The sequence below is a fragment of the Haliotis cracherodii genome, unplaced genomic scaffold (genome assembly GCF_022045235.1).
Source record: "Haliotis cracherodii isolate W230 unplaced genomic scaffold, xgHalCrac1.p SCAF_4, whole genome shotgun sequence".
NCBI classification, from domain to species: Eukaryota; Metazoa; Mollusca; class Gastropoda; order Lepetellida; family Haliotidae; genus Haliotis; species Haliotis cracherodii.
In genome coordinates, this window is record NW_027266297.1 from 18801766 (window position 1) to 19090123 (window position 288358).

A 288358-nucleotide genomic window follows, 5' to 3' on the forward strand; every position below is an offset into this window, starting at 1 on the left:
CGATGCTCATGATATCAATCACTGTGTTGTCTCGTCCAGATTCGATTATTTACAGAACGCCGTCATATAGCTGGAATATTGCTGAGTGCGGCCAAGTTCTACAATCACATTGACGACTGAGCATTTATCTGTTCAATATATGATAACAAAAACCAATGTAGTGAATTGAAACTAACAGAGAGAATGTTGTCATTGTATTGTCGTGTTTGTTTCGACATTCAAGCCACCAGTAAACAATATTTTTGTGAGGCAGGTCATTTTGATGGTGACTTACATGTCAGTGTGAACTCATGTGGATGAACATTGTCGAATACTAATACGCCACAAGAACCCTAGGTTCCCAGACACTTTATCAATAGCTATCATGTGTAATGTCTATGCTGCCTGACCCAAGAAGCACAACGAACATTCAACAGAGGGTGTTATCTTTTTGGAATGAATGTATAGCAAGTTGCGCTGGAAGTAGTATAAAATGTTAACCGGAAGCGGAAAGTTCAATGTTGTGAGAGAATTGCATTGCTGTCTGCTGTGATAATTGTAGGTGTTTCCGCAATAATGATGGAAGTTTGATAGCTGCTAACACCTATTTTGTGCACAATATGATTGGTTTATATTAACGTAAACATGAACACTGACGTTGAAACCCATATTCGCCAAAATCACACATGGCAAAAACTTCCAGTCAACATCAAACAGGTAAGATTGTCACACCCTCCCCTTCAACTCGTTGCAGTTCCATATTCTCTTGGTCCATGCAATGATTTGGAGAGGCATTGTCTATTTAGATATTCTGATTTTATTCCTGTGGTATTAGCTCAATGAAATGGACTTTTGCTAAACGCTTTTTTCGGATAGCCTTGGTTGTTTGGGCCCTGGTTGTTTGCCCATATCTACATGCCCATATCAATATCCTGTTGCTTTATTTAACCAGAAAACATGGCATGTACATTTTTATTTTTTTCTTATCCTTGTATTGTGTGTATAAAGCTGCTGTCTTGTCAGGTAAATTACGAATATCTTCATGGTATTGTCACTTGCAATGTGTAAAATATATTTACAGTCCATGACTGATGACTTTTGAAAAGATCTTGAAGACTGAGTCGCATGAAATTTGGTTGTTCTAGCATCGAGACTCGAAACTGGTACATCTGTGTATCAATTCAAAGATGAACTGAAAACAATGACTTATTTTCTATGACATTGCCTGATTGTCATCCCAAATGTTCTAGATATTGTTTTGATATTTGGTAATGATATACAAAAATGTCTTATCAAAAGTTGATAATGTCATGAAAATGTTCTGAAGATTCCTAATGTAGTCTCCAGAAAAGTTACTGGATTATAACATGTTCAGTCACATTGTCACAAATGATATCACAAACATTATGATGAAACATTATAAATGACAACAAAAACTATTTGATAAGGATAATTAATCATATTTTATCATGCATCAAATGTGTATGTCATGATTGATGTTCTTTTTGTGTTATATTTGCCCCCACATTGTTTGGTTCAGTGATTTAGCTAGTGATGATGATGTTGTACATTGCTATCTTTCTTTTTCAGAGTTTTGGGAATTCTCAAAGAGAGTATGACAAGGCAGTTGTGAACTTTAGTGTTAAAAATCAGCTTCGGTACAAAGGCAGTCTTGGTAATTGTATTTTTGTCTCATTATCATTAGCCAGTTTGTGTCTGTGTATCAGTACTTAACATGTATTGCGATCATCATCATGATCAATTTGAAGATTTAAAAACGTTTGATTCAGTTTTTTGTATGATTGTGAGAATGTGTGAACATGATAATATACCCACAGCCATTGTTATTGTCAGCATAGTTATGATCAAATGTGCGGGCTATGTAACTTCCATCACCTTATTTGAAAATAGGAAGGCGGGTGCCTCCATGCTCATGCGACCCGCCAGTCACGACCTTTAGTGGATTGTGGTCCCTCTCGGCAGTGGGTGATTTTACAAAGCGCTTTAATTACTTTCGCGGAGGTCGCGGGTGACAGAACTGCCACGGTGATTGAATTAATTAGTATCAAGCTATTAGTATCAAGGGCTTCACTAAGTACCGTCTCGCATACACGTTACGTCTGCAACTGTCGTAAGAGGTGTCTAACCTGCTTACAGCACTGGGTGGTCAGGTTCACTGACTTGGTTGATGCATGTTATTGTATGAGATTGATGCTCATGATGTCAATCACTGGATTGTTTGGTCTAGACTTGATTGTTTAGACCACTGTCATATTGCTGAGTACCGCGTTAAATGACAAACAAACTGAGCAAACTGCTGAGTAATCAAATAATTGTCAGTTAATCATGAAAAGAAAAACTACATACAGGATGATACACATGACCAATTTCAGTGATTATTATTATATTTGTTAGGATCCAGAAATGATCATGATAATGTTTTGGGGATTAAAATTTCAGTTCGCCATATACGAAAGGATGAGCGTCGTTACTACGAGGACCTCCTGCAATACAGCCGGGACCACCTCATGTTGTACCCCTACCATCTGTCTGATGTGGTGGTGAAAGGACTGAGGATCTCCCCATTCATCTACTACACCAACATGATGCAGGATATCATGACACAGGAAAAGAGTTATGACTCCCTCCCAAACTTCACTGCCGCAGACTGTGAGTGGAACATGTGCAATAAACATGATAAAATTTAAACTGAAAGTTTTTCTGTGAAACAAAACTGAGCTCAGCTTAATCAATGAGACATTATTATTTTTCTTAGGCCAATTTTAATTAATTTTTGGAAATTTCATCCCCCCTTTAATTTGTGTGTTGCCTTCTTTCTTCCACTATGAAACATGCCATTCATATTTATGAAAAATACTATTTAAACACAACTGTTGACACTTAATTACACAGATGCCTTGAAAACTTTGTTTATAAAATTAAAAAAATAAAATTTGTAATGCCTCCAGACTGCTTTTACAGCGGTAGAAACTAACAGTTTTCTTCCACTGGTCCTTATAATGATAACATATAGCAAAACCCTTAAAAAGGGCAAATTTCTACTAGTCCTTATGATACCTTAACCATTGGGCAGTTTGGCTAGGACTATAGGACAAGTGCCAACTTCTAACGCTGCTTTTATATATGTGGATTGTCACCTTAAGCATGTTAGGTTTGACATGTGATTGATTCATTTGTTTTTTATCTATAGCTAGAGTTTTAGGAATTGGATGTTTTGATTAAACTATTCATTTTCTGTCTTCTTCAGGCCTGAGGCTTCTAGGTATTGGCCGCAACCAGTACATTGATCTCATGAACCAGTGCAGGTCATCAAAGGTAGGAAGCTGTCATTGTATACTAATACTATTACATAGTCTTACATTGACATGATTTTTATATTTATTGTACGGCTGTGGCTAAATGCATGATATTTTGCTGTTGTAATGTAAAATGTAAAATCACTCACAAAAGACTTGCATGTTGAATTAAATGGTTTCTTCCATGAATTATTAGCTAATGAAATATGATTCAGTCCATGAACATGATATTGATGCCTTGACATAAGATGGCTGTGTGTTGCAGAAATTTTTCCGCAAGAAGCCAGTTCGAGAGTTGTTACCTGTTCAGCCAGTAGAGACGGCGAGTATTGAATCTTGGTGGATTGTAAACACAGGCTACATCACAGAAGATGATATCAAGGTACACTCAACTTTCAGCTGTTTGAGATGTCATGAAATGAGATGACATTGTAGTAGGGTACAATTGCATCTTGTCTTGCTTGAGTCAAATGTAGAGTGTGTCGTGTTTGAGATTACATTCTCTGTTGGTATTCCATGCTTAGCCCAGTTTGTGATGCCAGTTTGTCTTTGCAGATATGTGTTCAACCAGAGAAGACTGTGATAGACTCCATCATTGACATTGGTCCACAGACAGCTGGAGACCAGGATAAAGATGTTGTACATAGTGAGTAACCATAAGTTTTGCACTATATTTGATTGTTATTTAACGCCTCACTCAGCAATGTTACAGCTAAATGACAGCAGTCTGTAAATAATGACTGGACCAGGTTATCCTGTAATTCACTTCATGAGCATCGCTCCACGCATTTGGCATACGATGACAGGCATCAATGAGCCTGACCATTCAATCACATAAGTCGTCTCTTATGACAAACACAGTCTCCTTTTATGGCAAGCATGGGTTGCTGAAGATCTATTCTAAACCTGATCTTCATGAGTAGAGTAACCATAGTAACGGGTGATGATCACACTCTGATGACAAGATTATTGATGGTAATCATGTAGGGTATGGATGTTATCAATGTTTGCCAATACTCCATAATGAAATATGTGGTAGCTGATCACAAGTTGCTTTTTTCAAAATATTAAAAGCTTCCAAAGTAAATGGTGTTTATGATGTTATGTTTCAGGTTTGTATAGGAAGGGGCTGGTGTATCTAGATGTCCCTATGGCGGATGAGGATTGTATCATAGGTAGGTCATGAGTAGATGTTAGATGGTGTTGAATCAGGAGGTACTTCCCATTTCAGAATACATGAGTACCTATGATTGATGACCAGCCTCCCATGATGGGCTTCACAGCCTGGTACCATGGTAATCCTTTTGGTCACCATGCCTGCAGAGTGGGAATGGCACTTTGTGGGATGACCTAAGGAACACTGCTCGGGAGTCTCAGGGGTGATGGTGTGCATGCTAATGGTGTGGCTTGTTGCCTGCATCATTAATCACTGATTGTTCGTGCTGATGTTTAGTTTCATGTTTACATACTGCTATCCCTACATCCATAAATAATGGACATTAATTGGAACTCGATTTTTTTACCTAGTCAGGAAAATCATAGCACTATTAACAGTAGGGCTGGGACGATACACCAACTGTGCAATCCAATACATATAGAGAATCTCACCCCAGGTTCTTTTGATATCAAATATATCAACACGAGTTGATAAAAGTGGGGAAACTCTGAGGGTTGCCGAGGTTTTTTTTCCACTTTTATCAACGAGTGTTGATATATTTGATATCAAAAGACACGAGGGTGAGATTTTATTGATCATCCAACATCATTCTTCCAACTTTTTAAGTTTGTAGAAAGTAATAAGCAGTGTCTTAAGTGCAAAAAGTACTGCTAACAGCTTCAGTAGCAGAGCCATTAGTGATGTCATTTGATTGTGACATCATGGTAACCAATGACGTCAAAATGGTCTGCAAAGCATTGTGATGCAATTTCATTGCAGCAATATCTACAGTGTAGATATCACTTGATCTCACCCAAGCAATATCTCCCGTGGGAGCCAGTTTTGGATGATAAATCACGATACCTTTCTCACGATCCAATATGTATCATGATACATCCATGTGCTCTTATCTGTGGTCCCTAAGCTATTAGTTTCATAGACAGGATGGACAAATACCTGGGACACTGATGACTTACAGTTGGCAGTGTCAAGTATGGCTCAATGGATGAAAATGCTTACGTTTTCACAACTAATTTACTTATACTCAGTGTTAAGTGTAACAGTTATCAAAGCAAACACCGAAGTCAGAATCAATATTTTTTCTCAGCATGCGACTGTGATCGATACTTGTATCGAGATGTACGCATCAGTGTATCGTCCCACAACTGATTAACAGTAATATTTCATAATTTATATCCCTGAGTAGACAAGGCTGTGAGTAGTGGAGCAGTCTCACATTCACCACAGAACCAGGTTTTGTTCCCCACATGGTTCTAGTTTGTAGCATGCAGTCAATGTCCACCTGATCGCCTCCGTGGTCTAATGGTAGAGCTTCCACCCGGAGAGCGGAAGGTCGGGGTATTCATGTTAAACTGCGGCATGGTATCTCAGTGTGCTAGCACTATAAATCGGCATCAGTCTTGACCAGTACAAGCAGCCACACACACACATACAAGTGCATGCATGTCGCTATATAAGTGCAATAATCTTGGACGCGACGTTAAACCCCTTTTCGCCTCACCTCAATATGTCCACCTGCAAAGAGTCACACAAAAATCACTCATATCTAAAATATTGACTTGATATTCTTTATTGATAGTAATATTACATGTAATATGAACTTGATGAAAAGGTAACTACATGTACTTGTAACAGCATAATGAAAGAAATATGCTTAAATATATTTCTCTTGACCTTCTGATTGGTATGTTTCAGTATCAGAGATTATGTGTGTTCAAGGAATCCGCTGAAATAAGTACAGCAGTATAGTGTGTTGAGTTTTCTTTCAGTGCCTCCCCTGGAAGGGTTCGTGATGAACCGAGTTCTAGGAGACTACTTTGAGACGTTGCTGTACAAGATCTTTGTGTCTATAGATGAACACACTACTGTGTCCGAGGTACACCCATCCCATTATCTTGTGATGTTAATAAACAGAACATGACCAAAATGTACTGCCTATGTTAATTTATTAAGATTGTAATTGATAAGAACAACAGTAATTTCACACTGAGATTGTTGACCATAATTTAGTATACTTTTCATACATGAAGGAAATAATGAACTGAATCAATTACAAATGAGAAAGTAAACAGATTGAGATGTTTTTTTGCATTAGTGTAACTGCTATCCTACACATGTTCTGATAGCCTAAAACGTCAACAGTTCCTGGTATACAAATTTACAAATACAAGAGTGTTTTAACATGTTTAACTTACCGGTATGATCATTGTGCTTCTGTTTCAGCTGGCAAGTGTTCTAGAGATAGATCTCCAACTAGTAAAGGTGAGAAAGTAGTGCTCATTTGTTACCCACGTGGATATAATGTATAAAGTCCATTTCTGGTGTCCCTGGCCAGGATATTGCTGAAAATTTGCTAAAAGTGGTGTGAAACCACACTCACTCACTTTGTCTGCTGAAACATTGTATCCTTATCTCGATCCAGGTTATCCAAAAATATCTTTTTCTCGATAATTAAAACTTATTTATTTTACTCCCTTCAACTCTTAGGTAAGAAGTTGGCATACATACATCTGTTTCCACCATGTTTCATTGCTGTTTGATAAGACATTGAATTGCTAATCTCTAGGATCCCTGTTTTCAGAATGCTGTGTCTATGTACTGTAGACTAGGGTTTGCCAAGAAGAAAACCATTGACCTCAACCCCTATGAAGTGCATCCTTCCTGGACACAACAAGCTCCCAAGACAGCTAAGACCCCCGTTATGCAGAAGTAAGACAGGAGGAGACTTCCATTCATGTATTTTAGTTAGTGGTATTGTTTATGTGACATATTATTGTTGACAACTAGAATTGAGGCACTTGTCAGAGTATGATATTTGATTTCAGTATATTGCTTGTGATTGCCACAGACTCAAAGCACAGTACTTTGGGAAATCTGGGATGTTTTCACCTGAGAAACTCATTAGGATATTGATATCATAAGTCTGTAGTAAAGTGATTTGAATTATTTGGCGCTGTTTTGTATTTCAAGTACACATTTTCTGTGATTTTCTGTATTGCTTCAAGTCAAACAGTGATATGTTTGTGAGTCAAAGCTGCTGTTACATAGTTGTGTCCCTTAGTAGGTGTCTGACTCTAGGCATGTTGAAATCACTGATTCTGACTGATGCTAATCCTTGTGTTATCAGCACCTAGCATACTTTCCCAAATTAAACATCTACAACTGGCACCACGTTTCTTCTCCCATTACAATCAGACAGCCTTATTATGACTAATAGTTTACATGTAGTGACATACTGTTGAGACCTCACACACCATGTTTGTTATCAGTTGATCACATACAATAGTTATTGCTACCTGGTTTCAGATCTAGTCAGGATTTGTTGATTGACCTGAGTAATGCAATGGACGTTGATCTGACAGTCAGTGATCACTTCGAGTGCGACATGAACACCAACTCCAATGCAGATGCCTCTTCAATTGAAAGTGCAATAGGTAGGCTTGTGATGGGATTGTGGACAGAGTTCCTGCTGGCTTTTGAAACTGCCAGTCCACAAGCACTGACAACTCTAAAAATTACCAGTCCACCCCTAATTTTTGCCAGTCCCAACTTTCAACTAATAAAAAAACCCTATGAAAATTATTTGGTTTTAATTCTTTCAACTTCATGTTCAGTGCAAAGATGTCATCTCTGAAGTAACTTAGTTAGTTCTAAACGTCATTCACACAAACTTCAGTTACAATTTTCTCTTTGTTATTTAATATTTCGAGATGAAGTCGCTACAAACTGATATTTAACCTAAGAATAGACAAGAGGAAACCCTGATGGTAACAGACAAGCTGTCTTTGTTAAAAAAAATGTACTTATATGAATATCACCGATGTTACTTTATTTGCCGGTCCACAGGGACTGGCAGTCACATGAATTACCAGTCCAAGCCTAATTTTACCAGTAAAAAACTGGTAATTACCAGCAAACGGGAACACTGTGTGGAGCAGGGTCAGTTAGGGATAAACACTATCATGCAGCTACAGTATCTCTGTCGCTATGTCCCAAACAGCTTGAATAATAACCTGCCTTCTTTCACTTCACACTTACTCTTCAAGTGCTGATGGGGGAGGTTGGTTGACTGCATGACCTCATCACCCCTCTCACCATTGTGCTCAATCTGATACTGGAAACTGTTCTGACAGTGGTTAAGATTAAGGTTAAAACACGAGGAGTCCATATCATTGCCCTAATGTTAATATCAGAAAATCCAGATTCCCCTAGGATGAATTAATATAACAGAAAACTTCAAGGACTTCATGACCCTTCCTAGTTTCTTATCCTCATTCAACTCACTCTGGATCTAATGAAAAGAAGCATTGCTATCCTGACATTTGTTTTCTTTCTAATAAATGATTATTAATTAAGTTTGGGATTACAAATTAGACTGTTTGCTGTTGAGCACTAGGACATATTGAAAATGCTGTCAACATTTTGTCAGACATGTCTGATTTGTTCCTATGATGTTTTCAGAACAGAGTAACCAGACGTCGGGACAGAGCAAGAGGATAGCCTTCCTGTTCGACTCCACCCTCACGGCCTTCTTGATGATGGGCAACCTCTCACCAGTTAGTCTCACACATATCATTACAGAGTTATCGTTTTTTCAGTGTCATGTAAGGGAACTGTGTCTAGGACTCCTGATAGATCACCATTTCTTATGCAAACATTCTTTAGAAACTGAATGTCATTGTGAGTATATTTTGGAATAAGTTGAGTGAACTGTAGATTTCTGTTTTATTGTCAACATCAATTTTCATTAATGTGTATTTCAAATTCTTAACAGACAACCTATGGTATTTGCCACAGCTTAATCTGGAATACTGTCATCAAACATACCATTCATTTTGCTTGTATGCAGACCATTTGATCCTCATCATTGCTTGTTGATTGATGTGAGAGCACATGTTACTGCTACAGGACTGGCACATCATTAGAGTGGATTTTATTTATGTGAAGTACTTTCAAGTAGGAGAAACATACATCAGTCTTACATCTTTAATGAGGCAATAGTGTCCTGGTCTAATTGTAGTTTTGACAGTGACAGCAAGATTGACTGCTTAATGGTACATGTTTTGTGTCCAGGGTTTGAAGAGCCATGCTGTCACCATGTTTGAAGTGGGGAAACTCAGTGACGAGTCGATGGATAGCTTTCTCTCAGAGCTGGAGAAGGTATTGCTGTAGTGTAATCAGTGTTTGAAATATAATAAATTGTCAGACTGCCATCAGGACCCACAGGATTGAGAAGCTGCAGGCACTTACTAAACTCATCGGGCCCTCATTTAAAGAACTGCAGCTTACTGTGACATAAATTTACTTACTGCAAGCCATAAGGACCCTCACGAATTTGAAACTCCGTGCACGACACAAGGTTTGGGCAGGCGCTTATTTGGAACACTGAGTGTAATATGTCTTTATTTATCAATTATGTATGTGGATTTATGGAATTATATCTATCATATAATCAAGATAGAGGCGACTAAATGGATCAGGTGGTCAGGCTTGACAATATGGTTGATGACATGTCATCGTGTCTCATATATTGCCATCATATAACTGAAATATTGTAGAGTGGGGTGTTAAAAAACAAGAACCCCCTAATTTAGTGTGACGGCCCAGGTTTCCTTTCTTAAACAAAACAGACATTTTGGTTTTGTTCCCCCAATCAATGATTTCTCTATCAGGTTGGCTCAGATGCTGAAGGGGAAGCAAGGAGGTACTTCGACCACGCCCTGACGTTGCGCGACACGATCCACTTCCTGCGGCACAACAAGATCCTGTGTGAGGACACAGACAGTGTGAACGGTCAGGGCATTGACCTTCTGAGGTGTGAGAGTCTCCTCAGCCTGGAGCCAGCCACCAGAGCCAGGGTGCTCAACAAAAACTACAGGTACACTCTGACACAGACACAGACACACACAGACACAGACAGACACAGACAGACAGACACACACACACACACACACACACACACACACACACACACACACACACACACACACACACACACACACACACACACACACACACACACACACACACACACACACACACTGTCAGTTGTGTGAAGCTAGCATAATGAATTTGTCTGAAGGAACTGCGACACTCATAATACATTAGTCCTGAAAAAACAAACCTGTTACCTTGTCAGATATAACTTTTGTCAAAATGTAAAGGTTATCAGCATGATCAGTTTTGTTTTGTTGATGCCTCTTGAAATCTTATTTGTTGACCATTTATGTATAGTAATGTCAATGGTCTTCAATTTTGTAAGGGTAAACTGTAAGTTGTGTTTGGGGAATTAACAGTGAGATATCGTTTACTGTGTGTAGTCTACTGGTGTCGATGGCTCCTCTGAGCAATGAGATCCGCCCGGTCAGCAGCTGTGTCCCCCAACATATAGGACCAGCCATTCCGGAGGTGAGCAGCACCCACTGGAGGGGCACAGCAATCCTTATAGGAAACCTGTGTATCTATCTCAGAAGTAGAGACTGGGCTGTATTGGCAACACATTGTTTATGGACATGTTAGTTCTTTAGATACAAGTGTTAAGAAATTCCCATACCAATTGCAAAGGCATTATGGAATCTCTGGCCTCTTCAAACATTTCATGAAGCGAACATCTCTTCTCTCCTGGAATTTGTCAATTGATAGTTTTAGAGTTTGCATAGATTGTGTTTCTGGTAAATGTAGCGTTGTCGACTACCCTTGTTAAATGGAATGGAAATGTTTTAGATACACAATTTCACTTCCAACTACTCAACAATGCTGATCTGTTATTCAAGAATACCAGTATGGAAAGGCATGATTAAAGTGAGACAACTCTTCTCTTTCAAGTATGATATTTAAGTGTCTGAATTTGAACTACAGGTTTCCTAAATGCTATTTACATATCTATAAATGTTATACAAAAGCACTTAAACATGTTATGACTCTTGTCAACTGTCACCTTTGTTTTGGATGTGAAACTTGTACTGAGTGTTCACAATGCAGCTTTGTGTTGACCCAGGTGAGTTCGGTGTGGTTCAAGCTGTACCTCTACCAGCAGATTGCCTGCGGGCCTCCCTCTCTGCTACTTGTGAAGGGCACAAAACTCCGCAAACTACCTGCTGTGTTCCAGGTACAGTGCTCTCGCCTCTAGCAGCCATGTCCAGTATTTTTTTGGAATTGTATCGTAAATATGCAATTAATAATTTGACAACACAGACCCTGAAGGAATGTATTGCCCTAAAATGAAAGTAATATCAAGGTTGGAGAAAGGTGTTATGCAAGTAATAAGTTTGCAGTGTGAAATAGATAGAAATAGTGAAATCAGCGTTAGAAATTAATTTTAATTTTGTTTTCTCTTGTCCGCAACAAGTCTGCCTAATGGTGAAAAAATGGTAGTCCACATGGAAACGTGACTACACCTCCCTGAATGTTACTACAAGCTGACTTGTGCTAAGTTTGAACCTTGTTAATTAGAAACATAGTGTGTCAAAGCCGTTGTGTGATATATAAATTTCAAAATGCATTGTCAAACTCTCGAACTATTAGTATACTGAGTGCTAGATTGCTTATTTCAGAGATATGAGCGTCTTCTGGTGACGACATGGGGTCATGATCCAGGCATCATCGCCACCTCCAATATTCTCCTCACTCTGAACGATGCCCTCACACATTCAGCAGTCCTAGTACAGGTAACACAATTTTGTTGACATACTCAAGGTTGTAATCCTCTGTGAGTAGAACACATCTTCGTCTCATGGAATGGACCAGGTGTCGCACAAAGTCCTGGAGCATGTTTTGCTGGAGCATGTTTCGAAGTTCCTGGAGTATCTGTGGAACACGTGGTTGACGTTGAAGGCGCCGATCCATCTCATCCCACATGTGCTCGATTGGTGAGAGATCAGGGGAGTGAGCCGGCCAGGGGATGACATTCACATTGTTTTGTTGAAGAGAATCCTGAACAAGTCGAGCAATAGGAGGCCGGGCGTTGTCATGTTGAAAGGTAATGCCTGGGCCATGACGATGCAAAAACTGTAGAACAACAGGGCTGATGATCTCTTCGCGGTAGCGCTGTCCATTGAGATTTCCATCTACCACTATCAAACGGGTTCTCTGTCTTGCTGTTATCCCACCCTATACCATAACGCTGCCGCCCCCGAACCGATCTTCCATGACACAATGATTGATGTAATGTTCACCTTGATGTCGGTACACTCGAATCCTTCCATCGCTGTGGCTGAAGTGAAAACGAGACTCGTCAGTGAATAGAACTTGTCCCCACTGCATGGCCGTCCAGCGTAGACACTGTCTGCACCACTGTAGACATGCTTAGCGGTGGTTTCCCGTCAAAATGGGACGTCTGGGGAGCCTTCTGGCGACAATCCCTGCACATCTGAGACGGCGACGTACAGTTTGTGAAGATATTCGTCGAAGGCCAGGGATGCTTCTTGCAGTCCTGCCACTCCGAGGATGGTCTCTGACTGCATTCATCTGTTGCCAATGTTGCCATAAACACCAAATGGTGTTTCTGTGGACGTTAAATTGTCTTGCAACATCACGTTGACTCGATCCTGCTTCAAGCATACCAATGGCTCGCAGACGCTCATTTTCTGACAGGCGTGGCATTTCGTAATGTTCAATAATTGCGTAATTTTGTTGTTTTTCTGATGGTTGTTGTCAGCACGATGCTAAACAATGCATATGGAATCCCGTTAAGTCACATGTTTTTATACTCATTCTTGGGTAGTGAAATGCACTGGGCTTGCATAAAAGTCAACTTTTGCATGGAATGCATGCTTTTCTGTAGCAGTTGCGGTTTTGTGATTTGATTCCATACATGTACTACAATATTGAAAACCAAACTTTACTTGTTTGAAAAACACAATAAAATATTGGTGTCACAGGAAGTTTTGTTGTTGAGTATATATGTGTACCTGTAAGAACAACAAAAGTAATAATACAACAAGGGAAGCCAACAGTGAATTGGCGCTGATAGGTGATTAGAATCGGACAAATGGAAGCCAACACTTTACAGTTAATTAGCGCTGATAGGTGATAGGAGGACATTGGACTTGTTGTCAGGTATTAAAATCTTTGTTGCTGTGTCTGTTTCCTAGGGTCATGGCTACATGAACGATGGAGAAACCGTGCAGATACCATTCCCTCTCAAGAAAGATGAACCAGGTAATGTCAGGCCATTAGGTAATACAAACTTATTCAGGATATATTATTGTATTGAGAGTATTTCTGTTTGTTGAAAAGTGGGTAAAGATGGATTCTGATGGTTATTTTACTTCTACGTGTTGATTGTTAATAGTTGTTTGACATTTTGTATCAGTATCTTGTTGAACATGTTGAAGGGAATTCAAACAAGTATAACCTTCGGATAAATAAACATTTACAAATTGATAACCTCAGTTCTTGTTTTGTTCATTTTTAATTTTCTGTTTAATTTAGTATTGGTATGTCTTTTTAGTCTTGATAGTTTTGCAAAAACAATAAGCCAATAATGCCTTAATATAAACAATAGCTTGTTGGACAATGTCCTTTGAGAGAAAGGTCAGGGGAAACAACATTATCCTCCCATCAATGCATGACAACCTCCTTCTGTATCCTCACTGCAGGGTCACTCAGCAAAGGTCACCACAGCTATCACCGTGTGATCCAGTCCCTCTCGACCAGCGTCGACCTGGTGCACACGTGTGGCTTCATCACACTCATCAGGCCAGGCAGAACGTGCCGCAAATACAATGACCAAATCGCTTCTCCAATCAATAAATCATGCTCCTTGACCTCGATTGGTGAAAACCTGGAGAAACCGACCAATGGGATCAAAGATGACTTATCAGCTCAAGTATTAGCATCAGAGATTGATGCTTTGGATAGTGTGGAGAATTCTCCGTCAAAGCCATCCAAAGATAAATTGACTCTGCATCTAACGGGCGTGAGTGAAGACGGTGTGGGCGGCCACCCTGCAGAGGGAGACTGGCTGTTGCTTGACTGTTCCTTCGGTATACCACTGTTTGATACTAGTTTGAACAAAGACATTTGTAATAAAATCTCCTCTTTGGGACTTTTCAAACAGGAAAGGTATGTGCTATTCATTTTTTCAGTTTACCAAATATATCAGAACTATTTCTTTTCTCACTCACTCACTCACTCACTCACTCACTCCATACACTCACTCACTCACTCACTCCATACACTCACTCACTCCATACCCTCACTCACTCACTCACTCACTACATACACTATAGTGAGCATTGTGTAGTGGGGTCTCTTATTCATATGCCACCTGGGCACGCCAGAAACCTATAATTGTGGGTTAGCATTCTGGTTCGTCCTGATTATGTTTTTCAGGTTTGTCAGCACCAAACCCATGCTTGTTCGTTTCACCAAAGTGGTAATTGACTGAGACCTGCCCCACTTCGGGCTTTCCTCCCACATTAAGCTGACATGCGGTGACATAACTGGAAAACTGTTAAAAGCGGCGTTAAACCCGACTTGCTCACTCCCTCTAAATTATATGATGAATCATTATGCTTGTTTAGGGCCATTACAAAACATGATGTAGCTATATGATGTATAGTTGTTGTCTTGATGTAATGAAAGACAGAATGATATCTTTATTTCCATGTAAGCCGAGTCCTTATGATTTGATCACAAATAAACATATCCAAATGACTTATTGTCACAGTAAGCAAAAATGAAAACACTCAACATGCTCAGGATTGAAGCAGATGTCAAATGTTGTTGGTTGATGTGGTGATTGTGACAGTACAGTGTTTGAAATACGTGCTGAAGACCCGTGGCAGGTAGATCTTGTGTCAGGCCCATAGTTTCAGATTGTATGGGTCATGGCCTGCAGTAAATTTATGTCATTTTATTTGCCACAACAAGCTCCAGTTTTTAAAATGAGGGCCTGAAGGGTTTCGTCAGGGCCTGCGGCTTCTAAAGTATGTAGATCCTGATGGCAGCCTGGCAGTATTATGTTTCAAACACTGTCGTAACACCCATGTCTCTTCTGCTGTAGTCTCCAGGGTCTGCTGCATTCCAGCCGTCTGCTGTCTCTCCGACTCCTGGACTTCATCACTGAGTGGCAGGTACGTCACTTCCCCACCTCCAGCAGCAACAGTAACAGTAACATACACTGTGTACCTCACAGTCGAAGTCACAGTAACATACACTGTGTACCTCACAGTCACAGTCACAGTAACATACACTGTGTACCTCACAGTCACAGTCACAGTCACAGTAACATACACTGTGTACCTCACAGTCACAGTCACAGTCACAGTAACATACACTGTGTACCTCACAGTCACAGTCACAGTAACATACACTGTGTACCTCACAGTCACAGTCACAGTAACATAAACTGTGTACCTCACAGACACAGTAACATACACTGTGTACCTCACAGTCACAGTCACAGTCACAGTAACATACACTGTGTACCTCACAGTCACAGTCACAGTAACATACACTGTGTACCTCACAGTCACAGTCACAGTAACATACACTGTGTACCTCACAGTCACAGTCACAGTAACATACACTGTGTACCTCACAGTCACAGTCACATACACTGTATACCTCACAGTCACAGTCACAGTAACATACACTGTGTACCTCACAGTGACAGTCACAGTCACATACACTGTGTACCTCACAGTCGCAGTCACAGTTACAGTAACGTACACTATGTACCTCACAGTCACAGTCACAGTCACAGTAACGTACAATGTGTACCTCACAGTCACAGTCACAGTCACATACACTGTGTACCTCACAGTCACAGTCACAGTAACATACAATGTGTACCTCACAGTCACAGTCACACTAACATACAATGTGTACCTCACGATCACAGTCACAGTAACATACACTGTGTACCTCACAGTAACAGTCACAGTAACATACACTGTGTACATCACGGTCACAGTCACAGTAACATACACTGTGTACCTCACAGTCACAGTCACAGTCACATACAATGTGCACCTCACAGTCACAGTCACACTAACATACAATGTGTACCTCACAGTCATAGTCACAGTGACATACACCGTGTACCTCACAGTCACAGTCACAGTAACATACAATGTGTACCTCACAGTCACAGTCACAGTCACAGTAACATACACCGTGTACCTCACAGTCACAGTCACATACAATGTGTACCTCACAGTCACAGTCACATACACTGTGTACCTCACAGTCACAGTCACAGTCACAGTAACATACACCGTGTACCTCACAGTCACAGTCACAGTCACATACAATGTGTACCTCACAGTCACAGTCACAGTGACATACACCGTGTACCTCACAGTCACAGTCACAGTCACATACAATGTGTACCTCACAGTCACAGTCACACTAACATACAATGTGTACCTCACAGTCACAGTCACAGTGACATACACCGTGTACCTCACAGTCACAGTAACATACACTGTGTACCTCACAGTCACAGTAACATACACCGTGTACTTCACAGTCACAGTCACAGTCGCAGTAACATACACTGTGTACCTCACAGTCACAGTCACAGTAACATACACTGTGTACCTCACAGTCACAGTCACAGTCACAGTCACATACACTATGTACCTCACAGTCACAATCACAGTCACAGTAACATACACTGTGTACCTCACAGTCACAGTCACAGTAACATACACCGTGTACCTCACAGTCACAGTCACAGTGACATACAATGTGCACCTCACAGTCACACTAACATACACTGTGTACCTCACAGTCACAGTCACAGTAACATACACTGTGTACATCACGGTCACAGTCACAGTAACATACACTGTGTACCTCACAGTCACAGTCACAGTGACATACACCGTGTACCTCACAGTCACAGTCACAGTAACATACAATGTGTACCTCACAGTCACAGTCACAGTCACAGTAACATACACTATGTACCTCACAGTCACAGTCACAGTCACAGTAACATACACTATGTACCTCACAGTCACAATCACAGTCACAGTAACATACACTGTGTACCTCACAGTCACAGTCACAGTAACATACACTGTGTACCTCACAGACACAGTAACATACACTGTGTACCTCACAGTCACAGTCACAGTCACAGTAACATACACTGTGTACCTCACAGTCACAGTCACAGTAACATACACTGTGTACCTCACAGTCACAGTCACAGTAACATACACTGTGTACCTCACAGACACAGTAACATACACTGTGTACCTCACAGTCACAGTCACAGTCACAGTAACATACACTGTGTACCTCACAGTCACAGTCACAGTAACATACACTGTGTACCTCACAGTCACAGTCACAGTAACATACACTGTGTACCTCACAGTCACAGTCACATACACTGTGTACCTCACAGTCACAGTAACATACACTGTGTACCTCACAGTGACAGTCACAGTCACATACACTGTGTACCTCACAGTCGCAGTCACAGTTACAGTAACGTACACTATGTACCTCACAGTCACAGTCACAGTAACGTACAATGTGTACCTCACAGTCACAGTCACAGTCACATACACTGTGTACCTCACAGTCACAGTCACAGTAACATACAATGTGTACCTCACAGTCACAGTCACACTAACATACAATGTGTACATCATGATCACAGTCACAGTAACATACAATGTGTACCTCACAGTCACAGTCACAGTCACAGTAACATACACCGTGTACCTCACAGTCACAGTCACATACAATGTGTACCTCACAGTCACAGTCACATACACTGTGTACCTCACAGTCACAGTCACAGTGACATACACCGTGTACCTCACAGTCACAGTCACAGTCACATACAATGTGTACCTCACAGTCACAGTCACACTAACATACAATGTGTACCTCACAGTCACAGTCACAGTGACATACACCGTGTACCTCACAGTCACAGTAACATACACTGTGTACCTCACAGTCACAGTAACATACACCGTGTACCTCACAGTCACAGTCACAGTCACAGTAACATACACTGTGTACCTCACAGTCACAGTCACAGTAACATACACTGTGTACCTCACAGTCACAGTCACAGTCACAGTAACATACACTGTGTACATCACGGTCACTGTCACAGTAACATACACTGTGTACCTCACAGTCACAGTGACATACACCGTGTACCTCACAGTCACAGTCACAGTAACATACAATGTGTACCTCACAGTCACAGTCACAGTGACATATACTGTGTACCTCACAGTCACAGTCACAGTAACATACACTGTGTACCTCACAGTCACAGTCACAGTAACATACAATGTGTACCTCACAATCACAGTCACAGTAACATACACTGTGTACCTCACAGTCACAGTCACAGTAACATACAATGTGTACCTCACAGTCACACTCACACTAACATACAATGTGTACCTCACAGTCAAAGCCACAGTAACATACAATGTGTACCTCACAGTCACAGTCACAGTCACATACAATGTGTACCTCACAATCACAGTCACACTAACATACAATGTGTACCTCACAGTCAAAGTCACATACACTGTGTACCTCACAGTCACAGTTACAGTCACAGTAACATACAATGTGTACCTCACAGTCACAGTAACATACACTATGTACCTCACAGTCACAGTCACAGTAACATATACTGTGTACCTCACAGTCACAGTCACAGTAAAATACACTATGTACCTCACAGTCACAGTCACACTAACATACACTGTGTACCTCACAGTCACAGTCACAGTAACATACACCGTGTACCTCACAGTCACAATCACAGTCACAGTAACATACACTATGTACCTCACAGTCACAGTCACAGTAACATACACTGTGTACCTCACAGTCTCAGTCACAGTAACATACACTGTGTACCTCACAGTCACAGTCACAGTAACATACACTGTGTACCTCACAGCCACAGTCACAGTCACAGTAACATACACTTTGTACCTAACAGTCACAGTAACATACACTATGTACCTCACAGTCACAGTCACAGCCACAGTAACATACACTATGTACCTCACAGTCACAGTAACAGTAACAGTAACATACACTGTGTAACCTCACAGTCACAGTAACATACACTGTGTACATCATGGTCACAGTCACAGTAACATACACTGTGTACCTCACAGTCACAGTCACAGTAACATACACTGTGTACCTAACAGTCCCAGTCACATCAGTTTGATTAAGATCTTTGGTCTGTCTTTTCCAGACTTGATTATTTACAGACCGCCATCATATAGCTTGAATATTGTTGAGTGTGGCATTTAACAAAAAACAAACAAAAAACAAACAAACAAACACTTTCCCCCACTAAAGTACTTCACGAAGGAGTGTTAACCCCAACCCTCTCGGTCACATCTGTTTAGAGGGATCTTGCCTTTACTATACATGGCCTGACCTTATCACTCTCATCATAATTCAGGTGCATGTGTAAGATGGTATATGTCCCAAAGCCACAAGTTGACTTGTATTGAATTGCTGAGTAATGTTTTCTTTGTGTAGAACCCATCTGTGATATCAGAAATTGAGACGTCGGGTGTGCCGGAGGACAAGGAGGAACACTCTGCAATCTACCCCACACAGAACATCCTCTTCTGTGACGGCCTCCTCTCCAGATGGACCACGCTCTGATCACACATGGTCCGTGACATGAGTACCACTCTGTACCACAGCATCACCAATGACAGATCGCCTCTACTGGAGGGCAGATCTGGCAAATCTTTCACATTGTGTTTGAGGCTGTCTTTATTTTCCATATGTAATGCGTGTTCTAGGTATCTGACTAATTACAATTTCGGACAAACCTCGTGGATTCACCTATGAATTATCAAAACTACCAGGGATTTGATTCGAATGATATTTATTATGAATGATGCCAAAGTGTCTATGGTCTTCATGTTTTGAAAATTGCCAAACACATGATGGATGGATATTTGAAAAATTGCGAATCTGATCACAAAGATCTCTGGCCAGGAGAGGTGAAATATGTTTACACTTGAGTAAAATTGTTATTGGCAACAGATGTGAAGTCATAGTGTGGGGACGTTTCACTGTTTGCATCTTGGCATTTCGAAATGTAACTTAGTAGAAGTCCATTTCTGGATACCGTGGTATAATGCCATTTTTGCCAGACAGCATTGAGGCATTGTAAAAGCATTTATAGATGTGGTTCAGAATCATACTGTAGGGAGATAGGTTCCAGTCTATGATTTGTCAACAAATTAATGATCTAAAGTTTTCCCTTGATACAGCTGTGAGAGGTGTACGTTACCTACTCAATCATCTCTATGGGGGTGTAGGTGTAGTGGTCTGTAGCAGAGAGGAACACCAGCTGCAACATCTCCTGTATGTGGGGATGTAGGAAGTTCTTCTGGGGACCATGTCAGTGTGTCGGCTGACTTGAGAACAACTCATATAGCTTTATTGCATTTGTGGTGTGTAAAAGTATATGCATGTCTGAAGTCTAATAGGACAGTTTTTCACCTGTTTGATAGCATTGACTTTTTAATCACAATCAACTTGGGCGTGTAAGCTGGCTGTAAAATAAAGGCAGTGTGTCTGTAAATGTCATGTTTTTTTCTCAATACATTCAGAAGCTGTTAGCTGAGTTTTCAAACGAACTTGAGATAGTTTTCTCAGGAGCTGAGGAACCTAGTCAATCCGTTTGGAAACATTTTGATCACATTGATACATGTTCCAAAGAATACTGTGCAGTATCTGATTGTGTCAACATGTCATGTATTTTCATAAAGGACAGGGCACGACAAGGGCAATTTCTTTAATACAAGAAGTGTAATTTCAAATTTACAAACTCTTTTCAAAGCTGTTATGAAAGGCATCATACATGGTAATAATGTCTGACTACTTTGAAACTCTTCAATACTTGCCATATTAGGACTTATGACATGACCAAGAGCTGATGTATCATGATATAGTTGAAAGGAGTGAAAAAGGCTGAAATGTTAAAAACTCTGGAACATAACCATGACCAAGATGATTTTCTTGCCATATATTTGGGTCAAATATTACAAAAACAGTTCTGAAATAAGTCTACAGTTAGCCTTTGTTACATCTTTCAGCCTCATGCCTCTGCCTTTGGAATATGTAGGCTTTGAAAATTACCCATAAAAAATCCTTGTTCTCTGTCATATGTACTCTTCTCAAAACTTTTCATGACTTTTTTTTAGGAATTCCAATTTCCTATTTAGTTCTGGTCCTTTGACTAGATGATGTCCATCTGTGACAGATGACCACAGTCATGATATACAGCTATAGCTAGTCACTAGCTGTCGTTAAACCTAAATGCTCTACTTGTTTTCTGATGATAGATCCTGAGCTACTGATCATATATTTGAAGACTTTCATCTTGGTGCCGACACAGTTACAGTGTCACAGATTATTTAAGACCTTTATCATTGTTCATGTTATGGCTAAATATTTTGACGAATGTTACTGTAAAAATTTAAAGTATCCCACATCAACCAAATATATTTGTACAAAAACACAAATATATTTTATGAGAGTCAGGGGTACATATGGCAAATCGTAGTAGTCATGGAATTTTACAGGCTTGAATCTGGAAGTGGATTTTATTTATTGAATGTTACCTTGGGTGCCATGTTATGATATTGACGTACAGTACACAAGTAGGTAGTGGTGAGATGTTCCTCAACCAGTCTGTGATGTTCAGTAGGAATTGTTAACATCAAGTGCTTATTCATTGAGGCTGCCTTATGTAGAGTTACATGTTTAGTCCGTCTGTACCGGAGATGCTGTATTTACAGTACTGTACTGTGTAAAGTTGAGGCCTTTTGTCAAGGACCTGTCATTTAGTAGAGGGCTGGGGTAGATGACTCATTGAACCTCCATGAATAAATCTCTTTTTATTGACCCTCCCTAAATATCTGTCCATTTTCTTCATGAAACTCACATAGACACATATTGATGAATAGCTTTTTCTTGAACATGAAATGTATATTAGTTTTCTGAGGAATTTCTTACTAATTATTGTAGCATTTGTTTAAAAGGTTAACTTGTTGTTATGTTATTTCAATACAGTTCACCTAAACCAGTTTTAAATATTCCCTAAAGGGCTACTGGTACAGGGGAGATAACTCTTCCTTTTATATTTATAGAGGGAACTAAAAGGGGAAATAACTCTGTTAATTGCATTGATTTGTCCCTGTGGGGCACAAGCACATTCCACAGTGTAGAGTGGATGCAGTTAAAGATTGTTTCCGCTTATGAATAAATATGATTCCAATAAAATAATTGTACAATTTGTTCAAGACACTTTGCAAAATTCCTGAGATGTATGTTTGGTGACCAATTCTGGGTCTACTGATATTTAGCATATTTAAACGTTCCATTCAATAGTGCCTAAGGAAGCTGGGTTCAATATGTAGTGGGATACGTGACAACTGTACCCTGGTCGAGAAAGACCATATCAACCCTGTTCTCTCCATCCCACCACAAAAGGTGACTATGCTTGTCGTAAGAGGCGACTAACGGGATCGGGTAGTCGGGCTCACTGACTTGGTTGATGCATGTCATCAATACCAATTGCACGGATCGATGCTCATGATATTTATCACTTGATTGTCTGGTCCAGACTTGATTATATACAGACTGCAGCCATATAGCTGGAATATTGCTGAGTGCGGCGTTAAACAACAAACAAACAAACCTAACCATCCCACTCACCACCCCTGTAGTAGATGACAGACTCCCTAGAGAAATATCATATGAAGGTGCGGGCGTAGCAACATAAGCAATGTATCTACATGTTTAATATATGATAAAACCAGAGGCTTTCATGTTCATGGTGTAATAACTGTTTATGCTGATGCAAAGCTATTTTATCATGTGTGCTGTACAAATGTTTTTATTCCAATCAATTGTCTCCCGAAATGTATTTTTTTTGGTGTTGATGTGTTCTAAGAAACTGGAGAATACTACATCTAAAGACAAGATGTGGAGGCTGTTTAGTTGAAGGAAATGTAGATTTGTATCATACACTCTTGTCTCTCCTGATAAGACATTCCTGGGTGTCGGACTGTAGAACATCAGGAGTCACGTGGAATTATAACCCTATGGTGCATTATGTCCTTTGTTTTGCCGGGTCATTATTCTTCGTAATGACCCCTGGACACGCAACATGCTGAGGCTGGATGATTCGATCCGGACAAGGGGATCAAGCCTCGGTTCATGGTTTTGCGTAGTCACGTAATTGACTGCGTATGTGGATTAACTGGGCATAAGTTGGTTAGTGCGGCCCCTGTGAAGGTGATAGAGACCTGAACATTCTAGGCTAATGCCTTGAGCTTTGAAAGTCCATATCACCTAGGGAAGGGCGCTATATTATACTTGTTATATGGACAGGAACATGATTCAGTGTTTAGCCAAATGTTTTACTTCTTTGTAAACCGGTCTATGAAAATCCAGAGTGTTTTTGTGGGATTAGCAGTGATCAAGGTAGATTGTTTCCTATCTTGACAATGACAATAATGTGATGCATGCAATTCAGGATATTAACAACAGTCATCATAATATCGGACCATTTTGTATCTGTGCTGGTCAGGTAGGTAACCCATAGTGATCACCTTGTAAACCCGGTTAGTCACAACTGATTCTGATTTATTGTTTAAAAATATACACAAGTGACCATACTTCACAAATGGCAATTTGGCTTTCAGACTATATGGAAGAATGCAGTGTACATGCATTAGCTTGAAACTTTAGGGTGTTTGTGTGGTAAGAATATAATAGTGCTATGGCTGCTTTCGGTCAGATTTTACCCTCAACTAGTGCTCATCCTGTACCCAACACTGCCACTTGTAATGGGATCAAAGGTTGGGATCTTAACGTTTATCTATTATTGCTGCCCCTTTGCCATATTTTCACAACTTCGTTGAAAGGTGCTTCAGAATATTGTCAACATTTCAAGTGAATATGTTATATAACTAAAACATTGTCCAATTTGTTCCCTACTGCTCAAGTGGCAGAGAGTAGATCAGAAACAATAGGATATTAATGTGATAAATAATTGTCTTAGTGGAGGTAGTTTTAGTAGTGATATTTGAAGTTCTGTATGTATTTAATACCATACAACTCTCATTAGGGTTAGAGATATATTGATTTGTAAATAATCAGTTAGAAATCCATGAATGTTTCAATATACACACACATAATGCAATAATCACTTCCTCACATATTCAGTTAAACTTTGATATCAATTTACTCCAAAGACTTATTATCCATATATGACATTGAGAATCGGCACCAGGTTTGAAAATATTGTATAAATATATACTGAAAAGAATCTTTTTTAAGTCAGGCAGTGATGATGATGATGATGATGATGATGATGATGAAATATAAGATTCCATTCCACATATAACAGGTAAAAGTGCATTACAAATCATTCCCTCTTCAACAGTTCAGTGGTTACTCTGACTGAATTCTTGTTTCACCAAAGTGGTCCAAGGTGCATTTCAGGCTTTCCTTCCTCTTTAAGTGGACACACCCGGATATACCTAACTTGCATCTTTTGTTAGACACATAGGAGGGAATGTTGTTTTACAAGGGAGTCTACAACTTTTCACCAATATTACTGTGGCCCGTAACTAACCATATCGGAACCAGACAAATCAACAGCATGAGCAACAAAGATACCACAACATCAATCAGACATCCAATCCACTTTTAGTCTGCCCCTATGACCAACATGGGGTACTGGGGACCTACTCTGATAGGGTATTCCAACATGATGAAAGGGTTCTTTTTTATTGATACATTATTTTGATCTGTTGTCGGACACAAATTGTAGGTAATAAGATTTGACAGTCTCCTGCTAGTCAGTCATGTAACATTGCTGTATATTTTGTAGTAAGACTAGGTCATATATTCTGTTTATATCTAATTGTGTGTACATAGATGTAATTATCGTTTAAAAGCAATTAATATGCTGTCTTAATTGTCAATAAACATGCAATGATATGGATCAGAGGAATTGGTTGAATTTTAATTAAGAGTACTTTTATCTAGAATTTCAAGTTGATTAATTCATCTCTTACCTGTTTGTATTTTTTGTTGTTTAAATACTGTTGTTTTCTGTTTGTTCAACTATTGTACATTTAACACTGAAGCATTGTTCTGTAAGATATGTCATGTATATAACCAAATAATAAATGTCTCAAAAGCGTTCTACTATCTATGACTTTGACTCCATTTCCTGGATTTCAGAGTGTTAGTTTTTTACTGCTAACAGGGCAAGACACTAGGACTGGGATGAATCCAAATTTACTACCCGGGTACCCACCCCTCTATTACCCAAACCCTACCCGGCTACCCGCTGCAAGTCACAAGAGACGGGTACAAAATGATTGAATGGAAAACGTTTGACTGTACTCCTGTCAAAATATATTTAGATACACGTATAATCCGATCTGCTCATGCGTTGACTGAAGTTATAATTATGGAAACATATAAAGTCAGAAGGATTGTGTGTATAGTCAGAACGAAATTTGTCACATATAGTGTAACCATAGAGTTCTAAATATGTTTTGCCATTAAACAATATAATCACGTGACTTACTACAGGTCCGAGTAGTCCTGTGGGTACCCGGGTCTTGCTCAGTATCCACCTGACCATAGTACCCGAGTTACCCATCCCAGCCCTACAGGACACAAAAGTCCTGATTATGTACTTTGTTCAGTGTGATATGTATGACAAAACGTGATTGATGTAAAATCACATGGATGTATTCTAAGTTCAATAACTTTACACCAGAGGTAATCAAAAACACTTTTTAGAAAAAATTTGTTAATGTAATGATACACAACCTAATGTGCAGATTATTGCAACTTTTTGTTACGTGATAATTATCTATGAAAGGCCTCCAGTCCTTTCAGATGCGTGTTTTAAGCAGATGCTGAACCCATCAAGTCAATATTGCCTGTTGTGAACCTGACATACAAGCTTATTACAATGCACAACCTATGGCAATGTTATCAAGTCAGACATTGTAGAAGCTTCATTGCAATAAAATAGTTACACATAAAAAGCTAAACACATTCTGCAGTAGCATAGTTTATTCAACATAAAAGGTACCTCAACAGTTTGTTACTGACAATAAAATCAATGTGGAACACCAGAAATGTTTAGTTTCAGCTGCATGGGCTGAACAGGATTAGATACATAGCTAGTTCCCACAAAACTGAGGCACAGAACAAAATGTTGTGCAAATTGCTTCTTACATTTACACTCACTGTTGCCAGTCAGAAGCAAGAGTAGTAAAAACATTGTGTAGTTCTTTATTGGCTTCTTTAGAACAAAGTTTGATTTACATTTTCATAATACAATTATCTTGATAATGTCATTTCAAGATTAGAATAATTATCAAAAGCTTCAATATCTACAAATGTATTTGTTGATACTCTCAAGACATAACGTGCAGAATGAGCTGAAGAAAATAAGTCTTTCAGCGACAACACGGTAAACCATGTGAGAAAAAATACTTTTGTTATTGCCAAAAATGAGAGAAACTGTTTGGTGTGTGTGTGAGTGAGAGAAAGAGAAATCAAAGCAAACACAGTATCTATGTTCCTGCAAGAATACACTGGTTACTATCAAAATCTGCAAACGTTTTTATTCCCGACAATGAAGCAGTAACTCGCCCAGAATTCGGGGAGCATGATTCTTTCCAAACAAAGCAACAATATGTTCAAGACAACTTTTATTCTGTAACATGGATGTGCACTATCAATATTCTTCTCTGCTTATACTATGCATGTTTTTTCCTGAATGTGGGGTGAAACATTAATTTTCATATTTCCATATGTACAAATTCTAATTCGATAAAAAAGAAAATATATTAACAAAACAAGTATATTATCATGATTATGTTGAATTAAAGATAAATCTTTAGATTACACAATCAGGTATGTTTCTATATAGGATGTATAAACTAATTTCCCATATTGTAAATGTTTGTCAAGATAATTGTATATACATGTGTTAGTATATATGTATAAATATAAATATCCTCTTGTGCTGCAGTCTGAGGCTCACAAAGATCAGCTGCATGGTAGTAAAGATACTTTTAAGAGGTGAATGGTTCATTTGTATATAATCAGTAAGTAAGGAAACATTAAGATACAAATTTCAAGTACTATTAACATCTAGTATTATTCAGTATCTCGTATTAAGAATTTAGACATCTCAACAAAACCATTTTGAGCAAATGTACACACAAAACAGATCATGACATTATGTCAAAATTCCAAAGTAAACCAATGCTCCAATATATACACATTTAACAGTATTACTGGTACTGGCATGCAGAGATCAGTTGTGAGTGTCATTTGAAGTGGGTATCAAGCATTAAGGGAGTTTCAGTCTTTAAAAGGGGGTTCCACTCATTAAAAGAGGAGGTTTGTCCAGTATGTGAGTCCTTTTAAAGGAGGTTTCAGTGAGTTTCAGTCATTGTCCTAAAGAGGGCTCCAGTCGGTCATGAAGAGGGGCCTCCAGGGTCATGAAGTGAAAGAGAGTCATCAAAAGGGGGTCCAAGTGAGTGGCAGTCATGTAAAGTGGGTTCAAGTGAGCGGCACTCCTTTATAGGGGGTTCAAGTGAGTGACAGTTCTTTATAGGGGGTTCAAGTGAGCGGCACTCCTTTATAGGGGGTTCAAGTGAGTGACAGTCCTTTATAGGGGGTTCAAGTGAGCGGCACTCCTTTATAGGGGGTTCAAGTGAGTGACAGTCCTTTGTAGGGGGTTCAAGTGAGTGGCAGTCCTTTATAGGGGGTTCAAGTGAGCGGCAGTCCTTTATAGGGGGTTCAAGTGAGCGGCAGTCCTTTATAGGGGGTTCAAGTGAGTGGCAGTCATTTATAGGGGGTTCAAGTGAGTGGCAGTCATTTATAGGGGGTTCAGGAGAGTGACAGTTATTTATGGCTTCGGCCTGACATGTTCTACTGTCATTTAAAGGGGGTTCAAGTGAATGGCAGTTATTTATAGGGGGTTCAAGTGAGTGACAGTCATAAGAGGGTGTTCAAGGGGATTTAAGTGAGCAAGTCATTTAAAGGGGGTTCAGGAGAGTGGCAGTCATTTAAAAGAGGGTTTAAATGATTGAGAGTCACTTTAAGGGGGGTTTAAGTGAGTGACAGTAGAACATGGCAGGCTGGAGCATTAAATAACTGTCTTCCTCATGGATAACTTAATTCTATGTTTTGGATTTGTGTGATTATAAATGGTACTGCATCCCAAATATCAGATGGTCCCAATGAGCAAAACCTGATGCAGACAAGGCTGCAGTGACTTCAGCAACTAGTCCGAAGACTGAGTCTAGGAAAATGTTGTTTGATTGTATACACTGAGTCATCATAGTTCACATATTGACACTAAAGTCTATTGAAAATGATGCCAAGAGACAACTTCCAGATTGTTGATTCAGAAGTTTTTGACACAGACTGAGGTAATTTAAAAAACTGTGGTTCACACCCATATATGGCACAGATAGCCAAGGGAGAGAACTTGGAGAACATGTCAAATATACTGACTGAGTGAGTGAAAAGTATTCCAGTTAACATCATGGCGTGTCAGCCAAATGGAGACGTTTACCACTTTGGTGAAACCTGCAAGCAATGGATATGATGCTGACAAACCTAGAAACATAATCGGGGTGAACTGGGATTTGAACCCACGAACCCACAGGAAGAAACTCCTTTGACAACTGGGCCACCTGTGCCCCCCATCAAATATGGAAATGCTCAGATGTATATGGCTTGCAGCATGTACCTGCCTTACATGTGCAACAGTTTGAATTAGCTACAAAATCTGGTAATAGGGAATTATTAATTTCATGAAGATAAAATATTTTCATACAAATACAGTAATTTTACAACTTTAAGGCACATTACAATAACAAATGTAAATACATTCTGAAATATACAGTAGACAGGTAAATTAAAGTTAAAGGGAGTCCAACATTACATATCAATGGCAACAGTGACACATTTTATGTAACACCAGTTGATCACGAATCTGAAAAGATTTCTGGTTGTTAAAAGTGAAAGAATATTTTCTTACCTTTTTTATCAATAGACCAGATTTTTATCAACCAGTTGACAAAAAGCCTTCCTTAGAATATATTTGATTTATTCATGCTGTATGCTTAAATAAAATGGCATTTTATTTAAAGATGCATAGAGAAATAACTTAAAGAGAGACTGGGCTTGCTCAAAACTACAGTCTTACTAATTTTGAGACTGGTCATTCAAATGTTTTTTGTATCTTCAAACAAACAGGTTTAATGATCTAGATCAATCTTTCAAAACACAATTATTACACAAGGACGATGTCACAAAGTCAAATAACACTTTTGAACAAACACAAGAAAATTGATATTATTTTTCATTTCATTTGCAGAACCTATTCACATTTTCCATGAATGTACATTAAGAAACAGAGCTATCTACAAGTAATGATCAAGGTGGGAGAAGGCCCTCGTATGTTGGCCTCCAATGTAGGTGATGAATGATGTGGTTTATATTTCGACTATGAGCACCAATAACACACTATAAGCTTGTAACAAATAACAAGGTATACAGGCATGAATAGCTAAAATATAATACTGCTCATGTAAGACATGACATTATACACAGCAAATTCCAGGTATGAATTGTACATATGCATGATCAAGATATTAGTACAGATAATAAACATGTGAATATCAGGTAATAATACATCAGAATTGAAATTTACATAAAGAAAATTCCACAAGGAATCCATTTTCACAAGGAACTAGTCATTTATTATGGGGGGTGGGGGTCAGAATAGATGGGATGGGGGAGAAGAGGGTGTCATCAAAATCAGTTCTATTTTTTTAAATAAAAATATATTCGAACAAGACCAATCCCAGTCTCCAAGTAACTATGCATGTGCATTATTGTAATCCAGAAATCTCATGTCAACATAACCATTGAATTACATATAAATACTACACCTTTTATGGTCTGGGAACATCTCTGAGGATGAAAACAAAACCTGTCGGGATTAATAAGGCTTCATCAAAATCAATACAAAAAATACACAATGTTTGTTCATATCAAATCTGCATACCTATCGAAAGTGCTCTGCAGAGATATATTGTGCAGTAGCACTGTCAGGGTGATCAGAGAATTCTTGACACAATGTACAAAGTGAGCTTGTGTCACTGTGGAAGTCATATCACTACTCTGTTGTCACAGCCTCATTCTACGCCTACAGTCTACTCGTCACCATACCACTAGGCAAGGCTGTGTCATCATTGTAGAAACTCACTGAATCTGTTATCAACAATATCAAAGGGTGATCAATATATTTCAAACATGAAATCTTATCCCCAATTAATCATAAATTATTCAATATAAGAATTCAAAAACATACTGTTATTTCAATCTAGAATAGAATACGATTATTTTGTTTATCAATTTAATGATGATGACATAAAATCCTTGTTTTTATGATGGGTCATTATATAATTCTATCATGAATTTGAGAAATACTTTATTTTGACTGGTCAACCAGAGGCATCAAATCACAATAACCACATCAGATTGAAACAGCATCAATGCAGAAGATAATATTAAAAGAAAAGAACTTCCTTCTCAGTCATTGTCACAGACATTCTCAATTACATCGTATATACAATTAAAAGTTATAAAATAAAGACCGGTAGCTGCAGTATTCAAAGTGTATATGGCAATATGTTTTGTGAAGAAAACATGATAGAAACATGATCTAAAACGTAGGTTTGCATTTTTCATTTCCAAATTCAATTTAGCGCAGGTCTAAATCTAGATCTAGGTCGCAATCTAAAGGTAACCTAGCTCTAAATTAAAAAGTATGGTTACTGCCTAAATATTGATAGGGCAAGTATGGGCCATGTTTGATTAAGACTCAAAGTATTTCAGGAAAACACTGACCCAGAATATTTTCCTTTTTTACCAGTGAAGTCTTTACTGAAAACAGTATGGCAAGCGCTGGTTTTTGTTCAACAGCAGTATAATGTATCATGTTATGTAATGAATGCATGAACATTGAGATATCTTCTTTCCATCTACGTCAGACATATATTTTACACATGGTATGATTTGATTTTCTAGAGGGACTTGCATATTGGTCTTTAATTACTTAATATATTCATGCATCATGTTATTGCCAAACTCAGTCTCAGTTGGAAGTAGATTGTTACAACTTTTGTTTGATGGAGAGACAAGCATGGCTCTGAAAATGCTGTTACATTGTCTTTGGAATCCCACAAAAAAGGTTACTTTGGCATATCAAAAATCAAGGGAAGTTTGCACTCCTTGAAAGCACAAAAGCACATATGGCCAGGTCAAAGGTCACAATTAGGTTAAAAGTAAAAATGCTTTGGTTCAAAGAAAATTATTTTTTTCTAGCACCCATAACAAAAATCGGATTGTATCATTGTACTAAATCTAGGCACAACATAACTTCAGTTTGGTCTTCTGGATAACCGACAGCAAATATCAACTGCAAATTATGGCATGTTTTTGCCACACAATATTATTTAGTAGCTGTTAACTTCAGAAAACAATATGTAGCAGATAATATAATCAGATGTATAAAAGCTATTGCTAACCTGAGCTGTTCAATGGTGTTCTGTATCAGCTTCATAACCATATTGTTGCCTGTGTAATTATACAATTACATCAGTCAACATGATAAAAAAGCTTGAATGTCTATTATGCTTTCATCAATATTATGCACATTGGCTTCTAATTCTAACAAACCATCTTCATCAAAAGATGGAAGATTGAGTTCTATGAATCATAATTACTTTTAGACAATAATAACCTGTATTTTGTACGAGATGTACCTCCACATACACGTTACACATGGTCTACTGACTGTTAACATGAATTGTCGATAACATGGACAACTCTGTACTAATTCTTACAGAAGAAATACAGTTAAACACTCTTTATCCAGACAATACCATTCCTAGTGGTGATGCCCAGATTAGCACATTGTGGATTAACAAATCAGGGGTGTGGAATCTAAGGACATATATAAAGTTCCCCAACAATAATTGTCTGGAAGGGAGGGTACGATGGTTTCACTATCTGGTCCACTGTCTGGGTGGTTCATCATCCACCGTCCCCAACATGAACATTAAATGAACACAATGTTGCAAGCAGTGTCTTGTTATTCACAATACTTGAATCCCTTGAAACTACCGGTACATTACTTGTGTAACAAGCATTAACAATGATCCAGTCAGAATTCAATAAAATCATCGATGAAGGGTCTTGTAAACTGCAATTAAGACTTGATCATGTTGAGAACATAAAAATGTACTTGGGGACCAGTTTTCCAAATCCAGATTTTAATAAAAATCCATTGCATTTCATGGTTTAAAAAAATGTACACAAAAATTAAGCCATAATGATAAGGAGAAAGATATATAATGTGTATCAAGTCATATTTGAAAATATATTCAAATCAATTTACCAGCCCAGAGAACATAAATAATAAATTCAGAATTAGTCCTCATTTACATGATTGTCATATTTGTATCACTGGCTACGACTGTGTATACATATGGGAGTGTAAGTCTTTAAACTAGATCACACAAAAAAAACCCAAGATCAGTAATGGGAAAGTACCAATGATAAACTAAAAAGGCACATTGTGTAGGAATATAATTTTCCCCAATAATAATTTTCTTCATGGTCCACATGGCACATATTAAACATCACAAAATTTCATATCAGGTAAGATTTCAAAAATATTCAGTAAGTTTGGTCCGATCCCAGTGCAACTGCACTGAAAATATTTTGATTCAATGCTACTACCAAGAGCTAACTGTAAGAAAATGGTGACTAGTCCTTGTAATGATAAACTGGTATTATTTTAGAACAGGAACCAGTCAATTAAATATCACGTGGAATTATTTCAGTACACTGCTGGAGCAGACCTTGAGTCAGTGAGTCCAAAACAGCAGGAACATCAAGGTTTGTATAACTTTCTTGAATTCTATTCCACACTCCCTCATTACCTTAATGTAAGTGTGTACTTCCAACTAATCTTAAACTTTACACAAAGCAGCACAAATGTGGGATTTTCAGAAAGAAGGAAGTAGGGCAAGGGACCTATTTCGTTCACAGGAGATATCAAATTTTGAAGTTGAGGAAAACTTTGAGATATTGGAATGACAATAATCAGACATGTTTAATGACTGACAGCTAGCCTCTTGTCTTTCTTATGCTCGCAAGTGTTTGACTTCTGACATGACAAATTACATAAGTATGGCTTACATGAGTGAAAAGGCGGATTAATTTTACTTCAACAGAAAATTTTATTATTAGCAAATCTATGACCCAAGATAATTTTTTACCATAGGTTTGAACTGTTTTTATCATGCTCATGGTTAAATGTTAGAAACACTCTTCCTGAAAACCTCCAAAATCAGCAGTTCAAGCACATTATAACCATACCTATACATTTAGTGTTGTAATAAGTTCCAAAGAGGCATCAGCTGAAATAAACATGCTCTATGTTCATTCATATGAACAATTCAGATAAGATACCACTTTCATAATGATTTGTAAAGATTTTCCTCAGATCTAAAATTATGCATATCTCAGGGGAAAAAGGGCCCATATCCTACCTTGTTCTTTAACTGTTGCAACACAACCTTTTTTGACAGCTTCAAACACCAATCTACCATATATATACTGCCATGACAAAATTTGTAAAATGCTTTTCATATCGATTTCAATAAATTGTACAGACCAGAATTGTTACACATATCAACAAGAACAAAACAACATGTGATGACAATAAAAAGTGAAATGTGAGATCTACAAAATTTCATCATAAAATGTTAACATGAGAGCAAGAAAATGTACTCTCGCCTTGTAGAACTGACAATAACTTTGTTTAAAAGTAAACATATACATGAGGTAAATAATTATTTTGAAGAAATTAATGGAAAAGAATACATTACTATGGCACAATATCAGCTACTAGTACATTAACAAAATGATAAACAAAAACAGAACATAGGAACATAGTAACAAAGCAATTGGCACAAATCCTGGTTAAACTGTATGACACAAATGCAGAAAAATATACGCCTTGAAATGTACAGTCATACTGGTATGAATAATAGTAATATCCCTGTATGTATTCAGGTAAAGTTGGAGTAAGTTGAGAAGTTCTCCAGGTAATCACGTACTGCATCATAGCAGAACTTGAACTGGTTCTGAAAGAGAAGAACACATGCCCTGAAAGAAGTATGCATATGAGTTTGGTTCACTGCTACTTCAACAGTATTGAAATGATTTATGTCACGACGTACTGGCCTTATTTACCACTTCGTGAAAGTCACAAGCACGTGCATTGTGTGACAGGGTGAAGAGTTTTAGCATTATTCCAGCCATATCATGAAACTGGATAAGGGCACCCTAAGAATGGGCTTTACTTATTGTCCCCATGTGATCACTGGAACCCTGGTCTTCTGTACGAAATATCAGAGCTTTAACCACTAACCTCTAGGTGAGGTGAGGTGAAATGGAGGTTAACGTCACCTTTAACCTTATTGCCCTTATATAGCGATGTGCAGGCACGTGTGTGTGTCTGTTTGTACTAGTCCCAATTTTATAGTGCAAGCCCATTGATATAGCATACTGCAATTTAACAGACCAGTCCTTGTTTTATCAACAAGTATCATTTATTAACAGTGTTTGGTGTGACGTGGCTGGGATTAAACCACCAACCTTCATCTCTCTGGGCAGACCCTCTAGCCACGAGACCACGGAGACGGTCATACATTCTGTAGGGCATGATAAGTAACTAGTAACTGACTTTATACTGACAATGGTTCTGGTTCAGTCACATCGCTGTTTAGGAAACAGTCACATCTGTACAATCAGGCCACGGTACAGGTTCTCTGTGGTTCCTTTTACATAAATCTTAGAGGGACTTACAAAGTCTTGGATGAGTTGTGGTCGACACACTCTCATCTGGTTGATGGTCTGCAGGATACTGACATCCTGCTCAATCTTTAGTCTTTCCAAGATGGCTGACAGCACACAGAACAGCCCAGATCTTGTAACACCATCCCTAGAAGAAGAAATGTGTCACAGTCATCAACACCTCATTCTCAGTCACGACGAAGTTGAATGTCAAAAACAGAAATAAAATAACAAGACATGAGATTTATTGGCATCATGACCCAGCTCATGGTATCTCCTTTAAAGTATAAAGATGTCTATCATTATCTTTCCATATTTAATGCTATTTAGAAACAACAAGTCATGCAACCTATTTGCTGATCGAATTTCCAGGTTCTTCCAAGTTATAGACCACTCACATGCAGTGGACTGTGACTTGTTCATGCTCCGTCTTCTGTTGCCATAGCACCACGGCTTCAATGACAGCAAACATGGGGAAGTCAGAGTACGGAATAACCTGTTCATGCATCCAGAAATTGCACTTGAACAGCTTGATCACACGTGGGGTACCATTCTGAAAATGGAAGTAAACAGTGTAGTACTATAAAGACAAACATTTTTTTTTAGACTAAAAATATCATTTATATTTATCCGGACTCATACTTATTGCCTACTTCATCTCAAGCACAAAGGAACCACATGACCAAGCCGGTAGACTCGTCACTCTCTCAGTTCCCTACATAACGGCCAAAACACGTAAAACGTGGAAATGAGGACAGCTGGGTGGGCGATTTAGCGTATGAGTCAGGATAAGTATAAATGACATTTTTTAGGGCTGGTGAAAAGATTGATAATCGGAATTATCGTCGATGGGAAGAACTTTTCGATTTTCAATATGAAATCATTGTCATCGAAAATAACTTACATGAACTATTATGATGAAATAGTTTTTAGATTTGCTGAAACAGACTTGTTATTGTCAATAATGTCAATTGTCGAAGATGGAAAGCAACTGTTTTTGTCATATCACAAATGTTCACCAAACAGCCCATATATATATTTATTATTTCACCTTATCCTGACTCATACTTTTTGCTTGAATCCCACAGAAGGTAGTGGGTTCCATCAAATGCATGACTCAGGCCATGATCTGTTCACATAACTCTGTGGGACCATGGTAATCTTTTTAGTTCTTACTATATCCTTGTGGGGAGGAAATCTTTAACATTTTGTGGATTTTGTAAAGTGTGCTTAGGAAAGATTTCCAGTGACATCCTATGCAGGAAGAAATTGTCCAACTACTCGTAGGCACGAAAATGAGAGCATGACAAGTCTCCAGGTTTGGTCATGTGGTTCCGTTGTGCCAGAGCGTTCAAGTGAGCTGACTTTCTGTCCTCTAGGAACACAGTTCAGGAAATTTCCACTATCTTTTGGAAATGAGATGAGACAAGCAAGAAGTATAAGTAAGGATAAGGTAAAATTAAAAGTATTTTCTATCCACTAGGCATAAAAGAAGTAAGATATAAAAACCTCAGCTATGAGCGTGATTAACAATGATTTCATGCGCCCAACAGCATTGTGGACATATTGCAGACACAATTATTAACATAATTAGACATAATTGAAGATGTAATGTGAAATGTCTTCACTGTCTGAGATGACATCACAGTCCATCATTGTTGAGTAAGTGAGTGAGTGAGTGAGTGAGTGAGTGTGTTTTTCCTGATACACTTTCAGTTGAGGTCATCATACTCCAACTCCCCTCAAGCTTGTTACTATGTCAGGCCATCTAAGACTATAGCTGCTACTACTGTAACAGCCTCACCTCTCCATTTCTGCTAGTCTTGTTGACTTTCAGTGTGAGAACTCTGTAGCATTCATATTCCTCATCCTCATCCAGCTCCACCAAATATGGCCCGTACTCCTGCTTCCTCTGGTTCTTCTGTGGCCAGTAGTAGCCTACAGTCTGTAGGAGATGTGTACTAGTAACTAATTATGTTTACAACAGCTCGAGTACATACAGTGATACAAAAATTAACAGTACCTTTAGTATTTACAATGCCAAAAAACAAATATTTGCTGGTCTTGAGTATTTGATGCTCATGAATCTTAACATTTGAAAATATTGGTTTATCCTCACCATGCTTAATCCATGTTTATTCCCCAAATATAGAAAATACAGGGCAATGGGACCAAAGGGTCATTTGCTTATATACTCACTGCCAAAAGAAACGCGAAACATTGAAACATATAGAGAAGTATGTACGTTAAGAAGAGATGTTTCCAATGTGTACCACTTAATGACAAACCAAATACTCAGTTAAGAGTCTTTATTCTTATCATGATATGCTGCTCATGATTTCCAAACTTTACACGCTAATCTTGCATGAGTCAAATGGTGCATCACGAGTCATGGATCTATTACATCACATGTTGATGTCATTTGTTCAAGAGCGTCGGTTCACACAACATACCAGTATGTTCGTCTGTGCATCAAACCAATCTAACATCTCTTGAAAATGAGTAATTCTTCATATATTAACCAACATATATTGTATTCACATTTCTTTTGTCGGTGAGCATATGTGGAATCAATGATTCAGGCCTCTGCCACATCCGAAGCACTTCACAAGGTTTATGAAATTAGGTGTGTATGAGTTCAGCAATGTCTACACATACCTCCTGGTCTTCATTGTCATCATTGAGCATGACGATAGTCTGGGAGTGAGTCTCAAACATCATCCTCCAGAAGTCAATAACAGTATCCTTCATCGGCATCTGTGTCAGCAGGAAGGCTCGCTTCTGTTTGTATGCCTGAGAAGAAGAAAATAATCCTCAGTACAAATATGTAATTCATAGTCGCAGCATTACATCAGTTGACTAAACTGTATGACATAAAATTGGCACCCGTTTTTGTGTACTAACTTCATATTACTATGATGACGAGGTCTTTACTTACCGGTAAGAATACTGCATTGATGTAATCAGTTCTTCCATGTATGGGTGTAGAAAGGAATGGCCGATAGTAGTCCGCTATGGGATGAGAAAGATTAAATCTTTTTTGATTTCATTGCAATGTGTCTATCAAGTCTACAGTAAACCCATGATTATACCGTACATTATTCATAACATAGCCGACATGGAACACATAATGCACATGGTGGGAAGTATATTACAGGTGAGTGACTGAATGTTGTGTAGTGCTAGTGAGCAATGTTTACAAACAAATTCCACAGGCCTGTACAGTATTCCAGTCTTTACCAGACACCACAGATTCATCTAGGATCCCAAACAAAGTGTCCTTGGCAGTCACAATGGGAATTATTTTTTTATCTGGTAAATTCTTTTTATATTATTGTCCTCTTTTGGTCCTGTTATCAGTGAAATACAAATGACTTTTACAAAGCCATCACATTAGTATGTATTATTATAACTACATGTATTTTAACATGAAGTGGGAACTTTTCATTTCCCACTTTGGAATTTTTGCTGACATTTGCTGAATATCGGCCTCTGAGTATAGTTGGTATACAATGTCTGTTTGTTATGATACTATTATTGTGACTATCAGTTATTAATAATCTGAGCCAGGGCATGAAATTAAGAATTTAACTCATGGGATCTTGTCACAAGCCTAAGATAAAACTTATAAGATTTCCTACATTAATATGCTATAAAAGGAAACCCCAAGGACTAAAAAAGGCACCCTTTAATTTCTAAGACTGTGAAGCAGGTATGGTAAAAATATCATTTATACTTGTAGAATTTTCCTATTTGGAATATTCTATAAGTAATACGTTACCACTGTTATACCGAGGCTGTTGTCTCCCACAACTGCTGCTATAGCGAAATCTACCACAGAGATCTCAATTACCTCATGCAGCACGTGCGTAGCCACCTAGCTGCCATGTGACACCCTTCACTCTTGTCTCTTGCGAGAGCAAGTGCTCGGGGGACGGACGGGCGGTCAGCAGCCCAGTGGTAACGTATTACTTATAGAATATTCCGAATAGGAAAATTCTACAAATTACATTAAGTAATACGTTACCACTGTTATACCGAGGCTGACTACCACAGTAGGCGGTGGGGAGCACCTACAACCCGAATCCTGACTGCTAGCGTTCCTTCCAACCAGCGGAAGTAAACACCAAGGCGGAAGCACTCGATGCGCATTCACCTAGCTAGGCGTTACCCTATAGGAATACCAAAGCACTGTCAAGCGCATACCGTAAGGCTCAATCGTCATTGCCAAAACGATTGGTGACTCCAAACGGCCCCACTGGATAGGTATTTCATCGCCGCAGCGGATGAGAACACTGTATCCGCGTGAGCTTAATCTTAGATCAGGTTAAACAGTCGAAAAGAGGGAAATTAATTTCATTCAGACCGTATATCCCAGAGCAAGCCTACTTAAAGTATGCATTAGGCGCGTGACCTAATTCCAGTATTTGTAAGCATGCATCACAAGGTTGGGATACACGACAGACAATTAAATACATAATTGTCAAAATACAAATAAGGACAAAACACACAAAAAGCCGCCCTCACCTGTGGTGTGAGTGCGCTGGTTTGCGGGACCCCAACTCCTGTACCCACGGCAGTGGGAACATTGGAGACGACCCAGATTGACCACTGTGCAAGGTCTGACGCCTGAGGAGTTCGGAATTGCGCTGGGCACACCCCTTAGGTGCCCGCTTGCGCCGCGATCCGCGGGCCAAGACGGTGCACACTCTCCACGACGGCATCAGCGACCTGTTTGAGGTAATGATTGGCAAAAACCGAGTCAGAACGCCAGTAACAACCTCGTAATATTCTGCGAACAGAGATATTTGAGTGTAGGGCAAATGTTGCCGCTAGCGCCCTGATCTCGTGCGGGTTTGACCCCGCTACCTGTAACCCCCGAGACCGGTATGCCAGATTGATGAGAGAACGAAGCCACAACGCAATCGAGTTGCGAGTTATGTCAACCGTGCGATTAGGGTTACACGATATGAACAGACGGTCACGCCCTTGTCTACGTTCATTCGAAGCCTTAAGAAAATACTTAAGGGCCCTAACCGGACACAGCGCTCTGTCCTCAGTATCAGCAGGATGTAAGATGTCTTTGAGTGATCTTACAGTGAATTCTCTCTCCGTTTGCCCGATTCTCGGCGACGAAGCCCATGAGCAGGCCCAGGCGGACCGCTCCTTCGTCACCCCTATCGAATCGTACCTTGGCGACATCGAGTGCATGAATTTCGGATACACGTGCCGCCGTGGCAAAGGAGAGGAGAAATGCTGTTTTCCAAGTCACATGCCGGAACGAAGCACTATGCAAGGGTTCATACGGAGCTTCCGTAAGTGATTGCAACACTAGGGAAAGATCCCAGGCCGGTGCCCGAAGGCGGCCCTTCTTAAGATCGTGCTGTTTGAAACCCTTGATAATACCCCGTATCACCGGCTCTTTGGAGAGACTGGTACCCATAGCAACGTCCCGTACCGTAGCAACGGACGAGACATAGATGGCAATGGAACCCCCGGAGAGTTTCCGGGTCTCTCGCAAGTGAGACATGAAACGAGCAATATCCTGCACAGATACCTTATCTGGCGAATGAATGCGATGTTTACAACACCACTTCGTGAAAATAACCCAACGTGCATTATACACCTTCTGGGTAGAATCACGATGCATACTAACGTATGCCCGAGACGCCCGGCGAGAAAAACCTTTACTCCTCAGACGCTCGGTGACAACATCCACGCGTGCAGATTGAACTGCCCTATGTTTGGATGAAGCTGACGGGTGTGAGGGTGGATCAAGAGATCCGGTCTCACAGGCAGTGGAAGTGGCGACTGCGTGACCTGGGTCAGCAAGTCGGGGTACCACGTTCTGTTCGGCCACATGGGCGCGATCAGTAACATTCGACAGCGAACTCCTCGGAGCCGGCTTAGAATGTGTGGTATCAACGCTGTCGGCGGATAAGCATAAGCGTCCAAGCCCGTCCAGTCTAACGCGAGAGCATCGTGATCGATGGCCCTCGGGTCCGGGACTGGTGATACAAACAACGGGAGTTGATTGTTGAACCGCGTTGCGAACAGGTCGACCATCGGACGACCCAAACGTTCGCACAGCCACTGAAACACTACTGGGTTCAGCATCCACTCTGTGGGGCTCGGATCCTGAGGCCTCGATAGAGCGTCGGCCAGTACGTTCCGCACACCTGGGATGTGACGGGCGCGTATCTGGCACGGGACACTGTCCACCAGAGCGTAAAACTCGAACGTTAGATCGAGTAGCGAGTGACTGTGGGTTCCCCCCAGTTTGTTCACATAGGACACTACCGTCGTGTTGTCTGTCGCCAGCATGAGCCGGGCGTCGACGAGACGATGCTTCCAGTGATTGACTGCATTGATCACTGCCTTGAACTCGAGACAATTGATGTGAAGACCTAGTTCGTCTATGCACCACAGCCCCGAGCTCACCTCCCCCTCTAGATGGGCGCCCCAGCCCACTAGAGAGGCGTCTGTATACAGGTTCAACGTGGCCCGGCAGGGCCGCATAGAGACTCCTGATACGACATTGTAAGGGACCGTCCACCACTTCAGATGCGGTCGGAGCCGATCCGGGAGGGCGACGGTCGCACTGTTCACCTCCGTAGCTAACAACTGGATTAAAACCGTTGCAGCGGGCGGAGTTGGAGCCGACCCCGTTCGGTGCAGGCCTGGGCTGATACAAGTAGCCCTAACAGCTGTTCCCAAAAGTGAACAGTCTGTTGCACCGCTAAGACTTTGGCAATCATCGCCTGAATTTTGTGCCACCGGTCTGGGGGGACAAAGAGGCGATGGGACACCGTGTTGAACCAACCTCCGATGAACTGCAAGTTCTGAGAAGGGGTTAACTCGCTCTTGGGGAGATTGACAATCCACCCCAATTGCTCCAAGAGCCGACGTGCGAAAACGAGATGGCGTGACAGGGTGTCCGTCATTCGATTTGCTACTAGCAAGTCGTCCAGGTACGCGAAGTACCGGACACCCCTCCGGCGGAGGAACCCCACTATGGGGGTGGTTAACCGGGTGAACAGCCAGGGAGCGGATGAAAGACCGAATGGGAGTACAACCCATTCGTAGTGCCTGCCTTGAAAGACAAACCTGAGATACTTGTGATGATCCGGGTGAATTGGAACATGCAGATAAGCATCCTTCAGGTCGATCGAAGCGAGCCAGTCGGCCGGCATGATCAGTGCTTTCAGGTCCGCCAAGCTCAACATTCTGAACTTGGGCGGCTTGCGCAGGTAGAACTCGTTGAACGATTTCAAGTTGTGAATCATTCTGAATTCGGCACTGTCCTTCTTGGGAACTAGAAATATCCTGGAGTAAAACCCCGGTGTTATTTCTGGTAGAGCTAACTCCCGAACTGCCCTCTTCTCCACCAACCTGCCGATGGCATCGGCGAGGAAGGGAAGATCTGTTTCCGAATAGAAACCTGCCGACGGGGCAACTGTGAGCGGCGGATTCACTTTGAGATCAAGCCGATAGCCGTACCGAATCGTGTTGACCACCCACGGGTCGTCGAACACTTGTTCCCAATTCTCCCAGTAAGTCTGGAGTCTGGCTCCCACTGGGGAAGGAAAGGGGGGCCTGACAGGCTGCGGCAGGCGCAACTGTTCAGGGCCAAGTGACTCGGGTTCGCCTTAGGGCCAACCGAAGTTGGCGCTGTCGGCATACGAACCCCTCCAATGAGAGTCACCTGGAGGGGCCCTTGCCGTCCTTAGACGACTTGGGCTTCCCCCAGTTCCCCGTCTTCCCGCGAAAGGGCAGCTGATTGCCCATACCGGAGCCCTCAGGGCGGGGCTACTTCCCAGAGGAAGAAGAACCCGACCCCTTAGACCTACCGGCCGCAGCAGCCTGGGGCGCGCTCCAGTTAGGAGCGGCACCCAGGCGCCTATGCAGGGACCCAACAAGAGCAAGTGTGTGCCGAGAGTCCTCGGCAACGTACTCCAGGGAAGCATATAAACTGAGCAGGCAGTTGTAAATGCGCTGGTCACGGTCCGTGGGAGAACCTTCAACCAGACTGGCCGCTGCAGCCATGGAGTGCCGAGCGAGGGCGTCCAGCTGGTGCAAGGTAGCTTGCGTTACCGTAGCAGCCGGTGGGGCACGGACACCCAACCGCTCAACATGGGCCTCCGCGGTAGGACCAGCATCGGGAAAGGCAAGGTCATGTACCAGGAATAAACCCTTTCTCCACGACGTCAGAGGCAACGGGAGACCCCGACCGGAGGCCGCCGCGAAGGCGTTCTCCAAGGAAGGCTTGATACCGCGCAGCAAGGTTGATGCGGGGAAAGCCATGTCGGAAGACTCATCGTATACCTCGGAGGAACCCACAGTCGTGGATTCCCCGCGGTACCGGCCGGGGCATGTCCTCAAAGAGGTCATAAACCATGGCCACGCGGTCCTTAACCGATAGCGGGAGCAACGGTTCGGGGGAAGGACCGGTGACCACGGGAGCCGCCGCCGTACCGGTGGACCCCGCGTCCGACTCCGCGGCCACCAAAGTGGCCGGGGACGGAACAGCCAGCGGCCTATCCTGAGATAAGGCCGCCAGCTTGGAGTCCACAAGTTATGCAAGTAATGCTGCGACGGAATCCCCAGACAGCCCACGGGCCGCCAAGGGATCCGCCGCAGCCGTGGTGGTGGTACCCGCAAGGGGACCCCGACCGGACGAGCTGGCCACCACAGGGGTGGAAACGGTAGCGCTCGCTTGCGGCACACCCCGCAGCTCCTGGTTGCGGGGGTAGAGGGGGTGGAGGACAGCGAAACATCCATGTCAGACATTTTGTTTGTACTATGAACAAAGAGCAAAACATGGTTACAACACACGCACCACAAATAGTCACAAACGAGTATTTTCACCAGAAAATAAACGAGCAATGGGAATATAGAACATACACATATAACATATAGAGGAATAAGTGATGTAAAAACCCCAAGATATACTAGAACAGGGGAACGTAAGACGCAACGTGCATGCGAGACACCCCGCAAGTATATAGAAAAAAAGGGCGGAAAAAATATTTCCTTTTGGCGGGAAAAATATTTCCAAGCGTAGTTACAGCAAACGCCCCGTAAAAGCACAGTTTATTAGAGAGAATAAACAGTATTAAATATCACCGAATGGTCGGAGAAACAGGAACGCTTGAGCAGTTTATTGTACGTCTTGCTAGAGCAAGCGAAGAGACAAGAGTGAAGGGTGTCACATGGCAGCTAGGTGGCTACGCACGTGCTGCATGAGGTAATTGAGATCTCTGTGGTAGATTTCGCTATAGCAGCAGTTGTGGGAGACAACAGCCTCGGTATAACAGTGGTAACGTATTACTTAATGTAATTTATCCTGACTCGTAGTAATTGCTTATCTCTTCTAATTCACATTAGGTAGTGGAAACTTCCTGTGCTGTGTTCTCAGTGAAGTTAAAAAAATCTCACCCAAATTTCACCCCCTCTCACGCGCAGGTGCACTGGAACCACATGACCAACCTGTCTGACTCCTCACTCGCTAAATTGCATAATTATATTGTGCCAAATCCATGTCCTAAAGCATGCTCAAAGCGATACATTATCACTCTGGTCAATGGACCAGTGTTCATTCCATTTTCATTCTCAGCTCCATGAGGAGTATACAATCCAAGCTTCCTGTGAGGCGCTAGAAGGGTGACATACAAACTACACACTAAGTTTCATACCACTGATACTTTAAAGTCTTGATTTACTTGTGTCTGTATTTCTCTATTAGATATTCCATCAGCTAGAAAAAACTTACAGGCAATGATCTCTTTACACCTGTTCTTGTCAACATTTTCTGGCAGCATGGCTGTCTGGTACTCCTCCAGCCGGTAGGGAGGGCTCATCAGGTTGAGGGTCTGCAGGCACACACAACACTGTCAACCTCTGTACATTTCACACTATGAAGCAATCCAGCTTATATTTGCTAACTGGCCTTTCATTTCAACAATACCATACTTTTAAAACATATTGGCGCAAATGTCTGTATAATAACATGGTTTGACAAATGAAAGGCATAACAGAACAACAGGCATTGTCTGAACAGCAATATGACAGCAGTCTGTGTATAATTGAGCCTGGAACAGATAATCCAGTGATTGATATCATGAGCAACAATCCACGCAAATGAGACATGATGACATGCAATCACCCAAGTCAACGTGTCTGACCACTAGATACATTTAGTAGCCATTTAAGGCCAGCATAGGTTGCTAGGGCCCTATACTCTTTTCCAAAATCCAAATAGGTCATGACAGCAGTGCCTTTAGGAACATAGTATTGAAAGTAGACAGTGCCTTCAGGAACATGATATTGATAATAGAAAGTGCATTCAGGCACATGTTATTGATAATAGACAGTCTCTTCAGGAACATAGTATTGATAACAGACAGTGCCTCCAGGAACATAATATTGATAATAGACAGTGCCTCCAGAAACATAATAGACAATGTAGAGATTTTCAGAAAGTTTCACTATCTTCCTGTTCATAGCACTAGCATGATTATAGTAGGTAAGTAAAGGAACTATGACACTGACAGTCAAAGTTCTATGACTGCTTTGCTATACATGGTAAGAGCATATCCCGCAACTACCTAAAACATACACACCTCAAACTGTTCTCTAAGCCTGGAGATGCCTGTTTCTGGATTGCTCTGTAGGAGATTGTCATAGCAGGTCTTGAAGTCTGATGTGGAGACAGTTGTTCCCCCTGCCATCAGGGCCTCAATCAGTGCATTGTGCAGGAACTCGTACTGTTCCTGTAATGAATGCAGCACATTTAACACAAGCTTACACAGAGACCATTGATACACTGTTTCCATCTTCTTTTCCCATATGATCCTATGATTATTTGGTTGTAAACATCACTGTTTAACAAATAAGTGTCTCATTTCTTATTATTAGTAGATAAAAATAAAAGATTCCATTAACTTGTACATGACAAGGGATCCTTTCTACTAGCCAATACTAGCCTCCTGACTGTCGTAACTCAACAAACACTTCTTATAGTTGTAACCATAAAATTACCTTGTAGGATGAGTCCAAGAACAAAATGAAAAAACAATCTGATAATATTGATTTCATTCTGTTTACCTATAAGTAATAGAGGTATTGATCATGTTACATATAGTACTCTACGAAAAGGTTGCTCTAGTTCATACAAACATTTGGTTTGATAATTACAAATCTTCTTTTATGCCTTATATGCTGCTGTTTATCATATTCGCATAGTGATCATAGGTTATCTCAAATAGAACAGAATATATGAATGTTGGCTGTAAGGTCTCACCAGTGTCTGCACCATGTTGACTCTTTCATGCCTCATCCTCTTGACACAGCTATAGGGATCCACCGTGTCTGATAACTTGGCCTCTTCAAATAGGTAGGACAGTGCCAGGAAGGTTCCTGTTCTACCTATACCGGCACTGAAAGCATAGGTTATCACCATCATTAGGCATCATGTGTCATTACTTGGGAGGGACCTTTCAGGTAATTCTGACAATAATACCCCCTGGAAATTCCTGACTAAAAGATATCCTAGGTACCCAAATCTTGAAATATTAGCTGGTTGTCACAATGATTTGACACACTTCTGATTGTCCTGAACTCCATCTAGCTGCTGCTGAATACCAAAAGTCTAAGTTTCACACATGTCATCAGTTACAAATTCTAGACCTAGACTGGTCACAGGGACCAGACCAAGGAGCACAGTCCCCCTTGTAACATCGACAGACTGCCATGGGCAAGTGACTCGTATTGTCCCTGCATATATACAAACCTGCAATGCACAACCATGGGTCCCTGTCCGTGTGTAGGTGTGTTCTTCACTTTGTAGTAGAACTCCACCAGAGAAGCCACATCTGTGGGCACCCCCTTGTCAGGCCATGAGGTGAAGTGGAAGTGTTTCACTATCCGGACACTGGATGACTTGCTCTGCTCCTGTCAGGTATGATTGCCCATGGTTAAAAATACACAGAATAATATGAAAAAAACAATGATACAACAATCTTGCATTCATCTAACTTCTTTTCACAACTCGGCCTTCTTTAGTTCTGATTTTCTCCAGTTTTATTTCATAATTCTGGAACACATCTTGCAGGTTACAGAAAGAATTGGATGGTGGTTAATGGTTGAAAAGCAATAGTGAAGTCAGGTGGTGCTCTGAAAAGCAAGTTTAGTAAAACAACATGGAACATTTTTTCGGCTATATTATAATGTGTCAGCTTGATAACTGAGGCGAGCCAGGTGTGATGTGGGTTATAGATATTTACTACTTTCGTGAAACCAGGAGCATGGATATGGTACTTACAAACCTAGAAACATACTCATTGACAATTTGGGATTCGTACTAACAACCAGCAAAGTACCGTATTTTCTTGAGTATAGTGCGCACCCATGTATAATGCGCAACCCCCTCTAGCGGGTTCAATATTTTGGAAAAAAAGAAATTTGAATATTATGCGCAGAAAAAATTTACACCGTACCCTTTCAGCGAAGTCCGGCAAACGAACGGGTGCTGAGAAACTTCGTCAGTACAAATTCGAAATTTGAGATAAAAAATCACCAGACATGTTTATTTACCGTTTAAATAGTATTTATTGTTCTGCTAGGCATTGTTTTATATCTAGGGATTAAGATTACCTTGTGTATTTTCTCGTAAACTAAGCCGGAAACAGCAATCAGCTGTACACACGCTTTCTTGGAATTGACCGGTGATTCGGTCAAGACACACCCAATGATATAACTTTATAGGATTTTTAATGCAAGGATCGGCAACAATTGTATCTGAAACTATTTTATTTATCAGGAATAATATATTCCATTATTTTCTTAATTATATGCAGCCTTTACTTAACATATTTGAAATAATAATAACCCTAAGCGAAGCAGCTGATCGCTATTCCCGGATATTATTTTTTACATGGAACATGTCTGACCAGTCACCGTCAAGGCTCACGCGCACGTGATCATGTGAGCGCGAGAATTTCATGTTGACATAGAATCGTCAAACAAAAACAAATATGACTTTTAACGAGTCAAAGTATGTCATTTATGATATATGTATCCATTCTCTGTCAACTAAAGTTCGTTTCAAGGCCTCAATAGCGGTATTCTGACCGTGGTTGCTGTTAATAACGGTGAGTTGTGTGATCTTCCGATCACTTCACACACGATTTCGCCGTAATTAATAAAAACAATATTATAAGGAATTTTGAATAAAATTAATGAAGTAAGTTACAAACATAAGTCCAGAAATACAAAGAACACTTTTTATAGACAGACAGTGTAATTACATGATTATTTTGCGTACTTCAGTATGGATTTGTTGACATGGTATTTCCGGTGATTCGTGCTCACATTAATGTCTTTCCATGGGGGTAAAAAATATCCAAACTCATACTTCGTGTATAATGCGCACTCCCTTCTACACAGCTGTGTTTTTTCGAAAAAAAGTGCGCACTATACTCAAGAAAATACGGTAGCTGGCTTGCCTGTGGGAGGCAACTCTGTACAGGGAATTGCAGCACCTCAGATAACTGAGACACCTTTGCCCACCTTCCCCGAAAGGGGATAGGATAAATATCTTTTGGGTAATTAATAAAGGGCTTTGTCTATACCTTAAAAAAATTGGGAATAGGTTATTGTCTCAATGAATATTAGTTGATATGCATGCAATATTTACCTGTTTGATCTTGCAAATCTTGAGTGTCCTGATGGTGTAGTGAGCAAGTACTTCCTCTGTGGTGCACTCAATCACCATGTTGCCATACTGCACTGCACCTGCACTGTGTTCTGGCCAGTACATCACACACTTCATCTACAACAACATCTACACTGTCTGCACCACCATCATCCTAAATATAGGCTGCTGCTACTCATCAGACTTGAATCATATATATATATATATATATATATATATATATATATATATATATATATATATATATATATATATATATATACCCATATATGACAAAATAATAATGATTAATTCTATACATTCAGTTACTGCTTCTGAATAGAAAGGATGTGCATGATTAGTGGAGTGTTAGGCAATAATAACTGATATCTTGACAATCATTGCTATACGAGAGAGTGAGTTTGGTTTAACGCCGCTTTTAACAATATCCCAGTTACATCACTGCGTGTCAGCTTAATGTGGGAGGAAAACCAGAAGTGGTGAAGGTTTTGGATGTTTACAACTTTGGTGAAACCCACAAGCAAGTGTATGGTGCTGACAAACCGAGAAACATAGGTTCCTGGTGTGCCCAACCGATGCAACTCTGCAAAGTAATTTGTTGTGCCTTAGATGACTGCGCCATCTGTGCCCCCGATTGCTTTACAAATGCCTCATGAAACTGGAGAATTCGAGGAATACTTTTGGGTATTTAAGTCTTGGCTAAGTCACTACCAACTGACTAATGTACCTCATCCTTTATAAGCACTCATTAAACATTGCAAAAATTATACAAAAATTCAGTCATATTTTGTATACTTGTTTTAGAATGTTAACTGCATCAGGTATTTCAATGATGTACATCACATAATAGAAACGTTTCAGTTTTCATCATGTTTTAAAAGACAGTTGGTAAATTTGAATGGTTCCTACTCTTCCCTCCTCGACGATGTTTGTTAACATGACAATTTTGCTGGTATTCAGTTGCCAGATCATCCTCCAGAAGTCGTTAACGATCGCATCAACAGGTCCTGAAGGTAACACAAACAGTCAACAACAACACATACAACAACTGTCTGACCAGACAAGCTCTGCACAATTGCCTTCTGATTCCATGTACATGTATTCTACTATGAAACTATTTCAGCAAGGCTAATAATCCACAGATAACTTAGAATATTACCATGTATGCTACTGAGAGACTATTTCAGGAAGGCTAATAATCCATGGCTTACTTAGAATATTACCATGTATGCTACTGAGAGACTATTTCAGCAAGGCTAATAATCCTTGGCTTACTTAGAATATTACCATGTATGCTACTGAGAGACTATTTCAGCAAGGCTAATAATCCTCGGCTTACTTAGAATATTACCATGTATGATACTGAAAGACTATTTCAGCAAGGCAATAATCCATGGCTTACTTAGAATATTACCATGTATGATACTGAGAGACTACTTCAGCAAGGCTAATAATCCATGGCTTACTTAGAATATTACCATTTTTGCTACTGAGAGACTATTTCAGCAAAGCTAATAATCCTCGGCTTACTTAGAATATTACCATGTATGCTACTGAGAGACTATTTCAGCAAGGCTAATAATCCATGGCTAACTTAGAATATTACCATATATGCTACTGAGAGATTATTTCAGCAAGAACGCTAAGAATCATGTATGCTACTGAGAGACTATTTCAGGAAAACTAATAGTCCATGGATTATTAAGATAATCACCAGATTACAATACTTTTGCAAAGACTGTCATATTTTTGTCTGTGAATTGTTTTCACTTTTCAGGTCAGGTAATAATGCTAACATAAATCACTCCAAATCAAGAAATGTTATTGAAAAAAAAGGCATATTATATAATTACTATTAATTGGGGTGGTTGCGGAACTGGTCAACTCATCAGAAATGACAACCATGCAATATCTAACATAAATTCATCAACAACTTAATGAAAGAAATTATCACATTTTCAAAATAAAAAATATTGTATTAACTATTATTTCTCAAATTATTACTGACTGAACACACACTGAAGAATTTTATTTCACTTAAATTGAATAATAATGTCATCTTTTGATAAACTTCATACTTTTTATACTTTATTCCCTTCTACAGCAACAATTATTGCTACACAAAGAACATTTAAATAGCTACAATAATGAATGCATAACATTCTAAAATGTTATTACAACTTGAAAAGGGAGCACATGGGAAACTAGCAACATCCCAACTCGGACATTCATTCAAATGGTTATAAAAGTACAAAATACCTTGTGAGGCCACGAACAGTTTAGGTCTATTGTATCCCTGAAAAAATAGGAGAAGGAATGAGGTTTTCATCACAGCTGTTCTACAAACCAACAGTACAAGATAGACACAGTTTTTATGGATAACAACTTCTTTAATACTGTAAAAAGCAACGTTTCGGTATAGATCCTTATACCGTTGTCAAGCAAGACTGAATGAGGGACATAGTGCAATATGGAGGGACATAATCCTCCACTTGCTATATATATTCTGCACTACCTGGGTATGTCCCTCATTCAGTCTTGCTTGACAACGGTATAAGGATCTATACCGAAACGTCGCTTTTTACAGTATTAAAGAAGTTGTTATCCATAAAAACTGTGTCTATCTTGTCATCCGTCAACTTCTAAGTAATGCCTATTAAACAAGTTAAACCAGCTGTAGAAACTAATTTTTAAGTCCCCTAGTCCTTGTCATAACATATAGCAAACCCCTTTTAAATGGCCAATTTTGACTCGTCCTTATGATACCTTAACTATTGGGCAGTTTGGTAAGAACTACAGGACTAGTGCCAATTTCTTATACACAACTACAAATATGACAGTTTTGTTTGATGATCCAAAACATTTGTCTTGACTAACATTCTAAAATTTATCATGAATATAACAAAATCTCCATTACACATGTTACATGCTTTTCCCCTATCAGATCACAGTAAACAGCATCCTTAAATATCTATATACAATAATAAATCTGTAACATACGCATGCATAGTTAGCCATGAGTACTTTCATTCTTCACAATTGACAACTTGGTGCCAAACATGACTAATTTGGTTGCCTTGGCTTTTTATTGCCTGACAATGAATAATAGAGAGAGATCCCTATCTAAATTACAACAGAGGGAGTTTTGTTTGATCTGTGGACACCGATGGACAGTAAGTACTTACAGCAACATAGTTGGCATTAATGTAGTCTGAATAGGGGTCATCACTTTCTGGGTCAAGGATCACTCTTGTTCTGTCAACTGAGAAACAATAAATGCACTAAAATATATGTCTGTTTTTTTTTAATGCATGATAAGCTACTCAACATAAAAGTGTGCAGTATCTAACACTTACCAAACTACTCAGTCAGAACCAGTAAATTCTATGAAAATCATAATAGGAATGCCTTCATAGACTATCAATACCCTCTTATCACCAGGTTAGTTATAGTCTTACCAATATCACATAACAACAGATAAAGGAGATATAATTTAAAACCACATGTTTATCAAAGATGTTTTGTCCCCCAAAATAGTACAGAGAAACCCCATTATCTCTAAGACCTGTAGACAATGGGGAAGATATTTCGATTCAAGCTGAGTGTCAATATTTAACAGTAACCTTGATAAGGGTTTGCTGGTACCTTACACTATAGTTATATTGTCTTAAGCATTTCACTGTATTTACTTCATTCATATCAAACATGAAAAGCTACCAAAGATATAACCTGTAAAATTATTTTCGAAAATGAATGAGAATGAGGATGCTGTTGGCACACTTAACATTATCCTGATAATGATATAACCTGTACACTACCTGAGCAACCATGGTAAATATGGTATACATGGTTCGCATTAACTTGCTTATCTTTTCTCAACACACTTTTGTCAAAACAAAAACTATTTATTCATGTGATATCGTTACTGGTTATATTTGAAATCTCTAAAACTCTCCACCTAATGACACTGATACTCAAATGTACCAAGGTAAAAAATAGTAAGTTTGTTGATAATTCCAGAAAGATTGATAGACCTTTGTAAGCTTGTGACACAAACCTAGATTTGACGACTCATTCTTCCTTTAATGAAAGTACCTGCTACACTAGAGACATGACTAAGAACCTACATGCACAGATGTTCTTGTATCTGTTTTTCCCCCTATGTTCCGGTGACATCGCAACATCACAAGGAAGGAGCAGCCCGGTCGGTAGTTTCTGCAAGGAATTGTTTCATTTATCTTACAACATACTTAGATTCAGGTGTTACCTGACATCAGATCTTCATAATGAACACTAAAAGTCTGATTCATTGCTGGTAATTCAATTAAGAATGTTAGAGAAGTATACTTTAAAACTAATAATAAAAAACAACATATGGCAAAATGTCTTTTTGGACTAATCACATATGACAAACTATTCCTTTTGAATGATAAAACAAGGCAAATCATATCCTGGGAAGTTTTACACTGGCAAATTATCTCTTTGAAACTATGAAGTAGCAAGGAAACACTAGCCCAAGTAGTTATCAGGCTGGGTTATTTCAAATCTTCAAACATATTACTACCATATTACTAACATATGATAACACAGAATTAAAACTGAATAGAAGCATCGTGTATTGGATTGTCAGGTGTAAATTACAATGCATCAGGGACAAAGGTAATACATTCTCTAGGCCCCTTTAACACATGTTAGTAATTCAGCTCACATCATACTGTTCCTGATACCCTCCCTCCAGCTTCAGCTGTTGAATATGGCTCCACAGATCACTTGTCTTCACCATGGTAGGAGAGTTCTTTGAGACAAGGTTGTAGTAAGGGTTCTCAGTGTCATCTTCGTCCATATGAATGTCTGCGACTGCCACATGGCCATTCTGGCTGCCTGCAACTCCATTCTTCTTGAATGTAGCACGCAAAGCCTTGCTTGGAGCTGTTTGTAAAGGTTGAACTACAATGTTTCAATATATTCATAGGCTAGAGAAACTCAGGATGGCATCCATGATATATCATAATTTGTAAAACTTTAGAAAAACCTGTTTGAAAATATTGCAACCATTAGATTATTGATGGTATCATCTGAGAATGTCGGTATTCTGTTGTAAAATAACAATAGACTGAAAAGTCACACACAAGAAGGCCACTGTTATATGTTTTGCAATGTTTCAGGAATTTAAGTTCCGACACAATCATGACTACACAGCGGCACTACAATTATCATCTCAGAGCAAGAAGTCTAATGTTGAGTGTGTTACCCTGGTTACCTCCTGGGGAGTGACAGTATGAAGGGTTGGCAACAATATTAGGAGACAATGCCAACTGCTGGTAGTCAGAATTCCTGTTATTCTTGGACTGTACAACCTTTCGTCTGTGGATCAAGAAATAAATCTATGACAACAGTGACTTGATTGAGTATGCTGAATGTTCTTTGAACAATGAACAAATGAGCAAAGTTAACTCCTTTGAACAGTATTTCAGTTATATCACAGCATGTCACCTTAATGTGCAAGACACCTAAAGTCCTGCAGCAGGTCTTGAAGTTTACCACTTTTGTTTAAACCATGAGCATTCATTTTGTGCCGACAAACCAACGTTCATTACTAGAGCAAATCTAGCATTTGAACACACAATCCTCCGATCCTGGCACACCTATGGGATGAATTGCAGTGCCTAAGATGACTGGAACACCTGTATCCCTTCTTTTAACAGATGATCATGATGATATTGTTAACGAACAGTGAAAGTTATTTTTAGCATTTTTACCTTCCTGACATCAATGCCACATTTGCCATATCAAGCTGTTTCAATAGGCGCCCTTAACAAAATTCTAAACGAATAGGTCAGTAATCTTTATAAGCGTTCCCTACTAAGAGTTAAAGACCACAAATTTAAATGACAGTACATATTTTCTTGTGTATAATACAGATTATTGATGTTTTAAAAAAAAAAAAAAAGCAATACAGAAGGTGTATATAATTACGTAGTAAAACTATTATCAAAAATGTTTTAGCATTTCATCAACATTTAAATTAACTTTTTTCACAACTTGAACTGCTCGATCAAGGAAACAAATTTAACTTGTGCATAATTTTAACAAGCACCCAACTTTGTCAATTTCCTAAGCAGCTGGGGCACATATTATGTTAAATAAAGTTCAAAAGATGCATAACTGCTGGTAAATAGATAATTCCCATCTGTAGTAAACAGTGGACTTCATTATTTTGTACCCAAAAAAACAACCAAACAAATAAACAAACGTACATGGTACTACTGTCAAGAACAACAGACTTTACCTTTTGTAGACCTACATGATACTATTGTCCATGTTGTCAGGAACAACAGACTTTACCTTTTGTAGACTAGGAAACCTACATGATACTATTGTCAGGAACAACAGACTCTACCTTTTGTAGACAAGGAACCTACATGATACTATTGTCCATGTTGTCAGGAACAACAGACTTTATCTTTTGTAGACTAGGAAACCTACATGATACTATTGTCCATGTTGTGAGGAACAAAAGACTCTACCTTTTGTAGACTAGGAAACCTACATGATACTATTGTCCATGTTGTCAGGAACAACAGACTTTACCTTTTGTAGACTAGGAAACCTACATGATACTATTGTCAGGAACAACAGACTCTACCTTTTGTAGACAAGGAACCTACATGATACTATTGTCCATGTTGTCAGGAACAACAGACTTTATCTTTTGTAGACTAGGAAACCTACATGATACTATTGTCCATGTTGTGAGGAACAAAAGACTCTACCTTTTGTAGACTAGGAAACCTACATGATACTATTGTCCATGTTGTCAGGAACAACAGACTTTACCTTTTGTAGACTAGGAAACCTACATGATACTATTGTCAGGAACAACAGACTCTACCTTTTGTAGACTAGGAAACCTACATGGTACAATTGTCCATGTTGTCAGGAACAACAGACATTACCTTTTGTAGACTAGGAAACCTACATGATACTATTGTCAGGAACAACAGACTCTACCTTTTGTAGACTAGGAAACCTACATGATACTATTGTCAGGAACAACAGACTCTACCTTTTGTAGACAAGGAACCTACATGATACTATTGTCCATGTTGTCAGGAACAACAGATTTGATCTTTTGTATACTAGGAAACCTACATGATACTATTGTCCATGTTGTCAGGAACAAAAGACTCTACCTTTTGTAGACTAGGAAACCTACATCATACTATTGTCAGGAACAACAGACTTTACCTTTGTAGAATAGGAAACCTACATGATACCATTGTCCATGTTGTCACGAACAACAGACTATACCTTTTGTAGACTAGGAAACCTACATGATACTAATGTCCATGTTGTCAGGAACAACAGACTTTACCTTTTGTAGACTAGGAAACCTACATGATACCATTGTCCATGTTGTCAGGAACAACAGACTTTACCTTTTGTAGACTAGGAAACCTACATGTTACTATTGTCCATGTTGTCAGGAACAACAAACTCTACCTTTTGTAGACTAGGAAACCTACAAGATACTATTGTCCATGTTGTCAGGAACAACAGACTTTACCTTTTGTAGACAAGGAAACCTACATGTTACTATTGTCCATGTTGTCAGGAACAACAGGCTTTGCCTTTTGTAGACTAGGAAACCTACATGATACTAATGTCAGGAACAACAGACTCTACCTTTTGTAGACAAGGAACCTACATGATACTATTGTCCATTTGTCAGGAACAACAGACTTTACCTTTTGTAGACTAGGAAACCTACATGATACTAATGTCAGGAAAAACAGACTTTACCTTTTGTAGACTAGGAAACATACATGATACTAATGTCAGGAACAACAGACTTTACCTTTTGTAGACTAGGAAACCTACATGGTACAATTGTCCATGTTGTCAGGAACAACAGACATTACCTTTTGTAGACTAGGAAACCTACATGATACTATTGTCAGGAACAACAGACTCTACCTTTTGTAGACTAGGAAACCTACATGGTACTATTGTCCATGTTGTCAGGAACAACAGACTTTACCTTTTGTAGACTAGGAAACCTACAACGAGGATGACTGCTATCAGCAAGATGGCCACCACAGCCAGGAGCATGGTGAGGGAAATTGGTCCTGCACTTTTAGGGCCAGGCGATGGTGCAATTATCACTGAAACAGATAAATACCATGATAGGTCACCATCGTCAAATCTTGAAATTTACCAACATGCCTAATAATCGTGACAACAGTACTTTTTATTCTTCTTCTAGAATGGTCACTGGATGCAAGTGAGTAAAAGATGTTTGTGACAAACAGTGTTGGCAGTGAAACTATGGTTTCATTTATTAACCGTTTATGTATGCATGGATTCTTCGCATGCAGACGAGTCTTATCAGTTATAAAGAACTTAATTTTCCTTATCATCATGATCATGTTCAGTCTTTGTGATGTTAATCATCTTCATGATGGTATTCCTAGTTGAAAATTGTTGAAAATTACCAAGCAATTTCGACCATTTCACCAGTTTCCACACAATACAGAATTAATCTTTTTGTACTAATTATGATATAAAAATCCATAAAACATAAATAGATGAAGACTTGACTGCCACTTTTGCATATTATGTGAGTTCTTTGTTGGATTAGGAGTAACAATACAAACATGCATGTTCATTGTTCTTTTGAGTGAGCGTCCAATGAATATAAGGCTGTCTGAGCGTGGTGCTAATACAGATTTAACAGTTCAGCCACCATGCTATGAATGTTCAGTGCAATCCCACAAAGGTCTTCCAGAGTAAATTATGTAATAAAAGATTTTGTAATCGTTTGTAATCATGGTAATGTGGCCATGATGCATGATGAACACTGAATTTTGATAAACCTGATGTAAAACAAATGTATATACTCACTTCTGTCAGAGCAGAAGAAGCCTCCATAACCATCTGCACATCCCATAGAACAGTTGCCATGGATACTGTCACAGGTAGCATTGCTTCTACAGTAACCACATGTTCCACTGCAGTTGTAGCCATAGCGACCATAAGGACATGCTAGAAATAGGGCAGACTGAGTAAAAGAGGAGCAATGATAATAAAAAAATATATTTAAGAGTTTGGCCCTCACTCTATGAAGGTTCATACTCCAATGAACTCACACAAAGTGAAAGTCAATTCTTATAATATGCATGCTCTACAGAAACAACTTTTGTAGCTCTTTTTCACAACAAATGTATTCAAATAATATCCTCATTAGATGAAATATTTCTGTTAAGAACTACCTCAGTAAGTCAGTCACAGTGACAGCGCTTCATAATGCATTTACATTAAGTACAAGATGTCAAAATGGCCGACACGATAAACGTGACAGGAGAGATTTCGGAAGTTGTTAATGAACCTGTGGTGGTTACATGTTTTAGTTATCATTGATCAACTGGTCATTCATTGAAAGGTGATTTAAGATGTGATAATTAGATACTAAAGTAAATTCAAAGACTGCTGTACACTGTCACCCTTGACACGGATCGAGTCGATACTTAGAAAGTATGGATGTGCATTTCTTCGTTTAGTTCACATTAGGTTCGGTAGCGAGGATATTCGTAAACGATCATGCAGTCAAACTCTCTGACGTTTCTCAATGTAAACTGAAATGCTGAGTTCAAGATTAAATGGTCTAATTTTTCAGAAAGAACGCTTCTGTATGCATTCGTGCTAGGGAATTCCCAGGGGTTTCCCCAGGATTGTGGAAGCAGTCCGTCAGTGTTTATGTCACCAATTTGGCAAGGGATTTGTGTTAGTTCCTTCCTTCGTCATGTTAGTCACCATGTCTTAGTTGTTCAGCTACCATTACCTGATTTCTAGCCGCCTTGCTATATTAACAGGGGGGTTGGAGAACTTGCCCCCACAAGTCCTTGTAAATTACAGAATAAATCTTTTTGTAATCTTTTGCTATGGGGACATGATGCAGCTAACTGATGAGGTTACTGCACAGTATCAGCATGAGTATTTTCGAGTATGTTGATATCTGTTTTTCTATGTTTATGAATTGCTTTCATATTCAGTTTCATGATTTGATAATATCAAACCATATTTCCGATTATTATGAGTTTTATTTGCCTATTTCTCATATAGCCACGTAATCACATGCAGCTTTATAAGAAAAATCAAACAAATATGACCGACAGGTATGTGCTATAATGCAAGTGTACCTTATATATGCAAATCATTTTTCCGAACTGACTAAACATGTTAACAGAAGGTTTATCTCAGTATTATGAACATGATTAATGATGAACAGAGAAGATTCCTCCCTCTGCAACAACTGGTGTTACCATAATGCCCACAGTTGCACATCTTATAAACCTACTGCAACTTTGGTTCATAGTATTGTAGGTATCATGCTTTCCCATAGTAATCTTGTGATATGCACTTCTTTCAAGTGAGACCTGCTGAGAGGTTTTACAATTTGAATTGTAAGACCAAGGTTTTACAGTTGAACAGTTGAATTGTACTAACAGCATCTTAATATGCATCTAATTTTGGTTGACTGGTTAAACATGTTAAAACACATGAAAATCCCATGACATGAATCGAAACAGCAACTTCACAAACCAAAGGGATTTTGTCTATGATTCTAAACCTAGCAACTTTGCTGGCCAATAGGGAAATATCATCAATTATGGTAGTTCAAAATTGGTGAAAAGAATTAAAGTTTATATTTTCCTAAATTCAGAGCTATTTTAAATTAGAATTCAAAGCAATAATCATGATAATGTTAAACTAAGTATTTAAGCCCATTTCTAAATACTGGTCCTGTTATCCGTGAATTTAGAGTCACCTTACAAAGCCACAATATTGGTTATAATCATGGTAATGTAAAAGCATGAACATGATAAATTTTGGATTTTTTTTACTGACATTTTCTGCTGCTGACTTAACATGCTTAAGGCTTCTTATTAGCTTCTAATCAGATCTAGAAAAATCCCTGTATCATGTTAACTATTGTAACCTACTAAGTCATTCAGGCAGGCGATAAAAAGAGTGTTTAATCAATAGTGGTCAATGTCATGACTTCAGTTGTTTGTATGTTGCACAAGGTCTTTCTCTCACCCTCTGTCATCGAATTCAGTTTAATGCCAGACAAATGTATTGTGTCACACAAAGGTATCCCAAACTTTTCAAGATTATTCTTTTTGGTATTTCTTGCTTTAGAGGGTTCAAAAGTTGGTTCCATATTCCTCTTTGGCTGAAAATGTAAAGGCCCGAGGCATTTTCCATGTTTACCATTTACAACCAAAAACCTAGGAGGAGTGTTTTAACTATAACATCAAAATTGAAGTCTTATAAGGAAATAGTTTGTACAAGAGCAGCAATTAGCAAATTTCAAACTCCATTTGTCCCAAGAAAGACAGGGCGAAACCGCATTATCGGTGATTCGAGAAGGGAGCTAACTCCGTTTGCCTAATCGAAAGTTGCCCACATTCAAGTGGGCCCTCATTCAAAACTAAACACACTCTTTGTTGAGAATATGTACAACGTAAACAAACCCGCATTACGAACTGCTATTTTGTCTATTTAAAATAAGTATTATGAACAAATGTGATGACAATACAGCAGAACTCACTTCTACGAACATCGCCAAACTAGGTCGTGGGGTATTTAATATTCATGAGTTATTCCTTTTATGGAACAAGTTCTCGGAAAAGTTTGAGGCTTGTATCATGACTGTCATGTCCGAGATCAATTCAAGTGTAGACATATTTCCAGCGGCAAACTTATGATTAGATTGATGTGTTATACTGGAAAAAGTAGAATGAGTGGTATTGCCTCTGTAAATTTAATTTGAAGTAGATCTAAGTTTCTTGCTTTGTAACTATTTTTGCAAAACTAGTGTGGTCTGCTATGATGATTCAAACTTTAAAGACTTTGTGAGCATTTATAAAGATATTTCCCATCAATATTACAAAATGAGAATAATATATAATGTCACATACCCATGCAAAGTAATGACAAATGTGAGCCCACTAGCCTAAATGACTCAGTCAACCCAATGAAGCCCAGCGATTTACAAATGTGGGCCCACCTGTTTTGATAACGATAAGACGGGAACAATGTGGGCCCACATTTTAGAAAATGGTTATAAGTAAGCCAGGCTAATGAAGCTTAACGATTTATAAATGTGGTCCCTCCTGTTGCAATCACTATGACGGAAGAACGTCTTCCTACTAGGCGATATACAAATTTGGGCCCACTTGTTTCGATCACCATATATGACGGAAACAATGTGGGCCCACATTTGAGAAAATGATTATCAATATTTAAGTAGAATTTCGCGATTAATAAATGTGGTCCCTCCTGTTGCAATCAATATGACGGAAGAACGTCTGCCCACATTTAGGAATTGATTATCAACCGAACTAATTAAACAACCTAACGAAGCTAGGCGATATACAAATTTGGGCCCATTTGTTTCAATCACCATTTATATATGACGGGAAAAATGTAGGCCCCCATTATAGAAAATGGTTTTCAGCACTAAACCATTCTAAGAATATGTACAATATATATATATTGCATTCAAACATTTAATTAAGAATAGGGAAACTTAGGGATAAGCTGGGCATTTAATAGCTGGACCAACAACACACAGCGTGACTGACGCCATTTCTCGCAAATACGAAAACAACGGAGATAGCTCCCGTTTGAAATTAGAGTGACCTCCATTTCTCAATATGAACCACTGATAATGCGGTTTCGCCAAAGACAGTAAACACAAACCTCTCTTTTCAATAAACATAAAATAAAATATCAATGTATGTCATAATTACCAGTGTCACATGTGTCTCCCATGATGCCCTTCTCACAACCTTGCACACACAGTCCTGAGCTCTGGCTACAGACGCCTTCATAACATCCATCTGAGCAGTTCTTGTCACAGTGGGATCCATACCAGCCTTTCAGGCAGCCTAAGTTACAGGAACCATCAGCCTGGATGCACTGTCTGTCAGTGGATCTCCCACAACGTACACTACACTTCCGGTCACAGAAGTCCCCATGTCTACCGCTTTGGCAGCCATAGTTACACTTTCCGGAGTTCTGCTCACAGACATGCGCATGACACGTTTTACTGCAGTTTCTTTTACACAGGTCACCATAATGTCCATCTGTGCAGCCGTCAAGACATCGACCAGTATTCTGGTCACAATAAACATAATTGTACATACCTTCACGCATTTTACAATATGAGGCACACTTGAGGTCACACCTTTTACCATGAAACCCTGGTAGACATCCTTTTTGGCAAACACCTGATCGGCGAATGCAGTTCCCCTCAGCACAATTTGGACATTCTCTCCGACAGTTGTCACCAAACCAGCTTGGATTACACTCAGTGCAGGAGGTGTCGGTACACGACTTGCAGTTGGATGGGCATGTGGTTTTGCACTTGGGACCTTTCCAGCCATCCATACATCCGCTTGTACACGTACCATCTTTGTCATTACATGTCTGATCTCTGCAGGTGTCACTACAATTCTGATCACAACGAGTCCCATATGCTGTGTCAATACAGCCATTGAGGCAAGCTCCATCACTGAAGCTACAGAACTGATCTCCTGAGTCAGATGCTTTGCATCTGAAGATACAGGACGACTGACACTGAGGGCCAAAAAAGCCAACCTTACATGATGTACACAATCCTGTGTCCTTCTGACAGCCATGTTCACAGTTGGCTGGACAGGTCTCTCTGCAATCATCTCCATGAAAACCTTCCTTGCATACCATACAATAATCATCGGTGCAGTTATAGCATTGATCTGGGCATTGCTTCTGACAGTAAGATCCTTTCTTGCCATCGACACATCCATGGGTACATTCAGGAGATCCTGTTGAGTCTGTCACACAATGACTATTGCTGCAGGAGGAACTACATTCCTTGGTGCAGTTAGCCCCATACCATGTGTCCTCACACTCAATGCAAAGTCCAGATGTCTGATCACACACACTGTCCTTGCAATGCTGACCACAGAGCTGGTCACACTTAACACCATGATATCCTGGTCTGCATCCTCTTTCGCAATGTCCTGAGGACTGTTCACAGGAACCATTAAAACAGTTGGAGCAAGATGTAGTACACTTTCCCCCATACCAGCCTAACTTGCAACCATCTTTACATTTCCCTTTTCTCTCACATCCATTCAGACAGTTGTTGCAGGATTTTGTACAAAACCGTCCATACCATCCAACTGAACAGTCTTTACATTTCCCAGTACCTCTGTAGCAGGGGCCCTCACAGTTGGTGCTGCAGATACTGGTGCAGTCTTCTCCGTGTCTTCCTGACACACAGTTGTTACAGTAGCCAGTCTGATTACATCGTTTCTTGTCACAAAACTCACTACAGCTGTCAATACATGTGTTCCCATAGAAGCCAGCTATACATCCAGCTTGACAGACACCAGAACTGGTACAATTTTTCTTTTTACAATTTTTGCACTGTTGGTCACACTTGGGGCCATACCATGTACTCTTACAACCAGATAGACATGTCATGTCATCTGTACAGCTATGAAGATGGCAGTTCTCACAGATTACTTCTTTAACATCACATTTCTCACCCACCCACATAGGTTCACACCCATCAAGACATTCTCCGCTATCTATGTCACAAGTTTTGTCCATACAATGTTCTGAGCATCTTTTGAGGCATTTCCTGCCATAGCGTCCATCTTTACATGCCTCACACTCTCCAGACCACCGATTACATGCAGCACAGTTGTTGCTAGGACATCTCCTGTTACAGTTGAAGCTGTAGTAACCATCTGGACATGTCTGTGGACACTCACTGGACCCCTTGTCCTCACACTGGCCGCTGCTGTTACAGCGAGATACACAGGGCTTACAGTCTGTACCATAGTAGCCATCAGCACACGCTGTGTCTGGGAACAGTCAGGAAGCGATAAAGTAATGTCATTTAACAATTCACACATATTATAAACAAATCAAATAATCTTATACTACCAGCCTCACATTCAGGATTTACGTGTGAGGTGACACATTCAATTTCATAGTTTACTCATCACTGCTAATGACTGAAGATTTTCGCGCCAAAAGATCCAGTCCTTCCTATTTTAACTAGGCTTTCTTTTCATTCTTTAAGAGACTTAAGATTTTTGCACAATCCACTAATTCCAACATGTCAGCACATCTGAACAGATATTTGTATACTTGAAACATATGGTTTGGTTTTGTCAGATCAGAGGACACTTAGTTTGTGATCATTCCTGAAATACCTACATACTTAAACCACAGTGCTCTCATCTGCCTTAACAACAGACCCACATTTCAATAAGCATGAGTGAGTGAGCTGGGTTTAACACCGGTTTAAACAGTATTCTAATAATATCATGGCATGTCAGCTTAATGTTGGCGGAAAGCCCGAAGTGATGCAGGTCTCAGACAATTACCACTTTGGTAAAACCCACAAGCATTTGTATGGTAATGACAAACCTAGAAACATAATCAGGGTGAATCAGGATTCGAACCCACAATCATAGGTTTCTGGTGTGCTCAAGGGATGCAACTCTGTACAGTGAAATGTGATACCTTGGACTACTGGGCCACCCATGCTCCCCATTTCAATAAGAACACACAGAGAAGTTGTACTGCTGAGGGCACATACAAAAATGTGTATGCACATACAACATAGCTATTGATAATCAAGCATAAGCACTTTGTACAACGGCAACAAAAACATGTTTTGCAGAGTTGTTTTGTATTTTTGCTTTCAACACTCAGGAAAGGAAATGGATATAAACATTCCTTGCTGTATAGAAGCATCCCTAACTTATAGCATCACAATTAAAGATATTAAAAGATGGTACTTGTTGTTTACCTGCCTGGCGCTCAGCATAAAGGGCTAAAACAAGGACTGGTCAGCTCAGTCTTATTTTCAGTTTAACACCTAACATTTCCCCAGATGTACCCATGAGTACTACTGATCTCACAGTGTTAATGAATGATAGGTAAACAGGCACATCTACCTGATTCGCAGATCTTGCAGGTCTTCTTACAGTGGCTGTATGCTTGGCTTGATACATTGACTGGGTAGCTGCAGTCTGTGTTGTCTCTACAATATCCTACCCAGTTACGTGTATCCTCACATGGACTGACAGCCCACACTAAAACAGTATCCAAAGTAACAGAAAACTATCAGAGACACAGTCTGAGGTACCTTAAGGCTTTAACAACTTCTTATTTCTAAGAATATTAGTTGCAGTAAGCATGGTAAATAGAAATGGCAGGTGATTACTTCAAAACTTGCAAAAGGAATAAAGATCATGAAAACATAATCATGATCATGAAATTATTCACACCATGCGAAAAAATAGAACAGTAAGAATTGTTTTCTTTTTGCATCAGTCAACAAAATAATGCCCTAGAACTTAACATCATACCATGATTATATCTTCTTACATTATCATAATGTACATGAGTAAAATCAATCTGTATAAACCATTTATAAAAGCACGAACAAATATGAACAAATTTAGATTGTAGCCTAAACTTATCAATGATAATTTTACAATCCCTACCTTGTATGACTTGAATCCCAAAGAGCACCGCACACAGCACACAGCATGTCCTGGCCATGGTTACATTATACTTACTTCACACACCAGAACACAATCAATGTCTAGCAAGGAATGTTTAATGTAGGAAGGCCTTCACCAGGGAGTGTGAAATACTCATGAACCATGGAGTCAGAGGTTCCATACTTGTGGTTCCCTCTATGTATCAGCTCTTCCTGTGTGTTGTGTGAAGTGTGACCACACATCCTGAAACATGACACATAGAGGAAGATGATGTCAACTGCAACGATGCTACAACAAATTTGAATGAAATATATCTTTCCGGTCACTTATATCTGATGAACATAGGTTGTCAGTGTCCAATAAATACTCATGTACATTAATGAATCTAAGTTTGAGCTGATTGACCATGTAAAATTAGAACACGAATGTATAGGAGCAAAGATGACATGGAATTTTAAGCAGGGATGTTTTATGTTGAAGATTAAAAAAAATGTCTGTGTCACTTATCAGTAGTGCAAAAGAAGGGTTGTTTGAATAATTTTGCCAAAGTGAGTATATAACTTATTTTCTCTGTCACTCTTTATTTTATCAAATGAATGTTATGTTAAAATGGTTGGTTACATCCATCCAGACTCTCCAAAAAGCATCCTCAATTATCAAGTGCAATGTTTTAAAATAAGCATGAAATTCAAGATGTCCTTGTCATAACCCTATGTTAAAAGTTAAATATTTAGGGGGTTCCGATATTCAAATACCAAAGACCTCAGGACTCTCCTTAATTTCAAACACTGAAGTGTAGTACATACTAACACTGATGATAAATTCAAAGTATGTAAGGATACATTACAGTATACATGTAAAGGGGGGTAGAAAATAACCTATACATTTTCTGTTACAGTGACATACTTAAATAGTGACAACATAGAAATATGGACCTCAGCCCAAAAGCCTGAGTACAAACATACAAATAGCTCTATTCTAACAGGGTCATTAGTCAGTATGCATTAATATCTAGGGATTTTAGTCAGTAATAATGGCAAACAGTAACAATTTAACTCTGTAAAATCAAGAAGAAAATGGATTAGAAATCTAATTTAGCAACCAACAATCTGAGTTTTAAAAAAATGCTATGGAAATTAGCTCTAGTTGTTTTACCAAACAGATTGGACAGTGGTGACCCACCATGCTAAAATCATGCATAGAGAGTAATACACATTTTCAGATGCCTGAATTTTTAAATAATTGAGCATATAAATTAATTTTTACACTAGAGAAGTATTTCATTGTTTTTTGTACATTAAACAATTTCAATTAACAGCAGAATGATCTTACACATGTAAAGCCTATCAGGACTCCCTCCTAGCCAGACCCCTGGAGATTCCGGGGTAGAATAGGTCTTCAGCAACCCATGCTTGCCGTAAAAGGTGACAATGCTTGTCGTAAAAGGCGTCTAACGGGATCGGGTGGTCAGGCTTGCTGACTTGGTTGATGCATATCATCGATCCCAATTGCGTGGATTGATGCTCATTATATTAATCGCTGGATTGTCTGGCCCAAACTCGATTATTTACAGATCGCCGTCATATAGCGGGAATATTGCTGAGTGCGGCGTTAAACAACAAACCAACAAACCAACCAACCCTCCTAGCCAACCTATCCATCTTCATGAAGTTGGATACAACAACAAAGCATAGCTAGGTTATGAATGAATTTACACAGAATATTCGATAGTACATCTAGGGCTGGCAGCTTTAAGCACAGGACCATGTAACTAATATTCTTTACTGACAGACGGGTCTTCAAGTTTGTTGGTACAGATTACTAGCTACACTAGTTACATGTAGGCTACATGATCCTGTTCTTTAGATACCATACACTGAGTTATAGATGAATTTCCACATACATTGTTTCACGACCACCGCAACACAGTGTTCAAAATTAAGGACAAATTTAAGGGGTCCTTCTCAAACGCTTGTCAAGTTCTTGGATTGAAAAAAAAAGGCTATAGGAGAAAATCTAAAGATCTCTGGCACCCCTGTAAATTTCTCACACCGCATGCGGTATGAGGTTATTGCACACAACATAATATTCGGATGGTTAGCATTGAAACACTCTTCTTGAAATAGTAATGACGATATCCATGCAATCTGTGATTCAGATATTGAACAGAAAGCATGAATTCGGTAAATGAAAAATCAATCAAAATTTTCGCAAACATTTCTTTGTCACAGGTCTGTCAAAAATGAAAACTCCACCAATTAAAACATATGGAACAATATAAGTGCTAAGAACCGTTAAAATATTCAAAAATGCGTTTGCCAAATCTTACCATAAGGCAGGAACGGTGCATGTTAACTTGGCTTTTAGGTTAAATTCAGAACCGAGTCTCAACTTTCTTTATCAACACCAGGGATCAAAAGACTGAAAACATCCCCTCCCATTTGAGTAACACTGGAACGGAAATAATTACTACATTCCTGTTATATGACGTTTTATTAATACTATATTACGTATACGCGACGAAAATGCGAACTAACCTCACAGCTGTAATAAGGAAGTTTAACGCTTGTGTGCTTGCTTGTCACTTGTGAACATTGCGGACTGCGTTCGGAAGAGCGACCCAGATTCCAAAGCTCCATACAGGGGAAATGGAGATAGAAAAACCATGCGAAGAGCTTCGGTTTAAACGCAAAGTGCTTTTAATAGTTTGAACAGCGACCATAAAATAGAAACCTATTTTATGGTCTCTGGTTTGAATGAGTCATGAATGTTTGTTTTTTTCAAGAAATGTTGAATAAACAATTTTAAGGAAAGACAGGGTCAGGCAAATTGGCAGTCCAAGGAGGCTAGATTCAAGTCATTCAAAATCCACTATGCTATTTCAACCTGGCAGTATTGTCACACATGGAGCTAATTACAATGTCTAGACTGGGGATCAATCTTGCATAAATTCTCAAAACGACACCAGTATACCATGTCTGGTTTAGAGTAAATAATTAACCAGTATGCATGTCCATTTTTTGTTGATGCATGTTCTACTTTAAACTTGAAAATTCGGAATGTGTTTATATTCAGTATAAGTATGTTATGGGGGAGGGGGCGCGGCTCCCTGCGCGGGCGATGTAATACACGGGATAATCGATTATGAGCATGTTATTGTTTACGTTCAGTTCCACCCATTGACGATACGCAATACCACTGTAGGCTAATATATGTAAGTATGTACACATAACGTTTAGATAAGGCAATGTAAACATTTCATTTTTATTTAGTGGGTTAAATGTCAAATAATTTCATTACAGACAATATGTCCTAAAACATATACTAGTATACATGCACTTCTTTCCTACCAAGGTTATCAGACCTGAGAAAATCCGGGGTAGAATAGGTCTTCAGCAACCCATGCATGTTGTAAAAGGCGACTATGCTTGTCGTTAGAGGCGACTAACGGGATCAGGTGGTCAGGCTCGCTGACTTGGTTGATGCATGTCATCGTATCCCAATTGCATGGATCGATGCTCATGATGTCAATCACTGAATTGTCTGGTCCAGACTCGATTATTTACAGACCTCCGTCACATTGCTGGAATATTGCTGAGTGCGGCTTTAAACAACAAACAAACATACAAACAAACCAAGGTTGTCAACAAGTTAATTAGAAACTAGTTCGAAAAGAACAAGTCCTATGGTATGGCCAAGGGCATTTAGCGTCACCTTTAGCTGTAAACCTGTCCAAGGTATGAACTAGTTCCCCAAACCCAAACAGGAGAAGTTTCGTTTTCCTTTTGTAAATCGCATTTGTCAGATAGGACATGTTTCAGTCGTGTGTCATTGTTCGCCCTTGGTTACGTCACTTACGTGGTTAAGTCGTATGGTACATTGTTCAGTCTTGGCTGCTTGGTTAAGTCGAGTGCTTCATTGGTCAGTCGTTTGTTACATTGTTCGGTCTTGGCTGCTTGGTTAAGTCGTTTGTTACATTGTTAAGTCGTTTGTTACATTGTTCGGTCTTGGCTGCTTGGTTATGTCGTTTGTTACATTGTTAAGTCGTTTGTTACATTGTTCGGTCTTGGATACGTGGTTAATTCATGTATTACATTGTTAAGTCGTTGGTTAAATTGTTCGGTCTTTGTTACGTGGTTAAGTCATGTTACATTGTTAAGTCGTATGTTATATTGTTCGGTCTTGGTTATGTGGTTAAGTCATGTTACATTGTTAAGTCGTATGTTAATTGTTCGGTCTTGGTTACGTGGTTAAGTCGAGTGTTACGTGGTTAAGTCATGTTACATTGTTCAGTCTTGGTTACGTGGTTAAGTCGAGTGTTACACTGGTAAGACGTTTGTTACATCGTTTGGTCTTGTTTCCGTCACTTACGTGATTAAGTCGTATGTCACATTGTTCAGTCTTGGTTACATGGTTAAGTCATGTATTACGTGTTTAAGTCGTTTGTTACACTGTTCAGTCTTGGTTACGTGGTTAAGTCATGTGTTACGAGGTTGTCATGTTACATTGTTAAGTCGTATGTTACATTGTTTGGTCTTGGTTACGTGGTCAAGTCGAGTGATAGATTGGTCAGTCGTTTTTTACATTGTTCGGTCCTGGTCACGTCACTTACGTGATTAAGTCGTATGTTACATTGTTCGGTCCAGTTTACATGGATAAGTCGCGTGTTACATTCTTAAGTCGTATGTAACATTGTTCAGTTATGTGTGATGTGGTTAAGTCGATCGTATGTTAAGTTTTCCGGTCTCGGTTACATTTATAAGTCGTGGGTTACATTGTTAAGTCGTATGTTACATTGTTCGGTCCAGTTTACATGGATAAGCCGCGTGTTACACTGTTAAGTCGTATGTTACATTGTTCAGTCAGGTGTTACGTGGTTTAATCGTATGTGACATTGTCAGGTCTTGGTTACGTGGATAAGTCGTGTGTTACATTGTTCAGTTATGTGTGACGTGGTTAAGTCGTATGTAACATTGTCCGGTCTCGGTTACATTTATAAGTCGTGGGTTACATTGTTAAGTCGTATGTTACATTGTTCGGCCTAGGTTATGTGTATAAGTTGTGTGTTAACTTGTTAAGTCGTATGTAACATTGCTCGGCCTAGGTTATGTGTATAAGTTGTGTGTTAACTTGTTAAGTCGTATGTTACATTGTTCGGCCTAGGTTATGTGTATAAGTTGTGTTAACTTGTTAAGTCGTATGTTCCATTGTTCGGCCTAGGTTATGTGTATAAGTTGTGTGTTAACTTGTTAAGTCGTGTGTTACATTGTTCGGCCTAGATTATGTGTATAAGTTGTGTGTTCACTTGTTAAGTCGTGTGTAACATTTTCGGCCTAGGTTATGTGTATAAGTCGTGTGTTAACTTGTTAAGTCGTGTTTTACATTGCTCGGCCTAGGTTATGTGTATAAGTTGTGTGTTAACTTGTTAAGTCGTATGTTACATTGTTCGGCCTAGGTTATGTGTATAAGTTGTGTGTTAACTTGTTAAGTCTTGTGTTACATTGTTCGGCCTAGGTTTTGTGTATAAGTTGTGTGTTAACTTGTTAAGTCGTATGTTCCATTGTTCAGGTTTTTTTTACATTATCCAGTAGGCTTATTCCCTTTTACCCAACCTGGATGGATTAAAAGCCTGAGTGACTGTGCATAGCCAAATGACACTCAAAACATTGTTCATATACTGAGCACCGATTAAGACAATGGAATTGATCAAGTAATGGGATCAGATGAGTGCAAATGTACAAGTCAACACTCGCTACCTTCCAAATGTCCGAGGTGGTCAGTCTAAGGGTCGGGCCATTTGTGTTGGGGATGTGAGGGTGCTGGTGGTGTGTGTGTGTGGTGTGGTATGGTGTGGTGTGGTGTGGTGTGGTGGTGGTGGTGGTGTGTGTGTGTGTGTGTGTGTGTGCGTGCGTGCGTGCGTGTGCGTGCGTGTGTTGGGGTAGGGTCATGTTTTTTACATGGGTCCTAATTTTTAGGGGCTGAGATTTATTTTTCTTCTGAAACTAGACCTGAGATTATTTTACGGCACATTTCAAATTCAACCTATGGAGAGAATGTTAAAGTTTTCTCACTGTTCACTAAAACATAATAACTTTACAAATGTAGGTGATTTTGAGACAGAACAATGAAAATGGTAGTATAATAAAGCATTTTGAAAAAATAAAAGATCCTTTGTTGCAACAGCATGTGTAGCAAGACCCACCCAACTTATCATGTTTTTCACTCACATCTACCGGAGGAATGCACTTTTCAGTTATTAAGATTGTGAATGATGGACATAAATAGCATAACTTTTTATGTAAACTGACGAACAAAAGAAATGTTTCCAAACTAAAAGTTGTACATGCTGGGTCCAAACCCCGATAGCTCTTGCCGCATTGTCGTAGATTATAGAATATATATACTGAACCAAATTAAAAACTTCACAATCCTAAAATTTTAACATTTTGACCAGTTATCATTGTGGGCCCTTATTGTGTATTTAAACAGTAATGGCCACGTATTGTCTTCAGATAACACCCGTTTTTGTGCAGGTGAATCGATCAAAATCATGTGCACAGCACTATAGTGGCAAAAGTGTTTTTTCACGTGCAACTGGTCACGTGGCCATAATACCGCACGTGTTTTCAGCCATACTTGTTAGCAGTCATGAACAAAAAAAAGAAAAACACAAGAAAACAAAAGTCTTTACGGCCATTTGTCATGCCACGCCTTTCAAATGTGCGACTTGAACGTGCCATCGGCATGTTGCAGACGGGAACGTCCGTAGCTGAAGTCGCAAGGATGATGGGTTGTAGTCGACGGACTGTTTATGATTTACAGACGCGTCTACACCAAACGGGTACCACCGATGATCGCCCTCGGCCATGTCGACCACGTGTGACGTCACATGCAGAGGATCGTCGGATTGTCTTACGTCACCTCTATAACCGATTTTTGACGGCTACATCAACCAGAAATGATCTGTTTAGGGGTAGACTGAGTGCGAAAACTGTTCGAAACCGTCTGAGAACTGCTCACCTTCAAGCACGACGGCCATACTGCGGGCCGATTCTGACTCAATTACACAGACGTCAACATCAATTGTGGGCAGAGCGACACTTACGATGGACCACTAAACAAGGATCTGAGGACATCCCATTACGGGTCACGTCAGACCGACCTTGCGCGAACTTTGACCGACCAATGGAATGACCAATAAGAAGGCAGCTTTCACGTGCTTTACGGCACTAATTTCAAATTGGCAACTACGCTTCAAAACATATTTTGACAAATTCTGAACAAAAGAACATTCTGGAATGGCTAATAGATGGTCTCGATGGTATGGATTCAGTCGTAAACCTGTAAATATCGTTCGGAGTTAAAAGTTGCATGATTAGAAATCCCATTCCGACTGTCACTTTCATAATCTGGTAAGCGATGCTCTGATTGGTCGGGTGAAAGGTCGTTCTGACGTGACCCCTAATGGGATGTCCTCAGATCTTTGTTTAGCGGTACCGAGAACTGAGGTCTGATTTTAATGAAAATAAAAAATGCCGCAATGGCATTTCTGCAAAAGATTTCAGAGGCAATAAAGAAATGAATTGGCGTTACATATTAGTAAATGTAGATGACATCATAATATATATTTTCTTAAACGTTTGACACTTGAATCACCCCAAGGCACTATTCCAAAAGATCAAAGAAGCAGGACTCACTTTAAAACCAAGCAAATGTATATTTGCAACAAAACAAGTTACCTATTTAGGGCGTATCTTCAGCAAAGATGGCATCCATGTCATCCTTCAAAAATAGATTCAGTCACACAGATCCCACCCTTTAAAATTGTCCATGACATGCTCATTTCTTAGGCTGACCTCTTTATTATCACAACTTATAGCAAGCCTTTCTGGCATCGTCTCCCCTCTATACAACATTCTGCAAAATTATGGGTCTTTCCAATGGTCCAACAGTTGCAAAGAGACATTCAAAGAGCTACAGCAAGCTCTTTACAACAGCCGCCATCCTTGCATATCCTGACCAAAACAAACCATTAATCCTCACAACTGATGCAGCTCAAACTGCAATAGGGTACATTTTAGGCACACTTGATTCTTATCGCATAACTTGTAATGATGTTGGTAATTCATGTCTTTTGTGTGAGAGTGAGTGAGTGAGTTAGTATGGTTTTACGCCGCTTTTAGCAATATTCCAGCGATATCACGGCGGGGCACACAAGAAATGAGCTTCACACATTGTACCCATGTTGGGAATCGAACCTGGGTCTTCGGCGTGACGAGCGAACGCTTTAACCACTAGGCTACCCGACCGCCCCTCATATCTTTTGATCATACAAGTATCTTCCTGTTCTCTTTTTAGGAACAAACAATGTTAATAGGGGATATTTCTTTTGTTTATCATTTTAGGTTATTGCAAAAAACTGTTATAGCCTCTTGAAATTGAAGATTTGAAATGATAATTAATAAATAAGAGTTACAGACTACTGTCTCTCATGGTCATGTCTCTCTGTCAAAGATAATTGCATTGCTCACTAAAAACTCTGTATTGATGAGGATGTCCATATTGTAGTTGAGACTTTTTTATTGAGGCTGAGTTATTTTTTTCCCGCCCCTTAGTACACTTGCGCTTTAAGTACAGTGTACTAGGCGAGGAATATACATTCACCGGCGATGCTGCAAGAAATACTGTCAAGCTACGATCAGCGCCCAAGATTACCTAGTTACCACAAACAGGAATAAATATAACCACATATCAGATTGACACCTTCCTTGCACCTTGAAAGACACAGTCCAGCAACAGTTTGAACCCACCCCTTCCATTTACCAAGAAGCGCGGTCATGTAACTTAGATATGGTCTTTCTTCTAACTTTTGTAACATGTTACCAGTAAGCAAATCATATGACGAATTCAACGTAATAAGCGCCCAGGGTGCTCTCAAAATTAGAAATAGGGGGCTCTTATTAAAATATTATTTTGGTGAAAAAAAACAGTTGAAAGATAAATTTCGTGTTCATGTACGAGAGATATATTTTTCCAGAATTTAATTGCCCATAATTAAGGGTGCATATAACACACGAGTGCGTATCATACTCGAATAAATACGTCTTGATCAATCGGAAGAGGTGCTAATTGGGATTGTTCACTAGAAAATATATTCGCAAATATCGCCGTGGGCGCTTATTAGAGCGGGGCGCTTATTACGTCGAATACAGTAACTATATAACTGGGTACGTGAGTAACTTTACCAGAGCTATATTATATATCATATTGAAACTACATTAAAGTTACAATGATATTGAATTTGTTGCCATGTCAGTTTGTTTACAATATGTTGTTTGTAAATGCTACAGGTCTACGAATAGGCAACATCGATCCTGAGATCATTGCTGTAATGCCATTTTTTGTAGTGTCAGATCTATCCTCTGTAGATCAAGGGCAAAAAACACCCCTCCTCTACCAAGACATCTCTCTGCCATCGACCTGCCAGACGTCTACACTCAACAGGCCAGTAGTTCCCCCTGGCAGACGATGTTGACCACAAAAAGATCCTGATTTTTGCCAACACAGACAACCTGCGTCTCCTGTCTCAAGCAGACGTATATACTTCTGCTATGGAACTTTTGACATTGAAGTGCCCCGCCATCTTCAACCAGATTTACACCATCCCCACATTTGTTGAAAACAAGATGTGCCCACTGGTGTATGGATTCTCCTAGATAAGTCGCAGTCCACATACAAACAGTTCTTCAGTCGCCTACCAGAGTCTGCTGCACATATCAACATGGATCTACGACCCACTTGCTAGTTCGTCGTGCCATAGCTCTTCCTTTACTTCCCCCAGAGTGTGTTAGTGACATGAGGTGGCATGTCTATATCGAATACGATTCACTGACTACGTGACTTCCTATTGGGTTGATGGTGAGCATGGACGCTGTCTTTGGAACCACTTTCAAAATGGGTTGGAATCGTAAGATCAGGTGCTCTATTGCAGGGAGCCATCCCAACTTGTTTAAAGCTATTGACTTCGTCAAGAACAAGCCTGGGTTGAGGCATGTAGGGATGGGACGAGTCCAAATTTACTACCCGAGTACCCACACCCCTATTACCCGTACCTACCCGGGTACCCGCTGTAGACCTCAAGAGAAAAGTCCAAATGTCCGACTGGGAATAGTTTGACCGTAGCCCTGGCAAAATGTATTTAGATAAACGAATATATACGATCTGGTCATGTATAAACATAAGTTGACTGAAGTTTTATCTTTAATCAAACATATAAAGTCAGAAGGAATGCAAACATTAGTCACTTATAGTGTAACCATAGAGTTCTAGATATATTTTGTCATTAAACAGTATGTCACGGTCACCACGGTCCGAGCTACCCGTCCCAGCCCTAGAGGCATGCTGTCTTGAACTGAAAGCTGGAGTCGGCCCCCAGCCAGAAAACCCCTAGAATGTTCACCTAGATAATGCACTTGACAGGCACAAGGTGTTCCAAGGGTTAGAGACTCCCCCCCCCCCCACCTACCTCCGTCCCTGAGTCGTGTTTCATGATTAAGTCATGTGTTAACCTACATATTGTCATGTTTACAACACACTGCACTGCACTTATAAACATATCCATAACACTAGAGTCTGTGGGAATGAAATATGGGATTGAGGAACACCACACCCACAATCCATATGTCCTTAACCTACAACAGTTTCATCATAACGGGGGCGGTCGGGTAGCCTAGTGGTTAAAGCGTTCGCTCGTCACGCCAAAGACCCGGACTTTTACACCCTCACCCCCCTCCGCCCACCACCATTTTACACACCCACCTACCCAACACCGACATGCGTCTTATCAGTAAGTGGTATTTTTACTGCGATGGGACATAGTCATGATATTTTCCGAGGAAAGATCCAGCAAATCCCCAGGAACACTTTTATTCAATCTTCAACGGGATAGGATTCATAGCGGAATTCTGTAAATCATATGACATGTCGCGTTTTGTTTATTCAGCGCTGGTCACGTAACGGAGACTTGCTCTCCCTGACGTATACGGAGATTTACAGCATATAGTGATCGTGGACAAAGTGCATCTACTTGAGTAACTGTTTCCTTACTTGCCGACTGAAGATTTAAGAAACCGTCAATGTGTTTAAGGAAAATCATGTTCAGCTGCTTGAATTCGTAAGTCTTATCGAGTCAGCATCCAGCAAGTTCAGACAATAACTCTTAAAATGTTTATCCTGTGGTGAAATTCAAGACATTGCAAACAACCCCCGCCCTTTGGTTACTGCTCAATTGAGGTAATTACTAAGAGAATAACGAGTTGCGAGAATTTACGAGGGATTAACAGTTCCGTGTGGAATTAATTTCACCTGGGTGATATTTATTTATTTATTATGCATTCAGTGATACGATACTCTTTTTATCTTAAAAATAAAATCGATATCCCACTTCACATGTTATTTCCCCCGAAGTGAAATGACACTATATGGCGGAACTACTTTAAGTCTGCCTCAATGAAGAAAATTACGTTTATAACGAACACGCTTATAACGAACTGACGGATATAGTGAACTATTTTTTTTATTGCAAACATAAGTTGACTGAAGTTTTATCTTTAATCAAACATATAAAGTCAGAAGGAATGCAAACATTAGTCACTTATAGTGTAACCATAGAGTTCTAGATATATTTTGTCATTAAACAGTATGTCACGTGACTAACCACGGTCCGAGCTACCCGTCCCAGCCCTAGAGGCATGCTGTCTTGAACTGAAAGCTGGAGTCGGCCCCCAGCCAGAAAACCCCTAGAATGTTCACCTAGATAATGCACTTGACAGGCACAAGGTGTTCCAAGGGTTAGAGACTCCCCCCCCCCCACCTACCTCCGTCCCTGAGTCGTGTTTCATGATTAAGTCATGTGTTAACCTACATATTGTCATGTTTACAACACACTGCACTGCACTTATAAACATATCCATAACACTAGAGTCTGTGGGAATGAAATATGGGATTGAGGAACACCACACCCACAATCCATATGTCCTTAACCTACAACAGTTTCATCATAACGGGGGCGGTCGGGTAGCCTAGTGGTTAAAGCGTTCGCTCGTCACGCCGAAGACCCGGACTTTTACACCCTCACCCCCCTCCGCCCACCACCATTTTACACACCCACCTACCCAACACCGACATGCGTCTTATCAGTAAGTGGTATTTTTACTGCGATGGGACATAGTCATGATATTTTCCGAGGAAAGATCCAGCAAATCCCCAGGAACACTTTTATTCAATCTTCAACGGGATAGGATTCATAGCGGAATTCTGTAAATCATATGACATGTCGCGTTTTGTTTATTCAGCGCTGGTCACGTAACGGAGACTTGCTCTCCCTGACGTATACGGAGATTTACAGCATATAGTGATCGTGGACAAAGTGCATCTACTTGAGTAACTGTTTCCTTACTTGCCGACTGAAGATTTAAGAAACCGTCAATGTGTTTAAGGAAAATCATGTTCAGCTGCTTGAATTCGTAAGTCTTATCGAGTCAGCATCCAGCAAGTTCAGACAATAACTCTTAAAATGTTTATCCTGTGGTGAAATTCAAGACATTGCAAACAACCCCCGCCCTTTGGTTACTGCTCAATTGAGGTAATTACTAAGAGAATAACGAGTTGCGAGAATTTACGAGGGATTAACAGTTCCGTGTGGAATTAATTTCACCTGGGTGATATTTATTTATTTATTTATTATGCATTCAGTGATACGATACTCTTTTTATCTTAAAAATAAAATCGATATCCCACTTCACATGTTATTTCCCCCGAAGTGAAATGACACTATATGGCGGAACTACTTTAAGTCTGCCTCAATGAAGAAAATTACGTTTATAACGAACACGCTTATAACGAACTGACGGATATAGTGAACTATTTTTTTTATTGCGACAATTTGCTGTATATATACTGTATACGAACTACGGTTATAAAGAACTAGAATTAGTGAGAATTTTGAGTTCGTGATAACAGTATTTTACTGAAAATAGAACATTTGCATTTTCTTTCTCAAATAACATGTTGATTTCATCTCGTGATCCGACTACGTAGACATTTTCCCTCGTACCTGGGTCATTCATAAAAAAATTAGTTTGTCATAATTATTTTCAAGAATATTGGCTAGTTTGTTTCCTTGTTTATCTCGTTTGTAGATATGTGACGTCACATGAACGCATTGTCGCCAATAATCGAAGATGACGTCATCCATTGTTCATGACATAGCGGCGAAAATTATGTGAATGAATCACTGAAAATCAGTGATGACACCAGAGCCCACTTGCACAAAGCGATCTTAGCGCTACGACTATTGTAAGCCTATGTTAAAGTATGGGAGTTACGATCGTCTTAGCGCTAAGATCGCTTTGTGCAAGTGGGCCCTGGTGTTCACAAAAAGGCTAAGCACGTCATGCCCTACAAGCATTCACACTCACTTGCCAAAGGAACTTTCATACCAGATAGGTGTATTGTACTCTGTTGTAATCATATGTAATTGAGGAACGGCTTCTCAAGCAGGAATATCTGCAACAGCCATTAAGATTATGACTGAGCTGAAGAGTTGACCTAGGGTATGGCCACAGTCTCAATGTAGGGTGTGTTCTCGGTTCTGCATGTATGATGTGGCATACTCTTCCAAGCAGTACTACACTCAACGTAACAGCTTGTGATTTTACAGACGGATCGGTCGCTATTCGTGTGCAGTTCAGACATACAAGCTAATCGGGTATGAGGTATAATCGGTACATGTCCTATATTTAGAATCAAACTATATAAAATACACTGACTATATTTAGAAACATTTTTCATGAAGGACACGGAAACGGTATTTTTGGCCATGTGCCAAAGTGCAACATACAAGGCTTGGTATGCTTTAAATATCCCAATGCACCGTCGGTGAACCAAATACATCAAAGAAACACAAAATTATCATTGTGGAAGTATGAATAGTGATTCTCAGAACTATGACCATTCACAATACCATTGTTTTCTGAAAAGCAATATGAAGAGACTTGTTATAATTGACAACATAATATATTTATCATTATCTCTACCCCCAAAGCAATGATATAGACAGGAGGTAGTAGTGGTCTAGTGGTGCAAGGCGTCGCATTTCGCGTTGCCCAAACGTGACTGCAGTTTAGGTGCCAACCCTTCAACTGTCGCAAGAAATAGTAAATTGCTTAACAGGTGTATCGTTTTGAGGTAACGCCTCTAACAAACGGGAAGCTAAATTAAGATTTTAGATGATAATATATCCACATTTAAATAACAAACTCTGTAGAAGGGTTTTGTTTGTTTGTTGTTGTTTAACGCCGCACTCACCAATATTCCAGCTATATGACGGCGGTCTCTGAATAATCGAGTCACGGCAATTGGGATCGATGACATGCATCAACCATGTAAGCGAGTCTGACCACCCGATCCCGTTGCTCGCCTCTTACGACAAGCATAGTCGCCTTTTACGGCAAGCATGCTACCTTAAAAAATGGTACTTTTATCAGATTTTGTCATGGTTTTGAGATATTTCTTATGCTTAAGAAAAAAAATTGTCGCTTCTATTTATTATTAGTTTTGTTTGTCTGTTTGTGTGTTTGTTGTTTAACGTCGCAGTGAGCAATATTCCAGCTATATGACGCATCGATCCACGCAATATTTAGGATACGATGACCTGCATCAACCAAGTCAGCGAGCCTGACCACCCGATCCCGTTAGTCACCTCATACGACAAGTATAGTCGCCTTTTACAGCAAGCAGGGGTTGCTAAAGATCTATTCTACATCGGATCGCCATGGGTGTATTATTATTATTAGTAGTAGTAGTATTCATATATATATGAGTATATATCCCTACAGATGAGTAGATATGGTATACATGGGTATACATAGAAATAATGTGATCATGATTAGCTGGATGATTAACTCTCATAATACGGCGATGTTCATCGGCACAAATTGGTGTATACATTTCCACTGTAAATATAAAAGGTTATGTATAAACATTGACATACATTGAAAATATATTGAAGGACCTCGTCGATTCAAAAGAACGGTTAAAAAGATATCTAACTTTTACGAATGAGATTTGTTGACAATACTTACCGATGAGCCATTGCCTGCGATGCTCGCCACCTGCAGTGGAGGTGTCGTGCGATCGTGCACCAGTCACGTGATGAGAGTAGTAACCGCCATCACGTGACCATCTCTGAGACCAGCATAACCTTTCATACTCGCATTGCTCAATAGGCTTTGTTCGCTTTCAAAAACGTAAACGGCTAACTGTGTTTCCTGATGAGGCGGACGTAACCCATGCACCGGATGATTTTTTTATTGTTGTTTGTTTGCTTGTTTGTTGGTTAACGCCACACTTTGCAATATTCCTGCTATATGTCGGCGGACTAATCAAGTATGGACGAGACAATCCAGTGACTGACATCATGGGCATCGATCTACGCAATTAGGATACCATGACATGCATCAACCAGGACAGCGAGCTTGACAACCCGATCCCGTTAGTCGCCTCTTACGACAAGCATAATCGCCTTTTATGGCAAACATGGGTTGCTGAAGACCTATTCTACCCCCGATCTTCACGGGTATTCTTTAGTTGTAAACTTATCAACGTATGCATATAAATATTGTACACCAATGACGCTTAAATTTGTCAATAGTAAGATCTAGTTCCCGTTTCAACAAAAACAAAATTAATAAAATAAATAGAAAAATAGCCGTAAAAATAGACCGTCGTTGAGAGCGTTACCTTTTGGTTGTAACAACTGTGCATTATTGTTTCTATGTTTTTAATCTTTTGATTATGTTTACACGAAAGTCACCGTTCCACTCCTTCTGGTATACACATACTGATGAAAGTATGGCTTCTAGTGCATGTACTGTAATTATTTCTTAGATATGCAAAATTATCGAGAAGAGAAGACCGACGTTTTCTCCCCCCGCCTTGAACAGAATCAGAAGCTGTCCAAATAAACCCCGCCTTTTTCAAGACACCATCTGTACCGAAACGTCTTTTGGTATGACGCGGCCGGGGATCGAACCCCCGACCTTCCACTTTCCGGAAAACCTACACATTTTAACTGTCGATACCTATCTCACCTAGAGGACATGTCATTAATGGAAACAATCCTCGGTAATCGTGTTTGTCGTAGGTGACCATCGGGTGGTCACAATGTGACCTGGCTGATTATTAGTCATCGTACCCCCACGACGTAGAGTGGTGCTTGTCTAGTCGGCTGACCATGTGTCACCGTACCCCCACGACGTAGAGTGGTGCTTGTCTAGTCGGCTGATTATGTGTCATCGTATGCCAACGGCGTAGAGCGGCGCTTGTCTAGTCGTCTGATTATGAGTCATCGTATGCCAACGAGTAGAGAGGTGCTTGTTTAGTTGGCTGATTATGTGTCATCGTACCCCCACGACGTAGAGCTATGCTTGTCTAGAGTGGTGCTTGTCCAATCGTCTGATTATGTGTCACCGTATCCCAGGGGCGTAGTGGCCTACAGCGTAGAGCGGCATTTGTCTAGTCGGCTGATCTTGTGTCATGGTATGCCAACGGCGTAGAGCGGTGCTAGTCTAGTCGGCTGATCTTGTGTCATGGTATGCCAACGGCGTAGAGCGGTGCTTGTCTAGTCGGCTGATCTTGTGTCAGCGTATCCCAACGGTCTAGAGCGGTGCTCATGCTACCAATCACCAGTTTTCTAGACTCGATTAAATGACTGGCTAACATAAAACACCAGATTGATTATTACTGTTTTTGTTGTTATAATTATTATTATGACACAGATTAAAATAAAAACAAATGCAGCAAAGAGGGTTTAAGTGATCCTGGCACAGTCAGGCACCATTTTTGGTGTCCCCCGCGTTGATATTCTGGAAGAGCGGCGTTAAACCATACTCACTAACTCACAGTCAGGCTGGTTCATTATTATTATTATTATTATTATTATTATTATTATTATTATTATTATTATTATTATAACACGTTATTGTTAAGATTGTTTCGGGTCATTTTCCTTGGTCTAAAGGAAATATGTTTAATCCGGCTTACCGCCATTAAAGAAACAGGAACAAGCACCAAAGTAAACATAATAGACAGGAAAGTGTTTCGAAAAGTGATCCTAGACATGTTCATAAACAATTTATTATGCACTGACAGAAATAGTTTGATAAGTTTACTTACTTAGTGAATTTCACTATCCACTCAGACACTAACATGTTAGTCACCTAAATCAGTTAGTATTTTTTAACTAAATGGCCTGTCGTCACTAACTAAAAAAGGTCATTCTTTCATTGTCAGTTTCCTGTATAAGAGAAATACGATTTTTCATTCAGCAACAAAACATTCATAAACACAAAGAAATTTAAACCTCGGTGGCATTTGAACATGCAACCTGTAGATTTGTCGTCCGTCATGCTACCACCTGTGCTACGTACATTGTCGACGTCATAAGTGCCAATGTTTCTCGTCCCCATCAGCTTGAAATATTTGTACAATTTTATGCGAATAGTGTACCGAGTCGTGGTGGTCTATGTGTTATGCAAGTGCCTGTGAATCTGATATACACATCTAAGTTCACTATATGTAGAGAATCTCACCCGAGTGTCTTTTGATATCAAATATATGAACACGAGTTGATAAAAGTGGGAAAACTCCGAGGCTTGTCAAGGATCTTTTCCACTTTTATCTACGAGTGTTGATATATTTGATATCAAAAGACACGAGGGTGAGATTTTATTTATCATCCCACATCATTCTTCTAACTGTTTCAGTTTGTAGACAGTAATAAACAGTGTCTTCAGTGTAAAAAGGACTGCTAACAGCTTCAATAGCGGAGCCATTAGTGATGTCATTTGATTGTGACGTCATGGTAACCAATGACGTCACAATGGTCTGCAAAGCATTGTGATGCAATTTCATTGCAGCGATATCTACAGTGTAGATATCGCTTGATCTCACCCAAGCGATATCTCCTGTGGGGGCCAGTTTTGGATGATGAATTATCCATCTCATCCACATTTGACATGCACTTTATTTAACATGTTTAAATTCTAAATATGTTTGAATGCGTTTAAATTCGAAACATGTTTGAGTTATGGAGATATTGTGCTTAGGTGGTGTTTAGGCTATGAGACGATAGCTCATTTCATGTGCTCAAACGTGTTTAGATAGAACACATCAAATGTGCATATCGTTTGGACTAAAACACTTTTCTTAACATGTCTTGTATCTGTTAAAATTCTCAACACATTTTTATAGTGTGGTTTAAGTTCTGATTTATACTAATTCATTATGTGATGTTTACTGCAGTCGGCCAGGCAGGATGGTAAATTCGGTGTTACTAACCTCACGGAGAGGATTCCTTCAGGAAAACGTCAACGACAGAGAATCACCAGTCTCGATTATCCGCCGAAACAGATTCCATTGGGCGTAAAAGGCAAAATAGAGTAAACTATGGTTATAACGAACACAAAGGAACCACTATTTGTAGTTCGTAATAACCATTGTTCGTTATAAGCATATCTACGGCATATATACATGGGGCCGGGACTAAAATTCAGTTCGTTATATCGGTCAGTTCGTAATACAATGTAAGCGTGTTCGTTATAAACGTAGTTTACTGTAGCGGCGAAAATTATGTGAATGAATCACTGAAAATCAGTGATGACACCAGAGCCCCGTTCCACAAAGCGATCTTAGTGTTAAGTTGGTCGTAACTCCCATACTTTATCATAGGCTTACGATCAACGTAGCACTAAGATCGCTTTGTGGAACGGGGCCCAGGTGTTCACAAAAAGGCTCAGCACGTCACGCCCTACAAGCATTCACACTCACTTGCCAAAGGAACTTTCATACCAGATAGGTGTATTGTACTCTGTTGTAATTATATGTAATTGAGGAACGGCTTCTCAAGCAGGAATATCTGCAACAGCCATTAAGATTATGACTGAGCTGAAGAGTTGACCTAGGGTATGGCCACAGTCTCATTGTAGGGTGTGTTCTCGGTTCTACATTTATGATGTGACATACTCTTCCAGCTGTATTACACTCAACGTAACAGCTTGTGATTTTACAGACGGATCGGTCGCTATTCGTGTGCAGTTCAGACATACAAACTAATCGGGTATGAAGCAAACATGGTTTTATCAATAATCAAGGATAGTTGAATATGATTGACATTGTCTCTTCCTCTTTCCATTGAGGAACGTACCCGTGAAGATCCGGGGTAGAATAGATCTTCAGCAACCCATGCTTGCCGTAAAAGGCGACTATGCTTGTCGTAAAAGGCGACTAACGGGATCGCGTGGTCAGGCTCGCTGACTTGGTTGAAGCATGTCATCGATCCCAATTGCGCGGATCGATGCTCATGATATCAATCACTGGAGTGTCTGGTCCAGACTCGATTATTTACAGACCGCCGTCATGTAGCTGGAATATTGCTGAGTGTTGCGTAAAACAACCAACCAACCAGCCATGAGGAACGTCGCTTTGCAGACTTACAGCTTCAGAGTCACCCTCAGCTGCACCTCTTGATATACCTCCTAGGTCTAGTCTCATCCCTGGTCCACAATATCGTTCAGCCTCAAACAGACATATCAAACATTCTCCCACTTGCTCTCTCCGCCCCTCCTATCTGCATCTATATGACAACTATCAGAATTGAAGTGACAAGAGGGAAAACATTTATGATTCTCAGTTATTACATCCCATTTCGTCAACGTGTGTACCCAGTGTGAGATGAACCAGGTGGAAAAATTGGAAACTGAACTCAAATATATGAAGGTTATCAGATTGGCAACTTTGATGTTATATATTCGGTTTGTGGTCCATATTAATGTTCCATGCATCAAAGGCGATGATTGATGTCGTTTGAAATTTACTGACGGTGTCCAAATGACCATATAAGGTAAACCACCCTTATTCTGAAAAGGGATGCAAATCACCATATGCAAAAGTCGTAATTTCAAGCATGACTTGATGCCATGTAAACTAAGGAAAATGAAACAAGTATAAAGAAATTAAGATTTTAAAAATGATTCTTTAATACACTTGTCTTCCTCCTCAACGGGAAATGTGATCAGAAAGTATCCACATCAAATAAAACAGAACGAAATTGAAACTGTGTCTTATAATAATAATCATCAATACAAGTCCCACATCTTTATACATTATATGAATATATATACATTACCACAAAATTATTTTATGTGCGAATACATTTCCATCCACCACTATTTTGCTTCATGGACATTCAAGTTACTTATAAAACAAATAACAATTTGTTGAAAACGTCTGATAGATTAGAAACTCAGAAGCGATATATAACATGTAAACATGCAGCTAAGAGTTTTGTACAGTTATTTAAGGATTGTGAAGGTAAATCTATACACAGTAATGTCACAGTTGACACATTAACACACACACACACACACACACATTCACATATATTTACAACATGTATCTATCGATTCTTCAATCTCTTTCAATCTACATGCTTGATACAGAGTTTGTATGCACATGTTTACTACATTTTAAGACATATTAATACTTTCACGCCAACCTGGTATAACGGAGATACTGATAAAAGCAGCCTTCAGCACGCCTTATTTCATCAGTCTGTCAACATTTGTTTTTAACGGCGAGTGTCCAGATAGCCCTGTGATATTCAGTATATCTGACTTGTGTATACTGAGAAAGTGTCGAGATAGGCCTGTACTACTCAGTCTATCAAGCTTGAGTATACTGAGAAGTGTCGAGATAATCCCGTGCTATTCAATCTATCAAATTTGTGTATACTGAGAAAGTGTCCAGATAGCCCTGTGCTACTCAGTCTATCAAACTTGAGTATACTGAGAAAGTGTCCAGATAGCCCTGTGCTACTCAGTCTATCAAACTTGAGTATACTGAGAAAGTGTCGAGATAGCCCTGTGCTACTCAGTCTATCAAACTTGAGTATACTGAGAAAGTGTCCAGATAGCCCTGTGCTACTCAGTCTATCAAACTTGAGTATACTGAGAAAGTGTCGATATAGCCCTGTGCTACTCAGTCTATCAATCTTGAGTATACTGAGAAAGTGTCGAGATAGCCCTGTGCTACTCAGTCTATCAAACTTGAGTATACTGAGAAAGTGTCGATATAGCCCTGTGCTACTCAGTCTATCAAACTTGAGTATACTGAGAAAGTGTCGAGATAGCCCTGTGCTACTCAGTCTATCAAACTTGAGTATACTGAGAAAGTGTCGAGATAGCCCTGTGCTACTCAGTCTATCAAACTTGAGTATACTGAGAAAGTGTCCAGATAGCCCTGTGCTACTCAGTCTATCAAACTTGAGTATACTGAGAAAGTGTCGATATAGCCCTGTGCTACTCAGTCTATCAATCTTGAGTATACTGAGAAAGTGTCGAGATAGCCCTGTGCTACTCAGTCTATCAAACTTGAGTATACTGAGAAAGTGTCGAGATAGCCCTGTGCTACTCAGTCTATCAAACTTGAGTATACTGAGAAAGTGTCGAGATAGCCCTGTGCTACTCAGTCTATCAAACTTGAGTATACTGAGAAAGTGTCGAGATAGCCCTGTGCTACTCAGTCTATCAAACTTGTGTATACTGAGAAAGTGTCGAGATAGTCCTGTGCTACTCAGTCTATCAAACTTGAGTATACTGAGAAAGTGTCGAGATAGCCCTGTGCTACTCAATCTATCAAACTTGTGTATACTGAGAAAGTGTCGAGATAGTCCTGTGCTACTCAGTCTATCAAACTTGAGTATACTGAGAAAGTGTCGAGATAGCCCTGTGCTACTCAGTCTATCAAACTTGAGTATACTGAGAAAGTGTCGAGATAGCCCTGTGCTACTCAGTCTATCAAACTTGAGTATACTGAGAAAGTGTCCAGATAGCCCTGTGCTACTCAGTCTATCAAATTTGTGTATACTGAGAAAGTGTCCAGATAGCCCTGTGCTACTCAGTCTATCAAATTTGTGTATACTGAGAAAGTGTCCAGATAGCCCTGTGCTACTCAGTCTATCAAACTTGAGTATACTGAGAAAGTGTCCAGATAGCCCTGTGCTACTCAGTCTATCAAACTTGAGTATACTGAGAAAGTGTCGAGATAGCCCTGTGCTACTCAGTCTATCAAACTTGAGTATACTGAGAAAGTGTCCAGATAGCCCTGTGCTACTCAGTCTATCAAACTTGAGTATACTGAGAAAGTGTCGAGATAGCCCTGTGCTACTCAGTCTATCAAACTTGAGTATACTGAGAAAGTGTCCAGATAGCCCTGTGCTACTCAGTCTATCAAACTTGAGTATACTGAGAAAGTGTCGAGATAGCCCTGTGCTACTCAGTCTATCAAACTTGCGTATACTGAGAAAGTGTCCAGATAGTCCTGTGCTACTCAGTCTATCAAACTTGAGTATACTGAGAAAGTGTCGAGATAGCCCTGTGCTACTCAGTCTATCAAACTTGCGTATACTGAGAAAGTGTCGAGATAGTCCTGTGCTACTCAGTCTATCAAACTTGAGTATACTGAGAAAGTGTCGAGATAGTCCTGTGCTACTCAGTCTATCAAACTTGAGTATACTGAGAAAGTGTCGAGATAGCCCTGTGCTACTCAGTCTATCAAACTTGAGTATACTGAGAAAGTGTCGAGATAGTCCTTTGTTGCCTTGTAGCAGAACTGGAAGTGTTCCTGAAATCAAACATTAAATTATCGTAGTTAAAACTTCTGCAGTTAACACAGATTAAATGCATGCATCAATCAAACAAAACTACAATTCGGAAATAAGTCATTTAGCTAATCCTTTAAATGTGACGGAAGTTGTCTTAATATCGCGTGGTTGAGGTTCACCTGTGAATATATCGATGGTGTTAGTGTTGAGATTAGGTACGGCTAACAATGGCTCACTTTGTCCTGGCTGTTTTCCGAGGGTGATTTAAAATCGTCTTCTAACAAATTGTTTCGATACACAGTCAGGATAAGGTAATTTATATGGTGTTTAAAAAGGGGGTAATTTGACCATGTTTATTTGCCACCTAGATTGATTGTTTGTATTATTATTATTATTTTTATTTTTATTATTTTTATTGCCAGAATGTTGATATCTGTAAAGCTTAAAACAAATAATATGCTTTACATGTGTCTCACGCAGTAACGCCATACACATACGTAGGGTGTCATTCCTGATTTTGTCACTTTCAAAGAAGGTCGATAAATATCAATGGATCATTATTTCTTTCAACTGTATTGGTTCTGCTTATCATACGGTTTTGATTTACTCGATTCCATTCATTGTAAGTGTATGAACTATGAACTAGCGATGCAGCGTCTGCAAGGCGCGGAGCGTCGACGGGCTCTTGGCATGCTGGAAACTGGCAGAAGTCAGCGTGCAGTGGCCAATACCTTCAATGTTTCACAGCCTGTGTTTAGTAGACTATGGAACCGGTACCAACAAACCCAAAATGGTGACGATCGATCCCGTTCAGGGCGTCCCAGGTCAACGACAAGGGTACGGGATCGATTGATCCGAAACCCGGCTCTATTTAATCGAGCTCAAATGGCGAATCAAATTGCTGCATACTTTCATCAGGCTACTGGAATACGAGTTACAGGTCAGACGATGAGAAAGCGTCTACATGCAGCTCATCTCCATGTTCGACGGCCACGTGTTCTGTCGACCCTCAAATCGTCATATTGCCAACATACGTCAGTGGTGTACACAGCGTCGAAACAGGGGTAATCGTCGCTTGTCACGTGTCATGTTTACAGATGGGTCACGATTCACTTTGTACTTCCTTGATAGGCGTGGTTGTGTCTGGCGATATCGAAATTAACGTCAAGCCAATGTCAACCTTAGACCTCCTGACAAATTTGGCGTAAATCGGCGTGAGGGTCGACGTTTTGTCTTTGAGGGCGACAACACCCATGCTCACCGTGCACGAATCGTCAATGCTCACATATAGCAGAACACCATTTATAGAATGCTATGGCCAGCAGTGAACCCAGACCTTTTCCCTTTTCCCCACTGAACACGTCTGGGACCTGATAGGGAGACGTGTACGTCATAGGCCGCCGACTACGTTGGCTGAACTTGGCCTGGCGCCGCAAGAGGAGTGGGACAGACTCCCTCAAATCGCCATTGGGAGACTCATACGCAGAATTCCTCGTCGAGTGGGAGAATATTTCACAAATCGTGGCGGTATTACGCGCCACTAATGCAAAAACGTCAACTTTGAACTTTCCCACCTTACACCTATCGTCCTTCAAGATCGTCGATCATAACATCTACTGTCATACTTCACTACCAGTTGTAATGTGGTCCCAATTCGTTCATTTTTATCATACAACTATTATTAGAAACTAATATCTCTTAATTGTTTTGTAAATTTAAAGTTATTTCCGATTATGCCCTACTTTTTTAAAGAGTATTGACGTCATATGAACGCATTGTCTCAAACATGCCGTATCCCATTCTACATGACGTCACAAACGATTTATGTGACGTCGTTCCAATAACAGACTTACTGAACCGATGTCTTTACTATTTCTACTCTTTCTCAGAACCAAACAAAAAGACATGAGAATATAAAGAGTAGCCTACTCGGAATCACGGAATACCTGTCCCTCGCGAATAACTGTTGACAGAATTTCCTCTGTACAGATACTCCGCAATTCTACGGAGCTCCTGGGTTAATATATAAATATAACTATTTTAATTCGGTCCTGCTTGGTCTTGACAAATAAGTAAATTGTGTCTCATAACTTTCACATATACACTTGGCCAAAAGGGGCAAGGAGATGAAGCGTATCTTCTCCATACAACTCTCATCCTTAAATGATTTTTTGAAGTATTTTGTAGTAAACAACCACATTGGCTGTCCAGCGATTTCAGTGGAGATGTTTGACTGTGAGAAGTTTTGAGAGTAGCATATTGTTTAGGTCAAATTAGAGAGAAATAAGAAACGGCAAGATTAGATTATACAGCCATATTCTAAAGTACACAAATATATGTTAGTGAATCACTATATATCCCATAATATTATAAGCTGAAATAAGGGAATCAGTTTCACAGTTGGTCCATTAAAATAATTTTATGATTAATATAATTTCTTTACAATCACAATATCACATTTCAAACGTATGACTCACGAAGTTCTGTATGAGCTGAGGTCTACAAAGTCTCATCTGGTTGATGGTCTGCAGAATGCTGATGTCAAGCTCAGTCTTAAGTCTTTCCAAGATGGCCGACAGAACACAGAACAGACCAGATCTACCAACGCCATCCCTAGAAAGCAAAGCTCCGTTTGTTCATAAGTAGAAACAGATAGCGGTTTATGGCGCTTGGAAAGGAATTAATTAAGTGTCCTCTGTAACTCGGCGACTGAACGTGAGGTGAGGTGAGTGTGAAATGGCGTTCAACGTCACATTCAAGATTATTTCACTTAACTAAAGAGACGCGCATGTATTGTGTGTGTGGCGGCTTGTACTAGTCGGAACTAATGCCGGTTTTATAGTACTAGCCTACTGAGGTATCATGCCACATTTAATATAACCCACACAGACACAGTACACTGAGCCGATTAGACCCTGTTTTGTCCACATAATGCCCAGCGCCGGGCAGGGTAACAAGTAACATCGGTTAACGTTTTTTGGCTAGACGCGGGCATAAAAAAGGTTCCTTATGTCAAAATACCCATTCAAGGCGTTGACGATCTATACAATATATGAACCCGAAAACCGAAATTTAAACACATTGTAGAAAAGGAACTAAGAGGAAAGCACACATAGATGAATGACAAATTATCACCATAAAGTCATATTGTAATTGATAACATTCTTACCATTGACCTATTTCAACTTATAAGACACAAAACACAAGTTCGAATCAGTTCTAAAATCGCTTTAATTTTTGACCAAATATTTATCTTCTTACATGCAGTCTCGGGCAACATGGAACCGAGTACAATATTGTAAATGAACGGCTTTCTACACAGTTTTAGGTCCATATATTTTTTTCATTATGATTTTGGGGGCACGGTTGGCCCCGGTTATGTTTCTAGGTTGTCAGCACCATACCCGTGCTCGTGGGTTTCACCGAAGTGGTAAACGTCCGAGACCTGCATCACTTCGGGCTTTCCTCCCACATTAAGCTGCCACGCCGTGATATAACTGGAATACTGTTTAAAGCGGCGTTAAACCCAACTCACTCACTCACTCAGTATGCTTTTCCCCCCATTAAGAATGACAGATGGATCTGATCTACAATCCGCGACGTTACAAAGGTTTTGTCATGGTCAAAGGGAGACAATTCAATCAATCTTATTCCATGCGGTAAAGTTTGTGGTCAAAGGGAAGTAATTCAGCTTGGCCATCCTGTCCAGCTGAAAACGCTGAACTTGCGGCGCGTACAAACGGTGGGACATCTTGGTAATTTCAGACGGAATAATGTCCGTTGTACATGCTTCTTTCAGTATCTACATACAAACTTCAGAGACTGCGTTGTTACTTTTTCAAAGAGAAGTAGTCTAACTGTGTGAAGAAAATAATCTTAGACTTGTGCCCCGTACTTCTATTCGCTTTGTGAAATGCGTCGAGGAACGCAAACGCTCTAAGGCATACAAACCAGTCTAAAATAATATGTTCGCTATGCGCATGTCCGAACTGGTTTATGACGTCATTCGACCTTGTAGCAAGGGAGATAACGAGAAATTTCTAAGCTCCTTGTCAGTGCGTGAATGGGCTTTCGCTGTGGGGAGCTTAAATTTCTCTATAGAACGCGCAAAGTTTCACACGATGCGGAGAGTTTAGGACAAGACATTGTATGGAGCTTTTGCAAGGGACTATACTCTTATTGATTATAAGTATATCATGACATGATTATCTCCCTTAGACCATTAACTGCAATGATAGTGCGGTGAAGTGACAACCCACAGTGCTGGCGGCCAGTGGTAGGGTAACCTTTCAACGACGTTTATATAAACGTCTCGTGTTTATTTCTATCTTCGTTCATTGTTTGTTATTTATGTACGTCTATTGGGATCATGCGACGACATTTCATATCACACAGACCTAGCGGAAATAGCCTAAACGACATATGCCTTGTTGCACATATGGTCAATCTTCCAGATGGGCGCAGTGGACATCATAGTTACAGATTTACCAAAACACATTTTGATTTAAACACATTAGATGAAAGATTTGGCGTCACAATATCGTTTTTCTATTTGGCAAGTAATCTGCAGACGACATGACGTATACTTTAGGGTTGACCCAAAGCCATGCAGCTAGTAGCTGTAAGCAAGTCGATCTTACTTAGTTATGTGTCTCATCTTTAAGGTTTTTCCAGAGGGGGATTTGACGATCTATACCAAATATTTGACATTTAAACATATGTCTGGTCAAGTCTTTGAATGGAATTTAGAAGTGATACATATAAGGAAGTGAATGTATGGATGTCAACTTCTTTATTATGAGGAACACAACGTTTCGGAGTATATGCTTACTCCTTCATCAGGTGAATGAATGCCATGAGGCAGAGAACATATATATGCACATGAAAGGACAACAAAAGTAATATGATAACAAAAGGTGGAAACTGAGGCCAACAGATAATTGCCGTCGATAGGTGATTAGCCAATGACAATGGAAGCCAACACTTTACAGTAGCGCTGATGGTTATGGACAACTGGAAGCCAGCCCTTAAATTATCATTGATTAGTAATGGGCAATGGGCAAACGGGAGGCCGGGGGTGAACACTCAGAAACGTTGTGTTTCCTCATAATAAAGAAGTTGACATCCATAAATTCTCTTCCTTATATGTCTGGTCGATTACTGGGAGCAAGGTGAACCCCCAAACCGATATTTATACACATCGTAGAAAAATATCTAAGAGGGAAGAAACCATCTCCATAGAATCATATTTTAATTTAAAACAATCTTACAATTGACCTATTTCAGGTCATGAAATATACAATGGAGGTTCGAATCAGTTCTAAAATCACTTTAACTTTAAAACAAATATGTATCTTCTTATATGTAGTCTCGGACAAAGTAGCACTGGATACCATATTGTACATTTACGAACACGGAAAAACATTTTACACAGGATCATGTCTAGATAATTTCTTAAATGTGTTTTTTTCATTAACATAGAATGATAGATTTACCTGATCTAGTAAAGTTTAAATTTTACAAAAAAGAAATGCAAAATCTCCTTAACCAGGCGTATAGGTTGATGAAGGGAAGCTTGAAGGCTGTATTGGTTGGAGCGAAGCTTTTTGTGGTACAAAGTCACGTTAACACGAGGTTTTCAAAAGTGGTAGTAGTGAGTGAGTGAGTGAGTGAGTGAGTGAGTGAGTATGGTTTTACTCCGCTTTTTAGAAGTATTCCAGCAATATCAAGGCGGGGGACACCGGAAAGTTGACAATTGAAAAGTCATATCTCTTGTCATGAAGACCATTCTTATTGGGCAAACGACATTCTAATAATCTGTGATAAGGGGGCGCCAGATGGATTTCAATAATGCTATTGACGTTTTAATTGTCATTGCCATCAACCTTATTTGAATTAACATTTTCTAAATATATTCTCTATTTTGTGTTTGTTGCATTATTGTAGATCATCCGCGCGGAGAGTTCTGCCGTGCATAACCACGAGAATCACACATGCACACTCACCAACAATGGACGGTGACTGGCTTAAATTCTGTTACTTCACGCCACACTTCCACTGCCTCTATCATAGCCAGCAAGGGTAAGGAAGACTCGGGAGTTGTCTGCCCTTGGGGCCAGTAGTGACACCGGAACAACTTGATGGTTCTCGGGGGAAGGGTCTGAAATGAATAATTAATGAAGTTATATTTCTTTTCAGACGCGGGCAATTATGGCCCTCTTAGACTGTTAAACTTTGTTCGACATTTTCTAAATGGCTGACTCCTAACCCTTGTTCTTCGTTTTGCTTGAGAACTATGTTTAAATACAGAAGTATTGCTACACTGAGTGTAAAAACCATCAGCACCTTCATTTATTTAAAAAAGACCGTCTCGATAACACCTTCTTAAGGCATTTCATGGTCTCAAGTATACTTCGCTATTTGTGTTGCTGTAGGTAGTGTAGCAAGTGTTGCATTTAAGTGCTCATTCTCAGTCTTAGAACTCTCTCAGTTCTACTGGGCACAGAGTCCATATACTAATCTATCTAATAATCGCCCGGGGAGCAGAAGCGCCGGGTTTCGATCCCCAGTCACGTCATATGGTAAAATATGTTGCTACTCTGGCGCTCGGCATTTAGGGGCTAAAACAGGTCGGCTAGGAGTCAGTATAGTGTCTGAGTGGCGTATTCATGTTGAACACCAGCATGGTATTTCAGTGGGCTAGCAGTGTGAAATCGGCATTAGTCCGGACTAGCGCGCACGCACACACACACACACACGCACACACTCACGCACGCACGCACACGCACACACACGTGATGCACGTTGCTATGTAAGTGCAATGATCTTGACCGCGACCTTAAACCCCATTTCACCTCACCACCTGAATACTGCAGTGTTTTGCTGGTTGGGCTCCATCTGGTCTCACCTCTGTGTCGTCTTCAGTCTCGCGGACTGATAGCGTGGTGATTGAGTAACACTCGTAGTTCTCCGTCTCCTCCACCTCCACAAGGTATGGCCCGAATACCTCCTGTCTAGAGCTCTGTGGCCAGTAGTAGCCGGCAGTCTGTAACAGAGCTGACACATTCTTTATCATACGTATTTGCATCTGTGACAACTTTGTTCACTAACCTTAACACTCTCTAATAGCAGAGACTGTGTTGAATAATACCATTTTCACTTACACCTTCTTGTATATGCCAGTGAGGATTCTGGGATACAATACTTTACCAGCAGTCAGTCAGTGAATTTGGTTCAACGCCGCTTTGAACAGTATTTCAGTAACATCACGGCGTGATGTTGGAGGAAAGCTCAACGTGTCGAGGTTTTAGACGTTGATCACTTCGAATGGTGAAACACACGTCATTTTAGCTGCGCCGAACAACAAATAATTAACATGAAGTGAGGCAGGAGTGATTGAGTGAAGTTGGTTAAATGCTACTTTGTGCAGTGTTTCAGTTATGGCGTCACAGTGTGACGTGGTAGGAAGCCCGGAGGGATACAGGTGAAACCCACGGACAGCGGTATGCTGCTGGCAAACCTAGAAACATTGTCTGGGCGAATCTGGGATTCGAACCCATGATCATAGGTTTCAGGGACGCAAATGTGCAGTTAATTGAGGCGCCTTTGTCGACTGGGCCGCCCGTGCCCCTGTTGCTCCGGCAACCTATCTAAGAAATGACTAATTGGATCTTGTGGTCAGACTTGGTGACCTGGATGTTTGCTTGAATATATTTAACTAACACGTGATTTAGATGCTTTGTGTGACAAATTCATTTTTCAAAAAGAAAATATCATTTTTACTTTTGAAGCATCAATCAAGTCGATTCGGAGTGTGAATTCTGTCAACGGAAATACTTGGACTCTAAAACCTGCATTCTACATTTCTGTCACTGGAAATGAGACGTTATTTGTTTAAAATTGTATTATATATCGGTTGACATCGGCACTGCGTCTGTCTCGAACCATGGATTACTCGATATACGTTCGATTGTCCCAATTTTTCACTACATAGAGTTAAAGTCTGACCGTTGCATCGTCGTGGTCGTCGTTGAGCATGACAATGGTCTGTGAGTCCGTCTGAATCACCATCCTCCAGAAGTCCACCACTGTGTCTGGCATCGGCACCTGTGTCAGCAGGAAGGCCGTCGTGGTCCTGTAACCCTGAAATATGGATGCACTTCGCTAAATACTATACGTTGTAGCAGTGTATATGTTGTTTTATGAGTTACTCAAGTCATCAAAGCATGTACCACTTCTCGAAAATCTTAACTTTTCACACATATATTATATCATAAAAAAATATATCTTCACACAATGACTGATATACATCCAGTTATATATCCACCATGAAGCCAGATATCACAGCAAGTGGTTCGTGGACCTATGAAGATCCGGGTTATAGAAGAATAGGTTTTCAGCAACCCATGCTTGTAAGAGGCGACTAACGGGATCGGATGGTCAGGCTCGCTGACTTGGTTGATGCATGTCATCGTGTCTCTATTACGTGAATCGATGCTAATGTCAGTCACTATACCGCCTGGTCCGGACTCGATTAATTATATAGACAGCCGTCATATAGCTGGAATATTGCTGAGTGCGGCCTTTAACAACAAATAAACAAAAAAAGCAAGTGCTTGATGCTCTGTACCTTGATATTTTTTACAGAAAAAGAACTTTTGACATTAACATAAAAATGTTAAACAATTCGCTTAACATGAGCAAAGGACATAAATCGTCCTCTAATGTCACCGCGTCTGTAGTTAATTGCTACAGTCACATGTAGACACCCACTTCCTGAAATATCTATTTTGCAGAACCTATCTCAGACCGTATACACAGTTGAATAAATAGAGTGAGTGAGTTGGGTTTTACGCCGCTTTTAGCAATATTCCAGCAATATCACGGGCGGACACCAGAAATGGGCTTCACACATTGTACCCATGCCGAATTATCTAGTCCCCACTGCCTTGAACAGAAAATAAACTTAATAGAAATGTAGAGACTTACATAAATTAGTGGATTGTTCATTACTACAATGGCAATGACCATATTTTACTGCTCTGAAGGCCAACAGACCCATACACCACATGCATTTACTTTTTAATATAATGTACACATATGCGCTGCTTATAACTTGTTGTTCTGTTTCCATGGATCGTGAAAATATTTGACACAAACGTAGCAAGCATAAATATTGTTTGCTTATTATTTGATGAAGAATGGATCTTCTGTCATGACAATGAATCATATTAGAGGAAGAGTGAGTGAGTTGGGTTTAACGCCGCTCTTAACAGTATTCCAGTTATATCACGGCGTGTCAGCTTAATGTGGGAGGAAAGTCCGAAGTGATGCTGGTCTCAGACGTTTACCACTTCGGTGAAACCCACGAGCACGGGTATGGTGCTGACAAACCTAGAAACATAATTGGGGCGAACTGGGATTCGAACACACAATCATAGGTTTCTGTCGTGTCCAAGGGACGCAACTCTGCACAGCGAATCGCGGCGCTTTAAACGACTGGGCCACCCGTGCCCCCTATTAGAGGAAGAGCACGAAGAGCATATATCATTATATTGGGGACAGTGACAAGTATACATGTTCTTCATCTTCTGAAACAGCATTCAATACCAAGAATATTCTTATTAAGTACAGTTCTAAGTTTCTGAAAGCCTAATGCATTATACCAAGTTCGAAATTTAAGCAATATTCCCTTATAGTTAATTATTTAAACATCATAGATATAGTCTTCTCTGGGGGCACGGGTGGCCCAGTCGTCTGAGGCGCCGCGATTCGCTGTGCGGAGTTGGTCCCTTTGGCACGCCAGAAACCTATGATTGTTGGTTCGAATCCCTGTTCGCCCCGATTATGTTTCTAGGTTTGTCAGCACTATACCCGTGCTCGTGGGTTTCACCGAAGTGGCAAATGTCCGAGACCTGCATCACTTCGGGCTTTCCTCCCACATTGAGCTGACACGCCGTGATATAACTGGAATACTCACCCAACTCACTCACTATAGTCTTCTGTTTTGAAGTCACGTCACAAAGTAGAATAGAATGCTAATGATTCGCTATATGGCGAAATGACAGTCTTGTTTATAGCCAGCAATCAATCTCTGTTTGAAGACATCAAGAAATAGATATATGTTACCGACATCTTGAGCAATCCCGATATATACTGAAAAATGCAATAGGTACACTGTTAAACAGTAAGTACATTTCTTAACCTATTGATCCTTTCTCTGACTGACTTGCGTTCTTGTGGTTACCTACCGGCAGATAGACGGCGTTGATATAATCCGTCCTCTCCCGTGTACTGCTCGACAGGACTGGTCGATGACTGTCAGCTATTTAAGGAACAAAGTTACGCTTCTATAAAAATGAGAAAATGAAACAAAAAGGCAAATACGCTGAACTTTGATTGTACATTAAAATAAAGACTTCAGAGTTTAATACGTCATAAATGAATGTAACCAGTACCACGAACTTACACGCCAGAATGTCCTTGAACCTGTTCTTGGAGATGTTTTCTGGCAGCATCGCAGTTCGGTACTCTTTCAGTCTAAAGGGACGCTTCATCAACTGGAGAGTCTACAGGATAAAACATTACCTTAATCGCCAAACACTGAGCATGCATTTCTTAAAGGAATAGAGTTTAACTTACTATTTCCGTCAATATTGTTTTCCACAACACTTTTAATTGAAAAGATTTTCTGTTATAATTCCACAACAAAATTATTATTTCCATTAACCCCTACCCCTTCCATTACCGAATGGTCAGTTCCTAATCTATTTCATCAGTTCTGATAATTATTTTCACCATATTTTCACAGAGCTTCATCTATCCCCCTGCACTACAATAGTTATGTGAGATAAGTTCTTAAAGGGGAAGTGTACACGCAAAAATCACTTTCTTTCTTTTTCTAAACAAAACGCAATTTTAGAATTAGTATCTGTGTTTGAAAATATACACTCATTTTTTTTCACAGTGAAAGTAGAAAGCTCACAATAGTGTGAAAGTGATATGCCGTTATGAGATCTTCGTTTTACGAGCGAAATAGGCCTGAGTTATCCCCCTTAGATTATGAAGTAATTGGTGCCAATTCAACTGGGTCCCTGTCTATTCTCAACGCAAAAGATATCAAGGACCAGTTTGCGGTAAAACAACATGGTCTACGACACACTCCGGCGCAGTGGTGACTCAGCATAACACAATTCTGGCTGGCATCCTAGATGCTAGAATCACAAAACTATACCTACACCACATGAAGCGGCTCTAACAAAGTATGATGACGTCATAATGTTTATCAATTGGCACCAATGACGTCATATTGCAAGGGACATAAGCCATGGTGTTTTTGTTATGGAAATAGAACACTTGGTAAATGTGAAAAATATAAATCGTTTTAGTGCAAAAAATATGTTAATTAAATATGATGTTTTTATTATTTTTGTCTATGATACTTCTATGTTAACACTTTTAATGTGGAAAAAGTACAAGAAAAAAAGGTTCATTTCCGTGTGAACTTGCCCTTTAAGCTAGGACAGACAAAGTTCTATGACTGCTTTGCTATACATGGTAAGAGCATATCCCGCAACTACCTAAAACATACTTACCTCAAACTGTTCTCTAAGCCTGGAGATGCCTGTTTCTGGATTGCTCTGTAGGAGATTGTCATAGCAGGTCTTGAAGTCTGATGTGGAGACAGTTGTTCCCCCAGCCATCAGGGCCTCAATCAGTGCATTGTGCAGGAACTCGTACTGTTCCTGTAATGTTTGTTTGTTTGTTTGTTTGTTGTTTAACGCCGCACTCAGCAATATTCCAGCTATATGACGGCGGTCTGTAAATAATCGAGTCTGGACCAGACAATCCAGTGATTAATATCATGAGCATCGATCCACGCAATTGGGACCGATGACATGTATCAACCAAGTCGGCGAGCCTGACAACCCGATCCCGTTAGTCACCTTTTCCGGCATGCATGGGTTGCTGAAGACCTATTCTACCCCGGATCTCTACGGGTGTTCCTGTACTGAATGCAGCACATTTAACACATGCTGACACACGTTTTACACTGTTGCGTTCCTTCTTTGGTGGATTGTGTTACGAGTAATTTGGCAATGTTATACGTGCCTCTGGATTTTCTGATCCATCGACCTGGTTTGTTTCCGGCAGCCGTCGCCTGGCAGGAGTACTGCAGTGCCGCGTCAGGCAATAAATACTTACCATTTATGAAGATTGTGTGAATCGCGGGTTCTACCTTTTGCGGGTGCTTACCCTTTTTGCGAACACTTGGTTTAATCACTGATTTTCATTGGTCTATTAATTTAATTTTCACAATTATTTTGCCCTTAACGCCAAATGGAATCTGTTTCGGCCGATAATCAAGATTGGTTATTTTCTTGCATTGACGTTCTATATAACCGTTAATGGTCTTCTTCAAATTAGTATACCAGACATCGAATGGACTTTCAACGGAACTCTCTTACCAGTGTCCGCACCATGTTGACTCTCTCGTGCCTCATCCCCTTGACGCAGCTGAAGGGATCCACCGTGTCTGATGACTTGGCCTCGTCTATCAGGTAACACAGAGCTAGGAAGGTTCCAGTTCGTCCAACACCATCACTGCAACCCAATGATACGTAAAGGTTATACTGAAAGCAGCTTAAAAACCACATTTCGGACGTCTGGACGGTTAATATTCATACTCACGATTCGTTGTAAATTATTTAGACAATGTGACACAGTCATGATAAATTCCGACTTATCCATCGTGGTTCTTTCAATGTCCACTTGTACGGGCCTTACAACAATAGAGGGGCGGTGGGGTAGCCTAGTGGTTAAAGCGTTCGCTCGTCACGCCGAAGGCCCGTGTTCGATTCCCCACATGGGTACAATGTGTAAAGCCCATTTCTGGTGTCCTCTGCCATGAAATTGCTGGGATATAGCTAAAAGCGGCGTAAAACATTACCCACTCACTACAACATTAGTTAAGAGTATCAGGTGTGACGTGTATGGTTTTTACCCAAGATAAAATATCTTATAACAGTATCACTAGACCCAATGAACTAATGATAATCAGTGCTGAAATTGCAACGAAAGCAAATATTGAAACCCTAACTAAGTATGTACAGGTTCAGTCTACCTTCCATCTCCTTCTAGGTAACTTTGTGATTTGAGACACGATTAATTGTCCTGAACTCAATCTAGCTGCTTCTGATTCCCGTAATATATAGAGGCAAAGTCTAAGTTTCACACATGGCATCAGTTACAAATTCTAGACCTAGACTGGTCACAGGGACCAGACCAAGGAGCACAGTCCCCCTTGTAACATCGACAGACTGCCATGGGCAAGTGACTCGTATTGTCCCTGCATATATACAAACCTGCAATGCACAACCATGGGTCCCTGTCCGTGTGTAGGTGTGTTCTTCACTTTGTAGTAGAACTCCACCAGAGAAGCCACATCGGGAGGCATCCCTCTGTCGGGCCAGTTGACGAATTGGAAGTGTTTAGCTATCCTAGTTCTCGAGGCTTTTGACCCACACTGAAACATTAACAAAAACGACTATAACTACTTTAAGTATATAGATTGCAAGCTCTGACATATACAGAAACGCATTTCGTTATAAATGCACATTGCCATTATGAATACAGAAAACATTATATAATAGATTTCAGGATAATTCTATAGCTTGGATAATAATTCATAGTCCATGGAAAATATTATAGATACCGGAAGTATTTTCCACATCTTGAATGTCCTAATTGTGCACTGTACCAGGGTCTCTTCTGTGGAACACTCAATCTCCAAATTGCCATGGCGATCTGGCCCTGAACCATGCAGTGGCCAGTACCTCACACACATCCCCTACATCATCATCATCATCATCATGAACATCATCATCATGAACATCATCATCATCATCATCTTTAATAATCTCCAATTTACATGTATTCCATTTTGAAAGATCCTCTTGGATTTCGCGCTGACATTTATCAAAGTTGCTCATCCATGGCAACCGCAATAATTACATATCCTGTCTTAGAATCCGATAAATATATTTAAAAAAGTTTTCCTTAATGCAAGGCCCATACTTAATGATTCGTTTTCCCAGATATTTGAAAAAAGCGTTATAACAAAGGTGGAACTAGAGTGCCTTACTCGTCCTTCTTCTTCTGTGCTGGTCAGCATAACAATTTTGCTGGTACGTAGTTGGAAAATCATCAACCAGAAATCACAGATGGTTTTATCAACAGGACCTGAAAAAGTAAGAAAAAATATCTGTCAATAATAAATTTATTAGGAACACCAAATTTTCGATGTTTTGGGGTCAATTACCTTGAGCTGCAACAAACTTGTTTGGATCGTCGACACCCTGAAAGACAACCACGAACTTACAGTTAATAGTGTAAAGTAACAGGTAAAACCTATCATCGTATAATGAGCTGTTCATTGTGTCCATCTTACTCGAAAGTAGAATATAACACAAGTATAGACTCATACAAGTTAAGAAACAAAGTTGAGCTCCAGACGTATGCAAAACAGTATCCCCGGTGTTTTAAATCCATTCAATAAACGTAGCTCTTTGTCATGTACAAAACACTTGATCAGAAAAAAATGTTCTTCGCACTTTGTGTGACAGCTGCTGACTCTACTCACACTGATAAAATTAGCATTGATGTAATCTGAAGAAGAGTTGTCTTCGCTGAGCTCAAGAATTACACGTGTCTTGTCATCTGAAATCGAAGACATACGATGCAATGGAAGAATGTCTCAACAAAGAATGGATATAATACGCGCTACCTGCATTTGACAAGTGACGACACCAACGTTTAAACAAATCGATAACGCCATCGCCTACACCACTCCGGACTAATATTAAAAGGAATTATTAACTGATATAATTATAGTGGGTGTCCTTTTTTTAAACGTGGATGATTCATAAAGATTGGATACACAAATTCTAGCCTTAATTCAGTGTTAGTGTTAGTGTTAGTGTGTGTTAGTGTTAGTGTGTTAGTGTGTGTGTTAGTGTGTTAGTGTTAGTGTTAGTGTGTGTGTGTGTGTGTGCTTCTCCTAGTCCGGACTGATGCCGATTTATAGTGCTAGCTCACCTAGATATCATGCCGCAGTTTAAAATGAATACTGCACTCAGATACAGTATACTGACTATTGAAACTAGGTCGCTGACATTAAATATAATTAATTAATAAATTGAACAGGATATTGAAGTTGAAATGTGTACCTCAACTAATGTATACAGTCACCACATAACTTTCACAATCCGGGAATGAGATCATGACCAGTTACCATTTACATCCTCACTATATATCTAATACTTACACGCATACACTTCTTTGTAAATGTTCTTTTGCCTGTTTCCATTCTTCATAGCAGCATTGTAATTATGTAGTAAACCCGACGGCAATTTCTAAAAGAAGATCTTTATTGTCACTTTGAATCTTTATGCATTGATCTAAGTGTGTTACAGATGATACTATTTCACTGGTCCCTTTCCTATCCTGGGGCGGTCGGGTAGCCTAGTGGTTAAAGCGTTCGCTCGTCACGCCGAAGACCCGGGTTCGATTCCCGACATGGGTACAATGTGTGAAGCCCATTTCTGGTGTCCCCCGCCGTGATATTGCTGGAATATTGCTAAAAAGCGGCATAAAACCATACTCACTCAATCACTTTCCTATTCTAGTTGAAGCCTGTAAACCAGTGGTATGGAATTTACTATCTCACAATTATTGAACGATATCTTGTCATCTCTACACCTGAAGCTTAAGTGAAATTCTTGGCCAAATTAACGTGTTTTTTAGACCACGACAATGTCGGAAAAGTCCATTTTATGAACAGGGGGATAATGTTTGGTAATTCTCGGATATTCTCACAATTATCAGGTCGATTATGTACCTTTTCTCCCCAAACCGATTGTCATATCTCTCCTACTTTTGGACGCAATCGTTCGCGCGTTACGTTTTCTACGGTTCTGCGTTGCCAAGCTCTAAGGGAAACAACTCATCAGACACTTTCCTCTTACAAAATAACGTCGTCCAATTGCTTCTTGCCTTGTCCTATCCCCAAATTTTCACATTAGATGTTATCTATGAGGATGGCTAGCATTTCACATATTGTTTTCACAGTATTCTTCAGATTCTGGACAAATTGTCCGCAATCCAGGAAGAAAGTGATATAACTATACCTATAAACACCGCGATTACAACAAATGCCAAATACATCAAGGCATGAACTCTTTCCTTAAGTGTGTAGAGCACAGTTGAAAACATAATGTTTTGACAGAATTGAAATTGACTCTTTTCTGCGATTGCCCCCCAAAATAAAAAAATAAGTTGAGAATCTACGTGGTACGAAATCCACTTGTCTCAAATACAAAAAAACTATCGGTAAAATGAGTTTTACTCACATCAAACTGTTTCTGAAAACCGCCATGCTTTCCAAGCTGCTTGACATGGTACTGGAGTGTACTTGTCATCACTCTGGTAACCAAGGGTACGTTGTAGTAGGCACTGTCATCGTCCATTTTCTCCTCTCCGCCGCCTTGAGGCCTGTTTCCACTTTGGTTTTCTGTTCTTTCATGTACCCCGCATGTAGGTAGTCTGGGAGGGACTACACAAAAAAGGAGTGTTGAAGGCTAATATTACTATTTTTGGGTATAATATGGACATGACCAACGGCAGATAACAGTTGAAGGTTGAGATTTTCACAATGAAATAATTTCAAGGCACCTTATTTAGATATGAAAGTAATCAATCTGTTTACAAAATTATATTTAGTCACAACATAAAAGAACGACAGACAATTGAACTAGCAACAGATATGATCATGATATATATGTTATTAAATATTTGACATATAAAGATATAAACAAGTCCATATAACCTTCATGAAGATCTGGAATGGTATCCACACTAGGATACACAGATATCATCTCGCATTCGTCTTCATCCCTCTTGGTAGATATGGAAAAACGTCCCACTGCCCTTGTAATTATTCTTTAATGTATAGCACAAAGGAAGTATGACGTCATTTTGTAAGTATATACATACATAATATAGTCAGGAACAACAGACTTTACCTTTTATAAATATATATTTTAGTATGCGCTCAAACAATTTTGAATGTCAGGAACAACATACTCTACCTTTTGTAGACTAGGAAACCTACATGATACTATTGCCAGGAACAACAGACTCTACCATTTGTAGACTAGGAAACCTACATGATACTATTGCCAGGAACAACAGACTTTACGTTTCGTAGACTAGGAAACCTACATGATACTATTGTCTATGTTGTCGGGAACAACAGACTTTACCTTTTGTAGACAAGGAAACCTACATGATACTATTGTCAGGAACAACAGACTTTACCTTTTGTAGGCTAGGAAACCTACAACGAGGAGGACCACTATCAGCAAGATGGCCACCACAGCTAGGATCATGGTGAGGGAAATTGGTCCTGCACTTTTAGGACCAGGCGATGGTGCAATTATCACTGAAACAGAAAAATACCATGATATGTCACCACCGTCAAATTTGGAAATTTACCAACATGTCTAATAATCGTGACAACAGTATTTTTTATTCTTCTTCTAGAAGGTGAACTGGATGCAAGTGAGTAAAAGATGTTTGTGACAAACAGTGTTGGCAGTAAAACTATGGTTTCATTTATTAACAGTTCATGCATGCATGGATTCTTCACATGCAGATGAGTCTAATCATTTATAAAGAACTTAATTTGAAATCCCACAAAGGTCGTCCAGTGTAAGACCGCCTCCGTGGTCTAGCAATAGGGTGTCTGCCCGGAGAGCGGAAGGTCCGGGTTTCGATCCCCGACCACGTCATACCAAAAGACGTTAAAAGATGGTACTTGTTGTTTCCATGTCTGGCGCTCGGCATTAAGGGGCTAAAACAAGGACTGGTCGGCTCGGAGTCAGTATACTGTGTCTGTGTGGGGTATTCATGTTAAACTGCGGCATGATATCTCAGTGAGCTCGCACTATAAATCGGCATCAGTTCGGACTAGGATAAGCAGCCACACAAACACACACACGTACGTGCACATCGCTATATAACTGCATGCGACGTTAAACCCCATTTCACCTCACCACCTCACCTCGTCCAGCATAATTTATGGAATCAAAGATTTTGTAATCGTTTGTAATGTGGCCATGATGCAGTTAACTGATGAGCTTGCCACACAGCGTGTTATGTGAACATTGAATTTTGATAAACCTGATGTAAAACAAATGTATATACTCACTTCTGTCAGAGCAGAAGAAGCCTCCATAACCATCTGCACATCCCATAGAACAGTTGCCGTGGATACTGTCACAGGTAGCATTGCTTCTACAGTAACCACATGTTCCACTGCAGTTGTAGCCATGGCGACCAGAAGGACATGCTAGAAACAGAGGAGACTGAGGAATAGAGGAGCGAAAATATGTATGAAAATAAAATTAATAATCTTGTATATAATTCCAGAAATGAGCAAACATGTTAACAGAAGGTGTATCTTAGTCTTATGAACATGATTAATGATGATTACAGAGAAGATTCCTCCCTCTGCAACAACTGGTGTTACCATAATACCCACAGCTGCATGTGTTATAAACCTACTGCAACTTTGGTCAATAGTATTGTAGTATCATGCTTTCCCATAGTAATCTTGTGAGATGCACTTCTTTCAAGTGAGACCTGGGGAGAGGTGTTACATTTGAATTGTAAGACCTAGGTTTTACAGTTAAAACGTTAAATTGCATAAACTTATTATTGGCTGACTGGTTAAATTTGACTGCTTAAAAGTCACACTTGATTTCACATGAAAATTCCATGACATGATTCTAACCTGCAACCTCACATTTGTCTAGGATTCCAGTATTGCAGGCCAATTGGGAATTATCATTAATTACGGTAGTTCAAAATTGGGAAAAAGAATTAAAGTTCTAATCAGGTCTAAATCCCTGTATCATGTCTTCTATTGTAACCTACTATCCCACTAAGTCATTCGGGCAGGTAATAAAAAGGTGTCCAATCAATGGTGGTCAATGTCTTGACTTCAGTTGTCTGTATGCTTCACGAGGTCTTTCTCTCACCCTCTGTCGTCGAATGTGTTCTTATCCAGACAAATGTACTGATTCACTATAAGGTATCCCAAAGTTTTCAAGATTATTTTGTTCTGGTATTTCTTGCATTAGGGGGTTCGAAAGTTGGTTAATTTTTCTCCTTAGATTTGGTTGAAAATGTAATGGCCTGGGGGCTTTTCCCAAGCTCAAGGTTTTACATTTTCAACCAAAACGGAGAAGGAGGAGTGTTTTAACTATAACATCATACTTGAAGTTGTTACAAGAGAAGCAATTAGCAAATTCAAAACTCTATTTGTCCCAAGAAAGACAGTAAACACAAACCTCTCTTTTCAATAAACATAAAATAAAATATCAATGTATGTCATAATTACCAGTGTCACATGTGTCTCCCATGATGCCCTTCTCACAACCTTGCACACACAGCCCTGACCTCTGGCTACAGACGCCTTCATAACATCCATCTGAGCAGTTCTTGTCACAGTGGGATCCATACCAGCCTTTCAGGCAGCCTAAGTTACAGGAACCATCAGCCTGGATGCACTGTCTGTCAGTGGATCTCCCACAACGTACACTACACTTCCGGTCACAGAAGTCCCCATGTCTACCGCTTTGGCAGCCATAGTTACACTTTCCGGAGTTCTGCTCACAGACATGCGCATGACATGTTTTACTGCAGTTTCTTTTACACAGGTCACCATAATGTCCATCTGTGCAGCCGTCAAGACATCGACCAGTATTCTTGTCACAATAAACATAATTGTACATACCTTCACGCATTTTACAATATGAGGCACACTTGAGGTCACACCTTTTACCATGAAACCCTGGTAGACATCCTTTTTGGCAAACACCTGATCGGCGAATGCAGTTCCCCTCAGCACAATTTGGACATTCTCTCCGACAGTTGTCACCAAACCAGCTTGGATTACACTCAGTGCAGGAGGTGTCGGTACACGACTTGCAGTTGGATGGACATGTGGTTTTGCACTTGGGACCTTTCCAGCCATCCATACATCCGCTTGTACATGTACCATCTTTGTCATTACATGTCTGATCTCTGCAGGTGTCACTACAATTCTGATCACAACGAGTCCCATATACTGTGTCAATACAGCCATTGAGGCAAGCTCCATCACTGAAGCTACAGAACTGATCTCCTGAGTCAGATGCTTTGCATCTGAAGATACAGGACGACTGACACTGAGGGCCAAAAAAGCCAACCTTACATGATGTACACAATCCTGTGTACTTCTGACAGCCATGTTCACAGTTGGCTGGACAGGTCTCTCTGCAATCATCTCCATGAAAACCGTCCTTGCATACCATACAATAATCATCTGTGCAGTTATAGCATTGATCTGGGCATTGCTTCTGACAGTAAGATCCCTTCTTGCCATCGACACATCCATGGGTACATTCAGGAGATCCAGTTGAGTCTGTCACGCAAAGACCATTGCTGCAGGAGGAACTACATTCCTTGGTGCAGTTAGCCCCATACCATCTGTCCTCACACTCAATGCAAAGTCCAGATGTCTGATCACACACATTGTCCTTGCAATGCTGACCACAGAGCTGGTCACACTTAACACCATGATATCCTGGTCTGCATCCTCTTTCGCAATGTCCTGAGGACTGTTCACAGGAACCATTATAACAGTTGGAGCAAGGTGTAGTACACTTTCCCCCATACCAGCCTAACTTGCAACCATCTTTACATTTCCCTTTTCTCTCACATCCATTCAGACAGTTGTCGCAGGATTTTGTACAAAACCGTCCATACCATCCAACTGAACAGTCTTTACATTTCCCAGTACCTCTGTAGCAGGGGCCCTCACAGTTGGTGCTGCAGATACTGGTGCAGTCTTCTCCGTGTCTTCCTGACACACAGTTGTTACAGTAGCCAGTCTGATTACATCGTTTCTTGTCACAAAACTCACTACAGCTGTCAATACATGTGTTCCCATAGAAGCCAGCTATACATCCAGCTTGACAGACACCAGAACTGGTACAATTTTTCTTTTTACAATTTTTGCACTGTTGGTCACACTTGGGGCCATACCATGTACTCTTACAACCAGATAGACATGTCATGTCATCTGTACAGCTATGAAGATGGCAGTTCTCACAGATTACTTCTTTAACATCACATTTCTCACCCACCCACATAGGTTCACACCCATCAAGACATTCTCCGCTATCTATGTCACAAGTTTTGTCCATACAATGTTCTGAGCATCTTTTGAGGCATTTCCTGCCATAGCGTCCATCTTTACATGCCTCACACTCTCCAGACCACCGATTACATGCAGCACAGTTGTTGCTAGGACATCTCCTGTTACAGTTGAAGCTGTAGTAACCATCTGGACATGTCTGTGGACACTCACTGGACCCCTTGTCCTCACACTGGCCGCTGCTGTCACAGCGAGATACACAGGGCTTACAGTCTGTACCATAGTAGCCATCAGCACACGCTGTGTCTGGGAACAGTCAGGAAGCAATATAGTAATGTCATTGAACAATTCACACATATTATAAACAATCTTTCATATTGAGACAAGGCTCCTTTTCTACCCTATTAGAGCCACGCATAGATTGATGCACAAGTCACTAATGTCAACATTTTAGCTCGTTTATGCAGATATATATACACCATCACATATAATGTTTGGTTCTAAAACCATTCTTAAAAGTACACAAGCATAATTAATGACCATGTTGACACTTTAGCTTGAAAAATTCAAATATTTTGACACTGCCAAGTGTTACCATCGTTAACATGTTGTAACTTAATGCATACCGCAATGCAAACACTGTAATATTTGTTTTCAGAGATTGTAAGCATTCCAGCAAGATATTAAAAGTTGTAGCAGTATCACTCGGGGTTCATGTGGTTGAGGGGCGCATAAAACCATATGCCCCTCGTTAGGTATTATAAAACCTAACGAGGGACGCATAAAGCCACACGCACCCCTAGAGTTACTGCTACAACGTATTTATCTTACCGACATGTTTTGATATGCCATTGTAAAATTATTGAAACAAATTTAAAATTGATAGAAAATAGCTGTTCGATTGAGCTCAGGTTAATTTGTGCTATGCCACGTGCTTTTCATTGACACGGAAAATGCGTGAGGCTATTTGCTTCGAAGCGCGGTTTAAGGGATTTATTCTCCCGCTCAGAAATATATTTTCCTCCCAGGCGGGATACGTAGTACTTTATCAAGAGCACGTAAGCCAATCAGATATCATCATTCCGACATGGAGGTAAGATAAACATACTTGAACATAAGCTCCCATGGTTTAACAACGGACACATATCAATAAGAACACACAGAGAAGTATGTACTTCTGTGTGCACATAGAACATGTGTACGTACATACATCACGTAAGGATGGGTAATTAAGCACATTATCTTTGCAAAATGGCAACACAACATGACTTGTTGGAATTTGTTGCTTGTTTACTTGTAACATTAAGGCAAGCCATTGGGAGTGATAATGCCTTGCTGTACAGAGCTCCATCCCCCGAATACCCCATGATACATCCCAGCAGATAGCCATAAACACATCCTAAATGCAGGCATGTTGACACTTTTGCATGACTAACTGAAGAGTGGGAACACCCTTACCTCGTAAGACCTTGTATGACCTTCGTTACCATGGATATTGTGGTAAACAATTTATGTACGCATACAAAATAACAGGAACACTGAATAAAGATATGCCTTGAAGCGGTTGTCGCTGCATGGTCAGAACAGCATATTACCATGATTACTATACTGACATGTGTAACATTACCAGCTACATTAGGTTCAAAGCCTGCAGGTAAATTTCTGCATGTTCTCTCAAAAAATATCTGATGATTGATAACAATCTATAACATCGTTCGGACCTTTGGGGAACCAAATTATGGATGGCAAACTATCCACAAACACATCAGTCTTCTTTTTCAGTTTACTACCAAAATTTTCTTCAGAATTTTTCTACACAGTTTGAATGATAGGTAAACAGGCACATCTACCTGATTCGCAGATCTTGCAGGTCTTCTTACAGTGGCTGTATGCTTGGCTTGATACATTGACTGGGTAGCTGCAGTCTGTGTTGTCTCTACAATATCCTACCCAGTTACGTGTATCCTCACATGGACTGACAGCCCACACTAAAACAGCAAACATTGCAACAGAGGGTAGATGGTAGGCATCTGTGAAACACTGTCTGTCTAAAAAATAACGTTTCGCAATATTAGTTAACCAATATAGAGTTAACGCCTATCATAATGCAATAAATCATTTGGCTTACTAAAACAGAAACATTCTAACAACTGGATATAGCATTCGTTTTAAACACTGGCTGAAGCATAGCTAGGTTTAAAGGTAGTCATCGAACGCTCGTTCGAGGTGCTGCTTGATGCCCAGTAAACTTACATTACTGTTGTTATTAGCTGGGAGTTTATACACATGAGTTCTACCTAGTAGTTTTAGCGACTAGGGTGTCAATAAAAGTAAAAAAACGAAACGATAGAAACAACGAAACAAATTTATTATCAGCTAGATATAATGATCGAGAGGCAATCTAAAACGGAAGAACCCAATAGTCACAGACAAAGATCACTGATAAATAAACAATGAAGAATATACAAACTCGTTAACTAAGCAACCATAGACCAGATTATTACCTAAGATGGCGAAACCATCGCTCTGACACGACAATCAGCAAGACACATAGACAGCTGGTTAAACCGACTGAGACCAACACACCCATGGGAGTTAATGAACTCTACACTCTCTAAAAAGAAATACTTGACACCCAGAGTATACAGGTACTTTATCTATTTCCAATAACAAAAAGGTAGATAATCCCGAGAAAATTAGTTCTTCACGGATTACTAGAAAAAAAAGGGGAGGGATATTATTTAATACCCTAGCCAATAAGTTTAGCACAGTTACACCAGTGGTAACTCAGTAAAGACCAAAACTGCCCTAGTATTACCTTCTGGCGAAATTAAGTTCGACCGACCACACAGTAGCAGAACGACCCGACAAGGTCGAACACGAGGCGAGATTTCATTCTGTAGCGCTGAGCTATTTAAGCGTGATCCGGGTGGACACCAACAGCTAGCAACAAATAGTGAACGCTGATCTGACTAAAGTAGGGAAAACATGCATACCAAACTAACTACTTAACCAATATTGGAGATATTGGTATCAAAATAAAGGGCTGAACATATTATGCTACCTAAAGGCAGTATTAAACATTTACAGTCTGATATGTACAGTTCGTAGGGTGGGAAAATGACCGTAAATACACGAGAAATATCTACATAGTACCAGATAATCCCGCGACTGCGTGAAACTTACTATGTCACTTTCAACATGTGAATATGCTTCTTCACTCATAGGAGATATCATATGTCATATCATCAAATGATACGACAAAATTCAATGAAGGTGGCACGACAAAATTCAATGAAGGTGGTCGACAAATAATGTCCATTTAATTAACTAACTGTTAATGTATTAACTCAAGCAAAATTTAACTTGAGAGGACACTGAGTGTAGTGTGTAATGTAGTTGTGGTGTGGTGTGGTGTGGTGTGCGGTGGTGTGCGGTGCGTGGTGTGCGGTGGTGTGCGGTGCGGTGCGTGGTGTGGTGTGTGGTGTGGTGTGGTGTGGTGTGGTGTGGTGTGGTGTGGTGCAGTGGTGCGGTACGGTGCGGTGCGGTGCGGTGCGGCGCGGTGCGGTGCGGTGCGGTGCGGTGCGGTGCGGTGCGGTGCGGTGCGGTGCGGTGCTGTGTGGTGCGGTGCGTTGCGTTGCGGTGCGGTGCGGTGCGGTGCGATGCGGTACGGTGCGGTGCGGTGCGGTGCGGTGCGGTGCGGTGCGGTGCGGTGCGGTGCGGTCTGGTGTGGTGTGGTGTGGTGTGGTGTGGTGTGGTGTAATATTCGAGGCTTGTTATCCTCTGGCGTTGACGTTCTGACTTTGCGTCAACTGATAAGGGAGGACACATATTTAGACACCGACATAGCTCTCCTACATTATGTCATTGCTCTAATAATTATTTGTTTCTTGACGAATATATAGACCAGCGCTAAAGACCATCAAAGTACATGTTTACTCAAATTTGTAAACATCATAAAATTGTTGGCATTAGATTTGCGAGCATATAGTTCTTTTCATAAACCTCAAAAATGAAATTCATTATGTCTTACCTGGTTTATCTAGTATCAGGACCAACGCCGCGAGCAGTTTCCAGAGTTTCGCCATTGTTAATGGGGTTATCATTGTGATCCTATACGTGATGGATATCATTACACGCGGAGACCTGAGAGAAAAGCCAATGCAGGAAGCAGACAACAGAAACTGCTGACGATGACTCGGTAATATAGTTTCGGTTCTATTAGTCATACCTTTGAAAAGTGTCTAATATTCAACTCATGCACAACGTGAACACTTTGATGTAAACTATTACACGAAATGCAGGGGATATATATAATTTAGTCATTAAAATAGAGGTTTGTGAAAAAATACGCCGAACCGTTGCAATGAGTTTGGGGAACATAATCAAACTAACAGATCCACGTGCATACAGGGGAATACGTACGAGGATACTTCCCGTGCATTTCCCCATATTGATTTAATGATTTGTCTCGTGAAAATCATTAAATGTCTGTGACACGAAAATCGTTATGAAAAATATTCATCGGAACATTTGTTGATAAACGTTTAAGGAAGATTTTAGAAAGAAAATGATGTAAAGGGAAGTTCGTGAGTGTAAGAAAAACATCTACCGTGTGGAGTAGCTTTCCATTTCCACATTGTTTGTGTTTCCAAACACCATATCTGGTAAAAATGCCTGATGATCTGATACGGGAAGAAAAAAATAATAACGACGACTCATTCAGTCTATGTCACTACTCATATTGCCACAACACGTAATGTCCACCCGTCACGATCCAGGTTAGAAAATATAGGTCTTCAGCAACCGATGCTTGCCATAAAAGGCGACTATGCTTGTCGTTAGATGCGACAAACGGGGTCGGGTGGTGAGGCTCGCTGCCTTGGTTGATGCATATCATTGTATCCCAATTGCGTGGATCGATGCTCATGATGTCTATCACCGCCGTCATATAGTTAAACAACAAACAAACAACAAACAAACACGTAATGACACTATACGTAATGTCACTACACATAATGTCCCAAAACATAATGTCCCAAAACATAATGTCACTACACATAATGTCAATACACATAACGTCACTACACATAATATTGCTACACATAATGTCACTATACGTAATGTCACTACACATAATGCCGCTACATGTAATTTCACCACACATAATTTCAGTTCACATGTTGCTACACATAATGTCAGTTCACACAATGTCACTACACATGTCGCTACACATAATGTCACTACACATAATGTCAGTTCACATAATGCCAGTTCACATGATGTCACTATACGTATTGTCACTACAAGTAATGTCACAACACTTAATGTCACTATACGTAATGACTCTATTCGTAGTGTCACTACACATATTGTCACTACAAGTAATTTCCAAACACGTAATGTCACTAAAAAAATAAAAAAATATGAACTGTGAAAAAATACATGCCATTTACCGAATGAAGTGTCATGTGGTGTTTCCATTTACTGTATGCAGTGTCACGTGCTTTTGCCATTGACTGTGTGCAAAGTAATGTGGTGTTGACATTTACTGTATGTATTGTAAAGTGATGTTACTTTATGTAGTGTTATGTGGTGTTGCCATTTACTGTATGTAGTGTCATGTGGTGTTGCCATTTACTGTATGTAGTGTTATGTGGTCTTGCCATTCACTGTATGTAGTATTATGTGGTGTTGCCATTTACTGTATGTAGTGTTATGTGGTGTTGCCATTCACTGTATGTAGTGTTATGTGGTGTTGCCATTTACTGTATGTAGTGTCATGTGGTGTTGCCATTTACTGTATGTAGTGTTATGTGGTCTTGCCATTCACTGTATGTAGTGTTATGTGGTGTTGCCATTCACTGTATGTAGTGTTATGTGGTGTTGCCATTCACTGTATGTAGTGTTAAGTGGTGTTGCCATTTACTGTATGTAGTGGTATGTGTTGTTGCCATTTACTGTATGTTTTATGTGTTGTTGCCATCTACAGTATGTAGTGTGATGTGGTGTTGCCATTTACTGTATGTAGTGGTATGTGTTGTTGCACTGTATGTAGTGTTATGTGGTGTTGCCATCTACTGTATGTAGTGTAATGTGGTGTTGCCATCTACAGTATGCAGTGTGATGTGGTGTTGCCATCTACAGTATGCAGTGTGATGTGTTGTTGCCATTCACTGTATACAGTGTCATGTGGTGTTGCCATTTACTGTATGTAGGTTTATGTGGTGTTGCCATCTACTGTATGTAGTGTGATGTGGTGTTGCCATTTACTGTATGTAGTGGTATGTGGTGTTGCACTGTATGTAGTGTTATGTGGTGTTGCCATTTACTGTATGTAGTGGTATGTGGTGTTGCACTGTATGTAGTGTTATGTGGTGTTGCCATTCACTGTATACACTGTTATGTGGTGTTGCCATTTACTGTATGCAGTGTGATGTGGTGTTGCCATCTACTGTATGTAGTGTCATGTGGTGTTGCCATTTACTGTATGTAGTGTTATGTGGTGTTGCCATCTACTGTATGTAGTGTCATGTGGTGTTGCCATTTACTGTATGCAGTGTGATGTGGTGTTGCCATCTACTGTATGTAGTGTCATGTGGTGTTGCCATTTACTGTATGTAGTGTCATGTGGTGTTGCCATCTACTGTATGTAGTGTCATGTGGTGTTGCCATCTACTGTATGTAGTGTCATGTGGTGTTGCCATTTACTGTATGTAGTGTCATGTGGTGTTGCCATTTACTGTATGCAGTGTGATGTGGTGTTGCCATTTACTGTATGTAGTGTGATGTGGTGTTGCCATTCACTGTATACAGTGTTATGTGGTGTTGCCATTTACTGTATGTAGTGTGATGTGGTGTTGCCATTCACTGTATACAGTGTTATGTGGTGTTGCCATTTACTGTATGTAGTGTGATGTGGTGTTGCCATTCACTGTATACAGTGTTATGTGGTGTTGCCATTTACTGTATGCAGTGTGATGTGGTGTTGCCATTTACTGTATGTAGTGTGATGTGGTGTTGCCATTCACTGTATACAGTGTTATGTGGTGTTGCCATTTACTGTATGTAGTGTGATGTGGTGTTGCCATTCACTGTATACAGTGTTATGTGGTGTTGCCATTTACTGTATGCAGTGTGATGTGTTGTTGCCATTTACTGTATGTAGTGTGATGTGGTGATGCCATTTACTTTATGTAGTGTTATGTGGTGTTGCCATTCACTGTATACAGTGTTATGTGGTGTTGCCATTTACTGTATGTAGTGTGATGTGGTGTTGCCATTCACTGTATACACTGTTATGTGGTGTTGCCATTTACTGTATGCAGTGTGATGTGGTCTTGCCATTCACTGTATACAGTGTTATGTGGTGTTGCCATTTACTGTATGTAGAGGTATGTGTTGTTGCCATTTACTGTATACAGTGTTATGTGGTGTTGCCATTTACTGTATGTAGTGTTATGTGGTGTTACCATTTACTGTATGTAGTGTCATGTGGTGTTGCCATTTACTGTATGTATTATGTGTTGTTGCCATTTACTGTATGTAGTGTTATGTGGTGTTGCCATTTACTGTATGTAGTGTGATGTGGTCTTGCCATTCACTGTATACAGTGTTATGTGGTGTTGCCTTTTACTGTATGTAGTGGTATGTGTTGTTGCCATTCACTGTATACAGTGTTATGTGGTGTTGCCATTTACTGTATGTAGTGTTATGTGGTCTTGCCATTTACTGTATGTAGTGTGATGTGGTGTTGCCATTTACTGTATGTAGTGTGATGTGGCGATGCCATTTACTTTATGAAGTGTTATGTGGTGTTGCCATTCACTGTATACAGTGTTATGTGGTGTTGCCATTTACTGTAAGTAGTGTCATGTGGTGTTGCCATTTACTGTAAGTATTATGTGTTGTTGCCATTTACTGTATGTAGTGTGATGTGGTGATGCCATTTACTTTATGTAGTGTGATGTGGTGTTGCCATTCACTGTATACAGTGTTATGTGGTGTTGCCTTTTACTGTATGTAGTGGTATGTGTTGTTGCCATTCAGTGTATACAGTGTTATGTGGAGTTGCCATTTACTGTATGTAGTGTGATGTGGTGTTGCCATTTACTGTATGTAGTGTTATGTGGTCTTGCCATTTACTGTAAGTATTATGTGGTCTTGCCATTTACTGTATGTAGTGTTAAGTGGTGTTGCCATTTACTGTATGTATTATGTGTTGTTGCCATTTACTGTATGTATTATGTGTTGTTGCCATCTACTGTATGTAGTGTTATGTGGTCTTGCCATTTACTGTAAGTATTAAGTGGTGTTGCCATTTACTGTATGTATTATGTGTTGTTGCCATTTACTGTATGTATTATGTGCTGTTGCCATTTACTGTATGTAGTGTTATGTGGTCTTGCCATTTACTGTAAGTATTATGTGGTGTTGCCATTTACTGTATGTAGTGTTATGTGGTCTTGCCATTTACTGTAAGTATTATGTGGTGTTGCCATTTACTGTATGTAGTGTAATGTAGTGTTGCCATCTACTGTATGTATTATGTGGTCTTGCCATTCACTGTATACAGTGTTATGTGGTGTTGCCATTTACTGTATGTAGTGGTATGTGTTGTTGCCATCTACTGTATGTAGTGGTATGTGTTGTTGCCATCTACTGTATGTAGTGGTATGTGTTGTTGCCATTTACTGTACTCAGTGTCATGTAATTGCAACGTTTGTATACGATTTCAACATTTGTGGACATTTACTGCATTTGTGTGTCATTGGATAAATCAATCCAAAGTTACAACTTGTGATTTGGATCCGATTGTCACAAAACTGTTGTTGGAACATATGTGTCCTTCCTGTGGTGACAAGAATCATAAACATTAGTCTCGACACAAGAACAGTGCAACTCTGATTAAAAAGGGTGTTTGTCAGGCTCTTGTTTAAGGAAAATTACTTGGACTGTGACCAGTTTATAAAGCGCGATAACCCTACCTCAAATCTATCCTAACATCCTTGCAAAAACAGTGAATGTAAGATCGGAGGAGCACTTTCACTGAAATCAGCTGTACTATAAGTTTCAGACTGCTTCTATAGCTGGACATAGTGTTGAGACGACACTACTTGCATGTGAGGAAGTCTACATTTAACTGTTGATGGTGGTATGGGAATTCTCATTCGATTAGATATGCGGTATTCGATACTCATTCAGAGGATATAATTATCTTGAATTTTGTCTTTCCATGACCGCCTCCGTGGTCTAGTGGTAGAGCATCCGCCCGGAGAGCGAAAGGTCCGGGGTTCGATCCGGAGCCGCGTCATACCAGAAGACGTTAAAAGATGGTACTTGTTGTTACCCTGTCTGGCGCTCGGCATTAAAGGGCTAAAACAAGGAGTGGTCGGCTCGGAGTCAGTATACTGTGTCTGAGTGGGATATTCCTGTTAAACTGCGGCATGGTATGTCAGTGAGCTACCACTATAAATCGGCATCAGTCCGGACTAGTACAAGCAGCCACACAAACATACACACGTACATGCACATAAGTGCAATAATCATGGACGCGACGTTAAACCCCATTTCACCTCACCTCACCTTGTCTTGACGGCGCATTTAACATTTCCTATTTAAGAGGATACCAGCCTGTTATTTCTGAGGAGTTTTGAATCTAGCTGTCTATATATGACATATGGGGTACCACAGGGATGTGTTTTGGGCCCAGTACAATCCGCGCCTTGCACCAACAACTTGGTAAGCTGACGCTGGAGTGCGCCACATGTACGCGGATGACACACAACCAGCGGACGGTATTATCCTATACCACAAGGTGTCGTAACAGTATTGAGACATGCACAGATCCGATGGGTCTTGGATGGTGGCAAAATAAGGCTGAAACATGACAAAACTGGGGCCATGTTGGTTGAAGAACCTCAGCATGGATCACCAAGTACACGAACTGTGCAGGAAGTGCCATTATCAAGTGCGAAACCTATCTGGCATCTATCAACGAGAGAACCTACAACCGCCTTCGCACGAACCCTCCTACTTCCCCGTCTGGACTACTGTGACACCATGTTGTGTAGCATCGCAACAATCTACTTCAAAACTACAAGGTATACAGAATACTACAGAGCTGTCTGTTACGGTGCAGAAATATGGGGCATCTCATATTGTAAAATTATTGAAGATGTACAGAACAAAATGTGTAAATGGTTTCTAAATACAGGTAAAACAACAAACAATGCAATGGTTTTAGGAGAGTGGGGAAGAGCCCCTCTCCAACTTGTGTATACCACAAGGGCCATCAAGTATTGGTGCAGGCAATTGCGTTTGGACGAGCACAGACTGCCTCGCCAATGTTATTTAATGCTCAAATCACTGGACCATTCTGGTCGCACCACATGGGCTACTCACATTAAGAATATTTTGTTTAAATTAGGTTTTGGATATGTATGGTTAACACAAGATGTTGGCAATGTGAAGGTATTTATTCATCTTTTTAAGCAAAGATTATTTGATAACCTTCAACAATCATGGTGTAGTTCTATCAATAGTATATCTGATCCCTTTTATTATAAACATTTTAAATCCCTGTTGAATGTAGAAAAATATCTTACACTCCCCATACCAGTACATATGAGAATATGTATGACTCGTTTCAGATGTAGCAAGTTTAAACTTGCAATTGACTTGGGGAGATACACAAATGTCCCATACACTGAACGATTATGTAAATATTGTATAGAAAATGGTATATCTTTTATTGAAGATGAATTTCATGTTTTACTTGTATGTGAGCGTTATTCAGCCCTAAGAAATATGTATCTTAAACATTATATCAAGTTTCAAACTGTAACATCTTTTACTGAAATTATTTCATCAGAAAACTTTGATGTTGTATATAACACATGTTTATATCTATATAAAGTCCAACAGCTAAGAGAAACTTAAATCGACTACTTCCTTGGCATGCGTAGTTCATGCAATCAACCATTGTCTGTATTATGGGCCTATGGCCTTCTTACTGAATAAACTGTCTGTCTGTCTGTCTCTCTCTCATAATACATGACCTGCAGTGGTTGTCTGTAGCAGCAAGGATCGAGTTCAAAGTCCTGATTATAGCATTAAGTTGTATGCTGGGCAAGCTATCTTTGTAAACCCATAAGTCAATATCTCCCACCAAGATCACTTAAATCTGATGCTCAGTTTGTATGTTCGGTACAACAAGGATGCCTTAAAAGATTTAGCAATGATCATTCTACTATATACCTGGTGTGTTATGAAATTCAATTCAAAAGCATCTGAAATGGGCTCATATTCTATCCATATCAACTCACCATTGGAGTATATTGCATGCATGGTCATACACTATGTTGTATGCATCGTCACAGGTCATGTTGGAACCTCGTGTGGTCATGAAGATTGAGTTCAGTAGAGTTTCCATGTAAATAGGATAGATACGATGTTGTGTCTTTTCTGAATGCAATTAAAAAGCTTCTTATCTGGTTTTACAGCTGTAGGTGAAAAAATATCCAGTCGCCTAGCAAAATCCCAGCCCTCATCCCTTCTCCTAGAATATCAAAAGGTCGGTACCTAAGTTATTACAATAATTTATTTCTCACATTGCTTCTAAACCAGCCCAGTTAGACTTCAATGCTGAAATATTTTCCAGTACACCTCAGAAATTTCATTTCGGTTTTTACTGACAAATTGGGTTGACATCCTGAAATTTGATAGCCATCTAGAATTTTCAAATGGCCAACACCAGATGAATAGTCCTATTAAAGCTAAAGCTTATATCCTCATTTAAAGTATTTCTCAAAATGCGGGCTAATCTACACCACTAGCAGGTGAAGCCGATGTGGGGAAACACCTTCAACATGTACACCATGGTCCTGACTGCTGCTAGATGGTAGTGTGGCCAGGGACAGTCAGTGTGTCAGTTCGCTATGAGAGCTAGCAAGTCCAAGTGTGCCAAGTAGTGGAGACTGGCCACTTGAGAGATTGATGTCTACCGATCAGGTGTTTTTCGCCCAGTTCATTCTATTTGGGCAGAAACTCCAACCTGTGGCTTCTCCCTGTCATAGCGACTTCATAGACCATGGGGCCACATGCATAAGGCTTTAGGGTCTAAGAAACCTTATTCAAAATCTAACTTTGATCAAGCTTGTGGACAATCAAGTGGATAATGACAAACTCACATGATTTATTTATTAAAACTGGACTATTTGTAGATATTCCAAATACATGAAGCGACAAAACCCTTTCCATATCCAATAGAAATATCTGCATCAAGGAGATTCTATTGTACATTTGCGACTATATCATGAGCATGTGTTTATGAATCACTATCAAATATTAATGATACTAGGTGTTCGCGAAAAGGTGAGCGTATCCTGCCCCACCTGTGGCACCCATCACACACACATGCAAAGGCAAGTCATTTGTTCACCTGAAAAAAACATGGGAACATATGGTACAAGTGAAAATAGGGAATTGCAACGGACATCATTTTTGTCACCGATGCGTCAAATTTGGAAGTGTCCTCCACATGTCTACCATAAAACTTTTTGAAAGCTTTAACGAGGCCGAGTTGTATGACGCTCTTTAGAATCTGGGTAGAAAGAACAGGCTCATTTGTATCTCAAAAGTTGCGAAAAATGTAAAAACCAAAGGCTGGAGCTGCTTGAATATTGCTCGACATGAAGGGAAAGTTAACAACTGGAAAGTCCTTCCTCTTGTCATAGTCTTGTGGAGAGTGTTTTACCACTCTGAATCTGTATGCATAGATCTAAATATGAAACAGATCAGGCGGTCTCACTGGTCTCCTATATTTCTAGTTCAGGTGGGTAAATCAGTGGAAGGGAATTGGCGATTTGATTGTAATTGGAATTGAACGAAATAAGAAAACCAAATTTGCCAAATATGAAGGCTAAATAATAGACGAGTACCGTTTTCTTCTTGAAGTCAAAATATATGCACCGGATCACCATTATGCTGATCCAAATTCTATCAAATTTACATCCTGCTGACAAGTGCTGATAGTATATACTCTTTACTGATAGGTAAGGTGAAATGGGCTCCAACGTCGCGTCCAAGATTATTGCACTTATATAGCGACGTGCATGTACGTGTGTGTATGTGGCTGCTTGTACTAGTCCGGACTGATGCCGATTTATAGTGCTAGCTGACTGACATACCATGCCGCAGTTTAACACCAATACCCCAGACACAGTATACTGACTCCCAGCCGACCAGTCCTTGTTTTAGCCCCCTAATGCCGAGCGCCAGACAGGGTAACAAGAAGTACCATCTTTTAACGTCTTTTGGTATGACGCGGCCGGGGATCGAACCTCGGACATTCCGATCTCCGGGCGGACGCTCTACCACAAGACCACGGAGGCGGTCTCTTTACTGATAAAGTGTAATCCCAAATAAGAACATTTGTTACGAATAAAGACACAAATCAGGCAGGACACACAGAACTCATTAACTGGACAGTCGTTCAACACTGTATTTCCGATTACACCTGTGCCTTATTTCATCAATGAGAACAGCCATTACCTGTTCTTTAACGAATACCATTGCATTGTCTGTGTTGTATGTAGTGTGTTCAGGACATTGAATGTCAATCCTGTATTTTGTACTCCAATAGAAAAGAATGGGCATATTACTACGGTAATCAAATACAACACCAACAGTCATGCTAATAAATATACAAGTTTAATGGCAATCAGTTATTTCATGAATAATGACATAATATTCAAAAGCACCTGTCACAGCAAGAAAGACACAGAGAGTTGAGCTGGGATGAGAATCAGATAAACTTGTTAACACAAGTAGGGGGACCTGGAGGGTGGATGAACAGCATCTGGAAGTACATCTTCATGGCATGGCTGAAACTATTGCCATGTGGATGCAAGTCTTGGACATTTTTTATTATTTTAGTTATCCAGCTGTGCCAGCTTGACATGGGAGGAATCGTGAAGTGATTCAGGTTGAAGACGTTTCCTTCAGTGAATCCATGAACACATTTGCGGTGCTGACACCCATGCCCGAGTTAAACAGTATTTCAGTTTTATCATGGCGTGTCAGATTGACGTAGGAGGAGCCCACAAGCACAAGTATGGTGCTGAACAACCTAGAAACATCAGGGGAAATCTGGAATTTGAACCAACGATCAAAGGATTCTGGGAAGCCTAAGGAACCCAACTTTGCACAGGAACAGGCTATCTATGCGTAGAGCATTCTAACAGCAGGCAGGAACACTTCAACTGTGACACAGCTTTAGACAACTGGGCCATCTGTGCCCGAACTAGAGATGTAGAGGTTGCGAAGATAACTGGAGAAAACAACTAGGGAAACTTGCTGCATGTGAGAAAACAGATGCTTACTTTATACAGTGCAATATAAATAACTTGACCCTTAATAGTTTGATCGATTGATAATATATAATGATAACACGCTGCAGAGAAATACTTCAAATGTTAAAATAGACTTTGCAAAACAGACGATTGGGAAATACTCCCTCTGACATCTGGATCTGGATGTCATCCCGTGTGTCCACTTCCCAGACGGATCTATCATATAGGTGAGTGAGTGAGTTGGGTTTAACTGTGCTTTGAGTCGCATATCAGTAATATAATGCGTTGGCAGCTGGAGGAAACCTAGTCTAAGATTTTGATATAGTGCTGAAAAACTAAGGATCGCATTCAGGTGCAAATCCGGGATTTGAACCCATGATAACAGGATACAAAGCATGCCCAGGGGAGGCAACTCTGCCCATCATACAGCCACATGGAAATAAGGACATGTTTCTTTCAATATAATTCTATTCTATTCATTTGTTGTAAACATACCTCACAAAGATGCTCTTTTCAAGAATGCCAACAGACTGATTGGTTTTCCTGTATATGTCCCTATATAAAGTATACATTTGCTCAATGTAATTAAAAGCTTAGATTAATTGAAATACTCAGAACAGTTAAAACAGATCAGTTGACATCCATGAAAAACTATGACACATACAGGTATCTTATTGAATACCATAATACAACAAAGAATTAATGTTCATGTGTAAAATATATACCACAATAAGCTTTAATATGGTACTGCAAGCACAAAGTCTGTGGATATGGGTAACTTTTGATTGAAAAGAATGTAAGTTCTGTATTCTGCTTGTGAAGTAACTCAGCCATGGACATTCATACCTGCTCATATAGAACCTAAAACATGCACTTCTGTGAGGCATTTTAAATGTTACAAGAAACAATATTTCTGACTGAAAAGCAAGGTAATTGAGGTTTAATGATGCAGGCAGTAATACAATAGATATATCACGGCCATGCTTAGTCTCTGAAGCTCATCCAGGCAAACGAAAGTCAATAATGTGAGCATGGATCAGGTGTGAGTGAGTTGGTCTCCAACGACGGTCACCCTCTAGGAACTATTTATGCACAGCTGTCATCATGAACACCCAATCTCCACTTTAGTCAATCATAAACTGTGTGTTGTATTAGTGCAATAAAGTTGGTGAGAGAGGGTGTTTGGTCCATGGCAGTAGTACGGTGCCATTCTATTGCAACCTTGCTATGATCTAGATTCATATGTCTAAATCCTACTTCCCTGAGCCATCTTAACACTTTCCACAAGAACTGTCTTTTGTGATATGCTTAGGGTACAACAGATCTAGAATGGGTGTCCATTTGAAGTCTTCTGACAGTTACAGCGCTGCACAGAGCAATAAATATTGGTTAAGAGAGTCCATATCCTAGCGTAATATTTTCATGGCCCTAAAAAAGCTCAGACCTTGAAAAATGGTCATAAAAACACACATCACTTTTGCTGTTTTAACAAAAGAGATGGCACACCGGGTATCTCTTCAAAACAAAGCAGTATGCACTTTCAAAAACATTCACAAAACTCTTCAACTTTGACCTAGCGTCGGTCCTTGACCTTCAGGAGGTGGCGCTGAGGGGACGGTCCTCTGCGACCTGGCCTGGACAACTTGTCTGTATATTATAGTAATATATATTGCGAGGAGCAGAATAATGAACAGATCGTCCAGGAATCCCAGCAATCCGAACACAGCTTCCGGAATGATGTCTAACGGGGAGATGAAGTATAACAAGGCTGCAAAGAAACACACTATCACACGCAGTCGGAACATCCAAATGAGCCCTCCCACTGAGAAGAACTCTGTATATGCATGTCGCAGTAGGACAGGCAGGTCTCGGATATAGTCGGTGATCTGAAAATGACATTGAATATGCATGAGAAATTTGCTGTTACTTAAAATTTCTCAAAAATTTTCTCAAAAATTTCAAAATGAACATGCAAAAATGGTGGAATTTTGTTTACAATATGGCTGGTGCAGCACTTTTCTTATTGTGATTGGAATTCTGTGAGCATGTTTTAGAGTGAGTGAGTATGGTTTTACACTGCGTTTAGCAATATTCCAGCAATATCACAGCAGGGTACACAAGAAATAGCTTCACACATTTTATCGATGTGGGGAAGCGAACTCAGATTTCAGATGTGACAACTGAACGCTGTAACTACTACACTACCTAGTGACAATTCATGTTAACTTTCACCATCCAAGTCCAGTGGTTTCAGAAGAAATGTAAATAATATAAATAGTTCCAAAGGATGCAAAATGGATAATATATGATGATTGGCTGACATGACCGGCTGGGTATACTCATTCATCACTCCTTTCTCCCTGCCCTTAAACACCAAGCTTATCCCTTTCTTCATCCTTATAGAACAGCTTAAACATGGGATACCCTCAACCAAGACTGTCAAACAATATATCACTGATAAGTACAATTTTGAGATAAATTACATATTAGTTTACGGTTAATGTTTATTTTCCTGGAACGTACTGGCCTGGGTTCCCCTGAGAATCGCCTGTTGTAGTTGCTAATCTGGTCTAAAATAACTCTTCGTTCTGCACTGTCCTCGATGTTTTCCCCCTCAGTGAAGTTACGCAGGAGGAGAGTGATCTGCAAGCCAGAACAAACTATCACAATCGGCCCACAAGGAGAGAAACTAGAATATGCAGGAACACAAATCATATTTGACAAACAGTGGACATGTTTGACACTTGCAACCACACAACAGTGAGTGAGTGAGTGAGTGAGTGAGTGAGTGAGTGAGTGTGGTTTTATGTCGCTTTTAGCAATATTTCAGCAATATTCCAGCAATATCACGGTGGGGGGACACCAGAAATGGGCTTCACACATTGTACCCATGTCGGGAATAGAACCCAGGTCTTCGGCATGACGAGTGAACGCTTTAACCACTACACCACCCAACCACCCCTACTGACAGAGTGAGTGAGTGAGTTTGATTTTACGCCCCTGATAGCAATATTCCAGCAATATCACGGCGGGGGGACACCAGAAATGGGCTTCACACATTGTACCCATGTTGGGAAAAGAACCCAGGTCTTCGGCATGACGAGTGAACGCTTTAACCACTAGGCCACCCAACCACCCCTAATGACAGAGTGAGTGAGTGAGTTTGACTTTACGCCACTTTTAGCAATATTCCAGCAATATCACGGCGGGGGACACCAGAAATGGGCTTCACACATTGTACCCATGTCGGGAATAGAACCCAGGTCTTCGGCATGACGAGTGAACGCTTTAACCACTAGGCCACTCGACCGCCCCTACTGACAGAGAGAACTATTATATGTCACTAGTTGTACAGTAACAACATATTATATACATTAATGTATACACATGTTGTCCTACAGACATCAGCAATGCACACTCTTACACTCTATCCACGTACGAATGTCCCATCCACACATATCCTCCCGAACATACACCCATAACATCCACTCACCCATCTATCCATCCAATCCATACCATTCCAATGCATTCATCCATCCCAACCCATCTCACCCACACACATTATTAATATGCAGCCATGTGTACATAAAGAGTAGAGATGTAATATCTCAAAGTGTTCATGTCTAAAACACAAACGGGTGAGTCAGTGAGTTGGGGTTAACACCGCTTTTAACAGTATTCCAGTCATATCACGGAAAACACAAACGATGTAATATGTGACATTCATAGTAATTCTTAGCTTTGTCATTTACATTCTGGAGCATGCAAGTGAGGGTGGATTGATGATGTCCAATGAACAAAGACAATTTGAAACAGTTGGTGTGCAGTGCTCAACATTAACACTGGTCCGCTAGTCCGTGTCTAGTAAATTTTCTTGAGGGCCAGTAAAATTATATAAATGGTGGTCTGGTGGTCTAGTGTTATTTGAGGGACAAACAAAATAATTTAACTTTGTACGACTTTTGAAATCAGCGACAAGTCTAAACTCTAAGTACCAATGTGTCTCGTAGAGATCCAACAGGACCAGTAGATTCTTTTGGTGCTGGTCCTTTGGACCACTGACAAATTTTAGTAAGTGTAAAGCAGTGGTTTATACGTACCTGTTGTCTGCACACAGGGCAGCGGACAGCCCCCAGCCACTGACCATGCTGCCAGTAGGTGATCACACAGTGGCCTGTAATACATGCATCATTATCATCATATTCACACATTTAAATCCACTCTACAAGCTTATCATAATGAGGATGATTATCACTGTTTTACATGATTGGGACATATCTGTTCTAAAAAAAAGTTGAAATATTGTTTGAATTATGCAATTTGTTAAAGTCAGCACCTACAATTACTTTATCATACTAAACTAGATTCTGATCATAGTCACATCCTGATATGGAATGAAATATTTGCTATCACAAACCCATTTGTACTTGCTGAAGAGTGATATCATATCTTACTGTTTATGTGAACATTAATTGTTGTTCAAACATAATCAAGCGTGTCATATATAATATAGATCACTGTATTATAATCTGGTCATCCAACTATTCTCCCTACCTGGTACCCGTACACTGCTTGATGAATGTCGGTAGGTCAGATCATAGTCATTGCTACACCTACAAGACTTTGTTTCCAGGGAAGCATACTGAATTTCCAAAAAGTTGGTGCACACTACACCCAAGTCTTGAAGTGAACAAAAACACACAAAGAGCTTGACATGTTAAGTGTCTGAAACGAGGGCAGTGCAGACCCCTGTGCACCGGCCTCTGGTTAGCCAAATATTTTTATATTTGTGGCTCATTTTTCTAGAATTCTATAATAAACTTCACATAAAAACGTACCACAGAAAACATGGCCACAATTTGTTTCTATTGCAAAAGCAGCATCAGCCAAACATATCGGACATGTGAGTTGGCCGTTATTGTCCCGTCTGGCTCTCGATGGTCTGTCTGTGGTGCCCGCCTCGTTGCGAAGACGTGTTCGTGTTGATTCTACATTGGCTGCACTCTCCGGGTGAATGGTCTGATTCCGATTTTGCTGCCTGAAATTTGAGTGATAAAACTTTACAGCAACAGCAATCAGCTTCCATGTACATGACAAATCTATGACATCATCCTATTGTTTCCACACCTACTTCAGAAGATTCAGACCCCCTTTGTTGTCTGGATAGAGTCTGCTCGGAGAGCGGAGGGTCAGGGTTCGTACTTGGTGGTACTTCTTGTTACCTTGCCTGGCGCTTGTCAGTAGGGTGAAAAAAAAACAAGGACTGGTTGGCTTGGAGACAGTACAGTGTGTCTGAGTGGGGTATCCATGTTAAATTGTCCCCCCTCCCTCCAACAAACACCAATGCGTCACTACTAGTGCAATAATATGTGCATTGTTCAACCCCAATTCACCTCACCTTAGAAGATTCAAAGACTATACTCTAATTTCACTGCAATAACTTTTGAACACTTAAACCTTCCAAAATTGATCTTGGGCATTTACATAAAGATGGGCTGTGTCTTGATGTTTGTGTTAACAATCACGTAAACAGTCTGTGAAGTTATCATTGATGACTTTTTTATTTATAAGTATTGACTTCAATATGGTTTCGCATTTATGGTCTTTTTAACCTGAAGACTGGTGGGCACACTTTGCACATTTACACAGTGGACTTCGGGATTTTACATTTGTACATCCATACATGCAAAAACTAGAAGTGAAGTCTTAAATAACATGAATTTAGAAATTTGTAATTCCAGTTTGAATTTCTTTACTGACAATTGCTGCAGGCTTTGGGCAAAATAGCAGCCTCTGAGCAGGTCTAGGTATGAATACACAATGCCATTTAGAAAGTGGTCAAATGTAACAAATGTTATATTTGGGATAACACTTTCTAGATTCTCGTACTTTTTGGGGGTTGAGTCACGTCCGGGATTCGAACCCACACTTGCCAGAGTGAGGCACCTAATTGCCAGCTCACAAAGTCAGCAATCTAACCCACTCAGCCACCGAGGCTTCCACAAAAATGAAAGTCTGACAATTGGTAGTCTAGATCATGTACTTTGAGTACCCCTCTGACAAGTGTAAATTGGAACGGCTCCCATGGCCGAAAGCTATGAATACACAATGCCATTTAGAAAGTGGTCAAATGTAACAAATGTTTTATTTGGGATAACACTTTCTTAGTAAAGTACAGATTCTCGTCTAGGTAAATCCCTGCAAAATAATATTTTGATCATACTTAAAAAGTAAAACTGCTAAATAAACATGATTTAAGTCTCATAATATGATTATAACTTTCAGTCTCTGTCTGAAGACGTTTCATTTCGACAAAATGATCAAAGCACTGTTGCGCTGACAACCTATTTTGGAAGTACTGCGATCATTTCACCATGAACTGACACTGATAACTGCTGCATGTAAAACTGCAATTAAATCTGTGATAAGGGCAGACAGCCATGTACTTCTATGATGGATAAGTTTATCATGAAGTAAAATCAAATCTATCCACACACTATGAACATTCCAAATTATGATTTGATCAGAACCATCAAGATCCGGAGTAGAATAGGTCTTCAGCGACTATTCTTGTCATAAGACACGACTAACGGGATCGGGTGGTCAGGCTCGCTGACTTGGTTGATGCATGTCATCGTATCCCAACTGCTTGGATCAATGCTCATGATGTCAATCACAGTATTGTCTGGTCCAGAATTGATTATTTACAGATCGCCGTTGTATAGCTGGAATATTGCTGAGTGTGGTGTTAAAGAACATACAAACAAACAAACAAAAAACAAACAAACAAACATGATAAGATCAACCAAATCTGGGTTGGTTTTACTTAGCTAACGGGTTCACAGTGAGATTGATTGTCAATAGAAATAACTTGGCTATGAAGTCACACTTCTCTGTAGACAGGAAAAACACATGCCCACCAGCAAAATGTTGAACTGACAATTACCAAAAATATTGACCTTGATATACACAGAGTGTGTGTGTTTGTTGTCTAACAGCTCACTCAGCCCTATTCCAGCTGTATGGCTACGGCCTGTAAATAATTCAGTCCGGACCAGACGATATTGGGAGCAACAATCCAAGCTGTCGAGGAAATTTGATACTTCATCAACCAAGTCAATGAGCCTGACCACATGATCCATTTAGTCGTTGCCTCTTACGACAGTATAGGTTGCTATGGACCTATTCTAAACCAATATCCCCATGGGAACTTCAAATATGCACAAAACACAAGATAGAATAACAAATCTTTGACAAGTGTTACCAAACAGTCTGTTTGTCATAAACTTGGGACATAAAAAATATACTCGTAAATATTTAATTTGACTGCAAACTCTTCCATCTGACATCATAGCAACAAAATATGAGAAATTTCAGTGACACTCTACTATGTACTATTACTGATAATGAAATAGCAGAATACATTTGAACATTTTGAAAGTGTTGTCCATTTGCAATCATATCGGAAATATTTCCATGTTAGGTCCCCAGCAACCTAGGCATGTCACACAAGGCGACAAAATGGATCAGGTAGTCTGACTCAGTGACTTGGCTGGTTGCATGGTGTTAAACAACAAACATACAATCAAATTGGCACATAAAAACTACTGAGTGCAAATTGGTGATTCTCAGCAGAGACCATATAATAGATAAACAACATTTTCAAACTGAGAACACATTACCAGTTATCTTCTCTGCTGACATTTTATAATGTTTTAAATGGGTCAGTCTTCAGGTGAGACTTTTAATGCATGTGAGATGCTGTAATGTGATCAAGGAATATAACAATGTATATCATTTATTCATTTATGAACTCTCCTGACTGTGAATGGAAAACATGTTTGTAATCAAATAGGCCATGAAACAAATCATATCAAACCTGAAAGAAACACCTAGAACACAACTGCCAAGAATACAATGTTAGACCAACAAAAGATTAATAACAAATCTGTTACTACTTACTGGTATCAACCAATTGACATTTGGATATAATCAGAGATTAACATATATGGATGTAATCTAAACTAAATGCAGATACATCAATTCAGAATTGTGAGAAATCACGTATAAAGGCTAAATGTAACAGATAGGCCTATATCTCCACCATACACTGACCCATGAACACATGATACGTGACTGAATATAAATTATAGTTTCTTTTGACCTTTGATTTCACTTGTAACACCTACTGAATCATTAATGTGTACAAGATATATCCATACCTACCATGTCAGTCAAGAAAACAGATACTGTACATGACATTACCTTTTTAACACAAATACTATCATTGGTACCAATATTCCCAGGAATGCTCCAAGACCATAGACAACTTCATTTCCTATTCCCTCTATTATATTCGCCTTTCTAAGATAGGATGCCATTTCTTGGACAGGTTTGTTGACAAATCATAGGCATCTACTAAAATCTTCAAATGTGCGTCAAATGTTCTCATTTAGCGCCTGCATGTCTAGTATCACATTCTCAACGTGTCCTTCTTGAGAGACAGCTAAATATAGACACGGAAGTATAGGTCACGTGATTTGAGTTGCCATCATCTTGCCAGAGCAGAGATTGCCCACGCGTAAATGATTCGAAATGTCACTATGTCTGTTTGTCCATTAAATATTGCAAATGGTTGCAGTACCTATCTCAACAGACCACATTTACTCGAATTAATGTAAACAAATCTCAAGTGGTAAACGTCATAGACTGGGCTCCTGTCTACCAAAACGAGTAAGAGCGGTCAGATTGCGGTGCGTATCAACATTAGAACCAGTTTATAAACGTCAAAGGGCTGAAAATATGTAGTACTTCTTTACAACTATTTTTATGAAAGATGAAAAGTAAAGCAGAAGGAAATCTCGACAGATAAATATAGTGTTGTGGAATGTGTCTAGCCACGTTGAATGAGTGTCGACAAACACACCTTTGGTAGGGGAAATCAGTGTCGACAGTTACGGAATATCCCAGTTCAGTGAACTCATGCCGACACTTAGTGAACCGATAATGACAATCAAAACACACTAAATAGCGAACACTTATTGTTTTGGAAAGTGATAGCCAATGTTACATATATAGAGGAACAACACAAATCTATTTGATAAGTCATGAAGCACTTACATTTATTATATTTTTTTTCTGATCTTTCGTTAAATTGTTATTTTGAAGTGTATCACTGATGATCATAAATTCATTTCTTATCATACATTTCAGAACTAATGTATATGATAATTTGTCTGTTTACATGACACCACTGTCAATCACTGGATACTCTGATTATTGATTATTTACAGACCGCTGTCATATAGCTGGAAAATATGTCTGAGTGTGGCGATAAACACACAAACAAACAAACGTGACAGCAATAACACATCTCTTCACGATTACAACTTACTGCAGTACTTATAACATCTAACCTAGATGCACTTGTTCAGACAACGTATGTTCAATATCTGACACTGCCTGGTTCAAAGTTCGTCTTTCAGTGAACTTACGACTGCATGGGTATTGGGGTGAGTAAACTGGGCAACATTGGTAATCTTGTGAGGAAATCTTCCCAAGACAGGTTCTTGGTGCGGTGGTTGTCGTTCCCTAAATGGTTCCACGTCACCTTGTCCCAGATCAACTCTGTCCAGGTAGTGGTCACATGGTCCACCAGCCAGCAATAGTGTGTCATACAGAGCTCCTGATAAATACAAAAACTAAACCCAATTAATGGTGAATGCGCATAAGAGATTCTTTAAACCTACCCAATGTAGCTTCTTCAGCTAAAGAACACGTACGTATATATATCTTTACAGATCTGTTCTTACTGGCTGAATGCATGCATCACGTGTACATGAACTCTACTGCAGTGAACGCACTGAATGCGACATCTCGCTTACTTATTACTTACTACAAGTATCACTGTTATGAGATTAAGGTCTTGACTCACTTGGAGCAGAACACGAACATAAAGTAATTAAAAGTTACCTGAAACAACAGAATATTAGAATTATTTATAAAAACAAACAAACAAACTACTAATCGGTTTACAAAACACAATAAAATGGACCCATGAGAGTATATACCATCTTCCCGAGGCAAGAGAGTTAACAGACTTTAAAATCAGTTAACTCTCTTGCCTCTGGAAGACTACCCGAAGAAGACTATCAATAAGCAATGTGAATAATAACATGAGTAAATACTCAATGGCTAAAATAATTATCTGGAACCCATCATATTATCTAGCCCTTGTCCCAGAGACATAAACCAAAAATTAGCTTCTGCGTCATCAACATTACTGTTTAATATATATATGAGTTATTATACTTATAGAAAGTGTTAATGATCACATAGTCCAAATATGAAATCATAATAACATAAAGTATCATGCATTGAACATTGTCTTTTTGTTGTACAAAAAAATGGAGATCAACTATGAGTTGCAGGTCAGAACGACATCACAAGGATTATAAGGAAAGCGTATTCCGCGAAAACTCGGATGTTTTCAAGCTGACGATCTTTTAGTATTTTCAAACATTTTCATTGCCATTTCATGTAATATTTTCCAACTGTTCCTTCATTGCTAGTTTGGTTCAGACTTAATAAGTACTTTCAGATGTTTTCGCAATGCGGTCGGACAGACCATTGCCGAATCAATGAGAACAAAATGAAGATGGAGATATGATAAGTATTGTGACTAACATATATCAAACGTAACATTGTCAAAACAGAATATGGATACACCAATTCAAGTGTAGGTTTTGCCCTGTGTCGATGCATAAATACATATATATTCGAAAGCAACTACATTTAGTCATTCTCAACAGACGATTTACTGAGAGCACGTGAATATATAAGTAGTTGTTACAGTAGTTGTTTAACCGGAAGCAGATTGCGAGTTGCGACCCCTGTTAACCAAAAATACCAAGATCAAACAATATTTTCTTCATGGGCTGATTAATCACATTTATTTTCATTGGAGTTTGTTTGATTTGATTTTCGCGAAAATGGATAGAGACAAACTTTGTACCAGCCTTATCACTTGGGTGAGTTGAATAAAAAACTAACTGGAAGGTCGTCAAAACAATGACCTGATTCGAAACAGATGATGGGAGTGGACTTTCACATACTTTCCATGGTGATTTAAAGGTTCATCATGCATTAAAGCTGCGTGTGCAGTTAATGGCACGTTTATTGAGATATATACTGAGAATCCTCTTCGTTTTGTCCATGTCTTCATGTTTAATCAGAGGTGTGCTGTAAATGGTGACAATGCATGACCCCCTAAAGTAAGCTGTCAAAATATTTTTCCTGCGTCTGAGCAGAGACCCGGATGGCCCAGGTCTTAGTAAAACGTGTGATTAGATCACAGTTAATTCTTTCTAAAGTTATATTTTGCGTTCGAGTATTGTTTTTGTGAAATTGGTCTTATCGTCAAATCACATATCAAGCATTGAATTGTGCTGACATCATGGACATGTATGCCCACACCACAACTATGTTTGGGTGGGTGCAGGCTAAAACGGCACCTCAGCAAAATGTCACCGATCTCTAGCTAAAACAGCTGCTGATTTGGCGAAAAAGGCACCTCTATTTTTAATAACGATAAGACCAATTTATGTAGAAGTATAGATGCTTTATTTACATACTTTATTATGTTATGTCGTAGTGTATATGTTTTCCTTGGCTTGGGGAAGGGGGGGTGGGTGGGGTGGTGGTGGGTAGCCTAGTGGTTAAAGCGTTCGCTCATCACACTGAAGACCTGGGTTCGATTCCCGACATGGGTACAATGTGTGTAGCCCATTTCTGGTGTCCCCTGCCGTGATGTTGTTGGAATATTGCTAAAAGCAGCGTAAAACCATACTCACTCACTCACTAACTCCTTGGCTGGGGACACCGTTTGTTATCTGAAGAAACATTCCTGTGATGTCGGTTTCCTACTTACTAAAATACATGATAAATATATAGTATATCTGTAGCCCAATTTCTTGACATTGACTGATCATGCTGCTGATTGAGTTAATTTGAGTAAAGGTACTTAAAACATCAAAGCATGTGATGTTTCAATGATAAGTTTAGTTGCGTTTCCCAATCAGAGTCGGTGAGTAAATTGGAGCAGAGGTTCATTTCTAATGTAAACTTGTTTTAAGGCAATTAACATTTCACAATTATTTGTGTTTGCAAGTGACCATGTGAGTTTAATTTGTTTATTTTACTTCAAAGCATGTAATGTTTTCACAGTAAGTTAAGTTGCCCCTCCAAATCACCATGATCACAGTCGGTGAGTAGAGGCTAGTTTCTAATGTAACTTTATTTTAACATTTCACAGTTATTTGTGTTTGCAAGTGACCATGTGAGTTCAATTTCATGTATTTCAGTACCAAGGTAAAACAAATAATAAGGTGCCGTTTTCGCCAGGCAATAGTAGCCGTTTTCGCTTTAGGCGAGGTGCTGTTTCCGCCAATCGGGGAGGTTTTCGCTTCGTGACATTTTGCTGAGGTGCCGCTTTAGCTATAAACTGATCATAGACAATGCAGTAGATATGAAAAGCCATTATCATGATTATAATTTATTTTTCGGAAAGACTTCCGCCTGTATCCCCCTCCAAACGTTGTATGTCCTATGGATTGACGCTCAATCCGTTTAATTATATAATTCTTTTTAGTCTTACCTATTTTTCTTCCTCTCCATGCTTACACCATGTATACCTTGAATACATCCTGCAAATGTTTGAAGAGAATGAATATTAGTGATTTCTACATTAAATGCATTATACATACACACACAATTATACCTTATTTTTAAGCATGTTAAGTGGATTTGAATTAATATTACCATTATGAAACACTACTTGCAGATAAGAGATTTATGTTTTTTTGTTTTAGTGTCATTCATATAAATGAAACTTACAGCATGATGTTTGGGGATGGTTATTATTAAATTGCTTTATGTTTCAGCTGAAGACTTTCAATATAGATGTGCCATGCAGCACGGCTGATGAGCTTAGTAATGGAATAGCCATGGCACAAGTACTTCACCAGATGTGAGTTATCTCCCTCTGGTTATTCTTAGTTGCTATTATGAAATGCGGTCATGTGGTCCTTGATGTTTGCTGCCATATTTATAATACTTGAATCTAGAGACCTCCACATCACCCCAGTTAAAATAGGCACTAACCTGAGGCAGAATATCTAATCTTAACAGTGAGAGCTAGTATAGCCGACACAGAGATCCGGGTTAGAGGTGGTCTTCAGCAATCCATGCTTGTCGTAAGAGGCAACTACAGGATTGGGTGGTCAGGCGCGCTGACTTGGTTGATGCATGTCATCGTATCCCTTTTGCATGGATTGATGCTCATGATATCACTGGATTGTCAGGTCCAGGCTTGATTATTTACAGACCGCCATCATATGGCTGGAATATTGCTGCATTAAACAACAAATAAACAAGCAAAACATATAGTACTATTTCAGGTTTTTCAGTATGTGTTACCCCTATTCAGGCTAGTAAATGTTTTAGGTGATGTTGCATTCTTGGTGAGGCAATGTTAGGAGACCCCTTGACCTTCATGCTTCATTTCAATTGCTGTCAAGCATACTTTTTATGATAATCCTGGGCACCTTACCAGAAAGCAATCGTAGCGCTAAAATGATCATATTCATGACCCCAATACTTTAACATAGAATTACCGCAGTCTTAGCACAAAGATTGCTTTGTGGAACAGGGCACAGTTAATGTTGGCTCAGCCCATGCTCCTGAGCTGGGATGATGAATATAATGAGGACATTTGGCACACTGTTAGACTGGAAACTATGTAGCCTGTCTTGAACATGTTGAAGACAGTTATAGTCAGGTGTTATCATGAATGTGTTCAGATGGAGCAATAGAAACACCCAGTGTAGTCCACTAGTCCTTACAAGGATAGCATATAGCAAAACCCTTAAAAAGGTCAATTTCTGCTATTCCTTATCATGCTTATGATTCATTAACCATGTTAACTATTGGGCAGTTTGTCAAGGACTATAGGCATGATCATCTTCCCGAGGCAAGTGAGTTAACTGACTATAAAAGTCCAGTTTCCACCCTTGCCGACTTAGGCTGGTATTATAGAGTTACATTTTGGCTGGACTAACGAGTCTATGCATAGTCCAATCAAAATCGCGCACCGAAATCGAAATCCGGTTCGTAAAGTGTCATGCAGATTTCGGTCGATTGCAGGATTTGTAAGCATGTGCACAGCTAACTCGTTGTCAACAGATATTTTCTAAATCTTTTCATGCTTTTAATCAAGGTGCTCACGTGATTTGATGCACTTCGCGATGTAAGACTCGTTTTATCACAATATAGATCTTGATTATCAATCAGATCGTCTTGACTGGGCGTCACCGTTTTGTTTGAAGCAAATACAAGAGGTTGAATCTGACTGGTCAATAGGAGAGGCATAGAAAGGACATAACTCTTAATAGCCACTAGTGGCGCTACGATCGAGCCCAGGAATTCCAGCCTAGTTCGGCAAGGGTGGAAACTGGACTTTTAAAGTCAGTTAACTCTCTTGCCTCAGGAAGATGAGGCATGATAGGATTAATGCCAATTCCAAATGCTGAGCTGTATGTATAATAACAAATTATTAGCATCATTAAGAAGAGAGTGACACAAAGCTTCAGATAAGCAGCATAGATTGGAATAAAGACCAATAAATTTTGAGGTGCTTGTGTGCAAATACGCATGCCCAAAACAAACAAATAAACAAGAAACCAAAGAAGACGGTAAATCCTAAAAGTGAATGATAACAGGTGAGTGAAAACTCAATGGCTCAAAGACATTATCCTGAACCCTGGTGACCTAAAATGTTGGATTACACATGATACAAGCAGGTAACCTCATATGTGAGGGGTTGTAATGTATGCTTCACATACGTGACAGGGACTCATCATGCTCATTGTTATATGTTTTGATTCAGAGCTCCAGATTACTTCAGTGATTCCTGGATGTCTAAGATGAAGAGAGATGACACCCTAAACTGGAGGTTAAAGGTCAGTCATTGTACAGAAATGAACATGTGACATGTGGGCAGGAACAAATGACATGTGGACAGTTGCAAATGACATGTGGACAGGAACATGTGAGGTGTGGACAGGAACAAGTGATGTGTGGACAGGAACAAATGACATGTGGAAAGGAACATGTGACATGTGGACAGGGACATGTGACATGTGGACAGGAACAAATGACATGTGGAAAGGAACATGTGATGTATGGGCAGGAACAAGTGACATGTGGACAGGAACATGTGATGTATGGGCAGGAACAAGTGACATGTGGACAGGAACAAGTGATGTGTGGACAGGAACAAGTGACATGTGGACAGGAACATATGATGTATGGGCAGGAACAAGTGACATGTGGACAGGAACAAGTGATGTGTGGACAGGAACAACTGACATGTACAGGAACAAGTGACTTGTGGACAGGAACAAGTGACTTGTGGACAGGAACATGTGACATGTGGACAGGAACAAGTTGCATGTGGACAGGAACAAGTGACTTGTGGACAGGAACAAGTGACATGTGGACAGGAACAAGTGACATGTGGACAGGAACAAGTGACGTGTAGACAGGAACAAGTGACATGTGGACAGGAACAAGTGACATGTGGACAGGAACAAGTGACATGTGGACAGGAACATATGATGTATGGGCAGGAACAAGTGACATGTGGACAGGAACAAGTGATGTGTGGACAGGAACAACTGACATGTACAGGAACAAGTGACTTGTGGACAGGAACAAGTGACTTGTGGACAGGAACATGTGACATGTGGACAGGAACAAGTTGCATGTGGACAGGAACAAGTGACTTGTGGACAGGAACAAGTTGCATGTGGACAGGAACAAGTGACTTGTGGACAGGAACAAGTGACATGTGGACAGGAACAAGTGACATGTGGACAGGAACAAGTGACGTGTAGACAGGAACAAGTGACATGTGGACAGGAACAAGTGACATGTGGACAGGAACAAGTGACATGTGGACAGGAACAAGTGACATGTGGACAGGAACAAGTGACATGTGGACAGGAACATGTGACGTGTAGATAGGAAAGTATCAGTTGTATCTCATGTTCTATCTCTGGAAATAGAAATGTATAATCATCCTAACATTGTTTGTCTTTGTCAATCGTTACACGGTTTCAGATAATTTAGTAAGATTAGCATGATTAGTTTTGACTGACAAAATTGTTTTGTGAAATTTACACAAATTCTCATGTTTTAACGGCTATTTTCAGGTCAGCAACTTGAAGAAAATATTGAAAGGAATACTGGAATATAATCTTGAGGTGGGTAAAAAGAAATCGCATGTTTCAAGAGATGTTTTAGAGTGTGTATTTTTAACATGTAGCAAATATCATTCCCTCCAATAACAGCAGTACCAAGGGTAAGAAGCATATTTGATCTCATTAATGAAAATGTGCACTTATACTGGTTGTACATGCCACTATATGTCATCAATCACACCACTGGGTTCATTTGGTAAACCAGAATGTGTAACTGATAAAGAAGTCGTCCATTTCATGTTATCCATTTGTAATGCACAGCGACCTGATATTGTTGTACTTTCCCCTTGCAGGTGCTTGGTATACAGATTCAAGGTTTCCAGATGCCCGATATAAATGCCATAGGTGAGAGACAGTTGGTTATGTGGAATGAGCAATGTGTTTGCAATTAAGAAGAATGTCTACTTCACCATGTTTCCCAACTGTTAGCGTGGGTTTATACATATTTAAGAATGCTGAAAAAAGTCCCTAGAATACTGTTATGGATTTGTGCCATTTTCACTGTTCAAATGCCAGCTAGATGGCTCAACTCAGTCCTGCAACATTACTTGGTCAGACTGGTTCAGGAAGGGAAAAAATTCACGTCATAATTTCCCTGTGGGTGATCTTAGACAGATTACTTCAAACTTGTCATTGGAGATGTTTACTTGACCTGAGGCACTCCGGGCAGGGCTGGGTACCATCCCTTCGCTCTAACCTGGCTTGTGTCTGTCAGATCACTCAGATACTGTACTAAATCGTCTCAAGGAATTGCTGCTGTGGAATATGTTCTGAGCATCCATTATTTGTCACTAAGATATTGCACTATATCGTCTCCCCATGGGAATTCCTACTTTCTGAGCATCCATTACTTGTCACTAAGATATTGCACTATATTGCCTCCCCATGGGAATTCCTACTTTCTGAACATCCATTGCGTGTCACTAAGATATTGCACTATAACATCTCCCCATGGGAATTCCTGCTGTCGAATAGTTCTGAGCATCCATTGCCTGTCACTAAGATATTGCACTATATCTTCTCCCAATGGGAGTTCCTACTTTTGGAGCATCCATTGCGTTTCACTAAGATATTGCACTATATCTTCTCCCCATGGGAGTTCCTACTTTCAGAGCATCCAATGCGTTTCATTAAGATATTGCACTATATCTTCTCCCCATGGGAGTTCCTGCTAAGGAATATGTTCTGAGCATCCATTATTTGTTACTAAGATATTGCACTAAATTGTCTCCCCATGGGAATTCCTGCTGTGAAAAATGTTTTGAGCATCCATTGCCTGTCACTAGGATATTGTACTAAACGTCTCCCCGTGGGAATTCCTGCTGTGGAATAGTTCTGAGCATCCATTGCCTGTCACTAGGATATTGCACTATATGATGTATCATCTGCCCATGGATCTTGCTGTGGAGACCGCCTCCGTGGTCTAGTGGTAGAGCGTCCGCCCGGAGAGCGGAATGTCCGGGGTTCGATCCCTGGCCGCATCATACCAAAAGACGTTAAAAGATGGTACTTGTTGTTACCCTGTCTGGCGCTCGGCATTAGGGGGCTAAAACAAGGACTGGTTTGCACAGAGTGTATAATGTGTCTGAGTGGGGTATTCATGTTAAACTGCGGCATGGTATCTCAGTGAGCTAGCACTATAAATCGGCATCAGTCCGGACTAGTACAAGCAGCCACACACACACATGCATGCACGTCTTTATATAAGTGCAATAATCTTGGACGCGACGTTAAACCCAATTTCACCTCACCACCTCCTGCTGTGGAATAGATTCCGAGTTACCAATGCTTGTCAGAAGCACTGACTAAGCTTGGAATAAGGAGGTGTTGTCTAGCTGAGAGTGTGTATAGTCATTATATTCAAACAGACTGGGCCGCTGCTCACATAACCAATCACTGGTTTGTCTGGTCTAGACTTGATACTTACCATTAATATTGCTGTGTTCACTCCAGGGGTCCGGAAACCGTCATATGCGCCGGACATGTCCGATTGGGAGTCTCAAATGTCTGGTTTAAAATATTGCTTACCGGACATTTAAATTTTTCTGTCCGGACATTTTAAAAAGTATTGTCCGGACATTCTTAAATTTTGACCGGACATGATCAACAGTTAGGACTGAGCAGTTTCTGTCTGCAGTTGTAACACAATGAAGATTATCTACACTGACAAGCTTTGTTTGTTTTGATTGCTGTAAATACATCGTACCTACATGATAGTCCAATCGATCAATCACTGAAATTGGCAATAAACTGAGTTGGCTCTGATTAATCGAGGATTAATTACTGAGAACATCTTGTTAATTTGAGTGAAAGGTGTTTACAACTGTACATGAATACCTTGCATCATCGATGTACCTCATTATCCTCACAATGCTACGATACGTAACCTCAGACAAGAAGCAAAAGCGTGACGACAGCCAGTTGACCGATGCAGATCAGTCGAGTGGATCTGCCAAACCCTCAAAGTCTGGACGATCATTTTGTAAGACGTGGCTAACGACTTTCACTTGGTTGACATACAATGAGGATTTGCAGATTTTATTGTTTTCAGTAGCTAGTCGTATAATAGAATCGTTATTATAACAGAAACAAACGTATGTTTTCCATGTATATCTAAAATGACATTATTTGTTATTAATTGTCCGGTGAATTAAACAATTTAAATTGAAACAATTCACAATTCATCATATTATGAATTCATAACAACTTGTAATGTGTGTGAAAAGTCGTACTAAAATACGCTATTTGAAGGGGGCGTGGCCTAAATGCAAATGTCCGATTGGGATTTAAAATTTTCGGGACCCCTGGTTCACTCAGACAGATAATATATCTCACTGGCTGGCCACATTGAGGGTAAGTAGCAGCCTCAAACTGCTGTCAGCTGAAAATAGATACTTTAAACAGACTGGGGAACAAGTTTGTCTTTTCATATTACAAAAGTGATACAAAACATACAGACCTGGAACCATTCATATGAAAACATCTACATTGCATGACTCTCACATTGTTCTAAGTAGGTAAGCACTGTTTATGTTTCTGTTTAGACCACCTCCGTGGTCTCGTGGTAGTGTATCTGCCCAGAGAGCAGAAGGTTTGGGATTTGATCCCATCTGTATCATACCAAAAGTCGTTTAAAGATGGTCTTTGTTGTTACCCTGCCTGGCGCTTGGCATTAAAGGGATAGAACAAGGACAAGATTGCTCAGTCAGTATACTGTGTCTGAGTGGGAATTCATGTTAAACTGTGGCATGGTATCTCAGTGGACTATTTAGTCGGCATTAGTCTGGACTAGTACAAGCATCCACACACACATGCATGTATGTCGCTACATAAGTGCAATAATCTGGCACGCAACGTTAAACCCCATTTCGCCTTGACTTACAATGTTCTCAGCACGCTCAGTAGGAAACAAACTATGGAGATAAGCATTGTTTTATTTTGTCTTTGCTCTTTGACATGTTTGAATAATGCTTTCAAGGTATCTGTGCTAGTTTGTCTTGATTTCATCATACTGTAGTGAGTTGAGTGTGAGGTTAAAACCGTTGCTGGATCCAGGTGAACACAACAATGCATCTGAGCTGGGGCGGTTGCTGCAGCTGATCCTGGGCTGTGCTGTCAACTGTGAGGAGAAGCACGAGTACATCCAGCGCATCATGGCCATGGAGGAGTCGGTGCAGCAGATGATAATGAACGCCATTCAGGAGGTAGGGCCTCCTCACTTCATATTACGTCCAACTATGGCTGTGGGGGACGTTATCATGCCACCAGCCATTAGTTTGCCTGACCTAGATTTGAATATTTATTGGCTGCTGTGATGTGGCTGGATTATTACCGACTACAGCATTAATTACACCACAAGGATCTTGTTGGTGGTACACAATATTGTTGTTTCGTTTGTGGGAGACGAGTGAAATCCGGGTTAGAATTGGGTTGCAGCAGCCCATGCTTGTCATAAGAGACGACTAACAGGATTGGGTGGTCAGGCTCGCTGATTTGGTTGATGCATGTCACCATGGTCACCATATCCCGATTGCATGGATTGATGCTGTCAATCACTGGATTGTCTGGTCAAGACTTGATTATTAACAGACTGCCGTCAAATGGCTGGAATATTGCAGAGTGCTGCACTAAACATCAAACAAACAAATCTCTATTAGGCAAGTGCTATTGTTGCCACTGCGATTTCAGCATGTTTAGAAATTTTTTTTTTTATGTGCTGAAGTGTGCAAGGAATTTTAATCTACCCATCTGTGTTGCAGCTTGAATTTTCTTAAACTTTAAAATCTTGATTGAAATGTATTCTTTTGCTTTTGCAGTTGATGACAAAAGAAATTGCTTCTGCGGCAGATTCCGAGTCAGAAATGGCAGAACAGGTACATGTTGGCTGTGATTCCACTTGTTGGGCCTTAGTATCAGACAGGGGGCACTGGTGGCCCAGTCGTCCAAGGCGCTGTGATTCACTGTGCAGAGTTGCATCCCTTGGGCACGCCAGAAACCTATGATTGTGGGTTCGAACCCCAGTTTGCCCCGCTTATGTTTCTATTTTCTGTCAGCACCATACCCATGCTCAGGGGTTTCACCAAAGTGGTAAACACCTCAGACTGGCATCACTTCGGGCTTTCATCCCCAGTAGCTGACACGCTGTGATATAACTGGAATACTGTTAAAAGCGGCATTAAATGCAACTCACTCACTAGTAGCAGACATCCCTGGTCCCCTCTGTAGCGTGTTTGATGGATGATGCTAGCTGGGGAAATCTGTATACCCACAAATCTGTGATGTTGCCATCATGGCCATTGATAGTGTTGGTTCATCAATGATTGTAGTTTTACTTGGTGTTCATTTTTATTGATTAAAACATACTCTTTGTTCAAACTTTTTGCTTCCTGAATTATGTATCAGAATATATTTACAAGATATATATGGATGGAACAGACTAGTCAAACCTGACTTCAGAACATGTTTGTAGAAAACAAATGCAAATCTTCTCATGCAACTGTTACGCCAATTTAAAGCATTCTTACTCACAGCACATTCATTCTAGTCAGGATACTAGTGTTCATCTATCACTGCATATGTGTTCACATTTCTTTCAGATAGGTAGTTAAAATAAGCAGTTTCTAAGTTTCTTTGTAAAAGTTTAAATAACTAGCTTCGGGAATAGACCGGAGGCATGGGTGGCCCAGTTGTCTAAGGTGCTGCAGTTTGCTTGTACAGAGTTTCATCCCTTCGACACAGCAGAAACCTATGATCGTGGGTTCGAAACCTGGTTTGCCTCGATTATGTTCCTAGGTTTGTCAGCACCATGCATACACACACTCGTGGGTTTTCACCAAAGTGGTAAATGTCTGAGACCTGCGTCACTTCGGGCTTTCCTCCAACAGTAACCTGACATGCAACGGAATACTGTTCAAAGCTGCTTTAAGATCTACTCACTCGGGAATTAACCATGATCAAGAGCAGATGATTTTGAGCAGTTAGGGTAGTTTTGTATTTTTTGACAAAAATATAAACAAAGGCTTAATGATGCATCTGTGTTTAGCTGAAGAAGACGGTGGAAGAATTGAATAGTGCCTTAGAAGCTAAAGAAGAACTCTTGCAACGATGTCACGAACTTGATATGCAGGTTAGTCTTGTGTTATTGTTACAGGGACACGTCTTTTAGATAGGTTTGGACACTGCACAGTATTAGGATAAAAAGGACTCATTCAACGTTTAGGTATGCTGACCTTAAGAGACTACCTACCCGCATATTAAATGCTGAAGGTCTCCATCAATTTGACAGGTCAGAATTAAGTGTCGAGACTAATTTGAGAGAGTGTAGCATGGAGCTTAGCTGCATTATCCCCCCTTCTGTACTGTTTTCCATGCTATCCCCCAGGTGGCGTCACTGTCAGAGGAGAAGTCAATGTTCAGTGTGGAGAATGAGAGGCTACTGGAGAGACTCCATCAAGCTGAGAGTATGGACGATCCAAGGTCAGTCCACACTTTGGAACATGTGGATTTGCATTTCGATTTGTTTTGTTGTAAGGTTGATGATGATGTCACGTGATTTTGGCAGCAAATATTTCATGTAAATATATAATTTATTGCTTTCTCCTTGTTCCAAACATTTATTCCTCTTTGAGTTGTTACTATGATATTACTGAGATGACAAGTACTTGTGTGTGTTATTTAGTACCCCTGCTGGAAAGAGGTACCACCACCTATCTAGTCAGATAGAAAAACTACAGGAAGAGGTGTATAAGCTGGAGACAGGTACTGAATTTGTGATAAGATATGTCAAATGTAATGGAAAATCTAACCTATTTTCTATGATTTATTTACCTGGATCAAAGTACATGCGGCTGTAAGAGTGATTTTTTAGAAGCTTTGTAAATTAAACCCGATTCTTTCGTATAGAATTTCTCTTTGACAATTTGTCAAAATTAGGCTAAAAAAATAATAGTCTTGGTTCTCGGGCACCGCCCCCATCATCATAAAGTCCGCGGCACGTTTCGTTTTTATTTCCATTTTCAAACAAATATGAAAACCCACTTCTAAAAACAATGCGATCCAATATATCACACAGTTACTTCCCTTTACATGCGTGCTGCTTTACTGTGCATCTTGTGCATTTGTATGCCAGTTCATGTAGGAGACCCTTTCCCAGGTTGATGGTACACAACTATTTATTTTGTTTAAGCCAAAAAAACACCGCCTGCCTTTATGATATTTTCTCAAGACGTTGCCTGAGAACCAATTCTTTTATTGTTTTAAGCCTTACATGATAGCGTTATAATAAGGGTTATTTTTTTACATACACAGTGATATACTAAACATTTACGATTGTTCGTATATTTTAATTCTTTCACATCATTAATGTCATGTTGTCTATACTGTTGGGTGCACTGGATGTCCAAGTGACCATCTTTGGTGTGTTTTACCAGGCAAGGATGATTACAGAATCAAATTTGAAGTGGCATCAAAAGAACTTGCAGAACAGAAAGAAAAGGTATGTATTCTTTAGCATTGTTTCGCCGAAGACCCAGGTTCGAATCCCGACATGGGTACAATGTGTGAAGCCCATTTCTGGTGTCCCCCGCCGTGATATTGCTGAAATATAGCTAAAAGCGGCGTAAAACCAAACTCACTCACTCACGCACTTAAGCCAGTTCATGTACTGTTATGTTTTTGTGTTGTGTATACATTTTCTGATACATGTGTTTTTCATCACTAATTTAGATAGAGTGTGAACTCAGAGCATCTGAACTGGCTGATTGTGTCATTGTACTCCAACAGTGTGAGCTGAACAGTGTTGCTGATGCTATCAACTAATGTTGAGATTGCTACTGTAGCTGACTGTGGTAGAAAACAACATTCACTGTGCGTTGAAGCCTATAGATATGAAGCCTATATTTAACTACAGAATGTCTTAGAGTGCCTGCACAGGTTACCTCCCTTTGTTAGCTGTGTGTCACACTAGATGTCGCATACATCTCCATTTGTGTCAGTATGTGGTGGCATAATCTCCATCAAATATGATACATTGTATATTGGATTTATTAAAGGGTAAATTTGATTCTTACTTTCTTTTCAGAATGCTGAGTTATCAGCATTAGCCGATGAAGCCAGGTCGTTAAAAGATGAACTGGACATTCTTAGACATACATCAGAACAAGTGGTGAGAACAGTTGGAATAATTGGACCATGATATTCTTCTATATCTGAGGCCTTAGACATTAACTGCAAAAGTCTTTAAAAGGGTTAAGAATATTCAATGTTAACAGGAAAACTAGAAAAAAATCAACCAAAATATTGATATGTGTATACAAACAAACATTAGTTGTTTCATGAATATGCTGTGTGCAGATAGAGGTAGCTGGCTGCCTTAGACATCAGAAATTTACTCTATTGTTCCATCTCCTATCCTGCTCATCAGTCTGTGCGTATTTAATGAATGCCGCCGCTGATGCATTGATGATGTTTATGTTATTTTCAGGCCAAATACGAATCAACAATTGAGTCCTATAAAAAGAAATTGGGTAAGGATTCATACCTTCATGATTTAAAAAGATTATTGTCTTAAGTCCCTTTGTGTTCCTTGGTACGAATGTTGTATTGTTTGTTGCAAGTAGTAACTATATCATGTATATCGACCAGGTTGGGAATGTAATAATTTGTGACCTTTGTTTTACTTTCAGAGGACATGAGTGATTTACGAGGACAGATAAAAATGTTGGAAGAGAAAAATACTAAATATATGCAAGAGCATTTAGAACTACAAGAGGTAGGTTACAGTCGTCGCTGTCTTCAGACATTATCCAATATATGTAACTTGTTGACCGCCTCTGTGGTCTAGTGGTAGAGCGTCTGCCGTGAGGCGGGAGGTCGGGGACTTGATCCTCGGGCTCGTCATACTAAAAGATGTTAAAAGATGGTACCTGACCCTACCCTGCCTGACACTGAGCATTAAGGGGCTAAAACAAGGACTGGTTGTCAGGGGTCAGGGGTATCTGAGTGGGGTATTCATGTCCAACTACGGTATGGTATCTCAGTGGGCCAGCACTATAAAATCGGCATCAGTCCGGAGTAGTACAAGGACCCACCTCCCAGACACACAGGGAGATTTACTATAGTCATATGAAGACAACTGGTGTTCAGTTTCTTCTTTTAAGTAGTAAATGACAGCCGTGATCATTTGATCATTTAGTCCAGGTGTTTGAAACAAGAGGAGATAACTCTAATTGTCTTATATAATAACAAAAGTCTATTCCTTCATAAACGAACATGATGTATCATAATTTTTTGCAGTCATGCAAATGATTTCTTTAAAAAAAATGCAAGAAATAGATACATTGATTAAAACAAAATCAAGATCTCAAAAATGATTTCCTACTGATACCCAGGAACATGATTCGTCATACAGGGTTGTGTCCCTTCACTTTCAGTGCTCCACCTGAATAATGTTCAAGCATACTTGACATCACTCATTTACTCACTGAGATACTATGACAATAACCTATGATCGTGAAATACCATATGATCATGTACAGCTTTCATCCTATCTGTATGAGTTGAAGGAACTTGTTTGTGTTGCCGGTCAGGATGCACGCAAGGCGTCCTCCTTGAAACAGCAGCTGGAGATGTACAAGATCCAGACCCATGAGCTGCAGAGCAAGTTGGCAGATGAGATCAAGCGAGCTGACAAGGCCGAGTTTGAGTTCAAGAGGGTGCAGGAGAAGATGGTTACATTGCAGAGTGAGAGAGATGTGAGTTGTTGACGACTGTTTGTCCATTTCTACGATCTTTGTCTTTCATTCAGTTCAACATCTTCCAGAGTGGCATATAGGACTTGGTTATTTACACGTTTTAGGCTAGGGTTTGACACACACATTAATTTGGTGATGCCTTAATTTATTGATCTACAGTTTTTAAGTGTTGGACAAAATTGAATGGATAATCTACTTCATTTTGTACAGTATACTGTATTACACATAATCCATTTCATTCAGAACCACTGCTGCAAGTCAGCCTTCATATCAGTACAAGCTAAATATTCCTTCTGCAGAATATTTGACAACTAATGGACAATAATAAATTTGACATTGATGTATTTTGAACACCTTTTTGAACCCGTGAAGATCCCTTGTAGAATAGGTCTTCAGCAACTCATGTTTTCCATAAAAGGTGACTATGCTTGTCATAGGAGGCGACTAACGGGATGGGGTTGTCCGTCTTGCTGGCTTGGTTGATGCATGTCATTGTATCCCAATTATGTAGATAGATGCTCATGATATCCATCACTGGATTGTCTGGACAAGACTCGATTATTTACAGACTGTCATCATATGTCTGGAATATCAATCAATCAATCAATCAAACAAACAAACACCTTTTTGATGGAATTTAGATGCTTTATGAATCCGTTGTTGTTACTTCTCTTCTAAGTGTAGATAATGGAATGATGATTGTTACTGTTCAACCTTCACATGCATTCCCCTCCAGAGAATAGCGACTGAGCGGGATTCCCTCAAAGAGATGAATGAGGAGCTGAAATGTACAACCCAGTTCCAGGTGCCGGACATCGTGGCTGGGAATAATGAGCTACCAGACCTGGCATCCACACCGCATCGCATGGAAATGCTTTCAATACCTCCAGAAATTAAGTAAGAATGTAGTGATGAAGTCCATGATAGTCATTAGGAGTGTTTACAACACAAACCAAAAGTCATGATATTTTTATTATTCTTTGTAACGTTTCAGGGCAAGAAGGAACCCTGAAACTTTGTTACAAAGATTAAAGAAGTTGTTATCCTTTAAAAGATTCAGGATTTAAAGTATTTTTATGTAGTGATAAAAATATTTTAATTTTTTCAAATTAGCATCTGACATGTTTCATCAAAATAATACATTGTATGGATCTAATAATAATGGTTTTAATGAATGCCATATGCTGACACCAACTACACAGTGACCAAGGCGACCCGTGAACATCCGGGGGAGAATAGGTCTTCAGCAACCCATGCGTGCACTAAAAATCAATTATACTTTTTGTAAAAGTTGACTAACAGGATTAGGTTGGTCAGGCTTGCTAACTTGGTTGATACATGTCATTGTATCCCAATTGCGTGGATCGATGTTCATGATGTCAGTCACTGGATTGTCTGGTCCAGACTCAATTATTTACAGACCGCCGTCATATTCCTGGAATATTGCTGAGTGCTGCATTAAACAACAAACAAAACAAACAAAAAACAAACAGTGACCATGGCCATAGGAATTAGAATCGTTCTTGAAGTGTTATGTCACTGGATACAATTCATGATTTCATTTATTGTGATGAGATGTTCCTTGCTGTTGGTTGTTCTCTTCACCATCCTCAGAAACCTTGACTCAAAAGAGTTTCTAAGGCTAATGTGTCCATGCCTGACAATGAACAATAGTGTAAAAGTGGTGTGTTCTTAAAAACATTGTCCAAACTGTGCTTCTTGTCTCCTATCTGTGAATACCGTATAATATTGAGATGGTAATGTGAATGCAAACCATTAAGCACCTTGCAGACAGTTTCGGTCGTACACTTAGACTCCTCTGGTAGTGGTGAATGTAACTTAAAAGCAGCCTCCCACTTGTTGTGATAGAGTATGATGACATGTTCATTGACCATTATAATTAATACTTATGAATTTCCAGGGAGAAATTACTTCGTCTAGAGCATGAGAACAGGATGTTGACGATGGGGTCGGCAGGGACGCAGGATGAGCAGACACAGTTGATACAGACGATGCTGGACGATGCCAATGCCAGGAAGAATGAGCTAGAGACAGAAGTCAGGTGAGTCTGACAAGGGAAATCAATCCAAGATTAACATTCATCCAACTGATGTTGCCTGTTGAAGTATTTCCCAAGATACTGACAGCACTTACACTTATTAGAATTGTTTAGATATTGGCTTTGAATGACTGGCTAAGATGTTATCCAGGGGGCTGTCAGTGGGTATCAGTAACCATGGTAACAGATCAATTATCTAACCTACCTGCTTCGTGTTACAATAAAGGTACAGAACCTCCAGGTTCCAGGGTATTATTGGTGTCCAGTAATGTGTGAGACCTGCCATTGTGTGCTTATCAGCTGCTTGTGTAGATTTCTACAAAGTGATCTTAGTGCTACAACTGTCGAAGGTCTATGTTAAAGTATGGGAGTTCTGATTACCTCAGTGCTTAGGTCACTTTGTGGAACCGGGTTCACATCCAAACATAATTATTAATAGGTTGCTGTGATCATTGTGATATAGATTTGATACATGTATTGCTGAAGGTGCTAAATAGAGATTATTATACGAGTAAGTGTGTCATAAAGAGTGTCAGAATTCTTGTATTTCCCAAGCGAGAATGAAGGTTAATTCTTACATGTGTTTCGTAAAATCAGTATGTCACACATGTGAGTGTAATAATTTCTTTGTTAATTTCTTAATCCTTTTGAGCTCCCCTTTAGAAAAATGCACTTATCACTACGGCTGTCCAAGCAAACTACATTTCGTCGAATGACGCCAACAATCTTCAGCTTTGACATCATTTCTAGTGTGACCTTACGTCTGACCTTACATCACAATAACATTCGAATGACTTCAACAATGATGTTCAGATGACTGAAACAATACACTTGTGTGTGAGAAGTGATATTTGCACAAGTGCACATACGATTGTTATGAATTCATTTATTTTTAACCCTCTGGGTAATAAATGTGGCATATTGCGTAAGTGTGTTGCCAGTGGATATGATAATCTGACATTGTACTATTTGTAGGATAGGGAACCAGCGTATCTTGGAGCTTGAGGCGCAGCTGGAGGACCTCCAGGACAACAAGCTGTCCAGTGTTTCCAACACCGAGGTCATACAGCTGCATAAGAAGATCAACGAGCTGGAGCAGAAGGTGGACAGTCAGACCACGGAGCTGGGTCAGCGTAACCGTGAGCTGGCACAGCTGCAGGGACAGGTCAGCGCTGGCGCCGACAGGGTGCTGTCTCTCCAGGAACAACTCAACAAGAAGGATGATGACATGAAGACGATGGAGGAACGATACACCAGATACCTTGAGAGGGCCAAACAGGTGTGTAGACAACCTTTGTGAAAAGGGAATACTGGATCTTTCAAAACTTGAAAGTGGACTTGTTACCTTGGTCAGTGTGTCCAGTGTGATACTGGGTAGCCATACCCTACAGATAAAGGTAATGAGTTATCACTGCTTTGAACTATACTGAACAAAAAAAGTTAGGATACTTATATATGAAATTGTGTGCTCGGTCTTCACTACCAAAAATATTTGTAAAAGGTTTTATGATCCTTAACAAATTTTGCTCAGAATATGTACACAGCATTCAAACTATCAAGCACTCCTACCAAAATTGTTAGAAGCCTGTCTTCACCTTTTTGTACTTCTTGTGACTATCAACAGAAATTAAGGGTCAAGTGTGTATAATGTTAGTCCAAGCTGATTCTGTGTTATTGTACCCCAGCTGCTACTTTGTCCGGCCCAGTTTTGATTGTTGGCCACATGTTGGACGGAAGAACATCATGTGTCCACACAAAGACAAATGGCCCGGTTCTAGATTGTTGTGATGGTGTGTGTCTGCTGCAGATACGATCGGGTTCTTGGTTGTTGTGATGGTGTGTGTCTGCTGCAGATACATTCTGGTTCTAGATTGTTGTGATGGTGTGTGTCTGCTGCAGATATGATCCGGTTCTTGGTTGTTGTGATGGTGTGTGTTTGCTGCAGATACGATCGGGTTCTTGGTTGTTGTGATGGTGTGTGTCTGCTGCAGATACGGTCCAGTTCTACATTGTTGTGATGGTGTGTGTCTGGTGCAGATACGATCCGGTTCTTGGTTGTTGTGATGGTGTGTTTCTGCTGCAGATATGGTCTGGTTCTAGGTTGTTGTGATGGTGTGTGTCTGCTGCAGATACAGTTTGGTTCTAGATTGTTGTGATGGTGTGTGTCTTCTGCCGATACGGTCCATTTCTAGATTGTTGTGATGGTGTGTTTCTGCTGCTATTACAGTCCGGTTCTAGGTTGATGTGATGGTTTGTGTCTGCTGAAGATACATTCCAGTTCTAGATTGTTGTGATGGTGTGTGTCTTCTGCCGATACGGTCCATTTCTAGATTATTGTGATGGTGTGTTTCTGCTGCAATTACAGTCTGGTTCTAGATTGTTGTGATGGTGTGTGTCTGCTGCAGATACAGTTTGGTTCTAGATTGTTGTGATGGTGTGTGTCTGGTGCAGATACAGTTTGGTTCTAGATTGTTGTGATGGTGTGTGTCTGGTGCAGATACAGTTTGGTTCTCGATTGTTGTGATGGTGTGTGTCTGCTGCAGATACGGTCCGGGTCTAGATTGTTGTGATGGTGTGTGTCTTCTGCCGATACGGTCCATTTCTAGATTGTTGTGATGGTGTGTTTCTGCTGCAATTACAGTCCGGTTCTAGGTTGATGTGATGGTGTGTGTCTGCTGCAGGTTGTGTCTGAGATGAGCAGCATGCAGAAGATGGATGGCGATGCTCCTGAGCTTCAGTTGCTGAGGAACCAGCTGATAGAAAAGGAGAGGCAGATATCACAGATGGAGGTGTGTAGCAACACTCTCATAAGGACAGGGGGAAATGGATTTGAAATAGGTTTTGTACTGGTGCTCTTGGTTCATTATAATTGACGATTACACACAGAAAAACAGTACATGTATTGTTTCAAAAAGTGAAAAGCTTCACAGAATGATGAAAATATTTGAACCAATATCTGTGTGGGAGAAAACTGTGGGGGTAGCCTATTGGTTCATGTGGTCTCTTGTCATGTTAAACATGCATCGTGACAATTTTTGAAGCCCATTCCTTGCATCTTTGATGTGTTATTTCTGCAATATTGCTAAAAGTGGTGTACAACCCAACACCATGAACACACCAAGCCACAGCGATGGAGAAAACCATGACCATGTTTCATGTATTGCAGAAGGAAAGTGAGAAGACGAGGAACATACGAGACCAGGAACAGAAGCTGATGGTGTCTGCCTGGTACAATCTGGTGAGTTATCTATGACTCACTCAACATACTCTCATCATGTCACCTGTTGTGTATTCACCAGTAATAGGCTGCCTTTCAGGAGTCTCGCCACGAATAATTGCAAGATTGCTAATGCAACTTTTAGGAAAGTCATTGTATATTTTGATATTGATGTATCAGTAAATTGTGAAGAAACAATTGCCGAAAATTGAATTTTGAACATTTAGTGGATCGGTCTAGTTTATATTTAATAAATAAGCAACGAGTGGGAGTGTTATATTATATGATAAACAATGACCACAATTCGTTTTTTTCTTATATGAGATATCAACATTATGTTCAGCCTCTTTAAGGAGGATTATAAGATCTACAAGCTTTACAAATATTTACCCCTATTTAATGATGACTCCCTCAGTAGAATCTGACTTTGGCAATGTCGGACAAGTCCATTTTATGCACTGCTGGGTATTTCCCGCATATTCTCACAATCCTCATGTCGATTACCTGTACCTCTTCTCTCAATACCTATTGTCATATCTCTCCCGCTTTCATATCTTTCCTGTGTATCTGTCTTGCCCAGCTACATCTATGGGGAAACACTCACTAGACACTCTCCTCTCTAAAATAACGTCCAATATACAATGTTATCAAGAGTGCATGTTCGAATCATCATTGTTATTTGCAGGGTATGCAAATCCAGAGGAAAGAAGCTGAAGAGAGACTTGTCAACAGCTCCCTGGGTCAGTCATTCCTAGCACGCCAACGTCAGACTCGCACTCGTCAGGGCCAGCCACAAGTCACCAACCGTCCCAATTCTACAAGGTGAAATATCACATATATAGCACAACCTTTACTGTTGTATATAGACTGTCCTGTCTTCCATCAGTCATGTAAATATCATTTGTATCACACACACTAAATAGTCATCAATATTAGAATTCAGGAACAAAGAAAGGATTGTCTGTTTCATGTCAGTCCCAGCCTACCTCAGTCCTGGACAGAAATGATGTAAAATAGCTGATTAACTTAAGCCTGGTTTACATGCACACGTTTACCCAAGGGGGAATAATGTACCCTGAGGGTCATATAATCATGTTTTTATATTTACCCTAGGGTGTTAAATACCCCAGGGTGTTAAATACCCCAACTGATAGGTGGAGTAATTATTTTTAACCTAAATGGAATATAGGTTATGTAAGCTAGGCTTAAAATGAACGACAATTTGCATGTGAATGGACTTTAACATGCAACACCAACCAGCTTTTTTATTTCATTGATCAGCTGTTAACAGTTACCAGCAAGGCTTTCAAAGAATAAATATTTTGAATTTTTTTACAAGATAATTCTGATTTCTTTTGAGAATGATATTGAATGGTATTTTTTATCTTGTTTTTAACCTAGAATATCTTGTTGATCAAAGCTTTCCGAACTATGGTTATCCAACTCGTACATTACTTGTACATTGGATGTTGTTTTTAGTGATGTGTGTACAGTTATCGTGACATCATCCCGTCATCATGGTCATAAACAAGCATGTGTGTGTATTGTCACCTGGGTAGAATCTTGTAGGATGTAGTACTGTTTTAGTGTTTCAGATGGTATGGACATTATTTATATAGTAGGGATGTCACGATTCACCAATATGGCGATAATATTGTCAAACGATACGATACGCGATTCACACAACTGTATTGATTTATATGTTAATTCCCATATCGGTTCATATTTCAATCCTGTATCAAATCACACATGCAATATTCAAACAGCAATGAAATGTCTTTGTTGGCAAAATGGGTCCTACCTTCATTTTTATTAACAGTTTTGGCATTATTAATATACAGTATACTAAGTTTTAAGACCGAAATTCTTTTCTCGACTTTTTCTATCTGTGTTGACACTCCAGTTTTATCTGAAATAAAGTATTGATTGAAATGAGACATATTTTTGTTCAAATATGAAACCAGATATTAAAAAAGTTACAAGTCTTTTTAATAGTGTTTATGTGCAGTGAAATATAAGAATTCATGCAAAATTGCCGTGAACAAAGTAACGCAATACATATCATATCAGGAGATGGTCGCATCGTGACACCCCTATCATATAGCAATACTTAATTCTATTGTAGTAGTAGAATGTACCATCCATACACTGAGTCATGATCATCCCTTTAACCCATGTTGAGCAGTGATGGATTTGGGAATTTCAAAAGGAGTGTGTTTTGGGTGGGGAGGAGGATCTGTATGTCATTTTGAGAGGATTCAGAGCCTGTGTGGACATATGGAGTCAGCATGGAGTCAGGAGTGGTGTGGTTGCTAGTTCTAGAGATAATTACCATGAAAACTTAAGTAGCCACATAGGCTTGTCTTCAGTGACATTTTCTGGTCCTGATTGACATTAACTAGTCATTACATTATCATGTTCTTCAGTGGAAACTTGTAAAGGGAACTCTTTGTTCCTTGTTGAGACTGGCAGTGAGTACAATGTCGTTGGAATCACGAAGAGTTAGGTAATAATTATTTAGGAATTACTTACTGTATGCTCAGAGTTAATGGATGTAAGTATTGAGTCTTTGACATGGGACTCCCTTCATTCACTCGAGGCAGATAATCTGTAATTCTGAGTTACCAGTGTTCTATAGATTACTCAGTTATTTTACGGAAACTGTATAAAGTGCGTTTAATAATTGAAAACAATTGTAGCCCAGTAATCATCACTGCACTTGAAGTAACATGTATTTTGTGGTGGCATTGTGCTAGCCAGCAGTGCATGTGCTAATAATTGTGATGTTATTGTAATCAGCGTGTGTTTGTCTTATTTGTGGCATCTCAGTCAATTCAACTAAACTGTAAGTGTTCAACGAAGGTACTCATTGAATATTCAGTCTTTGCTTCTGTATGCATCACTGTATCACGATAAATCTATGTCACACACTCTGTGTCATGTGTCACATCTAGTTCAGACAGGAGGTCAATATTTCACAACATTGTCATTTGCATTGGGATTTCCTTCAGTCCGACAACATACCTCAGTTAACACTCAGTTATTACTACAAACTATCCACTATCTACAATAAATGCTTTCTATTTTGAGCAAGATTTGTTTTGTTCACACTTTTGATTTTAAGAAATGTTTAAGTACTGAATGTATGTCTATATGCACTAGTTCGTAATCTTTTAATGTAAATAATGAACAGTTTAATTAGAAAAGCACACGTTTGGGGAAAGGGACCAGATGTTCTCACTTCGTCAAACAATTTTCTCTCGGTAAACATGGTAAAGTTTTTTTCATCATGTTTGTTTTATACCATCTACATCTATGCTTTTGAAATGAAGTGTTCAAGTGTTATTTCTGTGTTAGATTTGACAGAAGGGAGTCAAACAGCATGACATATTTAATCTTGTATTGCTGAGAAGGATAAACTCTCAATGTGGAGGAAGGACAAGGGTTAAAGTATGCATGATCTCTTATTACTGCTGCATGTTCGGGGGATATAAGGTTCACTGCACCGTGGTTTCACACCAACAAATCAGTAGTCCTTGGCCCCGTTCCAGAAAGTAGTCTTGGCAATATGAGGATTGTCACTGCCATATTTTAATATATACTTATGGTAGTCGTAGTACCAGGATGATTATAACAGCCATACTTTAAGATACACTTATAAGATGGTCGTGGTTGCCATACTTTAAGATACACTTCTGAAGGTCGTAGTACTTAGATGATCGTAGCAACCATACTTTAACATACACTTCAAAGATGATTGTAGCTGCCATACTTTAAGATACACTTCTGAAGGTCGTAGTACTAAGATGATCGTAGCAACCATACTTTAACATACACTTCAAAGATGATCGTAGCTGCCATACTTTAAGATACATTTCTGATAGTTGTATAACTAAGTTGATCGTAACAGCCATACTGTAATATACACTTCTGATGGTCATACTAAGATAATCTTAGCAGTCATACTTTAACATATAATTATAATAGTCAGAGCACTAAGATGCAGCAGCTTTACTTTAACATCCATCGATGATAGTCATATTACTAAGATAATCATAGCAGCCACATTTTAACATACGCTTAAGACAGTCGCAGTACAAGGTTCACTTTGTGGAACGGAGAACTTGCCACCATCAAAAACATAAAATCACATTGTCTTAAATGATATGTTGGGTTGAAGTTTTACCATGTTTACTGTAATTTAAATGTGTTGCTTGTAGCAGAAGGTTTTATTAGCATGCAATTTCATACTGAACATTTGAAGAAGGAGCTTCTCTTTTTATTGCAACTGACATAGACATGATGGAAATGTTGGCATATTTCTGATTAAGTGACAAGTTAACAAGCTTTACTTTTCTGTGAGTGATTAAATGATGCCTATCATACACCCTTGATCTTGACATTCGTACTTGTGTTTCTTTAGTCTCTTTACATATGTTGTTAACAATTTTCTACTAACCCTGTTTTGTTGTCTTTGCAGTGTCTCACTTGGCACTAGCAATAACATCCCGTCGTCATGACAACAGTGACATCATCGCTATCATGGGATTGGTGCTTGACAGTGGCGGCAGTGCACACTATTGCTGGCTGTGTTTCATACACTCATATATTATTCTGTATCAGTGAGATGCAGACTGTATTATATGTATTATATAGCATACAAGATGAATATGTTTAGCATGAGTATATGCATTCGTATGCAGCGGAAATTGAAGGGAGACAACTCGACTCAGAAAGTTTGAATATTGATGGCAATTGACATGAAAAATTCTGATAACGGAAACCATTCTAGTGGATCTGAGACCTGAGCTAGGTTCTGTGACACATAGTCCATGACAGAATAATGTGACATTATTCTCTCATAAAAATAATATGTCTATTTATAATATGCCAGATTTACTTAGTGAATGCTCATGATGCTGGCTCATGGGATGGGTGTGTGTGTTTTCAATCTATTTGTCCTTGGCTGGAATTTTTAAGTGGGTTAAACATGAAACATCCTCAGGATTAACAATAATGAAGTTGTTATATGCAAGTATCTTGAAAATTAGTAAGTTCCAGTACCTTTGACTAATTATGTTGACGGAGAATTGCTTGATTGAAAATTATCATTTCTCATCCATGAGAACTGAACGAAACAAGCTCTCAAGCATTGGGTCTGCTTCATAAGAATTCCTACACTCATGCTGAGCATAATGATGAGAGGTATATTGTTAAGTCATGCATCACTGTGTAACAACACACTAACTGCCTTAACATCATAAAACTAACAGCAGGCTATGGGGGCCTTACTCACATCCTTTGTGTATCAGGGTTACATTGGTCATTGTCTTGTCAGCCCATTAATGAATGTTACATTGAAAACAAGCTCAGTTCATCTCAGTAAAAGTGAGCTCAGTAGGTGTTTTAATGATCTTTTAAAAAGATATTGAAAATGTATAACTTTATAATACTAGTGATCAAGATTGGTAGGTTAGTTGATGATGTGATGTTTGGAGATGAATGTGAGAATGTTTGACTGCATGTGTTTGAGATGATGTTAAAGTAACAGATGATGTTATTTCTGTATGTTTGTAACATGATAGTATATGGTCATGGCACCAAACCTCAAACCATTTTATAAGAAATAAAAGAAAATTACTGTCTCGGATATTATAATGATGTTTTTTGTGTTTCATTGCATGGCATTTCTTTGGTTTATTATGTGGGCTTGCTTTGTGGTCATTGAATTATATTTGCATGCCAGGGTTAAACAGTTATGTTTCATTTCATCTTTGATTGCCGTGCTTTGGTTTTCAGATATTTTACAGTGAATCATTTGTTGTATGTACATTTCATCCTAGTCTTAAAGTGGTTACTCTGCTTTTGGTATTTGTATTTTCACGTGAAATATTTGCTTACTTTGCAGTTTTGTGTCTATAACATCTTATCAGGGTATGTAGAGCTGTCTTGCAGTCTGACCATATTTAGCTGATTATGTAAACCCAATAACCATGATAACAGACAGTCTTAGACATGTAACATGCAGATAATGGTATACAGAACAAAGAAGTTAGGAGATCATGAAATATTTTTATATACAATACACATTTAAAGTAAGTCTTCGCTACGAAAAAATATCCCCCAAATTATTCATGGTCCCTGTTTTTGTTCAATATATAGATATCATCATGATCATGAGTTGACCATGACTGTTACTGTAACAGGATATGTTGGGAGATAAAGCAGGATTAGAAATAGACTGTTTCATTAGTCTGCAAAACATTGCCATCTACCAAGTAGTTCAAGTGATAATCCACAAGGAAATGCTGCTGATCCTCCCTGAATTTACTTGTCTTAGACTAGTGGATGTATGTTAATGTTGAGCCCTTATTATACACAAAACTATTGAGCTTATCATTGTAATTGTTGTGTCAAGTGATTATGATAGTTTATAAGATTTTTGTAGAAGTAATTGTAGAAAATAGTTCCTTTCACTTCTGTTTGTGTGTTAAAGATTCTTCCCTTTCTTCTAAAAAGTAGTTAAAACTAACAAAATAAAATAAGTTGTCACTGTTGGAATTCTTCCATTGTATGATTTAGCTGTTTGTGGATCTTTTCATCAAAATATCAAACGTCAATGCCAGGGAATAACCTGTCTCGACTATCTGCCGAAACAGTTTCCATTTGGCGTATTAGGCAAAATTAATGTGAAAAGTTCATGAATGGATCACTGAAAATCAGTGATGACACCAAGTGTTCGCAAAATGTCTGTTATCAGAGGTTGGCTTCTTGGTGATTTAAACAGCATGGGTTTGTATTATCCTCATTACACATGGGTCAGAGAAAGGATTCCTGATCCACGTGTGGGCATGTTTTTGTGTGCGGGGCAAATGTTTTTGGTTGATATATTGTTACAACTGAAGACAGTTACACGATGTAACTTGCATGGTGCAGTGAGTTATCAGACTTGGCATGTGTTTCTAAATTGGTATAAGCTGGGAATTCTTAATCATGCTTCTTGTCAGCTTGTCTGGTGAGGATATTGATGTATAGTCACGTATGAATCTGGATTTTATTTGAAATATGACATTGTCTTGGCTACATTATCTTAGAAATATTTATAGTAATTGATCAGTCAATATTATTGTGTTGTGTTGCTAAGTTCAGATTCCTACGTTGGTTAGGTAAGCAAACTGTGCATTTTCAAATTTCAATGGAGAATCACATGATCAACATTTGAACCTGTTTAGCTGATATTCTGTTTATGTGTAAGTAATGTGTCAAAATGCTTCCCATGCTGATTAAATCAAAAGAAATATATATATGTATTTATAGAATGTAGAAATAATCTAAGCATGTGGCAGATCAGTATGCATACTATACTTTATTACCTATATTATATTTTACCACTTGTTTAACATGTCTATGAAAACCACTAATGGTTTGTTTCTTTAATCAAATTTCCTAAACTATCATAGTAATTCAACCATTTTATTTCCTTTTGATACTTTCTTGAGGTTCTCTTCATTTCCTCTAACAAAATATCAACAGATTGGTCATTGCCCCTGGGGACTTGACATTGGCATTCATTGAGTTGTCATCAGTTTTACTGACATGGTATTGTCATTCATGCAGTGTCATTGGTCCTAGTGACTTGGTATTGTCATTCATGCAGTGTCATTGGTCCTGGTGACTTGGTATTGTCATTCATGCAGTGTCATTGGTCCTGGTGACTTGGTATTGACATTCATGCAGTGTCCTTGGTCCTGGTGACTTGGTATTGTCATTCATGCAGTGTCATCGGTCCTGGTGACTTGGTATTGACATTCATGCAGTGCCCTTGGTCCTGGTGACTTGGTATTGACATTCATGCAGTGTCATTGGTCCTTGTGACTTGGTATTGTCATTCGTGTAGTGTCATTGGTCCTGGTGACTTGGTATTGACATTCATGCAGTGTCATTGCCCCTGGGGACTTGACATTGCCATTCATGTAGTGTCATTGCCCCTTGGAACTTGACATTGACATTCATTGAGTTGTCATTTGTTTTACTGACATGGAATTGACATTCATGCAGTGTCATTGGTCCTGGTAACTTGTTATTGACATTCATGCAGTGTCATTGGTCCTGGTGACTTGTTATTGACATTCATGCAGTGTCCTTGGTCCTGGTGACTTGGTATTGATGTTCATGCAGTGTCCTTGGTCCTGGTGACTTGGTATTGACATTCATGCAGTGCCCTTGGTCCTGGTGACTTGTTATTGACATTCATGTAGTGTCATTGGTCCTGGTGACTTGATATTGACATTCATGCAGTGTCATTGTTCCTGGTGACTTGTTATTGACATTCATGCAGTGTCAATGGTCCTGGTGACTTGGTATTGTCATTCATACAGTGTCATTGCCCCTGGGGACTTGACATTGCCATTCGTGTAGTGTCATTGCCCCCTTGGAACTTGACATTGACATTCATTGAGTTGACATGGTATTGACATTCATGCAGTGTCATTGGTCCTGGTAACTTGGTATTGACATTCATGCAGTGTCATTGGTCCTGGTGACTTGTTATTGACATTCATGCATCGTCATTGGTCCTGGTGACTTGGTATTGTCATTCATACAGTGTCATTGGTCCTGGTGACTTGGTATTGACATTCATGCAGTGTCATTGGTCCTGGTGACTTGGTATTGACGTTCATGCAGTGCCCTTGGTCCTGGTGACTTGGTATTGACATTCATGTAGTGTCATTGGTCCTGGTTACTTGGTATTGACATTCATGCAGTGTCATTGCCCCTGGGACTTGACATTGCCATTCATGTAGTGTCATTGCCCCTTGGAACTTGACATTGACATTCATTGAGTTGTCATTTGTTTTACTGACATGGTATTGACATTCATGCAGTGTCATTGGTCCTGGTAACTTGGTATTGACATTAATGCAGTGTCATTGGTCCTGGTGACTTGTTATTGACATTCATGCAGTGTCATTGGTCCTGGTGACTTGGTATTGTCATTCATACAGTGTCATTGGTCCTGGTGACTTGGTATTGACATTCATGCAGTGTCATTGGTCCTGGTGACTTGGTATTGACATTCATGCAGTGTCATAGGTCCTTGTGACCTTCTATTGACATTCATGCAGTGTAATTGGTCCTTGTGACTTGGTATTGACATTCATGCAGTGTCATCATGGTCATAGGTCCTGGTGACTTGGTATTGACATTCATGCAGTGTCATTGGTCTTGGTGACTTGGTATTGTCATTCATGCAGTGTCCTTGGTCCTGGTGACTTGGTATTGACATTCATGCAGCGTCATTGGTCCATTTGATTTGGTATTGACCTGTCTTGGTTGAAACATTATCTTTCTGACCTTTGTCAGTTGTCATTGGTTGTAGTGACACGACAGTGACGTGTGAGCTATCCTTGGTCATGGGTCAGGTGAAACATTATTCACATGGTATTTAAATATGAATTATGTTATATGATAATTCTGGAATTTACATTATTGTTTTTATAAATACTTTCGATTCAGCATGATGATTCTTTGCTTGTCAAACTCTTTAACATTTCCCTGATAGCAAAGAAGTGGAACACATGTCTTTTCCCAACTTATGTTTCCTCAAAACATTGAATCATCACACTTGAAAGCCAACTTTGAAAAGGTATCCCTCAGAGTAAGCAGCTTGTTGTCAGTTGTTGGGTGTAGTCATCCAGTTGCGTGGCACTGATTCCTGTAAGCCGTATAGCCCCAACACAGGATCTTTATATTAATGATCTGGCCAATGTGTTTGTAGTCACTGTCCTACCATTTAGGTTAAAATATTGATAGAAAGTACTTAACGTACTCATTTTGTTCCCATATAAGCACAAAGAGTTTGTCTGATTACTCAATGTATGTCCAGTTAATCCTGTAATCCAAACCACTGGGCATGAGTCCACATCAGGGCATTGATATACCGCGGTCACAGAGATATACATACCATGTATGTGATACAGTCACTGCTCACTGACAAGGGTGAACATGCATGTATTCTACATATGGATGTATTTTACCTATCCTGCAATATGATGGTTTATCAGGGATACCGTATACCTGTTTATACATAGAGTGTAGCTGTTTCAACGATTATGAATGATTCACTTGCAGTATGTCAGAACCACCTTACAGAATGAATGTCATCATATATATCACAGCCATCTTAAAGAAAGATTGGCACGCCATATATCTGATGCATCCTGAAGGATGATTGAGATGTATAGTCTACATTTTCAGTATTGATTTGTTGTGATGTATTTACATGTAGTTGTTGAAGCCAAACTTTGCAGTGATATCCTTCTTGCATAGGTTGAGTGGTACAGTATCTAGTTTGTCAGAAAGGATGACCGGTAAATATTTCAATTTTCAATTTAGATAGAAGATTTGGTGTAATAATATGCACCTAATTTTGATAAATGACTGCAGTATTACACACAATTAATTTATAAGTCCGAAGAGCTATTGAGATTTGAAGTTTGTGTTACCTGTGATGTAAATGTTATGATATTTATTACAGATTAACTTGAAGATGCCAACTTGCCATGTGGAAGGATAATATACTGAGCACCTGTTCAAAATATATTTCTTTTTGAAGAAATTGATATAATCATTTAGAGGAATTGAAACTGAACATTCTGAAGAGCCACTGAAACCAGAAGTCATTGCAAACCTAGTGTAAACATAACAGTGGTGTGGGATTCTCATTCTATTGATCATTGGTTTAATTTGGCCAGACTTATTTATCGGCAGCCTTGATAAAGCTGAAATATTGCTGACTGCAGCATTAAATGACAAACAAATCCTTTTCACTTTGGATACCATCAATAAGGCTAATCTCATGGGGAGTATGACTACCATTCAGTATAGTTTATACATAGAGATGTGCCATTACAAATCATAGACACTTCAACAATAGAAATTAACCTGAAATGTTTGGAATAACATGACAACCCCTTAAAATCATGAAATTCTGCTAGTCATCAGGATACTTACTCACAATATATGAACTGATCAGGCTAGCTGGCGTGTGAATTTCTATCCCTGTATGTTTTCACATGTGTATAATCTCATAGTCAAGTGGGGAATATGGGTTGTATCATTTGTTATCGAAACCCAAGGCAGACATTTATTCAAAGTTATGCAAAATCTTCCAGGATGGTATGACATGGATTGGATATGTTGATTAGTTGTTCAGAGAGTTTATATTTTAATAATGTGATGCTTAATGCAGTGAATATTTATCACAGACTAAACTTGATCTCTGCATTACAGTTCCATGTGAATTATTCTATTTATATGTCATGCATTTGTATCTTGAAAATATATACATGCATAGTTATTGGGGGGAGGAAAACTAAATAGGTATATTACTGTTCATTGTCGATGTCTTTCTTCCATGCCTGTTACAACCTTTCTGCTTTGATTTTACAACTGTTCAGCAGCTTTTTCAGCATATGGGAAATATCGGTCTGTATTTAAGATTTCTTGTTAAGGGACAGATTTGAGATCCTTTTCACATTTGTTTGCTGTCTATATTTTCAAACTGAGGGTCTTGTTATTAAATCATAAATGTAGTATAACAAGCAACTGAACACATGTTGAAATGGCAATGTCCTGCAATATATGACAACAGGTGTACATTTCTCCTTATACTGTTAGATTGTAAAAAACTACTAGTGCTATTTATGCTATTAATGCTTATAACCTTTGTACATATATTCTATTTAAAACCAAATGCATGCTGTATGAAATTTATTCATGAATCCTGTACAATAAATATACGCCAAATCAGACACAATGGCCACCATATGAAGATAAAAAATTGCTGAAGAATATCTCATACATTATTTGCTGTGGAAAAGTTAATCAACTTCTATTAAATAGTTCTAAAGATACTATTTACCTCATTATGATGCAGGGGGGCGGGGTAGCCTTGTGGTTAAAACGTTCACTCATCATGTCAAAGATCTGGGTTCGATTCCCCACATGGGTGTAATGTGTGAAGCGCATTTCTGGTGTCTCCCGCCATGTTATTGCTTGAATATTGCTAAAAGTGGCATAAAACCATACTCACTCACTATTATGATGCAACTAGCTACGTAAGTATGGGTTTCAATCAACTTGGATGTCTTTATTTTCAATATCACGGAATAAAAATTCAAACTTGAACTGCCACATGAGTGTTACAAAATAATATAAACAACATTTTAACTTTAAAAAGGTCACTTGTTCGATATGGCACTAAGTCTTATTTTTTTTACGTCACTTTAGGAAATACCCTCACATCTGTTCTTGACTTGAAGAAGTGAAGACGTTAGGTTCTGTCCTGCATTAAGGTTGTGTAAAGTGTTGACATAAGTGATTGTCTTGCAGCACCATACACCTTACACTAACTGATTCCTTGTTTCATTTAGCCATCCTTGTCGCTTTTTTGTTTTTACTTTGTTTCAACTGTAGCTTAGTCATAGAAACTTATTTCATCATCATCAAGCAAATGTTCTTGTGTAACCTATTTCCATTCTGCTTTATTTTTGTATTTTGGGGGTTTGAATCTTTGATTTCCTCAGTGAACATATGAATAAATCCTTCTAATCTGTCAAGGTTTTAAGTACCTTGCATGAACGTTACCTAGATACCTTCAAGGAAAATATGGTCTATGCAAGAAATCATATTCAACATTAATTCAACACAAGCTTTTGTTTTGTGAAAATATGTATATTTTGTGTCTGTCTTCATGAAGGATTGAATGTCTTAACTACCACTCATTTACAGATCCCATTTGTAAGAGTATCATTTGATAAGATGAAACTATGACATATACAAAGTAAGATAGAAAATAAGGACAACGAAAAAGTAAAGGTTTACCATCTTAACCATGAATTACAGTGAGGATTGTTCTCTTAAATGCAAGTCAAAAGGAAATATGCCATGGAAAATTTGGCTGTATCTGTGGCTGTTTGCAATGATAGTCTTTTGACAAGACAGTCCGCTATAAGTTATGGTACTATTCAAGCTTGTTTGGAACTGACTGTATATGGAAGGTTTTACAAAGATTTTGATTACTATGATTATTATAACAAGATTTTGTAAATGGGAGTATGGTACTTTGTTTTGTTTTGAATGCAATGTAGTTTAGCTTTTCTGAATGGGATGCTGTTAATATGTCATGACTGGGAGTTTCATACACCTCTACTATAGAAGGCCCCTTGTCACATATGCATTTATATGTAACATATTTCTTGTACTGTACATTATTTGTATATATATTTATCCAATAAATATTTTGATCATGAATGATGTTTTGTCTAGCTGTGGTACAAGGTTATCTATCCAGATGTTCAACTCTTCATGAAGATTTCTCTTCAGCAGGCTGCCCTTCAAGCACTACATGTATATGACAAACTCCCCATGCACTGTGTCATCATGGATGATTTGGAGTGGTACTATCACTAATTCAAAAAGAGAATACTAGTGCCACTAGTGCCTCCTTGAGGATTCTTTTCTAATAATGATTTATGCATTTGTAACGATACGGTCATCCTCTGGCGCATATACTAGTATTTCACTAGATTTATCCTTCACAGACACTTACATACTCCACGTGGTAGTGGCCATTTTCCAATTATCCCTAAATCCATGTGATGCTATTTTTTCCTCAAGATTGAATTATTCAAAAGAAAAAGGATCTTTAAAACATTATGTAATAATACATTTGAATCCGTCAATATTGGTTCGGATGCTAATGTATTTTTTTGTGGATGGATTAAATGAAATTGCTGATAAATTTATTCCTACATCCTCCACTAATCCACATATCCGTAAACCACAGTTTTACAATGCTCAAAAAGCTAGGGAGAAGGCAGAAAACTTTATTTTTACAAATTGTCTTAATATTTAAAATTCCAGGAACCACCAACAGTTTCATTTTCATATACATACACCCTTTACTCATGTTCAATTAGGGGGCACGGGTGGCCCAGTCGTGATTCGCTGTGCAGAGTTGCGTCCCTTGGGCAGGCCAGATACCTATGATTGTGGGTTCGAATCCCGGTTTGCCCTGATTATGTTTCTAGGTTTGTCAGCACCATACCCATGCTCGTGGCTTTCACCGAAAGTGGTAAACGTCATCACTTCGAGCTTTCCTCCCACATTAAGCTGACACACCGTGATATAACTGGAATACTGTTAAAAGCAGCGTTAAACCAAACTCACTCACTGACTCATGTTCAATTATGTGAATGTGTTGCGGTTGGTAGTCCATGATGTAAATTTCACAACTTGTGGCTGCCAAGACTCATCATGCTGCTATTAACCTGTTGGACATATAATCACAGGTGACTTTCTATTGTTGACAATAACAACCTTCGTCAATTATTCAGGTGTGGCCCAAAATATTGGGAGCAGCCTCCTACCAACTGGGATCACTTCTTTAAATTAGTTTGGGATGCTGTCAAACAAATGGGTCAAAGAGAAGATGAACCGCTGAATGGCTTTTAGGGTGAAGTAAGTCGGTGTTGTCATTGGTAGAAGGAACAAACTGGAAAAGAGGAACCGGAATTGGAATAAACGTATTCAGCCCCAGCAAGCTGTGATCCAAAGCCTGCTACCTTAGATGACAGGTTTGAAGTTGGTCCCACTGACAAGGCACCAAGTAACATAACCATTGCATGTAAGCACAGCAAATATCAAATAATGCTTCGTATAAGAATAGTGTGTTAACTGATGAAGAAATCTGTCAAAACCACGCTCCTAGTCACCTCTTACAAACGAACATAGGTTAGTTGAGATATATTGCAACACAGTATCCTTGGTAATGGTAATTCATGTGCAGCCTAAATGCATGTACTCCCTGTCACTTGATTAATTGTAGCCCCATTATACAAAGGATCGTACGTCACACAGTGATAAGGGAATGGTCCCTTGTTTTCGGTGATCCATTCATGTTTTTCACCGCCTTTTGCCTTTTACGCTGATGGCATCTGTTTCGATAGATACTGGAGACTGGTTATTCTCTGACATTGACGTTTTATATTTGTGTGGCAAAATTAATCGTTCAAGGAGACCTTGACCAATATAGATAAATATATTTAAACATGAGCTTCAACCTCGTCCAATTAAGCTATGGCCGGACTTACGAAAGTTGAGTATGTCTTGTCCCAGAAAGGTGCCCCACAAGTTCTCCTAGACGGCTACACGTATGCTTAGAACAGGACGAAGAATGAAAATGTGTACTGGAGGTGTGTGAACAGATCTTGCAGTGGCAAATGCACCGCAGTCAGAGACTATGTTCGCGGCACGTCAGAACACAACCATCCACCTAGTGATGACCGAGCAGTGAGATTTGTCAACGCCATAAGGAAGAGGTCCAGGGAAGAGACAACACCTATGCAGGAAATCTACAACGACCTCATCAGCCAACAGGAGGACGACTTGGTGCCGCATCTGCCGTCCTTCCCGAGTGTGAGTAGTGCCATGTATCGCCACAGACAACAGAACATCCCTCCATTGCCGAGGTCAAGAGCTGAGGTGGACCTTCCAGATCAGTGGACAGCCAGACAAGATGGAAGAAGATTCCTGTTGTTTGCTGACGGAGAGGACGACAAGATACTGGCGTTCTGCTCCGACGAGGCTCTTGAAGCACCGCAGTCCGCAGATAAAATCTTCATGTATGGAACATTCTCTACCTGCCCTCCTCTGTGGAACCAAGTATACATTATTCACGCGATGTCAGGTTCCACCATGTACCCTCTGGTCTACACACTCCTTCCAGATCGCCAGAGAGCTACATACACCAGGCTCTTCAACCTCCTCAAGACCAAGGTTCAGCGATCCTCGGCCGACCCCTAGCTCCATCTGTTATCCAAACAGACTTGGAACTTGCTGCCATTCAAGCTGCTGAGACTGTATTTCCTCAGACTGATGTAAAAGGCTGTCTATTCCATTTCTGTCAGGCAATATGGCGCAAAACACAAGAACTAGGACTTGCAGTTGCATACAAAGAAGATGTGGAGGTTCGCAAGTTGATACGACGAGCTGCAGGTCTGCCGTTGCTGCCCCTTCTCGAGGTCCAAGATGCCTGGCTTGAAGCCATGAACCAGTGCCCTGACGTGCGCCAACCTGATGCCATGAACGACTACATCGTTACGACATGGGTGGATGACGATGCCCGGTTCCCACCTCGACTGTGGAATCACCATGCGACACAAGGGCCCCGTACAAACAACAACCTAGAAGGTTTCCACTCCAAAATCGGCAAGTCCCTCCAGCACAAGCATCCAAACATCTTCAGATTTATCGAACTGATCCAGAAGGTAGAAATTTCGGAGAGAGCGAAACTAGCGCAGATGCAATTTGGAGCAGCACCGCCACCCAGAAAGGTTGTCTACAGAGAGAAAGAACATCGCCTTGTCCGACTCAAGGAACAGCCTCAACGCCGTGAAAAGACACCCCTTCAGTACATGGATGCAGTTGGTCCAATGATGATAAACAAGTGAAAATGACTGATAATCATAAATGACAATGAAATAACATTTGAATATAAAATTGTGAAATCTACCCAGCTTTCTTTCTTCTTACATGGGTGATACCATTCTACTTAATCAAGGGTACAGGGTACTAAGTACTAATGCAACCAGCCATAACGAGTGTTGTTTTAACGGGTCTGCGTTTTTGCAGGTCTACGTTTTGGGAAGATACCCAACAGACTATAGGTTACCCACTTAACCACGGCTGACTACACCTGTACCGTATAACAATAGGTGAGGGCACAGTGAGGTGTTCCCAACGTGGCTATGTAGTTAATCTTTTCCCTCGTCTAAGTAAACAAACTAAATGCATTGATCTCAGTTGTTTTCATTTGTAATCCCCACACGGAGAATCGTCCACTTTCTTAAAATGCCAAACAAATTAGTTTGATGTTTATGATAACATTACCAACAACATGTAGACACGTGAAGATCCGGTTAGAATTGGTCTTCAGCAACCCATGCTCGTTGTAAGAGGCGACTAACGGGATCGGGATATCTTCGCATCCCAATTGCGTTGATCCATTCTCATGATGTCATTTCACTGGATTGTCTGATCCATACTCGATTATTTACAGACCGCCGTCATATTGCTAAGTGCAGGATTCGAACCCATAATCATAGGTTTCTGGCGTGGCCAAGGGACGCAACTCTGCACAGCGAATCGCGTCGCCTTAGATGACTGAGCCACCCGTGTCCCCGGACTTAGCAGTAACTTTGGTCTGGATTCAAAGATAGTTCCTCAAGAAAGCATGTGTTCTGACCCGTCTATACAAATGAAATAAAAGATGATACTCACAAAACATACTTGAGTAAAATATAATCCATTTTTGGAAATAAGTTCACGTTAAAACATTTTGTCACATCGTTCGATTTTAAAAATGTTTTAAAAGTCATATCTAGATCTATATCTATAATTACTGTAGTTTCCACGTGGATACAGGTGCACAACTACTCTGCTGAACATGACGGACAGTGGGCGCATATGTTACACCCAATCTGTGCAATTGCCCATTGCGTGCATTGGGCAGGCCGTTTGCCCAATGCGGACAATGGGCAATACAGCTTGCAAACAATTATCTGCTCATTGCATGCAATTTTCAATAGTTTTGAATGAACAATAATTCTCCAAATATTTAACAAAATGGGCAACCAGCTTGCCATTTCACGCAATGGGCAGGTACTTGTCCTGCCTAAAGCACACAAATGAAATTGGTATTGTTTTACAAGTTTCGTTTTTGATAAAGTAAACTCTATTATTAAGTGAATAAATTGTAATAAATAACAATCAAACAAATATGTGATATTAAGAAACTTTATTTTCTAAATAAAAACTCATATCAAATAGTGTTATCTGCATATATAGAGTCTCTGAATCACGTCACCGCTCAGTTAAGTCACAGTTTGCACAAGATTTGTGGCTCTGGCCTGCACTATTGCATCACAAACCCGATTTCAAACAGGCGCACCTGTGTGTCAAGCAGTTGCTTCTGCATAGGCACGTGCGGTGTCCACCACATAAATAACCCAGCCCATGCTTGTAAGAAGGAAATGCAATTTTGAGACTAGATATAGTTCAGCGAATATCATCGTTGAGTAATTTAAACAGATAATAATGGTTGATCGATGTGTTTAGTGCGCATTGAAGTCTACATTTGATGTTACGAGTAGTGTTATTTTCGAGCCGTATTTTATTTGCGTTTTACTATAGTTAAGAAACCATATAAATAGTAATGTTTGATTAAATGTTAATGCATCCGTGTGTGAAAACAATTCAGTGATCAAATCTTTGTAAAATAACTCGGTGAATAGATCCTTATAAAAAAACCTTTTTCCTTTTGACTTCTATGAATAAGATTTTAAAACTCATACACGTCGCTGTCCATTGCAACCTCTGCCCAAGGCAAAAAATCTATGAAATGTCTACACCAAAGCGTCTATCCTAACTAAAGGTGTTTCACAGAAGAGCTGATGATCTTGATTTTATATGGAGTATACTAATCAAATCCAGAAGATCATTAGCTCAAAGCAGAATCAACTTTTTGTACGATTCAAGTACATGTATATCAGAAGCATTTTTTTTATGAATCAATAGTGATGTTACACAGTGATTGCGATAAGGCGAGCGAGCGTATCCTGCCCAACCGGTGAAGACGTATCCATCATACATCAATATACATAAAATAATTATATAGTCAGTATATAACGAACCTCAAGGCACATTTCTTGGTTTATGCACATTAGTACCATAACCGCAACTGCGTAGCCGTAGCTTGCATATGAACTCGCACATATTAGTTTCAGGCTTCTACATGTAGGAATTTTCCATTCAAATATTCTTAAAGCTGTAACATATACGTAGTTGACAAAAACAAAAATACAGAGATAAATACAGCAAGTTGTCTGTAGGTTTCTGTAAGTTATCTCCAATTGCTAATTTATCCTACACAAATAACATGACCTTTCACATAAAGTTGTGTGATCGAATAAGTTTGAATGTTCACTGTAGCGTCATAATTCTCTGTGATTCAGTGACTATTCAGTGACTTTCCAATTCCTCATGTATTTACTTGTACCGTATGTTCCTGTGTTTCTTTAGGTGTACATTTGAGTCATCACAATTTGAAAGTGATTCCTAAACACATGCTTATGATATAGTCGCGATTATGCAGTGGACTGCTAGATGCGACTAACGGGATCGGGTGGTCAGGCTCGCTGAGTTGGTTGATGAATGTCATCGTATCCCAATTGCGAGTATCGATGCTCATGATGTCAATCATGTGTGGTTCAGACTTGACTTTTTTACAGACCACCGTCATATAGCTGGAATATTGCTGAGTGAGTAAGTAAGTATGGTTTTACGCCGCTTTTAGCGATAGTCCATCAATAGGAAACCAGAAGTGGGCTTCACACATTGTACCCAGGAATAATGCTCAATGTGGCGTTAAACAACAAAGAAACAAACGAATGTCCACAATTATTCACAGTTTATTGTCTTGAATGGAACACGTGCTCTGTTCTTGAATCCACGAAACAATGTTGGAAGCAGACTGAAATACCGTCGCTTTCAGATAGGTATCTTGTTCGCCCTGGACAAGTAGATACAAAGTGTAAGTCAGGTCGAGGATGACCTCGATTCGCCGTCGTCTGGCTCTATAAAAAGACAACCCACCTTATCTGGCTCTGTAAAAGGACAACCTACCTTATCTGGCTCTGTAAAAGGACAACCTACCTTGTCTGGCTCTGTAAAAGGACAACCTACCTTGTCTGGCTCTGTAAAAGGACAACATACCTTGTCTGGCTCTGTAAAAGGACAACATACCTTGTCTGGCTCTGTAAAAGGACAACCCACCTTATCTGGCTCTGTAAAAGGACAACCTACCTTGTCTGGCTCTGTAAAAGGACATCCTACCTTATCTGGCTCTGTAAAAGGACAACCTACCTTATCTGGCTCTATAAAAAGACAACCTACCTTGTCTGGCTCTGTAAAAGGACAACCTACCTTGTCAGGCTCTGTAAAAGGACAACCTACCTTATCTGGCTCTGTAAAAGGACAACCTACCTTGTCTGGCTCTGTAAAAGGACAACCTACCTTATCTGGCTCTGTAAAAGGACAACCTACCTTATCTGGCTCTGTAAAAGGACAACCTACCTTATCTGGCTCTGTAAAAGGACAACCTACCTTGCCTGGCTCTGTAAAAGGACAACTTACCTTATCTGGCTCTATAAAAGGACAACCTACCTTATCTGGCTCTGTAAAAAGACAACCTACCTTGTCTGGCTCTGTAAAAGGACAACCTACCTTATCTGGATCTGTAAAAGGACAACCAACCTTATCTGGCTCTGTTAAAAGACAACCTACCTTGTCTGGCTCTGTAAAAGGACAACCTACCTTATCTGTCTCTATAAAAGGACAACCTACCTTGTCTGGCTTTGTAAAAGGACAACCTACCTTCTTGAAACTTATGTCGGGAAGTTGCTTGAATAAGGTAATTTATCATCCAAAACTGGCTCCCACAGGCGATATCGCTTGGGTGAGATCAAGCGATATCTACACTGTCGATATTGCTGCAATGAAATTGCATCACAATGCTTTGCAGACCATTGTGACGTCATTGGTTATCATGACGTCACAATCAAATGACATTACTGATGGCTCTGTCACTAAAGCTGTTAGCAGTACGTTTTACACTTAAGACACTGCTTATTACTGTCAACAAATTGAAAAAGTTGAAAGAATGATGTTGGATGATAAATAAAATCTCACGCTCGTGTCTTTTGATATCAAATATATCAACACTTGTTGATAAAAGTGGAAACAATCCTCGACAAGCCTCGGAGTTCTCCATCTCGTGTTGATATATTTGATATCAAAAGACACTCGGGTGAGATTCTCTATATATCCCAGAAGGGAATTAATGTCTGTGAAGACGCTTCTCACTGAGGAATTCTCTATAACGGAAGCATATCGATGGCGTCAAGCGCTTGGACTGAGCGTTCACTGTTAACAACTAAGGGAGGTTACGAGCGCTTCAATCTGTAGCAGTAACAATCATCAGAAATAAACTTACAATCTATACTCAACAACAAAAGTTCCTGTGACACCAATATTTTAGTGTATTTTTCAAAAAGTAAAGTTTGGTTTTCAATATTGAAGTACATGTATGTAAGTCACAAAAGCGCACCTGCTACAGAAAAGCATGCATTCCATGCAAAAGTGGACTTTTATGCACGCCCCATGCATTTCACTACCCAAGAATGGGTATAAAAAACATGACGGGATTCCATATGCATTGTTTAGCATCGCGCTGACAACAACCATCAGAAAAACAACAAAATTACGCAATTATTCAACATTACGAAACGCCACACCTGTCCGAAAATGAGCGTCTGCGAGCCATTGGTATGTTTGAAGCAGGATCGAGTCAACGTGATGTTGCAAGACAATTTAACGTCAACAGAAACACTATTTGGTGTTTAGGGCAACGTTGGCAACAGACGAATGCAGTCAGAGACCATCCTCGGAGTGACAGGCCACGCGTAACCAATGATCGACAAGACAACTGGATTCAACAACACACCTACGAAATCGATTCCAGCCAGCATCAGTGACTGCAAGAAGCATCCCTGGCCTTCGACGAATATCTTCACAAACCGTACGTCGTCGCCTCAGATGTGCAGGGATTGTCGCCAGAAGAACTGTCAGACGTCACATTTTGACAGGAAACCACCGTCAAGCACGTCTACAGTGGTGCAGACAGCGTCTACGCTGGACGACCATGCAGTGGGGACACGTTCTATTCACTGACGAGACTCGTTTACACCTCAGCCACAGCGATGGACGGATTCGAGTGTACCGACGTCGAGGTGAACGTTACGTCATTCATTATGTCATGAGGTGGACATACACGCTATTGATTTGTAAATTGACATTTTTGCATATACATGTTTTTTTTATATGAAATCACGCATTTTCTTAAGTCAGTATGGCAAATTAAACCATTTGAACACGTACAGGAGTCTTTTATCTGTTGCAAACCGAAATTGTTTCCGATTTGGTAATAAACATAACTTTGCATTAAATCTTATTCAATGTCACAGGTACTTTTGTTGTTCAGTAAATTGTGTTTCTTTGTTTTGTTGTTTAACAACGCACTTAGTAGTATTTCAGCTATATGACGACGGTCTGTAAAACAATAGTCTGGGCCAGACAGTCCAGTGATTGACATCTTGAGCATCGATTTACGTAATTGGGATACGATGATATGCATCAACCAAGTCAGCGAGCCTGACCCCCCAATCCCGTTAGTCGCCTCTTACGACAAGCATAGTCGCCTTTTACGGCAAGCATGGTTGCTGAAGACCTACTCTACCCCGGATCTTCCCGGGTAACTTATAGAAGATACCGCCATATAACACTTTGAAGATCGACAAGAAGCATATGACACGACTTGGGAAAAGGGCACTTTTATCACATGTAGTGATCGCACTAAATGACCATTCTTGTGAAACCACACTCCATGGTCTCGTGGATACTGCAATCACAAATGTACCTTGAAAACGATTTACCTTTACAATACAATTGTATACAGGACCCTGAACTATTGTGGGATGGTGCCCAAACCAAAATTGTAAAGGCGGCAAAAGTTCTTTAGACTTGCTTTTGAAAACTATAAAACTTTCCGCTGCCACATTAGATATCTTGAAGCCAAATGCCCGAGGCACTCGGTTTGTTGAAAGTGGTTTCCTATTCAAAGTAGGGCGGAGATGAGACCGCCCTCCTGCACATGTACAGGTCACTGATTCGTTCAAAGTTAATTACAGCTCTGGTGGGGCATGTAAAACGAAAAAAGTTTATTTGAGGAGGCTGTTGAACCATCTCTTAAACAACGCCGCCTGTTGAACCATCTCTTTAACAACGCCGTCTGTTGAACCATCTCTTTAACAACGCCGTTTGTTGAACCATCTCTTTAACAACGCCGTCTGTTGAACCATCTCTTTAACAACGCCGTCTGTTGAACCATCTCTTTAACAACGCCGTCTGTTGAACCATCATTTTAACAACGTCGTCTGTTGAACCATCTCTTTAACAACGCCGTCTTTTGAACCATCTCTTTAACAACGCCGTCTGTTGAACCATCTCTTTAACAACGCCGTCTGTTGAACCATCTGATTCGTTCAAAGTTGATTACAGCTCTGGTGGGGCATGTAAAACGAAAATAGTTTATTTGAGGAGGCTGTTGAACCATCTCTTAAACAACGCCGTCTGTTGAACCATCTCTTTAACAACGCCGTCTGTTGAACCATCCCTTTAAAAACGTCGCCTGTTGAACCATCTCTTTAACAACATCGTCTGTTGAACCATCTCTTTAACAACGCCGTCTGTTGAACCATCTCTTTAACAACACCGTCTGTTGAACCATCTCTTTAACAACGCCGTCTGTTGAACCATCTCTTTAACAACGCCGTCTGTTGAACCATCATTTTAACAACGCCGTCTGTTGAACAATCTCTTAAACATCGCCGTCTGTTGAACCATCTAATTAACAACGTCGTCTGTTGAACCATCTAATTAACAACGCCGTCTGTTGAACCATCTCTTTAACAACGCCGTCTGTTGAACCATCTCTTTAACAACGCCGTCTGTTGAACCATCTCTTTAACAACGACGTCTGTTGAACCATCTTTTAACAACGCCGTCTGTTGAACCATCTGATTCGTTCAAAGTTGATTACAACTCTGGTGGGGTATGTTAAACGAAAATAGTTTATTTGAGGAGGCTGTTGGAACCATCTCTTAAACAACGCCGTCTGTTGAACCATCTCTTTAACAACGCCTTCTGCTGAACCATCTCTTTAACAACGCCGTCTGAAATTGTCTTTACAATACATCACAAAATTGTATTCTAATAAATCTAAGTAAATTTATGACTGAGTACTTATCCTCTTTGGGAAGATATTTACAATACGAAATCAGCTATTATTCCATCGCTTGGAATAAGAATCACATCTGCCATTACTGCTGCTGATAATACTTTAACATGTAGGTCCCATCCAGCTTTTGTCACCTCTTCCTTAGCAACTGATAAAGCCAGATAAAGACCTGACTTTAATTAACTTAAACAATTCCACAACCATTTATTAATTTATAATTACTTAATAATACAAATCAATTATGTAATCATTAGAAGTCTCATCATCATATCTATAAGCATGTGTCTATGAATTCAAGGTATTCACGAAAAGGTCAGCGTATTCTGGCACACCGTTGGCCCCCGTCACAAACACATGCAAAAGTAAGTCAATTGGTCACCTGAAAAAAAACCCCAGGCCACTGATGGGTCAAATTTGGAATTTCCAACAATTTCTACCAGAAAATATTTGAAACCTTTATTGAGGCATTGACTGTTGTAATCCTGATCAAACAACATTAGTGCGAGTGTGACATACCGCTATTTTAGAACTTTGTAGAAAGAACATGTTCAATTGTACCTCAAACGTACAAAGAGCAAAGAAACCAAAGAAAATGGTTCAAAATATTCCAAGATTTCTTAGGCCCAAGATCAAGCGCAACGAATTAGCCTTATGATCAGTTCACACAAAATAACACATTAATAACAATCTCCACTCACGGTTGTTCGTGAAACATACGAGTATGGCAAAGGTCAAATTTATTTATGTGGGTGGGTGAGTGAGTGAGTGAGTATGGTTTTACGCCGCTTTTAGAAATATTCCAGCAATATCACGGCGGGGGACACCAGAAATGGGCTTCACACATTGTACCCATGTCGGGAATCGAACCCGGGTCTTCGGCGTGACGAGCGAACGCTGTAACCACTAGGCTATCCGACCGCCCCACTTATGTCACAAGAACAAAGTTTTAAGGAAGGTGGTGTCACACGAACAAAGGTCGAATGCAAAGATAAATATCTCATGGTACGTTCAATTGGTAGATCACATCAATACATTTTCAGGCAATCTATTTTTCTCTTGTGTTTCATTCTAATTTGCAGCAAACCGGTGTGTGTGTGACATCAATATGCCTGGAGCTAAGGACAACGGTTCTGCAAGTGGAAGGTCGTAACGAAAAACATTACTTGAGACTATTTAAATGTAATATGCTTTTAAGAATGGCCTGTTAATTTTTTTTCGGACACTTCGATGTTGAACGGCTTACCCTAATCGCAAACACCCTTTCAGTGATCCATTCCATAACTTTCACAGGCATTTTGCATTTTATGCCCAATGGAATCTGTTTCGGCGGATTATCGAGACTATTTATTCTCTGGCGTTTTATATTGTATATGATATTAATAACTGGATTGTTTGGTCCAGACTCGAGTATTTACAGACCGCCGTCATATAGCTGGAATATTGCTGAGTGCGGCGTTAAACATCCAACCAACCAATTATATTGTATATCAATCAACAGATACTGTTGAATCGATATAACGTGCTCATTTTCTGTGAGGCACAGTTATACGCTGTGATTTAAGACCCGTGAAGATTCCGGGGTAGAATAGGTCTTCAGCAACCCATGCTTGCCGTAAAAGGTGACTATGCTTGTCGTAAAAGGCGACTAACGGGATCGGGTGGTCAGGCTCGTTGGCTTGGTTGATGCATGTCATCGTATCCCAATTGCGTGGATCGATGATCATGATATCAATCACTGGATTGTCTGGTCCAGACTCGATTATTTACAGACCACCGTCATATAGCTGGAATATTGCTGAGCGCGGCGTTAAACAACAAACCAACCAACCAACCAAATTCAAATGGAGATTTTAATCGTTAGTCGTTATATGATTCCAGTAATTGTACTCAGCTGGATACCAAATCTCTGGAGGCGACATACATTCGGCGAATCTGGCGAATCAGAGGTCAAGACTTGCCCACGATGCCGCAAACATGTCCAACTGTGTTTCTGTTGTTACAAAGAAATCTCTGGTAGCACTTAGAACGTGTTTGCTCCAGTGAGCGCGGGGTCATGTAGTGCAAGGGGGAGCTACCTGTCTTCACTCGTTGTCACGACCTTGCCGCGCGACACATGTGTTTTTTTAACTCCGGTAAAAGTATTCTCGCATTAAGACATTAGGACGCATGACGTCACAGCAAGACTTCATAGACAGTCAATATTGTATCATTTATGTCAGATGTAGTGGAATATTGCTTTCAAATTAAATAATTTGATAATATTGTTGTTTAAGTGTATGACGAACATATTCGTCACATTTCCTAAATGTTATCAAATTGTACTTGTGGCTTTTGTTTGATAAATTAAAAACAAGTGACGTAAATGAGTATTTGTTGCCATAGGAAGTCCCTCGTCCACTCCTGACAATAACATTGATTCCTCCAAACTAAACATGTATTATTGCAGTATCAATATACTCGCCAATCCAAAAAGCCTGTCAGAGATTAAAATTAAACCCTCATACGTCTTTTAGGCGTGTAGTAACCTCAGGCAATGCAGCTGGTAGAAAAATTGTATTTGTATAGTGGGATGAGTTTATTTGATAATATATGTCTAATAAAACAACCGCCATGACAGTAACGTATTTCATGAGATAGTTCATATAGAAATTTAACGCTGTTATAGCTTAATGGGTTGTGAGACTACTCAGTCCATCAGCAAGGAAATTACAGGGTGGTGTTTCATCTATTGATTTAATAAGCGCATGTACCCGATTGAAAAGTCTGGCGAGGCGTTAGCCTGTTGTGTACACACACTTGTCAGGTTCAATGGGGGACTGTTCACAATCGTCTCGCGGACTCGTCAAACCGGTTACTTTGCATAAATAGATAGAAAAATGCCCGAGATTTATGACAAGACTTTAACCGAGAACCACTGAGAGCTTATCCGACTGAAACAATCGTGTGACGGGTACCCGGATTCAGAGAGGGGGTGGCGGATGACGTAAGAAACTGGACTAAATCATTGGGAATGTTGACAGGCTTGCCTGAAGACCTACATGAATGAGTTCCGTCCCGCCGCGACCTTATTATGTGCATGAATAGAAACCAACAGAAGATTTCATTCAAGAGACGGCACGGTTCGTACTAGCAGACGACGGATTAACGACCTGTCACAATTCGTTGGTCCAGACTCCAAGATGGCGGATTGGGTAGCAGACGACACCGGGGTGTATGAAAACGGTCATTTCTTCAGCAGGAGCAGCTCGACCAGTAGTGGACGGTCCAGCGAAGGGGCTTCTGGGAGGAGAGACCACAGACTTAAAGCAGACGAGAACGAGAATTTGGACAGGGCGTCAATAGGCAGTGGGGCCAGTGCTTCTTCCAGCGAGAGAGGAATCAGCCTGGGAGGTGGCAGACAGTTGACAGAAGAGAGTCTCACAGACAGATACAGCGGGTACGTAATGGGTGTTCTGTAAATATATGAAACATGTTGAGAGACAGTAATCAAGGTAGCGAGAAATAGCTATTTCTGTTTGGTTTGTTATAAAGGATGATATTAATTTAGATTCACAGTTGCCCAATGGTGTTCATACACACGCGATTACAACATTCACAAATATTCTGTGAGTAATACTTTTCAATAGCTATTTAGGGTATAATTGAATTTAAACGTTTAGTTATTAAATTATAACCATGTAATCAAATATGAGATACAACTATATTGAAAGTATTCTGGGTTTTTGTTTACAATAGATATTCATAGCCAACTAATCTGTAGTTTATGTGGGGAACTTCTAAATTCCCAAATAGCATTCAGGAACACGGTTTGAGGCAGCGCGACAACATTAAAGGGGGGTGAAAGAAAGGTATTATTGACTCTCGACACAATGACCCCACACAATGGCACTTGCCCCTAGGGAAACAGGAGCAGTGACTAGTCAATAGATGTCGGGAGTCAAAGCTACTAAGTGCCGGTAAAACAAGTTATTCAATTATATTCTGGGCATGGCATGTCCTTGAAGCAAGTCCAGTACCTAAATACAATACCCTATGAATTTACATATGCCTGAGTAAATATGGGCATGGACAAGGCCTTTCTATGTTATCGGTTGTGGGTTTAGGGAAATATTTGTCATTTAGATGTAGCTAGTAAGCTATTTCTACAAAAATGTATCTCAGTGTACGAGTGAACGACTAACAAGATATGTTTTATGATTTGCCGTTCATATGATGTTTGAGTGCGACACAATCATTTAATGAACGAATAATGATATGTCATCTTCATTGGCCGAAATAAATATTTTATGAAAAACTTCTTATCCCAATATCGTGCTTTCACTGTTCGAGGTTATTTCCGCTTGTTTAAGTAAAATAATAATGTCAGACAAGTATAGCTCCCAACATTATTTTAGCATATATAAGGTAATATTTAGAAAGTATATATAGTGCATTTCTATTAAACATAACAAAGTATCGAGATCTATATTCAAAACTAATATAACCTCACACACAAACCGTCTCAATGTTGTAAAATACATCGTTCACGCATAATAACATAGTAGAAAAACATGAACCCTGACGTACCGCATGTTTGATATTGACAGTATCGCGATAGGATCACTTTGTTGCGAGCCACACACACCCCAACCCGTGACACCCACGTTCAGTCACGACATACCAGTCTCTATACAAAAGGTGGTCTTGTAAAGATAAAGTCATAAAGGTTGTGAGGGTTAAGGTTTATGCTCGCAGCACCTAAAGGCCTATTAATCTTATATTTGTTAAGATATGTTTTCAGAAATGGTTAACTACATATTTTATGTATCATGAATGTGTTTTCAAAAAAATGTTTTTAGTTTGCGGTTTTCTTTGTGAAATTTAAGCCTGCGAATCATGCATCTGTTCACGACTTGATAATTATTGGAGCATGCCTGTAACGTGAGCAGTGTACATCCACTGGGTTTCTCGTCAAAAGATGTCACATGGCGAGGCCCTGGCCTGGAAAATACAATAAAATATATGGTCGTATTTTGGATCTGTGGTATTCTACGTGTAAGCATACATCGAGGACTAAATACAGTAACTGACAAAGCGGGACAAATTCAGGCAAATTGTTTTCAGCAAGTTTATTTCAAGTAATTCAAACACCTGTAATATCATTATTATAGTTCTCTTCTATGTAAATTAAAGAGCGACATTGTTTCAGTCATGGAACACACTTCATTTCGTCTGAAAGATGGCACTTAATTGCGTAGCACAGTCCCCCTTTAAGCAAAATGAGAAAGTGTAAATATAGGCAAAAAACTCACTCTCATAATCATAATAAATAAAAGCAACAAAACCCGTTCCATATTCATAAGAAATCTCTTTCATCGTACGATTCCGACGACATAATGAGCATGTGTTATGAATCACCATCAAATAGTGATGATACCAGGTGTTCGCGAAAAAGTGAGCGTACCCTGACCCACCGGTGGCACCCGTCACAAACACATGCAAAGGTAAGGCAATTGTACACCTGAAAGAGCACGAGAACATATGGTACAAGTGAAAATAGGGAATTGCATCGGACATTTGTGTCACTGATGTGTCAAATTTGGAAACTTCCTCATCATGTCTACCATAAAACCATTTTGAAAGTTTTACTGAGGCTTTCAATGCTGTAACCTTGATAAAAAAACGTCTGAGTAAGGGTTGTATGAGGCTCTTGGACATCTTGGTAGAGCATGCTCGATTGTTCCTCAAACCTTGTGACATGTATACACCAAGGGCTGAATCACTATCAAATAGTCATGACACCAGGTGTTCGCTAAAAGATGAGCATTTCCTGACATACATGATCAATAATTAATGAAAGTAGATCGATCGATAGATCAATAGATAACCTGTGTCGTTTTACTGACGCAAGCTGTATGTTTATGACAGGTTAATAAAACACATCGGTAATACAGATAGGCAAATCACAAATACAACAACCGCAAATATAACATGGTAACAAAAACATATGTGTTTAAAAATGTTTTTTATTATAGTTCTATACTCAAAGACATGCATCACGTCAGTCTTTCCGCCCACAATAAGCTGACACTTTGTGATATGATTGAAACATTGTTGAAAGCGGACGTAAACCCAACTCACTCACAGTTCCTTATGCCATGGTCTCTGTGCTATAGGTGCAGTGATTTACACTGCCAAAATTGATATGCCCCATGAAGTAGTGTTGAGGGGCACAGTATGAATTTGTGTTCGGTTTCAAACATTTACTTTGTATTATATGCTGCCTCAAAGCACATGTGATATGTGTTCCGCTGTTCTTTTTTCATGTGCAAAAATGATTGCCGTTGCATGTGTTTGTGACGGGTACCACCGGCAAGGCAGGATATGCTCACGTTTTCGCGAACGCCTGGCATTAACACTGTTATAACATTTCATAATGTATGAATAGTGAGAATATAGATGTACAGTATAGTATGAAAACGGTTCAGTTAATTCCAGTTCTGTTTAAGTACAAATAAAATTGCAATACAAAACCGCCATTACTATTTAAGTTTACGCATCGACAAACCAGCTCAATTTCGCCCTGTTTTAAATGTCACCGCCATTGTAGGCCAAGCACTACTCCCCAACCCCAATTCATCGTACATCAAGCATAGGTTCCTACAGTGTAGACATGTTATACATAGCTGGCTACTGATGGTGGTTGTTAAATCTCAGGTGCCTCTTCCTTAGAAATGCCGCGCAGTGAACACTGCTGTCACTGTTTCTAGGACATTGCCACCTGCAGAGAGGTAGACACACATGTGTCACTTTCCAGGACATTAGCACCTGCAGAGAGGCAGACACACATGTGTCATTGTTTCCAGGACACTTGCACCTGCAGAGAGGCAGACACACATATGTCATTGTTTCCAGGACACTAGCACCTGCAGAGGCAGACACACATGTGTCATTGTTTCCAGGACACTAGCACCTGCAGAGAGGCAGACACACATGTGTCATTGTTTCCAGGACACTAGCACCTGCAGAGAGGCAGACACACATGTGTCATTGTTTCAAGGACACTAGCACCTGCAGAGAGGCAGACACACATGTGTCATTGTTTCCAGGACACTAGCACCTGCAGAGAGTCAGACACACATGTGTCACTGTTTCTAGGTCATTGCTACCTGTAAAGCAGCAGTAAAAACAGGTGTCACTATTTCTAGGACACTGCTACTTGTAAAAAAGCAGGCATAATTTTTTTGTTTGTTTCTAGGACACTGTTACCAAAAGAGTAGCATGCGTACATGTATCGCTGTTTCCAGGACACTGATACGTGTAGATAAGTAGGCATACATATCTCACTGGTTCTAGGACACTGTTACTTGTAGAGAAGCAGGCATACACATCTCACTGGTTCTAGGACACTGTTACTTGTAGAGAAGCAGGCATACATATCTCACTGGTCTTAGGACACTGTTACTTGTAGAGTAGCAGGCATACATATCTCACTGGTTCTAGGACACTGTTACTTGTGTGGGAAGCAGGCATACATATCTCACTGGTTCTAGGACACTGATACTTGTAGAAAAGCAGGCATACATATCTCACTGGTTCTAGGACACTGTTACTTGTAGAGAAGCAGGTATACATATCTCACTGGTCTTAGGACACTGTTACTTGTAGAGTAGCAGGCATACATATCTCACTGGTTCTAGGACACTGTTACTTGTAGAGAAGCAGGCATACATATCTCACTGGTCTTAGGACACTGTTACTTGTAGAGAAGCAGGCATACATATCTCACTGGTTCTAGGACACTGATACGTGTAGAGAAGCAGGCATACATATCTCACTGGTCTTAGGACACTGTTACTTGTAGAGAAGCAGGCATACATATCTCACTGGTCTTAGGACACTGTTACTTGTAGAGAAGCAGGCATACATATCTCACTGGTCTTAGGACACTGATACTTGTAGAGTAGCAGGCATACATATCTCACTGGTTCTAGGACACTGTTACTTGTAGAGAAGCAGGCATACATATCTCACTGGTCTTAGGACACTGTTACTTGTAGAGAAGCAGGCATACATATCTCACTGGATCAAGGACACTGTTACTTGTAGAGAAGAATGCATACATATCTCACTGGTTCTAGGACAATGATACTTGTAGAGACACAGGCATACATATCTCACTGGTTCTAGGACACTGATACTTGTAGAGACACAGGCATACATATCTCACTTGTTCTAGGACACTGTTACTTGTAGAGAAGCAGGCATACATATCTCACTGGTCTTAGGACACTGTTACTTGTAGAGTAGCAGGCATACATATCTCACTGGTTCTAGGACACTGTTACTTGTGTGGGAAGCAGGCATACATATCTCACTGGTCTTAGGACACTGTTACTTGTAGAGAAGCAGGCATTTATATCTCACTGGTTCTAGGACACTGATACTTGTAGAAAAGCAGGCATACATATCTCACTGGTTCTAGGACACTGTTACTTGTAGAGAAGCAGGTATACATATCTCACTGGTCTTAGGACACTGTTACTTGTAGAGTAGCAGGCATACATATCTCACTGGTTCTAGGACACTGTTACTTGTAGAGAAGCAGGCATACATATCTCACTGGTCTTAGGACACTGTTACTTGTAGAGAAGCAGGCATACATATCTCACTGGTTCTAGGACACTGATACGTGTAGAGAAGCAGGCATACATATCTCACTGGTCTTAGGACACTGTTACTTGTAGAGAAGCAGGCATACATATCTCACTGGTCTTAGGACACTGTTACTTGTAGAGAAGCAGGCATACATATCTCACTGGTCTTAGGACACTGATACTTGTAGAGTAGCAGGCATACATATCTCACTGGTTCTAGGACACTGTTACTTGTAGAGAAGCAGGCATACATATCTCACTGGTCTTAGGACACTGTTACTTGTAGAGAAGCAGGCATACATATCTCACTGGATCAAGGACACTGTTACTTGTAGAGAAGAATGCATACATATCTCACTGGTTCTAGGACAATGATACTTGTAGAGACACAGGCATACATATCTCACTGGTTCTAGGACACTGATACTTGTAGAGACACAGGCATACATATCTCACTTGTTCTAGGACACTGTTACTTGTAGAGAAGTAGGCATACATATCTCATTGGTTCTAGGACACTACTACTTGTAGAGACGCAGGCATACACATCTCACTGGTTCTAGGACACTGTTACTTGTAGAGAAGAAGGCAAACGTATCCCACTGGTTCTAGGACACTGTTACTTGTAGAGAAGCAGGCATACATATCTCACTGGTTCTAGGACACTGTTACTTGTAGGGAAGCAGGCATACATATCTCACTTGTTCTAGGACACTGTTACTTGTAGAGAAGTAGGCATACATATCTCACTGGTTCTAGGACACTACTACTTGTAGAGACGCAGGCATACACATCTCACTGGTTCTAGGACACTGTTACTTGTAGAGAAGAAGGCAAACGTATCTCACTGGTTCTGAGACAGTGTTACTTGCAGAGAGGCAGGCATACATATCTTGACATCCCAAAGCTTCAAAAAGCTCCGTACAAAGAGATATATGTTGCTGGGTCCAGCAAATGTACCCTCAAATCTCTGCCCCAACGATTAACCATACTCCTTGATACAATCAAGGAAGGACTTTCTTTATGTTCACAGTGTGAGTGAGTGAGTTGGGCTTGAAACAGCTTTTAACGGTATTCTAGTTATATCGCGGGTGTCAGCATAATGTGGGAGGAAAGCCCGAAGTGATGCAGGTCTCAGACGTTTACCGCTTCGGTGTAACCCACGAGCACGTGTATGGTGCTGACAAACCTAGAAACATAATCGGGGCGAACCGGGATTCGAACCCACAATCATAGGTTTCTGGCGTGCCCAAGGGACGCAACTCTGCACAGCGAATCGCGGCGCCTTAGACGACTGGGCCACCCGTGCCCCCACCCCCTCCTTTATGTTCATAGTGAATTAATACCATGTGGATTCTTAAAAACTCGCGGAAAAGAATCAGGTTCAATTCTGTCAAAAAATTTAATTTTTCAACTTTGTAAAACACTACCCCACATGACAAACTTAAGGAAAAACGTAGTGACCATTATATCTATCTTCAGAGGTTCAGGTCAATTTGTCAAAAATGCCATCTGAAGTTTGCTGAGAAAGTAATATGTAAAATGCTGGACTTCCTCGTTGATAAGATTTATGTAAAATTTTATGGTAAGACATTTAGGCAAGGTCTAGGCATCCCCTGGCCACTAATTGCGACCCCCTTCTTGCTGATCTGTTTCTTTATGTATATGAATCATAATTTATACTCGGATTGGCAAAGTCAAAACAAGGTAATTTGGCCAAGAAGTTTAACTTAAACTTCAGATATATGATTATCCACTTCCACTTGTTTATCAACCTGAACTGGAAATAAAGAAGACCATTGAGACCGCCTCATCTGTTTCATATTCAGATCTATGCATACAGATTCAGAGTGATAAAACACTCTCCGCAAGACTGTATGACAAGAGGGATGACTTCAACTTTCCAATAGTCAACTTTCTCTTTATGTCGAGCGGTATTCCTGCAGCTCCTGTCTTGTTTTGGGGTACAATCGGCATGCCCTTTCTACCAGGATTTAAAAAAAGCTTCATACAACTCTTGCTCAGAAGTTGTTCAATCAACATTACAGCATTAGAGGCCTCAGTAAAGCTTTCAAAAGTTTTATAGTAAAGATGTAGAGGACATTTCCAAATTTGACACATCAAATTTCCCTATTTTGAATTTTACACCATGTTCCCTTGTTTGTTCAGGTAAAATAACGGACCTGCCTTTGCATGTGTTTGTGACGGGTGCGACGGGTAGGACAGGATACGCTCACCATTTCTCGAGCACCTGGTATCATCACTATTTGATAGTGATTCATTACCAGATGCTCATTTTATAGTCGGAATCGTACACTGAAAGATTCCTTATGAATATAGAAATAGTTTTGTCGCATTTATGACACTGGTACTTGTAGAAATGTAGACATACATATCTCAATATTTCTAGGACACCGGTTCTTGTATACAAGAAGACATATACATCTTGCTGAACCCTTCTTACTGAACCCTTGAACTTCAAACATCTTTCGTTTTCCATAAAAAAAGATGTATACACATGAATATGAATATCGCAGTACATTTATGAAATATTCAACTTAACTATTGGGAACTAGACATTATAGTAGCACTACATGCGACCTTATAAATAATTAAAGCCCTTTGTACAACATGATACGTGGAAACAATTGTCTCGAGGCATTACAGAACCAAGATTTGTTGCTGGTTCAGCCTGCACATAAACGTCAATACTGTATGAAGGATCTTATCGACTGCTTTAGATTTGACCATACATGTTATCATGTACAAGAAGTATATTTTCGATCAGCTTCAAACGCGCAGTATTCCAGTCGACTTGAAAGCCCAAATATCTCCCCAAGGCAACCAATATTCACCTTGCAGCCAAACACCCTTTCGTTGGAGTGTTGGTTGAAACTGTCTTAACGGCACTGCTTAGGCTAAACAATGAAACGTTTCACAGGCATCGGCGCGTCACTTCAAATACTGCGAGTAATATTTATTTTAATAAAAATATTCTTTTTTCAAATATAACGCGTCATATGAAGCATATTCTTTTATCAATAATATAAAATGGTTGATAACTGATATTGTTATATATATACATATATATAGAGCTGAGTTCAATGTGGAGCATATTGTGTTTGTTGGTATAACATGTAGCAATGAAATATATGTTCCTCCCGCTTCACTTTTGTTTTCATTAAAATAAATTTCTACCCGCCTTCCAAACTTTTGAGAAAAATGTGCCTGAGAAACATTCATTTTTTGAGCAGCCTAAAAAATCCAAGTTACTGTGTGAGGGCATCATTACTGGTGTCATGATTTATTCATATAATGTTCAGCGCAATTTTACCTGTTTAGTTCAATGGAATCTCTTGCTTTGACGTTATATGTTATGTATATGTTATATGTTATTATGTATGTGAAAGCTCACACATTTCACACATGTGGATGTGTGCGTAATGAACAGATATATTTGTGGTTCGCTTGTTTACAGTGCCGATATGTTTTATAAACTTGTAAGAAAAATACTGCTTGCGCCAGTAAAACGACACATAGTTATCTATTGGTATCGACAGATCTACTTTCATGAATTATTGACCATGTGAAGCTGGATACTTCCAACTTTTCGCGTACGCCTAGTGTCATGACAATTTGATAGTGATTCATAAACACATGATATAATCGGACTCGTACAATAAACTCTGCATTTAGCACAAATGTCTTATGCTTATGGAAAGGGTTTTGTCACTTGTTTATGTGTAATGCAAGGTATATCTCCTATCCGCTTTCAATTTATCAGTTCATCAAGCAGTTTATCAACGCACAACACCAAATGCAAAGTCGAAGGTTAGTTGGTGCATTGATTTTGAAGGCTTCACCGACTTATTGACTATATTCGAAGCACTTAAGATGCAAAGTTGGTTAACGTGCAAGGTAAGCATGTGAACATAAACTTTACATGTCTTCTAAGCTATACCCCCCTCCCGCGATATTGCTTGAATATTGATTTTAACGGCGTCTCCCACCTTAACGCAAGGGTAATGCACATTTTCTCTTTAACATACACATACAAAATTAAGAATTTCAATATTGGTACAAAAAAGTATGTCATGGTTACGAATCCAAAAATTGCTTTGGGCGAGTACACTGCAATGCGTAAGACCCTTAAAATTCTTTGGTATTGAAGTAGTTCTGTTTCTTGATATGACAAGAATCAAATACACAGCAACATTAGTTTCTCATTGGTGATGGTATGCCAGTTGAACATCGATTGATTTAACATGAATAATACAATACATGTACGTGTCTTCGCGAGGCTGGTTAGACAAGGTTGTGGTCTCAGTCCTGCTTCTTTGGTGTTGCATGCCTAACAACTGTTCTGGTTGGCGGTATATCGTACGACGTGTTGATTCAGGCAGCCTGCCCCCATTGGTAGACCACTAGCTGTATTAAACAAGTACAGGGGTCAGATAAGGTCAGTATTTGTCAATATGGAATGGTGCTCTTTATTTGGATTGCAAATGTATGTGGTTATTGTAATGCTAACTGAGATGAAAGGTATGCGAGATGGTTAGTTTTACCGAGCGTGGTGTTCGTGACTGAAGATGAATAACCTGGATACAATACAATCAAAACGAATAAGACTATATAGCTATATATACCACTAAACATTTGATAGGGATAATCAGGCATGCCATTCTATTTAAATATACACTTGACATTATGAGAATCGGTTTTGTATCGTGGAAGTGAGCGTGTGAGTGAGTATGGTTTTACGCCGCTTTTAGCAATATTCCAGCAATATCACTGCGGGGTACACCAGAAATGGGCTTCACACATTGTACCTATGTCGGGAATCGAACCCGGGTCTTCGGCGTGACGAGCGAACGCACTTTAACCACTAGGCTACCCAACCGCCCCTCGTGGAAAGAGTAAAATATCCCTCTCAAAAGCGGAGTAGTATATAGTTGTGTTAAGCATACTTAGACATGCCAGAAAAAGGAATGTTGTCTTGTGTTAATGTTTGCCATTTCAAATACCGCGATCCACATGGAACATGGAACATATGGTAATATCATAGTTAGACTGTAGAATGCATACAGTTGGTATACCAGTTTTGTCAATAGAGTTGGAAAGTGCACTAAGTTTCTGAAGCATCAATACAGACAAGGGGAAGACCCTATAGAGGCACCTTCATATCTACAACGGCTACATTTCGACATCTGTATATGTGTTGAAGATTATTGTATGATAACCTACACTGGGGACAGCGGGTGTCAACATTTGTTTAAACATCAATTTCACAAATAGTAATATATTACTAACAAGCAGAAGAAGAAGGGTATCATTAAAAAACCCAGCATATTGAATACTGGTATACACGTGTGGATTTTGTCAAAGAGAAAATGACTGTTCTTCAGCTGTTAACACCGTTAGTGGGCTATCAAGATATTTGCAGCTAAAAACTCAATGTATCTCTCATTATGCTCTATGCTTAAATATGCTGTGAATAAAAGTACGCCTATCTGTATGTACGCGTGTTGAAATGTTAATGTTTGTGGCCTGAGGGTCAACAATATGCATACATACTGCTTCTTAAGAGTTTACAATAGAGTTAACAGCAAGTACATATACTGCCAAGAATACCATTGTGTGCTGTATTTGCATATATTTGGTCTTCAATAGAATATAATCCAACAAGAGACTTCATTAAAATGAGAAAAGTATAATGTTTACGACGTTAGTGACATTGAAAATGGACTAGCATTGCTTCTTGGACAACCGTACTGTACGTTGGGCCCCAAGTCGGGACACCTGGTGTCATAACTGTAACTATACAGTGATTGATGACAGTGTGTCATAGAATTTGTCTTTTCCCTATTGTTAGGAGTCTTTTCATGTTCTTTTGACTGATATACGAATATGAATTCCCTAAGGCATTAATACCCCTATTTGTCGAAGCTAATGGCACCGTTTGCCTTAATGTGTAAGGCAGGTTTTAGTTACTTTGAGTTGGACTGACACAAACGTGACAAATGTCAATATCATGTAGATTTCGGGGTGTCATGTTTGATATATTAGGATCACTACACGCTTGATATGTTTGTTGAATATCAAGTTAGTTGAGACTGTTGTGGTGTGACAGCTTACCGGCATTAGGTGTGGAAATGGAAGAAGACGAACCAGGCGTCGAGGCTTAATATACATGTGTTTATATGTTTTACATATCAGGTTTGTTAAAACGTTTCAGATTTGATTGTTGACCAGGTATAATAAGTCAGCGTCAAATACTCACGTTGACTACAAGCCTTGACAACACAATGCAGTTTCTAGTGCATACCTCATGTACACAGTAAGGGTGGAAATAGGGTACCTTCCATTTGGAAAGTGTTTTTGCACTTCCCTGATGGTAAATATAAAACGGAAACGCTAGAGAACAATCAGTCTCCATGATAGGCCGAAACTGATTCCATAATGTGTCTAAGGCAAAATAGTGAACGAGTGAGTGAGTGAGTAGTGAGTGAGTGAGTGAGTGAGTGAGTGAGTCGACTTGGAGCAATATAAAATAGCGTTCAAAGCGGTAACTCCTCACTCTTTCTCTGGCCTTTTCGATCTCAGGATTTATGATAAAGTAAAGATCCCATGTGATTCATTCGTACAACCGGCCACTCATATACAGACAAAATCTTCTTAGTAGCTACAATAAACCATTGGTAAAGTATGTATGTATTTGTACCTGAAAAACACCCATCTTCACTGTACACAATAATCGGTGTACCAACATCACAAGAAACTATGCGTCATCATTTGGAGTGTGGCACTCCTTCACTACCCCTGCTGTGTGATCAGTGGCGGGTCTCTTTCTTACAAAGCCTATACATTAACATGCAAACAGAGAATTTAATACCAAGTATTTACTGATCTACCTGTCCCACTTCCCACATGTGAAATGAACACACTGTCCTCTGCTATATTGACAAAGAAAAGTGCCACCTATTTCATACAAAGCCCGTTAGTCACCGTTATAATAGAATAATAGTTATCTGTTTGCGGAGGCGATTTGTACCCATTCATATGAAATACGAACCGTTTTCCTATACGTCAATTTACATATATTTACACTTACCTTGTGAGAACCTGTTAAGTTTAGACACAAGGTTGTGGGAATAGGCCCAGGTAACGACTGTTCTTTGGAGCTGACAAGGTAGGTTTCTAAGCCTTTATCTATTGATGTATATGATTTGTGTAATAATGTGTATCATTAGTGTCATAATGTTAGCCGTTTGCTATTATGTATATTATAATATGAATTATTTGTGGCATAATAAGTGTCTATTGCAAGGCTGAAATGTACAACTTGAGTGTTGGCAATGGACACTGGAGGGTGTGTAGGAACGATATTCCCCCACATATACACAGGGGACACTACAGAAATAACAATTACCTATATCGACGATGAAGACGACAGGTAAGGAGACAAGTTCAGAATAAGTGAGTTAGTACGTATGGTTATATGCCGCGTTTAGCAATATTCCTTCATATATCGTACCGATTTGAAGAATTGAACCCGGGCCTTATTCGTGATGAGCTAACGCTTTAACCACTAGGCTACCACACTTTTCCAGTTCAGAGTAATCAAAATAAATGTTTATTATAAAGTTCACTTGCCAAATCTCGACTGGACAAGGGAGATAGTTCTATGGATGTACAACTTCTGTATTACAATGGATGTATCGGTATAAATATCATCAAGCCGTTATGCAAGTTTATAAGCTTGCAAGAAATTATGGAAATATTCCTGTTCTTTATGTCTTTATGATTGTAACATTGTCAACCTGCTTTATGCGTGAACAACAAAGATTGGTGGGATTTGCTGATCATAAAGGTTTAATTCATTCAAGACTGAAAGAGATTACTGAGCGTAGGTATTTTAGCTTCTATTTTGTTCTGACTACACACGTGACAGAGACGTGAACATTAATAATATACAATGAATGTTTGACGGTTTGACGTTTTAATTCATGTGATTCATCATGCCATTTCTGAAATAACTAAATTATGACATCAAGAAACAGATTACAATCTGGTTTTGAGAACGAGAGATTGTGCGGATCAAAGACGACATACCCTTCCTTCGGAAGGATTTCAAGCATGACAGCCATACATGATCTCGCTTTATCTCAGTCTCCGTGTTGAACAGCCGGCAATACAAAGTGTTGACAGTCCTATTCATTGGTTGGGTCATATAAGTCTTTTCTGAAGCAACGGTGTCACAGTGCCCCCTGGGAAGTGCCAGTGCCTGTGTCTTTCAGCTAGCGGTTGGAAATGGTCTTGGGAATTGAACTGTTGTTCTGTTGACGTTCATCATGAGGCAAAGGTAACTACATGTACAAATGTTGAGATTCGTATTGGTTTATATATAAATGTGTTTAACGGTTCGCAAAAATGTATAATACAAAGCATACTAAATATAATTTTAACCTTTTTCATACAACGCTTTATTACATCAAACTTGGCGACAAACATATCCTATACATGAAACAGATCCAGGTGTTTAACATCTGAATGTAATCTACAAACAGGACACCCTGACAGTTTAAAGGAGATGTTTGAAACACAAACGAAAAGCAAATAGAACGACACTGTGTCCTTTATAAAATGTACCTAGCTTGATTAGTGCCTGCAAATAAATCATATTGTCATGGTAACGAGAGAAACAGAAGCAACTTAGTCCATGCTCCTTCACCTCAATGAAAACAGATTGAAACAGTTCTCAGCATAATAGAGTCAATGACGTGTATGTGGCGATTTACACCTGATTACGATCCGCGCCTCAATCCTCTGTTGACATACTACCTTCTGAGCATCTGGTTATTGTTAAAGAGGCCGCGCGTAGGAATGTGTCTCCCTCCGATGTTAGGGAGCTAATAACAAGGCGGAACCCTCAGGCTGTCAGTCTGACATTTTCCTCATGCATTACTTCGTCATCAAAGCCGTCTCCCGTGAATTTATATGTTGAATAATCGAGACGTGTGGGACAAGGCATATTGATAAGGAGGATTTTCTCGTGGTGGGTAGGAGTCAGAGGTCGAGATGGCTCGGAAATATTTATTACGGTGAGGACTATAAAATTGTTAAATGCTCGATTTTAAGATTAAGTTTCTGCCATATTCATTGTAATCTTTATTCATAATTAATCCCTAAACTAAATATATTTGTGGATGCTGATATAGATTAGTACTCTCATAATTTCATATGTTGTATTATTTCTTTAAAGAATACTGTTTGGTATTTTTTTTCATATTCAATATGATCGTAGTTTGCCACATTTCGAGATGCCTCTCCCTATATTAATGATATGTGCTTAATATTGATCTCTTTATCAACAACTGATTTCGAGCGTCACATATGAGTTTATGCCTGTAAAACCCACTGTAAATTTAATTTGCGTCAAATCACTTTTATCATATCCGTATTGCATAAACATATCCTGTAAAACAAAAATACTTGCAAAATAGAAATACGAATAATTGTACAAAGCCATTGGAGAAACAATTCGTTACCGTCTAATTACCTTCTTGATGTATGTTCAGGTAACTAATCATTTAATTGTAGGGTTTCAAAGTTTGCTTCCAACTACCCTGAAAGCGATCCCTGAATAAAGGCGGGGGTATATTCAGCAAGTGTTTACACAGACTAGATCTAGGTCACGCCTATAATACATCATTCACGACTGTGCTACATAAATCTAATATTCACGGCAGTTCTCTAGAAACCTGTTTCCATCCATCATACCGCTGAAGCAATAAACGTCCACGTTGTCCTCTACATATGAGGAACAAGGGCGAAAGAAAATGTGTACCGAAGCAAAACGTATGCATAGACACCAGGAAATACTTACTACTTCTAACATTTGAGATACGTTTGTTCCATCTTCATTAACATGTTTAGCATGTAACATCTTCATAGATGTGTAACAGTTGGCTTTACATTAAACCACGTTATTTGCACTGTGAACAACTGTATTTATATTAATTACAATTATAAATATGTAACATTTTTATTAACATGTAACACTTTCGATACTATGTAATCATGTGCAATATCTTCATTAATATTCTTTCCTTTTTTTTATAAGCATGTAGCATGCTCATTATTTCTAACAAGTGGTATAATGGATAGAGTGTTTTCCCGAGAACTGAAGGTCGGCGCTTCGATGCCCTGGCCACCTCATACCGAAAGACCTTAAAATGTGATACTTGTTGTTACCCTTCGTGGCGCTCGGCATATAGGAAGTAAAACAAGGAATGGTCGACTCGGCGTCTCCATACTGAGTCTGAGTGGGGTATCCATGTTAGACTGCGGCATGGTATCTCAGTGGGCTGGCACTATAAAATCGGCATTAAGTCCGAACTAGTATGGGGGAATATTTGAAAAAAACCTTTATAATCAACTGCCAGATTGGTAGTAATAAAAACGTCCAAACCTTTTCCATAAGCATAAGAAATAAGTGCTAAAAGCAGGATCCTTCGTATGATTCCGAGTATATCATGAGCATGTGTTCGTGAATAACTGTCAAATAGTGATGATACCAGGTGTTCGCGGAAAGGTGAGCGTATCCTGCCCCACCGGTGGCTCATGCAAACACATACAAAGGAAGGTCAATTATTCACCTAAAAAAACCCACGGGAACACACGTTACAAGCTAAAATGGGGAGACATCAGTGATGCGTTAAAATTGAAAATACCCCTACCATAAAACCTTTTGAAAGAACAATGAACACAATCAGCTCACTTAACTTAATATTGTTTGATGTGGGTTTTAACTTTTTAACTACTCAACCTTCGATAGCTCTATTCAACGCTTCCTGGATAACAAATCTGGCGTTTTGAAAAGTTAGGTAGTTGCGTCCATAGCCATTCCAGGATCCACTGTTTTACTCCCGTACTACCGTTCTTGTAATTAACACGTATTCTGGCCTGCGCAGTTGAAATTACCTGTTATTGTAGAATGGATTGCTACAACATGTGTTACACATTTAACAAAACAAGGAAAATTGCCTGAAATAGATCAGTATACACACACAGTTGCTCTTTCCTGACCTCAGACATTCAACCTATCAACAGTGGAATTTTATCAGGGTGTTAATCTTTCTGACGGGATATATTGATTCTGGTTTTCTTTATGACGTAACTCTTGCTTAGTAACAATGGAATGTCGTTGTACAAAACATATATGCACATGATTATTGGAACAGACGTATTTCTCAATATTAAGACATCCTCTTGAAGATGCTTTTCACACGAATTTGTTGATATACATATTTTGCAAAGTTCATTGATCATCTAATGTAAAATTTATTTTACATTCTATTTTCATATTAAATTTTGACAAATATTTCTCACATTTATAAAAAACGGAAGAACATGGATAAGTACGAAAGTACCATCCACTAGTTCTAGCCCCCCACTCCCTCAATATTCCAGCTATATGATGGCGATCTGTTAATGCTGTATGTATATGTAGGACAGATGCTTATTAGGACAGTATAAGCTGTATTAAATCGTGCACATGACCGTGTTATTCCAACCGTGAAGTGGGTGTATTGTTCCGAAAGAAAAAACGTTTATTCTGCTTGACTGGATATACATTAGGTCTCCAGTGCCTATGTTGAAACTTGAAATGTGTACAGACATAACATGAATGAACTATGATCATGCGTATCAGTTTTGTATATTCACATATGCTTCATCTGAGTTTCCTATAAGGAGTATTTTATATACATGTATATAGATCCTGATATAGCAGATGATATATTTACGCGTTAGAAGAGAAGTCTCTTAACAGACGACCTCTCGCGTACATTAAGCCAACAGCAAACGACTCTAAAATAATCACAGCAACAACGTTTGTTATTTGCATAAGAAGTTTGAAGAAAAATCATTTTAACTTTCAATTAAAGACACGTTTCATGAGTGATTACAAGCAACATTATGCAGTCTCATTCCGCAATAAGATATTTATTTTGCAAATTGTGTGTTACACAAGGTTATTGTTAACGAATATCGAAACCGCCATGGAATTCACCAAACCGCATCAATTTGTAACAAAAGCAACTACAGAACAACTGCAGATGAATATAATATTTTTCTGATTTGCCCCCACTATAGAGATTGAAAAGATTGCTTACACTCATATCAGTACTATCAGCAAGTGATCAGATAAAAGGCAGTGTACGCATATCGACATTTGCCCGTTTAAATGTTATTGTTCTCAATGTTTTTTGTACCTTTGGTGTAATTGTAACTAAATATAGGTGCGTGATAAATAATTATAAAATTAAAAGTAAACACAAAATGCACTATTACCGATGAGGCCATGACAGATAATTACACAGCAATATGTTCTGAAAAAGAGTCGACATTTTGTACACCTACTTTAAAGTTTGAGGGTAATCTCTTCTCCTGAATGCTTTAAGGTTATGTTCTCCATCCTTACTGATTTGTAGCAATGTCAAGATTTGAATGACAGTATTACTATCTGCCATACGCGTTCCTGATGTCCCTCAGTGCATCTTGCGTCCTTCATCTTCTGATGCTAATGGTTTTGAGACTAACTTTTCATTTGGGGTCAATAACGTTTTATAAATTATGTATTGAACCTTTACGACCTTGTGTCAGCCGTCACATCTACAGGATACAAATGATCATACTTAAACATTAAGTCATTCAACCTTTGTATCTCTGGACATATTGCGCCCATAGAAATTGTGGAGGTTGATACATTCCAATGATGTGAAGTCATTGATCATTCAGGTTTTAAATTACCTGTGTTAGTAAATTGCCTCCACTGCTGAATAGTCAAACCCATTTTCCCAGCATCAGCTTAGTCAATGCATCGTAGCGTAACTCTTCTAGTTCAGCCTCTTGTGACACTGTCATATATGTGGATACCTATCACCACAAGCCTTTAAAAGTTAATAGTCTCTTGTAGTTGTCCCATACATGACGTGAGTGGTTGTCTAAGGAAAGAAACCTTAGGCTTAACGTAGCAGGTCCGTACCAAAAGGGATTGTGCAGAGATTTATTACATCTTGAGCTATATATGTTTTGTCCAGTGGCTCAAACAAGTTGCATAACTCTAAGTTTATCCACCGACACCAACACCCGCTGATGTCAACTGGAGTGTTATTCTAGACCCTGGATGGGATGGTATTTACTCAGGGAACAAAGAACAGTTCTGGTCAGCTGGGTTTTTACCCTCGTGCCTACTAGACCCTACCAGGGTTCATCGGTAAGCGGTACAGCCCCGGCTCATACGTCTGCTCTTCTCGTCTGCTTACACCTCTCCAGCAGACGACAATATGAGCGGTGGAATTACTTTGTTGCGAGTTGTTCATTCCGAATCTGGAAAAGTTGTCTTTATAAATGGACCCAAACGTACAGTATCTGGTCATCATGGATTAACAGGAATGAGACGGGCAGAGAGTAGCTATGAAGCGATACGATCCAGAAAGTATGTTCCTTTCCACGCTAACAGCAGAAGTATGGACGACCTGAGGTGAGACGACAGGCTTATACCAGATATCAGGTGTCGATGTAAGGCTGTTTTTACCTTCGCTGTGTTGTACTTCTACGACTGAGGCCTATCTTGTATTGGCTCTACATCTTTTGTCATGAGATATGTACAGCATTGGTATTCTCGTTCCTAGTCATGTCGCCACATTCATCCATAACATGACGATGGTTACACCTACCATCCTGTCATTTATTCTGTGACTATTGGAATTATCTTCACAGTTTTAAGCTATTGTCGTTACTTCATATATCATATGTATTGTACACAAATTGGGTTAGACTATGTTGGGCAGCTTCCAGTCAGATGTAGAAATGTTTATTACTTATGGAGGACACGTCATCAGCTTATGTGTCACTTAATCAAATCGGTATATGATTTATCCTTAATCTGAGCCGGTTCTATCGTCGTATACTAAGAAGCATGTTCTTATTTGTACACATGGCGTAGTAATAAGATGTTTAGCTGCCAAATACTTAGATTAACCTTTGACATGGAACCAAATGAGCATAAAATTCAGTTATGATTTAACACTTGACGGCAACTTCAGACAACCCAGAGCAATCCATGCTTTCATTTATAAGTAGATAGGCAACGATATGAATATGTTTCTCGGGAAAAAACATTTCAAAGTGATATTTCATCTGAGATATTTTTCTGACAAAACTGGTTTTGAATGAGACCTTCAAACATAGTCCATAATGCATGCTTAGTGACCCGGAGAGGTTTTTTGTGCGCTGCTCTGATGTAGAACCCCTTATCACAACCTATTTATGATAGTTCTGATGTATGGCTCTATACCTATTGATATGTATTCAACCTATGAAGCTAGCATTTATGGTGTCCTTTCAATGAACGCCTTTCATCCGTATGTGCTTGAGAACATGTGGATATCAACAGTGCTTTTTATCTACACGGTTTTAGATTATAGATAATGTCAATTCCTTTTTATGTGACAAGCAGAGAACTATATGGTTCTCGGGACGTTGTATCAAGGGTGACACCTTGACGTGATGGTGTGCATTGATGTTTTCATCTAAGAGTTGATTCCTTTTCCGGATTTATTTGAATACAGCTACATGTGTACACACCCCTCACTGCAACTACACTACATGGGAACTGGGTCGTTTACCTTTGATTACAGTAACAGTACATGTGTGAGTGCTTTAGTCATAACCCAGTCATGCCATTTTAAGGGCACCAAGAATGTGCCTCACACAATGCACCCATGTGGGGTAGTCAGCATGACGAGTCATCACTGTAACATCTAGGCTACCACTCCCAAAGAGATGTCATCGCAAATAGCGGAAATAAGTGTGATGTCGGGAAATATTTACTTACAGTAGCAGTATGGCAGATGCACATACCTACTTTCACATTTGAAGCATACAGAGAGATGGGTTTCAAACATGTTCATTCCAACGTCACAATGAGCGAAATCGTCAATAATATAATGTCGGTGTGCCTATATTAGTGCTTATAAACCGGACATGACGACGTGGATTAGCAAGACATTTGCAAGAACGTATATTAATGGGAACAGGTCGTGTTGACGTCAGCTTGAATATCCCCCTCTACATGCACCTGACCTATCCTTGTTAAAACTCAGACTCATTTATTTTACTGACACGTTCATCACGACGGGAAATGGTATGTATTTGACACTGGAGTTGGATGAGCACCTTACGTCTATACTGACAACTGGTCATCATGTCCTATACGACGTGTGAACAAGAGCAACTCCTGTCTTTCCAACAACATTACAACAATTAACGTTTCAATGAGGGGTGATCCTGAGAAAGAATTCAACCTAGACAGCGTCATTACAATTTATTTGAATATAGTATTAAAGGGAGAAACTAATTCTCATACAAATCCTAAAGGATTCATTCTAAAGTGTATACAACTGTGAATGTTGTAACGTAGCTTAACGGGGTTCACCTAAGTATTTATCGGCTAATACATGGATTATGTAATCTTATGTGATGTTTTGGTCAACCGACAACAGTCTATGATACAATGGTTAACTTGGTGGCAATCTATGGATGACATTGTTGAAGGGAACCTGTTCCTCGGAGTCCACAGACTTTGTGATCTGTTGGGCCTTCATCCGTTACTGGTGCATGACATGGGCTGTTTAATCATCAGGATACTTAAAAGTCCATGAAAATACATCTTTGGGTTGGTTTATCATGGCTTATCATGCTCATTATATACTAGTAGTCGACCCTGCTATTAGTAGATATTTCTTATGAATATTGTGAGTGAGTGAGTGAGGTACTGCTTTACGTCACATCGGCAATATTTCAGCCATATCGTGACGACTTATGAATATTGAAAGGGTTGTGTCGCTTCATGAAAAGAAGCATATTTTCTTCTACTGCTGTGCCCAGTTTAACGAGTTTGGTTAAAACATCTTTAAATTTTATTTCAGTTATATCAGGGCCTGTCAGCAAAATGATAAACAAATATGTTGGTGAAACCCACGAGCAGGCCTATGGTATTGCCTTGATGAGAGAACTGGTTAGGTACGATACGTATCACTTGTGTATGATGTTCTGGTTTTGTAATTCTTCTTCATCTGAATAATACCCACGCATAATGATCTGGAACATATGTGTAATTCCTAGTAGTTTTTGTAGTTTGTATGAGATATCGGTATGATGTATTGGTATGGAGTGACATGTGGGTTGGGTGTTGGGGAATTTCTTTACTATGTCTCCATCGAGTGCTGGTGCATGTGAAGACAAGAAAGTGTCATGCAATGGTCTTTGTTCGCTGTTCACTGATAAGAGGGCAATACAACCCACAAACCACTTCATTATACGATTCCGACTATATGTTTGTGATTCACTATCAAATAGTGTGACGATAACAGGTGTTCGCGAATAGGTGAGCGATGTGAATATAGAACACGGATACGGCTTACTTTCGATACTGAGATAGCTACCGGTAGGGCAGGACATGCTTGTCCTTTTCGCGAGAACCTGTTGTCATCGCTGTTTCCAGCGATCCATTCATACGGTTTTCAAAGCAGTTTTGCCGTTTACTCCAGGGGAATCTGTTTCGTTGGATGGACGGGGCTGGTTGTTCTCTGGTGATGACGTTTTATTGTTTTTACAAACAACAGGATGAAAGACATATATACGTGTTAAACATCGATATACTACTGACAAGTAATTCCCCATGACATTATTAACACTTTATTTGTTTATGAATACTACATAATAGTGCACCTGTCAAGCTTGTCATCATACACATGTCTGCCCCACAGCTTGTGTTATTTTAACGCAGGATGAAGATAAATAGGGTCTCCAAGAACAATATTTTACGATTACCTGAAGGCACATTTTTTTTACAATTTGCTGATGTTTTTGCATACCCAGGTCACATATTTGCATTGTCAGGACAAAGTAGGTATCGCAGCTTCAAACGCCCACACATACACAAAAAAGAACTAACCCATGACAGCCCTGTACATGGCGATAATCTTCCTCTTTATTTGCTTTTGTTATTACCTACATAAAAATTTCAGAGCCCTATCACGCTCAGTAAATGTCTTAACTACCAAGGCATTTCAAGTATTTCAACTTCGTTTGAAAACAGGCGTGGCGAAACACAATACATCTGCAAACATGATAAAGTTTAACCTGTTATTTCCCCTTGAATATCTACTGCAGTCCCGAATCTCCATGAAATAGAAGAGCATGGGCGTGACTGTCACAATAGATAAAGTATATAGTGTCTATGTAAGAGCAGAATGACTTGACCCAGTTTCACCGCCTATGTAAAGGGGTTTTAAACTACTTGAATCGCCAACTTGATAAATCTAGGTTAAGGAACATCATGGTGGCATGCTAATGTTTTCTTAAAAAAGGTTCAGCTATTCATTACCCCGCATGTTTGTCTCTACACTTGATAAAAATATTAATATAGATGTGCAGAGACGTGTGAAATGGATGGTATTAATAATCCCCGTAGCCCCAGGGCTGTTATAAAACATAAACATCACGACTGAAATGCCTTCGCCTGTGAGGGATTCGTAAAACATGGTTTTCTATGAACCTCCAAAAGAGGGAACTTACTGCCAATTTCAAAAGCACTTTGTTCGCTGTCGCACGAAACTGTCTAATGTTTTAATGGTTGTCAGTAACTTATGTTTTGTGAATATTATTTTACCCTCAGACAGCAATATTCAAGTTTTATATACGTGGAATATTAATAATCATGTCTGGCCTTGGTTGATAACATGATAAACGATTCACACTGTCACACGATGACACACATTCAGGCAGGCGTTACACTGTGACCACCCAATTCCCGTTTAAGTCGCCCCTTACAACAAGTAAAGGTGCTGGGGACATATTTTGCCCCAGACTTCCACGGATGAGTTATGATTTGCCAACAATGTATTCAGTAACACAGTAGGCACGACACGATCTTTTTGTGACCATGCCACCTATAAGCGACATTTACAGTTGTTTATTGTGACACCAGCAGAGCCATCAGGACACGGTCAGAATATGCATGACCATATTGGTTAAAACATTACACATCTTGGTACCCGGTAGACGGTCGTGAAAATACTTAACAACAGCTATGTCTGCTTTCAGAATCAACACCAACGGGTCGGCTCCACGGATTCCACCGAAGGACCCCATCATCACCGGCAAGATGAAGAAACCAGCTCCAAGTGTGCCTTCCATTATAACATGTGAGTTTCCATGGCAACGTGGTGTTAAACAACACGTTTCCGTGCATTGTTGCATCTTGTTATTAAGTTCCGGTTGCCTACAATCATCCTCCTCCATTTGAAATGAGAGCTAATATCTAAAATTACTCCACGAAACTAAATGACACATTCAAAAGGTCAGGTTTCTTTAACATTATCCCAAGAGTTGTAATTGTTTGAATCGTTGCTTCCCTTGGGCTTGACAGAAATCGATATCAGTGGGTTCGAATCCAGGGTCAGTAGTGTAATGTAGAATATCAGGCAAGAGATCCGGGTTTGCAAAAGCTAATCTCGGGATAAGAATAATATTTTGGGGTTAAATAAACCTCATTCCTTGTACCTACTTAATAAGTGAGTGAGTTATGTTTAGCGCCGCTTTGATCAGTATTTCAGTTACACTATGGCGTGTCAGCTTAATGTGTGAGGATAGCCCGAAGTGATGCAGGTCTCAGACGTTTACCACTTTGGTGACACCCTCGAGCGAGGGTATGGTGCTGACGAACCTAGAAACATAATCAGGGCGAACCGGGATTCGAACCCACAATCATGGATTTCTGGCGCGCCCAAGGGACGCAACTCTTCACAACGGATTGCGGCGCCTTAGACGCCTGTCCAACCCGTTCCCCACTTAATGAGGTAGATGCCTTGTGTATCAAACTAATCAGTACAGATCTACGAAAGGTCGCAGAATTTCTGCATTAAGATCAACAATAAACTTAACAAGAACAATGTAATGGGCACAGTTGTAAATTTTCAGTATGTCTTTCAGCTCCTGTGGATTCAATACCAGAGGAAGACATCACGATACCAAACGACGGCTGCCTCCACAACTTCACCGCCGACGAGATGGCCACCTTCTTCCGGTACATGCGCGTCGAAGACAGGCTCATCAACCACATGCATCGGAAAGGTCTCGACGGCAAGAAATTCTCTCGTCTCAAAGATTCCGAAATGGACGGGTTAGGCCTAAATAACCCAATCATCAAATACTTTAGAGAAAAGAGCATGAAAAGGACCAAAGGGAGAATGCCGTTTCTGCTATGATTTGAATCAGAGGACAATAAAACTCTCAGGACATGAAAATAATAGCGCATATAGGCAATAACACTGGGAACCACACGACGCATGTTCTTGCTCAGGACATTGGTGAAATGACCAGTTTAACCACAAATGTTGTGTTCATCACTGGGAGAAAGAAAATTTGTGGGTGTTGACACTTGGTGATACCTACCACATAACTGTTTATGTGTGTACCTCTAAATGCCATCTGGATTTATTTCATATATGTTTATATTAAATCATATTTTCATAACAAAACCATCAGATACCGTGAAAATGCCCCTTCAGATTATAATTCATAAAATAGGGATTTCAATCAATTCATTTCATAAATCTCTTGTGTTTCTGTATGTTCAAAGTACGCAAATATCAAAAGTCCATCAACTAGTCCATCAAATTAGTCTAATGGTGAGATTATATGGCGTTATTGAAGGACATCGGGCGACGTTTCTGAGCACTTTATCCCTAACTACAGGAACCATAGCATTGAATGTTGAACTGTACATAGATCATATGCAATTTAAAATCAAAATGATATTAATCCCCTTTGTGATATGTAACCTCAATGAAAGTGACAAAGTGTAATCTATGTATGTATTGTATTTATCGAGAATATATCATTTTCATTAATGAATTCATTTTTACCAATCAAAAAACAAACAGACACTCAAAGGCGCAAGCGATTGTCACCACAGGGAAGGCCTCGTTGATTATCCAACATTGGTCAGCGGTCAGTGATTGAGAGTGACCAACGTTCTAACTGCTTTGTGAAACGAGAAAACATGACTCTACCCTTCCAGTGGGCGATATATGTCTGTTCTACCATTGCTGGTTCAAATGTGTCTTGGTTTTGTACCAATCGTTGTCAAAACGCTTCCGTTCATTAAATACAAAATTCATTGAACAGTCTTTAGTCTTACACCAATAAATATTATTAAACATATTTTATTTTCAAAAAAGACAAAGGGATTGGGCACAAGTGCAACACTTATTACCACCTTCTCCCTGATAGTACCAATAGCACCAATAATTAGTACCTCAAACGGAAGTTTGTTGTTGTTCACAGTGATCCCTCTAGTTTACATCATCAATGATGAAAACGCGTTGTAGTGGCATCACAACTCCTGCGTGATTTTTGTAATTGGCGACTAAAACGGGGATCTGATGAATAAAATGTCTACCAGCGTGGAAGGAGGACTGTATGCAGAGATTCGGTTTTGTAACTTGCATAAGCATGATCTCGTATTCTTACGGCCCCGGTCGATGCTTATACTATCGATCACTGGTTTACATGATCCATGGCGGACTTGACATCTCCGACTGCTTTTATACAAAACGAATCTACATCTTGAAAATCCTTGCTCTCGAAAACGCACACCAAAAGTTGTTTGATCAAGGTTACAACATTCAGAGTGAGTGAGTTGTGTTTAACGCCGCTTTTAACAGTATTCCAGTCATATTACGGCGTGTTAGCTTAATGTGGGAGGAAAACCCCAAGTGATACAGGTCTCAGGTGTCTACCACTTCGGTGAAACCCACGAGCACGGGTATGGTGCTGACAAACCTAGAAAAATAATCGGGGCGAACCGGGATTCGAACCCACAATCATAGGTTTCTACGATGCCCAAGAGACGCAATTCTGCACAGCGAATTGCGGCGCTACAACATTCAGACATCAGCAAAGCTTTCAACACTTTTTATGGAGGACATTTTCAAATTTGACGCGTAAGTGACATACATTATTATGTCTGATGCAATTCCATATTTTGACCATATTATGTTCCGGTGTGTTTTTTTTCAGGTGAAAAATTGACTTGCCTTTCCGTGTGTTTGTGACGTGTGCAATCGGTTGGACAGGATACGCTCAGCTTTTCGCGAACACCTGGTATCAAAACTATTTAATTGTGATTCACAAAAAACATACTGATGATACAGCCGGAATCGTTCCACAGACGTTCCCTTGGTAGAGATGCCTTATGATTATGGAGACTTTTAGGTCACTTATATTTAGCGTTATATCCCCGACGTCGGGGTACTTGTTTCCTCCAGGCCAAATTGATTGTTACCACAGTATTGCATCAGTGTTGTATTGATGGGTAATAGGATAATTGTTAAGAAACATGGAATTTGTATTCTTTTCGAAACATTACGACTGAGGCTAGGCATTGCAAAGTCTTTCAAGGAAGTCTTTCAAGTGAAGGGGCTTTTTGATCACATGCCAGTGTTAGGGACCACATTTATCATAGAAGGTCAAATGACACACCTGCCAACAAAGATAAAATATTTACCCCATCCATAACGTCAAATAAGCCCTTTCCCAAGACTTTGAAGTGATAGGTTTTGTTCCAGAACCAACTGTGAATTGACATCCACGACAAAGAGTGTCATCCATGTTATCCACTGTATTTAAAACAGATACGAGAACGGATACCAGCAGGTATTGAAGGTATTTTACGGTATCTTCCTAACTTAGGTTCTTTAGTTAATATCATCATTCATAATTAGTATGAATTCAATAACACGGATCCTAAATTTTTAGCATCTTTCTTTTGTGGACATATATGTAGATTTAATCACAGCACAAATTCAATACAACTCACCTCGTCATGGTCACATCCATGGCAGCTGTCTTGTGAACTCATTGACATCAACATGCTACAACAGTGAGAACTGAGCCTTGTACACAGTTGGAATAGCTTCATTATATAACACAGCAGCGTTGACGTGAATCTCACGGCGTTAATTGGATGTGTACAAAAGAGCTCAGCTGTATGCGGTGACGACATGGGGGTGTTTCTAGTGTTGACAATGGGAGTTGCATCACCGCACACCTCCACGTGGGACCAGTTTGTGCCATGATTGATTGCTGTGTTTTTTTAATTAAGTGCGCAGTACTGCGTTGACAAAATATTGACTTATAACGTCAACGCTGTCTTTGATGATAAAACCGGAATGTTCTGTTTCTTCTGTTCCCGCAAACATACGAGAAGGTGCATTTGGAAACAGCTTGAAAAGGTGTTCAAAATAATTAAAAAGAAAAAGAATCCAGCCAGAGAGAAACAAGTACCTCGCCGGTCTTGTTGGTAAAGTTTGTGCCAGGGCACAGGTTTATGTGAAACAGTTCCATCCAATGTATATCCGTATCTGCAGGGGCGGTCAGGTAGCCTACTGGTTAAAGCGTTCGCTCGTCATGCCTAAGACCCGGGTTCGATTCCCGACATGGGTACAATGTGTGAAGCCCATTTCTGGTGTCCCGTGCCGTGATATTGCTGGAATATTGCTAAAAGCGGCGTAAAACCAGTGTCACTCACACACTCCATATCTGCAAACATGTTTATTGAACTGTTCCTTTTAATGTATATCCGTATCTGTACGTGTTTATGTGGAACACTTTCTTCCAATCATTATCCGTATCTGTACGTGTTCATGTGGAACACTTTCTTCCGATGTCTATCCGTATCTGTACGTCTTTATGCGGAACTCTTTCTTCCAGTGTATATCCGTATCTGTACGTGTTTATGTGGAACACTTTCTTCCGATGTCTATCCGTATCTGTACGTCTTGATGTGGAACAGTTTCTTCCAGTGTATATCCGTATCTGTACGTGTTTATGTGGAACACTTTCTTCCGATGTCTATCCGTATCTGTACGTCTTGATGTGGAACAGTTTCTTCCAGTGTCTATCCGTATCTGTCAGTGTTTATGTAGAACACTTTCTTCCAATGTCTATCCGTATCTGTACGTGTTTATGTGGAACAGTTTCTTCCAGTGTATATCCGTGTTTTCACATACCGTGATATATATATAAAACCGCATAAACCAAACTCACTCAGTTTAGCCTTATTCGCATGCACAGGAATTACAAATGTTGATAAAGATAAATAAATACTCACTCTGTTTCTGTAAGTCTGTCTTTTGGAAGGGTGCAAAACAAGCAGTTAATGATTCGATGGGGTCACATGGGAATATGAGACAATATACAAGACTGGCATCACAAGGATGTTTGTGTATTAGTTCGACAATATATGACCTTCCGCTCATATGAAGCTAAAAGTTGAATCTTTCCCAACACAACAAATACACTTTTGCACAATCAGTATACCTGATGTAATTTACTTCAAATGCATATTTACCTGCGTGTATAAATGCATTCACGGTACAATAGTGAAATATTTTTTTCCATACATATTAAATAGTAGGGCATTGACAGGCTCATCTGTCTCCAGAGTAATATTCATCTTTCCCAGTGCTTGGTTCCGCCCCAGCCCCTACTCCCACCCCTAGTCCCAGCCCCTACTCCCACCCCTACTCCCAGCCCCTGCTCCCAGCCCCTACTCCAAGCCCCTACTCCCACCCCCTACTCCCACCCCTACTCCCAGCCCCTACTCCCAGCCCCTACTCCCAGCCCCTACTCCCACCCCCTACTCCCAGCCCCTACTCCCAGCCCCTACTCCCGTCCCTACTTCCACCACCTACTCCCACCCCCTACTCCCACCCCTACTCCCGTCCCTACTCCCAGCCCCTACTCCCAACCCCTACTCCCAGCCCCTACTCCCACCCCCTACTCCCACCCCCTACTCTCACCCCCTACTCCCAGCCCCTACTCCCAGCCCCTACTCCCACCCCCTACTCCCACCCCTACTCCCACCCCTACTCCCACCCCCTACTCCCACCCCCTACTCTCACCCCCTACTCCCACCCCCTACTCCCATCCTACTCCCAGCCCCTACTCCCAGCCCCTTCTCCCAGCCCCTACTCCCACCCCCTACTCCCACCCCTACTCCCACCCCCTACTCTCACCCCCTACTCCCACCCCTACTCCCACCCCCTACTCCCATCCCCTTCTCCCAGCCCCTTCTAACAGCCCCTACTCCCTACCCCTACTCCCACCCCCTTCTCCCACCCCTATTCCCACCCCCTACTCTCACCCCCTACTCCCACCCCCAGCTGTAGCATACTCATGAAGTAGTATGTTACTGTGACATTACAGGGACGAATATGCCAACATTAACAGTAAAAGACATGAGGTGCTTTTTTAAAGCCCCTTAAGGTCCCCTATGACGAAAACATGTGTCTGGAAACAATCCTTGAAAGGTCAAAAGGACATAGTGGAAACACACAGTGTTGAGTGTTAGACATAAGCCCACACATCCGAAAGCGGTGTTTAAGGTAGCTTATTCCCGCTTTAACTAAAGGGGAATAACTCTGTATACCGTTGAATACAATATACCCTTTCATTCACAAGCTGCGTGGTCCGCGAGAACTATCGTCCGAAGGCACACTCGTTTATATTTTAAGAGTGCGTGTATTACCTTCGGGTGAGGTTGTTACGGTGAATATATTCAGTGTTAGATCCATGTTTAGTGGATTTAGTAATTGTGTGTAGCACTGCAATCAATAGCTCTTCCAGGCTTTATATTACTTCTTCTATAACGTCTTTGTGTATACAATCTATATCTGAAAAGAGTCTTGTTTGTATGTCTTATAGCTAGTGTGTAAAGCGTTTTTTGACGATTTTGTAACTATAGTGGTTGTATGAATTCTTGTTTGCACGTTTTTTAGATTGAATTATTGTGTAAAGTCTTGTTTCTATGTTTTATTGTTAAAGTGGTTGTGTAAAGTCTTGTTTCTATGTTTTATTGTTAAAGTGGTTGTGTAAAGTCTTGTTTCTATGTTTTATTGTTAAAGTGGTTGTGTAAAGTCTTGTTTCTATGTTTTATTGTTAAAGTGGTTGTGTAAAGTCTTGTTTCTATGTTTTATTGTAAAAGTGGTTGTGTAAAGTCTTGTTTCTATGTTTTATTGTTAAAGTGGTTGTGTAAAGTCTTGTTTCTATGTTTTATTGTTGAACTGGTTGTTTTGTTTGTTGTTTAACGCCGCACTCAGAAGTAGTTGTGCAAAGTCTTGTTTCTACGTTTTATAGCTTAACAGGTTGCATAAATTCTTAGTACGTTTTATAGGTCAAGTGGCTGTATAAATTCTTCTTGTACGTCTTTTAGCTTAAGTGGATGTATAAATTACTAGTTTCTAGGTTTTATAGCTAAAGTGATTGTATAAAGTCTTGTTTATACGTTTTATTGTTGAAGTGATTGTATAAAGTCTTGTTTATACGTTTTATTGTTGAAGTGGTTGTGTAAAGTCTTGTTTATACGTTTTATTGTTGAAGTGGTTGTGTAAAGTCTTGTTTATACGTTTTATTGTTGAAGTGGTTGTGTAAAGTCTTGTTTCTACGTTTCATAGATCAAGTGGTTGCATAGAATCTCGTTTTGTACATTTTATAGCTAACTGGCCGTATAAAATATACATGTAAATGAAATATGAAATCTGACGAAAAAGCTTACCTTATCTGGAGTCCTGATTGACAGAAAAATCTTCCAGCAAAGTATAACTATCTATTATTCATTTGAGTTAGCTACATCCAATGATTATATCTAATCAATATAATGATACCAGCCGTTTCAATGTAGTCATCCCTTTCGCTTTTCTCATATCATGCTGACACGGCGTGACAACGGAAATGCCACGCAAAGCGGTGTTTAACCACACTCACTCAATCTCTAAATAATGTGGGACGATAAACGATGTTAAAAACAGATATCCGAACTCTCAACAGGTGCTTTCTATTGTGAAAGTCATGTTCCATGTGATTCCGAGGAATGCTTATATAAAATATACAGCAGTAAGAACATCTTCATTGTGAGTTATTGATTATCCCCCGCTGTGTAGGTAGAACAAAGCCGGTATGACAATGTGCATGTATAATGCATGACGTGTTCAAGGCAGGACCCGAGTGTCAATTTCATTGAAATGTACATGGAAAGTTGTCTGTACATAACAAGGTACAGTGGCTATAGACAACACGAGAGCAATGGGAGGATGGCCCTAACCCTTTGCTAGTCCATGTATATGTACATTTGTCTGTATCCACTTGTATTACGTCCACGTTAGGCCTGAAACATTGGCAGATATATAATGTATTGTACCTCATAATTTGTCATATGATTACGAAAACTATTTTCGAACATGCATGGAACTGAAAGATAGATGACTGCCGTGCACACAGTTCTTCCAGTGTCTACAGGTTGGCTGTGAGCTTAGAATGAGTGTGGTTTTACGCCGCTTTTAGCAATATTCCAGCAATATCATGGCGGGGGACACCAAAAATGGGCTTCACACATTGTACCCAAGTGGGGAATCGAACCTAGGTCTTCGCCGTGACCAGTGAACGCTTTAACCACTAGGCTAACCGATCGCCCTTGTTACACGTTATAGCAGGGTTCAGTTGGGAGCATTCTCTTGATCATTACCAAAGCCGCAGCTTCATTGCTATTCAGTATTTGTTTGTTTGTTTGTTGTTTACTCAACAATATTCCAGCTATATGACGGTGGTCTGTAAATAATCGAGCCTGGACCAGACAACCCAGTGATTAATATCATGAGCATCGATCCGCGCAATTCGGATCGATGACAAGCATCAACCAAGTCAGCGGACCATTGCTATTCAATAGGACAACCTATATGTACTACTCAAATGAAGTTAAGGACCTCCCGATTCCTATCATTACTATATTTAAACTGCCATGCCATGAGAGATTAGCTATAGTAATATAAAATAAAAAATTAACATCAGTCATATGAAAGGATCGGGTAGTACTTAACCTCTTTTGAGTAGTATAGTATAACCGATTCCATATGCTTTCTCCAAATCGCGAACACTTACAGTAAGCATAAATATATAATATTATCACATTTATCAGAAATTAATAAACATTTCGAGGCTAAAGTGGGGTTTGGTTGGCAACAGTGTGTAAGTAATGATCGTGTGTCATCGTACCCCACTGCGTGGGTGGTTGCTCGTGTTATCAACCACTGGTTTGCCTGGTCCAGATTTAATAAATTTAAAGCGAAAGTGTGAGTTGAGTTTTACGCCGCTTTTGGCAATAGTCCAGCAATATCACGACGGGGGCACGGGAATGATGCTGACAAACCTACAAACATAATCGGGGCGAACCGGGATTCGAACCCACGATCGTAGGTTTCTGGCGTGCCAAAGAGACGCAACTCAGCACAACGAATTGCGGCGTCTTATACGACAGGCCATCCGTGCCAATTAACATTACATTCAACCATAGTCATTATGATATTAGTCTTGAGGACATCATCTAAACAGATATATCTGTTAAATGACTCAATTACTGTCAGTCATAATCTATAATCAATAAGAACGGTTTCCTTGGAATGCTGTATTGATTACAGTAACGATTGGAATCGGTTGAGTGATTCTCCCACGGTGATTCTGTCATCAAGTGCAACGAAGGAGTGGAAGGTTAACGCCGCAGTCAGCAGTTTTCCACCTCAGCAGCCGGCAGTTAACCTAGACTCTGGGGGGGGGGGGGGGAAGCAGCTATTCAACGGAATCAAATATAGGCTAACAAGGACAACAAACACGGCACGTATGTCCCTTGATAACATACTGATATAGTTTCTATGAACACATCAGATAACACAGTGACGCTAGCCCAGGACTTACTGCTTGCTGTATGTCCGTTAATAAGTCACACCAATCAACAAGGGGCGTGTCAGCTATGTTGACGCAGGTTATGTGCACAGTACATACGGCCCGTGCAGCCGGGCCATGCCAACCATAGCTTGTACGACATCCACAGACAAGCTGATAGATGGGGGTCAGACCCGAGAGCTGATGGTTCTCTGTGGTGTGCATGGTGATTGATGGTGGAAAGGCACGGCGATGCTGTAATGGAAGATGGAGATTTATTGTTATTGAAATGCTTAATTCCACAGCTGCAGCGCATGCCTCCGGGGTCTATTTGTAATAATAGCTTTTTGTAAAGTCTATGCGACTTTTCGGTAATTGAATAGAAAGTGCATATTGTTAAACTTTTGTTCGTAATATGTCATATTTTTTTCTACTTTAAATTAAAATATGTTGTTAGTTGTTCAGCTTGTTTTTATTTAAATCCTGAAATGTATAACATAAAGTTTACCGCAGTAATGAGAGGGAGACAGGGCCTACGTGCCAGTTCATCACAACAGTGGTTAGCTCGGCGACCATTTGGCCTGAACAGGCTACAGTGCGCATTTGCCGCGGGAAGACTGTGTTTACTAAATTCAGCATGTGAGAGGGAAATCGAATAGTCGTACAAACACATGGTGTCAGATGAAAAACGTGGAATTAATTGAAACCATCATTGTTTAAAATAGCTTAAACATGCCTCTGTTGATTAAAGATTGTGGGAAAATTATTTATGTGTAAATTTAATAAAGACATGGCAATTATTGGGTTTAATGTCGCGTCCATGATTATTGCACTTATATAATGCATGCACGTGTGTGTGTGTGTGTGTGTGTGTGGCTGCTTGTACTAGTCCGGAATGATGCCGATTTATAGTGCTAGCTCCTACCTCCAGTCCTTGTTTTAGCCCCTTAATGCTGAGCGCAAGACGGGGTAACAACAAATACCATCTTTTAGCGTCTTTCGGTATGACGCGGCCGGGGATCGAACTCCAGACCTTCCACTCTCCGGGCGGACGCTCTACCATTAGACCACGGAGGCGGTTCATGTTAAATGACTGGTAACCAGGATTTATTGATAATTAACACTTACCGGGGAATACAAGTGTGTTTGTGTGCAAGTATCAACATGGTAAACAGCAAGTTCATAAAGAAGCTACTAAAAACTGTATAAGAATTCTGAGAAGTACTTCTGAAATGCACACACTTGCACAATGAGATATACATGTACAATGAAATTTTGAAAAATAATAACTTCTAATTTATTTCTTGATGCACAGTGAGTTTGATGTTTAACGCCGCACGCAGCAATACTTCTGCGACATGAAGGCGGCTTGTTGAGTATCTACTCTGCATCTGACAATCCAGACGTTGTGGGCAACATTCAACTCCGTAAGGGTACGATGAAACATAACCCTCCGAGCCTGACCACCCGATCCGACCACGGTTTGTTTGTTGTTTAACGCCGCACTCAGCAATATTCCAGCTACATGTACATGACGGCGACCTGTAGATAATCGACTCTGGAACAGACAATCCAGTGATTGACGTCATGAGCATCGATTCTTCGCAATTGGGATACGATGACATGCATCAACCAAATCAGCGAGCCTGACCACCCGATCCTGTTAGTCGCCTCTTCCGGCTAGCATGGTTGTTTTAGATCAATTCTCTCCCGGATCTTCACAGGTCGATACATACATACATACATACATACATACATACATACATACATACATACACACACACACACACACACACACACACACACACACACACACACACACACACACACACACACACACACACACACACACACACACACACACACACACACACACACACACACACACACACATACATACATACATACATACATACATCGGATCTGACTCAGTACACTGTGTCTGAGTGGTATCCACAGTGTTACCCTGAGGGATAGTACCTCAGTGGGTAAGCCCTCTTACATCGACAGTAGTCCGGACTAGTAAAAGCAGACGTACAAACAGACACACAGCCGCAAACACACATGAAATAATCTTGAACGTAACGTAAAACCCCATTTCACCTCAACTCACCTATTTCAGCTGTTTGCAATACTTCCAAAACGGCAAACGCGGTTAATCATACAATTGTTCTCAACGAATTAAAGATTGAATACTTTATGTTCATAGAAAGAATATCACCTTTATCAAACGGGTATAAAAGCTGAGTGGTTTTCCAACATATGTATACACTACACCTTTAAAGGGATGTTTTATTTCGATCTCCCATTAAAAATAAATCATGACAACTCGTATAACACATCTGGTTACCAAGGAAGCTTTTTTTCAAGGCTGTAACTGAGCCTGTTACAACCTACTCGAAAGCCTTGTTTCACAGACGTCCTTTCAAACCGCCTCCAGCAAGTAACTGTCATCCCCTATCGATCCAACCTGTTGTCACCTTACTTAAACAAGGGAGATAATCCACTTGCATTTTTGCCCAGGTAAACAGCGAGCCAACAGGAAATATTGCGCTATGGAAAACAGATTGCCTGAAGTTCAAATGACAAGAGTCGCGTAATGGCGGCCCGTGGGGCGCATGTGAGCAGACAGGTGGAGGATGGGTCCATACATACTTTACAGGACTTTGTGAACGTGGCAGACCTCCCCACAACTGTCTCCGTGGTCGGAGGAGGGTACACAGGCAGTCATGTACGTATCTCACGCGGAGATGTGTTGTTACTCAGGTCACACGTACCTAAAGAAGTTACTCTAGCGTTTCACAGCGAGGACACAGGCGCTCGGAAGGAAATACCGTGTTCCCTTGAATCGTGCTTGAAGTTCGTTGTATTACCTCCTAAAAACAAAGGCCAACTTTGCGACAGTCATGAATCTCTGTACACATCAGTGAGCGACCTACTTAAGGATTGTCCGACCTATTTTCAAGCCACGGAGGATTACGATGACCCCTATTTACCTGGGTTTTCAGTTAGACAAGGAGACAAGTTCCGCTTTTTGCGTACATTCAAGGACCCGCGAGATGACAAAGTTCGCCTGGAGTGCAAGGATAATAGTGGCAATGTTATCAGATTGTCCAGTGATTGCAAGGGCTACTTCCGTGTCCTCGAGGACCGGTCAGTGTATACTTTGCGGGAACTGGTCAATCAGGCCCGGGTGAGCAGACGACTTCGGCTGTCCACAGATAACGTGCAGCTCCAGCCAATAAGATTGAAGAGAATCAGTTCTACTGAGAATCCAGAGCCGAATTTGCCACACAATGAACCACCTCCTTCCCCTTTGGTTCAGATGCCATTAACCTTTAAAGGGGTGATACACTTACGGAAGCCCGAGGAGATGTTGGAAGTTTCGCCGTGGGGGGAGTTGGATACGAGATGGAAAGTCCCTGTCAGTGTTAGTTTGCAAGTGAGACAATTTTCGCAGAATGACTACGAAGTGCCAGTGAAGCAGAAAATTGTTTCTATGAAAATTGACGACTTCATTGGAACATATGAAGAGGATTTCCCAGTGGTGGCTACGATTGTGAATTATCCACAGATTCATACAGAGTTGACAAACCATTTAAAGAATGTGTCTGATGTCATAGTGCACAAAGTGAAAAGCGCTAAGCGTCTTCTAGCAAGGACTAGGACCAGGTTTTACAGCATTGATGGCAATGTTAGAGCATCTTTTTCTGAATTTCCAAAATCTTTCAGATTCATTCGAGATTTGTTACAATGCCCACCTGGTACGGAAGTACGGGTAATGGGGGACATTTTCTCTGATTTTCCCAAACCATTCTGTTTAAGATATGGAGACATCCTCCGACTAGCCAGCAAGGAACCAGAGAAGTTTAAGATGAAGAAAAGTTCCTTCAAAGAATGTGAGGTTATCAGATTTCAAAGGATAGCGGACAGTGGGTATTCTGTTCCCATGCTCTTGCCACCAGATCTTGAAATCAAAACGATGGAGATAACAAGTGTGCATTCCCACAGGCCTCATTATTTGGCAGATATTATCTCAGGTGCTGACCTTCCCTCAAGAACGGTAACTGTGTTGCAAGAGGAGAGCGAGAGTAGTCTCCCCTTGCCAAGCCGGTTTCGCCTTTTGACAGTCGTTTCTGATGAGGTGCTAGTCATATCCCCTCTGGATTATTCTCAAACTCAGGCCATAAGTCCAATCCTGGAAAGTTGCATTGAAATTCCAACGAGACACATGGTGCATTTTGCCTATTCCCGAAAGCTGAGTTTCCCTGATAATTATTTTGTGTTTCCAAGGGCTCGCCATACTATTACCATCCGTGTGGAGAAGATCACAGAGGAAATGACAGATGAAATGAGGACCAAATCAAACCCGTATGAAGATGTCGCCTACAATCCAACCCAAACACCAATGAGGCTTCCTAGGTCTTTATCCGCGGGGTAAGAATCTACAAATACCTTTAAAATAGTCTCCTACCTTATTTCACTACCACCCGTCCTTATTTTTACCTATATGTATGCCTCTCGTACTTTACTAACGCATATGTCTACCTCGCCCAGCCTTTTCTTTCTTTACACTGTACTCTACACCACCAGCATCGCATACGCATGCCTTGCAAACATGTAGATAGTATCCCACCTCACAACACACTATACCGCATGAACCTACATCTCCACTTCCCCTCAACCATAGCCGTCCTCAGAGCTGAATAAATGTCAGTCATTTCACAATTTGGGAATTGAAAATGTAATAAAATACTGCTGACCGCTAAGATATATCACACATCTACCAGTTCGTCTACCTCACTCATTCAACCATCTATCATACTCATTTTAACAAAGCACCTAGGTTCACACATCCACCGTGTTTTGTGTATGCTAGATTACAGTCTCATTCCGCCTATATCTGAATGTTATACCTTTCGATATGTGATAATATCCAGTATATTAACCTCATCACTTTATCGTTATGTCATTAGAACACAACTCTTAACACAATATAAATGTCTCATTAAACCTTCATACAGAATTAGATTGATTCTTCAGTGTAAATAAAGAAGACAGACAATCTAAACAAGCCTTATACTTCATCTGGTTGAACATAACACATTCCTAACAGCCATAATAACATCATTAAGTAATGAACATACCCAAAAAAAACAGTTCCATCCCAATACATCTGTCCCCTAACTAGTGACGCATACGTATGCACCGTGTCAACTTTATGACTTATTATCGATCGTCGTCCACGTGTGTTTGAAAGGAATGGGAAACTCGCCGAAGTCGTTGAACTATGCGATAGATGTGTGCAGTGGATCAAAAATGTAATAGACCAATGACTGGCACAGCCATCACAATCAGAGAATCGATACAGTCCTAGGACGTGATCATTGTCATCGTTAAGATGTGACTCCGTCCGCTTCTATGTACACATGATATCCTATTGACGCATAGATGAATTGTCTGGATTATTTAGCGTCTCAGATCGATAGTTTATGTCTATCGTTGTAACAGAGTGCAGCTACGAACTGATGTAATTGGCAATAAGATGTAGAAAAGGAGTTTACATGCTTGCATGTATACAGTGTATAGTATAGACAAAATCTGTACATGACTGGGTGTAGCAGAGGTGTTTACATGCCTGTATGTATACAGTGTAAAGTATAGACACAATCTGTACATGACTGAGTGTAAGAAAGGGGTTAACATGCGTGTATGTATATAGTGTATAGTATAGACACAATCTGTACATGACTGGATGTAGAAAATGAGTTAACATGCCTGTATGTATACAGTGTATAGTATAGACACAATCTGTACATGACTGGATGTAGGAAAGGAGTTAACATGCCTGTACGTATATACAGTGTATAGTATAGACACAATCTGTACATGACTGGATGTAGGAAAGGAGTTAACATGCCTGTACGTATATACAGTGTATAGTATAGACACAATCTGTACATGACTGGGTGTAGGAAAGAGGTTAACATGCCTGTGTGTATATAGTGTATAGTATAGACACAATATGTACATGACTGGATGTAAGAAAGAGGTTAACATGCCTGTACGTATATACAGTGTATAGTATAGACACAATCTGCACATGACTAGGTGTAGGAAAGGAGTTGAAATGCCTGTATGTTTATATTGATAGTATAGACGCAATTTGTACATGACTCGATGTAGAAAATGAATTAACATGCTTGCATGTATACAGTGTATAGTATAGACACAATATGTACATGACTGGATGTAGGAAAGGAGTTAACATGCCTGTATGTATACAGTGTATAGTATAGACACAATATGTACATGACTGGGTGTATGAAAGGAGTTAACATGCATGTATGCATACAATGTATAGTATAGACACAATATGTACATGACTGGATGTAGGAAAGGAGTTAACATGCCTGTATGTATACAGTGTATAGTATAGACACAATATGTACATGACTGGATGTAGGAAAGGAGTTAACATGCCTGTATGTATACAGTGTATAGTATAGACACAATATGTACATGACTGGATGTAGGAAAGGAGTAAACATGCCTGTATGTATACAATGTATAGTATAGACACAATATGTACATGACTGGATGTAGGAAAGGGGTTAACATGCCTGTATGTATACAATGTATAGTATAGACACAATATGTACATGACTGGGTGTAGGAAAGGAGTTAACATGCCTGTATGAATACAGTGTATAGTATAGACACAATATGAAAAAGACTGGGTGTAGGAAAGAAGTTAACATCCTAGCATGTATACAGTGTATGGTATAGACACAATATGTACATGACTGGATGTAGAAGATGAGTTAATATGCTTGCATATACATGTTACTGTCAATGTGTAAAAACAGTGAATTTGTAAAATGTGTCTAATATGTCTTGATATTTCAGAAACGTCGCAACATGCATGTATGCAGTGTATTACAAAATGTCACTGTTTGGGTGATTAGTTTAGGAGTTATGAGTTATTATGTTTTGCTTGTATACAAGTGTATTCCAATAGATTGCAGTTTGTGTGGTTATATGGAGAAAATGAGTGAATATATTTATTTGTATACAAGTGTATAACAATATATTACAGTTTGTGTGACTAGATAGAGAAAATGAGTCAATATGTTTGCTTGTATACAGGTGTATTGCAATATGTTACAGTTTTGGTGATTAGATGGAGAAAATGGATGAAAATGTTTGCATGTATACAAGTGTATCAACATATATTACAGTTTGTGTGATTAGATGGAGAAAATGAGTGAAAACGTTTGCTTGTATACAGGTGTATTACAAAATGTTACAGTTTTGGTTATTAGATGAAGAAAATGAGTGAAAATGTTTGCTGGTATAGAAGAGTTTAAGAATATATTACAGTTTGTGTGATTAGATGGAGAAAATGAGTGAATATGTTTGTTTGTATACAAGTGTATTACAATAAATTACAGTTTGTGTTATTAGATAGAGAAAATGAGTGAAATTAATTGCTTTATACAAGAGTATTACAATATATTACAGTTTTTATGATTAGATGGAGGAAATGAGTGAATATGTTTGCTTGAATACAAGTGTATTACAATAGATTACAGTTTGTGGTGAGTGTAGTACAATTTTAGGATGTATGCAGTACAATGTTTGGATATAAATTATATATGAGTGTGGATGCGTGTGTAGTACTAGAAGTGTGTATTAAGGGTGTGTGTAGTGGTACAGTAGTGGGTCTGTGTTGTGCAATGTCTGGATGTGTCTGGTACTAGTTCAGCAAGGGTAGAAACTGGACTTGTATAGTCAGTTAACTCCCTTGCCTCGTAACGATTGTGTAGTACTAGAAGTGTATTAAGGGCGTGTGTAGTAGTACAGTATTGGATGTGTGTTGTGCAATGTCTGGATGTGTCTGGTACTAGTTCAGCAAGGGTAGAAACTGGACTTGTATAGTCAGTTAACTCCCTTTGCCTCGGAACGATTGTGTAGTACTAGAAGTGTATTAAGGGCGTGTGTAGTAGTACAGTATTGGATGTGTGTTGTGCAATGTCTGGATGTGTCTGGTACTAGTTCAGCAAGGGTAGAAACTGGACTTGTATAGTCAGTTAACTCCCTTGCCTCGGAACGATTGTGTAGTGCTAGAAGTGTGTATTAAGGGTGTGTGTAAGAATCAGTGTGTACTAAGTTGAAACAATATCACTGTCAGTGGCAGGACACTTTTACGCAAGTCCTGTGTTACCCAAAGTTTACGTTACACACATTCTTTAATGATAATCATATAACCTCCTTATATATTCTGTGGTAACAGGTAGGATTGTGTGGCATTTTAATTGCTTGCCTCTATCAAGCCTTTATTTTATCAACCTGTTAACATTGTTTAATTGTAGGTCCGTGACCTACTTAGATAGGGAATTTACACTAATCGTACAATCAAACCATCACCAAACTTGAAAGTATCGTAGTTTTCAGGACTTAACAATACATCATATCGTTCACGTATACACTTGTCATCTGTATAATAAGCTCCTGCACATCCCTTACCAAAATGGCGGAAGGTGCCGTCAGAGAAAAAAACAAGATTCCATTGGGTGTAAAAGGAACAAAAGGGGTGAAAGTTACATAAATGGATTACTGAAATTCAGTGATGTTCTGTATTCGCGAAAAGGGTAAGCATGTCTTGCTGCTGAAATTATCTTCAAGTTATACCAGCTGTTCTCGCCAATGTGATATATATGCATGTCACGCTGTGTTTATGCGGAGTTCATGTTACACTGTTGCGTGTTTAGTAAGACTTTTTTCTTTGACCTACGGATATTCTACCTGCTGCTTGAATATAATACAATCTTTGGCGTAGTTTAGCCATATCTGCGCTGCGGGACACTGTCATGCGCGTTCATTACAAGAACACTGTATCTATTACTGTAGCCGGATTCTCGCCAACAAGAACAACGACGTTTTAACAGACTCAGATCACCCGTGTACGTAGGAGGCCGTGTGTTCGCCGTCGTGTACTGTACAAAATATATAACATACAAAATTATCCTACAAATGCCAAATCCTTAAACGGTATTTAATTATGCATGGTTACATTTGGATATCATGTCGCAGTTCACCTTTTAACCATATTGGGCTTTATCAAAACACACATCTATGGGCCCAAGCATTACGTCAAGGTTACCTGATCTCTTAGTCTATAATTTTCGGAGAAGGCATAATCTCTTATCGTTGTTTTTGTATTGAGGTGAATAACGTCCTGTCCATGGCGAACACACTCAGTTCAGTGAACAGCAACACTAGGCGTATTCATATGCCAGAATAGTCTGTAGTAACCGTCACGGGTGAATGAGAATATTGTTCAAATACAACTCTGGTGGATGTCTTTCTTCACGGGCTTTAGAAAACTAGCGTCAAAGGACACAAGCATTTAACGCCTGCAAACATTTGAAATTCAGGGAGGATTACGATGACATTACACTGTCAATCACATTGGCCTGTACCGATATTTGTGTTGCTAAAACTGAGCGCCATTACCCCCAGATTATCCTGGCTCATCTCGCCGCAACTTTGCGGAAGCTTTCTGGTACAATCTATACCCACATTAACGAAACTACATATATGCCGATGATTTCTGTTCTTTATTAATGCGCGAAACACCCACGTAGAATAGGAAAACTCGGCTTGCTTGTCAGCCAGATTCAACATAGACACTGCAGTCAAATTAGTCCATGGGTTTATTTAAAATGTTTATATCTGACCCTGTATTCTAATGACCACACCAGAACATTCATCTAACTTCGGTCCTATTGCACAAAGCGTTCTTAGCTCTAAGACAATATTGATTCTAATATTTACCACAGACTTACGACAATCGTAGCGCTAGGTTTGCATGTGCCAATGGATCCTGGTTTCGATTTTCTTAGTGTTGAGTGCATGGATGAAGGACTGACAGCTTGCAGCAGCATATGAACATCAACGTGTTTGAGTGAGTAGGTGTGTGAGTGAGTGACTCATTGAAGTGCTTCGCTCAGAATTCGTTGAGCATAGGTATGTTGCTGACAAATCAAGCATCACGATCGGATAGTATTAGGGATTCGACCTGATCACCATCAAGTCATCTAAGGGACGTAATTCAGCAAAGACCACAGGCCCATCCGCACAACTTTACATAATGGCGTCGTGGTCAAACGGTTGTTATGAACGTCACAGTCGATGCAGCATTACACGAGGACTCTTGATTAATTCTTACATTTTATTTTGCTCTGATAAATGCGAGCAGGGACACATACTCCTCGCGCTGTTTATATTGTCCTTCCACTGAACGCCATAACTTACATACTTTGCACGGCGCTGAAGGCATTCGACCCTTGACCTTTGCCCTGACCTCTATGTGCTTCTCTCTACATTATCCTATTATTTAACAGCAATTGTAGACATGACAAGAGGATTACATGGGATTACATAATGTAACGATACACCGAGTTCCTGTCGGGTTAAGAGTTGTAGGTGGTAAGCACTTTTCAAAGCTCTTGACACAGCTGCAGCAACAATACGGTTTCATAACTTTACGCGAACCTGCTAAGCCTGCATAGAGGATGTAGGTTTAGAGACAGATGAAAGATTATACTTGCTTAGCTTTTGGAATAATATAATCTAATCACATTCCGCTAGTCGCAAATGTGTTGGTGGAGAAACTTCTTTGAGGGTGAAACCTAGTGTCATCACTGTTATTCAGTCCTTTTTATCATTTTCTATCAATAATTTTCACCACTATATTGCTCTTTACGCCCAATGGAATCTGTTTCGGCAGTTAATCGAGGCTGATTATTGGCGTTGATTTGAGTTATCATTATCCGAATTTTGTGATGTTTTTTTCACATTTACGAAAGGTACATGACCTCTAAAATAGATGTGTTGTTAGCCATGTTCGCCCTATGACAACTGCATGGGGAATCGGAGTTCGAATTGGTCCCAACCTATGCCGGTAGTAAGAGGCGATTGAATTGACGTCGTGGTAGGGCTCGGGCATTTGGTTGATGACGTGTCAACGTACCCCGACGGCGTTGATTGCTGCTCATAATATCAGTCACTTGATTGTCTGGTCCTGCCTCAATTATTTACAGGCGGCCGTCACATAGCAGGAATATTGCTTAGTGTGAAGTCCAAAAGAAGCCACAAAAACAAACAAACAAAACAAAACAAAAACAATAAAATGTCTTATATCTATCCACAGTGCCCTAGACAAAGTGAAAAAGCGGAAGAAGAATCCCCTGCAGCGATTGAGTCGCGCCCTCAACCCGATAAACTGGAGACGTAGCCACGCTCCCACCACCCTCAGCCGGCTCTCCCAGGAACCTCCGACACCGACCAACGACTACGACCAACCACCAAAGAGCCCCGGGGCCCGCAGCAATGCAGGTACTTCATCATTTCACTCGGTATCACCGTCATGCATTTATGTAGATCAGGTTACACAGGCTATCAGAGGTTACTGACTGAGTCAGGTGATAGCGACAGGTCAAGTGGAAGATAAAACTGTTTATCAAGAACCGCAAACCACTGTTAATACTACCCTATGATAACAGGCTGTATGATCCATGCACCTACTCCTTGCTGCTAACTGTATATACTGGTGAAAATTAATAACGAAACATGTATAAAGATACGTATGGTTATGACATGACATAGTGTACCTACCGCGAATATATCAACAAATATATACAGGTCAGGGGCGCTGCAAGGGGAACTTAAAATGTAGGCAATCATATTTCAGTACTTATTTTTCTTAAACACTCATCACGCTTATCAAACACAAACACAAACAAGCCAATGCAACATATCTAAAACAGAGATATCACGAAATACCCTTACCACGTTCTGTAATAACACATTTTAAGCTAATAAAACGGTTGATTTTTATATCCTCATATAATCGTAAACTATAAATTGTCAATGCAAGAGAATTACCACTCTAGATTGTCCACCGAAACAGATTCAATTTGGCGTAAATGACAAAATAGCTATAAAAATTAATGAATGGGCGGCTGAAATTCATTTATGTTCGCGAAAAGGGTAAAGGAAATGTCACAAGCAAACAACGACATCGAACCAACTCATCAAAGACAATTTTGACACTGGTAGTCGGGTCAACCTGTAATATAACAAAAGATCATGTAACTATAACAAACAACTGAAAGAAGAACACACTAAAGTACTTTTCAAAAATATTTATTTTATTTATTTCTGTAACGATTTTTTAGTGTAAGCACTTGTTTTTTTGTGCTACGTGGTAGCTAAGCCACTGCATGTGATTTTTAGAAGCTTCTAACGCCTCACAGGCAGATTAGGCTGTATACTCCCTAAGGAGCTGAGAATGAAAATCAGGTGACACTGATCGATTGACCGGGGTAATAATGGAGCGCTTGGAGCATTTTTCGGGTATGGATTGGACGCGTTATAAACATGAACGTTAGTATTGCTGTCTGGTTCGTGTTTGGCGTATTAAAATGCTTCATATTAACCAATCTTAGTTAAATAAGTATCGGATACCCCTTTGTAGTTGATATTTAGACGTATGAATATAACGGTACGAACGTCCCTGAGAACGGTGATGCCCAGTATACAATGACCTTTTGCTTTTCAAGAGGATGACCCCTACGAACAAATCAACATCCAGATCGGAGCCAGTCTTGCCTCAGCCAACCAAACGTACAGCCACACTGACATTGCCTCAGCAAGTGAGTATACAACGTGATGTCATCAAACTAGTTCGCATTATCAGCTCTCGGTCGTTATAGTAATAAGGATCCACTTTGTTCTGGCGAAGCATATAAGTGAGTGAGTGAGTATGGTTTTACGCCGCGTTTAGCAATAGTCCAGCAATAACACGGCGGGGGACACCAGAAATGGGCTTCACACATTGAACCCATGTCGGGAATCGAACCCGGTTCTTCGGCGTGACGAGCGAACGCTTTAACCACTAGGCTACCCGACCGCCCCCCGAAGCATATAAAATGGAACCAAGAGTATATTCCTTTACACAAATATCTTAAATGTACATTGCTATTGCATGTTTCTCAAGGTAAAACAATTGAACCTTTTCTCTGTTTCTGTCTGTCACTTTTGTAATTGTTGTTCCAGGCGAAAAACGCAACAGTTTCTAGTGACACGCGTCAAGGAGTCGCTAGACACTAGCAATGGTAAATTGCATGCGTAACCAGAAATTCATGAGTTCGTGGTTGTGGTAAAGGTGTTTAGGTGGATGGTGGATGTCAATGTGTAACGAAAAAAAATCATTTTAGTAGTATTCACATCGTCTTTTATCTAGAATTATTAATTATTTATAATATATCATTCTCTTTGTGGACCCTCGTTAATATTATTTTCCTTAGAAAATGGGTCGATCTATTTTAAGTTCATAAGTACATTTCGTTGGTTTCACATGTAAACCTGCATGTTCCCATCACTGCACGCAGATTGTAGAATACATTGTATTCCAGTACAGAAGCATTCGCTAGAACCTTTCATATGTATTGCCCACATGTATGCTACGGGTTAGCAAGAAGTGGCAACTCATTATAGACATATGATAAACCCTGCATGCTGAAGTAAATTTTGGTATTTGTCAGCTATGATTCTGCTTCAAACATGCTTAAATACATATACAGTATTACCAGGTTAAGTCGAACTTTATATATCGTTTAGGACGATATATTTGTATGACCTCGGTACAATCACTGTGTTCTCTGCCGGCGCCCCGTCTGTCTTGAACTATTGATAACTACATATATGTGTAAAGATCCTGACAATTCCGAGTTTACCATATAAATATAAGACGTCAACGTCAGAAAATAATCAGAATTATCTGCCGAAAATGATTCCAATGGCGTAAAATGCATATAGTGGTGAATATTATGTGAATAGATAATTCAAAATCTGAGATGACACCAGGTGTTCGCGAAATGGTGAACATACCGGCCGCACCGCACCGCCACTCACACGATTAGTAACAGAATCATAGTCATCAGTTCAATCTCAAATTGCATGTATTTATACAAATAACTCGGATATTTCCTGTGCTGTCTTCCCCACATGTCTTGAGTTGCCCTCCCCCACATATCTTATACTGTCCTCCCGCACATATCCTGTGCTGTCCTCCCCAACATATCCTTTGCTGTCCTCCCCCAAATATCCTGTGTTGTTCTCCCTCACATAACATGTGCTGTCCTCCCCCACATGTCCTGTGCTGCCCTCCCCCACATAGCCTGTACTGTCCTCCCCCATATATCCTGTGTTGTCCTCCCCCCACATAGCCTGTGCTGTCCTCCCCACATATCCTGTGCTGTCCTCCCCATATATCCTGTGCTGTCCTCCCCATTATCCTGTGCTGTTCTCCCCCACATATCCTGTGATGTCCTCCCCCATATATCCTGTGCTGTCCTCCCCACATATCCTGTGCTGTCCTCCCCACATATCCTGTGCTGTCCTCCCCCATTTATCCTGTGCTGTCCTCCCCCACATATCATGTGCTGTCCTCCACATATATCATGTGCTGTCCTCCCCCACATAACCTGTGCTGTCCTCCCCCACATGTCCTGTGCTGTCCTCCCCCACATATTCTATACTGTCCTCTCGCACATGTCCTGTGCCTCTCCTTGTCCACCCTTGTCCACCCCAGCATGTACCCGCGAGTATCGTCCAAAACAGTGGACAGCCACAGTCGGATGCGACATATCGCCTTGCCTGTTTCTCCCAACGTCTTGTTCGCTATAGTCTTTGTCTACCTAAATATTAATCTTAAACATGTTCATTTTTAGTAGAAATAAGTTGAAAAAGGTCTTTTTTGTTCCAAGGTGAGGTGTAGGCTTAATTATTATCATGTGAAATTATTTAATGTATGCTTTCATTCTAGTATTCATAAATGATGATATGTTTCATAATAATATTCAGAAATTTCAACCATTGTTTTGATTCTTAAATGACAGATATTAAATGTTCTTTTGTTTATGTTAAGATGAATGCATTTCATAACCAAGAATGGAACTATAAAATATGCCAAGGTTTATACAATCTATTACAATTACCCTTTGTATATCTTGTCCATTCTGTGGCACGGGCGACCCAGTCGTCAAAGGCACCGCGATTCGCTGTGCTGAGTTGCGTCCCTTGGGCACGCCAGAAACCTATGATCGAATCCGAATTCGAATCCCGGTTCGCCCCGATTATGTTTCTAGGTTTGTCAGAACCATACCCGTGCTCGTGAACTAATATGTGAACTTGATAAAAATAAGTAATGATGAGTTCAAAATAGTCCATGATTGTTTATGTCACAGATAATTCAAAGAATTGCAATTTTTGTATTGATCAGTTCAATAAGCAATGTTTGTGTTGCTTCTTCTGAGTTAGTTATTTTGTATATTATCATTATTTTATTTCAGTCATATCCCACAGAGGAGGAATCCCAAGAACAACCGCCATATGACGACTTGCTCCCTGTGGGCAAATAATGACTTGTATGTAAATTGTACCGTAACAGCATCTGTAGCCTGGCCGTCAGTCGGGAGTTATCCTTATAATAGTAGCACATACACCATGCTGGCATGTGTGTTTGTCCAATCAGTGTGATATAGTCAGGTTCGGATATAGCGAACACTTACAGACTCTACCAATTCGTTTTATGCAGCTTCGTTGTTTTCATACTATTAACGTTAATCTTAAATTCTGAGTGATGGAATTTGTTTGGTTACATTAGCATATTTATTACATCCCATTTTGGTTTATTTTTTATTTTTTCAATGTAGGCTTTTATTATGGCATGAGTAGATTATTTATTGTATGGTGTATCGTTAAAGGTCACATGATATTTCTCAGTCTCCACCATCCGTTTGTTGTTGTGTGAGTGAGTGAGTATGGTTTTACGTCGCTTTTAGCAATATTCCAGCAATATCAAGGCGGGGGACACCAGAAATGGTCTGCACATATAGTACACATGTCGGGAATCGAACCCGGGTCTTCGGCGTGACGAGCGAACGCTTTAACCACTTGGCTCCCAGACCACTCCCGTTTATTGTTGAGATATGAGGAAGAGGTTACCATATCTCTCCGAAGAAGTGTAAATGGTTCAGTTTCAAGTTGGCTAGACTTGCCACATGTTGAAATTGAGGCTCAATAACAGGAAAATATAAGATAAACACATTTTCATTACCTTTAAGTAATCTAAACCATTTTCATATGCATGTGTTTATGAAACGTTATGAAATAGTGATGACACCAGGTGTTCGCGAAAAGTGAGCGTCTTCTGTCCCAATGGTGGCACTGTCACAAATACATGCAAAGGCAAGTCAGTGTCCACGAATAAACAGCCATAACAAGTAGGATAGAATTATTTTGTATTTGCATTTTAAAGAAATCCTCATTTTCGTCACTTCTCATAATAGAATCGGGAGAACAGTGGATGGCCTCCTGGTCTGAACCGTAGACAAATTACAAGGTAGTCAATGGGAGATGATAGCATTGCTATGTTGAAGTATTCCGTCTAATGAGCCCTCGGTTGACTTGGAATATAGTTCTGTCAACTCGGTTAACGCAGTGAACATATGAATGGTACCGAGCTTTATCTAATAGTTTATCATACGTTTGTTTTCTACCAGGGTCATCTGGAGTTCTCATCAAAATAACAAAATTGGAAGCATATTTAATGCCAAACACCCCTCTCTTTATAATATAGAGAAAGTTCGAATAATAGTGTATACATAGCGAGGTGTGTTTGATGGAGTTTCATCGTTTTAAATGAGAAGTTCAGATTCCTGTGGTTCATCGGGGTACAAGAGGAGCATGTTGGCAATGTTAGGTATCATGCCATACATACTCATTGTTACTTAACTTTAGAAAAAGAACAGAGCTTGTTAAGTGTGAGACAAATTAATCGTGCCTGAATGAACCTCAACCATGATTTTACCAGTGAACGCGATATTACCTGAAGTGGACTATATATCTTTGAATCGTTTATTTTCATTGAAGGAAAAAGTACAGATTGCACAGGATTGATTTGATAAATGCTGATTTGACATAGTAAGTTAGCTTCAACAATGAGCTTCTGGTAGTAGTTCATAGTGTGTGTGCATGTGTGCACTGTTGGTGAATAGGTAAACTATTTCAACATTAAAGATGTTTGTCAAATGAAACAATTCTTAATTAAATTAACGGATAGTTCTTACACTTTGAATCAGAAAAGGGTCAGTTTCAAGCCCATCCTGAATCGCCAGACCCACAACTCTATATTTTTGTCCATTGAAATGGCTCTACAACCGTGAAATAAGATGATTTAGTGTTGAAACCTAATTACTTCTCGTTGCACATCTATCTCTGTACCCTAGCTGTGTCAATGAGAAGCAAACACCTATGTAATGAACTCTGTGGAGCTGATAAGGTTGTCCAGAATGAGACATTGAAGAGTGCTCTCACATCTCTCAAGGAGCTATCATTGCACATCATGAAATTGTAATTAGTAAAATATGGAGTCGTTTCAAGTAGTTATATTTCTTCCTCAAAAGAGAAGGTGGGTTAGCAACGTTCATTTGTAAGACTATATGGCACATATAACGTCCAATAGTACACTCGACAAATGTCAAGGTCGTATGATGATGTATAGATCGTCTATATCATGGTCACGTTTGAAGGCTTATGTTATCAACTGATGCTATATATAGACCTAGCATGTCACATGCAGGGGTGAAGGTCAACGTCATTCACACTGTATTGACCCTGAATACCTTGTACAGGTGAACGTTATTCGAATAAATTTGAGAGTATGCGGTCTGTGAACAATTAAAGATCTTGACAAAGTAGTTAAGATCTTAACTTAAGTTACAATTGAAATACCGTGTACACGTCTTTCAACTGTCCGCTGTGTTAATCCATAATGTTTATCCACTAGTGATCTGGTTAGGCACGACAAATATCTTACAGAAATGCATCTAGTACACGATATATTATTGCCAGCTTATTTCCAAGTCTTTTGTCACAACTTATATCACGTTCATATCCAACAACTTATTTTCAACTACATAGATAAATATATTACCATGTTGATAATATGGTGTAACAACTTGTACATAATATATACAATTTACTCTGTTTGTATGTACCCCGAAAATTTTACTTTCGTTCAACACTTTATTTAACCCCGATACATATCTTCGTATTTTAATCAATGATTAATCGTTTCTCTTATGTATAAACATGCATAATTAAATGTAAGATGTCTGTTGTATCTGTACCTCCAATCCTAAAATTGTATCATTAACACAGGATTGTGTGATATTGTCGTTAATGACATTGAAATGTTATAGCGATGCAATGGAACTTTTCAGAACTGAAAAGGATCAAAGACGATTATTTTTTTATGTTACTACACGATTCGACATACAACATATCAAGGTCACTATTCTACTCGACATAAACGATTTAATATTAAGGTCACTATTCTACTCGACATAGACGATTTAATATGAAGGTCACTATTCTACTCGACATAGACGATTTAATATCAAGGTCACTACTCTACTCGACGTAGACGATTTAATATCAAGGTCACTATTCTACTCGACATAAAGACGATATAATATTAGTTTCTACATTTTTTGACAGAAAATGGTAAATATTAATACTAATGCACTACCCGAGATGTGTTAAGTTTTTTTTCACAAAGTCACAAACAACGTTATGAACTTTATATATGTGTACTGCTTGTTATTGTTACTGTATAATGGTGAATGTTTGTGTTGATAAGATGAGGCATGTACATACACGTCCTATGTCTTATCACTTAGACACAGTCGTCTTTGTGTTCTGAAGATATGCATTACTCCTGAATATACGTTATGAGTAATGTTGGTTTGTTGTAAACTAATAACAATAGCGCCTATGCGTAATTCAAATGGCCACAAGACTTGTCGATGGTCGTGTACAATATATACATGTAAACAAGTATATATCCGGTGATCATGCAGATGTGGATGCGATGGACACATAAGACATTTTCTTGTTTCCTTTTACGTTTTAAAAATAATTGGGTAGGTAGGTCGAATTTTGATTTGATTATATTTCGATTTCCCAACCACAAAAACCTAAATTCACAATTGTACCTAACATAAACAGTGCCAATTATTAGAAAATCACGAACAGCAATGGTATCCGGGTTCCAGAAAATCCGGATGGGAAATAACTGTAACAGGCGAAACTGGAACAGAAGCTAGCATGCAAAAATAAATTTAAAATAATCTGGCCGATATTTTGGGCGGTCGGTGATCCGAAACAGGAAGAAAATATATATGTGGTCCATTGCGTTTTCTCATGTAAACAACCTATAGGATATCATTAAAGTTTACAGACGATTGTAATAGCTGTGATTTTAGAACTATTTTCATTGAATGTTGATTCATCTAATTGTACCAGTGTTATTTAAGCAAGCCAATCTTGTCCATCAAAGAGCATTCATACAACACTCGTGTTCAAACTAAAGATCGTTTAGTCCTGCCCGAAATTGTCGACTTAATAAACACGTGTGTATCGTGTGTAAGTTCTCAGCCTGGAAGAGGATTCTGAAAGTATAAGAGGGCTCGAAGATCTTCGGGATGAAAATGTCTGTTGCCTTTCACTTGCCCAAATAATCCAAGTCAGTCAAGTAATGCAGCTTTCTTGCCCAATTCCGAAGCATGTGTGTGAAAAGGTTGAAGAGGAAGAACTGGCAAGTGCACACACTCTGGTCAAGCCTGTTGCACATATCCCCGTGCACGGACAACTCAAATCCTTGTAATGAAGACATACAGTCATGGAGCATGGTTTGCACGTGCAGTATGTATGACAGAACATTCGCTACAGTATTATTGCGAGGTGTTGTTTGTTAGGTGTTTATCGCAGGACTCGGCAGTCTCCTGTTATATCACAAAGACCTGTATATCATTGGGTTTGGACCACCCAAACCAGTGGTTTATAATGTGAGCAATGTCCCATGCCGTTGGGATACGTCGACACGCAACATTCCATGTCATGGAGTCAGACACCGGGTCACCACTGTAAAAATCCACATCTCAAACATGGTTGTTTAAGTTAAATATTACTGCAAACGTAGTTGATGTTTCTAGATAGTCACACAACAAATGCTCAGATAGAATGGCAGGGCAATGTTGAATTTAAGTCGTAGATTATCCACCATGCTTGCATTATATAATTTATTGTATACCGGGGGTACTGTTAACCCATACATCACATTGTAATTAAGTGAGCATGTGAGTTTGGTTTAACGCAGCTTGTAACAGTATTCCACTTACATCACGTGTGCCAACTTGATGAGAGAGGATAGCCCAAAGTGATGCAGGTCATGGACGTTTGGCGTGATAATCATTTTTTTTTAAGGAGAATTGAGTTTTTACATGCATGACTAAGCCATGGCTGTTGTAAACTGAGTTCGGAAGAATGATTAGTTTGATTCCAGGATATTCAGGTCATTGATCACAACAGGTCAGATTAACTGATGAAGGTCTAGTCGTATTTGCGACCAGTCGATGTCAGATGATAAAAGATGGACAGTACATAGCTTGGACAACTATGGTATATGCTCCTCTTCCAGATTTGTCAGGGTTCAGGGGAGTTATCTGGACGGATGCATATTTACTGAAAGCCGCACATTGCAGTGGAATGATGTTGAAAATGTCTGTGAAATTGGGTAGGGAAATACACATGGAGCAAAATGTGTTGCTTTCGCATAATAGAACCCTTCTTAAAGCACCATTATCAATCAAAATTGGTACCATCCGATATATATATTGCTAGCGGCTGTATCAGAATCACGGTCGTGTTCTGCAACTAAGTGCCTTTATTGTATACCCTTCTTTGTATATTGAACATTAACATGGTTATGATTTTTGTCTATATACAATTCGTGTATATTATTCTGTACTGGTGGTATGAAACAACATTTTAACAGAGAAATTGTTTAAAAATAACATGAATCTGAAATCAAATCTGCCGAATGAATGTTGCTACTACCTGAAGCAAATAAAACTTAATGATTGATGAAACAGTACTTGTTTGTGATGTATAGAATTTGGACCTCCCAAAACGTTTTATTGTTTTAGAACAGAACCTTTCAAACCAACACGCCAGTATGAAATATGTATTCGGGTTGAAAAATACCCACACCGTTTTTATGTCCGATGACATTGTGGAGATGTCAAAAAAGTCTACAGAGAAATGAGCCCAAGGGCTGTTGGCAGGACGTCTGTAACTGTTCGGATTTGGGTGTGAGGTAAATTGAAGGATGTCGAACGCCAGTCATCTTTATTCAATCGATATCACCGTGGCCTGTTGGTAATCGAGTGTGGACCCTGTTGAGCTGTTCTAGCGGGTGTGTGGATTGATCAAACTTCACGATAGCTACACATCATTCATCACGTTCATAAACATTAGTAGATGGAACATGATCAATTTACACTCACTCACTCGAAAACATTAGTCAGGTACATATATCCAAGAGCCACGATTGGGTCCAAACTCAAGACAATGTATTATCAGCTGGGACATACCTAATTGCTGTTTCATAATTATATTTAACTCGTCACCACATCATATAGACAGGATGGAAGTTTTCTGACCACCATACCATGTCTGCTTTAATCACATCAAATCAACTGACAATGTTATTTGTGTAACCTAGTCAGAAATAAAACGAATGCATTTCCACAATCCCTGATTGAAGCACAAGTTAGGCAATTTATTGGTTTTCAGGATGAGCCTATGCTATTTTTTTGCGAACATGAACGGAAAAAATAATTAGAATTACATCACCATATAATCAACATGAAATATTAAACAATTAAATAATTGTCTACTTTACATATCGTTTTAGCAACATCCCATCAATATGTTATATACTGCACTGAATTGTCTTTCATTTTGAAGCAAAGTTTTCAGTGGTAGTATGTCGAGTTACCTCCCCTATACTGAATCACTGTGACTTGGTATAATTTGCTCTATCAATAAGATACTCAAACTTCAGCTCGTATTAATAATTTCTTGGACTCGTTGAAACATCTATTTAGCACTATTACACAATGCGTTGTAGAAAACTTATCCAGGATTAGTGTTGGTGATATTACACAGAATTACCAGTAACATAAAGGCAATTGTGATAATGGTAATTTGGCTATCCTCCTCTCCTGCACCTTTCAGCATGGACAGAGCACATTATGCGGCCTGTGTTGTGCTATTGTGCTGGTTGAAGGAATAGTCGAAGGTGTGCCTCAGTTCTCTTCTAGAGTGTCATTGGTTCTAGGGGTACCAAGAACAATTATCGGAGTCAGTGGGGTTTTACAGTTTTAAGCAATATTCCAGTCCACATAATGCACACATGTGAATCAAACTCGTGACAACATATTAAATCTATGCTTAAACCACAAGGTCACCCAACTGCACCAATTTGCAGATAATATTAAGAAGCATACTGATAAAAGGGGATGCATGCCCCATAGAAAGTCATATATGTCATGACAGCCACTTATTCTGAGGCAATTTAGTGAGCACACCAGATACTTTTCACTACATACTGACTTTGAGTCAAGATTGGGGGAATTGTTAGCCAACTCTATAAACTTCCCTAATAGTAAATTTAAATGAGCATCAGAAATTAAAATGCTTACATACTGAGACCCAGGAAAAAAGTATTTTTAATCAGAGGGTCAGAGTTCAATTATGGCAGAATATTAACTCCCACCATACACATGATAGGAAATTATCAGTATCATCCAAGTCTGCAGATATATAAAATTCTTGCAAATTACATTCAACAGGCCAGGCCACAAAACACACTATTTTGTTCATTTGATGAGAGGTGAGGTGAAATGGGGTTTAACATCGTGTCCAAGATTATTGCACTTGTTTAGCAACGTGCATGCAGGGCTGCTTGTACTAGACCGGACTGATGCCGATTTATAGTGCTAGCACACTGAGATACCATGCCGCAGTTTAACATGAATACCCCACGCAGACGCAGTATACTGACTCTGAGCCGACCAGCCCTTGTTTTAGCCCCTTAATGCCGAACGCCAGACAGGGTAACAACAAGTACTATCTTTTAACATCTTTTGGTACGATGCGGCCGTGGACTGAACCCCGCACCTTCCACTCTCTGGGCAGACACTCTACCACTAGACCATGGAGGCGGTCAATTTCATGAGAGAATTTGATGTGTTTTGTGTCATATTGAACAGTAATTCAGTTTTATCACAGTGTGTCAACTTAATGTGAGAGGAAAGTAATGCAGGTTTGGGCCAATTTTGTAAGGTACAGTTAAATGGGGTTTAATAATTAATGTCACAATAAATATCATTACACTCATATCGACTTGCATCCAATAGGCTGGTTGTAGTAGTCTGGACTTTGTTTTTTTAGCGCTTGTCCACAAAGATAACATGACAGAATTTAACATGGATATCCCACTCAGACCCACTATACTAACTCCAACCTGACCCGTCCTTCTTTCATCCTCTTAATGCTGATGCCAGGCAGGGTAACAACAAGTACCATATTTTGACGTGTTTTGGTACAACTGAGGCCAGGATATCAAACTACCGACCTTCAGCTCTCCGGGCAGACCCTTAATCCAATACACCACAGAAGCAGTTCCAATTTGGTGACATCCACAAGCACTGGCATACTGATGACCGAAACGATGTTCAGAATCAGGGCAGATCTGGGATTTGACAAAGGGACGTAACTGTGCACAGCAGTGCCAAGGTGACTCTGCCTCGCGAAAACAATGAACTAAAATATGCTACGAATCTGAGCAATCTGTTAATATAGATCTCTGTTAGCATGGATAGTTTAGAAAAAAACCTTCAAATAGGAAGGTGGAAGGACATGACTGATGGTGGACTGACAGGACTGTGTGTCTAATTACTAGAACAACTCTTTATGGTCTGACTACTTGAGCATGTGGAGCTATAAAAAGTCTGGATCCTTCATTTCTCCACTCGAGGAACACAAAATAAAACACACACCTTTTTCTAGTCGATACGATTTAATTTATCTTTTTAACAACAAAACAGCAAGCTCTCTGCTTTTCTGGAGTGACTCACACACTTGTACCAATTGTTCACACTACATATCTGAAACAAACACATAAAAAGTCCATTACTACAGCTCTCACTGGGAGAACAGTCAATTTGGTTGAGGCCCGCTTCAAGATTATAGCAGTAATGTCATGATGTGCACTTAACAAGAGGGAATGAGACTCAGCATTGCTCTTTAGTGAACCTCATGAGCATGGCTATGATATACATAAGATCATACGCAGGGTGAATCTGTGATTCCAACTTACACGCCAGGTACTTCTCAGAAGTCTGCAGCAAATGTCAGTAAAAATTCCCAAATTGGTAAAAACATTTCCCACGTCATGCTGTTATAGTTACAGAACCACTAAAGAGGAAGTGGTTTTAATGCTTAGTGTTTAAATTCAATGTTAAAATACATGTACCTCTGAATTTAGGAAAAGAACTTTCAACAAAATCGAAATTTTGAACAAAATAACTATTTCTCCCAATATAGCTCCCAAGGGAACTTAGTTTGAATCCAAGACAAACACTTGCAATCCGTGGATGCTGGCACTACTATTACACAAAGGTCTGCAACTTTAGCCACTAATCCGTAGCCCAAGTCTAGTAAAGTTCTGTTTTGTCTTGTAAGCCCAGCTGATAATCATGATACTAGTACATAAAAAAACACTAAATTCTACTGAAAACATGGAGTCGTCAGATGATGTATTTCCCCTTCTGGTGCAATCCGGAAATGAAGTTGGGCTAGATTTACCCCACTTTTAACGGGAAGCATCTTTAGCATGTCATTTGTTTCAAAAATGAAAAATAACTAAGATCATGATATTCGAAACATAAACCTACGTCCAGTTATCCTGTATAATTCTATTTCCAGTCTTCAGCTGTCACACTTCCGTCGGGTCGTATTGACTGGAACACTCCGGCCTTGATCATTCTCTGGTAGTGGGCCTTTGCGTCATAGGTCCTGAAATAAATAGGTCATTACAATAAATCATGCCCACAAACATTGCGTACAGATGACCGATGACGCTCCACAGCATAATACGTTCACAAGAACCTCAAGCTTGAGAAACTGAGTGAGCGAGTTGTGGTTGTTTACAACAGTGCACAATATTTACAACAGAGGCGAAAGGAATAGGTTTCCCACATAATTTATAACAAACAATTTAGAATCTAAGCTGGGACTCACGTTTGAACATGCTGAACATATGAACCACCATCCCTCTGACTGAAGAGATGTATGTTCTAACAATATGTCATGTTCTTTGATGGAATACGGTTATCATGGAAGTAGCAAATGTAATCAAGATAATTAACTATTTAATACAAACTAACATAAGAATATGAACAAATGATGAACACATGAAAGTTAAAAAACTAATTGAAAGACATGTAAGATTTTCATTTCTTTCACCGATCATGATTGGGTCGGAACAAAACACAAAGTCATGATATCATAAGCGTCACGACAGTAAGGAGCATCATGATACAAGAGAGACAAGCTGATGATGAAAGATAGAAGTTTATGCTGAACAATGGTAAACAAAAACATGTTCGAGTCTAGAGTCTATGATTTTGGGATGGAAATTGAACAAACATGGTGAGTCAAACAACGATCACAGCCAAAATAAGGGTTACATAATAATAACAGTATTTCTTACTGATAGTGACCTATGATACAATAATCTTATCACAATTTGATGTTTAACATAAATATATGTATTTCAAATGGAATGCCAGCCCTCACAAAAAAGGTGCGGCTCTCGCGATTCTTTTTTTGAGTTGGTTTACAGAGTTTTGTTTTGTCTTTACGATGTATGTAATAGAAAAATTAATAAATGTATAATTGCCTTGAAATGAACATGTTGGTGGACGAAAAAATATTTTCACAAAAGAGCTTAATGAAAAAGAAATATAAAGACTTTTGTGATATTACTTTATTACTGAAAACTGAACAAAAGCAAAATCTGGAATGTTGAATAAATGACCCATTATCATGGGATGTCCTCATATCTTTTTTGAGTAGAAGTGAGAGCGAAGATCTCATTTTAATGAAATTGGATTTTTCAAGTCGACAGATCTGTAAACATGGTAAACCAACAACAAAGAAATTAACTGCCACATTCAACATGTCAAGACAAATAGAATATGAGATAACGGTTTGGGGCAGAGTATGGCAATTATAAACTTACCTGTGGAATTCTTCATACTTCTTAATTCTGACATCGTTTATGGTAACTTTGTAGACAGCAGTTGCAACTATTGCAAGAACAATCCCAATGCCCAGGTCCTTCTTCACCTTTGTCCTCAGAAGGTTGCGGAGTTGAGGCACTGCAGACATCTGTAGCCAACAATTTAACCATTTTAACAAGCGTTTTCTACATGGGGATTCTGACTTGCTTCCCAGCAACCTATGCTGGTCTTACTGGCCACTACATGGATTGGGTGGTCACACTCGGTGACTTGGTTGATAGCGTGTCATCAGCAGGCATGGAACTGAACTAAAAAAGCATACAAGCCCACAAGGAGAGTGGATTTTTTTCTGCTAGCCCTTTTAGAATAAAACTTTCAAATTTCTTCCTTTAAAGACTCAAAAGGTGACAATGTACAGCATGGCTGGGGATAAATAACAGTATTTGTACAATTATAAAATTAATTTATCCGAGGTAAATTTTACTAGCCTTGGAAAAGCTCTTAATTTCAGGCAGCTGTCATATTGCTAGAATATTGCTGAGTATGGCATTACACAACAAAGAAAGAAAGAGCACATTCTTGGTTTTACTAAAACAAATAAAAAGTACATCAGGATCTAATTCAGAATTCAAATCCTGAGTCTGTTGCAAGTGTCTCACAATGGTCACTTATGAGGGACAAATGAAACCCAATTGAGGATTGAATGGGTTTAACTTGTTTAACATGCCTTCGAAAGGTATTCACCTCTATCACATCATCTCGAAATGAAAGTCAACTTTACCACTTATACCATGAATAAATTATGAGATTGGTAAACATATTTAACTGATAGCGAGACTAATAACGGAGAAGAGGTTATAATGCTTGGCCTTGCATTAATTATTGCATTGAATGCAATGTTAAAATACATTTGAATTTAAGCAGCTGGGAATTGAAAAATCATTTTATTCCCAAATTGCCTTCCAAGGGCAGTTAGTTTCAAATCCTTGATACATCCCTGTAGCTATGTACCAGTACCAATCTCGTTAAAATCAGATCTTTTACTTTGATACCTTTAGCATGAACATAGGACAACATTTCCCCATAGGAGTGCTGTTCTTGTGTTCTGGATATTTCATATATCCTGCCTTTAGCTATCATTCTTTGGCAGAGATTGATATTATCAAATGAAAAAGGTAGATAAATGAAGCTAAATTGTTTTAGAAAGCTGACATCTGATTGTCCCAAGAAGCCACACATCCATCATTGTGATTAGGTGGTCGAAGTTCGTAGAATTCTAAATGCTCAGTTGGGGTTCACCTGAGGCAAACTTCTGTGAAGACAGACAGGTATCGAAAAGGAGATAAAGATTTGTTTTAATGAGTGTGTTATTATTTAATGTCACATCGGCAGTAGTTCAGACATATCGTGTTGTTTTAATGACATTGGGAGCAGTATCCTTGTGTACCCTATTTAAAACAGTTAAAACAATATTGCTGATATTTCGAGGGATAAGTGAACCTACTGAATCAAAACTTCAATTTGTGTTTATACAGGTAGGGGATATCTTTAACAATAGAATTCAACTATATTCGGATAGAAACAAAATCCTAGATAAAAGGCAAGATTTCCATTGCCTTTTCTGTAAACTTGCACTGAACTTGTGTGACATCACCTGTTTTAGGTATTTTAGCAGGTTTCCTTGAATGAACAGCCGTGTTTCGTTGCATAGTTCTCAACTTGGCATTATGATAAAGTAAATGAAAGTTTGAAACCGATTCACAAAATATGAATGTTTGAATTATAGTTTCACAACTATCAATCTCATTAAAATCAGATCTCAGTTCTCGCTTTCGCTAAACAAAGGTCACTTCAGAACGACCTTTCATCCAACCAATCATAGTCGCTTACCAGATCATGAAAGTGACAGTCACAATGTGTTTTCTAATCATGCAACCCCGATATATTTAAAACAGGGTATTCCGAACGATAGTTACGGGTTTTATGATTATATCTATAAGCCATTCCAGAATGTTCTTCTTATCAGTTTTAATTTTTTTAATCTAGAATACGTCAAAATATGTTTCGAAGCGTTGTCGCCAGTTTGAAACTAGCGTTGTAAGGTCAAGAAAGCTGCCCTCTGATTGGCCAATGTTGATTTCTTGTCAGTCATTCCATCGGTCGGTCAAATTTCGCGAAAGGTCCCATGACGTGACCCGTAATGGGATGTCCTCAGATCTTTGTTTAGCGGTAACGAAAACTAAGATCTGATTTTAATGAGATTGCACAACTATTAACAAAAAATTTCAATAATGACGGTCTGTTCTGATAAGTGTTCAGTGGGTCACATGAACCCAATTTTGACAGGCTGGAAGCGTGCACAGTCAAGTCGGCAGCTTTGATGAAATCACACCTCTTATTATAATGCAACAAATCACTATAAATATGGCTGTTCGAAAACAGGTGTTGTTAAAAAATACAGGACATGACGATAATCATATCAATGATTTTGCTCCTATTCCGCAGTTAGCAATATTTTTAGTTTGCGTTTGGGTTTCTCGGCAAGACAATCCTGTGGCTGATTTGCATGAGCACTTAAATTGGCTTCATATAGTGGTAGCTAGTCACACTTTTGAAATGAGAAAGGCCTACCCCGATTTCCTTGTCTGTCCTTCACAGAAAACTCACAAGGTGAATAAGTCTAAATAACTTTTTAATAAATCTGGCCGAGCACTAATCAATGCACAACATGCTTCCGATGTCAAACTGACCCCTTTCTGCTTTATATTTTTTTTAAAATCGCCTTTCTTAATAATGCGATACCTGTACACACCACCTTGCTCAGATGCAGAGGCGTCGGATTTGATCATACTTGTTAATATACCAGCCTTCGTAGATTGTTGTCACCGTCAACAGATATGCCCTTATTATAGCAAATGTTTATTTTATATACTGTTTGCACTTTGTAAATAGGGTCATAGAAAAGTACGTGCAAATGGAAAAAACGACAATGGTCTACGCACTGCCGCAAAAGCATGCACCTTGAAAGACACACGACAATCAAGATCTTCAATGGTGAAATAAGTTCACACAAATACGTTGTCGACATAATTATCATTAACATATAATCTATGACCATTGATGAATCTACTTCAATTCAAAACCATTTGATAACACAGAACTGAATTAAAATCGTACCCTGTATGCGAAGAAACGTGATTGACCTTCACAAACAAAATGTTATCGTCAATGGCCGCTGATCACGTGACTTTAGAAGGGACGTAACTCCGGTTATAACCATTATAGAAACCACTAAAATCAACCGTGGAGACTCTCTGGAGCATTTTAATACGCTTCTTAAAATCATTCACAGAAACTTTTATATTTTATACTATCTTACCTAAATATACATGTTTGGAACGATGGAAGCTAGAACCCTGGTTTGGGTCTATGACTTGTCAGTTTGGGGCCCTCTTCTACTGCTGTCGAGATGTAATGGTAACTAAAATGTTGTTGAAAGTGGCATTAAACCAAACTCACTCACATGTGCTGACCGTTAAAAATAACGCTTTCTTTAACCGTATTGATGTTTTACGAAGCACATCTCAAAAACTTCCTATATTTTAAACTGCTCCGGGGGCAGCTCTGGACTAAGACGTAAGCATTAAATATTTTAAAGTTTTGAAAAGGGTGTTTCTTTGCCACAAGTTACGGAATTTAATATGAACACTTTATGAAAGGCATCGGACATTTCAGAAAAGCATGTACACTTAAAAATTAGCATTCATTAACAAATTAATAACGTTATCAAAACATCATTATTTAGACTGAAAATAGTTGCCGAAACACTGGGAACTTAAAGTAAAAAGCACATGGATGATACCCTTATCAAATGCATCACCATCGAATAACCATTTCTGTTTCATGTTTCTGTTGCCAGGCACTATATTTTCGTGCCTAAATTCGACTGTCGTTATCTAGACTATGCTTAACTGGGAAAACAATCGCATAAAAACTTAGCACAAAGTTGGCCCCGAGCCTTACCTTATTCACCATTAATTGATTCCTGATAACTGAAATTGTCTGTAGAAGAAATTCATTATGATTCATTACATGTTCTGGATCCTCAGACAATTTGGTCGTGTTGCCAGACGACATTCCTTGTGGCCAATGGGTGCTAACTGGTAAAAATATAGGATTTAAATTATAAATGAATACGTTCATTTCCACCTTACCCAGGACGATCCGGGTTCGATTAGGTCTAAAGCAACCCATGGTTGATACATGTCATTGAATCCCAATTGCGTAGATCGATGCTCATGATGTCAATCACTGAATTTTCTGTCCCCGACTCTACCGCCGTCATATAGCTGGAATATTGCTGAGTGCCAGAGTCCACAAATCCTCTTTGCTGAACGTATGGGCCAATGAGGATCGAGTGGTTACAACTTGTGATCTGGCTGATTGAGTGTCATCGTAGTCCGACATTGTTGATCTTTGCTCATGTTATTAGCTTCCAGTTTGTCTGGTCCGAACTCGACTATTGTCGGACGGCGCGATAGACAAAACTAGGCTATTGATCCACGGCGGGGTAAAACAACATTCACACAGTCATCATCCGATCAATCCATCCTAATCCACGAGTCTCCCCTGCCAGAGCATAACATCAACGGTATCATGGAGTGAAAGCGTATATCCCAGCTGTGTTCGCGAGATCATAGGTCTGCCCTATCCCATTTCAAACGAGGAATCTGTGAGGCGCCAGTATCAAAGTTCAACCTCATTAGGGCCAAAATACTGACGCGATTTCATCTTTATAAACCCAAAACTAAAAACAAAAGCGTCAAAAATATTAAAAACAACAACCCCAAAGTACAGATCTCAGACAAAGTGCCAAGTGTCGGAGAAAAGAACCCCTTCGTGTCATACGGAATGTCCATCATTCATCATTTACACTTATTTTTTAAAGATATGTCCGAGAGTCATGATCATTATGGAACTTTGGACCTTTTTGTACAAAATCCACATAAAATGAAAAAAGGACTACAGCTTGTTATTATGTAAACGTACAACTATACGAGCATTGTCTGTTCTTGGCGAGGGCCAATGACTGGTGGAGTCAAATTACCTCAAACCATCCCAGGGAGTATTGTGTGGGTACGACATGCCTTGTATCGTATGGCATAAAACTGTAAAGGGCAATTGCGCAATAACAAAAGAAGATGGTGCTTCTTTTTTTTAAAACAGGATAATGATATATCAGTTAACGATAGTTACAGTCGGGCTGCACAGGGCAGCAAGCTGTAACTCGACCAAACTCATCTGTAGATCATTCAGTTACAGCATCAGTTTAGAACATCACAGAGAAGATACGAGTCTCTTCGTCTCGGCATAATGTCTGTATGTGGGTTTCAACTCGGTATAAAAGTATCAGGAGACAATTATACGAGGGTGAAATTTGTAAAAAAATATTACAAACTCGCATGTAATGTTCACAACAAAATGGCAAGTTTCTATACTTCACGAGAGCACATGAGACGAAGACTGGCGATGATGTGTACAGCTAGCCACTAAATCACGTCACTCAGAGCTGAAATCGATCTCTGCGTTGTCACTTTCCCCTATTATTGAGGTATTCATGCAAGTTCCAGGAACCTGCAGACGTAATATGGACTGGTTGTGAGATATCGCCCGATGAGGCTTCAATAACTCTAATTTTATGTCCTATCTCCCAAAGTTTTTTTCTTAATCAAAAGGAAAATAACAGAAAGTCGATTTGTCCCAAGGCATGTATTTTTTATTTTGATATCCGCCGAAAAAATTATTTAATTGACAACTGTGAACCTGACGATGAACATGTGGGTTGATTTCTTTGAGCGACTAACGTTTCGCATAAACCGCTTGTCACCAGCTATCCCATCCGCGGCGCTGCCTTAATTACGTTAGGTGGGAAACGTAAGAAGCATGGGTCCCGCCTTCGCACGGTCTGTCTTTGAAAAACGACCCAGCGTTCGTGGGGCACATTTTGATGATGGACGGTAGCTCTTACAACCTTTCATCTACGGTTCCGATCATCTGCCCATGCTCCAAACCAGGCCCATGTGCAAATGAGACGATCGCGACGTCAATTTCCCCCTTCATGGGAAGAACGCTGCATGCTCCTATGGGATCCGAGGCCACTTCTGGACTATATCAGCGAGATGGGGGAGTCCAGGGCAGCGCAGACAATGACCACTACAACCATTAACACCCGGTCATTGTATATGTTCAGTAGCTCACTTGAAACGTCAACAATAACTACTGATTTTAAAAATGGAATGATATAAATACTAACAAACTGTATTTCTTATGACACGTGCTACAGCAGCCAACAAGTCGTTTATTTTAACCCAATTTTCTATTTTAATCACCTTAGGGTTAAACTACTTATTTGGAAACAGTTCATACACATGCCTATTGTTCAGTTAATCCCTTTATTGCATGACGGTTCTAGGTTTGTCAGCACCAATGCTCGTGCTGGTTACCAAAGTGGTAAACGTTTGAGACCTGCATCACCTCGGGCTTTCCTTCCGCTTAAACACGACACGCCGTGATGTTAGTGGAATACTGTTCAAAGCCGCGTTTAAACCAACCCACTCACCCACTCACTTTATTGTAGGTTCGGGTTAGCTTAAGTATGAACTTATTTTCCTTTCAAAAGAAGTCAAGGAACACTTATTTCTTTTTTTTAGAATTAACATCCAGAATCGAATTCAAAGCTGCTTAGCATATCCATTATATTTCAAATTATTTCTATAGTTAATCTGTAATGGCACGAAGTTTAACTATATTAATATGAAAGAATCGGGTGTTCTTTAACTTCAGCCCCGGATATCTCAAAGTGGTCTGCAAAGCTACAATACTTAATTTTTTTTACACTATTATATGATTGAATTTTGATATGAATATGTCTTGATTATCATTAAATTGAATAACTTAGCAATGTTATACACATGGCAGGTCCAAATATAGAGATACAAAAACATCAATTATACAGAGGTATTTTAACATATCTTTACATATGAAGATCTCAAATAATATAAATATTTCAATCGATTAGTCTTTATTTTAAATATTAACATTTTGACTTTTTCGTCAGTGTTTACGTGAGTATGTTGCGTCGGGTTTGTGTTTTTGTCCTTAAAATAATTGTTTCACGATGAAATGCACATAAACGTTATCTTCATTATCTAAAATTAATAGCTGACAAATAAACACAAAACATAGAAAGCAGGGCTGATTATATTTACAAAAATGTCAGGAATATCATTTTACCCAATAACTATACTAGTGATATATAAGGGCAAAAGTGCAGAAGAATTCAAATACCCGAATGGCTAAAACGTATTGCATATGTCTCTCTATGGTCATATATCCACATATCATTCAATGTGTCATATATGTCTACATATCTTATATTCGTAATAAAGTTCTTAATAATAAAGCGATACACGCCAATGTTCTTTTTCTAACCCCGAAGCAATTTTATATCGATGAAAAAAAACACACACCAAAATTACACGTGGCCTTGGAAATAACAAAGAATAAAATTCAAAATCGGTTATGGTAATTGAACCAATTTATTAATACAATATATATACTGAAACTGGGACACTGTCTAGTAAGGCAGACGGAGTGCCAACTTTCGGTAAAGCAATACCGAAATAGTCTTGAGGGAGCAGCTATATAAAGTAATAATTGCTACAGCGCGTCTCTACCCTGGTTATGACATGGGGATAAGTGAGTTTGAGCCAAATTAGACACAGTCCAACGTCCAGAAGATATGGGCTGTAATGCTGCGGAGATTTCGGTCCAACCACGGCGACCTCTTATTTCAGACCTGTCTGTTACTACCGCAATAACTATGCAAATGCCGCAGAGGTAATCGCATTGGACCCCTTTGCTGCCGCGGTCCCAAATGTAGATTTCTTAACCGTGGTTCCAACACTTTGGATTTGGGAGCGAAAAGAATCAATTAATTTCTCAATCCTCGAATTAATTTGCCCGGAATCTAATTCGACTGGTTGCTAACGGGTTCCAGGCGTGCTAAGCGAACGCGCGTCTTCCACGTCTTGCCGTCTCACGTTTGAAGGTAGCGGCTCCCCGACCCCCGAGTCTGACAAGGTCACGTGACTGATGGCGGCGGCTTTGAAGCTGGGATGGGATGGCTGTCTGAGACGTCTTGCCTTGGTCCGATATCGGGCTATGGCGAGAGGCTCAAAGATATTGAGTTAATCTCCATTTGATAAAACGAGCTTACTTCTGCCATGTCCCATTAAACACCCGTTTCCTTCCGATGTTTCCTCGGCGTTTCCTATTGATTCTGATTTAACAGCGAAGGGAGCCGGGAAGAAAAGAAATCGTTTTAAGATGGATCCAAATTTTACAACTAAGCAGCTGAACGCATAGGCTGGAACTGATCAAATTGTTTCTGGAAATATTTTAAAACAGTTCAGAGCTTCCATGCTGTTTTCGGTGTTGGTTTGACTGAGGTAGTCTTGGAAAAGAGAAATAATAGAGTGAATAGTTTTCAATCAATGTGTGTAACAAAATTGACGCACCACAGTCCATATAAGAAGGCGTTGCACCTGTTACATATTATAGAGACGCCATGTTAAGATTCCACCTAAACGAAGCGTTTGCCAGACACAGGAAAACACACCCACATACAAAATTAAAGGGTGACTCTGCTAAATGGTCTGGTGCCAATTTTCAGTGTAGGACTAGATGTTGTAATGAGTGCCTTGTGTGCCACCAAGACACTGTCTCCATGTAATTAAGACAATCGTTAACTGTTAGTTTGATGCACATCGTGCAATTGGAGGTGAGGTGAAATGGGGTTTAACGTCGTGTCCAAGATTATTGCACTTATATAGCGACGTGCATGTACGCGTGTGTGTGGGACTGCTTGTACTAGTCCGGACTGTTGCCGATTTATAGTGCTAGCACACTGAGATACCATGCCGCAGTTTAACATGAATATCCCACTCAGACTCCCTGACTCCGAGCCGACCAGTCCTTGTTTTAGCCCCTTAATGCCAAGCGCTAGACAGGGTAACAAGTACCATCTTTTAACCTACTTTGGTATGACGCGGCCCGGACCTTCCGCTCCCCGGCGGACGCTCCACCACTAGACCACGGAGGCGGTCGTGCAATTGGAGTTAGTGGACAAACGAAGTACTGTTTCAAGGGCTCAGACAACTATGCTTGGACTGCCAAACTGCCCTTTAAAAGGCTGGTCTGGTTCGAGGAACTTTGGAGTCCTAGTTTGATTCAAGTCGTTCAAATGCCACTTTGTTTGTCATCCAACTCAAAATTTATTGTGTATCAGTCTAAACGTTAATGACCAGTCTAATTACTCGGAGACGGTGTCTCAGTTTCATACAGGACAATAATTACAACGTCTAGACCCAGACCGCAAATAATCACGACCTTGGAGTAGACAAACTCTTTAACACGAAACACGCTTATAAAATACATAACCCAGCTTCACTCATTCAAAATATAGGTTTACTAGGCCACGTAAGTGAATGGAGGTGGGGGGTGCGTGTATGTGTAGGGTCTGTGTCTGTAAGGTCTGTGTAGGGTGTGTGTGTGTGTGTGTGTGTGTGTGTGTGTGTGTGTGTGTGTGTGTGTGTGTGTGTGTGTAGGGGATGTGTGTGTATGTGTAGGGTCTGTGTCTGTAAGGTCTGTGTAGGGTGTGTGTGTGCGTGTGTAGGGGATGTGTGTGTGTGTGTAGGGGATGTGTGTGTATGTGTAGGGTCTGTGTCTGTAAGGTCTGTGTAGGGTGTGTGTGTGTGTGTGTGTGTGTGTGTGTGTGTGTGTGTGGGGGGGGGGGATGTGTGTGTATGTGTAGGGTCTGTGTCTGTAAGGTCTGTGTAGGGTATGTGTGTGTGTGTGTGTGGGGGGGGGGGATGTGTGTGTATGTGTAGGGTCTGTGTCTGTAGGGTCTGTGTAGTGTGTGTGTGTGTGTGTGTGTAGGGGATGTGTGTATGTGTAGGGTCTGTTTCTGTAAGGTCTGTGTAGGGTGTGTGTGTGTGTGTAGGGGATGTGTGTATGTATAGGGTCTGTGTCTGTAAGGTCTGTGTAGGGTGTGTGTGTAGGGGATGTGTGTGTGTGTGTGTGTGTGTGTGTGTGTGTGTGTGTGTAGGGGATGTGTGTATGTGTAGGGTCTGTGCCTGTGAGGTCTGCGTAGGGTGTGTGTGTGTGTAGGGTGTGTGTGTAGGGGATGTGTGTGTGTGTGTAGGGTGTGTGTGTGTATGTGTAGGGTCTGTGTCTCTAAGGTCTGTGTAGGGTGTGTGTGTGTGTGTGTGTTTGTGTATATAGGGGATGTGTGTATGTATAGGGTCTGTGTCTGTAAGGTCTGTGTAGGATGTGTGTGTAGGGGATGTGTGTGTGTAGGGGATGTGTGTGTGTGTAGGGTCTGTGTCTGTGAGGTCTGTGTAGGATGTGTGTGTGTAGGGGATGTGTGTGTGTGTGTAGGGTGTGTGTGTATATGTAGGGTCTGTGTCTGTAAGATCTGTGTAGGGTGTGTGTGTGTGTGTGTGTGTGTGTGTAGGGGATGTGTGTGTATGTGTAGGGTCTGTGTCTGTAAGGTCTGTGTAGGGGATGTGTGTGTATAGTGGATGTGTGTGTGTAGGGGATGTGTGTATGTGTAGGGTCTGTGTCTGTGAGGTCTGTGTAAGGTCTTTGTAGGGGATGTGTGTGTGTAGGGGATGTGTGTGTGTGTGTGTGTGTAGGGGATGTGTCTGTAAGGTTTTTGTAGGGTGTGTGTGTGTAGGGCATGTGTGTGTATGTGTAGGGTCTGTGTCTGTAGGGTGTGTGTGTAAGGTGTGTGTGTGTAGGGGATGTGTGTATATGTGTAGGGGATGTGTGTGTATGTGTAGGGTCTGTGTCTGTAGGGTGTGTGTGTGTAGGTAGGGGATGTGTGTGTGTGCAGGGGATGTGTGTATGTGTAGAGTCTGTGTCTGTAAGGTCTGTGTAGGGTGTGTGTGTTTGTGTGTGTAGGGGATGTGTGTATGTGTAGGGTCTGTGTCTGTAAGGTCCGTGTAGGGTGTGTGTGTGTGTAGGGGATGTGTTTGTGTTTAGGGGATGTGTGTATGTGTAGGGTCTGTGTCTGTAAGGTCTGTGTAGGGTGTGTGTGTGTGCGTGTGTGTGTGCGTGTGTGTGTGTGTGTGTGTGTGTGTAGGGGATGTGTGTATGTGTAGGGTCTGTGTTTGTGAGGTCTGTGTAGGGTGTGTGTGTAGGGTGTGTGTGTAGGGTTTGTGTGTAGGGGATGTGTGTGTGTGTGTTTGTGTGTGTGTAGGGGATGTGTCTGTAAGGTCTGTGTAGGGTGTGTGTGTGTGTGTGTGTAGGGTGTGTGTGTGTGTGTGTGTGTGTAGGGGATGTGTGTGTGTGTAGGGTCTGTGTCTGTAGGGTGTTTTTGTGTGGTGTGTGGGTGTGGAGGTGGGTGTGGCGTGAGGGTTGGGGTGGGGGTTGTCGGGGGGTGAGCGGGGTGAGGTGGGTGGGTGGATCTGGGGTTTTGTACGGAGATGCTATATTTTTCAGCTACATCTACTAAGACTATATATATAAGCCTGTTTGTTTTAAAAAGGGATACACCTTAAAAACTCAACGTATTCACAAGCTGCCTTGGAATAGCTGGACTATTACTTACCGCGTCATAAAACAACATTCATTCACTTCGCTTCTTACACACGGACCACATACACATAAGTCTCACATATTCACACATCATGCATAATAGCCATGCACAATCATAAAGAATAACGAAGTTTAATAAACACATCACACGCACATTCTTGACCACGCGCACATACACGTGTATGTAGACTCAATATACAATCTGTCATACAAGTCCCTTAATTGAAACTCCTGCGATGGCCCTTAAGCGCTGGAAGAAGCACGGCTGTGTGGAAGACGCATAGAGAGTAATGCGTGTCTACCTGGCTCCTGACCACTCTCCTATATATCACTGTGACAGAGCGTCCACTGTTGACTCAGCTTGCGACGGGTTTCTGTAATCTATGACATCCCCCGCTAGACACCAGTCGCCACGACTCTTGCAATAGATTATACTTTGGCTTGTGGGAAGAGCGGCGTTCAGGCGGCGTGTGGCAGAGTTCTGCATACACTGGATTAATGGTTTCACAACCAAAGGGAGATTTGTCATACGTGCCACGTACAGTGTGGATGTGTGGTCTGGTGACACTGCACAGTCGTGACATGCCAACCTCCTTGGATGTTCATAACCTTCTTAAACATGAATATACGTTATATATCAATCCTTATCCTCATGTGCCAGCCCACTTCTTATCATGCAACAGCCATATCATTATCAAATCAATCTCATTGAAATCAGAGCTTTGTGCTTGCTACCGGTATGCTATGAGATCGTATTCATGGTGACACCATGTTGTGTCCACGGAATTAACTCTTAGGGGAATGAAGGAGAAATTGGAATTGTGTTCGGGAACATTTAATAAACATTTAACTAATACACAAACAAATACACAGAGAGCGCAATACCCGCCCGAGATCACACAAGTGTCCGTCCCAGCATTCATTAGAGGAGCGGAGTTTCAGCTCAACCTCCGGCATCTCCTCCCGGCGATACATCCTGGCCAACGTCTCCCCCGCACAAGCAGCCGCAATACCAGACCGAAATATGATCTACACGAAGTTGTACATTTTATACAGCTACAAATTAACACGTATACATAAATTGAAAGGTTCATCTAACGGTAGAAGACTGAGGAAGTCATCTCAGGGGATATTGGATGTTGGTGATTAAGCACATAACAGTGGCACGGGACCCCACTATTGACTTAACTGCTGGTTCCGTAACAATGGGCTGAATGACAAAGAATACAACAATATTATAGACATGAGTTAGCATTGTTTTACGCCGCTTTTGGCAATATCCCAACACTATCACGGCGGGGGACACCAGAAAAGGGCTTCACACCCCCGGGCCTTCCACGTGACAAGAGAACGCTTTAACCACTAGGCTACCCATCCGCCATACAAAGTTGACATGAACCCACATAACAATTTACGGTACAAATACATTTAACATAAGAAACATCTCAACAAAACAGTGTCACACTGAATCCCGTGCAGATCCGGATAGAATAGGTCTCCAGGAACGCATGCTTGTCACAAGAGGCGACTAACGGGATCGGGTGGTCAGGTTCACTCACTTGGTCGATGCAGACCATCGTATCCCATTTGCGTGGATCGATTTCTGAGAGGCACCATTAATCCCTTGTACCCCGCTCCAAAGCAAAAAGCCATGCTCCCCCCCCCCCCCACCCATCAATGGAAGTCACGTGACATCGCGCAAGCTAATCTTAGCTCAATCGAACAGCTGTTTTCTATCAATTTTGAATTTGTTTGAATTATTTTACAATGTTACATGTCGGTAAAATAATCTGTTGTAGCAGGATCACTCAGGGTACATGGGGTTTTATGTGTCCCTCGTTAGGTTTTATACCACTCAGCCCCCCCCCCCCCCCCCCCCCACACACACACACACACACACAGGGATTAGGGAAAGAACTGGCAACCATACTTGTCAATAGATCGGACTGACACATCTGGTCGAGACTTAATGTTTTACACACAGTCGCAACACACCTGGAATGTTGTTGGGTGCGGAGTTGAAGACACCTACACAATTTATAAACTCGGATCTCCCACGCGTGATTTCAAACTGAATTTATTTACCCACTGTTGTTGACTGTGATATATGAAACTGCAGTTGTTCAATAACAATGCGAGTGTCAAATATGTTTCATCAACAGGCGGGGTGCAGTGGTCTGTCTAGACGTCATCCATTTCACACAGAAACTATACAAGGAGGAGAATAACACAGAGATTGAAGAAGTGAACGATTTGTAAAATGTTTGTATCTAATCTGACATTTTCTGGAAACCTGGCGAGACTGAACATTTTCCAATTAAGGGAAACATTTGTTGTTCCGTACTTTAAACTTGATGGTTCTGAGGGTCCAAAGGGTCCTGAGCAATTGGGAAAACACACACTACCTATTAAATTGTTAATTTAACACTGAATTGAACAACGTTTACAAAAAACTGTTCTCCCGATGAGCCCTTCTTCCCTAATATAGCTGGGGCTTCATTCTATATGGTATGTTTTACGAAAACATACCATGCTGTTGTAGAGAAGTTTGTGTGTGTGTTTTGTTTGTTGTTTAACGCCGCATGCAGCAATATTCCAGCTATACCACGGCGGTCTGGACCAGACAATCTAGTGATTGTCATCATGAGCATCGTTCCACGCAACTGGGATACGATGACATGCATCAACCAAGTCAGCGAGCCTGACCACCCAATCCCGTTAGTCGCCCCTTACGACAAGCATAGTCGCCTCTTACGGCAAGCATGGTTGCTGAAGACCTATTCTACCCCGGATCTTCACGGGTTCTTTAGAGAGGTACCTGCATGATGTGACATCTCTGTGCCACTTGGGATATCCACATCCATGATGTATACATGCCGAATCTGGTGTACATAGGCCACGTTGTTTCACTATACATTGCCAATGCTGTACCAGGATCCGGGGTTCGAATCCAAGATTCTCCTTGATTAATTATTCTTGGTTTTAAAGCTCTCCTAGTAAAACACACACTCTGCATTATTCATGAAGTGTGAGTTATATCACACGTTTCATTATGTTACGCTGCGTAACAGCAACCTATGCTTGTTGTACGAGGCGATTCAATGGATCAGGTGGTCAGGCTCGATGACTTGGTAGGACGTCGCGCATAGTATCAATCACTGGTTTGTCTGGTCCAGACTCGAAAATGTACAGGTCGCCGTTACAGCTGGGATGTTGCTGCTTGCTCAGAAATGGAGCATAATTATTTTCAACACTTCTTTTTTCGTATCTGTGAATATCTGCTTGGTCGATGATCAGGTGGAATGCAACTGAGTCAGACTATTGAGAGAGCGACTAGTGATTGAAGCATCCGTAAAATGTTCAAACATACATGATGCACAAGATGAAACTGATTGATTATTCTCCCACAGTAGCCAGTGGGAAGCAAGGTTACTCACGGATGGACTCTTCCACGCCCGGACAAACATCTCGGACCTGGAGCAAACAATGTACGATAGCGTGAACACCATTCTCATTGCAGTAGTCGGTGCTGTCTCAAACAGTAACGTCTACAACGAAGCACATCGCCTTCACTTATTACCTGACTGGAGCCGATGTTGTCCTGGCCAGTCGATATTCAATAAAGTATTTTTAAGCTATCTCTTGAAACGAACATATTTTTCCAATAACACTAGGTATCCACACTGTTGGTTTTTTTACCTGCAATTTCTAAACAAATATATTTACATTTATCACAATTCGTAGATTTGTGTATCTCAAAATATCAGTGTACCTTGAATCGAGTAATCAATGTAAATCGTTCGTTTATTTAGAAAAATGCAATGTGCTTTAATAGCGCCACACTAAGTTGTGTAGTTGTGTAGTTGTGAAAACACAGATCGCACAGGTAACTTTAAACTGAACACATAAACTACTGGAAAGGAATAACCATTAGCGACATATTATAGTGTGATATCGTGATCTCCAGAAATAAACAAAACAATAAACTGGAAACACAATCCATCCATATTAAAGGTATCGCTTACACGCATTCATAGTCCAAACATAAAGGAACCAAAACATAAATCACAAGAGTTTCTCAAATTTCTGCAACTATTCTACATGTTTTTAATGAGATACATAAAGAAATTCGTTTCATCACATCGATTGCAAGGTAATTAACTATTGCATATCAAGGAAAACGCGCAGGTTCGACTCTTTTTACTGTCATATTACTCAGAGCATGTTTTCAGTCAGTTTCAGTTTCATAGCATGCGTTAATTCGTCTAAACATTTTAACAGAAAACTGTTGTTCGGATTGTTGACGGTGCTTGGTTTACGACACGGTAAGTAAAATATTTTCCATTTCTTTCGACAAACCTTTCTACCCAGTTGATGGTTGACTCCCTCTCATTAACATAAGATCGTTGTGCTCGCAGCTGGTACCGCACTAAGATCTGATTTTAATGAGATTGTGGTTGACTTAACATAATTTTTTATATCTAAAAATACAAATAAAGCCTAATTATATTGAAGAGTCACGTTTTGCGCCTCTGTCAACAATATACAAGGTGTACCACATTTGTTTGAGAGTCATAGTCCCCAACCAGGCTCTCAAGGATTTCACAACGTCCTGGAACAATGACTGGCTCACAGCAAAGGGCCCGTCCCAAAACGCGATCTTTGTCCTACCGGCCTTAATTTTTTTAGTCTAGTCCAGAGAACACGTGTCAACGTTATTCACTGGTACTAAGAATTTTGTACATTGTCTGGTTTTTGAGGCAACACACATGTTTACTATGTATATATTAAAGCATTGATACCTCAGCCCCGTCACACAAAGCGATCGTAGCACTAAGACTGTCATAAATCTATGTTAAAGTATACTTGTTGGATCGTCTTAGCGCTACGATGGATTTGTGGAACGGGGCCCTGGTTCAGAATTATAGCCCTCAAATGCTTCTAGTCAATGAGGACTACCATAATTTGACTTTTTACTTGTCCTCAGCACAATTTAGAAGCCTCGGGCTAGTGGGCTAGCGTGAATTTCGAAGGCTGGCTACGACTACTGTAAACCAATATTCAAAGCATGAGAGTTATTCAAGGATTTATTTACTGATTACACGAACCTCTGGCCTGCCGCTTCTTCACCAACCATCTCTTATAACAATGGGAAGATGGGGAGTTTGTCTTCCCCTTCATCCTCACGAGCGTTATTGTATTATTTATATTTTCTTCATAATGTTTCCAAACCAACGCTAATGTCCGATCAATGTGAGATTCACCATTGTATATGGATTGGTATACACGTATAACAAAGATGGCGGCCAGGGGCGACAGAAGCAAAAAAACCAGCTGCTATATTTGCCAACATTATGATTGTTCCGTAAAATTCATTTGAGAAATTCTTCTAATTCTGTTTCAGGACCAAACTTGTCCGACAGCTTCAAACGCCTACTGTTTTGGCCTGATCCTGATTGCGCTTGCGTCGTTTGAATAATGATGTGCCAAAACATTTCGAACTTATTTGCAGCTTGCAGCATGGTGTTTACCAGTAATAACTAAAGATCACGCTAAATAAGGAAATGCTGGTATGTGTTTTGTTTAACGCCACATTCGACAATATTCAACCTATATATCGGCGACTCAATAATGAAATATTTGTATTGCAGTCAAATTAGTTCAGGAAACTAAGGTTAATTCTACTTGTATACGCGCTGCTACTCCTAACATTGCATGGCTATGACCGCAAATAACTTATTCAAAAGGGGATGGAAGACTTTTCAATTTAACAGTATTTAGACCATCTTTAAAGTCTAAAGTTCTGTCTAGTAAGAGAGTGAATGTTCAATAACGACGTAACGATCCAGCTCTATCACGGCAGCATGTAAGCTGGTGTGGACCAGGCAAACCCATGACCAACAATACACAGAGGTACAACGACACACAGTATCATCGAGACTGAACACCCAATCCCCATTTCAGTCGAGCCTTATCATCGAGGAATTTGAGGTTATTCTGAACTGGAATACCTATCGCATTCCGGGAAAACAATATAACTGACTCGTATAACACATATTATAGCATTGCTTTAAAGACAGCCTTCGTGGTGAAGTGGATAGATCGTCTTCCAGGAGAGCAAAGATCAGTGGTTCGATCCTCTGGCTCACTAAAAGACGATAAAAGATGGTACTTGATGTTATCCTGTCTGGCGCTCGGCATTAAGGAGATAAAACAAGGACTAGTCGGCTCGGAGTCAGTAAAGTCAGTCAGTGTCTAAGTGTCTATCCATATTAAACTGCGGCATGGTATCTCAGTGAGTTAACACAATAAAAGTGGACTCACAGGCAGCACACACACACACACACACACACACACACACACAGGGCGATGGGGTAGCGAAGTGGTTAAAGCGTTCGCTCGTCACGTCGAAAACCCAGGTTCGATTCCCGACATGGGTACACTGTGTACAGCCAATTTCTGGTGTCCCCGACGTAATATTGGTGGAATATTGCAAAACGCGGCGTAAAAGATACTCAGCGCCGTGTACTTGTATGTATTTAATTGCTGAAGAACGATGACTCGCATTACGAACTTGTGTGTATTGGGTCATAAGTAGCAAACGTGTTGAAGTAGGTTATAATGTTATATCTATCCAGCACCATGAGTTCCAATCATGCAATAAGCATATTATTCATTGATTCAAAACTAACAAGCCCATTGTGTTTGAAGAGCATGCGTGTCAGACAGATATTCACGTGCTGCACGAGGTGCTCTCCAAACACGGGCATGACCGAGAATGCATAAAACACTTGGAAATGTATAGCGTTCTTGCGACCATCGGTTCAGTTTTCGTTCATGTAAGCAACTGATGCTTAACTGCCAATCGTTATCTACTTGATAGTTCAGGTGGGATTCTAATGATTTCATCTTTCAACAAAAGCTTTTTCTACCGTTATGACGCGACATTAAAAAGATTTTTCCCTGCTCAAAAAATCTGGTCGAGCTTTGTCAAGCACACATAACTGCGGTAGCAATGAAAAACGAGCGATGTTATTTGACCGCACGCATGTTGAGAGTGACGTGTTCACCTGTATCGCCCATATTGACATGGGAGGAATCGCCGTTAGGCAGATACATCATAACCTGTTTCAGCTGGCATGCGCACATGATACTTTTGTGCAGTTTGCTTCCCATAAATTGTAAAGAAGCATTTTGACATTTAGAAGCTAACTTGAATGATATGATGCACGGTTGCATATAATATGGAGTTGAGCTGCACAACCACATACAGTGTGCATAATTATTTTTCTGACACATTGTCAGTACCGGATATATATCCAACCCGTGCTATGTAAACTATATGTTTAGTTCTGGTCTAGTTCCTGAAATTCGTAAATTATTATTTGAATCAGTGCGTTTTCTTGAAAGCTGAACCAAACAACTACCTAGGTAGGTTACCAATCCTCGGTCCTTGTTTTCTGAGGGGATTTCACATGCTGAAGTAGATATGAAGTAGCATTGCTGAAAACTATCGAAAATATATTTAGGAAAATGTTACGTACACCTTTATTGATATTTTTAAAAATGTTGAATCTCCGTACCAAATACGATTTATTTGTGTCCCGAATACCGCGTAACAAGAAAGGGTTGTCTGCCTCATTCAAGGACAGATAGGTCCTCAGTGGAACATGATTGTCTTTCAATGTGGATTCTAGGGCAGAATAGGTCCTCAGTATCCCCCTTTGTCATATAGTGGGCAGTGTTCTCCAAGACTATGCATTATCCCAGTCGTCTTAGGCGCCGCGATTCGCCGTGCAGAGTTGCGTCCCTTGGGCACGCCAGAAACCAATGATTGTGGGTTCGAATCCCGGTTCGCCCCAATTATGTTTCTAGGTTTGTCAGCACCATACCCGTGCTCGTGGGTTTCACCGAAGTGGTAGACTTCTGAGGCCTGCATCACTTCGGGCTTTCCTCCTACATTAAGCTGACACGCCGTGATATAACTGGAATACTGTTAAAAAACCCAACTCACTCACTCACCCACTCACTATGCATTATCATTATCGTCTAAGGCGCCACGATTCTATGTGCAGAGTTGCGTCCCTTAGGCACGCCAGAAATCTATGATCGTGGGTTCGAATCCCGGTTCGCCCCGATTATGTTCCTAGGTTTGTCAGCACCATATACCCGTGCTCGTGGGTTTCACCGAAGTGGTAGACTTCGGGCTTTCCTCCTACATTAAGCTATGTTAAAAGATGGTACTTGTTGTTACCCTGTCTGGCGCTCGGCATTAAGAGGCTAAAACATGGACCATGTGTCGGAGTCAGTATACTGTGTCTGAGTGGGGTATTCATGTTAAACTGCGGCATGGTATCTCAGTGTGCTAGCACTATAAATCGGCATCAGTCCAGACTAGTACAAGCCGCCCCCCCCCCCACCCCACCCCCCCCACACACACACACGAGCATGCACGTCGCTATACAAGTGCAATAATCTTGGACGCGATGTTAAACCCAATTTCCCCTCACCTCACCTACATTAAGCTGACACGCCGTGATATAACGGCAATACTGTTAAAAGCGACGTTGGACCCAACTCACTCACTCACTCATCAAGTGATCTCATGAAACTATATACTGTGTAATGTAACTTTTACCAAATAATTGTGTAACTTTCCTATGGACGAATAAAGAAGATATACATATATATATATCTATCTATATCTATATCTATATCTATATATATATATATATAACGTTACGATGAATGTACATATGAGGTTTCCTCGGAGGGATTGTACTTTATTAGCTGCATACAACGATGCGATCCCAACTTGCTCAATCAACTGTAATTGTGTAACGTTCATAATAAATTTAGATACGAGTATCCTGATGTGCGAGTGCTTCTGTAACAAATATTTTGCAAATTAGTTGGCGCTATGTGAGACATTGGGCGGTTTACCCGGGCAATGTATTCAAACGCAGATCTTTAAAGTTATTTAAGTGAATGAAAATAAGTCACAATATTCGTTTATTCAAAACATGATGCGTGATAAAAATATAATAAGCCTTAAGTGTTTCTGTATGTTGAATATCACATGTTTGGGAATAAATACACATTTGTTATGCTCTCCCGCATAATACAATAGTTATTCTTAATAAATGTATTTGATATATTGTATATGTATCATATATGCGTAAGGCCCGCAAAATACTATTTGATTCCTTATAGTGAGTGAGTATGGCTTTACGCAATATTCCACCAGTATCACGACGGGGAACTCAAGAAGGAGCTTAGAACCCGGGCCTGCGGTGTGACAAGCAAACGCTTTAACCACGCTGCCGGGGATCGAACCCTGGGCCTTACCGCTCTCCGGGCGGACGCTCTACCACTAGACCATGGAGGCGGTCTATAGTCCTAAGGACAACAAACGATACTTCTAAGCTTTTATAGCTGACGTCAGTTACATTACATGCAGGAGAGAGTGAATTTAGAAAAATAATGTTCCAGTTATATTACCACATGTCGGCTTAATGTGGAAAGGAAGCCCGATTTGATGCAGATCTCATATGTTTATCTCTTTGGTGAAACCCTTGAGAACGGGTACGAGGCTGAAAACCCAAGAAACATAATCGGAGTGAATAGGTTTCTGGTCTGTCAACGGGACGTAACTCTTCATAGCGAATTGCGTCACCTCAGACGACAGGGCCACCTGTGTCCCTTGTTAGAGCTGATATGCAGGAAGAACCAGTTGTGTGACTAGCTCTGTAGCACACACTGTCCAGGTTGGGCAGTGGGACACACTAGAGGTTCAAGTGGTTCGACACGCCAAAAGCCCGGGTTCGATACCCCACATGGCCACAATGCGTAAAGCCCATTCTTGGTGTCCCCTACCGCGATGTGGCTAGAACAAAGCTAAAAAACCACAGCTCAGCCACCCACGTGTCGTGGCTTAAACTTGTATTACAACACACGCTACTCAAAAGAAGTTAAAGAACACCCGTTTCTTTCAAATTACCTCAGTTCAATTGTCACGGCAGATTAGTAGTATGACTGTATGTTACTTCCATTACAAAGTTGCACCTATTATTACTTCATTTCCACATGACCCGTGAAGATCCGGGTTAGACTAGGTCTTCAGCAACCCATGCTTGCCATAAAAGGTGACTATGCTTGCCGTAAGAGGAGACTAACGGGATCGGGTGGTCAGGCTCGCTGACTTGGCTGATGCATGTCATAGATCCCAATGGCGTGGATGGATGCTCATGATGTCAATCACTGGATTGTCTGGTCCAGACTCGATTATTTACAGACCGCCGTCATATAGCTGGAACATTGCTGAGTGCGGCAATCAAACAAACAAAACATTAAAACCAAGAGAGTTAAGGAATGACTATATTATATTCCGCGCTGGAATAAGTTAATTGAACTGTATTAACGTATGGTTAACTACTTCGGAATACCATCAGCTGATGTTTATATACAAAACATACGGCTTTGGAAAATAATCGTCAATAACCTCTGTCATCACCATCTTCAGTGGGTCTTGTTCAACCATTTCGTCCACATCCAGATCGACCTGAAGACCATCGAGGCTAAAATGACGACACGACCACAAAACTATTGCCAAATAATTTTGGACATTTTTATCAAACTCAGCTCATGAGGAACATGGCGGTAATTGGATTTCCAAGTCCTGACACTCAGTGACTTGTGCTAGTCAAGTAATACAATGAAAAACGAGGCAAGTTGATGAATAAATAAACCCCTATTTTCCCCCAACAACACCGAAGTTTGTAGACGGACTTCCACCTGCCGACTCGTCCATCAACGTTGACGGGCCGTGCAGGAAACCTACGAAGTGCGGCGGGGAGCGTTGAAGACCTAGGATGGGACCGTTGGCGAGCGGGATATTGACTTTCTCGAACATGCTCTGACTGTTAAAGGTAGCCCACGGCTTTATCCGGTTCTAATCGATTCGTTCTACGGCCGCCCTGGACCACATCTTTGATACCTTCTTGGAGCATATTAGTAGTAGCCGATCCTAGTCGTTACTATGGTTACCTTATTTTTCATGGCAGAGAAAACATTTCTTGATCACGACACCGAGTTGGGTTTCTCTGCTGTCATCATGTTTCTGAAAAAGTCGTCTTGGATGTATTCAGAGAACCCATCAAAACCTGAACAGTAAAGGCGCTGGACATTTTTCGCTTCAGTTCGTAAACGAGACGAATGTTGTTTCAAATCTCGCGAGAAAATGTGACAGCCACATTTTTACAGGAAGTGACGTCATGTAAAATTTATACTTTTAACTGAATTTAAGCAATGTATTGGAGAAATAAAGTTCGATCATACTTTATACAGCGTGTAAATGTTGAAACGACAAACATGGTTTGGTCCATCGAGTATCGCAAGAGAGGTCTGTCGTCGTGAGGGGTTGCACTAATGAAGGCAATACAAGACTGTCCTCCGGCCACGTGACTCCTCGCCCTCTCCCAGGACCAATAATTGTAAACTTATGTGTCGCCTTTCTAAACAATGGCTGTGAAGGGTTTCACTTGCCCGCATGGTCATTACCGAGGTGGGGCGAGCTACTCAGACCATCGGACCACGGTAAAGTACCCAGCTTTGGTTCTAATCAAAAGGACGGAAGGCAAAAAGCTAGTGGAGGCTCGTCCAAGAGGTTTAATTCCCACCTCTTCAACACACGTCATTTAGTAATTCGGAGTAAGGTCTTTCATTTGCAGCAAATCGGCAAATCCGAGAGTTGTAGACGTGGCTTATTACCATCGGGCGGGAATAGAGTTACACAGCTGAAAGGACAGCCTGCGGGATGGCAGTGTCCGGGGAGAAACACTGTTCCAATGCCTAAGAACAGGACGACCAACAATTACGTTTAGACAAAACAGAGCCACCATTACGGCTTGAAAGCGAGTCGGCAAGCTTCTATTTTTATCGAACGGCCGTTGAAAGCGAAAATAACCCACGTGCGACATTTTTAGGTATTTTGTGTAAAGAGACATGAAATGCTTATTTAGTTAGAGGACTCCGGTCGTGATCTTCAGAACATATAGTTGATGCTCTCCGAGGGAAGGATAAGTATGGCTCTAGCAGGTTGGGATAATAATGCAGACAGGTTTGATTTTTACACTGTCCTCGCATATAATGCTTAAAGAATCTGTGTTTTTTTTATGATATTACATGTTGTTGACAAGAAGCGATTATGTATATCTCTGAAAGGACATAGGTCATAGTACAAGTTCAGCATCTAGGCGATTTAATGTTGTGAAGACATGATGAGTTGCAAATGCATTGGTAGGACACAATATACAGTGTCACTTATCAGGTAACCTTATTTATCCTGAAATTTTCTATGTTAATGTACGACACACACACACACACACACACACACACACACACACACACACACACACGCACACATACATACATTACCACAAATGTTCCCTGACGACTGCCTGAATCTTGCTCCCCAAAACACCGCCCCATATTTAAAGGTCAATTCAACTGTTTTAAAGTGTTTTATTACTGTTTCGACAGATGTTGATTTTTATCTTTCGAGAAGAAATATCCATAAATTCCAGAAATATCACTCTTGTGTATAACCTTAAAGGTAGTGGTATTGATATAAGGGTAACGCTATTTTTCAGGGCATTGTCATTTGCAGAAGCCCGAGGTCTTCCATTAACTGCCCGAGGGATTCTGCAAATGATAATGTCCTGAAAAATAGCGTTACCCTTATTATAGCTAACATGGATGGAAAGAAACAACAATATCGGTTTTGAAACATTTACTGCAATAAACACGCATGTCACTGACCCACTTTTACAATTATGGAAACGTCGTAGAACAAACCAGATGATGTCATTATTGAACGTGACGTCACCTATCCTATTCTTTCACGTCATCTAACAACGGGCGTGATAATGGCCCGTGTCAAGCAATTTGAGGGCTTTATCAAGTTACAGTGGCCCGCTCATTTCTGACAACATACATGTACGGCCGTTTTAATGATAATTCTATCCATTTTAGCTACAATGTCAGATATCTGAAACTCTTAACAAAGAAAGAAGTTGGCTATTGTTGTACGTGAAATGCGACCGGTTGATCTCGGGCGTTGAACGTTGAAACTTTATTGCAACAATCTCTTGTTGCGGCAATGATGTACATGTCCACATCATCCACCTCAGCGATAACGACAGTAGCTAACTTGCTTTCCTTTCGATTTATATACTTGCATGGTTATTAAAACTTGGCTTTTGTGAATCCTTGCAGTCTGTGTCACTCGTAGTTTCAAATATTTGCGTTCTCTCTCAATATTTATGTGTATATGACACAATATATTGTGTCCGGTAAATCCCTGACCCTATTAGACCCGTGAAGATTCCGGGGTAGAATAGGTCTTCAGCAACCCATGTTTGCCGTAAAAGGCGACAATGCTTGTCGTAAAAGGCGACTAACCGGATCGGGTGGTCAGGCTCGATGACTTGGTTGATGCATGTCATCGATTCCAAATGCGTGGATCGATGCTCATGATATTAATCACTGGATTGTCTTGCCCAGACTCGATTATTTACAGACCGCCGTCATATAGCTTGAATGTTGCTGAGTGCCGCGTTAAACAACAAACAAACAAACGAACACTGGAGAGGGATGCAGAGACTGTTCAGTTGAAAGCGGTATCGAACCCAACTTACACGCTCAGAATGTTGATCGTCTTTGGGTCTTCTTCACACGTGGCAAGGTATGGATTTAGGTGATATAACGAAGGTGTGTCCTTTTGCGTCACTTTGTTTTGACATAATGGTGCATTAGGACTGAAGAAACTTGAGAGGGGAAACCTTACGATTTATTAGCTTTCATGAATTATAATTTGTGTACGTCTCAAACAAAACACGACAACATTGGTTACCATCTTTATTGTCACTACAAATCGAACGCAACACACTCCATGTCTCTTAAGAGGTCCGGTCCCTTCATAAAACAACATGTACATTGTAGTTGGTATAGTAGTTCCACTTTGTTTGAATGTGTAATCAACGCCATTAGAGCTCTCGTTAAGATTAATGAACACAATGGTTCTGTCGGAAACAATATTTACTACACACGGAAAATATGACACACCGTGTTTTCTTTGATTAATTCGACGTTTTCAGAATTGCACTCCAAGACAGCTAATTATGCCCTTTTCAGATCTATCTTTACGTCTGACGACCGGAAATGCGCGCCACGTGCAAATGTATTAACGGATGAACTTCCGCTATGATCATGCGCAATGTCACGCCCATGAAGGCTAGTGGGGAGATCGGGAGCTTAATGGGAAGCAACAGAATTGGGAACTCATGTAGAAACCACACTTCTATCATATTGCACGGCGTTATGACAGTTTTGAGAAAAATGATTCCGATTAGATTAAAAATGACACTTTTGAAATATTACCATCCTTACAGTAAATACGTTTTTTGTTAATGTTTTACGTCACACCGTAATTGATTTAATGATGGTATTTAAGTACAAAAGATGATACGAAAGATTATTCTAGGAATGATAATATGTTTTGTAAACACTATACATTTTGGCGCTGGAATATTGCTGAGTGCATCATCAAATAACGTAACCCGATATTAAAGGTGTAACACTGTCTGCTACAGTTATAACACTGCATAGTATATATGAACAACTGAAAACGACCCGTGAAGATCCGGATTAGAATAGGTCTTCAGCAACACGTTTGTCATAATCGGCGACTAACGGGATCGGGTGGTCAGGCTCATCGGCTTGGTTTGATGCATATGATCGTATCCCAATTGCGTATTTCAATCACTGGATTGTCTGGTATAGACTCGATTATTTACAGACAGCCGTTATATAGCTGGAATATTGCTGAGTGCGGCGTTAAACAACAAACAAACAAAACCACTGCAAACTTTGGGTGTTACGCTATGTTATAACCGACACACTATTGGTTAAAGATGTAACACTATACTATAGCAGTAACATTGGATACTATTGGTGTAACATTTCATACTATAGGTGTAACATTGTATGCTATATGTGAAAAGGTGTGTAACACTGTATTCAATGAGGATACCACTCTATACATTCTTCAAAAAAGAAACGCACTGGTAGATTTTTAGTAAATTTATTGCACCTAATAATGTCAATATATCTTATTTAATATCATAGATACAAATATGAAATTTTGGAACTCGATAATCACATATTGTCGTTGTACTAATGCATTGAGTACTGCTCATTGTCATGTCACGTAAGGCCACAAGGTGGCGCTGAACTCGTGTGACCGCCCCGGACAGCAATCACGGCTCTGCATCTCCTCGGCACTGACTGGATAAGTGCACGAATTCTGTCCTGCGGATTTCTGCGCCATTCTGCTTGTAACGCGTTGGCCAGTTGTAGGAGTGTCTAGGAGTGTTCTTACGTTGACGTGCACGCCGATCGAGGTCATCCCAGAAGTGTTCGATTGGGTTGGCATCTGGAGATGTCGACAGCCAAGACAAGCCGTTGATGTTGGCATTATGAAGGTAGTCTAACGTGACACGAACTGTGTGCGGTGGAGCGTTGTCCTGCTCCCTCTGGCGGTCAATGATTGAAGGTGATGATAAAGGATTTGATTCATGTCGCAATTTGCTGTCAAATTTCCCGGTACCACAACCAAGTCAGATCTCATGGTGTAGGATATGGCCCCCTACACATGACACTACCACCACCGAATTTGTCGAATTCACGTACACAATGTGGGGCAAAACACTCATTTCGACGACGATAAACACGTTGTCTTCCATCTCGCCGGTGAAGAAGAAATCGTTCATCGCTAAACAACACTCGTCGCCAGTTTATCAAATTCCAAGGCTGCGAGGTATGGCACCAACGCAAGCGTCGCTGTCGATGAATCTGTTGCAAAACAGGGACGATAACTGGTCTTCTGGGTCGGATTCCAGCCTCGCGAAGATGGTTCCTGAAAGTCCGGTCCGATATCCTCCTCAAACCAGGGATGCATGCTGCAGTCTCAGTAGCTGTGGCATAGCGATGACGTAGGTGGAACAGTCGAATGTTGCGATCCTGTGCAGGGGTGGTAACTCTTGGTCGGCCGGTTCTCGGACGGTCTGCAGTGGAATTGAACTGTGTGTATCGGTCACAAAGGCGGCAAATGGTGCTGTGATGGACGTTGAAGTGGCATGCAACAGAAGACTGCGATTCGCCTATTTGGATACGTCCTATGGCGATGTTCCGATCGGCAGCCCTTAGTCACGGCATTTTCGAACTTTTGACAATTAAATGATAAATTGATCGGCTTATGCTTGCCTTTTTATAGCCACTACCACGAGTTACGAATGCCATATTTTGCACGTGCATTTTGCTTTACTGTTTATCCTCCATGATATTTTTTAACAAGTGTGAAAACAATGCCGTTTAAGACATTGGAAATCGACAATGGCTGCGTTTTCAAGCACCGTTTGTCAATTATCAGACCACCAAAATGTTCTAATAACATTTATCCAGTTTATATACTGGATGTTTTGTGTAGTCAGGTTCAATGAACTATATACTACCTCTGCGTTTCTTTTTTTGGAGAATGTATGCGTTATATTACACGATGCTATGTAACATTGCAATATTGATTGTTGTAACATTGTCGATCATGGGTGAGTGAGTGAGTGAGTTGGGTTTAACGCCGCTTTTAACAGTATTCGCTTTCTTTAACTTCGTGTCAGCTTAATGTGAGCGGGAAGCCCGAAGTGATGCAGGTCTCAGACGTTTTCCACTTCGGTGAAACCCACGAGCACATGTGTGGTGCTGACAAACCTAGAAACATAATCCGGGCGAATCGGGATTCGAACCCACCATCATAGGTTTCTGGACTGCCTGAGGGACGCAACTCTCCACAGCGAATCGCGGCGCCTAAGACGACTAGGCCGCCCGTGCCCCCTCCATCATGGGTAAACACAAAACAATAGGTGTGAATAAGGATACGGTAGGTGTAACACTATGACTATAGCTACAACTTTATACTATAGGTGTGACTTCTCACTCTAGCTGTATCACTGTATTTCATAGTTGTAACAGTATATGACTATTCAGAATTCTGTAAATGATTTTATTAACTTGATGGGGCGGTCGGGTAGCCTAGAGGTTAAAGCGCTCGCTTGTTACGCCGGGTCCATTCCCCACGGGGGTAGAATGTGTAAAACCCGTTTCTGGTGTCCCCGTCGTGATATCGCTGGAATATCGCTAAAGCCGGCGAACAACCACACTCACTCACTCATTAAATGTGAGTCTCTCTATTTGAAACCTCCATAAAATCCAACACTAATCATTTCACTGTAGGAACTTGATATGTGTACCACATTTCTGTTTTTGTGGCAAACATGATATATATGATATATTCAGTAATCACACTTCTATCACAAAGTTTGCACATTAACTCAGTGTGTTTGCTTGCCATGCCAGTATACGGCAATACATTAGATCAGAAATTCCAACTCGTTTTCCTTTTAACGGCTCATCTTGACACTAGCTGCCATCATAATGCGTTTGAAAGAGAATACAGACATAAACCGACACCTGATTAAAAATATATATGTAGCAATCTATTTAGGACTGTACAAACAACAACATTCAGACACCCCAGTACACAAAAGCCCAGGTGGCACACTGCCGCTGACTGGTACGAGGTGTCACGTTCGTTTAGGCGTTTCGTTGTTATTGTCTACGGATTCGATGGCCCTAACTATCATTTCTCAAATGTGGAATAAAATTCAAATTGAATATTTTTCCCAACCAAGCCATTTAACAAACACTGTTGAAAGCAGACAGCTATTGGAAAACCTGCCCTTAAAAGAAACGCTCATAATAGTCGATTTCTTTCATGTAAATTAATTGTTTCTCATTGTCACTCAACCGCAATACATGAAAGAGGAGTCTTATAAATTATTCATAAACATAGAAAAATCTCACCATGTTATAAATCTATTAACGCATCCTGCTTTAAAAGATCGACAAAAACACAAAAAAAGGATTTCTACATGCCCATGTGAGGAATCGAACCCGGGTCGTCAATGTGACGAGCCTTCGTTGAACTACTAGCCGCCCGAAAGTTTGTGATTTCATTTCATCAGGTCTTTGGGGTGCTTCTGTCAGCATTACATAGATGGCGTGTTTGTCAAGTGCTCTCATTAAGACAAAATCAACAGTTCCACAATTTGACACAATATCGTTTTAAAACTGACATTTTATTCCGAGTAAACAGTGAAATTCCGTTGGTGCTCTGGAAATCCAGATAATTACTTTTCGAAACATCTATATATGATTAAAGAAACATTACTACGCCCCATCCTGTCGCGTAAGTCACCTCTTACAAGCATGGGTCGCTTGGAATTGGTCTTCAGCAACTCACGCTTGTAAGAGACGACTAAAGGGATCGTGTTGTTAGGCTCGGTGACTTGATTGATGCATGTCATCCCAATTGCGTTGATCGATGCTCATGATATCAATCACTGGATGGCCTGGTCCACACTCGGTTATTTACAGACCGTCCTCGCATAACTGGAATATAGCGGAATGCGGTGTTAAACAAACAAACAAACAAACAAACAAACAAACACACCATATGATTCCTTACTCTGAAAATGTTTTAATCCGGACCATTTGTCCGTTGAAGGTTCAGTTCCCCCCTGATCGGAACTTCAACGGTCAAATGGTGCGAATTAAAATTTCACAACAGTAATATTGTGACAACGTATTGACAAGGTTAACAACTTGTACAAGACGATGTGTTTGTGTAAAACTGACAAGGTGGACCCCTGAACATTTGTTTCAATTGTTTATAGCGGATCAGGAGAGTCGTTTCTTATCATACGAACTTTAACCAATCATTCCCATAACACCTGCAGGTCGTTTCAACCAACCATACGGCACTGCACCGCGGAATATATACATTTAATTAAAACCAGGCAAAAATGAAGCAACTCTAGCTGGCTATATCATTGGCAAAACATCAGAGGACAGAAAATAATTGTAGTGTGCAATAAAAAAATGTCATGAACTACATGTAAATTTACCTCTGTTCGTGTAGGGACCAGGACTGTTTATGTGGTGGAGCAATATGTTTCTTTTGACCAAGTTGAGGAATTATTTGCGTCAAGTGCCGTACATTCATGGCTGTCCATTCTTACCATGCTTCTGTGAACAGAGAGTGTCATGACTTAAGGACAAGTTTCTGCTGTAGCACGAAAGGTACTGTACACTGCCTATGAACGTGAACAGTCATATATAGTGAGAGCAGTTCCCGTGTAGGACAACATTCTCAAATGTGCCGCGTGGATTTACTTGTTCTATCGATCTTGTGTTGCACACAGGGGATCTGTTCGCTTCTGAGCATACGACACGTTGTTCAAGTTGTACAAACAAACGAGAGCTTAGCATCAGACCTATATTGTTTATTGTAGTAGTCGCTATGGTGGCGTTTCTGTTTCAGAACATTGAGTGAGAGAATGCAGAAAAATGTTGCAGTCAGCAATCTATTAAAGCTATATATACCTGTGGCCTGTAAACATATATTCGAGACTATTACGAGATGTAAGGTACTGCTGACATATTCTTTCTGCCACGTGGACACTATTTTACGAGTGAGTGAGTATGGTTTTATGCCGTTTTAGCAATATTCCAGCAATATCACGGCGGGGGACACCAGAAATGGGCTCCACCCATTGTACCCATGTCGGGAATCGAACCCGGGTCTTCGGCGTGACGAGCGAACGCTTTAACCACTAGGCTACCCGACCGCCCCCTATTTTACGAGAACTAAATTGATACACTGTACAATGACGACTGTTGTATCATCTCCTTGCTCACGTCAATATGTATATTTCTACATATAGTCACATATATAGATAAAAGCATTGAAACGCTTTTCCATAATCATGAAAAGATCTACTAGAAGCAGCGTCCATTGTACGCTTCCGACTAATTCATAAGCACGTGTTTATGAACCACTGTCAATTTCTGAAACCAGGTGTTTTCGAAAAGGTGAGGTGAAGTGAGGTGAGGTGAAATGGGGTTTAACGTCGCGTCCAAGATTATTGCACTTATATAGCGACGTGCATGCACGTGTATGTGTGTGTGTGGCTGCTTGTACTAGTCCGGACTGATGCCGATTTATAGTGCTAGCTCACTGAGATACCATGCCGCTCGAAAAGGTGAGCGCAACCTGTTCCAAAGAGTGGCACCCACTACAAACACATGCAAAGGCATGTCAATTGTTCACCTGAAACAAATGGTACAAGTGAAAATTAGGAATTGCATTGAAAGCTTTGATTAGGCTTTATATTGTTTATTGTGTTAGGAGGAACGAAGGAGTTTTTCTTTCAGAACATTGAGTAAGAGAATATTGGTTTGGGTCGCAGTCAGCAATATGTCTCTGCGGCCTCTAAATAAATAATCGAGTCAGGTCAACCAGTGGTGGAAAGTATGAACAACGTTCAGATTCGGAGTGCATTGACACACAATCGGCAAGGTCAGACATTGCAATAAACAAAATGCCACACAAACATTTCCATAATCATTTTGACGAGACCTAAACTCATACACCGTACAGTGACAGCTGTTGTATCATTCTATCTCCTTGCATGCGTATTTCTGTATATAGTCTCTTATATAAATAAAAGCATCAAAACCCTTTTCCATAATCAGAAGAGTTTTTATTAGGAGCAGAGTCCATTGTACGATTCCGACTAATTCATAAGCATGTGTTTGTAAATCACTGTCAAATAGTGAAAACAGATGTTCTCAAAAAGGGTGGGCGCATCATGCTCAATCGGTGGCACCCATCACAAAACATGCAATGGCATGTCAATTGTTCCCCTGAAAAAACCTAGTACGTCAAAATTGGGAATTGCATTGAAAGTTTTTGATGAGTATTTGAATGTTGTAAACTTGATCAAACATTTTTTAGCAAGAGTCGTATGTCACGCTCTTTAACCCATTCCGCTTCAATCAGCTCTAGTGACTAGCATAGTGCAATGGGGACATCTTCTGCACTGGATTCTCCACCGGGTCTAGATTGTTCATCATGATCTGTTTGTTTGTTTGTTTGTTCTTTAACGCCGCACTCAGCAGTATTCCAGCTAAATGACGGCGTTCTGTAAATAATCTAGTCCGGACCAGACAATCCAGTGATTAACATCGTGAGCATAGACCCACACAATTTGGATACAATGACATGCATCATCATGATCTGTATGTGGAGGAGTGTTTTTGTTTGTTTTTTTGTTTAACGCCACACTCAGCAATATTTCTGCACAAGATAATTTGTATATACTTTTTCAAGTAAATATATAACGAATAAAACTGGACAGTTTTCCCCAGTCAGATTGTTTTGAAATTAAGTTTCAGTTTTTCCATACGATGTTTTCTTCTCCTTGTTAGATGTTTTCTGTCCTTCGTCCCCAACACAGCAACACCTGACAAAATCGTTGTCCTCGGAGATCATTCCCCGAATGGATCTGTTCTCACTCTTTGGAAAGCTTCACCCGTAAAAAACTGCCCACTGGTTTTATCTGATTTAAAGAGAGATTTAACGGTACTTTGAACATCAATGCAGTTACATCATGTTGTGCGGATTAATACTGGAGTTAATCCTAAAGTGACGTGACGTAGGTCTTAGACGTTTACATAAGGGTGAAACCTGCGAGACGGGTATGGTGCTGACAAATCATAGATTATAATCGGGATGATCCGCGGATCCTGGTACGACTTAACGACGCGTCATCAATCATGCAGCTTTTCGCGGCGATACGGACAAGGAAGGAATGTAACAGTTAGAATTATACCTCGAAACTGCGAAATGTTATCCACCCTCCCGCGCCTACCGAGAAAGAGCTTGTTCCAAACAATAGCCGCCAAGAGCCTCGTTCTTCAAAGCTATCTTAGCGCTGAGAAGTCTTAAGTCTACATTCCCTACATTCAGGAGTTTTGAGAACCGTAGCGCAAGTAGGTCAACGGAATACCGCGCCTGGGATTACGGAGCTTTGAAAACGCATCAACCTGGAATTAAGACGTCATCTTTAAATTCCAATGTACTATCTTTCTGCCAACAAGGTCTCTGTAGTCTTTTCCCCAAGCACCTACGCGCGTACACACAGACACGCACACACAGACATACACACATACATGCACAGACACGCACACACAGACAGACAGACAGGCACACACACACACACACACACACACACACACACACACACACACACACACACACACACACACACACACACACACACACACACACACACACACACACACCAAATTTATGTCCCAATTCTCAATTTTCACTTTAACCATTATGTTCACGTGTTTCAGGTGAACAATTGACATAGTTTTGCTTGTGTTTGGAACGGGTGCCACCGATTTTTGCGAACACTTGGTATCATCACTAATTCAGTCATTCCCAAACACATGCTTATGATATACTCGGAATCGTACATTGGACCCTGGTTCTGATAGAGATTTCTTAACATTTTGGAAAATGGTTTGATGCTTTTATTTATGTATGTGACTATCTATAGAAATACGTTTATCTCGGCATGCAAGGAATGATACAACAGCCGTCATTGCACGGTGTATGAGTTTAGTTCTCGTCAAAGTAATTGTGGAAATATTTTTGTGGCACTTTGTTTATTGCAGTGTCTGACCTTGCCGATTGTGTGTCAATGCACTCCGACGGATTTGAACGTTGTTCATACTTTCCGCCGCTGGTTGACCTGACTCGATTATTTATTTACAGGCCGCAGAGACATATTGCTGGCTGCGACCGAAACCAATATTCCGTAACTCAATGTTCTGAAAGAAAAACTCCTTCATTCCGACCACCACGATAAGCAATATAAAGCCTCATCAAATCTTTCAATGCAATTCCCTATTTCCACTTGTATCATTTTTTCAGGTGAACAATTGACATGCCATTGCATGTGTTTGTGACGGGTACCACTCTTTTGAGCAGGATACGCTTACCTTATCGAGAACACCTGGTATCATCACTATTTGATAGTGATTCAAAAACACATGCTTATGGTATAGTCTGGCTTCAAGTAGAGCTTTTTCATGATTATGGAAGATTTTTATTTTATTTATGTATGTGACTAGATACAACAGTCATTGTTGAGTTTGTGAGTTTAGCTCTCGTTAAAGAGTGCACACGTGGCGATTCCTGGCCTGAATATATCATCTCGAAATAGTCAACACAAACGATGTCCAGATGAACACGATATGTGACAAGGTTAATTTATTGTCAACATACCCCGACATCGTGGACCGTTGCTCATGCTATCAACCACTGGTTTATTGGGTTCAGACTCCATTACTTTCAGCACGGGCATGATAGAGCCATTTTCTCTTCAAATACATGACATTGTAATTCTCCACCGAAGTTTTGTTTATTTGTTTGTTAGTTGTTTAAAGATTCACGCAGTAATATTCCAGCTATATGACGGCGGTCTGTAAATAATCGAGTCTGGAACAGAAAATCCAGTGATTGACATCACGAGCATCAATTCACCCAATTGAGATACGATGACATGCATCAACCAAGTTAGCGAGCATAACCACCCGATCCCGTTACGACAAGCATAGTCGCCTTTTACGACAAGCATGGGTTGCTGAAGACCTATTCTACCCCGGATCTTCACGGGCCGTCCACCGAAGTAATACTATCATATCTGATAATGTCATACAAAAGAATTCCCATTTAGATGTTTCAGATAAAAACTAGTTCTCAAAAGCTTCTTTATTGCTGAAAACAGATTTGGAAGACAAGATGACGGTCCTAAACATGGGTTTAACATCGCTTTGAACAGTATTCCAGTTATGTCACGGCGTTTCAGCTCAATGTGGTACAAAGTGATACAAGCCTCAGACGTTTATCACTTTGTTGAAACCCACGAGCACGGGTATGGTGCCGATATGGTTTTATCAAGAGACGTAGAAGTGTACAAACTTACATAAAACTAGCATGCAGCTTTCGCGCATAGTCCCCGAATACACTGGGGTGTATGAGTGTAACTCCGGTGTATGAATAATAAGTAGTCTGACCACCTCCTGCTGTGTCTCGCATGACAGCGTAGCTACTTTCTCCCCGAGTCCGGCTCTTTTACTTAAACAACGCTGAGTTGGTCTACAATATACTGATTTTCAAGGCTTAGCACCATTCACTCAAAATCTCTCACTTTGAAACGTCAACCCCAGAGAATGCCCTGTCTCGATTATCCGCCGAAACAGATTCCATTGGGTGTAAACGGAAAAATAAAGGTGATTATAATATGAATGGATCACTGAAAATCATTGATGACACTGGGTGCTCACGAAAAGGGTAAGACTCGCTATACTTGTCATATCTATAGATATTTAATTCAAAACCCTTTCCATAATCATAAAGAATTAAATCTAACATCGAATCGGCACTATTTCTGCCCGAAAGGAACGAGATTCTTCAACAGCTACAGGATCCACTGATGATGGTTTATCGACACGGTAACACGCCGTTATCGACAATACGCCCTCATCAATAATAAGCATAACGATCGATATCACTGAGCTACAAATCGGCGTTAAACCCAACTCATTCACTCACAATAGGTATGCACTGTCAATGCCATGCTTTTTACTCCCCATGCAACGCCCAGTCAGTGTTTGCCAGAAACTAACACACCATTCAAACGTTCAATTACGGGAGGGGAAATCTTGCAGGACGAGCCTCTTCGTTTAGTGCCAACTTACCTCCAAAATAAAGAGAATGCTGAAAAATGTATGTCTCCATGGAATTAATGAACAAAAGAAAAAAGAAGAGAAAGAAATTTGTGGTCGAAGATTCTGGCGAACGTGTGCAGGCACTAGGCCCACAATACAACACATCTGAAACACCGCCCAGTCATTCGGTCGCAACTCATTACCTTTTAATTCGTCAAGTTGAGCGAGGATGTTTGTGAGCAGTTTTTGGTACACGTTGAAATAAAAACACGTTCAGATTAGTCCTAGAGGAATGTTCCCAAACAGGAGAGGAAAATAATTTGTGACACATCCGTTAAAATGCAGTACCGCTTGTTTGAGGGTGTTTTCAAGGTTTTTCCACAACTATGCCCCTAACTATCGGGTGAAATCGAGTGACAGTAGAAATGTTCTAATCTTTAAAAATATCGTTAAATAACAAGAGGAGAAGAAAAGAAGAAATAATTAAGTAAATACACAATTTGGTAAACATTGGAATTTTTGTATGTTATTATTGTTATTAGCAAAGTTATACCTTTAACATTGTGCCACGAATATCTATTTCAAAAGTTTTTCAAAGAAAATGAAAAGAAAAGATGAAAAATAGCATCGTCAAACGTTATCAAACACATACCAAGAACATGACTGTATCAAGTTAACATGATATCAGTTGATTTAAAACGTCAACACCAGAGAACAAACAGTATCGGTGTAAAAGGCAAAGTAGCGGTGACAGTTACATGAATGGATCACTGAAAATCTGTGATGACACCAGGTATTCGTGACAAGGGTATGGATGTCCTGCCCTACCGCCTTAAACTATCACCTCTACATCAGAAGCTTGGGGCGGGCAGTGGCCTTAAGTCATTACAACTCTCCATGTAGGGCTCATTAGTCATGGCAGAATCCGATGGTCCAAGATTCGCCCAGTTTATGATCCTTGGGATACCAACATAATGTCCTCCTACTGGAGGTTTTCAACTTATGTCTTTCTCAAAATTAGGCTGACAAGACGTGTTGTAACTGGAATACTGATAGCGGATTAAAGGGACTTGGCTGGCCTAATTGCAGTCCAAGGTAATTTGATTCATGTCCCCCCAATAGCAGTTTCTTGGTCTGATGGTTCAACTTTTATGTGTAACATTTTAGCAGTTAATGATGACACTAATTACACCGAGACAATGTGAAGGTTTTACGTATGATTTCAATAATACTGTCTCGGCCTTGGCAGAATATGGGCACTAAACGATGTAAGCTCACTATCTCTCTGGGTTGGCACTCATGTCATCAATATCAAAAGTAACCTTGGAGTTCCGGGTAGGAAATGACACTGACACAGCCAGCTAAGGTAAACCATCTTCCCGTTAGGTCACCCTCAAATAATTTATCTTTCACAGCACGCTTACTCTCAAATCCTTAATCACGTAACCGAGCACGCATGTCTTCAAACATCACCTACCCGTGAAGATCCGGGGTATAATAGGTTTTCAGCAACCCATGCTTGTCGTAAAGGCGACTATGCTTGACGTAAAAGGCGACTTACGGGATCGGGTGGTCAGGCTCGCTGACTTGGTTGATGCATGTCACCGTATCCCAATTGGGTGGATCGATGCTCATGATGTCAGTCGCGGGATTATCTGGTCCTGACTCGATTATTTACAGACCGTCGTCACATACCCGTAATATTGCTGAGTGCGATGTTAAACAACAAACAAAATAAAAAAATCACCTAACTGACATTTGGCTAATCTGGTATGTATCTAATGTATCTCATCGAGTGACGTTATTAGGTTACGGAGATGAAACAGGCTCCAATACTTCAAAACTAAAATAACTGTGGATAGTAAACAATATTATGGCTTTCTTAATGGAAGAGCCAAGCGATCTGTGCATAAGATCTATCGTCAGGGGACCCAGTTGCCTAACCCAACACCTCAGTAATCTCATGGAAATCAGTCTGACACCGTCAGCTAAGGAAGTACCGAGCAACATGAGAGACGATATCATCTACCAAAACGTACACTAGAAAATGCAATATTGGCCACCTTTGATGTTGCAAGTTTATATAACTAATATTCCTCTTGATTAAGGGTTAGATGCTATCTCATACTGGATACGAAAACACCCGGAGGAGATTGACGAAAGTTTCTCAAAAGATATCTCAAATACTACATCCTTCAATATAATTCACAATGGAAACGAACTAACAAGAGATTGCATTTTCAGAGACAGGGTTATTAAGTTGATAATACAATTAAGATTGATATGTTTTACAGACACAGACTCTCGTCAGAATCTACAGTTTCAATCCTCGCCGCAAAAAGATGAGGACTCGCTATTGTATGGCAAGGAGAAGATGCTATATTGCTCCAGGTACAGAACCACGTGATCACGTCTGGTGGAACTAACTTCCCACGTGAAACTGCATGGATACTCGTCAGAGCTAACAATAGGTGCCATTGAAAATATAAAGAAACACCAAGACAAGAATTGCCGAAAACGAAAACGCAGACCAAGGACTACAGGATTATTCCGTTTGTAACTACTTATAATAAAACCAATCTTATGCCTGTTGTGCGCTCTAATGTGCCAGCGAAGAGAACAGATAAAAGGTTGTTTAAATAAGTGCGAGAATGTAAAAAGTATACCTTAAGTTATAATTCTATTCAATTAGAAAATACCGTTACCAATTGTGGTATACCACATGTCCCTAATAATTGGGGATGCTATATTTTCATTCTAAAATGATAAGATATGTGAGGTTACAAGTAATATGATGTACCGCAGAAATGTGATTTCTGATATGGATTGTACCGGTTGTGCGCAAATTACATTGGCGAAACTGGAAACGAATTAAGGACTGTGTTACTGTACATAAACAACTGATAAGAGATCCCAATGTTCGGAATTTAAGACTTTTCCCATTTTACAAGCTATCTACAGATGTCAAATCAATTCGCCAAGAGAAATAGTCACTATTTATAAACCTATTAACCTATCAACCAATACTAAACTCTGGTTAACAAATATCCTATTGTAGTTCATGAATGCGTCAAAATGAGAGTATATTACTGAACCATGTACATGGTGTAATGTGTCGCCAATTCCTCGGCATGACGTCACTTCTATCAGTAATACACTGATAAACTTCGTGAAGGAGCGAAAGTGCATAGTTGTAAAATGAAACCAGAGTACATGGTTGTACGATGAATTGATTACCTGATTGTAGTAGATATACCTAGTTGAAGGATGAAACAAGACGCACCTGGTTGTACTAGATGTACCTGGTTGTCAGATGAAACGGGATGTACCCGGTTGCCAGATGAAACTGGATGTACCTGGTTGTCAGATGAAACTGGATGTACCTGGTTGTAAGATCAAACTGGATGTACCTGGCTGTAAGATGAGACTAGATGCACATGGTTGTAAGAATAAACTAGCTATACATGGTTGAATGATGAAACAAGACACATCCGGTTGTACTAGATGTACCTGGTTGCCAGATGAAATTGGATGTATCTAGTTGTCAGATGAACATGGAATCACCTGGTTGTAAGATGAAACTCGGTGTACCTGGTTTTCAGATGAACATGGAAGCACCTGGTTGTAAGATAAAACTCGGTGTACCTGGTTGTCAGATGAACATGGAAGCACCTGGGTGTAAGATGAAACTGGGTGTACCTGGTTGTCAGATGAAACTTGTTGTACCTGGCCGTAACATGAAGCAAGAAGCACTAGGTTGTAAGACGGAACTGTAAATATGGAAATTAATGTCTCCAAATTAATACGACTGCAGACCCCTAGCCAAAAATGCGACTTAATATCAATGCGACTCCACCCAGTAAACATACCTGGTTGTAAAATGAAACCAGATGTACCCAGTTGTAACATAAACTTAGATGTACCTGCTTGAACGATGAAACAAGACACACCTGGTTGTAAAAGGAAACTAAATGTACCTGGTTGAAAGATGAAACTAAATGTACCTGGTTGAAAGATGAAACTAAATGTACCTGGTTGAAATATGAAACTAAATGTACCTGTTTGAAAGATGACACTATATTAACCTGGTTGTAAGATGACACTATATTTACCTGGTTGTAAGATGAAACTAAATGTACCTGGTTGTAAGATGAAACTAAATGTACCTGGCTGTCAGATGAAACTAAATGTTCCTGGTTGAAAGATGAAACTAAATGTACCTGGTTGAAAGATGAAACTATATGTACCTGGTTGAAAAATGAAACTAAATGTACCTGGTTGAAAGATATGAAACTAAATGTACCAGGTTGAAAGATGAAACTAAATGTACCTCGTTGTAAGATGAAACTAAATGTACCTGGTTGAAAGATAAATCTAGATGTACCAGGTTGTAAGATGAAACTAAATGTACCTGGTTGTAAGACGAAACTAGATGTACCTGGTTGTAAGATGAAACTAAATGTACCTGGTTGAAAGATGAAACTAGATGTACCAGGTTGTAAGATGAAACTAGATGTACCAGGTTGTCAGATGAAACTAAATGTACCTGGTTGAAAAATGAAACTAAATGTACCTGGTTGAAAGATGAAACTAATGTACTTGGTTGAAAGATGAAACTAAATGTACCTGGTTGAAAGATGAAACTATATGTACCTGGTTGAAAAATGAAACTAAATGTACCAGGTTGAAAAATGAAACTAAATGTACCTGGTTGTAAGATGAAACTAAATGTACCTGGTTGAAAGATGACACTATATTTACCTGGTTGTAAGAGGAAACTTTATTTACCTTGTTGTAAGATGAAACTAGATGTACCTGGTTGTAAGATGAAACTAAATGTACTGGGTTGTAAGATGAAACTAAATGTACCTGGTTGAAAGATAAATCTAGATGTACCAGGTTGTAAGATGAAACTAAATGTACCTGGTTGAAAGATGAAACTAAATGTACTTGGTTGAAAGATGAAACTAAATGTACCTTGTTGAAAGATGAAACTATATGTACCTGGTTGAAAAATGAAACTAAATGTACCAGGTTGAAAAATGAAACTAAATGTACCTGGTTGTAAGATGAAACTAAATGTACCTGGTTGAAAGATGAAACTGTATTTACCTTGTTGTAAGATGAAACTTTATTTACCTTGTTGTAAGATGAAACTAGATGTACCAGGTTGTAAGATGAAACTAAATGTACCTGGTTGTAAGATGAAACTAAATGTACCGGGTTGTAAGATGAAACTAAATGTACCTGGTTGTAAGATGAAACTAAATGTACCTGGATGAAAGATGAAACTGTATTTACCTGGTTGTAAGATGAAACTATATTTACTTGTTGTAAGATGAAACTAGATGTACCAGGTTGTAAGATGAAACTAAATGTACCTGGTTGTAAGATGAAACTAGATGTACTTGGTTGTAAGATGAAACTAAATGTACCTGGTTGTAAGATGAAACTAAATGTACCTGGTTGAAAGATGAAACTGTATTTACCTGGTTGTAAGATAAAACTATATTTACCTTGTTGTAAGATGAAACTAAATGTACCTGGTGGTAAGATGAAGATAGATGTACCGGGTTGTAAGATGAAACTAGATGTACCTGGTTGTAAGATGAAACTAGAAGTACCAGGTTGTAAGATGAAACTAGATGTACCCGGTCCTAGATGTTCCCGTATGTACCGGTCATGGTATAGTGAGCTGTGGCGTGTTGTACCACATTAATCTGTGTGAGACAATAACCCACAAACTACGTGTTGCGACATGAAGCCCAAAAGCTGACTACAACGTTAGCGGACGTCATGGCTGAGGCTTCTTGGTATTCCCGAAAGAAGCCAGTATCTGGTACAAACCTGAGATAATAATGTATCAAGAGTTTCAGTACGTCACTCCCAGTTGTGTAAATGAGACCTTTCATGTTCATCTCATGTTGATACCATCAGGTTAGTCGCAGTGTAAATAACTGCACAGCTTTTTTTTTCTTATTCTTTTAATCACAGGAAAAAAGTATATCGACAATGAATTAACCCAAGTACGTTAACCGAAGGCTAACATTATAAGGACTTGTTTTACCGTGCTCATCCCTTTTATTAATTCCATGTCATTACATTTCCGCTGGTGCTCCCCTCAAAGAAATCAGAATGTGATAAATATTCCTGCGATTTTAATTCTTCGGAACAATTTTTCAGAAAAGTGAGTCTCAAATCTTCCGAATGGAATCGATAGATCTGCAATGATATTGTGTCACGGCGTTCATTTTCCAGTGTTCCAGGGAACCTTAAGGATTGAATCTGAATCAAAAGGTATCATTCATGGCAGATTAGAACCAAGTGTTCCGGAATTGTTTCAGGGCCTATTGGTCAGTCCTGCTAGCCTATGATCACAGTGATCACTCATTCAGCAAGGAAGAGCGATAGAGATCATTGCCTGGCCATTGTGAGTGATAGGCCGTCTCCGGAGTGCAATAGAACTACTTAACGGACGCGCTCCTTCAATCTCCCGTCTCTGGCAATCACACATCCACGATCTGTACACTACATTACAGCCGCAGGATGATCAACAGTACGATGGGAGAAGGGATGGGAGAGGGGAGGGTGAGGCAGAATGGGGTGTGGCTTCGATGTGCTGTGTGCATATGTAAATATGTAGGAACATGTATGTAACAGGTATGTATCTTTTCACATATCCTATCTTTGCATAAATGCATAACATCGTGTGATCTAAACGACGTGGGAGTTCGGGATTTGAGGAGGGTGTGTGTTTGTGTGTATGAACGGGGTCGGGGGGAGGGTAGAGTGTTGGGGATAAAGGGAATGGCGTGTACGTGTCGTCTAGGTGGGGTCGGGGTTAGGAGGTTAGGTGGGTAAGTGGATATGGGTGTATTCGGCCGATTGATGAAATGTTGTTTAGGGGTTAAGACGGTTGTGATTGATATATGGATATATATTTCAGTGACATATGACATATACATGTGATATATATATCAGTGCGGGGTCTACATCGACGTCCCTGGGGATGTTGGCAACACATGGGAGGGGCAGAACTGTATGATTCATAAACCAATGAATTCATTTAGTCATCGCACAGCTAAAACATGAAAAAGACATACACCAGTAAACGTGTGAGTCATAACTAATACATATAACTAGATATTGTGTGGTGAGTTAGACAGCGTCGTTATAGACATGAGTAGGTATTGGGAAGATAGAAAGTGAGTAGTGTTGGCAGTAGGCGGAGAAATGATTTAGAAACATACATATTCAAGTATTGTTTATCAACTTGATGTACTCACGACGTTCAACTTTAGAGTAAATGTAGGGCTTGCTGTCGCACAGTGCAAGTGGGTTGGATGTATTTGTGGAAGACTGTGGGAGACGGGGGAAGGCGGGGAAGGGTTTGGTTTGGATGGAGATGGAGGGGTGAGTAGGACATGGTTGGTCGTATGTAGTGCTTGGTGGGTTGATGGAGATCAAAAAGGGGTGGGAGTAGGGCAGGGGTGGTTTGGGTGATGGGTGCACAGAGGTCGCGCATTACATGGTATGTCTGGAAAAGTGTGCCTTGAAATAATTGTAGCAAGAAGAATTATTGTTAGGGAAGGCTTGTGTATATCAGGGAGGTCCATATTGGTATTAGAGTGTCAGCCCACTGAGATACCATGCCGCAGTTTAACACGGATACCCCTCTCAGACACAGTACACTGACTCAAAGCCAACGAATTTTTGGTTAACGTCCTTTATGCCGAGATTCAGACCGCCTCCTCGGTCTAGTGGTAGAGCGTCCGCCCGGAGAGCGGAAAGTCCGGGGTTTGATCCCCGACCGCGTCATACCAAAAGACGTTAAAATATGAAACTTGTTGTTACCCTGTCTGGCGCTCGGCATTAAGGGGCTCGGAGTCAGTATACTGTGTCTGAGTGGGGTATTCATGTTAAACTGCGGCATGGTATCTCTCAGTGAGCTAGCACTATAAATCGACATCAGTCCGGACTAGTACAAGCAGCCACACAAACGAACATACGTACATGCACGTCGCTATGTTAGTGCAATAATCTTGGACGCGACGTTAAACCCCATTTCACCTCACCTCACCTATGCCGAGATCCAGGAAGGGAAACAACAGGTGCCATCTTTTGACATCTTTTGGAAAGAAGCGGGCGGGGATCAAATCCCCGACATTCCGCACTCCAAGCAGATGCTTTATCAACTAGACCACAATGGCGGCCACAGCTGTAGAATAAGACATTGGATACAGATGTATAATAAAAAATAAAAGCGACAAAACCATTTCCATAATCACAAGAAATCTCTACTGAAAACAGATTCATTTGTACGCTTCCGACTGTATCATAAGCATGTGTTTATGAATAACTATGACATTGTGGTGATATCGGGGCTCGCGATTAGGTGAGCGTATCCTGCACCACCGGTGGCACCCATTACAAACAAAACTAAATCAATTATTCACCTGAAAGGACACGGGAACATATCGCACAAGTCAAAATGAGGAATTGCATCGGTCACCATTTTTGGAACTGGTGCGTCAAATTTGGGAATGTCCTCCACGCGTCTGCCATAAACCGTTTTGAAAGTTTTACTGAGGACTTAAATGTTGCAACCCTAATAAAACAACTTTTGAGAAAGAATCGCATAACGCTCTTAGAACTCGTTGTAAGTTGTGACATGTGGACGCCAAAGGTTGGAGCTGCTGGAATATTGAAGGGAAAACTGACTATTGGAAAGTAGAGGTTATCCCCCTTGTCACACAGTCTTGTAGATAATTTTTTGTCACTCTGAAACTTTGTGTATATACATATAAATATGAAACAGATGAGGCGGTTTCACTGGTCTCTGATATTTGTTGCTCTGGTGTGTCAGTCAGTCAAAGGGAACTGGTTAAGACATGGGTCTTTTTATATGGCTGTAGAATAGGACATTGGACTTCATACAGCTGTTGAATAAGAGATGTGACTTTCTTCGGCTGTGGCAAAAGACATGGGTTTTCATGAAGCTGTTGAATGAGACATGGAACTTCATGCAGCTGTAGATAGGACACGGGACTTCAAGCAGCTGTAGAACAAGAGAAAAATTGTCTTGAAATTTACACTTATGTATTTTTAAATTTCAACATAGCATCTTCAAACTTCAATTTGGTGTCATGAAATTTCAAGATAAAATATAAAAGCAAATGACCCTTAAACGCTTCCGTAATTTATCCATAACTTGTATGTGTATGGATGGTACACAGTTTATGTTTGGTACGCTCAGGCCGGGCGAAGTTAGTTTTCACCTCAACAGCCTAAGCGAATGCCTGCAGTCGACTATCAAGGAAAGAAATTACTTTCGAAGATTACTCCAAGTGACGCTTCTACGCAGTTCACAATGGCTGAATAGGCATAATGCTAAGGCGAGAGCTTGAGAGAATAACTCTCGTTGCTGACCTGGCTTACTTAATGTGCCGTTGGACAGTGACGACTTTGATCAATGCCGACTTCATGAGCTCAGGGCAGTGGGGTATTCAAGTAGTTACGGCTTAATTCGATTTCTAACATATTAATTCAAGTTTTGTATCCCAGCTGATATGATGGAACAAGGGTTAAACGGGATGAAGTATCTTTTTCTACCTGAGACAGTTTTCCCGTTCTATCATGCGGTGTTGTTTTACGCCGCACTCAACAATATCCCAGCTATATGACGGTGGTCATTTAATAATCGAGTCTAGGCAAGACAATCCAGTGATCAATATTGTGAGTAAAGATCCACGCCAATGGGGTATGAGGACGCGCAAAAACCGAGCCTGACAACCCGGTCGATTTGGTCGCCTTTTACGACAAGCATTGGTTACTGGGGACCGTACCTAACCCAGAATCTCCATGTTGTGGTTCTATCATGCATGACCATTTGTTGAAAGTTCTTGTAAGCAATATACAGGGGCCGGCATTATAACAATCTTATGCTTTCTTTTCCTAATACAAACCATGTGGGGATGTCATTCTTGTCGATCTGCTTCGAATGTTGTTAGTTGAGTGAATGCGTTTCAATAGAATTTCCCCCTACAGACGTGCTGTGCAATAACGGTCAGTAAATTATTAATATTTGCTATTGATCTTCATGATATCTTCACTGAATAGAGAAACATTTTATTCCAAACATGATACTCCCTAAAATTACAATTTGATAACAAGACAAATATTTGCACAACGATGATAAGTTTGTGACAGTTTATAGAGATTAAACTAATATCCACGCGCAGCAGTTCTATAACTGATAAAA

At 40.0% G+C, this 288358-nt stretch overlaps 9 protein-coding genes across 17 annotated transcripts; 5 read left to right on the plus strand and 4 right to left on the minus strand.

Moving 5' to 3' along the window:
* The first annotated feature begins 492 nt into the window (after nt 1-492).
* On the plus strand, nt 493-25655 carry LOC139478584 (protein FAM91A1-like). Its single transcript, XM_071261123.1, has 21 exons — nt 493-696; nt 1570-1654; nt 2440-2649; nt 3248-3315; nt 3562-3678; nt 3852-3942; nt 4409-4471; nt 6243-6349; nt 6697-6735; nt 7055-7182; nt 7780-7907; nt 8935-9029; nt 9547-9633; nt 10146-10351; nt 10794-10881; nt 11471-11581; nt 12027-12140; nt 13566-13632; nt 14073-14538; nt 15482-15551; nt 19975-25655. The coding sequence occupies exons 1-21, from the start codon at nt 625-627 to the stop codon at nt 20101-20103; spliced, it is 2541 nt and encodes an 846-aa protein (XP_071117224.1). The 5' UTR covers nt 493-624; the 3' UTR covers nt 20104-25655.
* A 912-nt stretch (nt 25656-26567) lies between these two features.
* On the minus strand, nt 26568-80952 carry LOC139480228 (uncharacterized). 4 transcript variants are annotated; one of them, XM_071263256.1, is made up of 23 exons: nt 80892-80952; nt 65749-65991; nt 65197-65334; nt 61987-64092; nt 58073-58213; nt 57210-57333; nt 54420-54532; nt 53877-54097; nt 53296-53383; nt 52354-52430; nt 51428-51464; nt 50078-50175; nt 49151-49285; nt 47246-47406; nt 46757-46892; nt 46077-46226; nt 45227-45326; nt 38393-38466; nt 38113-38247; nt 37259-37399; nt 35853-36007; nt 35467-35602; nt 26568-34742 (listed from the first exon to the last, which is right to left on the minus strand). In XM_071263256.1, the coding sequence occupies exons 2-23, from the start codon at nt 65804-65806 to the stop codon at nt 34668-34670; spliced, it is 4599 nt and encodes a 1532-aa protein (XP_071119357.1). In that variant the 5' UTR covers nt 65807-65991; nt 80892-80952; the 3' UTR covers nt 26568-34667. The 4 variants fall into 4 exon arrangements, with proteins under 4 accessions (XP_071119357.1, XP_071119359.1, XP_071119356.1 ...); XM_071263258.1 differs by lacking the exon at nt 80892-80952 and adding an exon at nt 68286-68372 and having other exon boundaries at nt 54429-54532; XM_071263255.1 differs by lacking the exon at nt 80892-80952 and adding an exon at nt 68286-68372.
* Nucleotides 80953-88398: 7446 nt separating this feature from the next.
* LOC139480229 (uncharacterized) lies at nt 88399-113836 on the minus strand. The gene is made up of 22 exons (XM_071263259.1): nt 113764-113836; nt 111581-111718; nt 107931-110036; nt 106737-106877; nt 105845-105968; nt 105354-105466; nt 104878-105080; nt 103794-103881; nt 103110-103186; nt 102789-102825; nt 102612-102709; nt 102183-102317; nt 101833-101993; nt 100936-101071; nt 100063-100212; nt 98937-99036; nt 98719-98792; nt 96476-96610; nt 95376-95513; nt 94474-94628; nt 90946-91081; nt 88399-88488 (listed from the first exon to the last, which is right to left on the minus strand). The coding sequence occupies exons 1-22, from the start codon at nt 113834-113836 to the stop codon at nt 88411-88413; spliced, it is 4596 nt and encodes a 1531-aa protein (XP_071119360.1). The 3' UTR covers nt 88399-88410.
* Nucleotides 113837-123453: 9617 nt separating this feature from the next.
* On the minus strand, nt 123454-132741 carry LOC139478578 (E3 ubiquitin-protein ligase RNF170-like). The gene is made up of 5 exons (XM_071261117.1): nt 132350-132741; nt 128923-129122; nt 128185-128258; nt 126608-126727; nt 123454-125970 (listed from the first exon to the last, which is right to left on the minus strand). Exons 1-5 carry the CDS (start codon nt 132463-132465, stop codon nt 125647-125649), a joined length of 834 nt encoding a protein of 277 aa, XP_071117218.1. The 5' UTR covers nt 132466-132741; the 3' UTR covers nt 123454-125646.
* A 2243-nt stretch (nt 132742-134984) lies between these two features.
* On the plus strand, nt 134985-168227 carry LOC139478154 (protein Hook homolog 3-like). 4 transcript variants are annotated; one of them, XM_071260490.1, is made up of 23 exons: nt 134985-135114; nt 137026-137111; nt 139029-139101; nt 140356-140406; nt 140697-140748; nt 143959-144107; nt 144720-144776; nt 145946-146029; nt 146285-146379; nt 146582-146661; nt 147333-147397; nt 147983-148066; nt 148385-148427; nt 148587-148672; nt 149490-149654; nt 150391-150551; nt 151576-151716; nt 152689-152992; nt 154395-154502; nt 154880-154951; nt 155616-155752; nt 157760-157775; nt 159411-162677. In XM_071260490.1, exons 1-22 carry the CDS (start codon nt 135076-135078, stop codon nt 157770-157772), a joined length of 2145 nt encoding a protein of 714 aa, XP_071116591.1. In that variant the 5' UTR covers nt 134985-135075; the 3' UTR covers nt 157773-157775; nt 159411-162677. The 4 variants fall into 4 exon arrangements, with proteins under 4 accessions (XP_071116591.1, XP_071116592.1, XP_071116589.1 ...); XM_071260491.1 differs by lacking the exons at nt 157760-157775; nt 159411-162677 and adding an exon at nt 165468-168227; XM_071260488.1 differs by lacking the exon at nt 157760-157775.
* A 13573-nt stretch (nt 168228-181800) lies between these two features.
* Nucleotides 181801-207810, plus strand: LOC139478862 (uncharacterized). 2 transcript variants are annotated; one of them, XM_071261522.1, is made up of 3 exons: nt 181801-182343; nt 205718-205818; nt 206606-207810. In XM_071261522.1, the coding sequence occupies exons 1-3, from the start codon at nt 182087-182089 to the stop codon at nt 206878-206880; spliced, it is 633 nt and encodes a 210-aa protein (XP_071117623.1). In that variant the 5' UTR covers nt 181801-182086; the 3' UTR covers nt 206881-207810. The 2 variants fall into 2 exon arrangements, with proteins under 2 accessions (XP_071117623.1, XP_071117624.1); XM_071261523.1 differs by lacking the exon at nt 181801-182343 and adding an exon at nt 200707-201089.
* Nucleotides 207811-210433: 2623 nt separating this feature from the next.
* Nucleotides 210434-211756, plus strand: LOC139479304 (uncharacterized). Its single transcript, XM_071262165.1, has 2 exons — nt 210434-210449; nt 211143-211756. Exons 1-2 carry the CDS (start codon nt 210434-210436, stop codon nt 211754-211756), a joined length of 630 nt encoding a protein of 209 aa, XP_071118266.1.
* A 6181-nt stretch (nt 211757-217937) lies between these two features.
* On the plus strand, nt 217938-236432 carry LOC139478700 (uncharacterized). Of its 2 annotated transcripts, XM_071261286.1 has the most exons (5): nt 217938-219826; nt 226608-226792; nt 228019-228111; nt 228515-228573; nt 230812-236432. In XM_071261286.1, exons 1-4 carry the CDS (start codon nt 217989-217991, stop codon nt 228535-228537), a joined length of 2139 nt encoding a protein of 712 aa, XP_071117387.1. In that variant the 5' UTR covers nt 217938-217988; the 3' UTR covers nt 228538-228573; nt 230812-236432. The 2 variants fall into 2 exon arrangements, with proteins under 2 accessions (XP_071117387.1, XP_071117385.1); XM_071261284.1 differs by lacking the exon at nt 228515-228573.
* A 2999-nt stretch (nt 236433-239431) lies between these two features.
* On the minus strand, nt 239432-244937 carry LOC139479131 (cytochrome c oxidase subunit 6C-like). Its single transcript, XM_071261906.1, has 4 exons — nt 244855-244937; nt 241677-241825; nt 240328-240448; nt 239432-239538 (listed from the first exon to the last, which is right to left on the minus strand). The coding sequence occupies exons 2-3, from the start codon at nt 241823-241825 to the stop codon at nt 240349-240351; spliced, it is 249 nt and encodes an 82-aa protein (XP_071118007.1). The 5' UTR covers nt 244855-244937; the 3' UTR covers nt 239432-239538; nt 240328-240348.
* Between the last annotated feature and the right edge of the window lie 43421 nt (nt 244938-288358).

Excerpts from the sequence above, each read along its gene's own strand:
- LOC139478584 (XM_071261123.1), top strand. The coding sequence starts at position 625 with ATGAACACTGACGTTGAAACCCATATTCGCCAAAATCACACATGGCAA. Across the intron at positions 10,352-10,793 it reads GTGCTCAACAAAAACTACAG|TCTACTGGTGTCGATGGCTC; the intron begins GTACACTCTGAC and ends TACTGTGTGTAG. Across the intron at positions 15,552-19,974 it reads ACTTCATCACTGAGTGGCAG|AACCCATCTGTGATATCAGA; the intron begins GTACGTCACTTC and ends TTCTTTGTGTAG.
- LOC139480228 (XM_071263256.1), bottom strand. The coding sequence starts at position 65,806 with ATGGCCAGGACATGCTGTGTGCTGTGTGCGGTGCTCTTTGGGATTCAA. Across the intron at positions 54,533-57,209 it reads GGTTTCCTAGTCTACAAAAG|ACGAAAGGTTGTACAGTCCA; the intron begins GTAAAGTCTGTT and ends CTTGATCCACAG. Across the intron at positions 45,327-46,076 it reads GGCTTAGAGAACAGTTTGAG|ACCCTCAACCTGATGAGCCC; the intron begins GTGTGTATGTTT and ends GTGTGCCTGCAG.
- LOC139480229 (XM_071263259.1), bottom strand. The coding sequence starts at position 113,836 with ATGATAACCCCATTAACAATGGCGAAACTCTGGAAACTGCTCGCGGCG. Across the intron at positions 102,710-102,788 it reads CAAGTTTGTTGCAGCTCAAG|GTCCTGTTGATAAAACCATC; the intron begins GTAATTGACCCC and ends TTACTTTTTCAG. Across the intron at positions 98,793-98,936 it reads GTTCAAGGACATTCTGGCGT|CTGACAGTCATCGACCAGTC; the intron begins GTAAGTTCGTGG and ends TTCCTTAAATAG.
- LOC139478578 (XM_071261117.1), bottom strand. The coding sequence starts at position 132,465 with ATGGCATCCTATCTTAGAAAGGCGAATATAATAGAGGGAATAGGAAAT. Across the intron at positions 129,123-132,349 it reads ATAGTATTTGTGTTAAAAAG|GCAGCAAAATCGGAATCAGA; the intron begins GTAATGTCATGT and ends CTCAAATTTCAG. Across the intron at positions 126,728-128,184 it reads GCCCTGTGTGCAGACAACAG|ATCACTCTCCTCCTGCGTAA; the intron begins GTACGTATAAAC and ends TCTGGCTTGCAG.
- LOC139478154 (XM_071260488.1), top strand. The coding sequence starts at position 135,076 with ATGGATAGAGACAAACTTTGTACCAGCCTTATCACTTGG. Across the intron at positions 140,749-143,958 it reads GCCCGATATAAATGCCATAG|GTGAACACAACAATGCATCT; the intron begins GTGAGAGACAGT and ends TGCTGGATCCAG. Across the intron at positions 148,067-148,384 it reads GACATACATCAGAACAAGTG|GCCAAATACGAATCAACAAT; the intron begins GTGAGAACAGTT and ends TGTTATTTTCAG.
- LOC139478862 (XM_071261522.1), top strand. The coding sequence starts at position 182,087 with ATGGCGGATTGGGTAGCAGACGACACCGGGGTGTATGAAAACGGTCAT. Across the intron at positions 182,344-205,717 it reads CTCACAGACAGATACAGCGG|AATCAACACCAACGGGTCGG; the intron begins GTACGTAATGGG and ends GTCTGCTTTCAG. Across the intron at positions 205,819-206,605 it reads TGTGCCTTCCATTATAACAT|CTCCTGTGGATTCAATACCA; the intron begins GTGAGTTTCCAT and ends TATGTCTTTCAG.
- LOC139478700 (XM_071261284.1), top strand. The coding sequence starts at position 217,989 with ATGGCGGCCCGTGGGGCGCATGTGAGCAGACAGGTGGAGGATGGGTCC. Across the intron at positions 226,793-228,018 it reads CGGGGCCCGCAGCAATGCAG|AGGATGACCCCTACGAACAA; the intron begins GTACTTCATCAT and ends TTGCTTTTCAAG. Across the intron at positions 228,112-230,811 it reads CACTGACATTGCCTCAGCAA|TCATATCCCACAGAGGAGGA; the intron begins GTGAGTATACAA and ends ATTTTATTTCAG.
- LOC139479131 (XM_071261906.1), bottom strand. The coding sequence starts at position 241,825 with ATGTCTGCAGTGCCTCAACTCCGCAACCTTCTGAGGACAAAGGTGAAG. Across the intron at positions 240,449-241,676 it reads AAGTATGAAGAATTCCACAG|GACCTATGACGCAAAGGCCC; the intron begins GTAAGTTTATAA and ends TATTTATTTCAG.